The following is a 273,877-nucleotide window of genomic DNA, read 5'->3' as shown; positions in this document are numbered from 1 at the left end:
GAGTGACAGAATGAAGGCCACAGGGCGCACCTTCTCCTCCTTCCCTCTCTCCCTCCCTCCTTCCCTCGCCCAACCAGCCCCAGTCACTCTGTGGGCTGAGGCTCTTGGGTAGTAGTAATTTCCCTGTGCAGGAGAGAGAAGCTGCGGTCAGAGTTTCCAGGCTAGAACAAAGGGATTTTGGGCTGGGGCTTCCTTCCCTATCACCCAGTGAGATCAGCAGCCAAAGGCCCAGGCAAATTATACCTCCATGCACAGCTCAACCACCACACTGTCCTCCTCTGGCTACTCACCAAGACACATCAGTGATTTACAGACAGCCCATTACAGTCCACACTGTTTGCCCTTACTTGGAGCTGAGGGACTAAGGCCGGGTTATCTGTTTTGACATAATGAGTCAGGATATGACATGATGGTCTACACTTAAGACAGTTAATTCACTCCTTGATATAAAAGGAGGAGCAGCCAAGATTGTGGTGAGGTGGTTTTTGGTGATAAAGGAATTTCATTGCGTGTTTTTGAATGTGTGCTGCTACCCCTGGAGAAATATAGTTTTCGTATTCTGTGAAGCCTTGGTGAAATATAGTGTAGTGTTCTGTGAGGAACGCTTTCAACAGTTGACGGACGTTTCGCCTGCCTTGAGAGAATCCGATTGTGTTCCAATGTGATGGTACAGAGTTGCGCTGTAACAGTTTGGATTTGGGTTGCGTTATGGTGTGGACTTTTCTGCGTGAGTTTAGCTACGGTGTTGACTTTCATTGTGACAGTGTTTAACATAATTGACACTGTTGAGCAGTGCAGTGTGTCAATATTCAGTGGGATCTCTGTTGTCTCAGCAGGGTTCAGTGGAGTACGCCGATCTCAACGGTGACCAACCGGAGGTCAACCAGGCCCTGCTGGAGGTCAATCACCAGGACCACCATGACCTCCCAGTGCCTGTGGAGTAAAGGTTACCTCTGATCCCTCTCGGCCCCTCATACTAGAACCACAAACTAAATGATCCCCACCTCTGCCCCCCGACAGTAACCACAGTCCTTATTTCAATATTCTTCTTGTATTCTGTACATTTTCTCAATAAGGAAAGTGGTTGACTCATGTACGCTGTAGGTATTTTTGCATAATTTTATAGCCAAATAAAATCACAAATCCTAATTAGGACTTAGTTCTGTCATACCTTGTAGACTCTTATCTTTGTTTACCTTTACGTCTCATGACCATAGAGGGTGCTCCAGAGTTCAGTGGGCCTGGCCCCTCCCTCCAACACAGTTCCCTTTGATGTCCTAAATGGACAGCATGACCGTTCCGCTCTCTGTCGTGATGGCTAAAAAACAAATCCCCCTTTTAGACTTCCGTTGCAGGGCAGTGTGAGTGGACTGATAACCTCCCTACTGTCACTAGACTGGGTCCACACCCAAACCAGGGCACACTCCAGTAGGACCATCCCTGAATCACACTATGGAAATAACTATGGGAGAAAAAAAGTGAATGTAAACAGAGGACCTGCCCGTCTCCAGCTGCTCATCCTGATGGTATATGGTGTCTGTGATGTCACATCCTGCCAGGCTGTGTCCAAGTCTGTCGAAAGTTGGCGGGAGACAAGTGTCAGGCTTGAAGTGACTCAGACATGCAGTGCTGCACATCGTTTTATATAAATATATAATAATATATGCCATTTGGCAGACGCTTTTATCCAAAGCGACTTACAGTCATGTGTGCATACATTCTACGTATGGGTGGTCCCGGGGATCGAACCCACTACCCTGGCGTTACAAGCGCCATGCTCTACCAACTGAGCTACAGAGACACAATATATGACCTTCTTACTGCAGTTACTGTTTTTGTAAGATCACACACAAAATGATCCAAGTAAAGTCAAGGTAATGTTAAAACATTTTTTTTAAATATCTATCTTTCTAAACTTTTGAGTATCGTATATTAGTTATTAGCAATACGTTATATTAATAGACAATGGTTACAATCGTGCTGTAAATTACAACGCCATTGTAACCAAGGCAGTTAACCCGCTGTTCCTAGGCCGTCGTTGAATATAAGAATTTGTTCTTAACTGACTTGCCTAGTTAAATAAAGGTTAAAAAAAAAATATATATATATAGTATAGGGGTCTATCATTAGTGTAATAATCAGTTTGGCCAGTAGAGCGCATCATCCTCTTAAAAATACAGTGACGTTTGACCAAGAATGTTTCTGCTGCCTTGTACTTCACACAAACATTCGCTATGGAGAGTTATTGATGTGTGGATTCCGCCATCTTGTGACTAAAAGTCGTAGGTGTCAGTTTCTAATCATAAGAGCGATAAGGGCCCATATCTCCAGTTCTCAACATAGTAGTGCTGATCTAGGATGTCCATAATGTGTCCATTATTCATTATGATTCAAAAAGGTCAAACTGATCCTAGGTCAGCCAGCACCCCTACTCTGAGACGCGTTTTAAATACAGTCCCTGATTCTGTTTTTGTTTTATTTTCGAGACGAGACTCATATTCTAATCATATAAAAAGGCTTAAAGTAACCCTAAAATGTACAAAATGCAAATAGGTTGGTGGTTTTTGTGAAACTATAATAAATGTAGGCCTATGTCATCTTAAACTCAGAGCACCTGCAGAGTAACTCTGTCTTAGAAAGAGATAAACACCATTTTCACACCTTAAAAACACGTTTATACAACTGTGACATCTTTGCAGCCCTCCTCCCCGCTGAGTGTTGCTTCCTCGAGTACGGTGCACAATGTCTTTCCTGCGTTGTTTACGAACATGTCAGCTAACACCGAGACACTCTCGTAATCATCTCTCGTAGTCTTGACAACAGGACCTCACGTCAATTATCTAAATTGCAATTTCCTCTCTTTGATAACCTCAAGGCCATTGGGAAACTGCAATGGCAGCATTGGCATGGCAACCACAAATTAAACTCTTCGTTCTAAGGGCAATTTACATAATGTCCTCATCGTGGTCAGAAGCCTGTTAAAGACTAATTAAAGGACATTACCAGAATGGCCATAACATCGCTTGAGTGCTTCGATAGTTGACCTGTGTTAATGGAATCATGACGCTGCGATTTTTGGATGAATACATTTGGTTAATTTGTGAGCGCCGTTTTTCACATCTAAAATGGGACGTAGAACAATGTGTTTTGCTGGGTCAGACGAGATGAGTGTAGCCTATAACATGATAATATAACTGTTACGTCGCCAAATATCATTGTTTTATAGCGCAAACATATAGCATCATTGACTTAATGACATGGCAGGGGACAGGGTAATCGAAAACAGTTGCAGTGCTCGAACACCCTTTCATTTGCATATAATTTGCATATTGACTTATAGATCAAAATGAAACAATAGGTAAGCATCCTGCCACCCTTCACACCAAATTCTATTGTTTCTGCCCTGCAGGCACTGCGAGTGTTGCTAATACTGGCGTGTGGTGAATGGGCGTGGAGAGAAACCTTGTATATTTGTTTTGTCTATTTGTCAATACAGAGTAGCCTACTTGCTTACCGTGTTTTTGCATTTAGTGGAAGTAGATTGGGACTGACTGTGCGAACAGGGCGGGAAAAGAATGACCAATGACCGTAGTTGAGATGATGTGGACAAACCAAGTGTGAGCCGAGCAACTGTCAGATCAGTTTGTCAGCCAGTCAGTCGCGTGACAGATTAGATGACTGTGAGAAGAGCTGGCGCCCTTTAATGCGCTGTCAGTCATGACACCTACTGGTGTTTGCACATAAGCAGAGAAGTTGTGAATTTGTGTTGCGCCTGTCTTCGTTTGGAAGGAAAACACATCTATGTGAACAGCATTATGGTGCCAAACATTTAAAGAGTTCTATTATCTGAAATGAAGCAAGGGAATGCAATTAATCGGCCTATCGTGCGCTGTAACTAATAGACAGGTGTGAATTACCTCTTAGATCCATGCACGTTATTTCTTTGAAATGTCGGTGAAAAGGAACTATTGTCGTCTGGGTTCAAAATACATTAGTGGGCAATAGCAATGAATACAAGACCTAAACATTGGCTGAAACCTGTCTGAAAGAAGTACCCTGTCTGCCCTTGCCCATAGGACAGTTCAAGAATACCAGTTTGTCAGTGACATCCTGGCAGTTAGATTTGCACGTCCTTATCTGGTCTATTTGCATTTATTCAGCTCAACTGTTAAAATGGACTTTGTGTAAGCTTTATTTAACCTCAGCTGTCTTTATTAAATATATACTGAAAATGCACAGTTTATGACTGACTCGGTTGTCGAGTATGTATGTGTTTCAGAATTGACCAATACTGTGACTAGCTTTCAGTGCACCCAAGGACAACACATAGCCAATGGCTGCAGAGGTTTTCTTGCTAATCACCAGCACACTGTTACAATCATGCCTTAAAGATCACACGACAATCCACATCTATTGGGAAATAGCCATGACAACTGGTTATTCAACTTGCTCAGTGCACCGTCAGCATTGTGAGAACCCTGAATAGGGAAGGGAAAAAAATTATGATGTGTGCTGATGGCCTCTTATTTGGGATGAGCTGGCTCCTGTGGGATGAGCTGGCTCCTGTGGGATGAGCTGGCTCCTGTGACCTGACCTTTGCAGACTTTGTACTTCCTGAACACGTCACACAACACTTTACTCATACCAGGTTGTTATTATGGCCAGCAATGTTGTAATTAATTCAATTCAACTCAACACGGTCAGTTTTGGGAATGAATATACGTCATTTCATACATGGTATTTCCATTCAGTCGCCCTGTAATTTGATGTTGTACAACAAAAAATACAATCGGGTAATAAATAATATAGTATTATATTGTTTACATTTACAGTAAGCTAGCATAAAATATTTTACTCAATATTTGATACTGTCAATTGTAAACATATGTCTTAGACTTCAAATCACAGTTTACTTGTTGTCTATACAGATTTGCAGATGGTATAGCAGGTGCAGCGAAGTGCTTGTGTTTCTTGCTCCAACAGTGCAGTAATACCCCCCCCCCCGCACAATGTCAAAGACCAGAATATAAATATATGGTGTGTATAGACGATGTGAACAGTATATGAATAAAAACTGACCCTGCATAGCTTCTTTCTTGTTCTTATTTCCTATTTTGTGTTTCAGTCCTACCTTATGTTATTTTTAGTGCTACTTTATATTGATTACTGCATTGCTGGGTTTGGAGCTGGCAAGAAAGGCATTTCACTGTACTTGTGCATGTGACATTCAAACTTGAAAATGTGTGTACAGCAGTAGTGATATAGGTTGTGTGTTCCGAGATGTGTCCCCTCGTCCATAGTAGGAAATGTTTTGTTTAACTTTTTATTCTAGGGCGGCAGGTAGCCTCCGTGGTTAGAGCGTTGGGCCAGTAACCGAAAGGTTGCTAGATCGAATCCCCGAGCGGACGAGGTAAAAGTCTGTCGTTTGGCCCCTGAACAAGGCAGTTTTAACCCACTGTGGTATCTGTATTTCCTGTGATAGGTCAAATGTTCTATATCTACAGACAAGTGTGGTGTGTTCCTTGACACCTTTTTATTCTATTTTGAATTCCTCACCTTTTGATTTTCTACAAATACACTACTCTACACTGAGCCTTTTTATAAAAATGATTTCTGAGATTGCAGAACACGTTGGGAGGGATCTTAGACCTTTCCTCCATACAGAATCTTTCTAGATCCTTGATATCCTTTCAATTCAAACCACCGGAGACTGAGATGGCCATTGCAAAATATAGAATTTCTGGTAAACTTACCATATATTAGATGTGTTCTTGGGGTTATTGTCTTGCTGGAAGACCCACTTGCGGCCAGGTTTCAGGGGCCAGGAGCTGACCTACGCTACTATGCCCATCAATGGGGCGCTGGCAAAGACCTCCCAATGCCTGCTCACCAATGGTCATGAACAGAATTAGGTAGGTTTAGAATGACCTGTTCAAACTTCAACATAGTGTATGTTTGTTGTGTCAGATATCACCTATCCCTAACTGCCGTTGGTAATAAACATTGTATGTGTTCTCAGAAACATGTATGAAGCCAGCACATGGAGACTTGCAAGATGATGTGACCAAGTCCAGGCGGGCTTGATACTGATGTCTCTGAATGAATAGAGACCTGGCACTCCGGCACACAACTTTTAGTTTTATTGTCTTTTTTTATTATAGAATGGGAATAGGGAGAAAAAAAAACCTGTTATTTTGGGAATTACTGATTATAGGGGACACACCTCTGATACGTTTGCCAAAGTAGCCCCATTACCACCAGACAAAATGCCTATAGGCACATTATCTGTATTGGCTGGGAATGACAAAGAAAAGTGAAAGGTACACGTTATATTAGCAGAACACCACTTCTGTGGTATTATGTCAAGCAGGTGTCAAACTCATTCCATGGAGGGCCGAGTGTCTGCGGGTTTCCGCTCCACCCTTGTACTTTATTGATGAATTAAGGTTGCTAATTAGTGAGGAACTCCCCTCACCTGGTTGTCTAAGTCTTAATTGAAAGGAAAAAGACTAAAATCCGCAGACACTGCCCTCCGTGGAATGAGTTTGACACCCCTGATGTAAAAAGGTTGATTTTACCTGTTACTATCTTTGAAAGTTATCAAGACACTTAGTTTTCGAGTATCTACATAAGTTCCGCAATTGCTTTCTTCTCATATTACTCTGTAAGCTACTGACCTATTCAAAGCTCCTTCTGGCATCTCATCATACATCTGTAGTTCGTTATTGAATTCATCCTGCAGGAGGTTTGTTTGTTGTGACTGAGTGGGGGAAGAACCGCTGCGGGCAAGGTTCTGACAGATGGGTGTGTCTTGGTGGTACCAAAGACACACCCATATCAAACCACTCCCCCAAGCAAACTCGTTTGGTTGCTGGAAAATTTATTCTGATCAATTCTAAATCAATTATATGTAATTACCACAAATATTCCATGAAAACAGTAGAATGACAAACTAAATGCAGCCTCTAGGTAGGTATAAATGGTGGTTTCTCTCTCTGGTGTTGGCGCGAATGATGAATAACTGTAGGCGTGTGTGCAGAGGTCCTTCGGTCGGAAGCTTGACCACTTTGAGCAGGCCAAACCCAACGTAATAAGAACCGCCACAGACATAAAAATATACCAGGGGTTGCTAGAATGGCTGTCCTCAACAGTTTATGGACTTAGGGCACATGTACTATGCACTTTAACCCTACTGTCAGGGTGCTACAGAAACAAACTGATACACCGCATTAACCTTATCACACCAACAAGATCTCTGATCCAAATCCGCCGCGTGTGGGCCTCCCGAGTGTCCCTGGCTGTGTCACAGCCGGCCATGACCGGGAGACCTATGAGGCGGCGCACAATTAGACCAGAGTCGTCCAGGTTAGGGGAGGGTTTGGACGTCCGGGATTTCCTTTTCCAATCGCACTCTAGCGACTCCTTGGGGTGGGCCGGGTGCCTGCAAGCTGACCTCAGTCACCAGCTGGATGGTGTTTCCTCCGACACATTGGTGCGGCTGGTGTGTCAAGAAACAATGCAGCTTGGCAGGGTTGTGTTGCGGAGGACGCTTTGGCTCTTGCATGGCTCTCTCCCGAGTCCATAGGGGAGTGGCAGTGATGGGACAAGACTGTAACTACCAATTGGATAACACGGAATTGGGGAGAAAAGGGGGTAAAAGTGCAACAAAAATATTATAAAATAAAATCACTGAGTCTTCCTTGATGTTCATAAAACTCCACGGACCCATAGTCGCGGGAAGTAGTTTGCTGCGTCATCACTGCAGACGGCTTTATCAGTCCGCTAATACAGGAATATTGAAGGCCCAGGCGACAACTTTTGTGAGAAAAAAAATATCATATAGATTTTTTTTCAGGGGGTGCTGAGGCTTCCCGAGACTATGCATGGACCCCCTCTTTCCAGTGGAACCCAGAACAATATGTGACCACTTGGTTAGGGTGCTGTCCTTTCAGCACTGCAATTTGAAGGGCGCTTAAAAATAACCCTCATCGAGATCAGTGTCTGTTGCCTACTCTTAGTCTACTCATCACTTATTATTATTATTATTAGAAATAGAAGATGAATCACTTCTCACAGTGGTGCTCATTTAGTGAAGTTAGATCAAAGCTGAATCAATGTCTCGCAAGATCACACAATGATTAATAAGTACTTGACATAACAGAACTGAATATAATAGCATATACTGTTACATAGTAGGCCTATAATATGTTACACTAAAAACGACGACACAGTCATTTCTTATCTGAAGCTGAATTGTCACGTTTTTCCTCTTGGCCAAAACTTGATTGAAACACAATAGGCCTACAAGAAACACTTATAGTTCAACACTATCTGCTTAAATTTGCTGATTAAACAGTCAATCAAATGCACATTCCCATGAAACTGATTGAGATCAAAGAACTGGCATGCAGTTTGGACATTTCACCGGTAAAACGGGAAGAATTATCCTTCACGATTGACAGTGATGATGGCCTATTTTTAAATTAGGTATGCATAACTTGGTGTTTGAGGGTATTGAAAACAGAACATTTTCTTGAGATAATAGGCCTGTGTGTGGGCATAGGCAGATATTGCAATTGGAGGATGCATTTTATGCCTATTCTACAATGATATTCATTAGGCCACATCTGTTGATACAAACTTTGAGGAATTATTGCTCTCATTCACCTAAAAGGAAATGCACTACACCACTGGTCATGGCCACCAGGATTTCTTGAATCAGCATGTGCATGTGAACCATTCTGGTTCCCTTTTTTAGGGCAATGTCAACACAAAGCTCTCCAGGTTCGCTTGTCATTATTCGCGCACCACACACTAGACTACTGCAACACCGTTTCCCCTGCCATAACCCAGCTTCCCCAGAAACAACGTGTGTGCTGTTTTTGGATATTAAGTAGCGATCGTTAATGATGTGCAGAAATGTCAAAATATGTGTGGAATTTTTAGTTCAGATTATTTGTTTGAAATATGTGATATTTAGGCTGAGAATGTGCCGGTTCCAGTATCTGAAACGGTTGCTCTCCTGTGCTTTTCTCGCACGACAGTGTCTTGGGTTTACAGAGAATGGTGCCACAAAAAAAAAAACATCTAGTCATCGGCAACCCTGTGGGCGAAAACAGTTTGCTGATGAGAGAGGTCATAGGAGAATGGCAAGCTAACAGGCGGGCCACAAACAGACAAATAATAGCGCAGTACAACATTGGTATGGCATCTCAGAACGCACAACTCGTCGATCCTTGTCACGGATGGGCTATTTCAGCAGACGACCACACCGGGTTCCACTCCTGTCAGCTAAAAATAAGTTGGAAGCGGCTCCAGTGGGCACGCGAACACCAACACTGGACAATTGAGGAGTGGAAAAACATTGACTGGAACATGACAGGGCGTTCAGTTTACTTGAGTGTTCTGCAGTCCCCAGACCTTAACCCAATACAGCATCTTTGGAATGAGATGGAACGGGCTGTTCGCAGAATGAATGTTCCGATGTCCAATCTGCAGCAACTGCGTGATGTCATCGTGTCAGCATGGATCAACATCCCTGTGGAACGTTTCTGACACCTTGTAGAATCCCCTGAATAATTCAGGCTGTTCTGGATTACGAGTGTACCTAATAAACAGGTGACGGACTGTTAAAGATGTACAATATTGGAAAGGGTAAGGGGATACCTAGTCAGTTGTACAACTGAATGCATTCAACTGAAATGTGTCTTCCGCATTTAACCCAACCCCTCTGAATCAGAGTAATCTCAGTGTTAGATTTCAAAACCATCTGGACATAAAGCCATAGAAAAGTAGATCTGTATGTGAATGAGTAACCAAAGCAGTGATTTGAAAAATATTTCCAATAGGGCCAAGGGCAGGAATATATGTGTTAAAGTGTACCATTGATAAGGTCAAGGGACCCACTGCACTTGTCTGTAAACCTGAGGCTCATATGGATAGGAAGGTACTGAAAGTTTGACATCACAGGAAATATTCATGTAAAATCAGTTTAGATTAAAAATTGCAATTATAATGTGTGTACAATGAAGTAGGGAGGTCAGTGACCTAACATCAAGGGGTTAGATGTATATGTCTTATGAATTGGAAGCTATTGAAAATAAAATCTTTACATGAATGAATAACCACAGCTGTAATGTAATAATCAAAGGGGATGAACTTATAAAAGGTGCCAAGGAACCCACCACACTAGTCTGTAGACCTTTAGCACATATGGACAGCGAGCTATTGACATTTAGATCTAGCACAATAAATATTAATGTAAAATCATTTTAAAATATAATTGTTGTGGGGGGGACGGACTAAAGTCGATTTAAAATCTCTCGATCATTTGAGACATTTAAGTGTTTCTGGAAACACCAGGTTTTATCTGATTGCAGTTTTCAGACGGCCCCTTAAAGGTGCTGCATGGTCAACCTAACATCTGCATTTTCGTGCAGTATTTAAGGGAATACAGCCTCTGTAGAGTTCAAGCATGAATTGGCTTTAAGAATGCCCTGATCTGAAAAATGTGGTCAGGGGCTCCATATGGAGGGTGAGACGCTATTTGGAGCCTCCGGAGGCATGCAGACGCCAAAATGAGCTACAAATGTCGCCTCCCAAATGTTTTAACAATGCCAAGGGAGCCACAAAGCTCTGCAATGACATGATTGGTTGACTGTAGGTGGGGGCGGGAGGTCCTGTAAAAAGACAAACTCACTTCCTTGACTACTTCAGTCACATCAGCTCCATGCTGCTCTGCCAAGCGCAAGAAGTATAAATGTCCTGAATTTTGCAGAGGCCATATCACCGTAAATGCTGCACGTCAATGCAGATGTCGGATTGTAGCGCCTTTAATATTCCCCCATTGAACGGGAAAAAACTATGTACCTCGCTCTCTATCTTCATTTGATTCTATATATTACCCTACTCATCCTAGGACCTTATGTGGAAGAGGTATTGACGAGCAAACTCTGATTATGAAACCATGCAAACTGAAAACAAATGCACTGCAGTCTTTAATAACCGGCAAGGTATCATTCATCATTACATATGCCATCTCCCTGCATATTATACTGTTACATCCCCTTTTCTGCATTAAATCTAAGCCTTCATTCTAATGAATTTTAGTTATTTGTTTCAACAATTCTCAAATATAAACAAGAATGCGACTGGAAAGAATTTCAATCGATTTCAATACACATCCAATGACAAAGTGGATTCACTTCCAGGTTCCTTCAAGCTGTGGTCCAGTCACAATTCAACACGAGCAGCTTTCAAGCTCATAAATGCGCCTGCGCAATACGGCTGACCCTTCTGGTTCCTGTGCGTAATGCCACGACGCTAGTAGCGGTAGACACAAAAATACAAGCTTCAGCTCTAACTGTAAGAAGAGAAAATACATACGTACACCACATTCAGTCGGTAGCTCATTCACTTGTAGCGACGAACACATTTTCTGTTAGAAACCACCGTTGACAGCAACTATGTTTAAGTTTTTCCTACTCTGCACACTGGCGGTGGCAAGCCGGGCTGATATCGGCGAAGAAGATGGTGTTCTGGTGCTGAAGAAAAGTAATTTCGAGGAGGCTTTGGAAGCTCACCCAAACATCCTTGTTGAATTCTGTAAGTGAACTACTTGATCATATAAATGCTTAGACAACCTAACTTGTTCACGCAGCTATACTAGCATGCTAGCTAGCTGCGTTCGCTTGCCGCTGTGTTATCAGCTTCACTTCGGCTAACGCAAATGTATGTGGAATGGCATACGAACGTCAGCTAGCTAGCTTTCTTGATCGCGAACAAGTGTACCTAACGTTTACTTAGCTACTTTGCTTTTGCTTGGCAAACGTTAGTTATTCAAATTGGTCGCAAACTAGCTAACGTCAGGCCTGTGTCATATGTTACCATTTTATTACACACACTGCTGGCCATTGTATTGCAAGTAGTAACGTATATATTTTTTAAATGAATCTAAGACTATGTTCTTCCCAGCTAGCTTGCTAACTGTAACGTTTACTAGGTAGCTAGGTACTGCAACACATTTGGATGAACCTTGTTAGTACAAAACTTTTTGCATTTAGCTAACTAACCAGTATACCAGGCACACAGTCAACTTGAGTATTCAGTGCATCCCCATCTAGCCGTCTCAGGACTGATAAGTAAACAACTAAATGACAGTCACGGTTCGTCTGCGACCACTCTTGTTGGTCCAAGTACCTGTTACTTTACCAGCCTTGGTGGCTTCATGGATCTAGAAGTTGATAAACGTGACCAACTTATTCTTGTTTGTTTAGTGTACAAGGGATGGCTTGTGCTTCTGTGTAGTCTCGAAACAATACTTAATACACGATTTAGAATACTCTAGCTATATATGCAACAGTGCTGGCAAAGCAACTGTTGAGTGATGATAACATTATTCAGTCGTGTGAATACATCAGGCAGACACCATCAGTTGCGAGAGGGACGTCTGGTTTTGATTCATTCACCACTTGAGTTTCGATTGCTAAATATCGTTTCCTGGTCATGCACACTTTCTACCCCGGTTGCAGTTAGGAGCTGTTTTGATGTGAGTTTACTGAAATTCACATAACTTGCTGCTGTGTTTTTGCAACACATTTGTTAAATGCTTATTAACTTGTGTACTTGGTTTTTTTCCTTGAGTGCAGTGGTCTTCTTTTATAAATTGTTTTGATGTAACCAGCAGGCCAGTCCTGCAACAGCTGTCAATCGCTGAGGTATTCTGCACTTATCTGACAAACCTACAGACCAATCGGAGAACTACACGACTTTGACATTCCAATGAGTGAAGAGGGGGAGGGCTAAATACTTTTTTGGCTCACGGACAGGAGGGACCTGGTTGAATGAGATGCTAGGTTGACGTGTACTTCAAAGTTCAATCAAAAGTTCAACTTTTGTTTAACTCTCCTGGCTGATGGAACTTTGGGGGGGGTGTTCTCCACTGAAACTAAGAAACATTGCAATGAAAACACAGCAACTAATTTTTATCAAAGTTTTGAAAGAATTATATAATATTTAGTTAAAAATGAATTGCTGTAGGACTCTCTTAAAATTTGAGGAAATATCCTTTGAACTAACAACCAAGCGTAGACTCTGTCACGCTTATGGTGATATAGTGACATCTCAAGGCACATTAATCACACAATCAAAGGCAATAAATGGGTTAAGTTTGTTCAAACTTTCATGGGGTTTTTCAGTGTTCATGCATTCAGGACCTTTGCAAGCCATTCTATGTCCTCCATGAATCAGATTAGAAATCCACATATTTTCTCAGGTAATGTTTTCACTATCTTAGTTATTGGCCAAGGCTACTCCATTTAGTGATCTCATTGAAAACTAACTTGCCAGATGATATTTTTTTCCACACCCTCTAAATAGCCAACTTTAAGTAAATGTTTTTCTCAGTTAACTGGAAATTCTAAATATCCAAGTCTCCCTCCATACAAACATTGTACCAATATTAGTATTTATTTAGTAATTAGAAATCATCCCTTCGGCCCAAATGTAGAACACTCACATGCTAACGTAGTATATCAACAGAGATACTACAGTATTTGCATCTACTTCACCCATCAGTCAAAATCTCTCGGCTGTGGTCTAATTTTATTTATTTGAATTTCCTTCTTGTTCTAGATGCCCCGTGGTGCGGCCACTGCAAGGCCCTGGTCCCGGAATATGCCAAAGCTGCCAGCATGCTGAAGGCAGAGGGCTCAGAGATCCGCCTGGCCAAGGTGGACGCCACAGAGGAGGCAGACCTGGCCCAGGAGTACGGTGTCCGGGGTTACCCTACCATCAAGTTCTTCAAGGGGGGAGACAAGGAGTCGCCCAAAGAGTACTCTGGTGAGTAGTGGAGTGACATATATGTTATACGATAGCTGTGCCAGCCCTAGCTGTAACTGTGAACTAAAGAAAGGACTGATAAGAATCGTCGTACCCCGTTAACTTCAGGAGAAGGGGGATTCAATTTTATATTTAAGTAGATGTAGTTTACCCAATAGCAGTTCATTTTTACATGGAGTGGGTAAAGTTAGATAATTTTATGAGCAGAATGTCACGGGCAAGATGAGAAGCTTTATTTCCAAAAGTTCCAAGTGGTCAAAACCTTTTCTTTTTCAGACTGGTTAGGGGGGGGGGCTACCAAAGCTGTGTTTTTCATTAGGTATGTTAATTAGGTATGTCCTAACTCACTTTCCTATAATGTATTGGTCTATACGCTACATTTATTTTTTACAAAAATGTTAATTATGACAGCCGTGTCTTTGCATGACATTTAATCGTTACAACATGTACTACGCTTGACATGATCGTGGACTGAATCTAGAGGCAGAACTGGGCTATTTCTGTGTACTTGGTTAGCCGGTACAAATTTATCCCGGTTTTTCCCTTTCTCAAGTCAATTGGACAAGGCTAAATTCCTTCAGAATTGGAAATAACCAATTATATAAAACAAGATTGTCAACTGGCAAATTTATTCTATTGTGAATTATTGTGCTGATCTCAATGACTAAATCTAGAACAACCTAATTACGCAATGCCTAAGTACCTCAGGGACTGGGACAACTATTACCAACGAAGTGATAAGCTGTCTCGTGTAGTGCAGTAGTCCGGTTATGATCATCAGTCATAGATTCTGTGTATGATCAGATCATTATTTTCTGGCGGATGGCCCAGACACTAAGTAATGCCTTTTCTTATGCTGGTAATGTGACTCCTATCAGCCAAGTGTGTGTTAGCCAATGGCCCGTTCACTCTGCCCAATATAACTGTGACTAAATGAAGGGGCCCCTCCCTCCTCCACACATTCTACCCATGCTCTCTCTCTCTCCCATCCCCCCCCAGCTGGGCAATGTGCAGTTCCTCATGTTTGCTCACTGTGACTGGCTGTTTTCTCTTTTTTTTTTAAGCGGTGGGGGGGGTGGGGGTTTGGGACAGCCCTAACTTCGAGCACTCGCTCTCTCTGGGCCTAAAGCAGTGTACTCATAAGGCCGCAGGCAGCAGTATCCCTTCTCCAGCTGTCTCGGTCTGTCTGTCTGGCTATAGCGTCGCTCAGTGGTGTTGCTTCGCTGTTGCGTCATTGGCTCTTTTTGTAATAACATGCAGGTTAACAATGAGTCAGTCCACTTAATTGGGACACGTTGGTTCTTAGAGAGCCTAAGTCTTCTCTGTTGGTTCAAACAAATCAGAGGAATGTAGCTACTTTTTTTGTTAGTCTGCCAGTAACAAAGTTGGTGTGACCAAATAAGCTAAGAAATACTTTATTAAATGAGAGGTGTTTCACTGTCCTTTGTCCCCCATAACGACCATTCAAGTAGGATAATGGTAGCAATACTTGTAATCTGTGTTTACTCAAGTACAACGCAGTTGTGACAGAATAAATTTGCTCTTCCGCCTGTTCACCCTTAAGCAATGTTTGATCTGCCTGGCGGCCCGTACCATTAGTCTCTATTCAGCCAGCCCTGGTCATGTGACCTGGGCCCTGTTCCAATACTCCTTGCGTCCGCACTTGCCGTCATCTCTGATCTATACATGAATGCAGGCTTGCCTTTCTGTTGTATTGTTTCCTATGGCCAACCTTGTCTGCTCAGTGAATACATTACAGTACAACAAACAAAGGAAGTAGGGAATCAGTCTCATACATTATTGTTTGAACACGGCCAGAGTGACTTACCAGAACTGTTCCCTTCCTGCAGCTGGCAGACAGGCTGATGACATCGTCAACTGGCTGAAGAAGCGCACTGGACCAACTGCCACCACCCTGGGGGAGGTCGCCCAGGCAGAGTCCATGATCGCTGAAAACGAGGTAGCAGTCATCGGCTTCTTCAAGGTGAGACTATGACCTCTGACCTACTCCTTAGACCTAGCTGCTCGAGGTCACTGATGCTACAAAGCCAATCTGTAGTGTTTCTTTGCCAGGAAGTTTAGTGCCAACTAAGCCCCATTCTCCACTAGACAGCGAGTTTGACACTTTAAGTACTGATAAGTAGTTTTGGCTGATTTTCTATAGAAATACATGCAAATCATTCTCTCACAGCTCTATGTCAAGGCATAGATGGGCATGTTTTAATAGTTAATTTCCTACATTGAGTCCTATGGTTCGTGTACGATTGCATCTAAGCTAAGCGTCTCTCTGTCATGCAGGACGCAGAGTCTGAGGGAGCCACGGCTTTCCTGAAGGCTGCGGAGGCCGTCGATGATGTTCCGTTCGGCATCACCTCCAACGACGCAGTCTTCTCCAAGTACGAGGTGTCCAAGGATGGAGTCGTCCTCTTCAAGAAGGTACGGAGCGAGTACTTTGATTCAGTGTGATTTAATCACCCCAAGTGTTTTCATCGCTTTACAAATTGCTACCCTGATCATGGTGTAACCCCTTCTAGCCATCGGACCCTGTAGACTGTTTACTGCCTGGAAGCTATATCTTAGCAGTGAATGCCTTCCTGTTTTTGCAGTCTCCCATTTGCTATCTATCTGTGAATATTGACAGGTTTTTACCAGTTATTTGTATTTAACTGGATTATAAATACATTATGAATGACCTGGTCATCAGATTTGATTAGATCATGAGCGTAACCCATACATCAATCTGGACAACTTAAAGCAGGGTAGCTGCAGACAGGTTTGATTCTTTTGGGGTGTCAGCTAAGTAACGGGATCCCACAACCCCATAGCTACAGCAGTATCCGGTCTTGGCCTGCTAATATTAGCCTGTGGACCTGCTCTGGGAATGCCTGACTCTCATTCTGCCTGTGTTTGTGCTCAATGCTGCATTCTGCCTTTCAGACTATGAGCTCATCAAGCTAGACATGGCTAGATCACTGACGGGTTTAGTGGCAGCCACTGTGCTATGTCGTAGGATTTCCATGCTAGTTTCACTGGCTGCTGTCTGTGACTGAAGAACAAGTACAGCGCAGCTCTTTACAGTTCAAAAGAAGGGGAAGGTTATCTTTGATATAGCCCTCATGATTCTACCTTCATACTCAAGTCTCGACTCTGTCTGAGGAATTTACTCATTTGAACCAGCATTTCCACGGTAATGGCAAGATGAGGGATTCCTCTTCATTCAGGCCAACTGGTCATTAAATTTGTCTCGGACATGTAATGGTCTTACCCTCTCCCCTTCCTCAAATGACAATGATTCTTAAAAGGACCAGATGTGGTAATTGGATATCCATATTTCAAAACCAAGCCACATCTTGTCAGCTTAAGAGTATACTGACCTGGGCTGAACTGGGTTACAGTCAACATGGACATTCCATGATATGTTATGCGACATGTTATGGCCACATTCCTGCCTTTCCATAGATATCAAATGCAGTCTTCCATCCACCTGTTAAGTCATCACTGGTCAACAAGGAAAGAAGCCAGCTGCTAGTGGGGGTTTGTGTTGAGTAGTTGTAAACATGGTCTGAAAGTCTTCTGCCTATGAGGCATAGGGCTGAATATCAAACTTCTGAAATAAGGCACTGATGGTTATGGGAGAAAATGTGGGCTAGATTTCAAGTTAGGATTTGGCTCCTATTCAGCAGAAGTATGTGACATTTAAAAATAGATGCCACCCATAAACCATTGTCTTTTCATCGCTGGACCAGACCACACTTGTCAGTCAACCTGTTTCCTTCTCTCTCGATCTGCTTTGAATTTTAAATCATTGCCCTTTAGTGGTCAGGGAGGGCACAGCTCACCGGCAGGCCTTTCCATGTCGCGAATTCAATAGATTTCTACCTGTCATTTTAAAGGCGTAACCCTCCATCTCTAACGAGACATAGATGGGATTCCTGTATATGCCATTTAGCAGACGCTTTTATCCAAAGCGACTTAGTCATGTGTGCATACATTCTACGTATGGGTGGTCCCGGGAATCGAACCCACTACCCTGGCGTTACAAGCGCCATGCTCTACAAACTGAGCTACGGTAAGCCCCCCACTAATCAGACATGATACTATCCCACTATTGTCTGCTTACTGTGTGTGTGATCCAACCCTGACACACACTCCTGTGGTCTCCCAACCTTCCTGTTGTGTACCAGTAAGGGCTGCTGTTCTTAACACTCAATTTAAACCCTATTTAGCCTAATGTTGATTTTCTTCAGCTGGAGTTACCAAAGGGATATAAATGAGCATGTTTGATGCATCTATGTTTGGGTTGTGGAGAGTTCACAGGCAGAATATAATCAAATGGGAATAAACTGGGAAGTTGGTGGCATATTAACGGGTTTGTCTACCAACTGTTTCCATCGGTTTGTCCTCTACAGTTCGATGAGGGTCGTAACACCTTTGACGGAGAGCTGAGCAAGACTGACCTGCTGGCCTTCATCAAGGCCAACCAGCTGCCCCTGGTCATCGAGTTCACCGAGCAGGTAATGGCCGTTCTTTATACTGCTGATACTCAAAACCGATGTGCTGTCTCAAATATACACACACTCACACAGAAAATACACCTTTTCCAGATTAACTTTCTCCTGTTGTCACACTAAGCTACAAAATCTATCAATGTCCTCATCCCCACCAAGGCCCTATGACGGCTTTAATGAGGCCCTTCAGTGCCGTTACCACAACTTTTAATACAAGTGTTTATATCCTGAGCTTTTGTTCCCCCGCGTATCACTTTTGCGCTTCATAAAGTCGTGTTTTCTCCGCAGACCGCCCCCAAAATCTTCGGAGGAGAAATCAAGTCTCACATCCTCATGTTCGTGCCCAAGGCTGCCGACGACTTCAACGACAAAATGGCCGAGTTCAAAAAAGCATCAGAGGGATTCAAGGGCAAGGTGGGTGAACCAGACTGAACAGAGTCAGTGACGGCCTTCATTCATTGTGCCCCATCTGCAGTAAAGGCTGTTTTTTCCCTTATCTATTTGTTATGAATAAGGCAGTTATTTTTCATCCAGCGCCTTGAAAGTAATTTACTGTATGTGTGGTACTGCGTCTCGGTATGTACCACTGAGACTGTGCTAGAGTGTACGTCTCATACCCACCTAGACTAAAAGCCAGATACTTGAGCCTCGTATTTCACCTCCTCCCCCAGATCCTGTTCATCTTCATCGACAGTGAGGTGGACGACAACCAGCGCATCCTGGAGTTCTTCGGGCTGAAGAAGGAGGAGTGTCCTGCCATCCGCCTCATCACCCTGGAGGAGGAGATGACCAAGTACAGGCCCGAGAGTGAGGCCATCACCGCCGACAACATCATCGCCTTCTGCACACTCTTCACTGAGGGAAAACTCAAGGTGTGTTGGCTTAATGTCTGCAGACAATCCAAGTGTACATGCTCCGTGTGTGGTTATGTTGAAACAGTGTTCCTCGGATTACAAGCTGTTACAAGCAGATTATTAAGCTGTTACTGGTGGTTTCTAGGACATTGGGGTACCCCTGACTGCTGATAAGTTCAGAACAGTAGGCTGCTGATAAGTTCAGAACAGTAGGCTGCAGCCCAGCCTAGACGGTGAGAACAGCCGTGCCCTACTGTAGACATTGATGAACCAGCCTCTTACTGTTATGGCAGTGCAGTCATTATGCCTCCGGCTGGGTGTCAATGGCAGTGGATTGAAAGTGCAGATGTAGGCGAACCTGCTGTGCAAGAAAGTATTGCAAATTTCAATTCTTATGTCATAATGTTTAATGCAATGTGGGCCTGCATCACAAATGTAAACTTAAAAGTATTGGTTAGGCTCCATATTTATTTTAGTGTTGTGAGGGAGTATGTGCACTGTGCAGGTTTTGCATAATTCCCATTCTATAGGAGATTACCTCATGATTTAGGAATAATGTTTCTGTACCATTCAGCAGAGAAATGACCCATAAGTCAAGTGTTGCTTCGTTTGGAACTAACATAATTCGGCTCGTTCTTGGTTTTGCAAATATCATGTAATCCATTAAATCTCTCCTTGTGTGTCGTCCCCCACAGCCCCACCTTATGAGCCAGGACATCCCTGAAGACTGGGACAAGAACCCCGTCAGAGTCCTGGTCGGCAAGAACTTTGAGGAGGTCGTCTTCGACCCCAAAAAGAACGTCTTCGTTGAGTTTTGTAAGTACTACCCCCCTCTCGTCAAAGGAAACATTGGGATAAATTTAGTTGCAGGAGGAGTTTTTTTATAGCTCACAAAGACTAAACTTACCTCCACTGTTGTGGTGAGCCAGAGTGAGGAGTTTTCTATCCCTGGGCTTTAATGTGTCTCTTACGGTCACTGACTGGGGGGGGGGGGGTCAGATTCTCATACGGCTGTGGAGGGTATTTCTTATCCGGTTGAGGGGAGTGTCATGCTGTTTGCATGTTTGAAGTGTCCCAGTGTTTGGGTTGCCGTGGCAGAGCTGTCGTAAACCTAACTGCCAGCCTCAGAAACTACAGCCGACAGGCTTGAAATAATTGGCCGCTGGCAAGCCATTCCCCTATTACATTTACATTTACATTTAAGTCATTTAGCAGACGCTCTTATCCAGAGCAAATTGGTGCATTCACCTTATGACATCCGTTGTATAAATGATCCTATACAGCTGTGAGTTGTTTTCATGCATGCCTATCTGTGCCTATCTATTTATATCCATGCTGATACAATGTCATGATACTTCTACTATGGATACAAATGGAAGGGAAAGTAACATCATGCAATACAATAACCAGCCTAAGCATTCAGGTGATGATCAGTGAGCTTGTATGGGACAGGAAAATGCTCTTATCCCTGATTGCTCCTCTGCTCTCCCCACTGCAGATGCACCCTGGTGCGGCCACTGTAAACAGCTTGACCCCATCTGGACCAAACTGGGAGAGAAGTACCAGGACAGCGCCGATATCGTCGTGGCCAAGATGGACTCCACAGCCAACGAGATCGAGACAGTCAAAGTACACAGCTTCCCCACGCTCAAGTTCTTCCCCGCAGGTGATGAGCACAAGGTCAGTCTACTGAAACGATGTGGAATGTCTGCAAATGTTGGCAGCCATTTGTAACTGTTGGCAGTTGACTCCCAAACGTATCATTACAACGTTTCCATTGACATGTCCTCGGCTGGACGGTTCCTCTGTCCCACACTAGGGGACGGAGAGGCTCTGCGGTTTACCCAAATGTCAAATCAAATCCAATTTTATTTGTCACATACACATGGTTAGCAGATGTTAATGCGAGTGTAGCGAAATGCTTGTGCTTCTAGTTCCGACAATGCAGTAATAACCAACAAGTAATCTAACTAACAATTCCAAAACTACTGTCTTATACACAGTGTAAGGGGATAAAGAATATGTACATAAAGATATATGAATGAGTGATGGTACAGAGCAGCATAGGCAAGATACAGTAGATGGTATCGAGTACAGTATATACATATGAGATGAGTATGTAAACAAAGTGGCATAGTTAGTGGCTAGTGATACATGTATTGCATAAGGATGCAGTAGATGATATAGAGTACAGTATATACGTATGCATATGAGATGAATAATGTAGGGTATGTAAACATTGTATTAGGTAGCATTGTTTAAAGTGGCTAGTGATATATTTTACATTTCCCATCAATTCCCATTATTAAAGTGGCTGGAGTTGAGTCAGTGTTAGTGTGTTGGCAGCAGCCACTCAATGTTAGTAGTGGCTGTTTAACAGTCTGATGGCCTTGAGATAGCTGTTTTTCAGTCTCTCGGTCCCAGCTTTGATGCACCTGTACTGACCTCGCCTTCTGGATGATAGCGGGGTGAACAGGCAGTGGCTCGGGTGGTTGTTGTCCTTGATGATCTTTATGGCCTTCCTGTAACATCGGGTGGTGTAGGTGTCCTGGAGGGCAGGTAGTTTGCCCCCGGTGATGCGTTGTGCAGACCTCACTACCCTCTGGAGAGCCTTACGGTTGGGGGCGGAACAGTTGCCGTACCAGGCGGTGATACAGCCCGCCAGGATGCTCTCAATTGTGCATCTGTAGAAGTTTGTGAATGCTTTTGGTGACAAGCCAAATTTCTTCAGCCTCCTGAGGTTGAAGAGGCGCTGCTGCGCCTTCACGGTGCTGTCTGTGTGTGTGGACCAATTCAGTTTGTCTGTGATGTGTATGCCGAGGAACTTAAAACTTACTACCCTCTCCACTACTGTTCCATCGATGTGGATAGGGGGGTGTTCCCTCTGCTGTTTCCTGAAGTCCGCAATCATCTCCCTAGTTTTGTTGACGTTGAGTGTGAGGTTATTTTCCTGACACCACACTCAGAGGGCCCTAACCTCCTCCCTGTAGGCAGTCTCATCGTTGTTGGTAATCAAGCCTACCACTGTTGTGTCGTCCGCAAACTTGATGATTGTGTTGGAGGCGTGCGTGGCCACGCAGTCGTGGGTCAACGGAGTACAGGAGAGGGCTCAGAACGCACCCTTGTGGGGCCCCAGTGTTGAGGATCAGCGGGGTGGAGATGTTGTTGCCTACCCTCACCACCTGGGGGCGGCCTGTCAGGAAGTCCAGTTGCACAGGGCGGGGTCGAGACCCAGGGTCTCGAGCTTGATGACGAGCTTGGAGGGTACTACGGTGTTGAATGCCGAGCTGTTGTCGATGAACAGCATTCTCACATAGGTATTCCTCTTGTCCAGATGGGTTAGGGCAGTGTGGTTGAGATTGCATAGTCTGTGGACCTATTTGGGCGGTAAGCAAATTGGAGTGGGTCTAGGGTGTCAGGTAGGGTGGAGGTGATATGGTCCTTGACTAGTGTCTCAAAACACTTCATGATGACGGAAGTGAGTGCTACGGGTGATGTGATGTGATTACTATTCAAGTCGTCCATACAACCCCATTTTGGAATGGCCTTAGTCTATAGTTCTAATTCCACTTTTGGGATAACATGACAACATGTATTTTTAATTGGCTCATTCCCCCAACATAGCCAGTGATAAATTGCCCGGCATTTGAGCACTGGTCTCATTTTTGAAAACCCAGCCCTCGCAAGAGGGAATTAATCCCCTCGTCAGTTAGTAGCACCACCCATTCTGGGCTTTGGTTCTTTCGTTAAACACCTGAGAAGCATGGCTTTTGGCCACTCACCCACACTCATCCATCCACACTACTGAAATATCATTTTTTCATTTCACAGCAAATACAGGTGGGTGTGCGGTTATTATGATCAGGTTAAGTAGCTGCCACACTCACTAGGAGGGTTGATTTAGCAGCGCCAGCCACACATGCAGAAACCCAAGCCTGCTGGCCCTCTGAGTGACCCGGCCATTGTGGTGGTGTTTACGTCTTCTACCAAACCCATATAATGCTCTCTCCCTCTTGGGATTCTCTTGAGACCCTCACCCCAGTTCTTAAAGAGCAGGTTGTCATTTATTGAGGCATGCCAGCCACCCTACTGAACTATAGCCCATAGCAGTCAACTACAGAAAGCCTCTTGGAAAAGATTGGGAGCTGCGTGTTGGGATTCCCCTCGCAAAGAGCCCTGGGGTTAACCCCTGATTCCTGAGTCATTCCTCCTTGTGACCGAGCCAGAGGTGGCTAGGGAAGGAGGCAGCTGTCTGTTGGCTCGCTATGCTCTGTATGAACTGACTGGCTGAGACTACGTGGGTCGGGAGGCAGAGCTCTGCGACTGTCCTCATGACCGATCTCAAGGGCAGCCGTATAGTATCTGGTTCTATAAACGAGAAGGGCTATAAACAACACCTTTGGCCTTCTCTCATTCATTAATAGTTGTGCATCTCCTCTTGACTGCTCATTGGCACAGATCTGAAGATGGCTCGACGCCTCAAGGTTATTGGCTCCAGATTAAAATTAGCACGTGTTGTGTTGCGGGATCCCACAGGCTGATTTTAATCATTAGACATTTGGATAAGATTTCAGTAGTTCTTTGACAAATGGACCACTGGACTTTCTTGGTTTTATAGTTCCAATTTTGCCACATTTGATAGTTTGTGATACATGCAAAACAGTCAGTCTTACATGGTTACAGCATTTTCTTTCCTCGTGGAAAAGCAAAGGAAAATGATCCGTTTGTATTTAAATTCCTGTAGAAATTTGATGCATGTGACTTTCTTCCATGCAGGTGGTCGACTACAATGGTGAGAGGACACTGGAGGGCTTCACCAAGTTCCTGGAGAGCGGAGGCAAGGATGGCGGAGCACCGGCTGGAGAGGAAGGGGAGGAGGATGAGGGGATTGATGTAAGTACACACCTGGGATTGGTATGTTTGTTTTCATCCTCAAGCAGGCACTATAATTATGTTTGCGAGACGGATTGCATTAAACCGCAAGGCATTGCTATGACGTCTAACCGTTTCAAAGCCCAATCGTTTTACTTGCAGTTTTGATCTGAAAACACCCACCTTGTTCACAATGACTTATTTTTTTACACGGTCATATGCAGAGTACACTCTGAAATGTGAATGTTGCTCAAGGCTGCTTTCAAACGGTCAAAAGAATGATGCATTTGAATGACAGCCAACCCTTATCCAGTAAGAGCAACGCGTTAGTGGACGGGGCAGGAGAATACAACTATGTTGAAGGTTTAACTTTTGTTGCAACACATCCTGATCAATTGAGTTTTCCCCAGAAACTGGCCCAAGAGTTGTGCATGTGCAAGCAAGCCCACAAGTTAACTTTTGGGGGGAGGGATATTCAGTATCCTGTAGGTCACCCAGAATAGACCCACAGAACCACCTCTGCTGAAGATTTGGGTAACTTGTAACCCTAGAATTGGGGTCACATGCCTACGTACCTATTTTAAAAGTGAACGCAACCTGTCCTCCCTGCGAGTAAAGCTCTTTGCCTTAGAACAATGCAGAAACAATTGTAATAGCTATTTACATGGTGTTATTTGTCTGAAGTCGGGTGTCTTTCCCATCTCACTTCACTGATTCAACTACTTTCCAATCCAACCTGGAGGAAACTGTCGAAGCTGACTAAGACTTCCATGAACTCTGTCTTCAAGCAGAGCAGGCAGCCAGAAAGACATGCTCATTACATGACCCGTTAAGGCCGAGACAGTCATTAGTCCAGCAGCCCATGTCTGTCAATGGACATGACAGACCTTACCCATTCAAAATCCTGACCCGAGTTTGTAATAAATTCTCTGACTAATAGAATTTACACCAGGATATTCCCGGGTGTATGAAATAATGCACGAAACGGCTTAAGACTTTTTTGAGAAATTATAATGTTCCTTACGTCGTCATCCAAGACTTTTTGCACAAGGGAATGATGGGATTTTTCTCTCCCCATTTCGAAGCCAAATGACGAGCCAGTAATCTCTCTAATGGTTCTAAAAAATTCAAAATGTTTTTAAAAGCCTGGTGGCTTTCTGAAAATGCGGCTAGGGTTTTACTCCATCCCTGGGACCTAGCCGGGCGCTAAGACCAGGGTCTGCATCCAAAACCCACTGGCGATCCAGCTCAAACTAGTTGAAGGCCCTCATCCCACTACCACACCCCCTTCTCAGAAGTCTAATTGCAGACCATGCCCCGACTACGGTTGCTAATGCTCACTGGCTGTTGCCGCTGTTTACCATGCTCTCCCTTGGGACCAGGCCTCCTATCTGAACGTGCAAGTCAACATCCTCACCCCCACATCCTCAGTCAATAGTATCCCTCCCCCGGCCTCCGTGACAGAATGGCATCTTTGCAAGACTGTCATTTTCTATTTTATTGGTCCATACACATTTAGCCTATGTTATTGCAGGTGTAGTGAAAGGGCTTGTGTTCCTAACTCCAACAGTGCAGTAATATCTAACAATACACACGTCTAACAAGTAAAATAAGGGATTAAGAAATATATAAATATTAGGACGAGCAATGTGAGTCCCGAGTGTTTGTGTGATGCATAGACAATATGGACAGTATTGTAGTGCAGTGCATTCGGAAAAGAATTCCGACCCCTTGACTTTTCCACATTATTATGTCATTGCCTTATTCTAAAATGGACACAATTATCCCACCCCATAATGACAAAGCAAAAACCTTTTTTTTTTATGTTTGCAAATGTAAATAAAAAAAACTAAAATTACATTTACGTAAGTATCTAGAACCTTGACTCGGTACTTTGTTGAACAAAACAATTGAATCACTTTTAGAATCAGGTTGTAACATAATATATGGATTAAGTAAAGGGGTTTGAATACTTTCTGAATGCACTGTGTAGATGGATGAATATCTGAAGAATAGGATATGTACAGCAGTAGTTAAATAGGATTCATTATTAATTACCTACTGTTTGGGTTACCATGCTGTATTTGTTCATGCGGTCTGCCAAAAGTGATGTATGGGCATGGAGGGCCGTTTAGTTAAACCTCAATGCCCCACATGTCTAGTCCTTAGGTGGTTGTCATATGTATGTTTCACCAGGGCACGTTTTTTTCCAACAACCATTCAAGCATGTCATGTTGCCCATTTTTTATTTTTTGAGTGTATGTGGTTGTCAGTGGAGACACAAGATGAGCTGCGTAGTATCCTCCCACCACATGTGTTCATTATTGAATCCAAGCTTTCTACTCCCAAGAACTCCAGACTCGGAGAGCAGCTTCCTCCAGGCAGGTGTTAAAGACCCTCTCCTCCTCTCTCCCTCCTCCCAGGATATGGAAGACTTGGATGAACAGGATAGTGATTCCGACGGCGACGGTGGCGACCACGACGAGTTATAAGACCCGGCGAAGGAGAGACGAACCCCCACCCCTTATACCAACCAACCACCATCACTTCCACCCCTGTTCTGTGAACACTAATACTTCTTCTTTAACTGCTCCTCAGTCAGTCTGTCAGCAGATGTGGCAGGACCCTCGGCCAGCCCCCCTCCTGAAGCCACCTCGACAACCTCTATCTCCCTTCCGCTGGACCAGATGGACTAGTCTGTCCCCTTGTCGTGGGAACTCAACAGAGCAGAACGGCACCTCATGGTCTTAACGGCTTTTTTCATTACCAACGTTCCTCATCAATCAAACGATGGAGTTGTATTGCCTTGTATATTTGAACCAAAATGTTAAAAATGGCATTAAGATACTGCGCTTGACATATCCAGTTGGATTCACAAATTGGGTTATGTACCTGTCATTCTTTTGTCAAATTACTTTTCCCCCAGTCTGCTGCAGTGTGAGTGGTGCAGTTTTGTAGTGTTGCCGGTTTTTAGGTCTGGGGGGGGCTGCTCATGTTCTTGTTCCTCTGCTAGTCTTTCTGAGGGCCAGAGGTGTTAAATGGTGGGATGTATGGACTCTCAGGGGACTTGGGGCCATCCTATTGTCTTTTTGTAAAGAGTAACAAAATAAAGAAGCAACATGTTCCATGTAGCAATATATGCATCTGTAGCTGAGACCAAACTTGAGGGTCACTGTATTTCTCTCTCTCTCTTCATTCTCTAAGTCTACAAATCATGTTTTTCAGTTCAGTTTCCCTCATTTCAGCATGGCTACTGACTTTATTTTCCTTTTTTTTAAAGAAAAACAACTTTTGGAAATAGCTTGTTTTATTTAATTGTATTTTCATTCAATATATATTTTTTAAATAATCTGTGTACCAGTAATTCCCAGGTAAAGTTTAAGCTGGGGTTGAGTTGGCTCTCTGTTAGCCCTGGGATTAGTGGGGAGACCCAAGACAGTTTCTGTTTGTCACTGTGTTCATAGCCTGGACCCAGTTTGGGTTATGCTGTCTCGCCAATTCCTATGGTCTTGACCAGATGGTGCAAATCGATCTGAGACCAGGCTACTGTGTTTATGCCGTCAGATTCCGCAAGGTTACTGAAGGAGCAGAGGTGGTCGCTTAAAAGGAACTGTGTTTTGGGACTCTGAGCGGTCTCTGTCCTGGTTATCTTTGGGGAGGGGGGAACAGTGCAACAGCCCTACCCCACCGTACCTGTACTGCCCCCATCCCTCTGGCTTCGGCTCTACCTGACACTCTTGTCCCCATGGAGGTGTTTGTGTGCCTGGTTGTGTGTGTGTGTGTGTAAGCATGCTTGTGATCGAGTGAGTCTGCTTTTTTTTCATGTCCAGGGACAAGGTTGTGAATGTTTGATGTTTGGCTGGGATGGGAGGGTTGAGTAGGGCAGACCGGGATGAGGGTTGTGATGTTCAACAGCAGTTTTTCAAGGGGGAATTGACTTAGAAACAAACGCATTCCATCACATTGAATTTGATGTGGAAAAGTGAAAACTGGTGGCCAAATAAATAAAAATATGGAAAAACTACTGTTGGCTTTTATTCTTGCACATCTGTTTCAATATATCAATAATGTGGTGTTTTAAAGGAAGACTATCAGAACTGAATTTCCTACTGTAATAACATACAGTTGGGCAAAAAAGTATTTAGTCAGCCACCAATTGTGACAGTTCTCCCACTTAAAGATGAGAGAGGCCTGCAATTTATCATAGGTACACTTCAACTATGACAGACAAAATGAGGGGGAAGAAATCCAGAATCACATTGTAGGATTTTTAATGAATTTATTTACAAATTAAGGTGGAAAATAAGTATTTGGTCACCTACAAACAAGCAAGATCTCTGGCTCTCACAGACCTGTAACTTCTTCTTTAAGAGGCTCCTCTGTCCTCCACTCGTTACCTGTATTAATGGCACCTGTTTGAACGTGTTATCAGTATAAAAAAGACACCTGTCCACAACCTCAAACAGTCACACTCCAAACTCCACTATGGCCAAGACCAAAGAGCTGTCAAAGGACACCAGATAACAAAATTGTAGACCTGCACCAGGCTGGGAAGACAATCTGCAAAAGGTAAGCAGCTTGGTTTGAATAAATCAACTGTGGGAGTAGTTATTAGGAAATGGAAGACATACAAGACCACTGATAATCTCCCTTGATCTGGGGCTCCATGCAAGATCTCACCCTGTGGGGTCAAAATGATCACAAGGACGGTGAGCAAAAATCTCAGAACTACACGGGTGGACCTAGTGTATGACCTGCAGAGAGCTGGGACCAATGTAACAAAGCCTACCATCAGTAACGCACTACGCCGCCAGGGACTCAAATCCTGCAGTGCCAGACGTGTCCCCCTGCTTAAGCCAGTACATGTCCAGGCCCGTCTGAAGTTTGCTAGAGAGCATTTGGATGATCCAGAAGAAGATTGGATGTCATATGGTCAGACGAAACCAAAATATAACTTTTTGGTTAAAACTCAACTCGTCGTGTTTGGAGGACAAAGAATGCTGAGTTGCATCCAAAGAACACCATACCTGTTGTGAAGCATGGGGGTGGAAACATCATGCTTTGGGGCTGTTTTTCTGCAAAGAGACCAGGACGACTGATCCGTGTAAAGGAAAGAATGAATGGGGCCATGTATCGTGAGATTTTGAGTGAAAACCTCCCATCAGCAAGGGCATTGAAGATGAAACGTGGCTGGGTCTTTCAGCATGACAATGATCCCAAACACTGCCCGGCAACGAAGGAGTGGCTTCGTAAAAAGCATTTCAAGGTCCTGGAGTGGCCTAGCCAGTCTCCAGATCTCAACCCCATAGAAAATCGTTGGAGGGAGTTGAAAGTCCGTGTTGCCCAGCAACAGCCCCAAAGCATCACTGCTCTAGAGGAGATCTGCATGGAGGAATGGGCCAAAATACCAGCAACAGTGTGTGAAAACCTTGTGAAGACTTACAGAAAACGTTTGGCCTCTGTCATTGCCAACAAAGGGTATATAACAAAGTATTGAGAAACATTTGTTATTGATCAAATACATATTTTCCACCATAATTTGCAAATAAATTCATTACAAATCCTACAAAGTGATTTTCTGGATTTTTTTCCCTCGTTTTGTCTGTCATAGTTGAAGTATACCTATGATGAAACTTACAGGCTTCTCTCATCTTTTTAAGTGGGAGAACATGCACAATTGGTGGCTGACTAAATACTTTTTTGCCCCACTGTACGTAAGCTACTAAGATGGCGCTGACAGGTAGGGCAGCCGTGCTTCCACAAACAGTTCGCTACACCCACAATAACGTATATAACCATGTATTTGAAATAGGTTGTAACTAGGGCCCAATGGTTATAACACATGGACAGTAAGTCCTTCTGTCCGTAACTATGATTCAATTAAGAAAAAGTGCCAATTTGTAAGTCCTGCTTACTGGATTAAGTTTCTTGCAGTACATTTCCCACAACAACCAAACTAAAGCCTTATTGACTGATTACCTTTCTGTAAAGTTAGAGGTATGCATCGTATATGACTGGCTGATTAATTTGCCTATTTCTAAATCAAACGCCTTATCAATGTTATTTTCAAAAGCCCAGTCATGACACTTGACCCCCTCTTGGCCCGATGCCTAGCATTGGCTTCTATGTCCTATTTACGAGACGGTTCTCGCCCTTCTGAGGTGCGTGACCAGTGGCTGTCATGCATCTTGAATGGTGAGCATCTGGGAACTGGAGGGGTCAAGTTCAAAAGTGGGGGGAGGTGACGAGTGTGTCTAATAGGCTGTGGGTGAAAACAGAAGCTGTGGTTATTGCTACAGTCATGGCTGGCGATATGAGCTGCGTCCAGTGCTTGTGACAGGATGGTTGAAGGGACCCAACTCCGGGGGTCACTCATCATCCAGTTCTAGAACTTGACCTGTCAGGTGACAGAACCTAAAATAGCCCTGCAGAGAGTATATAGAGGTCTATACGCAGGCCTTGGATTTCAGAACAGGACTTGCCCCGCTGTCTGAAACATACAGGACACTGCACCACGAGAGCCATTGACAAAAGAAGAAAGGCTTTTTTGAAGGACATATCTTAATTCAATTTCATTTTTGGTTTCCTTTTGGTTTATAATTTTACTGCTGAAAAGGAATGCAGATTTTCATCTGAAGTTTTTATCTTTGAACAAGACTTAATTTTCTTAAGGATGAAGTACTACCAGGACCCAGTCTGCCAGTCCAGAGGTATCAAGGCTTATGGCCCCAAAGAGTCCAGCAGCTCTTCTTGCGCCAACTCTTCTCCACAGATCAAACCAGTCCGCAGCGTCCACTTCCCCAACGACATCGTGTTCCAGGACTACATCCGGCAGGGCGAGCTGGACAGGATCAGACTCTTCATCAGAAAGAGGAGGGTCAGCCTGGAAACCATCTACCACTCTGGTGAGTCACCATGAAATCAGAACAAAAATGAAACCATTTTAATCTATTCAAAAGCTGGAAGCATCAGAAGTATCTTCATGTTCTGGTTCGATTTCAACTGGGCATAACAGTTCCAAAGACGTGCTCATTTGTAATCCCTCCAGTATTGGTGCAATGACTTGTCTCTGTAGCACGTGCAGTAATGGAGTAATGCCTCGGTATAAACTGTTCATTGAGTGTTTCCTTCAATGTCCCTACAATTAACCTGTACTGATGCTATTTGCCATCCATTCCTATCGACTGCTCTGCAGGTATGGCAGCGATCCATGAGGCCGTCCTCTCTGGGAACCTGGAGTGTGTGAAGCTGCTGGTGAAGCACGGAGCAGACGTCCACCAGAGAGACCAGGAGGGCTGGACACCTCTCCACATGGCCTGCAGCGACGGATTCCCTGACATTGCCAAGTGAGTCAACGCTCCTAGCATACCCACAACTTCTACAGTCACTAGCTTTCGTTTTTTTATCCACACACATTAAGCGAGGTCAGTGGTCTCTCGCACAAGTGGGACTTCAGCCGATGTACTATTAACATCAACTTGAACCCTTGAATGCTCTGACTAACTCGTATTTATACTGCTGGCCATGTCAATACAGCATCCCAGCAGTTCAGGAATTCAACGCACTTCAGGATAGGTGAAGATTCCGTTTTTTATGTCACTGGGACACAGCTCACGCCGCCGGTTTACAGTGTCAAGTGCTTGCAAGCAAGACAAACCAAAACACGCATTGGCTGAATTTTGAGTAGCCCTCGTACGCCAATCGCAGTAAGCTACACTGAGGATCTGCCACATTCCTCTAACCCTCTGAAGAGTCTCACGTTTAACTATCTCTGCGCGGGCACATACCATTTGGATACTTTCTTCACTGGCTGAATGCTTTTTTTCTGCTTCTCCCACTAGGTACCTGCTTTCTATTGGCGCTGACCCTCGGGCGGAAAACGAGTGTGGGGAGACACCTGCCGATCTCATCGACTCAGAGGTCACGGGGGTTCGAGAGCTGAAGGGGCTGCTTGGGGTGGAGGACGACTGAGCTCTCCTCCTCATTTAACTTTAAAACTCCACTGAATCTTCAGTCTCCTTCCTCGCCCAGGCCTCCCGGTTGACCCTCGACAATGGAATTAAATGGATAGATCGGTAGAACATTGTCATTCTGTGCCCTCCCTCCCTTGTAGAGGTCCTGGAGACATATATCTGGTCTGGTGGGAGGAAGGCGGCCTGCCAACAGTAGATGGTTGCCTTTGAGAGTGAACTGAACTATTGCTGGAAAGTGGCTCCTTCAGGCAATCTCAGCAGGCATTGCTTTGTAATGCTGTTTGCAGGTGCAGAAGTTAGCTTTTGTACTTTTTTCATACAGGGTGAACGTAGCACAGAAATGAATTAGATAGCAGTCTGGTAATGAGCTTTTTGAAGTACTTTATATCGTTGATGTGTGAAAGCTTTTTTTGGAAATTGTGAAACATGGATCTGTCGTTGTCCTCTGACTCATAGGGCCATTCTGAAATGGGGCCTACTGCCCACCGCAGTAAACCAATGTGATAGGTCAACTCTACCTACTGACAGCGTTTATTGTTCAAGGTTTGTCATTTACATCATACAACTTTTCAATTTGAAAAACGAAGACTGCATATGTACCACATGAATATGTACATTGCACTTTACCTCTATACATGTGCAAACACCACTGGAATGGCTAATTGTGCGTTTACAATTGCTTTTACGATCACAGCTGAAACTGTGTGCAATCTATTGTGGTTACAACGCTTTGGAAATAATTGCCTTTTATACATTTTTTCATTAAAATAGTTTCATATTAAAACAACTTAGTGGTGATCTATTCGTCTTTATAAACTACTGGTATGAGAACTTGACAAAACTGTTTGAAGGGAAAGAAAATGTATTCTTTTGACTTTCATTTCAAACTACAGTAACCAAACTTGGTTCCAATTAACCTTGGTGGACTAAGAAGCACTTCTAACATTGAAGCAAGGAACAGTTCCCGGTAGGCCGGCTCCGGCCGGGAATCAAGTTAATGATTGTTAATTGGACCAGCTCTCTGCAGGAAGCTGATTATCCATGCCTCTGCACAATGAGTACTGTACAGTATTGGCTGAGGTGCTGGTTTCTGATGGATTTAGAGAGACAAGTAGAATTTCGGCATGGGCGGCTGAGAAAATCAAAAGCCAAGTGAGGGTTGTGCTTTAAGAAAATACCCCCATCAGTATTAAGAGTGGAAGTTTCCCGTACAACACATATCTAGCATCAAACTATCATACCCCTAATGTATTAGTGGACTGTATGTAGCTGATCCTGTAGAGTAGTTTGAGAGAAGTTGCTATGTACTTCAGGTGGGGCTCTACTTTTGGTTTGTTCCGTGTGGTCTTGACCGTCAAAACAATAGAGCATATACACAGTGAACAAAACATAAGGAACGCCTTACTCATATTGAGTTGCAACCCCTTTCGCCCTCATAAATGCCAACATTTGTCAGGCATGGACTCTACAAGGTGTCAAGTGTTCCACAGGGATGCTGGCCTACAAAAAAATGTAAGTGCTTTTGAATGGGGTAGTAGGTGCCAGGCGCACTGGTTTGTGTATAAAGAATTGCAACGCTGCTGAGTTTTTCATGCTTAACAGTTTCCCGTGTTTATCAAGAATGGTCCACCAGCCAAAGGACATCTAGCCAACGTGACACGACTGTGGGAAGCATTGGAGTCGAAGACTTACATTTTTGGTCTTGCCCATTCACCCTCAAATGGCACACACACACAATCCATATGTCATTTGTCTCAAGGCTTCATCTACACTGATTGAAGTGGATTTAACAAGTGACATCAGTAAGGGATCATAGCTGTCACCTGGTCAGTCTGTCATGGAAAGAGCAGGTGTTCCTAATGTTTTGTACACAGTAAATCTCAGGGGCTATTGATACCAATTCAATTAATTTGCATTGATGAATCATTGGTCAGCTTGTTAAAGAGGAGAATTACTCTCATACAATGTAAATAACCGAGTTTGAGAAAACCACTATATAAATGATCAGTACAGTAGCAGGTCAAGATTAAATCCTAATCACATATTTATTCACCCACCCCTCCACATAATACAAACAATGACAGCCTCAGAGAAGAAAGAAAAGCAGCTGGAAATGTACAACAAAAACATGTGTATTCCGAAACACTAGAATCCTCTGATTGTGACGCATCAGTCTATTTGAAAGGCATTCGAGTGATGTTCTCCAGATGAGCTCATTCTTTGAACTTCCACTCCTGCCGACACATGGGGCACTGCTGCTGGACCTGCTGGGAGTTGAGCCATTTGAGGATGCAGTGCATGTGGAAGCAGTGGGAGCACTGGCCCCAGACCAATGGGCAGTCATCTCCAGGAACCTTACCTGGAAAGTAGACATTACGGTGCTGAAAAGTCTCCCCTCAATAGAGTGGATAAGTGTCCATATAGTCACAATGTTGAACACGCCATGATATCAAAAAGAACAATTTATGCATGACCATCAAGATATGAATGTATCAATAGACATACAGTGCATTCAGAAAGTATTCAGACCCCTTGACTTTTTCCACATTTTGTTACATTACAGCCTTATTCTAAAAGGTATTATTTTGATTGTTTTCTTCATCAATCTACACACACATGCAGATCCTCTCAAGCGCTGTCCGGTTGGCTGGGAGCGTTGCTGCACAATTATTTTCAGGTCTCTCCGGAGATGTTCGATCGGGATCAAGTCTAGGTTCTGGCTGGGCCACTCAAGGACATTCAGAGACTTGTCCCGAAGCCACTCCTGCGTTGTCTTGGCTGTGAGCTTAGTAATGTTGTCCTGTTGGAAGGTGAACCTTCACCCCAGTCTGAGGTCCTGAGCACTCTGGAGCAGGTTTTCATCAAGGATCTCTCTCTACTTTGCTACGTTCATCTTTGCCTCAATCCTGACTAGTCTCCCAGTGCCTGCCGCTGAAAAACATCCCCATTGTATGAATATGCCAGCACCATGCTTCCCCGTAGTGCCAGGTTTCCTCCAGATGTGACACTTGGCATTCAGGACAAAGAGTTCAATCTTGGTTTCATCATACCGGAGAATCTTGTTTCCATGGTCAGAGTCCTTTAGGTGCCTTTGGGCAAACTCCAAGAGGGCTGTCATGTGCCTTTTACTGAGGAGTGGCTCCCGTCTGGCCACTCTACCATAAAGGCCCGATTGGTGGAATGCTGCAGACAGTTTTCCATCTGGAAGGTTCTCCTATCGCCACAGAAGAACTCTAGAGCTCTGTCAGAGTGACCATCGGGTTCTTGGTCACCTCCTTGACCATGGCCCTTTTCTCCCGATTGCTCAGTTTGGCCGGGCGGCCAACTCTAGGAAGAGTCTTGGTGGTTCCAAACTTCTTCCATTTAAGAATGGTGGAGGCCACTTTGTTCTTGGGGACCTTCAATGCTCCAGACATTTTTTGGTACCCTTCCCCTGATCTGTGCCTAGACACAATCCTGTCTCAGAGCTCTACCGACAATTCCCTCTACCTCATGGCTTGTTTTTTGCTCTGACATGCACACAACCGTGGGACCTTATATAGACAGGTGTGTGCCTTTCCAATTCATGTCCAATCAATTTAATTTATGGACACCTGAGCTCAATTTCGAGTCTCATAGCAAAGGGTCTGAATACCTGTTTTCACTTTGTCAATATCGGGTGTTGTGTGTACATTACTGAGGATTTTGTAAATGTTTTTATCCATTTTAGATTAAGGCTGTAAACGTAACAAAATGTGGAAAAAGTCATGGAGACTGGAAACTTTCCGAATGCACTAAGAAGAATATCGAGTTTGTGCATACATTCATTCCAGTGAGTTAGTAACATGTTGATGAGACGTGGAATAACTCAGTAGTAAGTTAGTAAGCAGCGTTATATAGAAACTCACAGTCTGGGCAGCAGCCATTAAAAGACATCCTGCAGATCCCACAGTTCTCATCATTGGCCATCCACAGCCAGGATGCCACGCCGTTCCACTGCTTGATTTTAACCTTCATCTCCCGTGAACCTGATGGGCACACGTTGTATGAATGTCCAAAGTGGCTAGCCTAGCTAACTACTAACGTTAGACCTCTTCACGTTAGCTTAGTAGCTAGCTACCGTTACAGTAACCAGCTGTACACAGTAGTTTAATTTCATGTTTGCTCGTCTAGAAAGCTGGTGCAACACATGATGTTACTTCGCTGTTGACATTTGGAATAACTTGCTTTTAAGTAACATGGCAAATGTATTAAGATTTTAAAATGAAGACAAAACATTTCCTGAGAGTTCCCGACACATTTAACGTTACATCCTCGAATCGGGGGAAAACATCGCCACCCATGCCCGTGGAGGATAAAGAGGTACAACACTGCCATCCAGAGCGATGTTTATTTAACTAGGCAACAAATTAAGAACTAATTATTATTTACAAAGACGGCCTAACCCGGAGGACGCTAGGCCAATTGTGCGCCGCCCTATGGGACTCCCAATCACGGCCGGTTGTGATACAGCCTGGAATCGAACCAGGGTATGTAGTGTCTCGTCTTTTCCTTTGATTTATTTACATTTGAGAACGAATTGAAATGGAAAAATCTAACAAATATTGTCAAAAATAAATATATGGTGGTCTCTTTTGACAGTACACTGCCCCCCCCCAACCTGAAAGGTACCTTTATGAATGCAATGCTGGATAGAGGCACAATACAGCAGCAGAGAGGACGTTGGTCGTGAAAGACGCGCTAAATCGAACGGAAATGGTAGAAATAATGCATTTACGTCACTTCCTACAATTATTTTTAAGCCCACTAACGTCACTCAAACTTTAGCTATTCGCCATTGATTAGCACGAAGGAACGCGGCTAGATTTTGCTACCAAAAACGTAATTATTAAAGTTAATTTTCCAATTATTTGGTGTTCTCTAACACGACAAGTGCCACCATGGCTGATAAGATGGATATGTCTTTGGATGACATTATTCAACAAAGTAAGAAAGGTGGAGGTGGCCGCGGAAATCGAGGAGGCCGCAGCCGAGGATCATCGGGTCGAGGTGGGAGTGGAGGGCGACCTGGTGGCGCTGTCTCTGGAGGCCGGACAGGCGGATCCGGGCCCATGAGGAGTCGACAGAACTTCAGCGGAGACAGAAGCGACAGCAGACCCACGCCATACAGCAGGGTAGGAACACGGAGGATCACAGAAAAAGGAGGAATGGCAGAGGCGACGACGACGAATGTTAAATAATTTAGCTGATCTTGTTAAATGTGCTGCGACACGTACGAGGTAGTTCGCAAGGTTGCTGATGGATGTGGAATTATCATCGGGGAGTGCGCTATAGGGCACAACCCAAAGAAGAAACCACTGTTCAGAAACGTTTTTTAATTTGATAATGACGTACAAAGTCGTGTTTGGCTTCAGGTCAAACAGTTGCTAACCAGCACTATTGAATGTTACTGGGAGGGAACGCTAACTAGTTTAGGTAACGTTAACGTTTTGTTCACACTCGTTGGCCACTTCAAAACGGAGCTAGCTAGCTAACACTTGTTTGTGTAGTTTGAATGCGACCTGGCCCAAATATTCACCTTTTGTCTGCAAGACGTGTACCTCGTGTTTTTTTTTGTAGTCCACAACTTCTTGATCTTATTTGTCGACTGGCGCATTATTGGCCATTAAGTTACAGATTTGTCAAATTATCAAGAATTGGGACTTAACGCAACGAAGCTAACAAAATGGCGACTTTCAAAATGGATGTTCTGTCAACTGGGCCACCATTCCTGAGCCACATTAGTTTTTTTCTTTGTTTCATATTTTGACCCAGACTGCAAAGCACAACACCCCAAGGAACTTTATTGAACTTTCCATGGTCGGTTAAGGGAAATGACTTTCACACGTTTTGAAGGAAGGATTTTTCTTTGGATGGACTTTTTCGTCATTTGGAGTTGAAGCGGAATCTGGATGCTGTCCTTGCCATCGAGATCAAGTCAGTTTTTTGTTGTTGCCTACACTGCCATTCTAATTACCTACACCACCTTCAAACCACCTGTAGGGCAGGAGCCATTTTGAGTTGGAAGTCCTGCCATATATCCTACTAGCTTAGTTTTGGTTCTTATATTCATGTAATTGTTGTTATTACGTAATATGTATGCTGTTACACTGACCATGAATCCACCATAGATCATTGTCTAAATGGTAGTGATGAAGCAAGATTCCCCTGCCTGCCTAAGCAACTGACTCAAATGTGTTCAGTCTGATCAGCAGGAGCAGGGGAACCAGAAGTCAGCAGCTGCATTTTTCTCATTCTACCTTTACAGCCCAGAGAGCTTCCGGACAAATGGCAACACGACATGTTCGAAGGTGGCTTTGGCGGTAATGCTGGTGGTGGCGGAGCAGGCGGTGGTGGTGTAGAGACTGGTGGCAAGCTCCTTGTCTCAAACCTTGACTTCGGTGTCTCTGACGCTGATATCCAGGTAATTTCTACAGTCAATCGAATACAAAGATGTCGGCCTTTTCACCCGAACCGTTGACCTTTAACATGAATTCTACCGGCCATGTTCCCTTATTGTGTGGTTTTTTTTTCAGGAGTTGTTTGCGGAATTTGGTACATTGAAGAAAGCGGCTGTGCATTATGACCGGTCTGGCCGCAGCCAGGGAACCGCCGACGTCCACTTTGAGAGGAGGGCTGATGCACTCAAAGCCATGAAACAGTACAACAATGTACCACTCGATGGTGAGCTTTAATTTGAGTTAGTTGATTGATATTATTTTGAAGCTCATTCTTCATAAAATGTGGCCATTGATTAACGCTCCTGAACCACGATGCCTAATCTTATTTTCCCTTTGCTCACAGGCCGCGCCATGAGCATTCAGCACGTCACATCACAAATCAGAGACGATAACCAGAGACGACCTTCACAGAGGTATGTGATTCTATAAGCTTTCTTTTATTTTGTCATGTATGATAGTTGTTTTCTATTTATTTTTATCTGGGGAATCCCAGTAGTTCATTGATTGTCTTTGAATCTGTTTGCAGTTCAAATGGAGGCGGTGGTGGATTCAACAGAGACCGAATCGGACGCCCCAATTTCTCAGAAAGGCGGGGAGGCGGAGACAGGCGGGGAGGCAGAGGCTCCAGGGGCAGGGGTAGAGGCGGACGTGGTGGAGGCAAACCGCAGCAGTTGTCTGCTGAAGAGCTGGATGCCCAGTTGGATGCTTACAATGCCAAGGTAAATGCATGACAGTGAATCATTTATATTCCTATAATGTATGGGGCTTTATCTTTGTAGGTAGAATATGGTCCTAATTTCAACTTGTTTTTAAATTGCAGATGGAGACCAGTTAGAATTCCCAGAAGCACTCATTTGAATCCCTCACCTCATCCCTACCCATCTTCGTCCTCTGTCGGATCTGAAGCTTGTTGACTTGGACCTGAGAAATGGACCAGATCTTTTACATGTACTGTTCTTCGGCATCATTTTAATGTGTGGATGGATCTGGCTTTTCTCCCTTTTTAATATTATGAACACTTTTTGTACCATTATTTTTGGGATGATTGTATGTTTTTGAGGGAGTTTTTTGTTGCTCTTTGCCTCCCCTTCTCCTTGTGCATAGTTGTAATAAACCTACAAAACAAACTGTTCCAGTGCATCTGCTTCTTGTTGAAGTTCTGTAGGACACTAAGGGCTGGTTTCCCACACATTAAGTTTAGTCATGGTGCAAAGCTGTTTTGGTGTAAATTCTCTTAAGAGCTCACATTAGTCATGGACTAGGCTTTGTGTCCAGGAAATTGCCCCTACACGCCTGAAAGGCACTATGGTCAATATGGCATCTGCATTGGCCATGCAGCATTTATGGTGATATAGCCTCTTCAGAAGTCAGGCCATACATACTAGCGCTTTGTGGCGCAGAGCTGTTGTGAAGTGAGTTTGTTTATTCAGGCCCTCAAGTATTGTCAACCAATCATGTCAATGAGGAGCTATATGGAGCCTTCAGCATTGTTACAAAATTTAAGGCACATGGTGATGTGGTATGGAGCTCAATTGTGCCTCTGGAAGCTCCAATAACATCACACCATCCATGTGATGCCTCTGACTACATTTTCACATCAAGCATTAATTGGATCTTTGACCTCTGGGGATAATCACGGAAAATGTGTGGAAATGATTGGGACTTCCAATGGTAGTTCACTGTGCTGCATCTATATCAAATGCTTGTGAAAAGCTAAAGCAATATTTTTATTTCACCTTTATTTAACCAGGTAGGCTAGTTGAGAACAGGTTCTCATTTGCAACTGCGACCTGGCCAAGATAAAGCATAGCAGTGTGAACAGACAACACAAGAGTTACACATGGAGTAAACAATTAACAAGTCAATAACACAGAAAAAAGGGGAGTCTATATACAATGTGTGCAAAAGGCATGAGGTAGGCGAATAATTACAATATTGCAGATTAACACGAGTGATAAATGATCAGATGATCATGTACAGGTAGAGATATTGGTGTGCAAAAGAGCAGAAAAGTAAATAAATAAAAACTGTGGGGATGAGGTAGGTGAAAATGGGTGTCCTATTTACCAATAGATTATGTACAGCTGCAGCGATCGGTTAGCTGCTCAGCTAGCTGATGTTTGAAGTTGGTGAGGGAGATAAAAGTCTCCAACTTCAGCGATTTTTGCAATTCGTTCCAGTCACAGGCAGCAGAGTACTGGAACGAAAGGCGGCCGAATGAGGTGTTGGCTTTAGGGATGATCAATGAGATACACCTGCTGGAGCGCGTGCTACGGATGGGTGTTGCCATCGTGACCAGTGAGCTGAGATAAGGCGGAGCTTTGCCTAGCATGGCCTTGTAGATGACCTGAAGCCAGTGGGTCTGGCGACGAATATGTAGCGAGGGCCAGCCGACTAGAGCATACAAGTCGCAGTGGTGGGTAGTATAAGGTGCTTTAGTGACAAAACAGATGGCACTGTGATAAACTGCATCCAGTTTGCTGAGTAGAGTGTTGGAAGCAATTCTGTAGATGACGTCGCCGAAGTCGAGGATCGGTAGGATAGTCAGTTTTACTAGGGTAAGCTTGGCAGCGTGAGTGAAGGAGGCTTTGTTGCGGAATAGAAAGCCGATTCTTGATTTGATTTTCGATTGGAGATGTTTGATATGGATCTGGAAGGAGAGTTTGCAGTCTAGCCAGACACCTAGGTACTTATAGGTGTCCACATATTCAAGGTCGGAACCATCCAGTGTGGTGATGCTAGTCGGGCATGCACAACACTACTCTTGTGAGATTGTCAAACCCAATGAATGTGTCATGTTAACACATTTTCATATTAGGTTTGTGGTTACTACAGTGTAAGAAATTAATTTCACATCACTGACTTGTTCGATATAAGTTGAAATGGTCAAAGAACTCGAAGGACTAGTTGATTAGTCTTCGGTTCGCAATGAAGGATGGGGACCTAAAAAATCTACCATTTTAACATGTGAAACTATTCAAATTAAGTGTTTAAGTACTCTTCCGCTACTTGTTCAAGACTTCAAATGAGCCACACCTAAAATCTCTTTAGGGTGCGCGGCAACTGCACGCCACCTGCAACGAGCGTGCGCGCCGCGGCATAGTTCCCGGAAACGAGTTGTATGGGGCGGCGCCGTTCCTTGTTCGCCATACTTGCACAGGGAAGAGCAACAGAAGCACTTATTCTGCTAGCGTCTGGGAAAAAACAGCAGGAAAACGGTAAAGACCTGCTTTCACAACCTATACAATAGTTAACGATCAAGCACCGAACGTTTCATTATGTTTTAGACTTACTTTATATCTGGTGTCATTTCGTCCCAACTTTGCTAACTAGCAATTTGCTGAGTTGTGCTAGTATGCCAACCACGATCACGTTAGCCTGCTATGGTATCTAACGTTACATACTTCACACCCTGGCTGCAGCAGAGCCCATATGTAGCCAGCGAAACATTAAGTAAACGTTGGTCTACTGTTAATATTTTGTTCTGCTCCAGTGAGACTTATGTAAAAGCACGGGGACATTTGTAACATAGTTTGGTTTAATTGGGTGGCAGGTAGCTAGAGTCCAACACCCATGTTACTAACTAGCCAGCTAGCAATCCTCGTGCAGCTTGATGACTTGCGGCAGTGTCTAGCCGTTCAGAGACTAGTTAGCCAGTGGTGTTAAAACACTAGCTAGCTATTTGGCTGTCTTTGACGTTTGATTACTTTGTCGCCTGAAACCGTGCTAAATTCGACGATTAGGTAACCTTTGTTCTTTAGATAGTGTAACACATTGTTTAGCTAATTATGTAGCTTTTCGTTTGGATTCTCAAGTTAGCATCTGTCCCTGTCAGTAACTAACGTTACATTAACCAGTCAGTCTTTCTTTGCAGCAAGCTAACGCTACAACTCAAGCTATCTAGCCACCCACAGACAACAAAAGAATGGAAATTAGGTTTATTTTTATTAGACGTTTCTCTTCCAGTAAGTAACTCAAGTCCATAAAGCAATGTTGATAAGAGAACAAATGTTTTGACATACTGTATTGATCTGTAGTGCACACTGCACTGATCTGTAGTGCACACTGCATACCCAGTTCCATTGGAACGCAAATTATAATTTTACAGCTGGTTGCTGTGTAGAGTATTGTCAGTGATTGCACAGGAGAAAGAGACCGTTCTGCACCTGTGCAGAGTACAACTCATTTTGTTCACAGGTTTGAATAAATAATGAGTCATTATTTCAACTATAATTAATTTCATCCATTAATGTTTACTGATGCAAATTCTAGTTGGTGACTGTGAGAGGAAATTCATTAGCGTAGGTAGACTTGTTTCCTCTGTCAACCTGAATGTTAAGTACCACATCCTGTCAATTATTTCTAGCAGACATCTTCCTCTGACTGGGTGGGTGTAGTGGACCCTTTAGACTAGAAGCCAGGACGACATTGATTGAGCCCTGTACGATGGAACATCACGACTCATTAAATTGAGCATCCATTAAGTTAGCATTGGAAATGGCTTTTAATTATCATTATTTGTCAGTGAATAGTCAATCCGTGACAAACAATCTCTCGTATATGCTCAGGAGCTTGCAGATGGTTATGTTTCTGTTCTGAACATCCCATGCACTTCCCAGCTGAGTTAAAATCAGACCGACAAACACCTGGCCCCTAGCTCCCAGACAAAGTTGAGGATTTTGCCTAAGAGTAGGGAATAGGAAGTGAGATTTTACTCTTAAGTGGCACTGAAAGTTTAGTGCAAATCATTACATAACATTAGCTCTGAAACAACCTGACATTTGGTCGAAAGTTTATATAATCTGACACACATTTGCCAACCCAAACAGTTGAGTTATTTGGTTAATTATGTGGTATAGAGGTCTTAACGGGTCCAACCAAATGCCAGTTCAGGGTGGGTCTGGGTCCAAAGTGCAAGCTTTTTCCTCGGATACGGGCCGGGCCCTATTTGATTGTCATCGAGTCTTGGGTCTATGTAACTACAACTGATAGACCCGAATGGACCCCACCACAGCTCTGCATAGCCTATAGCATATTTGTTTTACACTAATAGAAGGGTTAGACAACATATAAAGACTTATTCATTAAGCAGAAGAGCAACTTGGACCCATTAGGTTGGTCGTCGGGTCCACGTCTGATTGTCCTCGGGTCTGTTCTTGCAAGATGGAGGTAGGTCGACCACTGGTGTCAATGTGTAAAAGCAGTCGGTGTGAGTCTGCAACCTGGTCTTAGAACGTTTCGTATTATTCTTTACGCAGATCTAAGACAATAGATTTCGTATGGAATGTATTAATTTGTGGATACCCATCATCCATTATGTATGATTTGTTACGAACCAATTTGTTGTGGCTACCGTTAGCTAGGTGGCTGTTAGCTATGGGATTAAGATTAAGGTTAGGAGTTTGGTTAAAGGGGAAGGATTAGCGGGCATGTTAAGTAGCTAACAAGTAGTAAGTAGTTGCTAATTAGCTCAAATGCTAAAGTTGTTCATGATGAAATTTGAACACACAACCTTTGGGCTGCTAGATATTCGCGTTATTCTCCCACCCGACCAACCACCCACCTTTCGATTTTGCCTTAAGTAACCTTCTGTCTTATGTAACCATATCCTACTAATTTGAGTGTCCCTGATTTACATTTACTATCCTACATCAAGTCTGAGACCAGGCTGGAGTCTAAGCAGGCCCCTAACTGCCCTGTGCTCAGGCATGTTTATCACTGCGGTCAAATCCATGTTCCACTGTCTGCAGGGTGAGCTCTCTCCTTCTGTGGCATTCCACCCAGCCTGCTTGTTCAGACAGGTCAGGAGGCTGGATGTATGTTAGCAGAGTCACTATTATTTGAGTCACGAGCAAGTCACAAGGTTCGAGTCCCAAGTCGAGTCCTAAGTAGAACGGGTCGAGTCTCGTGTCAAGTTCAAGGCGTGTATTTTAAGAGCAAGTCAAGTCACGTGTTTTTTTAAGTCAAGTAATATTAAAATCTATACATGCAATGACTTGTTCAACCACAATTCTTTGTCTATTTATTGAGGCTACCGTACAACCCTTTTCATTATTTTGTCACCAACACATTTTGATTATAGAATTGTAAAATAGGGACCTTGTAGCAGTCTTAAACACCAGTCTCAACGTCAACAGTGAGGAGGTGACTCTGGGATGCTGGCCTTCTAGACAGAGTTGTAAAGGAAAAGCCGTATCTCAGACTGGCCAATAAAATAAAAGATTAAGATGTGCAAAAGAACAAAGATACTGGACAGAGGAACTCTGCCTTGAAGGCCAGTGTCCCAGAGTCGCCTCTTCCCTGTTGACGTTGAGACTGGTGTTTTGCGGGTAATGAAGCTGCCAGTTGAGGACTTGTGAGTCATCTGTTTCTCACACTAGACACACTAATGTACTTGTCCTCTTGCTCAGTTTTTTACCAGGGCCTCTCACTACTTTTTATATTCTGGTTAGAGCCAGTTTGTGCTATTCTGTGAAGGGAGTTGTATACAATGTTGTACGAGATCTTCAGTTTCTTCACAATTTCTCACATGGGATAGCCTTCATTTCTCAGAACAAGAATAGACTGACGCGTTTCAGAAAGGTCTTTGTTTCTGGCCATTTTGAGCCTGTAATCGCACCCACAAATGCTGATGCTCCAGATACTCAACACTCAACTAGTCTAAAGAGTGCCAGTTTTATTGCTTCTTTAATCAGAACAACCGTTTTCACCTGTGCTAACATAATTGCAAAAGGGTTTTCTAATGATCAATTAGCCTTTTAAAATAATCTTCGATTAGCTATGTGCCATTGGAACACAGGAGTGATGGTTGCTGATAATGCTGAAACGCTGTTTCCAGCTGCAATAGTCATTTACAACATTAACAATGTCTGTGCTCTATTTCTGATTAATTTTGTTATTTTAATGGACAAAAGCACACAAAAAAACATTCAAAAACAATGACATTTCTAATTGACCCCAAACCTTGAAACAGTAATTTATGTTGTGAAGCTAATAGCAGTGACGCAATTATTGTGTAACTCCTCTAGGGCAACATCTGAAAAATCGCGCAGTTGGTGATGTGTACCGGTGCTCGACCACTCTGCGAAAGCACACATCACCCACGACAGAGAACGGTTGATTGTCAAGGACAATGAATTCCATTATCTTGGCTGTAATGGATTTCGCCTTTGAGTTGTCTCACTGAAATTTTCTTACTCTTTCAAATGACTGCTCGAATTGTTGAGTACTTGATACACACAGTAGACATTGTGGGCTAGGTTAGGAATGCTGTGTTGCACGTGTAGAGTAAAATATAACGTGGCTTCTTTACGTCATGTACCTACGTTATATAGGCATGCACAGTAGCTTTGACCTCGGTTTTTAACATCGGCATTAAACTAGACGTTGGGCCGATACGAGGTTGGCGGTTTTAGCTGATATCTGCCGATTCCGATATATCATGCATCCCTATAATGAAGCTTACCGTTGTTCCCCAGAACAGTTGAGCCAATCACATGTGTATTTGAAAATACTCTGTCAGTATTCTATGCTGACCACACCGTGCGTTGTAAAATAAATGTACACGTTATTCAGTCATTGCACCCACATTGCTCACGCACGTCAACGAGTGTCTGTGTAGCCAGGACCTAAAATAGAACTTGGTTCTATTTTTGACGCAGTGCAAGTCCCGCCTCTCTCCTCATTGGTTTTTTGAGAGCATATTTCCATGTGGGTGATTGCAAGATGAATTTAGATCCACATTCCAGTTGGTGGTATCTTAATTTTTTAACCATTTAACTAGGGAAGTCAGTTAAGAACAAATTCTTATTTACAATGACGTTCTAGGAACAGTGGGTTAACTGCCTTGTTCAGGGGCAGAACAGATTTTTTTTTTTACCTTGTCTGCTCGGGGATTTGATCTTGCAACCTTTCGGGTTACTGGCCCAACGCTCTAACCTCTAATCTATCTGCCACCCCAAACAATAATGCACCTTCAAGTTGGTTGCCAACCACCATATTAAGTCATGAGAAGTAGTCTGAAATTAACTTGGTTGACCTTTTTTGAATCTATGGATTAATTGTCCACGTAGAGAACCTTGTGCATTTCAGGTCAAATAACAACCCAATGACTATAACCCCAGAAGTATTAATTAGCAACAGCAAGTTAGCTAGCTAAATTGCCATAAATGTTTCATGCTATTTGACCTGCCCCCAAATCAATATAGTTGGTTCAGAATTAGTTTCTATATTTCAACTTGCGTGTCCTGATCGTGTGTAGTTGAACAAAATCAACATGTGCTCGGTCTGGTCAGCATTTGAGATAGAATGCCGAAGCTCCTCCACCCTACCAGGAAAACAGTCTGGTTGCCTAGGTTACACCATTGGCTCACAGCAAGAAATCAACCTTTTTTCAAACACGATTTCTTGTCTGCTTGTTTTTATCAATTACAAACTTAAAGTACAACATGCCTAAACATTACTTTTCAAATATGCCTGCTCCCTAGTGTTCTCACTACTTAGAAAAACTTAATATTGTAGGGCTTCCTTCATGCCCCTTTTCTTGATAGTGCTAGCAGCCATGTGAGTGCTAGCTACCGACCGGAATATTAAGCTTGCCAAGACCAACAGAACAAATGGACTATATGTAGTGAATGGGGTTCCAAACAGACTATACTAAACAAGTTAAGTCTTACTTGTGGTGAAATGTTTCCACACATATAGCTAGCTACGCGTAGCCTACTTGTACACTGGGTACCCACATGTAATGTTGGTTTTCCCCAATTTGTGGTCGAGGGGAATTTATGTGAATATCAACCCTGAGTATAGCACAACTGGGAAAAGCGAACTGGTGATTCCATCGCGTTCTATACCTGTCGGTGAATCTCTGTTGTCTGGTGCACATTAGAGGTTAACCGATTAATCGGAATGGCCGATTTCGAGTTTTCATATCGATGGGAAATCGGTATTTTTGGACACAGATTTTTTTTTTACACCTTTAACTGTATTTATTTAACTAGGCATGTCAGTTAAGAACATATTCTTATTTTCAATGACGGCCTAGGAACGGTGGGTTAACTGCCTTGTTCAGGGGCAGAACGACAGATGTTCACCTTGTCAACTCGGGGGATCCAATCTTGCAACCTTACAGTTAACTAGTCCAATGCTATAACCACCTGCCTCGCGTTGCACTCCACAAGGAGACTGCCTGTTATGCGAATGCAGTAAGCCACGGTAAGTTGCTAGCTAGCATTAAACTTCTCTTTATAAAAAACAATAATCACAATCACTAGTTACCTACACATGGTTGATATTACTAGTTTATCTCGCGTGTCCTGCGTTGCATATAATCTGTCTGATCATACAAGCATCTGACTGAGTGGTGGTAGGCAGCAGCAGGTTTGTAAGCAGTCATTCAAACAGCATAAGCACTTTGCCCCTCCCAGGACCATACAATTGGCAATTATAGCCAATAAACAATGTAAAAGGTCATTTCTGCATACATTGCTAGATTCGACTTAATCCATTTTATAACATTATTGCTCCATGTATGAATGGCTAGCTTAATGTTACCACATAGTGTGCATAGAAATAGGCTAAGGCACACATGGTTATATTAAGCACAACCAGAATGACACAAATCTAGGACACAAACATACGGAAGTCCGACATAACCTGGAAAATATGAACAAAGGAAAAACCATACATTAATTAAATAAACAGAACTTCTACCCCATGAGTCTTGCAAATGTACATGTGCACAATAAACATCTTGCCCTCTCAAAGGGTGGTAGAAATGGTAGAAACTTGGGGGACTGACAGATGAATGAGGTCGGTGGCGGTAATGCACCTAATTTATGAAGGTTTCCAATAAGTCCAGAGGGAAAAGCCTGGAAGGAGGAGAGATGACTATAAACTATTATTTTATTTTATTTCACCTTTATTTAATGTAAGCTAGTTGAGAACAAGCTCTCATTTGCAACTGCGACCGGTGCAAGATAAATATACAGCATGTGCAAATGACGTAGGATAAGGGAGGTAAAGGCAATAAATAGGCCATGGTAGCATAGTAATTACAATATAGCAAATAAACACTGGGATGGTAGCTGTGCAGAAGATGGATGTGCAAGTAGAGATACTGGGGTGCAAGATAAATAAATACGGTATGGGGATGAGGTAGTTGGATGGGCTATTTACAGATTGGCTATGTGAGCTGTTCTGACAGCTGGCTATGGTGACCAGTGAGCTGAGATAAGGTGGAGCTTTACCTATCAGAGACTTGTAGATAACCTGGAGCCAGTGGTTTTGGCGACTAGTATAAAGAGAGTGCCAGCCAACGAGAGTGTACAGGTCGCAGTGGTGGGTAGTATATGGGGCGTTGCTGACAGATGGCACTGTGATAGACTGCATCCAGTTTGTTGAGTAGAGTGTTGGAGGCTATTTTATAGATGACATGGTATTACGAGTTTATGTTTGGCAGCATGAGTTATGGATGCTTTATTGCGAAATAGGAAGCCAATTCTAGATTTAATTTTGGATTAGAGATGCCTAATGGGAGTCTGGAAGGAGAGTTTACAGTCTAACCAGACACCTAGGTATTTGTAGTTGTCCACATATTCTAAGTCAGAACCGTCCAGAGTAGTGATGCTGGATGGACGGGCAGGTGCAGGCAGCGACCGTTTGAAGAGCATGCATTTAGTTTTACTTGTATTCAGAGCAGTTGGAAGCCACGGAAGGAGAGCTGTATGGCATTGAAGCTCGTCTGGAGGTTAGTTAACACTGTCCAAAGGGCCAGAGGTATACAGAATGGTGTTGTCTGCATAGAGGTGGATCAGAGGATCCTCAGCAGCAAAAGCAACATTGATGTATACAGAGAAGAGAGTAGGCCCGAGAATTGAACCCTGTGGCACCCCCATAGAGACTGCCAGAGCTCCGGACAACAGGCCCTCCGATTTGACACACTGAACTCTATTGGAGAGGTAGTTGGTTAACCAGGCGATGCGATCATTTGAGAAACCAAGGCTGTTGTCTGCCGATAAGAATGTGGTGATTGACAGAGTCGAAAGCCTTGGCCAGGCCTATGAATACGGCTGCACAGTAATGTATCTTATCGATGGCGGTTATGATATTGTTTAGGACCTTGAGTGTCGCTGATAATTTTAGAGAGGATCCAGATTGTCTAGCCTGGCTGATTTGTAGGTGTCCAGATTTTGCGCCTTTTTCAGAACATCAGCTATCTGGATTTGGTTGAAGGAGAAATTGGGATGCTTGGGTGAGTTGCTGTGGGGGGTGGAGCGCTGTTGATTGGGGTAGGGGTAGCCAGGTGGAAAGCATGGCCAGTTGTAGAAAAATGCTTATTGGAATTCTCAATTATAGTGGATTTATTGGTGGTGACAGTGTTTCCTAGCCTCAGTGCAGTGGGCAGCTGGGAGGAGGTGCTCTTATTCTCCTTGGACTTTAGTGTCCCAGAACATTTTTGAGGATGCAAATTTGTTAGGAAAGCCTTCTAGCTTCATCAAACTGCCTGTGTATATTTGTTCCTAACTTCCCTGAAAAGTTGTGTATCAAGGGGGCTATTCGATGCTAATGCAGAATGCCACATTATGTTTTTGTGCTTTGAGTGGGGCATGCATATTTAAGATGGTGAGGAAGGCACTTTTTTAAAGAATAACAAGTCATCCTCTACTGACGGGATGAGGTCAATATCCTTCCAGGATACCCAGGCCTGATTGATTAGAAAGGCCTGCTTGCTGGAGTGTTTTAGGGAGCATTTGACAGTGATGAGGGGTAGTCGTCAGACACATTACCGATGTAGGCAGTGATCGCTGAGATCTTGGTTGAAGACAGCAGAGGTGTATTTAGAGAGCAAGTTGGTTAGGATGATATCTATGAGGGTGCCCGTGTATATGGATTTGTGGTTGTACCTGGTGGGTTCATTGGTAATTTGTATGAGATTGAGGGCATCAAGCTTAGATTGTAGGATGGCTGGGGTGTTTAGGTCATCTAGCAGCAGAAAGCTCTGAAGATAGATGGCGGGCAATCAATTCACATATGGTGTCCAGGGCACAACTGGGGGCAGAGGGTGGTCTATAGCAGCGGCAATGGTGAGAGACTTGTTTCTGGGAAGGTGGATTTTTAAATGTAGAAGCTCGAATTGTTTGGGTACAGTACTGGATAGCCTGCAAAGTTCTGTCTTACTATCTCTGCAGTAGATTGCAACACCGCCCCCTTTGGCAGTTCTATCTTATCGAAAAATGTTATAGTTGGGGATTGAAATTTCAGGGTTTTTGGTGGTCTTCCTAAGCCAGGATTCAGACACGGCTAGGACATCCGGGTTGGCAGAGTGTGCTAAAGCATTGAATAAAACAAACTTGGGGAGGAGGCTTCTGATGTTAACATGCATGAAACCAAGGCTTTTACGGTTACAGAAGTCAACAAATGAGAGCACATGGGGAGTAGAAGTGGAGATAGGCACTGCAGGGCCTGGATTAACCTCTACCTCACCAGAGGTGGAGTAGTTGACAATTTCATGTGTGGATTAATTGGTGGAGTAGAGGACCTTATGCATTTCAGGTAAAATAACTACTCAATGTTTATATCCCAGGACAAATTAGCTAGCAACCGCAAGCTATCTAAATAGGACAAATTAGCAAGCAAGTGCAAGCTTGCTAACTCAATTGCCATAAATGTTTAATGCTTTTTGATCTGTCCCCAAATTACTGTAATTGTTTGTTTTGATATTTTAACCTGTGTGTCGTGATCGCATTTGGGGGGTGGGACAAAATTTAATTTATCCACAATGGCACATGTGTGCAGCCAGTTTGGGTTCAGTGTATCTCACCGGATCTGTGTTGATTGACAGTTTGCTGTTCCATTCAAAGGGCCAAGTGTGCGTTTCACTAGCCAATATGTGGCTACTGTTTCTGGCTGCGTGGAGAGTAATCCATGGTGCTTCTGTCCCAGTAACAAAATGTTACTCATTTTGGCCAGATAACCTGGCCAGATAACTTGAGACTGATGATTTGAAGTTTTGAGGCTCCAAGTCAAGTCTCAAGTTATTTTATTTTCTATAGAATTGGACATGAGTCAGACTCGACAACTCTCTGTTAGTGTTAACACCTCTCTAGCCAAAGGGGATACCCATTCTCCCAACTTTTAATGAGATGTTTTGTGTACAGTTGTTTCCAAGGCAAACTAGCCTTTTGTGAAATCGCCTACAGTTCTGTTATATTACTGGCAGTGTTTGTAACATCACATATCATTGTTATAGATGCGTGGAAGGGCATTATTTTTAATTTTTTACCATTCGTCCAATTAGTTGGAGTGCTTGCTGTCAAGGTTCCAAGCTGCCTTCAAGATAAGATGACACGCCTTTCATATTAGGGCTGAATCATAAATGCAGACTCAGGCGGTTTGCCTTGCCGTTGTTTAAACACCGGCCTATTCACCTCTTCTAACGGCTTATTGTTTGTGTTTTGTATATGGGCCGTGGGGAGGTCATGACTAAGCATTAGGGCTATGATGGAACTACTACGCTGTCACACTGATGGTGGGCTTTTTTAACTCTTGATACAAGCTCTATATCTCTATATTCAGTAAAAGGTTTCCGTTCGGAATATGTGGTGCCGGACGTTTGACCGGCAGTATTTATTTACTGGACCCATATGCATCGGGAGCGTAACCTAATTAGGGCGTCCACCAATGGTGCTCAGGAAGACACGAGTCCCGTTTGGGTTATGGTGATTGGCATTTTCTGTTCAAATGAATTGAGAATGCAACGATGTTACCTAATTCTGATGCCCACATGTACTTTCCCTCAGTCACGAAGACGAGTAACGAATAGCAAAATCACTAGCCTATTTTAATTTGCTGTCCCCCATGTAAAAGTTGACCTATTCTATTGTTCAGCTTGTCTAGAAAGAAACAGCCTATTCCAAACTGACTCTGGGACAGTTGTGGGACGATAGATCCCAAGTTCATACAACCAATAGGCCTAGGCTACATAAAACAAAAGTTAAAAAGCCATGAGTCTGATGCAACCGATAACATTTATCCCTAAAATGTTGCTCAACTATTATTTCTTCATATTTATAAGCTCAGCAATGCGCACAAGACTGTATGCTACGTGTGAATGTTCGTTCCATAATGCAATTAGGGGGAAACACCGTTGTCATAAGCAAGCAGTTACATGTGAGAGAGATTAAATTTAGAGGGGAGAACAAATATGCAACAACTAGCATGGGTTGCTAATATGACAAGGATTGTGGCTTTGGCTACTGGACAATTAAAGAAAGTTGATATAAAAGAATTGCCTCTATGGATATGGTCTGATTTTGGCTAGGCTACTTTGAAGCAAGGTAAGATGTGTAGTAAAATGTTCAGGATTCCAAAAATGAAGTATGTTTTCAAAATGCATACTGCCCCCAGCTCATTGCAAAGTGGTGTGACACCCTGATGAAGCCTGCATTCTATTGCTTATGCATTTGCTGTTTGAGATGCTGTATCAGCAGCTCTCACACTGTCTGACTGTTTTTCCACTTAAAGGCTCTGTAGCTGTATGCTGTGCGAGTGTGATAAATGAGATGTATAACCTATATACACACACAGAAATTTAATTCCACTAAATTATGCAAATGAACCTATAGACCGATAAGCATGACCAGTCAAATGTATTTAAATCGACTGGTATTTCCATCAATGAATAGGCTAAAAAGCATTATTTCGCAATGGGATTTTCTTCTTCTGGACAATTGGCCAGTGCAGCAGTACTAATTTATTTCCCATTTTTCTTTTGTTTTATGGTGTACTTTTTGTTCCTATATCTTTGTTACCGTGTAGATTGGCTTTAGTGAGGGATTAGTTTCCTAATACATGTACTATACGCCATACAAAACTCCAAAACAAACTGTCATTCATTCTCCCCGCTCCATTTTCCACACCAGGCTACTATTATTTTTTATTTTTTTAAATGAATAGTTTTACGCTCTTTGGTTACCAAGGATCCAGATGTGCTTTTAACGTTTAAGACTAAATGCCAATATTTAAATACTTTCACTCCCCCAAGCTCCAGTGAAGAATGATAGATCATCAAAATCAAGTGGAAAATAACTTAGTTTTTAATTTTTTCCATTCCCAAGTGCTCTTTCTGCAGTAGCAGACACAGACAGAGGATTCATGATCAGGTTATTGTGGGAGAGAGAGCCTTATTTGGGATGTTGGACCCTTCTTGGCATAAATACAACTCTTCCTGCTTTTGTGAGTCTCTCCAGTTGTCATGACTCAAGTATATTGAGGAGAGGCCTCTCATTCCAATTATAACCCCTGGATGGGGATGACCCATCTGGAGTGGATTTTATTGGCCATCTTGTTTGTTGTGAATACCATTAGGCTTGCTGTCAAATGGCTTTAGTTGTTGATAAGATGGCATCAAATGATGTCGGCGTGAGTTCAAAGGACCGAGATGGGCGTGTTGAATTTTGAGTCGTTTTTGAGAAAAGCAATTTCAAGAACCGTTTCATTCAGATTTTACTTGAAGAAAGCCCCACAAATTAAGCCTGGAAGTCGGCCCCGATCCAAACAAATTTTGTCATGACAACGACCTTAGGAGTTTGCCATTACAGATCTGAGGCAAACGGGCAACAACATTTAAGGACCATGGTCATTGATTGCATTGATCTTAAGAATGTAGCCTACATGTGGTCTATTTTAGGAGCATGTAAATTCTGTATGTCAACATTGTTTTGACCGAAGCTTGACCACATCTGTCAGTGTAGTTGAACTTACTTTGTAAATAATGAAAGGAAGACAACATCACCGTATAACACATGACAGTCAGTGTAAGTAGATTGGTGTGAGCTTGTTTTGAAAAGTCCGGCGAAGAGGCCCCTGGAGACCAATGGTTGTGAGAGACTGTGTTTGATTGATCCGTTTTTTAGAACAACCCCTCGGGTGGTTCTCCCAATGCGAAGGAACACGCAGTTAAAAATGGAAAATACGCCATTTGTTGTTTTGTCATGTATTGTTGTATTACTTTGCATCTTGGGACAGTTGACCTCAATCTTGTGTGTGTTAGGGGCCCATGTCATGCGACTTTTCACACATGACCTAATTTGATGGAGATGGTCTCCCACTAGCCTGATGCTGTTAGTGTGCCCAGATTATTCACATTAGAACCAGGATTAAGTCATCAGTAGTGGCTTAATTTCTTTGTGATGTAAAAAAAAAATCTGCACCTTTTTTGGTTCTTCTGATCAGGGAACCTTTATGCGTTTTAGTTCCTTGTTTGTTGCCTTATGTGATGTCATAGCAGCATTTCATAGTAATTGATGAGATGCTGTCATCCTTTTATTTGAGCAGAATATACTACATCCTCTGATATGAAGCCACATGGGAGGAGTAGCGATTAGTGGAACTATTTATTTGCCTATCTTGGTTGTAAACATTCCTCTCTCTCTCCTTCCTCTTCCCCACCCTTTCTCTGTCACTTCTCTTTCTCTCCACAGACATGGCTGAGGACGATTTGACTCCGGAGCAACTAGCAGCCATCGCTGCGGAGAACGACGTAGGTGAGACGGTCAACTACAAGCCCCCGGCCCAGAAGACCCTGCAGGAAATCCAGGAGCTGGATCAGGATGATGAGAGCCTCCGGAAGTACAAGGAGGTTCTGCTAGGAGCCGGTGCTGCTGCTGCTGTCGCTGGTGAGTGTGTGTTGTGTGTTTGTAATTTCTCTCTCAATATGTGTGTTTGTATAGATGTCTGCCTGGCGCTTGCTTAGTATCTTTACGTGTCAAATCCAAGATGGCGTAGCAGTCGGTCGTGTGTCCTGTGTAAATATAGTATTCCTAATTTTTTCTTCTCGTATATATTTCATATATATTTTAATCTCGCATTCCATCTACGGACTGACTATACTCTCCTGCAACCCGCCTCACCCAATGTGGTACGGATCTGCTGTTTTTATACTTTGGAACCGGAACCCCCATCAGAAGCTAGCCAGCTAACTATCTACTAGTCAGTTACCGTTAATTCGGACACCAGCCAGCCTCAGCTCGGTCAATACCTGCCAGTCTGCACAGCGCGATATCAACCCAGAGCATATCAAACTGCTTTTTCTCTACCACATCTTCTAATTCCTACCGCAAGCTCTGAACCTTAACACAGGATCATCGCAGCTAGCTAGCTGCATTCCGAGTGGCTACGCCTGACTGTCTGTCCCAAAGCAAGCACCAGTTAGCCTTGAGCTAGCCTCGAACTAGGCCCATCTCCCAACTAGCCAAAGAGGTCCACCAGCTAATTATTAAGCTACAATACCTCTTTTTCCATACTGCGGACACGGAGTTCTGCCGATCCATCATGACTGGTCTGCCGACGTATTCGTCCGAGGTAGTTTGAACAAGCTCTTCCGTTGCGACATCGCTGAAGGCCCGCTGTCTGAATCGCCATGTCTCCAGCTTGCCTACAGATGTAGCGACAACTGAACGGCTCCCTTACTCACCCATTGCTCCCTTACTCACATCCTACCATAGTGTGTCAGTACATTATGCCTTGAATCTATTCTTCCGCGCCCAGAAATCTGCTCCTTTTACTCTCTGTTCCGTACGCACTAGAGGACCAGTTCTTATAGCCTTTAGCCGTACCTTTATCCTACTCCTCCTCTGTTCCTCTGGTGATGTAGAGGTTAACCCAGGCCCTGCAGCCCCCAGCACCACTCCTTTTCCCCAGGCGCGCTCATTTGTTGACTTCTGTAACCGTAAAAGCCTTGGTTTCATGCATGTTAACATCAGTTTGTTTTATTCACTGCTTAGCACACTCCGTCAACCCGGATGTCCTAGCCGTGTCTGAATCCTGATTTAGGAACGCCACCAAAAATCCAGAAATTTCCATCCCCAACGACAACAGTTTCTGACAAGCTAGAACTGCCAAAGGTGGCGAAGTTAGCCTGCAGAGTTCTGTCATACTATCCAGGTCTGTGCCCAAACGTCTATCTTCAGAGTTCGTACTGTTAGGTGTTCTAAACTGGGATATACTTAACACCCCGGCCGTCCAACAATCTAAGATAGGTGCCCTCAATCTCACACAAATTATCAAGGAACCTACCAGGTACAACCCTTAATCTGTAACCATGGGCACCCTCTTGGATATCATCCTGACCAACTTGCCCTCTAAATACAGCTCTGCTGTCTTCAACCAGGATCTCAGCGATCACTGCCTCATTGCCTGCGTCCGTAATGGGTCCATGGTCACTCGACCACGCCTCATCACTGTCAAATGCTCCCTAAAACACTTCTGCGAGCAGGCCTTTCTAATCGACCTGGCCCAGGTATCCTGGAAGGATATTGACCTCATCCCGTCAGTAGAGGATGCCTGGTAGCTCTTCAAGAGTGCTTTCCTCACCATATTAAATAAGCATGCCCCATTCAAAAAAAGAATAGATATAGCCCTTGGTTCACCCTAGACTTGACTGGCCTTGACCAGCACAAAAACATCCTGTGGTGTTCTGCATCAGCATCGAATAGCCCCCGCAATATGCACATTTTCACAGAAGTCAGGAACCAATATACACAGTCAATTAGGAAAGCTAAGGCTAGCTTTTTCAAACAGAAATTTGCATCATGTAGCACTAATTCCAAAAACTTTTGGGACACTAAAGTCCACGGAGAATAAGAGCACCTCTTCCCAGTAGCCCACTGCACTGAGGCTAGGAAACACTGTCACCACTGATAAATCCGGGTTCATTGAGAATTTTAATAAGCATCTTTCTACGGCTGGTATTGCTTTCCACCTTGCTACCCCTACCCTGGCCAACAGCTCTGCACCCCCCCCCCCCCCAAAATCCAGACAGTTGATGTTCTGAAAGGGGTGCAAAATCTGGATCCCTACAAATCAGCTGGGCTAGACAATCTGGACCCTCTCTTTCTAAAATTATCTGCCGAAATTGTTGCAATCCCTTTCGTATCGCCTGAGATCCCCAAAGATTGGAAAGCTGCAGCGGTCATCCACCTCTTCAATGGGGGAGACCATCTAGACCCAAACTTTTATAGACCTTTATCCATCCATCCCTGCCCTTTTAAAATCTTTGAAAGCCAAGTTAACAAACAGATCACTGTCCATTTCAAAACCCACCGTACCTTCTCTGCTTTGCAATCTGGTTTCCAAGCTGGTCATGGGTGCACCTCAGCCGCGCTCAAGGTCCTAAACAATATCATAACCACCATCGATAAAAGACAATACTGTGCAGCTGTCTTCATCGACCTGGCCAAGGCTTTCGACTCTTGTCAATCACAACATTCTTATTGGCAGACTCCATACTCTTGGTTTCTCAAATGACTGCCTAGCCTGGTTAACCAACTACTTCTCAGATTTCAGTGTGTCAAATCGGAGGGCCTATTGTCTGTACCTCTGGCAGTCTCTATGGGGGTGCCACAGGGTTCAATTCTCAGGCCGACTCTTTTCTCTGCATATATCAATGATGTCGCTCTTGCTGCTGGTGATAATCTGATCCGCTACGCAGACAACACCATTCTGTTTACCTCTGGCCCTTCTTTGGACACTTAACTTCTTGAGTGTAGGGGGCAGGATTTTTGTTTTTGGCTAAAAACATACCCATTTGAAACAACCTATTTCTCAGGCCCAGAAACTAGAATATGCATATAATTGTCAGAATAGGATAGAAAACACTAAAGTTTACAAAACTGTCCAAATATTGTCTGTGAGTATAACGGAACTGATCTTGCAGGCAAAAACCTGAGGAAAATCCAACGAAGTGCTGTTTTTCCTGAAAGCTCTCTGTTCCATTGGATGCCTTGCCTCCATTTAAAGGGATATCAACCAGATTCCTTTTCCTATGGCTTCCTCAAGGTGTCAACAGTCTTTAGACAAAGTTTCAGGCTTTTATTTTGAAAAAATGAGCGAGAAAGATAACATCACGTTAGTGGATAGCTGGGTGTTCGCAGCGTTTTGCTTGTGCAACTGAGTGGGGTAGCCATCGTCTCTCCCTCTCCTATTGAAAAAGCGACGGTCCCGGTTGATATATTATAGATTAAAAAACAATATAAACTACGTGAGGAATGATTATAAAAACCATTTGACATGTTTCTGTGGACATTACGGAAACTATTTGGAATTTTCATCTGCGATGTCGTGACCGTTCGAGTCTGTGGATTTCTGAACGTAACGCGCCAAACAAATGGAGGTATTTTGGATATAAAAATAATCTTTATGGAACAAGGGGAACATTTATTGTGTAACTGGGAGTCTCGTGAGTGCAAACATCCGAAGATCATTAAAGGTAAGCGATTTAATCTATTGCTTTTCTGACTTTCGTGACTACTTGGCTGCTAGGTGTTTGTAATATTTTGTCTACTGAGAGAGATGTTCTTACATTAACACTTGTTATGCTTTCGCCGAAAATCTTTTTTTAAATCTGACGCCAGGTGGATTAACAACCAGCTAAGCTGTGTTTTGCTATATTGCATTTGTGATTTCATGAAAATTATATATTTTTAGTAATTTATTTGAATTTGGTGTGCTGCAATTCAGCGGGTGTTGATAAAAATGATCCCGCTAACGGGATGGGTGCGTCAAGAAATGAACAAACTCCAGATGAGCTTCAATGCCATACAACACTCCTGCCGGTGCTTCCAACTGCTTTTAAATGCAAGTAAAACTAAATGCACGCTCTTCAACCGATGGCTGCCCGCACCCACCTGACTAGCATCACTACTCTGGACGGTTCTGATTTAGAATATGTGGACAACTACAAATACTTAGGTGCCTGGTTAGACTGTAAACTCTCCTTCCAGACATTAAGCATCTCTAATCCAAAATTAAATATAGGATTGGCTTCCTATTTCGCAATAAAGTATCCTTCACTCATGCTACCAAACACCCTCGTAAAACTGACTATCCTACCGATCCTAGACTTTGGGGACGTCATTTACAAAGTAGCCTCCAACACTCTACTCAGACTACATGCAATTTGCTCTCACAGTGCCATCTGTTTTGTCACCAAAGCCCCATATACTACCCACTATTGCGACCTGTATGCTCTCGTTGGCTGACCCTCGCTACCTATTCGTCGCCAAACCCACTGGATCCGGGTCATCTATAAGTCTTTTCTAGGTAAAGGCCCACCTTATCTCAGCTCACTGGTCACCATAGCAGGACCCACACGTAGTACGCGCTCCAGCAGGTATATTTCACTGGTCACCCCCAAAGCCAACACCTCCTTTGGCCGCCTTTCCTTCCAGATCTCTGCTGCCAATGACTGGAACGAATTGCAAAATTTCCCTAAGTTGCAGACTTATATCTTCCTCTCTAAATTTAAGCATCAACTGTCAGAGTAGCTTACCGATAACTGTACCTGTACACAGCCTATCTGTAAATAGCCCACCCAACTACCTCATCCCCATATTGTTATTTATCTTTTTGCACCTCAGTATCTCTCCATCTATCACTCCAGTGTTAGTGCTAAATTGTAATTATTTTGCCTATTTATTGCTATTTATTCCTTACTCTTCTGCATTTGCACACACTGTACATAGATGTTTCTATTGTGTTAATAACTACGTTTGTTTAACTCTGTTTTTGTCGTCACATTGCTTTGCTTTATCTTGGCCAGGTCGCAGTTGTAAATTAGAACCTTTACTCATCTGGCTTACCTGGTTATTTAAAGGTGAAATTTTAAAAATTAAAATACCACTGTTTAGCTTTGGGAGAATTCTATAGAAACAGTCCCTGGGTACTAGCTATCTCAAAATAAACGTTTTTTTTCCCCATGTTGGGGCCCTTCCAACTAATGGATAGCTGTCCTGATTTCAGCTCTCATCTGGGGCAGCCTGTTGGACAGCTGGTTGTTACTGGTAGTTTATATGCAGTCTTCATTCCTAAATGTTGCCTCTAAGAAGTATTGGTCTGTACAATCGATTACAACTTTTAATGTTTAAATGGAGGCCTAGGTAAGGGCAATAACTTCACAGATATCCCTACTTGGATGTATTCCGTTTGGTTGTCATTTAGACACAAATGCAGAATTATGTAAAAATACATTTAAGTAATGTATTTGTGCTTAATGTTAGAATATAAAATATGTTTTGACATATTTTCACACAAATGACCTATAAAGTTTAAAGGTCTGAAACCAAACATTACATATCAGCAAGTAACTAGGGTGTAATTGTGTCACGGTTGCTGTGGGTCAGTTACCTTTATCTATTTCCATGTTCTTTGTCTGGTCTTGTTGCAGATCCCAGCGTTCCCAACGTCCAGGTGACACGGTTGACACTGATGTGTGAGACTGCCCCGAACCCACTGACCCTTGACCTGCAAGGTGAGCTGTAGTACTTTTGTCCATTTCTGGGAATTACAGTAAACATCTTATCGTACGAGCATCTCAAAACATGGGGGAAATGGTTCCGAGTGTGTCACTAACTGGCATTGACAAACTGATTTGTTAGACCACATTCTAAGTAAAGACCTGCTACTGTCACCTGACTCTCTTGAGGAGGTGAGCAAGACACCTTGTGCCACTGAACAGAATGACCTGAGTCACCCTGAACAAGGCAGGCCAGTGCCAGTAAAAGTGCGTGCATCACACTCGTGTAAGTACTTGTAGTGACTTTTCCCGAGGAACAGTGTAACACAGCCACTCGTGTCAGAAGTAACATGCTGGAAACTGTGAATGAATAGGAATTAATTAGGTGTCTTTTGAACATTTCAAAGCCTTACCTCATGGTCTTTCCATGTACAGCACTTATTGCAAATTCTGGGGTAAAAACTGTTTTGACGCATTCATCGTGGGGGTAATAAAGAGATTACTGTATTGCTTCTGTTTCCCCAGTCTGTTCCACTGCTAGATGTTAAGGGAGAGTGTTGCAGCACTGCTAGAAGACACTATTAAAACCCCTGATTAAGTGTGCTAATGAGGTAGTGCCACTGCTGGGCTGAGATAATGACCCCTGCTGAGGTGTCAGAGCTGCCTAGGACTCCACATGGCTGTTAGACACCTTGCTCTCACACTCCACACTGGGGCCCTGTGGACGGCAGTCCCCTGCTGCATGCCCTAGTTAGTGTGTGTGTGAGAGAGAGTTGGAGAAACCTTGTTTTATTCCCTCATTGTCTTTCTAACAGGAGATCTGGAGGCCTTTAAGAAGCAGTCCTTTATCCTGAAGGAGGGAGTGGAGTACAGAATAAAGATCAGCTTCAAAGTGAGAGCACAGTTCATATCTTTTGCAGTGGTCCTTGCTGACATTTAAATGTACATGCATGTAACTGCCAAAATAAAGGAAACCCCAACATTGTGTCTTAATAGGGCGTTGGGCCACCACGAGCCGCCAGAACAGCTTCAATGCACCTTGGCATAGATTCTACAAGTGTCTGGAACTCTATTGGAGGGATGCGACACCATTCTTCCACGAGAAATTCCATAATTTGATGTTTTGTTGGAGGATTACCGCTGTCTCAGGCGCCGTGCCAGAATCTCCCATAAGTGTTCAATTGGTTTGAGATCTGGTGACTGAGACGGCCATGGCATATGGTTTACATTTTTATGCTCATCAACCCATTCAGTGACCACTCGTGGCCTGTGGATGGTGGCATTGTCATCTATAGGAGCATAGCCATGGTAGCCAAAATAATGGCCTGCCCAGCATTTTTAAGCATGATGGGATATTAATTTCTTAATGAACCCAGGAGCCACACCTGTGTGGAAGCACCTGCTTTCAATATACTTTACCTCTCATTCCCACAAGTGTTTCCATTATTTTTGGCAGTGACCTGTATAACATGTAAGATATTGCACAAAACAATTGAATTGACCTGAAATATAACAAAAGAGAATCTGTCGTTCACTTTACGTGAATGAAAGCTGTTTGTATGAAGACCACATAAGTTAAATGCAGAAGACACATTTCAGTTGAATGCATTCAGTTGTACAACTGACTAGGTATCCCCCTTTCCCTAAAAAGGTGGTGGCTTTACTTTTCTTTCTCCCCCACTAAAAATCAAACACTCAGATTGTGCCATTAATGAACTTGGCTTACTGGTAGGTATTGTATTTTTCAGATTTCATGGTTCACTAGGTCTTTTAAAGGGCTTATTTCTGTCAGATGAGCTTGCGATAAGCTAGATTGATTTTTCCATGCCGCTAACGATGCCCCCTATCTCTGCAGGTGAACAAGGAGATTGTCTCGGGACTCAAGTATGTCCAGCAGACCCACAGGAAAGGAGTGAGAAGTGAGTGCTTGCTGCTTCCTATCCCTCTCGTTTGTTTCCTCCTGACCTCCATCTCAACCGCACAAGCCTTCCTCCTATAGTAAATGTGGGAAATTGTGCCCTAGACTGAAGTGAATGTTGACATCAACGTTGAAGTTTCCCACTACCATCAGTTTCTACAGATTGCCCTGTTCAGGGAATGTACTAGGTGATACATTGTCATGGTTTCCAAATGTTGGTCCTAACAGAATTGAAGAGAGAAGTGTCATGATGCCACATCAACACCGTTGCTTTAGACAGTAAGGGAATCATTGTTAATGAATTAGTTCAGTGAAGAGCTGTAAACACTTAAGGCCTGTGGAGACTAACATTGTTTAATATTGACAGACATCCCCGGCCCACACACTGCCTTCCCTTTTTAATCTGCCAAGAGAAACAGGCAGAAGGGCCAGGTATTGTTTGAAACCGGATGAAAAGGTTGAAAAATAGAGGCTGAAAAACAGACTCGACAGTGTCACTAGGGATATTATTGAGTTGTTTTGAAGCATTCATCTCACATTTTACTGAGCAGAAGAGAAAGGCAGAGTGGCAGGGCGTGAAATGTTTGTTTGAAACTGGATGCAAGTCGAGGCACAAAACAGCCTGTTGTGTCAATTGCTTTATTAGTGAGTCGTGTTTGTGAGGCTTATTGAGAAATCAATTGATCAAAATAAATTGGAGCAGGCCTCCTGAGTGGTGCAGCGGTCTAAGGCACTGCTATGCAGTGTTTGAGGCGTCACTACAGACCCTGGTTCAATCCCAGTGTCTTCCGGGTTAGGGAAGTGTTTGGCCGAGCGAGATTTCCTTGTCCCATTGCGCTCTAGCGACTCCTTGCTGGGGGCCGGGGGCCTGCAAGCTGACTTCAGTCCCCAGCTGAACGGTGTTTCCTCCGACACATTGGTGCGGCTGGCTTCTGGATTAAGCAAGCTGTGTGTCAAGAAGCAGTGCGGCTTGGCAGGGTCGTGTTTCGGAGGTCTCGTGGCTCTCGTCCTTCGCCTCTCCTGAGTCCGTAGGGGAGTTGCAGCGATGGGACAAGGCTGTAACTACCACTTGGATGTCACAAAATTGGGGAGAAAAAGGGATAAAAGTACAACAAATTCTATAAATTGGAGTCAAACAATCATCAGTCGTGTTTTTCATTAGTCCTGTTTATTGATAACTTTCTTCGCAGCGAGCAAGTATTTTCTCCAAGTAGTTACACCCTGTTTCATTGTTTTCTGTTTATTGCCTGATGAACACCACCCTGTATTTCTTGTCCTCCCTGGTGATTCACAGCCCTTCTTTTCTCTCGGTCTCTGTAGTTGACAAGTCGGACTACATGGTGGGGAGCTATGGGCCGAGGCCGAACGAGTACGACTTCCTGACCCCGCTGGAGGAGGCTCCTAAAGGCATGCTGGCCCGCGGCACCTACAACATCAAGTCCAAGTTCACCGACGACGATAAGCACGACCACCTTTCTTGGGAGTGGAACCTCAACATCAAGAAAGACTGGAAAGATTAAGAAAGAGGCCTTCAAAACCAACCCCCACAACCATGTCCCCATTTCACCATGAGTCTATTTTCTTGTACTTCATTCCATCCTCATGCCTTCAATCTTCATTCTGACCCTTCCTCTCCATTCCGACCCTTCCATCCCTCTCTCTTTTTTCCCCATTTATCCGTCTGCATTAGTAGCAGCAGCAGACGCAACGCCCCCCTCTGTCCGTCCATCCCTCCTCTGCTTTCATTGGTTGCACAAAATCCACCATTGAGTCAATGCCCTCAACCTGCCAAGAATTTGGTTAGGACTGACTGGGAGGGGCCTCAGTGGGGAAGGGGAAACTAGCTGTTATTGGCAGAGGTTTGGAACGATTCATTATTGGTTTATTAACTAATTTACCAAGGCAGTCTTTTCAAACAGCTCCAACACTGAAAGGGCATTATCATAATTTTCACAATATTATTCCAACCTGGTATTGGGCCTTTAAGTTTGATCTAATTGTATGAATAATAGTATACTGTGGCTTTGTTCATGTCACTGTTGATATTAATCAGCTTTTATTGTCAATCCTTCCCCGACATCTTTTTCCTTACCCCTTTTAGCATTCCTTTGCCTGCCTTCTTGCTAGCTTTTTTTTATTATTTTTCATATATTTTACCAAGACCTGCCTTGTTAAAGATATTCTCCTGTACTTTTGTATTTTTTTGCCAGTAGTTATGAAAGTAGCACCCACGAGCCAAAAGTGGTCTCTGAAAATCGCATGTCACAAATATGTGCACCATGACATTGCTCTCGTTCTACTGTGTGTGTGTGCGTCTTGTTACCCGTCACTCAAATGACGTAAGGGGCTTGCCCAAGTGGGGCTTAATGTAGGGGTTAAAAAGTTCTGGAGCATGTATTTTTAAACCTACAGTGAAATAATGAGATGCTTTACTTCAGCACCTCCTACCCCCCCACCCTTAAATGTTTAACCCTTTCCTCTTACATGGGGATTGGGGCCAAGGTAACCTAATGTAGCAGGTGTATAATTTTTTTTGAAGTAATTACGCCTGAAAGTAGATCCCCTATATAAGGGGTATTCAACTCTTACCCTATGATGTCCGCATCCTGCTAGTTTTCTGTTGTATGTGGAGGACGAGTTAAGGTGGCGTGTCGCCTTGTTAATGTCCAAAAGCAGAAGTCCATTTCCCCTGAAAACAGGAACATCCAGTAGTTTAGGATTCGGCAGAGGCTAGGGCAAAGGAAGTGAAAGATAATGACATTGTAAAAAATAAAATAAAAAGGGCGTAAGCCCCAGTGCTGCCTCATACCGAAAGATCAAAATAATCAGTTTCACTCACCAATAATCAGTTCACTACTCTTGTGCAGTTGTCATGGTAGTGCACTAACAGATGGTGCATGCCTTGGGCTGTATGTTGTGTATTTCATGTGGTGCTTGCCATCAGGTAGACTCACTCAAGGGCATATTGTAATATCAACTGTTCCACCATCTTAATCGCTTTGCTAGTTGAGATTCTCCCTGTCGTCTTTACACACATGCTGCTCCCGCCGTGAACTCAACCTCCACTAGTAAACACAAGTTAACATGGTAGTTAGAATGAGAATAGAATACACCACCTAGAATTGACCAATTTTGTTTTTTTTCCCCTTGCCCACCCCAGCAAGCCACTTCATCATTATTGTTATTATCATTATTGTTCATCCTTAGCCATGAGGCCTTATCGTCGACTTCGGTCGCGTGAAAAAGAGACATGATTATTTTATTTTTTTTGCCTTAATGTACATCAATCCCCAGTCAGATTTCCCTCCTCCCCACCTCACTCACATGTTATAAACCTTAGGGCCTGCTGTCGGAGGTCAAAGGTGATGACAAGTACCAGAGAAGGCACAGGAGTCGAGAATGACTCACCGTCTGCTGCTGGAGACATTGACGGTGTTTCAGCTCTCATTAGGAACAGGAGCTGGTAGGGTTTAGATGTACACCTCCACAGTCAGGCCCCAGCCTTTGCCCAATGACCTATTGACGAAAAGAGACGTTGATGGAAGAACGGTCAAGTTTGCACAGAGTAGGATGTGCTAGCAGAAAATGTGTGATACTGTTTGAGTATGTTAAGAGGGAGGGATTTTGGATCAGAAAGGGGAATTGACATGTACTGTACCCTAAGCATATGGATGTAGAAGTGTTTCAGATATTGTGCTTTTCCATACATTCCTTCACACATTGTACAGTTTCGATGCTGGTGGGGTTGTATGCATATTTGATCATTTGTGATTGCTCTTCATGGACAATAAAGATGTTACTCAACTTGGCCTGTTGTGTACGGAGTCTCTGGTTTTCAAAGTTTATTTGTGGGTAAAATAAGTAAAACCATTATTTCCAGTCTTGATCTATTCAGCATTATTATTCAACATTCAGATCTATTCTGTGAATTTGATATGTTTTGGCCCTACTCTTGCAATTACGTTTACGTTAGAGGGTCCTCCTAGATTTGACTCCATATCCAATATGGCTACCATATTACCATTAAATTGTGGTTTTATTACATGTATTAAATGAGACTTTTTTTTAGATTTTTGTACTGTACTTATGACCTGTACTCAAGACAATTTATATGTACTTCAACTATGTTTGGAATCCAATATGCCCACCCAAACACCTTTTGTCTGGTTATTTACATATTTTTTAAAGGCAGCAGACTGCTTGTCATGGCAATACCAAGTATTCCACGTTATGAGCCTCTTTGATCAATGAGGCATCTGAGAGGCTCCAACTAAAGGAAAGAGAATCCTGGACTCTTAACATCTCTCTTGCTCTACAACTTTCCCCCACTGTGGTATAACTTGCTCCTCCAGGATTTGGCTCTTAAGTCACCTCTTTACAGGTTTTTTTGTTTGGGGGGGGGTTAGTGATGAATTTAGGCTACGAGATCTGTTTATAATAGGTGAATTGCCCTATGTCAATGCAACAATACACACAGCTCTTACCAAAAGAATGCAAACGAAATGCTGAAAGTAGTCACCTAGTTATTCATACATGCAAACAAAAATAGGGCCCAATTCTGACCCAAGTTTAGCGTGTGGAAATTGAACATAAGCTGATTAAGAATATGAGCACAACATGCAACAATTTTAATATCAGGAAATCAGTCAATTGGAATTAATGCAATAGGCACTAATCTATGGATTTCACATGACTTGGTCACAAACTATTTTTAAAAAGGTAGGGAGACATCTAGTGTGACCACACATCTCCTTCACATAGAGTTGATCAGGCTGTTGACTGTAACGTGGAATGTTGTCCCACGCCTCTTCAATGGCTTTGTGAAGTTGCTGGATATTGGCGGGAACTGGCACACACTGTCGTATACGTAGATCCAGCGCACCCCAAACATGCTCAATGGGTGACATGTCTGGTGAGTATGCAGGCCAACCTGCAGGCTTGTTTTCTAGTTGCTGTGCGTTTTGTTGCCAACCTATTTTGCTACCTGACAACTCTACGGTTTTCACTTTTTAATTACCGTTCATATATTTATTTATTTTTTCCTCAACTTTTTCACTCCGGACGCTTAATCTGGACACGATTCGTCAGGACCTCCAACAGCCGAAGCTAAGTAGTAACATTAACATGATGCCTTCTAATTAGTCGCTGTACTCGCCTTACCGCGAGGATAGCTGTGCTACAAGCCCAGCTTCAGACGCAATCGATAGGCAAGGGTAATTTCAGTGCAGGAAAGGATGAAACAGCGTCTGTGACACCAGTAAGTACAGATAGTAGTATAAATCCCCTGGCACAGTCCCCGCAGCCGGACAACTTTCTCACGGTTTCTGGAAGGAAATGCTGTAGGAAAGCTCAATTAGACTTAAAAACGAATCATCCAGCGATCATACACTGTTTACCAGGGGGCAGGGCTACCGACGTTAAGGCTAATCTGAAGATGGTGCTGGCTAAAGCTAAAACTGGCGAGTGTAGAGAGTATAGAGATATTGTTATCCACGTCGGCACCAACGATGTTAGGATGATACAGTCAGAGATCACCAAGCGCAACATAGCTTCTGCGTGCATATCAGCTAGAAAGATGTGTCGGCATCGAGTAATTGTCTCTGGCCCTCTCCCAGTTAGGGGGAGTGATGAGCTCTACAGCAGAGTCTCACAACTCAATCGCTGGTTGAATACTGTTTTCTGCCCCTCCCAAAAGATATAATTTGTAGATAACTGGCCCTCTTTCTGGGACTCGCCCACAAACAGGACCAAGCCTGACCTGCTGAGGAGTGACGGACTCCATCCTAGCTGGAGGGGTGCTCTCATCTTATCTACCAACATAGACAGGGCTCTAACTCCACAATGAAATAGGGTGCAGGCCAGGCAGCAGGCTGTTAGCCAGCCTGCCAGCATAGTGGAGTCTGCCACTAGCACAGTCAGTGTAGTCAGCTCAGCTATCACCATTGAGACCGTGTCTGTGTCTCGACCTAGGTTGGGTTGGGCAAAACTAAACATTCCTGTCATTACTGAAAGAGATCATGATATCTCACATTAACTAATCACTGATCATAATCGTGATGTGCTTGGCCTGACTGAAACATGGCTTAAGCCTGATGAATTTACTGTTTTAAATGAGGCCTCACCTCCTGGCTACACTAGTGACCATATCCCCTGTGCATCCCGCAAAGGCGGAGGTGTTGCTAACATTTACGATAGCAAATTTCAATTTACAAAAAAAAAATGACATTTTCGTCTTTTGAGCTTCTAGTCATGAAATCTATGCAGCCTACTCAATCACTTTTTATAGCTACTGTTTACAGGCCTCCTGGGCCATATACAGCGTTTCTCACTGAGTTCCCTGAATTCCTATCGGACCTTGTAGTCATAGCAGATGATATTCTAATCTTTGGTGACTTTAATATTCACATGGAAAAGTCCACAGACCCACTCCAAAAGGCTTTCGGAGCCATCATCGACTCAGTGGGTTTTGTCCAACATGTCTCTGGACCCACTCACTGTCACAGTCATACGCTGGACCTAGTTTTGTCCCATGGAATAAATGTTGTGGATCTTAATGTTTTTCCTCATAATCCTGGACTATCGGACCACCATTTTATTACGTTTGCAATTGCAACAGACCCCAACCAAGGACCATCAAAAGCCGTGCTATAAATTCACAGACAACACAAAGATTCCTTGATGCCCTTCCAGACTCCCTCTGCCTACCCAAGGACGGCAGAGGACAAAAATCAGTTAACCACCTAACTGAGGATCTCGATTTAACCTTGCGCAATACCCTAGATGCAGTTGCACCCCTAAAAACTAAAAACATTTATCATAAGAAACTAGCTCCCTGGTACACAGAAAATACCCGAGCTCTGAAGCAAGCTAACAGAAAATTGGAACGGAAATGGCGCCACATCAAACTGGAAGTCTTCCGACTAGCTTGGAAAGACGGTACCGTGCAGTACCGAAGAGCCCTTACTGCTGCTCGATCATCCTATTTTTCTAACTTAATTGAGGAAAATAAGAACAATCCGAAATTCCTTTTTGATACTGTTGCAAAGCTAACTAAAAAGCAGCATTCCCCAAGAGAGGATGACTTTCACTTTAGCAGTGATAAATTCATGAATTTCTTTGAGGAAAAGATTATGATTATTAGAAAGCAAATTACGGACTCCTCTTTAAACCTGCGTATTCCTCCAAACCTCAGTTGTCCTGAGTCTGCACAACTCTGCCAGGACCTAGGATCAAGAGAGACGCTCAAGTGTTTTAGTACTATATCTCTTGACACAATGATGAAAATAATCATGGCCTCTAAACCTTCAAGCTGCATACTGGAGCCTATTCCAACTAAACTACTGAAAGAGCTGCTTCCTGTGCTTGGCCCTCCTATGTTGAACATAATAAACGGCTCTCTATCCACTGGATGTGTACCAAACTCACTAAAAGTGGCAGTAATAAAGCCTCTCTTGAAAAAGCCAAACCTTGACCCAGAAAATATAAAAAACTATCGGCCTATATCGAATCTTCCATTCCTCTCAAAAATTTTAGAAAATGCTGTTGCGCAGCAACTTACTGCCTTCCTGAAGACAAACAATGTATACGAAATGCTTCAGTCTGGTTTTAGACCCCATAATAGCACTGAGACGGCACTTGTGACGGTGGTAAATGACATTTTAATGGCATCGGACCGAGGCTCTGCATCTGTCCTCGTGCTCCTAGACCTTAGTGCTGCTTTTGATACCATCGATCACCACATTCTTTTGGAGAGATTGGAAACCCAAATTGGTCTACACGGACATGTTCTGGCCTGGTTTAGATCTTATCTGTCAGAAAGATATCAGTTTGTCTCTGTGAATGGTTTGTCCTCTGACAAATCAACTGTAAATTTCGGTGTTCCTCAAGGTTCTGTTTTAGGACCACTATTGTTTTCATTATACATTTTACCTCTTGGGGATGTTATTCGAAAACATAATGTTAACTTTCACTGCTATGCGAATGACACACAGCTGTACATTTCAATGAAACATGGTGAAGCCCCAAAATTGCCCTCGCTAGAAGCATGTGTTTCAGACATAAGGAAGTGGATGGCTGCAAACTTTCTACTATTAAACTCGGACAAAACAGAGATGCTTGTTCTAGGTCCCAAGAAACAAAGAGATCTTCTGTTGAATCTGACAATTCATCTTAATGGTTGTACAGTCGTCTCAAATAAAACTGTGAAGGACCTCGGCGTTACTCTGGACCCTGATCTCTCTTTTGAAGAACATATCAAGACCATTTCGAGGACAGTTTTTTTCCATCTACGTAATATTGCAAAAATCAGAAACTTTCTGTTCAAAAATGATGCAGAAAAATTAATCCATGCTTTTGTCACTTCTAGGTTAGACTACTGCAATGCTCTACTTTCCGGCTACCCGGATAAAGCACTAAATAAACTTCAGTTAGTGCTAAATACGGCTGCTAGAATCCTGACTAGAACCAAAGAATTTGATCATATTACTCCAGTGCTAGCCTTTCTACACTGGCTTCCTGTCAAAGCAAGGGCTGATTTCAAGGTTTTACTGCTAACCTACAAAGCATTACATGGGCTTGCTCCTACCTATCTCTCTGATTTGGTCCTGCCGTACATACCTACACGTACGCTATGGTCACAAGACGCAGGCCTCCTAATTGTCCCTATAATTTCTAAGCAAACAGTTGGAGGCAGGGCTTTCTCCTATAGAGCTCCATTTTTATGAAATGGTCTGCCTACCCATGTCAGAGACGCAAACTCAGTCTCAACCTTTAAGTCTTTACTGAAGACTCATCTCTTCAGCGGGTCATATGATTGAGTGTAGTCTGGCCCAGGAGTGGGAAGGTGAACGGAAAGGCTCTGGAGCAACGAACCGCCCTTGCTGTCTCTGCCTGGCCGGTTCCCCTCTTTCCACTGGGATTCTCTTCCTCTAACCCTATTACAGGGGCTGAGTCACTGGCTTACTGGGGACCTCTCATGCCGTCCCTGCAGGGGTTGCGTCACCTGAGTGGGTTGATTCACTGTTGTGGTCATCCTGTCTGGGTTGGCGCCCCCCCCCCCCCCCCCTTGGGTTGTGCCGTGGCGGAGATCTTTGTGGGCTATACTCAGCCCTGTCTCAGGATGGTAAGTTGGTGGTTGAAGATATCCCTCTAGTGGTGTGGGGTTGTGCTTTGGCAAAGTGGGTGGGGTTATATCCTTCCTGTTTGGCCCTGTCCGGGGGTGTCCTCGGATGGGGCCACAGTGTCTCCTGACCCCTCCTGTCTCAGCCTCCAGTATTTATGCTGCAGTAGTTTGTGTCAAGGGGCTAGGGTCAGTTTGTTATATCTGGAGTACTTCTCCTGTCCTATTCGGTGTCCTGTGTGAATCTAAGTGTGCGTTCTCTAATTCTCTCCTCCTTTCTTTCTCTCTGTCGGAGGACCTGAGCCCTAGGACCATGCCCCAGGACTACCCGACATGATGACTCCTTGCTGTCCCCAGTCCACCTGGCCATGCTGCTGCTCCAGTTTCATCTGACCTGAGCCCTAGGACCATGCCCCAGGACTACCTGACATGATGACTCCTTGCTGTCCCCAGTCTACCTGGCCATGCTGCTGCTCCAGTTTCAACTGTTCTGCCTTACTATTATTTGACCATGCTGGTCATTTATGAACATTTGAACATCTTGGCCATGTTCTGTTATAATCTCCACCCGGCACAGCCAGAAGATGACTGGCCACCCCACATATGCGCTCTCTAATTCTCTCCTTCTTTCTCTCTCTCTGAGGACCTGAGCCCAAGGACCGTGCCCCAGGACGACCTGACATGATGACTCCTTGCTGTCCCCAGTCCACCTGACTGTGCTGCTGCTCCAGTTTCAACTGTTCTGCCTTGTTATTATTCGACCATGCTGGTCATTTATGAACATTTGAACATCTTGGCCATGTTCTGTTATCTCCACCCGGCACAGCCAGAAGAGGACTGGCCACCCCACATAGCCTGGTTCCTCTCTAGGTTTCTTCCTAGGTTTTGGCCTTTCTAGGGAGTTTTTCCTAGCCACCGTGCTTCTACACCTGCATTGCTTGCTGTTTGGGGTTTTAGGCTGGGTTTCTGTACAGCACTTTGAGATATCAGCTGATGTACGAAGGGCTATATAAATAAATTTGATTTGATGGAAGAACTGGGACATTTTCAGCTTCCAGGAATTGTGTACAGATCCTTGCGACATGGGGCCGTGCATTATCATGCTGAAACATGAGGTGATGGTGGAGGATGAATGGCACGACAATGGGCCGCGGGATCTCGTCGTGGTATCTCTGTGCATTCAAATTGCCATCAAAAAAATGCAATTGTTTTCTCTGTTCATAGCTTATGCCTGCCTGTTCCATAACTCCACCAACACCATGGGGCACTCTGTTGACATCAGCAAAGCTGCTCGCCCAGACAACGCCCGGCACGCTGTCTGCCATTTGCCCAGTACATTTGAAACCAGGATTCACCCATGAAGGGTATACTTCTCTAGTGTGCAGCCATCGAAGCTGAGCATTTGCCCACTGAAGTCGGTCATGAAGCCGAACTGCAGTCATGTCAAGACCCTGGTGAGGACGTGCACGAGCACGCAGATGACCGTCCCTGAGAGTTTGTCAGTTTTTGCAGAAATTCTGACAGTTTGTGCAGTATCATGGTATGCCATCAGACTTCAAGGCTAAAACCATGGTTCATCGCAGGGTAGCCTCGTGGTTAGAGCGTTGGACTAGTAACCGGAAGGTTGCAAGTTCAAACCCCCGACCTGACAAGGTACAAATTTGTCGTTCTGCCCCTGAACAGGCAGTTAACCCACTGTTCCTAGGCCGTCATTGAAAATAAGAATTTGTTCTTAACTGACTTGCCTAGTTAAATAAAGGTTAAAAAAAGTGGTATAAATGAAAGGACCATAGTAGTACCATGATATAAATGAAAGGACAATTTATACTTGGATTTGTTATTATTTATTTCAAATGATCACACTAACAGTTACTTTTAGTTAAGAACTTAGATTTGATAACACATTCAAGCAATTCTTAAAAATAAAAGTCAGCTCTATATGCTTAAGTCCATGTGAAGCCGTATGTGACTCTACTTTATGAAAGTGGATATGTCGATCCAGTGCAGGACTCTCCAACCTTGTTCCTGGAGAGCTACCCGCCTGTAGGTTTTCCCCAGTTGTCACTAACCTGATTGAGCTTATCAACAAGCCAATTATTAGAATCAGGTACGCTAGATTAGGGTTCCTGGAGACAGTAGCTCTCCAGGAACAGGGTTGGAGAGCCTTGAGCTAGTGGATATGTTGTCGATTGTAAAATGACACACTTGCAAGTGGAAACTCAGAACTCAGCTGTGGAGTCATTACTGAATGTGATGTAATTATTAATGCATCTTGGTCTTGACTGTGTCTTTTTACCTACTAAGATTCCTCTTGAAAAGTCCAGTGCAGTCAAAAATGTGATTTTCCTGTGTTATATTTCCACACTATGAGGTTGGAATAATACTGTGAAATTGCAAAAATGATAATGCCCTTTTAGTGTAAGAGCTGCTTGAAAAGACAGCGTAAAACTTCAGCCTGTTTTGTGGGATGGAATTTTGGCCTGACATCACCAGGTGGTTAAATGAGTTTAATAGGCCAATGAGAGTTCTAAACCTTTAGTTTTCAGTCGCACCCCTCCCCACTCAGATCACTCCCAGAGAGTCAGAGCAAAATTCTTGCTTGACTATCGCTCTTCGATAAGCCGTTTCTTTTTAACCATTTTACTTGAAAACAATCACACTAATGTACTTTATTGTTACCCAAAAATTATTTGATATTGAGATAACAGCTGCATTGGACCTTTAATGAAAAGCACAATATAAATAAAATGAGCATTGATTTCCACATGCAGTGCTTCCCTAATGTCTCCACTAGGTAAGGTGTTGATCGTGAGTTTTATTCTCTTCCCCTCACAGGAACTGTGAGATGGCGAGCTTAATTTACCATACTGTATTTTTATTTTTGACGTTGTGTAAATATTAATTACAAATATATATAGAAAGGCACATTGTCAAAATACAATTTGGCATGCATTTAAAATGGAGTAAACATTCAAAAGACTTGACCCATCTTGCCTGTCTACTAACTAACAGGTCTCCGTCACAGTATGAGCACCCAGCATCTCCTTCCTTTTCTAAAGAGACCATTACTACGTCACTGGATGAGGAGAGAGGGCCCCTGTACATAAATATACACATAAATATACATTCAAAAAAAAAATGTAACATGCACATACAGTTTGGTCCAACTCTAACAGTAGTCAGCTCAAGTACAGTATTGACCCAGACTCGTCCTGAGAGAGACAAATCAATCACTTCACCTTTCCCCCAAACAACATGCCAAACAAGCCGGAAATGGGAGTTTGTATTTTTGGCACATTTTTGTGGAATATGCATGTCAAAACCTAATAACAACCTTCTCCGCCTCTCCTCAGAACTGAAGCACCTGACGTTGGCATCACCCCCAGTCATGTTTAGGTGTCTAGTGGTATGTACTCTGAAGTAAAATCATGTTGTTATCGTAAGCGTGCACTTTGCATGGTTATTAAAATATATCTTAAAAACACATGTATCCTTAAACAAGGTAACGCAGAAGCGAAGCACAAAATATTTAGGGTAAAAATAAAAAATAAATCAACTTTAAGAATTTGAACAGGAACACCGTACAGTACCCTGTGAATCCATAGGAGGTGCAGTTCAGCTTGTTATACAGTAGATCGAGTCATGAGTGAAGACAAACCAAAAGGCGCATGATAACCCTGCAAAAACTATTCTTTCCAGTTATAAATCCAAAAATGTCATTGAACAAATGCATCGTTGGTCTTCTATCAGAGCAGAACGCAGTTGATGCTGGGGTTTGTTCCCGGTATGTGCCTTGTGAGTTGGGCAAGAGACAGGAACATTTTAACACTTTTCTCCGTATTGAGGTTTGGGAGAGGAGGCTCATTTGGAAAGTTTGCTGATGACACGGATGAGAGCGGCATTCTCGTCCTTTAGCCTCTGGTTGTCTGCTCGGAGATCCACCAGCACCTGGAAATACACGATAACACAGGAAGGGAGACAAAACAACATCAGGGCAAATAGGTTGTTTTTCTCTTCTTTGTCATCATGACCAGTTGATGGAAATCTATTGGTTGTTGTTTGTTACAGATAATGCAATGTAGAACAATACAGAATAAAACCATATTCTCAGAACATGATTATTATTTTACATAGTGTTTGGGGTAGATTCGTTAGTGTTTGTGTAATTTGGAGTTAGTTTGAGTACTTTTATGTGGTTAATGTTTCTGATGGTTTATTTTTTGGGGTAGTATGTCTTTTAGTTTTTTTAGGTTGTTGAATAGTTTGGGGTAGCTTATGGTTAGTGTTTTGGGCAGTTAGTAGGATCTCTAAGCACATAATCAACGCTAATAATTCTGCAGGTTATTTCAAGTCTGAACAGACACAATAGGCTTTAAATAGGCCCCGGGGACGAAACAATTCCCTTCTACCTTCAGCTCATCCTCCAGTTCCACTGCTTTTCTCTGGAGTGCTCTCTTCTCCTGCGAGTAAAACATACTGATTTTATAACTCACTCCCACATAGATATGGAGCCTTTATGGCTAATGATATGAGGTTACATTCCATTCGACCTCAATTGATCCAATAAATAAATCATTTCCTGAATTGGGAAGCTAAAAGTGAAATGGACCCGAAACATGAACACAGACAGTTTTAAGCGGGGACTCACAAATCTCTCCAGTTCCAGCAGGGCCGGCCTCTCTGTGTTGCTCTCTTGACTCTGCAATGGAGACACAGACACAACAGGGCCAGTGATTGACGTGCACGGCTCAGCACAGAAGCCGAGCGGTATAATGCCGACACATTGTGCGTGCTATAATCTGGAATCCATCGGTGTTCCTACAATACTGTGTATTGTTTGTCTTACACCAACGTAACTTCCCTTTCACACTGTCAAGAGTCGAACACAGAACACCGTCAGGACCCGCCTCCCTGACAAGACTGACAGTGTCCCAATACTCTTCGTCTCCCCACTGCTACGTGGATCTAATATATTGAAACGGAATACCTGCTAATCATATCCAGACTTATCTATAGTTACCTATCTGTAGTTATGAGCGAGAGAAGACAAGGATGAGTCACGGCACATGGCTTTGCTATACATCATGGATCTTGACCCATGGCCATCAACATCCAGACAGGATCATATCCTCACCTGTCGGAGTCTCTCCAGCTCCACTTTGCTCTGGCTGAGCAGCAGCGCCGTCTCCTGCAGCTTGTCTTTGAGCAGGCCGTTCTCCTGCAGCACCGACCTGTACAGCTAGGGGGCGACACCAAACAGGGATTCGGTCAAAGGCAGAGGACAGCAGCCTGGATATAGCCTAGCCACTGCAGTTATAATAATAATAATAATAATATATGCCATTTAGCAGACGCTTTTATCCAAAGCGACTTACAGTCATGTGTGCATACACGTATGGGTGGTCCCAGAACCCACTTCGTTACAAGCGCCATGCTCTACCAACTGAGCTACAGAAGGACCACAGTTCTAAATAGATTCAGTTTAAGTGGTTTAAACACATATTTCACAGTTAGTCAGCTGCATCCATTCATTCCCCTCAGAGCATGTTTTTCTCTCACTTATTAAAACCTTAGCTAGCATCTTTCAAGTGCCTGAAGAATGTGTATTTAAATCACTGGGAGTCGTCAACAATACCATACCATTTTGTAGTCTGGTGAAGAATCTCCCAACTGAGGCTCACTGCAAATATAGGAGTACATGATTTACTCAATATAAAAGAGGTTTAGTAATTCAATATACTGTAGTATAGAAATGTAAAACACTTACCTGGGTGAACTATGATGGTGGTTTTCATCCTGTTGGGCTTCATCCATTGCATCCAAATGTTCATTCTTATAAAAAAAATATATATATATATAAATACATATACAAAATGTTACGTTTGACATCGACCACTAATATTATACCAGGCATTGTAATACAAGACCACTTTTGTGATAAAGAATCAGATTACAACATTTTGTGTGTGTGTGTGTGTGTGGGGGGGGGGGGTGGTCCTATCATTCAGGCCTACATTACAAAGCAGTCAAAATACAGAAATATAGCAATTACACAACTGAAAAAGAGGAAAAAAGAACATTTCAGGTCGGGTATGGGGTTCCTGTTCTGGGTATGAGGTTACGAAATACTGTGTCATTTCCTCTTCGACTTTGTAGGACATGACATTTACTTTGTACTTGTGGCATGTTGGATGTAGACAAGAAAGAGTGATATTGGTTGAGTCAAATTAATGTTCAATCAGTTTATACAAAGAGGAAATGGTCAAACGATTAGAACAAAAAGACTTCAAAATCTCTCGCACAAATACTATTTATTTGTTTCATATATTGTTTTTAACCTTTATTTAACCAGGAAGGGCTCATTGAGATTAAAATATATTATTCAAGAGCGCTCTGGCCAAGATAGGCAGCACCAAGTCATTACAACAAAAAAATACAGACAGACAACATGAAAAACTACAAGTAATCTAGTAAAAACCATTGAATTCACAAGAGTATAAAACAGCAAATTAAAAACATTGACAGGTCAGGGAATCAGCCTCAAAATCCTTCATCAGTGATTTAAAAACACCAATCGGGACAAATTCTTCCAGTTTAAAAGTATTCTGTAAGGTGTTCCAAGACGATGGCGCAGACGACATAAAAGCCCTTTCACTATGAATATGTATGAAGGGGTTCCTCCGCTTACCCCTAGCTGAACCACCCCGGTGGAGCGTCTCTCTCTCCTTCCCTTCCGTCGGTCCCTCACTCCGAGCCGCGTCTCTCCCTCGGACCCGACCTCCTTCACTGGGTCGGTGTCTACAATACAATAGGAACAGAATGACATTTGCTAGATCACGAAGGCATTTCGACAGCGCGCGGCTCGAAACTAACTTTTTCCACCGGTGACACTGGCGCTACCAACTTGACGGCACCAGCACGTGATACGGTCGCACCAATGTCATGCCGCTGCGTGCCGATAATGACCCCACCCGGGTCTCATAATGTGCCTGCATTCCATACAGAACCAGGCTAATAACGAATAGTCGTATTTTACGTTAGCATGCCCTTGCAGTGTTTGGCATTCAGATGAATTTGCCAGTGGCACACTGGGCCAATGCCAACTTAAAGTTACTGGCCTGAATGAAAAGAATGCTGGCCAAGCGAAGCAGACGATGCGGCAATCAATTAAAATGTTATGTTTAGTTGGCAGGCTGCGTAAGTGGTCTACAGCAGAGCTCTCTAACCCGGTTCCTGGAGAGCTACCGTCCTGTAGGTTTTCGCATCGCAAGAGACCATTGTGTTGGGCTAGCGGTGTTTTTGTGCGGTACAATGTAGGCTACACGTGATGGAAGAGTTTGATAAACAAATGCCCTGCAATTGTCAAATCATCAAGATATCATTCAGCCGGGTATTTATTGGCAGGGTTTTTTGGGAAAGCCTTTAGAATAGATTAGATTAAATAGATTAGATTAAACCGAGACTTCGGACCAAACTTTATGAATACCTGGTCTGCATACCCATTGTTGCTAACCTTTAGAATTTTTTTTTAAGCATAAAATTGTGAACCAAAAGGTAACGTGCCCAGGAGAAAACATATATTCAAATCACTGGCACCCTAGCATCAAATTAAAAATGTGTGTTGCACTGCCAAGTCAAACGGTCGCAAATACGAGTTTTGGTTGCAATTTTGAGCCTTTAACAGACACTAAGGCAAGGCCAGGGCATGCATCTGATATTGCCAACTTGATGTTTTCATGACACTAAAATACTTTTAAAACTAGGATTCATAATCATGTCTTCCTGAATGGCATTACTATGAATACATGAAAACAGCACATTTTTACCCACCACAGTCCCACTCACCTCTCTCAGCAGGTGTTATGGTGACTATAGGGCTGACATGCAGGATGTTGCTAGGTGGTGGATCGGCCGGTTTGGCTACGCTCTTCTCTGCCTCCTTCAAGTCAGTGAGCGTCACACCCTGTCACAGGAAACCAGCAAAAAAAATAATGTTTATTATTTATGCTGAAAGGTGGTCAGTTAAGGTGACAAGATCCATTTGAAGTCCTCTGTAAGAGAGTAAGAGATGGTTTATTGTGGCCAGTTACCTGTGTGGAGCGGCGAGACTGGCGCATGAGGCGTGATCGTGCCTTCCTCTGAGACTCAGACTCCTCGTCTCTCACTGGGGCCTGGAACCTGAGGGGCAAACATCCACACAGCTCCATTAGAACCCTTCGATTCACAATGCTCCAAAAAAGAACCCATCCACACAGCTCCATTAGAACCCTTCGATTCACATTGCTCCAAAAAAGAAACCATCCACACAGCTCCATTAGAAGCCGTATATTCATTATGCTCCATAAGAACACATCTTTCGGATGGGACGTTAAACGGGTGTCTTGACTCTCTGAGGTCATTAAAGATCACATGGCACTTATCGTAAGAGTAGGGGTTGTTAACCCCGGTGTCCTGGCTAAATTCCCAATCTAGCCCTCAAACCATCACGGTCACCTAATAATCCCCAGTTTACAATTGTCTCATTCATCCCCCTCTACCCCTGTAACCATTCCCCAGGTCGTTGCTGCAAATGAGAACGTGTTCTCAGTCAACTTACCTTGTCAAATAACGGAAAAATTCAAATAAATAAATCCACACAGCTCCGTAAAAGCACATCCACTTCATTTAGAGCAGAAGAGACACACTCCTCTGCTAGAACACATTGACAGTGCTTTAACAACTGCCTGTGTGGAGCGTCTCTCAGCGTCTCTCATCACCCCTTCCTTTTTATGTGCCACACCCTGCCTCCTGCAACACCAACTACTCAGTCATCTTCCCTATAGTTGTGCCAGGCCACTAAGCTTTAAATGTGTGTTTACTGTGTGTCGCGTGGCTCTTACTTCCGTCTGTCTGGGTTGGTGTTGTTGGGACTATCGGCCAGGGGTTCTTTCCTCTGGGGGGTGGGCTGGACCCGGGCTGTACGACTGGCTCTGTCCTGGTCCCGCTCCTCCACATCCTTCTCCTCTGGAGTCTGCTGGACCACAGGCAAGACAGGACCACAGGCAAGACAGGACCACATTAATACAGGGGAATAATAACACTCCTCTTGAACCTAATCGATTCAGTGTTACTAGGCCGATGAGTCACATTTTTCTTGACGTTCAAATGGAAAGGACATTTTGTAAACACCAACAGCGAAGATACGAAATAAGGAATAACTAAGGGTGTAAAGCCCGACAGACCCAGGTAGACGACACAACATCGACAGTACAGCTTAAGATACATTGAGACATGGCTTACCTTCTCAGCAGGGCTGACGGTGGAGGTGGCACTCTCTGTGTCTGGACTGGATAGAGTGGAGCTTTCTAAGACAGACAGACAGGAGGTGTACTCTGGTCAGTGGGTATTCATGACTGGGTACTCAAAATTGCCATACCACTTGATTGCCATACCACAGCATTTAAAAATGTGAACATGTACTTCAATAAGGCTTCATTCTTCATGAAATTAGATATGTCTGTGTGTGTGTGTGTGTGTGTGTGTGTGTGTGTGTGTGTGTGTGTGTGTGTGTGTGTGTGTGTGTGTGTGTGTGTGTGAGACCAGCCATATTATATACCAGGGCTGCTCTCCTTCTCCTCGCTGAGCTCCAGGCCTTCAGACCTCCTCTCTTTAGACTGGTCCTGCACGTTCATCTTCTCCTTACTGCTCATCCTGCACACGGAGGTCCTGAAACACACAGACACACACACAGATATCGGCTGCATTCTGATTCTTTACCCTTCTCCCAAAGTGTGCTCTCGTGCTCTTGGTCCATACATGGGAGGAGATAATGATCGGAATGTAGCTATGAAATTCATTGGAGGAACGCATCCAGTTCTGACACTGTCCAACACAATCCTCCCTGCTATTATTGACAAGGAAGATGCCTTTTTCATAGTCAGCCATCTTTGTAAAATAAAGAACTATCCAATTGAATCTCATCGAAATTTCTTATGAAGACAAAACCATCTTTCTGCATGAAAATAAATAAATAAATATATATAAATAATACTTGAGGCCAAGCCCACCACATTTACTCCAACTACAGTCAGACTTCAAAATAAATACTACAGATAAGAGGAAAATAAACTATAGAAAATAAGATGCAGTAGTAATAAGGCATTTCTGTTGTTTGTTATCAGATGCAGTAGTAATAAGGCATATCTGTTGTTTGTTATCAGATGCAGTAGTATTAAGGCATATCTGTTGTTTGTTATCAGATGCAGTAGTAATAAGGCATATCTGTTGTTTGTTATCAGATGCAGTAGTAATAAGGCATTTCTGTTGTTTGTTATCAGATGCAGTAGTAATAAGGCATTTCTGTTGTTTGTTATCAGATGCAGTAGTAATAAGGCATATCTGTTGTTTGTTATCAGATGCAGTAGTAATAAGGCATATCTGTTGTTTGTTATCAGATGCAGTAGTAATAAGGCATATCTGTTGTTTGTTTTCAGATGCAGTAGTATTAAGGCATATCTGTTGTTTGTTATCAGATGCAGTAGTAATAAGGCATATCTGTTGTTTGTTATCAGATGCAGTAGTAATAAGGCATTTGTTGTTTGTTATCAGATGCAGTAGTAATAAGGCATATCTGTTGTTTGTTATCAGATGCAGTAGTAATAAGGCATATCTGTTGTTTGTTTTCAGATGCAGTAGTAATAAGGCATATCTGTTGTTTGTTATCAGATGCAGTAGTAATAAGGCATTTGTTGTTTGTTATCAGATGCAGTAGTAATAAGGCATATCTGTTGTTTGTTATCAGATGCAGTAGTAATAAGGCATATCTGTTGTTTGTTATCTGATGCAGTAGTAATAAGGCATATCTGTTGTTTGTTATCAGATGCAGTAGTAATAAGGCATATCTGTTGTTTGTTATCAGATGCAGTAGTAATAAGGCATATCTGTTGTTTGTTATCAGATGCAGTAGTAATAAGGCATATCTGTTGTTTGTTATCAGATGCAATAGTAATAAGGCATATCTGTTGTTTGTTATCAGATGCAGTAGTAATAAGGCATTTCTGTTGTTTGTTATCAGATGCAGTAGTAATAAGGCATATCTGTTGTTTGTTATCAGATGCAGTAGTAATAAGGCATATTTGTTGTTTGTTATCAGATGCAGTAGTAATAAGGCATATCTGTTGTTTGTTATCAGATGCAGTAGTAATAAGGCATATCTGTTGTTTGTTATCAGATGCAGTAGTAATAAGGCATATCTGTTGTTTGTTATCAGATGCAGTAGTAATAAGGCATATCTGTTGTTTGTTATCAGATGCAGTAGTAATAAGGCATATCTGTTGTTTGTTATCAGATGCAGTAGTAATAAGGCATATCTGTTGTTTGTTATCAGATGCAGTAGTAATAAGGCATATCTGTTGTTTGTTATCAGATGCAGTAGTAATAAGGCATATCTGTTGTTTGTTATCAGATGCAGTAGTAATAAGGCATATCTGTTGTTTGTTTTCAGATGCAGTAGTAATAAGGCATATCTGTTGTTTGTTATCAGATGCAGTAGTAATAAGGCATATCTGTTGTTTGTTATCAGATCCAGTAGTATTAAGGCATATACAGACCTCCGTCGTTTGTTATCAGCTTTTGCAGCAGTAGAGCCTGCAGGGTTCTGTCTGTCCACGATGGACTGCTCATTACGCCACTGTGAAGGGACACAGAAATATGACCACTGTCATTAGATAACACACATAATAATAATAATAGTGCAAGGCAAATATAGTAGCAAGAGTCATGACAGCATCACTCATCAGTAAGAGAAAAACTGGAAGACTGCCTTTTGCAGAACAGCCCAATATTACATGGCAAATATGGCAACAAGTCAAATGATACCCATTCTGAAAAGATGTGAAATCTACAATTAATATTTCACAATCAGGCAGTTTTGTATTGGCCATCTAGAGAACTATTTTGCACACATGAAGTGACAAAACAAAAAGGGAAGTCTCACGTTGGCTTGTTTCTGTGACAGCTCCTCCAGCAGCGACACAACACTCTCATCAGCGACATCAAATGGAGTCTGACCCTGCAGGGTTGACGTTGCAAAATGAAAATAGGGCACAAAGGAAGCAGCAAGACCGTACGTGGCATCCCACTTCCTACCACATGACGACACTATATTAGCCTATCATTTCAAAAAGTAGTAACAAATACCACAGAGACTTGGTATACAAGCAGTCGGCAATATTTCGGAGGGACATCGAGCAATGTCTTGAGGAGGACGGGCTCATTGTTAAGTGGCTGGAATAGAATAAATGGAACGGCATCAAACATATGGAAATCACGCTGGACTCCGTTCCATTAATTCCATTCATTACAATAAGCCTGTCCTCCGACAGCTCCTCCGGTATACATGTGTACGGCTCTAGTCTGTCTCACCCCATTGCTGCAGACCTCCATGTCACAGAGCTGTTCAGCCAGTATCCTGCAGGCATCTCCCTGCCCCCAGTGTGACGCTGCGTGGAGAGGCGTCCAGCCATCACAGTCCATCTCCGACACGTCCAGACCACACTGGCATAGCAGTCTGAACCACAACAACAGAGAGGTTTAGCACAGAGAACAAAGCAGAAAGCCTATGCAATTGAGTTCATTCGTTTTGTCTGTTTGTTTTTTAACAAGGCCCTGTTTCCCCATAAACTCAAAGAGTTATTGAGCTTGTCAGAGTGGCTGTAAGGGAGAGACAAGAAAAATAGGGTTTATTGAGAGAATTGGGACACGGTCATGGACACTCACTTGATGGCTTCCAGGTAGCCCTTGGCTGCAGCCACATGCAGGGGAGTGGCCCCAGTTTTGGGGTGCCGTAGTTCTGAGGGAGGCCCCTCTGTCAGCCAGGCTCTGGCGTCTTTCATGATCTGCTCCTCCTCCACCCGCTTAGCTGCCTCCACGTCCACCCCTGAGACGGGAATGAAATGTATAATCAACAACTCAACAAGAACGTGTAAAAAGTGGCAGTCAAGAAGCTTCTTCCTCTCTCAGCTCCATTGAAAAAGGGTGAGCCTTATTCTTGTTTAAAAATTGGCTAAGAGTGTGCCCTGGCTTCGCTTCCTTCTCAGTACCAAAGTAAGTCTTTATAAATCTCTCCTTTGTTTTCTCCCCGTGTTGGTAGCACCGTATTCACCTTGTCTCACTGTGTATTGGTGCAGGAGCGACTCAGTGGCCTCGTCTTCAGCTATATCTAGCGGGACGTCGCCATCGCAGTTCACAGCAGTGAGAGACGCACCCTGCTGCAAAAGGAAACTGAGATATGGAAAGAGAGTTTGAAACCATCCACAACTGAGAAACAGGCCACATAATCAAGAGTAAACAAAAAGCAGTCGACCTGCTTTACAGGCCCTGCTGTACCAGACAACAATACAGCATTGTTGAATGGAGAAACATTGGCACAGGGAGGCTACGCTTAGGCTACAAAATCAGGTTAACTCAATTGCAACGACTGCCCAACACTATAACAGAGGAATGTGGAAAGCTTTCATAGGTAGCCCCTATTCTATTGCCTGATGTTGAAGTGATATACTGTACTGTACATACTCAGTGATCTCCAGGTTCCCACAGGTGGCTGCCACATGCAGCGGAGTCCAGCCCTCACTGTCCACCTGGTTTATGTTGGCACCCCGAGCCAGGAGAAAGACCATCACCTCCATGCTCCCATCTATACAAGCCTACAGTGAATGAGGAGAGAGGGTGATGATAATCAATGCTCCAGTATGACTTATAGGTTGTAGAGTCAATACACAGACACTACATTTCGACTCATTTACCACAAGTCCTTACCTGGTGAAGAGCTGTGATTCCATCAGCATTGGCACAATTCACAACCTCTCCCTGGTAGTCTCCATTCTTGCCTTCCTCTTTTGCATCTTTCAGCATCTCTTGGGCCTCATCTGTGTCACCACTGGCACAAGCTGCCAGGAACTCGGCAGCAGTATCAAACCGCACTCGCCTCCTACAGTCGAGGTCATCATTCAGGGACATTACTCAGGATATTAAAGTTAATACTCTACCAGCACTCCACGGGAGCTATTCATATCTCATTATTTGCATACATGAAAGGCTGATCATAATCCCCTCCTCCAAATAGTCCATGTTAAACCCAGTGGTTGTCAACATCAGTGGTGGACTGTAGCTAACTAGATATGTAGTTAGCTAACTTAACTAGTCAGCCAGCAACATAGTTAACTGCCTGATAACTTTCCAAAAATGACTAGCCAGCCAATGTGGGTGTGTTAGCTACATATTCTGTCGAACAGTGTAGAGAACTGTTCTAAATCTACTAACGTTAATAGACAGTAGACAATGTATGCATGCATATGCCATTGTTGTGATTGCAGACATAGGTAGTTAACGAGATAAACATTGAAGTATCAGTAAAGCTGGCTAGCAAGTGCCTAGCCCACGCACAGCATTCCTGAATAGCATCCGGTATAGTATTAGTACTAGCTAGCTAGCGATAACCTAGCTAGCTGGCTAGTTAGCTAGTAATGCATCAATCTGACAATACAGTACCTTCGTTTGAGTAGACGACTATTGGCTTCCCCGGTGGTCGATCCGCTTCCCTCCACATCCTGAGAATGGTCCTTTGAAACGGAGTTGTTTACGGCCTCCGAGCAGCCTGCATCCTCGACATCGCCCCGCCACCTTCGCCTGGGCACAGCCGGTTCTCTGTCGGTGCTAGAACCTGACCAGCGCTTCAGTTGTTCTTGCCGTTTATCCTTTGCTGTGTCCCCCATTATTATCCGACGAGGGCTTTATTCAATAAAATATATATTCGATAGAAAAGACACACCCTCCATGTGTATAGTTTCACTTCCTTATTCAAAGCACTGGGTGTGAAGCCAAAGATGGTGCATAAAATGAAGATGTCCCACTCCGGCCGTTAACCATTGAAAAAAATGTCACAGTTCCGGTCTACTTAAGGAGTAGGTTAGCTGACAACGAAAACGATGCGTGCGCTTCAATGGGGGCAGAAGTTAGTGTGTTGTTGTGATTCTGGTTGGCCAGATAGCAACAATGAGAAGAGGCTGCCATCTGGGGCATCGTAGGTGGCTCATTTCAGCTAGTTTAATCTTCTTCTTGATACAATGTTTTGTGTTGAGGTGTTTTGACTGATGCAATGTCTATGCTAATGTGACTAAAAATGTACTAGCTAACTAATGAACAATGTAACTATGTATTTGAGAGACAAGTGCTCATTGTGCAAATCTATTTATGTTTTCAATAAACATTGGAGACAAAATATAGTTTACATGTTGTCAACAATCTAAGCCAACCCTGTCTGTTTTGCCCAATAGTCCGCCACAGTGGACGGGTCATAATACCCATAAAACCTAACGGTACAATATGGAAATTAGTTCATAAATTTTTCCCCATCATGAATTTTGCAAACACTTTAAACAGTGTGTGTGTTTGGTGTACGCGTACCTTGCTGTGGCGTTTTGATAACCGTTTAACTCAAGGTGAGTTTTATCAATATATTTGCGTCAATGTACTCTCACAAATTCAAAATGCTAATTCACAACAGAGAAGACCTCAGCAAGCGCAATCAGAGAGATCTGTGCCCAATCCATGATGAATACATGTGCTGTATTTAAATTAATTTAATAAAGTGTTGCACTTCTTCTATCCTCTTTCTCTGTCTTAGTTAGCCACTGACTACACTTTATCTAGATAGTTAGCAGAGCAGTAGATCAGAACATATTCTTGTATTATTTTACCTAGATAATTATTTGTACAGTATCTCAACTTTGATGTCTATTTCAGACCTTATGGCATTTTTCAAGGATAATCATAGAGCATTAAAAGGGGAGAAAACCACTATAAACCTGGCCATGTGGAGAAGTACAGCCAGCCAGATTGAGGAACAACTTACCAGTTTGGTCAGGTCCATGAGGGATACAGTTTATCCTGTGTCGGTGAGTTAAGTTTGAGCATCTTAGCAATACAATATGTTTTATACTGCTGTCAACATTCCACACGGAAAGAGCTACTTAATCAATTATATAGTGCATTTGGAAAGTATTCAGACCCATTGACTTTTTCTAAACATTTTGTTACATTACAGCCTTATTCTAAAAATGATTAAATGAATGCTTTTCCTCATCAATCAACACACAATACCCCATAATGACAAAGCGAAAACAGGTTTCTAGAAATTTGTGCACATTTGTTTATCATAAACAGAAATACCTTATTTACATAAATATTCAGACCCTTTGCTAAGAGACTCAAAATGTATCTCAGGTGCATCCTGTTTCCATTGATCATCCTTGAAATGTTTCTACAAATTGATTGGAGTCCACCTGTGGTAACTTCAATTAATTGGAAAGGTACACACCTGTACCTGCACCTGTAAGGTCCCACAGTGCATGTCAGAGCAAAAACCAAGCCATGAGGTTTGTCAGTAGAGCTACAAGATAGGATTGTGTCAAGGCACAGATCTGGGGAAGGGTACCAACAAATTGCTGCAGCATTGAAGGTCCCCGAGAACACAGTGGCCTCCATCATTCGTAAATGGAAGAAGTGTGGAACCACCAAGACTCTTCCTAGAGCTGGCTGCCCAGCCAAACTGAGCAATCGGGAGAGAAGGGCTGACCACTCTGACAGAGCTCTAGAGTTCCTCTGTGGAGATGGGAGAACCTTCCAGGACAACCATCTCTGCAGGACTCCACCATTCACGCCTTTATAGTAGAGTGGCTAGACTGAAACCACTCTTCAGTAAAATGCACATGACAGCTCGCTTGGAGTTTGCCAAAAGGCACCTAAAGACTCTCAGACCATGAGAAACAAGATTCTCTGGTCTGATGAAACCAAGATTGAACTCTTTGGTCTAAATGCTAAGTGCATGGTGTTGGCAGCATCATGCTGTGGGGATGTTTTTCAGAGGTAGGGACTGGGAGACTAGTCAGGAACGAGGGAAAGATGAACGGAACAAAATACAGAGAGATCCTTCATGAAAACCTGCTTCAGAGCGCTCAGGACCTCAGACTGGGTCGACGGTTCACCTTCTAATAGGGCAACGACCCTAAACACACGGCCAAGAAAGCGCAGGAGTGACTTTGGGACAAGTCTTAATGGTCTTGAGTGGTCTAGCCAAAGCCCAGACTTGAATCCGACCAAACAGCTCTGGAGAGACCTGAAAATAGCTGTGCAGCGACTCTCACAAGACAACCTGACAGAGCTTGAGAGGATTTTCAGAGAAGAATGGGAGAAACTCCCCAAATACAGGTGTGCCAAGCTTGTAGTATCAAATCCAAGAAGGCTCGAGACAGTAATCGCTGCCAAAGGTATTTCAACAAAGTACTGAGTAAAGGGTCTGAATACTTATGTAAATGTGCTAAGTTTTTTTTATATATACTTTTGCAGAAATTTCCAAAAACCTGTTTTTGCTTTGTCATTATGGGGTATTGTGTGTAGACTGATGAGAGGAAAAAATACTTAATCAATTTTAGAATAAGGCTGTAACGTAACAAAATGTGGGGAAAAAATCAAGGGGTCTGAATATTTTCCGAATGCACTGTATAACCATTAATCAGATTGCCCCAGATACCAGACTTAGGTGAGTGATAATTCAGTTCTGGAATGTTGTCATTGATGAGACTGAATCTAAAAATCTATTGACATCCAGAATTGACTTTGTTTAGATGACCTGCGTGTGTCATAGTTTCAGAACAAGAAACACATCTTCAAAAGGCACAGTATTTATTTTTTTTATATTGTTTTTCACCTTTATTTAACCAGGTAGGCAAGTTGAGAACAAGTTCTCATTTACAATTGCGACCTGGCCAAGATAAAGCAAAGCAGTTTGACAGATACAACGACACAGAGTTACACATGGAGTAAAACAAACATACAGTCAATAATACAGTATAAACAAGTCTATATACAATGTGAGCAAATGAGGTGAGAAGGGAGGTAAAGGCAAAAAAGGCCATGGTGGCAAAGTAAATACAATATAGCAAGTAAAACACTGGAATGGTAGTTTTGCAATGGAAGAATGTGCAAAGTAGACATAAAAATAATGGGGTGCAATGGAAGGAAGAATGGGGTGCAAAGGAGAAAAATAAATAAATAAATTAAATACAGTTGGGAAAGAGGTAGTTGTTTGGGCTAAATTATAGGTGGGCTATGTACAAGTGCAGTAATCTGTAAGATGCTCTGACAGTTGGTGCTTAAAGCTAGTGAGGGAGATAAGTGTTTCCAGTTTCAGAGATTTTTGTAGTTCGTTCCAGTCATTAGCAGCAGAGAACTGGAAGGAGAGGCGGCCAAAGAAATAATTGGTTTTGGGGGTGACCAGAGAGATATACCTGCTGGAGCGTGTGCTACAGGTGGGAGATGCTATGGTGACCAGCGAGCTGAGATAAGGGGGGACTTTACCTAGCAGGGTCTTGTAGATGACATGGAGCCAGTGGGTTTGGCGACGAGTATGAAGCGAGGGCCAGCCAACGAGAGCGTACAGGTCGCAATGGTGGGTAGTATATGGGGCTTTGGTGACAAAACGGATTGCACTGTGATAGACTGCATCCAATTTGTTGAGTAGGGTATTGGAGGCTATTTTGTAAATGACATCGCCAAAGTCGAGGATTGGTAGGATGGTCAGTTTTACAAGGGTATGTTTGGCAGCATGAGTGAAGGATGCTTTGTTGCGAAATAGGAAGTCAATTCTAGATTTAACTTTGGATTGGAGATGTTTGATATGGGTCTGGAAGGAGAGTTTACAGTCTAACCAGACACCTAAGTATTTGTAGTTGTCCACGTATTCTAAGTCAGAGCCGTCCAGAGTAGTGATGTTGGACAGGCGGGTAGGTGCAGGTAGCGATCGGTTGAAGAGCATGGATTTAGTTTTACTTGTATTTAAGAGCAATTGGAGGCCACGGAAGGAGAGTTTTATGGCGTTGAAGCTTGCCTGGAGGGTTGTTAACACAGTGTCCAAAGAAGGGCCGGAAGTATACAGAATGGTGTCGTCTGCGTAGAGGTGGATCAGGGACTCACCAGCAGCAAGAGCGACCTCATTGATGTATACAGAGAAGAGAGTCGGTCCAAGAATTGAACCCTGTGGCACCCCCGTAGAGACTGCCAGAGGTCCGGACAGCAGACCCTCCGATTTGACACACTGAACTCTATCAGAGAAGTAGTTGATGAACCAGGCGAGGCAATCATTTGAGAAACCAAGGCTGTCGAGTCTGCCGATGAGGATGTGGTGGTTGACAGAATCGAAAGCCTTGGCCAGATCAATGAATACGGCTGCACAGTAATGTTTCTTATCGATGGCGGTTAAGATATCGTTTAGGACCTTGAGCGTGGCTGAGGTGCACCCATGACCAGCTCTGAAACCAGATTGCATAGCAGAGAAGGTATGGTTAGATTCGAAATGATCGGTAATCTGTTTGTTGACTTGCCTTTCGAAGACCTTAGAAAGGCATGGTAGGATAGATATAGGTCTGTAGCAGTTTGGGTCAAGAGTGTCCCCCCCTTTGAAGAGGGGGATGACCGCAGCTGCTTTCCAATCTTTGGGAATCTCAGACGACACGAAAGAGAGGTCGAACAGGCTAGTAATAGGGGTGGCAACAATTTCGGCAGATCATTTTAGAAAGAAAGGGTCCAGATTGTCTAGCCCGGCTGATTTGTAGGGGTCCAGATTTTTCAGCTCTTTCAGAACATCAGCTGAATGGATTTGGGAGAAGGAGAAATGGGGAAGGCTTGGGCGAGTTGCTGTTGGGGGTGCAGTGCTGTTGACCGGGGTAGGAGTAGCCAGGTGGAAAGCATGGCCAGCCGTAGAAAAATGCTTATTGAAATTCTCAATTATGGTGGATTTATCAGTGGTGACAGTGTTTCCTATCTTCAGTGCAGTGGGCAGCTGGGAGGAGGTGTTCTTATTCTCCATGGACTTTACAGTGTCCCCGAACCTTTTTGAGTTAGTGTTGCAGGAAGCAAATTTCTGCTTGAAAAAGCTAGCCTTGGCTTTTCTAACTGCCTGTGTATAACGGTTTCTAGCTTCCCTGAATAGCTGCATATCACGGGGGCTGTTCGATGCTAATGCAGAACGCCATAGGATGTTTTTGTGTTGGTTAAGGGCAGTCAGGTCTGGGGAGAACCAAGGGCTATATCTGTTCCTGGTTCTAAATTTCTTGAATGGGGCATGTTTATTTAAGATGGTTAGGAAGGCATTTAAAAAACATATCCAGGCATCCTCTACTGACGGGATGAGATCAATATCCTTCCAGGATACCCCGGCCAGGTCGATTAGAAAGGCCTGCTCGCTGAAGTGTTTCAGGGAGCGTTTTACAGTGATGAGTGGAGGTCGTTTGACCGCTGACCCATTACGGATGCAGGCAATGAGGCAGTGATCGCTGAGATATTGGTTGAAGACAGCAGAGGTGTATTTAGAGGGGAAGTTGGTTAGGATGATATCTATGAGGGTGCCCGTGTTTAAGGCTTTGGGGGGGTACCTGGTAGGTTCATTGATAATTTGAGTGAGATTGAGGGCATCAAGTTTAGATTGTAGGATGGCTGGGGTGTTAAGCATGTTCCAATTTAGGTCACCTAGCAGCACGAGCTCTGAAGATAGATGGGGGGCAATCAGTTCACATATGGTGTCCAGAGCACAGCTGGGGGCAGAGGGTGGTCTATAGCAGGCGGCAACGGTGAGAGACTTGTTTTTAGAGAGGTGGATTTTTAGAAGTAGAAGTTCAAATTGTTTGGGTACAGACCTGGATAGTAGGACAGAACTCTGCAGGCTATCTTTGCAGTAGATTGCAACACCGCCCCCTTTGGCAGTTCTATCTTGTCTGAAAATGTTGTAATTTGGAATTAAAATTTCAGAATTTTTGGTGGTCTTCCTAAGCCAGGATTCAGACACAGCTAGAACATCCGGGTTGGCAGAGTGTGCTAAAGCAGTGAATAGAACAAACTTAGGGAGGAGGCTTCTAATTTTAACATGCATGAAACCAAGGCTATTACGGTTACAGAAGTCATCAAAAGAGAGCGCCTGGAGAATAGGAGTGGAGCTATGTATTCATTGGGAGTGGTACATGCATTCACATGGTCTTGATTCTGTCCACAAAAATGAAACGCTAACTATCTGTTAATGACACTATCATACAGAACCACAATTGTCTGTCTCAAGCTTCACATCTCACCAGGGCCATGATGACCTGGATGAGACTGCAGGATCGAGACAAAGGTAAGAATCTCTGGATTAACTGTGTAATGTTAACTAAATTTAGTCATTCATAAATTAGCTAAAGTTGTTTAAATGGACAATTCTGTGAATTGTCTTGGGCACGTTTTTAATTGAAAATGCCTGTTATCTAGATAGGTAGCTCATGGTTAATTAGTTAGTTAGCAACATTAGCCTGGCTAGATGGCTAATAGCAGTCTATTTGCATAGCCATTTAAATGCATGAGAAATTCATAAAAACCAAGTTTCTTTCTTTGGCTTTTATAAACCAACAGTCTAGCTTGGTAGCAAACTTGGGGAAGCTATGGCTAGGCATTCTTGTTCATGTTTGTTTGTGTCTGTGGGTGAGGGGTGGGTAGCCTACTTCAAGTACTACTTGATTTGTAGCTACCCTAGCTAGCTGGATTATTTTAATCTGGATTTTTTTTGTTTTCAGAGATGGACTGATTCATCCTCTCGAGTCAAGAGTGTGTTTACTGCGGGAACATATTGTTTGCTGTATGGGCATGGTTATGTAATCTTTATTTATGAATTGATGGTGGAAAAATGATTGTAACCATTTCTGTGTTTGACCACTAGGTTTTATGGGTATTATGACTCATACTGTGGTAGACCAATGCATTATGGTGCGTTCAAGACAACTGGGAACTCCGAAAAATACAAGTTGAAATCATGACGTCAGTGATCTTCAGGTCAGAAAGTCGGAGCTCTAGAAAGAGGCCAGAGTTCTCAAGTTGGAATTCCGAGTTGAATGACTGTTCAAAATGATTTTTCCCAGTCATTGCTAGTTTTTTTTCCTGCAAGTTCCCAGTTGTCTTGAACACACTGAAGTTGGAAGTCTGAGATTTCTGAGTGCCCAGTTGTTTTGAATGTGGCATTAGCAGTTGGGTCTGTATATAAACCCTGGCTTGCTGTTGCTATGTATTGGACAATGAGAGAGGCTTTGAAAGCACCGGTTAGCCATATTGGCACTCCTCAGAAGAAGCAGTCCTTCATAGGAATTAATTGAATTCTACAGTATTTTAATTAAATAGTTCAAGGACAAAATGACATGTATGTAACTCAGAAAATATAATTTAAAAGTATGCATTAAGGTGTCTGTAATAGAATAAACATGGCAAAACAAATGTAGATAATTAATTAATTAATTTCTATAGCTTCCATTTTTTACAATGGTGGTGGAGTGACAAGATGGTCTGGTCTGCTCAGCTAGTTAATTGACTATACAGCATATGAAACAGGGGGGGAAAAAGCGAGTGAGATGTTTTGCTTGCTCTTCCATCTCTAGTGACGCTACGGGATGTGTTCGAGAGCATCCCATCTGCGCAGTGCTGCGCAAGAGTTTGACATCATAAACGATCTCTGTTTGCATTGTGCAGTGTTATAAGTTGTAGGTTTAAGGCAGCCCCACATCCCTTTCACTTCTTGTAAGAAAACTGCATATTGCACTACACTCAGGTGAGTATGTCCGAAACCAAGCCACCACTTTGCATTTAGGAAAGTGACATCTGCTGTGCTTTAGAATGACTTATAGTTCCAGAAGTAAGATTGCAACTTTTAAGGCTTTGGGGCCAATAAGGGGGACTCTGAAATTAAATTGACATGTCAGTGAAGATCTTTGTCTGAATGAAAATTATTCTAACAGAATTGTAAAAATATATATAAATCAGTAAATTAACATTGCTTTTTGTATTATAATTATTTTTGTTTGACTTGTCTCTCAGAACTTTTAACGTTGCTCAGATTGTCTGGGTAAAAAAAACAACAAGAAGACTAATACTTTTTTCAAAGCTGTAACTCAATGTGACTGATTTTCACATTATTTGCTTAGCTTGTAAACATTGCAACATGAGCAAAGGAGCAAATTCCACTTTTCTGGTGGTGCTGTCAGCTTTGAATGTCCTAAACAATCAATAAATCAAAGTCAAAGAAAAGAGGAACATTGTTACTTTTGTTAGTTATTTTGGTGGTAAATAAACATTCCTCTGTAGCCTATTTTATATCCATATTAATCATTTCATTTGGATATTTGATTGGAGCAAAATGTGATTGGAGATACAGTTACTCCAAAAGGTTTACTCCAAAAAGTCACTCCACTGTTATACACAACCATTGCTGTGGACCATATGTTATTACAATGGATCATCTTTGCACACAAAATGACTTTACAACAGACTATTTTTGTATCAAAAAATGCATTTTTGCAAGTCTCTAAAATAGTCTTAGTTGATTAGCACATCATAGGTGCCATTTGAGGATGCAAACAGGCTTTTGAGGCAACAGGTACAATAGGATGCAAACAGCTGTGGTTCAGAGTAACCTAGCCTTTGATCATGACTCTCAGTTCCATACGTTACACATAAGTCATTGGACGAAGGCGTCTTCTGTGCGTGGGGGGGGGGGTTAAGATCCCAGACGCTCGGTCTGAAACTCAACATGCATCGCATTTGGTACGGTTTTGGAAGCATAAGGACATTATCTTTCATATCAGTGAGAAATCATTTTCAAAAAATGAAAGGTTAAATTGAATTTAATTAATTAATTAAACACACCTTGATAGGGTTAGTTTTCCCACATGGCCATATCTCAATGTTACAGCGCTTGTTTATGTAAAACAGACTGAAGACGAGGCGACCACCTAATTTATCTATCTAGCATGCTCCGAACACCCAGTAGTGGAAAAAGTACTAAATTATTTTACTTAAAAGTTGAGTAAAAATTACTCAAGAAAAAGTGAAAATACAGGGGGTACCGGTACAGAATCAATGTGCGGTTAGTCGAGGCAATATAATAATAAATAATAATATATGCCATTTAGCAGACGCTTTTATCCAAAGCGACTTACAGTCATGTGTGCATACATTCTACGTATGGGTGGTCCCGGGGATCGAACCCACTACCCTGGCGTTACATGTAGGTAGTTATTAAAGTGACTATGCATAGATAATAACAGAGTGGGTAGCCATTTGATTAGATGTTCAGGAGTCTTATGGCTTGGGGGTTCAAGCTGTTTAGAAGCCTCTTGGACCTAGACTTGGCGCTCCGATAACGCTTGCCATGCGGTAGCAGAGAGAACAGTCTATGACTATAGGGTGGCTGGAGTCTTTGACAATTTTTAGGGCCTTCCTCTGACACTGCCTGGTATAGAGGTCCTGGATGGCAGGGAGCTTGGCCCCAGTGATGTACTGGGCCGTATACACTACCCTTTGTAGTGCCTTGCGGTCTGAGACCGAGCAGTTGCCATACCAGGCAGTGATGCAATGAGTCAGGATGCTCTCGATGGTGCAGCTGTAGAACCTTTTGAGGATCTGAGGACCCATGCCAAATCTTTTCAGTCTCCTGAGGGGGAATAGGTTTTGTCGTGCCCTCTTCATAACTGTCTTGGTGTGCTTGGACCATGTTAGTTTGTTGGTGACGTGGACACCAAGGAAGCTCTCAACCTGGTCAACTACTGCCCCGTCGATGAGAATGGGGGCATGCTCGGTCCTCCTTTTTCTGTAGTCCACAATCATCTCCTTTGTCTTGATCACATTGAGGGAGAGGTTGGTGTCCTGGCACCACACAGCCAGGTCTCTGACCTCCTCCCTATAGGCTGTCTCGTTGTTGTCGGTGATCAGGTTGTGTCATCGGCAAACTTAATGATGGTGTTGGCGTCGTGCCTGGCCGTGCAGTCATGAGTGAACAGGAGGGGACTGAGCACACACCCCTGAGGGGCCCCCGTGTTGAGGATCAGTGTGACGGATGTGTTGTTACCTACCCTTACCACCTGGGGGGCGGCCCGTCAGGAATTCCACGATCCAGTTGCAGAGGGAGGTGTTTAGTCCCAGGTTCATAGCTTAGTGATGAGCTTTGAGGGCACTATGGTGTTGAACGCTGAGCTGTAGTCAATGAATAGCATTCTAACATGGGTGTTCCTTTTGCCCAGGTGGGAAAGGGTAGTGTGGAGTGCAATAGTGATGCAAATCGGAGTGGGTCTGGGATAATGGTGTTTTTGTGAGCCATGACCAGTCTTTCAAAGCACTTCATGGCTACAGACGTGAGTGCTATGGGTCGGTAGTCATTTAGGCAGGTTACCTTAGTGTTCTTGGCCACAGGGACTATGGTGTTCTGCTTGAAACATGTTGGTATTAGACTCAGACAGGGAGAGGTCAAGAATGTCAGTGAAGACATTTGCTAGTTGGTCAGCGCATGCTCGGAGTACACAAAGTAATTTAGCTCATATGGTAGGCTTGTGTCACTGGGCAGCTCTTGGCTGTACTTCCCTTTGTTGTCTGTAATAGTTTGCAAGCCCTGCCACATCCGACAAGCGCCAGAACCGGTATAGTACAATTCGATCTTAGTCCTGTATTGACTCTTTGCCTGTTTGATGGTTCGTTCGGGCATAGCGTGATTTCTTATAAGCTTCAGGGTTAGCGTTCCACTCCTTGAAAGCGGCAGCTCTACCCTTTAGCTCAGTGCGGATGTTGCCTGTAAACCATGGCTTCATTTACAGATATAATTTACAAACAAAGCATTTGTGTTTAGTGAGTCTGTCAGATCAGAGACAGTCGGGATGACCAGGATGTTCTCTTGATAAGTGTGTAAATTGGACCATTTTCCTGTCCTGCTAAGAATTCAAAATGAAAATGTATGGAGTAAAAAGTACATTATTTTCTTTAGGAATGTTGTAAAGTACAAGTTGTCAAAAATATAAATAGTAAAGCATAGAAAAAAACTACTTAAGTAGTACTTTAAAGTATTTTTACTTAAGTACTTTACACCACTGCGAACGCCTGTGTGTAAGCATAACTTGGAAAGTGTAGTTTTGTTGGATGAAGGCACCCCATAGCTGTATTGATCTGTGCAAAACTGCTACAGTAAGTTTTTATTTTATTTGAATGATTCTTTCTCGCTGATGAAAGATCAGGGTCATATGTTTCGAAATCCGTATTGCAAGCTATGATTATTGACGTTTCTAAACATTAAATCACAGCGTCAGGATTGTAGTTCACAAGGCAGTCATGGGTGACGCTAATGGCTGAGAACTGTGGGGAGAAGGCAGAATGCTGCCTAAAATTTGAGAGCTAAAAGTATCTTAACCTTTAACATACACGTATTAGTCGGAACTTGGAAACTGACATTTCCGACTTGCCAACTGGTTGTATTTATACAGGTCATATTTTTTTGTACAACATTTTACACACATAAAAATGGCATAAAAGCCATAAAACACAGAATATTACATTGAAGTTTGTTAAAAAGTACATGTTGTTAAAACCAATAGAAACAACCATGAATAAGCGTACTTTTTCTTGTAAAACATCCCATCTTTAAAAGCCATTTAAAATGTGAACAAATGATAACAAAAATAAAACATTTAAGACATGAAAACATGTTAAAAAAAGTGACAGGAACAGGGTGAGTCCTTATCAATCTTGCCTCCTCCTGCTCTTCCGACTCAATCACCGTCCTGTCCTTAGGGGCCCAGAGGAGACCCCTCCCCTAGGCGCATCGCTGTCAGGCCGCGGCCGCCGGGACCTTGGGTGTTTTGGGTGACGCTTCGCCTGGGGTCGAGGCCCCCTTTCTTTCTTACCACCCCAGGGCTTCCGTGGCTACCGTGGCCACTTCCTGGGGGGTGGTCTCTACTTGTTTAGCTACCAGCAGGTTGCGGGAGGACCACAGTGCATCCTTCAGACACGTGTAGTTATACAGGTGCCACGTTCAAACAGTTTGCAAGTCGGAAATTTCGGAGTTTCATAGTTTCCACTAACACTTGAATGCACCATTAGACTTTTCCATGTTCTTATTGCCACTGGTTATCCATTATGCAAATGCTTAACATTTCATACTTTAAAATTTGCAGGGCTCTACAGTGCGACCATTTTACTCGCATATTCAACTAAATGTGTGCGAACTGCAAAAGTAAAATATGAGCACATGTACGAGTTGCGGTTTATACCTGCTGTTTGTTTTATAATCATGTATGTCCCGCCTACTTCCGGGTTCAAGTCCTGTACTGTTTTTGAAGTCCTGTACTGCTTTTGAATGGGCTTTCGGCTTATATAATCAAATTCTTGAAAATGGGGTCATTTAAGAAATGTTAAATAATATTTGTATTCATGTATTCATTTACCTTTAACCAATGCCTTTTATGAAGGTTTTTGAAGATGAAAAAAAAAACGCAATCAGGTAGAAGAAAATATAATAAGAAGAATTGTACATACCTTAAAGGACAACGTTTTCATGAATGTGTTAATAAGCAAAGATGTATTTATTTTTTATAACTAAACCAAGAGACCACAGCCTATCGTTTCAAATGGGAACAATTGAGCCATTGTGGGCAGAAAAGTAAAGTATTGGCGCCTTCTAGCACATATTTGCATATTTCCGTAAGGTAACACCTACTCTGAAGTGCGCGTGTGCACTAACTCAATTCGCCTTTGCACTCCTTAAAACAACGCAAAAAAATATGTTTTACTTTGGCAAAGGGTAAAGTCTACAAAACTTAGTCCACTCTGGTTCACAAAACTAAAATCAGTTACTAACAAACTATATTGAGATCAAATGTTTCATCGATGAGAAAGATTGCATAATGTCGGTAAAAATCCATCTCGTAGTGAGTGGAAACGCAAAGCGGATGCTTCATATTGATACATCCGGTAAGATATATGTCTCGTTGTTCTATCTGTGATTAAGCTTGAACTCCATTAAAAAATCATTACGGGCCTTGAACAAGGAAGTAAGCAGGACTTGCCGTATTCAACGCGCAGCTCAACGAGCCAATCGTAGCCGAGTTCAAGCTTGTTTAGCTGAACGCGCCAATCATAACCTAGTTACAGTCTGGAACCGCGAGCCTTTGAGACGAGTACCTTGAGTGCGCCCGTTTTGGCTCGCTACTGTAAAGGAGAATGAAGAGCATCCAATTGAATTTTAGGCGACAATGTCAACGGGATCCAGGGGAGGCCGGGTCCGAGTCTGTCAGTGATCTTGTCGGTATTGATTTTGCTGAGCCACCAGCAACACAAGATGAAGTTTCGGGCAGCAGCAGCCTTAACACTGGCGTTGCCCCCGCTTCGCCAACCACTGCCAGTGGGAAACAATACAAATACAACGCACAGTGGGAGAAAACTTTCCCGTGGTTGCATTTTGAAGGAAATGTTATGTTTTGCAAATATTGTAAGGCCGAACCACAACTTGCAGGCAAGCTTTCTTCGTTTGTGGTGGGGAATCCTCACTTGAAGAAGGATACTGTTAAAAAGCACAACGCGTCGAAAAAGCACATTGAGTGCAGAGATATCCACATCATCAAGAGTACCAACGAATACCCGGTGACAGTTCAATCGGCTCTGAGGAGGCAGGTGAGGATTTCGGAAGATAAGAGAAGAAAATTATAAAATAAATATAGCATGCTTGATTAGAAAATGTCGACCAATGATGGCGTTCTGGGACCGGTGTGGTGACATATGCCCAATACAACTTGGAACTCGAAAAAAAAAGTCAACTCATGACATCAGTTATCTTCAGGTTGTAAAGTCGGAGCTCTAGAAAGATGTCCGTGTTACCGAATTGGAATTCGGATTTGGAATTACAGTTAAAAATAATTCCCAGTCGGGGCTCGTTTCCCCCCAGTTGTCTTAATCGTGGCAATAGCTCGGTCTTGTTCCCAGACGTTACATGCACCAACCAATGGTTGCGTATGTAAAAGTTGTGCTTCCGTCCCTCTCCTCGCCCATACCTGGGCTCGAACCAGGGACCCTCTGCACACACAGACAGTCATCCCTGAAACATCGTTACCCATCGCTCCACAAAAGCCGCAGCCCTTGCAGAGCAAGGGGAACAACTAAACGTACAGCGTCATCGACTGACAAATTGCAATAAGATATGTGGTTCGCTGATACATAAAATACTTATCCAGCCCTTGTAAGATATGGCATGCGTAAGCAACGCCTGGGCAGAGGGAACGCGCCCATGTTAGCTAAAAACCGGAAAGGATTTTTTTTACGCGTGCCGCGCCAACCACTTATGAAGTCGGACGTTACGAGTTTCCTAGTTCCGACTCTTACACGTGAATGCTGCATTAGGCGAACGAGCCATTACAGAATTAGTGCCTATAAAAACGCTCCGTTACCATTGATTGCAAAGGGTTGTCACTAGTTAACACAGCCACAAAGTCATAAACCCATTTTATTCCTACAATGTATTTTCTTAATCTGATTTTAAACCTAACCTTAACCCACAAATCGTATGCCTAACCTCAAATTAATAGCAAAAAACGACTTTTAGTTTATAGACAATTTTGACTTTGGCTGCGCGATCAAGTGGGTGGGTGAAAAGTGATTGCATTCGTTTTGGAACAGGGCTGCCTCCCGGGCGTGAGTCAGGCGTCCCGCTCTGGTCAACGGCGAGTTCGGCTCAAAATGTACGTGTGGTCATGACAGCTGCCACCTCTCACGCATTTGACCGTGAGACCACGCATTTGACCCTCTTCTCTCACGGCACACCTCGATGTCACGCATTGAAAAGTACTGCATTAATTTGTCTAATTAGTCCATTGTATAGTCCGCGCGTTAACTGATCAACCGTGCTCCAAATCGTCTTGAAATCAGAGCATCTGCGCCTGCAATTTAACATCACGAGCGGAATCTGTCATTGTCTTGTCTTGCCACAGCACTGTGAACCATATCTAGCGGTTAAAATGATGTTAGGGATCAAGGGGTTTGGATGCATGTTTTAAAGAAACGCCCCTTGAGATTAGAGTGGCGATGAATGGAGAGAGAACATAATCTGCTGAGTTTATAAAACTGTGAAAAGACCTGCATGGCAGTGCTGTTTTATGTACAATGTTGTCCACAAATGAGTTGCTCCTGTCCCTTTTGACAGCATGTACTAAAATCGATTTAAAACCACACTGTTTGTGTGAAACAACAGATTGTGAAACAAAAACTGTCAATTTGATTCTACAGGGATGACAATGAATATAACACTAATTTGGTTAGAGTGTCTGGAGATTTGATCTTTTTACTTTATTTAGTCTGATCAGTAGAACCATTCTCATTCTTAACAATGGGCTACAATATAGAGTAATTACTGTGCTTTTCAGAAAGAACACTACTGTTATTCCCCGCAGTTATTTTAGTATTCCACTTCCCAGTTCTACCCGTGTAATCACATATTTGAAATAGGATATGTCTACTTGTCTTTAAAAATGAATTATATTAGGCTATACATTATTGCTGCCATTCAAACAAATAAGCATTTGATATTAAATGCTCCAGCAATCAAATGTTATTTGGGATTTTAGTATTGTGCACATGCTAGGCAGAGGTGACAAGGGGACTCACTACTACTAAGCACATCATATTTTGTCTAGTTGGCATAAACCACCTGAATATTGATATTCATTTGATTTTTAGGGGAGATTGTGATTTTTGAGAAGTGATTGTTCAAACAACCAGCACTTGGATCAGGGGTGGCCAACCCTTCTGGAGAGAAAGCAGGATTTTCTTCTAGCCCTATTATTAAAGAGCGAGTTCACCTTAATTACAAAATACTAAAGCATTCTCAGGACAATGAGACTGCAATCTATGATTTGGTTAACCACTGCCATCAACCATTAATATTACAATTTCCTGTGCAGAGCCTTGGTTCACTGTTTCTAGCGTTTGCCTGTCTCCCGATCTCATTTAATTACTGTCTGAATAAAGTGTCAAAACACCCCAGAAATAGGGCCACTTTTTTTAATTAGCATTCTTTAAATGTTATCCCCCAAAAATCTCAGTGACAAAATCGTTGCATTTTGAGTTTATTTTCATTTAATTTCCAAAGCATCCTGAATACACGTGACCTGTAAGAAAGGAAAAAAAACTGGTCATAGGCCTAAACCATGTCAAAATACGTAGAATTGCAGGAAATTAGATTTAAAACAGTACAATTTTCACGGGGAAAGACCCCCAGTCCCCAATCTAGGGGTTGTGCCAGGTGGCAATGTATTTTCAAATAGCTAATCTCACTCCAAACGTTCTTCAAAAGTTGGCAGCCCTGTAATGAGTAGGATTCTGTGTTTTCACCTGCAAAAGTGATTGCTTTGATAAAAATGCTTCATCTGCCTTTTATGGAAAAGCGATGTATATTCCTGAACGATAGACCATGCAGCCCTGTTGACAACATGACCGGAGCAGCTCGGATTACAGTTCGATTTGAGAAGAGCACTCCTCCTTCACTACTTTCCCCCATTCACCTCACAGGCCATAGACCGGTTCACCTCGGTTCAGCTTAATCCTTAATCGAACACTGCTATTGCAAAGAGTGCTCCGTAAGCCACGCCCCATTGGGCAGAGCTAGGCATGTTGCTTGTGAACTGGGACACATTTTATTACTGAGATAGGCCTCTTATTTGAATGGTTCTGTGTAGTTCATCTAATATATTTCAGACCATGTGTTTTGCAGTTAATTTTGTCTATGACTTAATAAGTCAAATATCTTTGAGTAGCAAACAGGGAAACAAGTCCCAGACACTTCTCAATAGAAACTGTTCTGCCTAAGGGGGGCGCTGTTTACCTGAATTCTTTGGATTATCTAGTGACCACCATTCCTCCTGAATAAATTTAGCTCGTTCACAAGAGACCTGATATTAAATTCACATTATTGTAATTAACCCTTGTCATAGACACACTTTGTACTTTTCACAACAAAAAAAAGACTGCCATTGTGAATTCATTGTACAGTGGGGCAAAAAAGTATTTAGTCAGCCACCAATTGTGCAAGGTCTCCCACTTAAAAAGATGAGAGGCCTGTAATTTTCATCATAGGTACACTTCAACTATGACAGACAAAATGAGAGAAAACAAATCCAGAAAATCACATTGTAGGATTTTTAATGAATTCATTTGCAAATTATGGTGGATAATAAGTATTTGGTCAATAACAAAAGTGTATCTCAATACTTTGTTATATACCCTTTGTTGGCAATGACAGAGGTCAAATGTTTTCTGTAACTCTTCACAAGGTTTTCACACACTGTTGCTGGTATTTTGGCCCATTCCTCCATTCAGATCTCCTCCAGAGCAGTGATGTTTTGGGGCTGTTGCTGGGCAACACAGACTTTCAACTCCCTCCAAAGATTTTCTATGGGGTTGAGATCTGGAGACTGGCTAGGCCACTCCATGACCTTGAAATGCTTCTTACGAAGCCACTCCTTCGTTGCCCGGGCAGTGTGTTTGGGATCATTGTCATGCTGAAAGACCCAGCCACGTTTCATCTTCAATGCCCTTGCTGATGGTAAGCTTTGTTACTTTGGTCCCAGCTCTCTGCAGGTCATTCACTAGGTCCCCCAGTGTGGTTCTGGGATTTTTGCTTACCGTTCTTGTGATCATTTTGACTCCACGGGGTGAGATCTTGCGTGGAGCCCCAGATCGAGGGAGATTATCAGTGGTCTTGTATGTCTTCCAATTCCTAATAATTGCTCCCACAGTTGATTTCTTCAAACCAAGCTGCTTACCTATTGCAGATTCAGTCTTCCCAGCCTGGTGCAGGTCTACAATTTTGTTTCTGGTGTCCTTTGACAGCTCTTTAGTCAGGGCCATAGTGGAGTTTAGAGTGTGACTGTTTGAGGTTGTGGACAGGTGTCTTTTTTATACTGATAACAAGTTCAAACAGGTGCCATTAATACAGGTAACAGTGTGGAGTGGGCCTCCCGGGTGGCGCAGTGGTTAAGGGTGCTGTACTGCAGCGCCAGCTGTGCCATCAGAGTCCCTGGGTTCGCGCCCAGGCTCTGTCCTAACCGTCCGCGACCGGGAGGTCCATTGGTCCATTGGCCTAGCGTCGTCCAGGTTAGGGAGGGCTTGGTCGGTAGGGATGTCCTTATCTCATCGCGTACCAGCGGGCCCTAACCAAGGTTGGTGTTCCCTCCGACACATTGGTGCGGCTGGCTTCCGGGTTTGATGCGCGCTGTGTTAAGAAGCAGTGCGGCTTGGTTGGGTTGTGTATCGGAGGACGCATGACTTTCAACCTTCGTCTCTCCCGAGCCCGTACGGGAGTTGCAGCGATGAGACAAGATAGTAGCTACTACAACAAATTGGATACCACGAAATTGGGGAGAAAAAGGGGTAAAAAAACACCAGTGTGGAGTGGAGGACAGAGCCTCTTAAAGAAGAAGTTACAGGTCTGTGAAAGCCAGAAATCTTGCTTGTTTGTAGTTGACCAAATACTTATTTTCCACCATAATTTGCAAATAAATTCATTAAAAATCCTACAATGTGATTTTCTGGATCTTTTCTCTCTCATTTTGTCTGTCATAGTTGAAGTGTACCTATGATGAAAATTACAGGCCTCTCTCATCTTTAAGTGGGAGAACTTGCACAATTGGTGGCTGACTAAATACCTTTTTGCCCCACTGTATGTTTTGTACAGTCTGATTTGGACATTTTGTTCTCTGTTGTAGAGCAAGTAAAATAAAGACTTACGTAAACTGGAAGCGTGACTAATAGTTTACTGGAGGTTGAGATCTCTTTATGTCAGAGATGTGCCTTGAGGGGTCCACATACCTCCCATCTGAAACAGTTCGGAAGAGTTTGTGTGTGTTTGTCTAAGCCCCTTTATCTGTGATAGGTTAACAATAGGGATTATTCAATGAGTCTTTGTCATTCAACGATAGATGACTAGTTTTCATGCACATTTCATTGAGAAATACTGCAAACATCTTAGATGTAAAATTGCATGACTTTTTTTGCCTGACTATGACTGATTTTCTTGAGTTATTTTAGATCAATTCTGAGGAAGTGTATACTGGCTACGGCATCTCAAAATGGACAAACAGTACTATTGCTGTTTTTTTCCCCCTTGTTTTTCAAGCTACGGTCTTTTTAAGGGAGTGTGCAAGCACACTCGTTCGGTTCAGCTAGGAGCCAGCCGAACTGAAGCATGCCGACACCTTTACCCAGTCTGTTTGGGGGAGGGGTTAAGTGAACAACTTACATTAATTAGTGAGTGCACACATTTTCATACGGGTCCCCCGTGAGAATCAGACCCACAACCCTGCCGTTGCAAGTACCATGCTCTACCAAGTGAGCCACACGGGACTGCACAGATGCTAGACCGTGGAATCACAGTTGACTTGTAGTATTTTTTGATACTTTAAGTATTTATTTTATTGACAAGTTGTGTTGAACACAGGGTGTACATGTGTCCACTGTCCACAAAGTATCTCACTCACTGCCTCATCAGCTGGGAGCTAATGCATCTTCAACTACCAGCACTTAAGGAATTAGTCCCCTTGGTTAACCCCAACAAAGGCTAAATACTAGGCCTAAATGGCAACAAAAACCCTTCCAATTGTTACATGACTGTTCAGAATCTGTAGAATATAAAGAGTTGTAGCGATGAGACAAGATAGTAATTACTAACAATCGGATAGCACGAAAAAGGGGGTAAAATGTATTTTAAAAATAAACAAGGATAGAGCAACAGTCTGTTTTCTGGTCAGTATTAAATCACGGTCATATGTGACCAGCAGGCTCAGACAATATCCATAGCTAGGCTATAGTGGATAGCCAGATTTAAAACACTTCAAGACCCTATGGGTCAGATGGCTTTTCATAAAGATGTCATGGTAAGTAAAGAAATCCATGTTTCTGTGTGTGTGGGGGGGGGGGACTGAAGCAGTGGGTGCAGTAACAGGCAGATAGAGGGGGGGGGGCCAGGCACGTCCAGGTGTAGGCCAGGGTGCCCTTAGCTGTTGTCCTGGGAGATGGAGAAATGGAAAAGAGGGGTTAGTGATGGCTTTTTCAACATACTTATTAGGTCATAGAACAAATTGACTGCAATATACTTGACTCAGATATTTACATTTAAGTCATTTAGCAGACGCTCTTATCCAGAGCGACTTACAAATTGGTGTATTCACCTTATGACATCCAGTGGAACAGCCACTTTACAATAGTGCATCTAAATATTTTAAGGGGGGGTGGGTGAGAAGGATTACTTTATCCTATCCTAGGTATTCCTTAAAGAGGTGGGGTTTCAGGTGTCTCCGGAAGGTGGTGATTGTATTAGCATAACTACACAGAACCACCGCAGACCCATTATAAAATGAGATTCTATCTCCGTATGATATCCCCTTACTAAAATGTGTCCAAGTGCACGAACAACATGCCTTGCTCCGCCCTCTGGGGTGGTGCTTACAGAGCATTCTTTGCAATCTGCACTCGTAACTTGTACTAGGGTCTCGAGTTATATCACCACACAGACTGGGATCAGAAATCGGCTCTGGCATTTCTAACACACCAGCCCCCGTTGAGGCTCCCACTACGGCCAATGTTATTCCCCCTCTACACCGGCGTTCTTTGTTTGTGGTGAATCTTAACCTGAAGACGGACACTGTTGCAAAGCACATTGAGTGCAGGGATTCATTCATACCAGAACGCAGGATATTTTGTAGGGTACAAATAAACTACAAACTGTTAAGTATCATCAGTGGATAGCCAGATTTAAAGCACTGGAACTAACCCCTTTCTCCATTTTTAACAGAACAACTTTCCGGCGTCACATTTTACCTCGCCTCTCAAGATGACGACTCCTCAGTATGACCTGTCAAACACGCTCCCTCCCCACACACTGACCCGGCTGGCACGGGAGTGGCTGGCAGAGGACACACCAAACTTTGACCCTGCAGGGCTGTGTGTGGGATCACATGAGGTCGAGGCCAGGTTGCTGTGCAAAACGCCGTGCAGCGTGCTGGCGGGCAGGCCTTTCTTCACTGCGGTCTTCACTGAGCTCAGCTGCACTGTGGAATGGGCACACAAAGAGGGAGCACAGCTGGGTAAGAGGCCAACTTATGAGCCTGGTCAAAAAACATGCGGGAGGGTTTCGAGAATACACAGATACCTCACAAACGTGATGACAATACACCTCAACTCTGATCACACTGCCAAATTCATTTGGAGAAGGTAATGGGGAAACAAGCTTTGAGTTTGGCATTCACAAAATTCCATTGGAATAGATTCCAACTGATTACAATTTAACCATTAAATACAGTTCACTCACATGATGTTTGTAATTTTAGGTAAACTCTACTTTGACCTCACCTCCACCAGGTCCGGATGCAGTGGCCCAGACTGCTGTGGTCAGAGGCCCAGCAAGGTGCGTCCTCCTCGGGGAGAGACCGGCCCTCAACTGCCTGGCCCGGGCCTCGGGGATAGCCACCCGCTGCTCCCAGCTACAGAGCGTCGCCAGGGAGGCAGGCTGGCATGGCCATGTGGCTGGCACGCGTAAAACCACCCCTGGGTTCCGGCTGGTGGAGAAGTATGCCATGCTGGTGGGCGGCGTGTCCATGCACAGACAGGACCTGAGTGGGATGGTGATGCTGAAAGACAATCATATATGGGCATCAGGGAGCATCACACAGGTGGGCAGGGGTGGATGTCTCAAACTGTACATTTGACATCAACCTATACTAGGATGTGGTTGTCGATTCCTCTAATCCTTTTACAAATGCATGAAAATCAGAGTGCAAGAATACATGTAAGTCTTTCATATTCCAAGATGTACCATTTAGATCTGGCATTTTTCTCATATGAGAGCTGAAGTTTTCCCCTCTGTGCATTTTGAATAGAGATTCATTTTGGCATTCTGATAGAGAACTGACTTGATGTAATACCTACCTGTGGGTCTTCCAGGCGGTGAAGGACGCCCGCTCGGTGTGTGGCTTCAGCAGTAAGATCGAGGTGGAGTGCGGCAGCCGGGAGGAGGGCAGTGAGGCGGCCACGGCAGGCGCCGACATCGTCATGCTGGACAACTTTAAGCCACAGGTGAGACTGATGAAGGACGTCCCAAAGACACGAGGGAAGTAAATGTAGAAGAGGTAGAGACGTACTGGAGGGTTTGCGATAAAGCAGAATACATATTTCCGTTGGACATTCATGTACTATCAGTGAAGTAACATTCTTCTTCCTCCTGTATGTCAGTGCTGTGCATTTAATTCAATCTCTTCTTTCCTACACGGTCTCTTCCCGCACTCGTCCCTCCCGGCCTCTATTCCTCTTCTGTCCTTTCCCCTCTCAGGAACTCCACGCGGCAGCCCAGCTTCTGAAGGAGGAGTTCCCGTCTGTGCTAATCGAGGCCAGTGGAGGGGTGACCCCAGACTCCCTGCCCCAGTATCTCTCCCCCCATGTGGACATCATCTCTCTGGGCTGCATCACCCAGGGCTGCCCCGTGGTAGACTTCTCCCTCAAGGTTCAAAAGCCGGTTGCCTTTCCAATAATTTTCGAATCACAGTAACTGTGGCAATTCAGGATTTTTGTTAATAAAGTGAAAATAAAAAGCAACGGTCAATTTCCTCACTTTTGATCCTGGAGATGATCAAGAGAAGAAATCAAATCCAGGAATGTTACATGAGATTTAAAACTGACAGTCAGAGATGGTGACTGTATCATTTCTATGATGCGTACAACTAATTTAGAAATCATTATTAAAACTGTGAAGTAAGACTGTTCCCTCAGTTTCTTTTGTCCCAAAGTGATCATTATCTATTATATGGAATATACTTTAGAATCCCAAATCTTTATGATCCACTGGAAGAAAAGATGACAAATGAGTAACTAAGTCCCTATACTATTAAACCTTCATATGGATTACAACACACTGCACTTCTTCCACTAAAAGTGCCATCACCTGTTAAATGAATAAACCAGTTATCAGTATTCAAAACACTTAAGTTAAACATGCATAAAATGGCCATCTTTGAATTTACATTATATAGGCCTAATAATGCCATGCCCAAACCGCGTCTGCATGCTCCATCGTGAGCAAAATGATTTTGTCCCCCCACACCAAACGTGATCACGACAAGCAGGTTGAAATATCAAAACAAACACAGAACCAATTATATTAATTTGGGGACAGGTCGAAAAGCATTAAACATTTATGACAATTTAGGTAGCTAGCTTGCTGTTGCTAGATGTGTTCAGTTTAGTAGTGAGCTTGTGCTAGATGTGGCTAGTTAACATAGCTTGCTAACCTAGCCAATGAGGTGTGTGTGTGTGTGAAAGAAATAATCATGTTTGAAGGAGTGTGAGTGTGTATGTCAGAAACATAGTAATAGAAATGGTAGATACTACTGTACCCCTGATAATTTGGTCAGATAACCGTGTGTGTGTCTGTGTGTACAGTAGGTGACATGTTCATGATAGCTATCTAATAACTATAGTTATGCTAGGTGATGGTTTGGCTTATCATGTTCATGTCTATGTAGAAGAAGACTGTAGGAGGAAGTGGAGAGGACTCAGGGACAGGTATCAGAGAGAGAGAAGGGCAGAGAAAGAGAAGAGGTCTAGGTCAGCAACTTCAGGCCAGCAACCTTGGCGCTTCTGCTACATTCTTTCTTTTCTGGATCCATTTATTGTGCCTATGGCAACGAGTGGCAATTTTACAGCCAGACCCTCTATTACGTCATCCACAAGTGTTGTCGCCACCGGTGCATCAAGACCCTCAACGTCACCTACAACGTTGACATCATCCACAAGTTTGACCTCCACCGGTGCAGAGAGGTCTACAACGTCTACATCATTCACAAGTATGACCTCCACCGGTGCAGAGAGGTCTACAACGTCTACATCATTCACAAGTATGACCACCACCGGTGCAGAGAGGTCTACAACGTCTACATCATTCACAAGTTTGACCTCCACCGGTGCAGAGAGGTCTACAACGTCTACATCATTCACAAGTATGACCACCACCGGTGCAGCCATGGGAGATGATGAAATGGAGGAAGCACCTCTGGATCTAGGACCACCTGAGATGATTATGAACCTCACAGAAGTGACCACCGAGGACCTCGTTGAACAGGATGTGGCCGGGGAGACAAACGAAGAGGAACAGCGTCACACCAGGCGTCATCGGAGGCACCAGCCCCCAGATCCACTCAACTCTTTTCAGCAGAGGCTCCTCCAAGCCGTCGAGAGGGATGCAGCCCAACCTGATGCTCACAGGAAGGAGGATGAAGAGACCCTCTTTACCATGAGCCTGGTGCCAATACTGAAGAGGCTGCCTCAGCAAAGAAAAGCAACAGTCGAGGTTAAAATGTATCATGTATTGCTTTTCTAAGCCAAGTTCAATGGTACATTTTAATTATTTTTTTTACATCACAGGTAGTGTCATAAGTGTTGCGACAGTAAAGTAAAGTAGGTCATTTTTACAGTATACTCATGTAGGCTAATTGGTATTTCAGATCAAAGTATTAATATGAGGCAAATGTATAGCCGTTGTTTCTGGGTTAGAAAATATCCTAAAACAGTTTGCCGTCTAAAACATTTGCCTGTCATATTCATCTTTTGATCTGAAATACAAATTCCATGAGTAAACAGCAAGTATTACCAACTTTACCACACTGTTCCTATATTTATGACACTATACAAGCAGTATTTAGTTAACATAAATCTCACCTTTTATGGTGTCATATTATGTTAAGCTTGTATGTGTTGTTTTTCTCTTCCCTTCCAGAGATGGAGTCCATTTAGCCGACCAGCTCACAGGAAGGACAGGAAAAGGAGAGGAGTTGCCGGGGCCGACCAGCTCACAGGAAGGACAGGAAGAGGAGAGGAGTTGCCGGGGCCGACCAGCTCACAGGAAGGACAGGAAGAGGAGAGGAGTTGCCGGGGCCGACCAGCTCACAGGAAGGACAGGAAGAGGGGAGGAGTTGCCGGGGCCGTCCAGCTCACAGGAAGGACAGGAAGAGGAGAGGAGTTGCCCGGGCCGACCAGCTCACAGGAATGACAGGAAGAGGAGTTGTCTGGTTGTTGTTTTGACCTCCCTCAGTGTACCTTTCTTTTCACACACGTCAGTTCCGTTTAAATTCAGTCAATTCATAAAGTCATTTGTTTCTAAAGTCTTAGGATAGCATTCATTATTAGTGTTCCGTACATTTCTGAATTGAAACTCATATACCGGAGAATTCACAGATGCACTTGTTGGTCTCTTAAGAGACTAAAGGTGAATATATTTATTTTATTTAAAACCACTTGAAAACCAGGGTGTTGAAACGTTTTGTGAAGTTATGTTCCATCGACCGGTCCGTGACGTCCAGGGGCCATTTGTTTGTTTAGCTGTGTTATGGGTACATATTTTCTTTTTTTCCAGAAACAGACACACACACACACCTCTCCTCCACTCCTCTCTGAAACCTCAGATCTCCAGTGTCCTGTCCTCTCGCTCTTTATGGCCATGTCTGAGGTTCCCCTACTACGTCTAGGCTTTATGAGTAGTCCCTGTATCTGTCTGCAGTTGTGCCAAAGATACATGCTCTTGTTGTTCTCTTACAGATTACAGGCTACACATTCAGCCAACTTGACACAACTGTGGGAAGCATTGGTGAGCTTGTCTAGTAAACAGTTAATATTGTCGATCACCAGATTTGATTTATTTATTATGGCAATTTTCTCTCCCTACAATTTGACGTTTGCACTGCACCCAATCCTATAGCGGAACAGAAGATCAGCAATCTGTTCACTAGCGCACCTGACCGGTGTTGATTCAGTTTGCTGGTCCATCCAGAGGGCCGAGTGTGCGTTTCACTAGCCAATCTGTTGCACTTTTTCTTGCAAGGGCAATGTTGGGGCTACGGTCTCTGCCTGAGTGGAGAGTAATCCATGGACTCTGTGCCACAAAATAAGTGACAAAATGTTGCAAAACATGGCCAGATAATTTCAAGTCATCAGTCTTAAATCAAAGTTGAGTCCTGAATCTTAAGACTTCAAGTCAAGTCTCAAGTTGTTTTTTAAAACATTTTTTATTGAACATTTATTTAACTAGGCAAGTCAATTAAGAACAAATTCTTATTTACAATCACGTCTTACCCTGGCCCAACCATAACAGCGTTGTGCCAATTGGACTCCCAATCACAACCGGTTGTGATACAGCCTGGAATCAAACCAGGGTCTGTAGTGACGCCTCTAGCACTGAGATGCAGTGCCTTAGACTGCTGTGCTACTCGGGAGCCCAAATCGGGAGCCTGAATCTATCAAGTCGAGTATCAAGTCATCAAATTTGTGACGAGTCAGACTCAAGTCAAGTCATGTAACTAGAGTCCACAGCCTCTGCTGACTTGTGGTCAGACTTCCTTTAGGCAGAACAGACTTAAACTTACACCTCATTCAAAGCTGATTTGAATGTCATTGGGAAAACAGAAGGTGTCATATTTTTTTCTTCTCGCAAACATCCTTTCTGAATTTAAAAGTAATCCTAGAAGTAATCATCTAGTTTTTCAAAAGTATCTCTAATGTGATTACAATATTTTAGCAGGTAACATAACGGATTACAGTTAGTCTTTCTGTAATCCATTACATGTAACAGATTTTTGTTTAAATTTCTTTTACTTTTTTATTATTAACCCCTCCACCACCCCCCATCTTCGGGGGACAAATATCTTTGTTTTTTGCAGCTTTTTTGCTACATATACATATATTTCTGAAATAAAACTGAAATTGTAACCAGCTTTGTATGGCTTGTTTAAAAAAGGGCGATGCTTTAAACAAACTTTCATTTTCAATTAGTCGGAAATGAAAAGTTGTAATCTGTATGAAGGCAAAAAGGCAATTTTTGAACAAAGGATAATCTACTGGAGAACCATTTTTGGTTTAAGTATAATTTATGTATGAGTGAAGCTTTTAGTGAAAGGTTTAAAGCTTTAATATTGAATCATTTTAGCCCCCCAAGTGATCAAAACAATCCTGAAGCGTGGAAAAAAATCCTGAAGCGTGGATTCCGATTGGTCAGACCAGCATTGAATAGTACGAAGCACGGGCACTTCCTGTTTGAGTTTCTGCCTATAGGACCGGAGGAGCAAGATGGAGTCGTGGTCAGATTTGCCAAATGGAGGGCGGGGGAGGGCCTTGTAAGCATTCCGGAAGTTTGAATTGAAATGGTCGAGAGTCTTAGTAGCGCGAGTAGGACAGTCAATATGTTGATAGAACTTCGGCAGCCTAGTCCTCAAATTTCTTTGTTAAAATACCCAGCTACAATAAATGCAGCCTCAGGATATGTGATTTCCAGTTTTCATAAAGTCCAGTGAAGTTTTTTGAGGGCCGTCAAGGTTTCGGCTTGAGGTGGGATGAAAAATGTGTGGCGATGACGATAGCCATTTAATTGTGAGCTATTCTAGGTCGGGTGAACAAAATGTCTTGAGTTCCTGTATGTTCCCAGAATTACACCATGAGTCATTAATCATGAAACACAGCCCTCCGCCCTTCTGCTTCCCAGAGAGATATTTATTCCTGTCTGTGTGATGTACTGAGAATCAGAGATGTTGTCAGGGTCCTCATAGTCTCTGTATCCAGGAACTTGGTGTCTATTGCCAGGAACTTTGTCCTGTAGTTAACCTTCCCAATGACCTTCAGAACCATAAATTCACCTGTCATGTGTTGGTCCAGATTATATCCCAAGTATGTAATGCAGCATTTCTCCTTCACCACTAGACCATTACACTTGACTGAGAAGTTGGAAGAGTTTCTCACTTGTGTTTGGTACCAAACAGGATACATTCCGTCTTGCCTAAATGCATAGACAGTTTGTTGTCGGATAACCACTTACTGACTTTAGTCAATTCACTGCTTAGGGTCTTTTCAATGGTCTCCTTATTCTTTTGTGAAACCAATCATCCACATACTGGAATAGAGAGCATGAACAGACTGAATCCATGTCATTTATGTAGAGCAAGATTAAGAGTTGATCCTGTTACAAAAAGAAGAATCTCACCCAGTCATAACACGTGGTATCCAGTATAGCATAAAAGCCCCACAGGGAACAAAACACCATTTTAAGCTAAACAAAGACACAAAAAGCATACAAATAAAGTGGAAAGACAAGATTAAAGTTGCCGCTGGTATCAATACAACCGGAGGAGAAAGTTATGCGAGCCAATGATGGGTAGCATGGTGGTTTCATTCGGTGGCCACATCAACTTTGATAAAATAATATGGTCTATAGGCTTCTTAACCTCTAAGAGAAAACATATTGGGATATCAATAAAGCTACCAAATAACTAGAAAAATGCAGAAGTTCCAGAAATAGAATGACACTACTTATTTATCTTGCTTCTAACCAGATCAGTAGAGCTGTTAATAATGCTTAAGAGTCTAAGACATATAGCACATTCATGAATGGCAAATAAAATCGTTTTAAAAAGACATCAAAAGGAATAAGGTTTTAAAATGTCTATCCTATTTCTAGGAGATACTGTATAAGAAATATCTGGATGATGTTGTTTTACACACATTGAACCCCTTTTTTGGGGGTAGGCACAAAACTACCTCCATATTTCCATTAATCTTTTAAACTGGTACCGGTTACCTTCAGACGAGTCCTCTGACAATTGTGGGGGTCATAGTGTTCTCCGTTTTGCTCTATCTTTCCATAAAGTGGCCATACAAGCCAAACCGTCCGAACGCTACATTCGTTTTCGTGAGAAGACCAATTTTCAGGATGTTTCATGGTTTTTCCAAAAACCGCTGTAGCTCGCCAATCTTCCACCACAGATGCAGAAGGTCGCCAGAAGGCCACTCACAACTAGTTAATGAGAAGGGTGTGCTTAAAAGGATGTTCATAACTCTGCAATGTTAGGTTGTATTGGAGAGAATCTGTCTTAAATCATTTTCCACACACAGTCTGTGCCTGTATTTAGTTTTCATGCTAGAGTGAGGGCCGAGAATCCACTCTCACATAGGTATGTGGTTGCAAAGGGCATCAGTGTCTTAGCAGCACAATTTTCCAAGGCAGGATACTCTGAGCGCCGCCCTATCCAGAAATCTGGCAGTGGCTTCTGATTTAAATTCAATTTTCACAGAACCGCTTGTTGCAATTTCGATGAGGCTCTCTTGTTCAGATATCGGTAAGTGGACTGGAGGCAGGGCATGAAAGGGATAATGAATCCAGTTGTTTGTGTCATCCGTTTTGGGAAAGTACCTGCGTAATTGCACGCCCAACTCACTCAGGTGTTTCGCTATATCAAATTTGTAAGCTTTTGTTCATTTGCACACAAAAAAATCATACAATGATGACAGGACGTGTGTCCTTGTTAATGCAGACAGAATAGAGCTCCAACGTCTTAATCGTAACCTCAATTTTGCTCCGCACATTGAATATAGTTGCAGAGAGTCCCAGAAGAGGATGTCTACCTTAATTTACATAAATGTAATGGACATATACCAGGAGCTGTGCCAGGCCTGTGCCACGTCTGTTGACTCATCCAGCTGTAACGCACAGAATTCGTAGGCTTGTATGCGAAGCGGTAATTGTTTCAAAACATCTCTTGCCATGTCACTGATGCGTCATGAAACTATTGTTTGATGAAGGCATTGTCTGTATAGTTTTTTTGGGGTCTTTTCCCCCCAGCATTGTCCCAGCCATATCTGCGGAAGCTGGAAGAATTAAGTCCTCCACCATAGTATGGGGCTTGCCTGTCCTAACCACTCGGTAGCTCACCATATAAGACGCTTCTAGTACCTTCTTATTAATGGTACCTGTTGCTTTTATACATGTCTTACTACTCGAAAGTCGTCTCGTCTTTATTCTCGCTCAAAAAAGTCCTGTGGCTTATTTTTCAAATTGGCATAATTTGTTTCTAAATGTCTTTGCAAGAGTGAAGGTTTCATAGAATTGTGAGATAGTACTTTTGCACATATAACACACTGTGGCTGAGGAAAGACACTACTTCCAATATAAGTGAACCCCAAATCAATGTAGTTCTCATCATATTTGCGCCTCTTCGATGGTCCAACATCCCTGGCTGTTGTTCTGTGCTTTCCCGGGTAAGGAGGCAGTAGCTCTTCAGCTGCATCAGATTCACAACTGTCAGTGTCCATGCTAGTTGGTCTAACAACACATGTAGAATTACTGATGCTAGCTTTGGATGTGCTCTTGGAAGCAGAATAACTTGTGTCATCGACAGGTGCAGGTGTAGTACTGCTGGTAGTAGCAGTACTACCAGTAGAGCTGGTATCTCTATGGACGTGGGCCTTAGTAAATGGACTGTTTGAAAATGTGAATATTTTTTTAATGTATTTATTTTACAGAATCACATTTTAATTTGGCGTACCCCCGACGGCATTGTCCCAGTTTGGGAATACTTGCTTGAGGGTTTTAAACCAGTGGCAAGTATGTAGGCAATTCTGCAATTAATAATTTTGCAGAAATTAGTCTTTTAGTTTCCTACATATTATTTTATATCGCTTTTCTAAAACCCAAAGATGCTACAATAAGCAACTATAAGGAAAAGCAAACAAAAGAAGTAACAAATGACCTGGGATATGGTAGAAGAGGAGGCAGCTAGAAAGAGAACACAAACAAAAACTTCTAGATGGTGTCGATCGTTCAAAACAGAAGTGAAATGTTGCAATCACCAGAGGACATCCTCTGAACTTTGCACTCTACAAAACACTGCAATAAGTTTTGCAATGACAGTCCAAACACATAGGGGGTTCCCAACACTAATGTAAGATGTCTTATATTTAACCTTATTTTGACAGGGAGTCCTATTGTGACCAATGTCTCTTTTGCAAATGAGACCTGTAATTGCAAAGATACACACATCAAATACAAGTATGATATGCAAAACAGCACAAACAGCAAACATGAAGGTGTTGAAACATTTAACACGGTACAAGTGTGAAACTGATGTCACTGCATAGCCAAAGAGCGTTGTGGTTAAAAAGGTACCAACACCCTTCCTCCGACAGACATTTAGCAACTAGCTAACTATTTATCTCATCAGAGCAAATGTCAATGTGTACAATGTGGCAATTGGGACAACATTTGATTACAATTATTATGTAACATTAAAGCAAGGAGAATCTCAATCAAACGGATATCCAGAAGTGTCTGAGGTTAGACAAAGTAACTTTTCTTGCGCTGCTGCTGCTAGTGCCTATGTGATTTCAAACACAATAAAACTAACCTATAGTCATATGTGAAATCAAAATGAAACTCAACTGAATAGCCAAATTAGCTTTCTCATATGTTTGCTGTTGCCTCTGTAGTATGTACTCTGTACCGGTTTTCTTGACACGGTTCACACATTTGATACTTATAAAGTATTCTCACTGGGGAAGTGTAAAAGAAGGGGACGGGGCAGTGTACCTATACCAATCATGGCAAAAGAGGAAGCTGCATAAAACATGTACATCCACTTTCTCACCCAAATGATAGTGATTCACAGCAGCTACTTTCGTGAGTGACGCACACAGGAAACAAAGTGCAGGAAGAGGAGTAAGTTTCATTTGCAAAGGTTGAGTGGTGCAATATTTTCCTCACTGCATGCTAGTGAACAAAGTGAAGGAGAAGAGAAGATGTCCAGGCAAGGACCCCTCTGCCTGTTCACCTGCTTGGCAGCCATGGGTAAGTGCTGACTATCAGGATTTCACTCTGCTTAATATTCAATTACATATTAAAGGTGCTGTACAAAACATCGTCAGCTCAACTAGTAGAAACAAGTAAATTACTTTCAATATTACACGTTTTAAATTACAGTTTAGTTTTAGTTTTGCTATTCCTGACTAAATCTAAATATGTTGAACTGTTCACACCATTGTAATCAATAGACAAACTTGAAGTACTGTAGAGGAGGATATGCTTTCAAAATGGATGCTTAACTTGCACAAGGATCATTTATGTAAAAGGAAGGTGCCTAATGTTGCCATTGCCATCGGCTAATGGAGATCCCAACCAAATCAAAATCCAATGCTCTGAATTTAATTGACTTGTTAGTTGCTCCATTGTCACTATTTGGGGGCTTTTTAGAAAACAGAATTAGTCATCCTGTTGTTTCACGTCAATAAAGGTAACCGACTTCCTTTTTTCAATTTAAGGCAGGAGTTGGTTCGAACCACAGGCCACTTAACCTTTTTAAAACTAGATAGTAGTTGGTTTGAACCACAGGCCACTTAACCTTTTAAAACTAGATAGTAGTTGGTTTGAACCACAGGCCACCTAACCTTTTAAAACTAGATACAACTTCATTGTCGATTCATGTTTTTGAGACAGTCAATGATAAGCATTAACTATTGGCCATTTATCACACATTTTTCACAGTGAAAAAGTCATAAAGAAGTTATTTACAATGTTACAGCTACGTTAACTATTGATGGCAGTTCTGGTTGAACCACAGTAGCCTATAGCACACCTATGTTCAGCCCAAAAAAAATGTAAATGATGATTCCTCAAAATATGTTTATGCACCTTTTCATCCATGTGCACATCTTCCAGACTGAACCTTTACTTGTTCTCACCAGAGCCTGCGCCAGACTATGATCAGCTGGGGGGTACTGTTTGATGCTATATTTATAGTTAGGCTATTTATAATATAAGCAACGAATATTCCACCGACATGGTTCTGTGGCAATGCACCACATAACCAATAAGCAAAGCATCAACAATGAAGGTTCCAACACACACTGACCAGAGCCATTTATTTGGGCTGGACTAACCAATTATGGGACCCATGGCAAGATCGTATTTCACCAACTGTTAGCCTAAATTTAATTCAGAACACAGCGGCGCCACATGTAGTGTACATGTAACGATTTGGGAGAAGCCCAGGTAAAAATGGAAACACGTATAGTGTTTCCTACCCTGTGCTCTGACCTCTTTCTCCCCAGATGAAATCTCGCGTCTTGTGACGGCCGGCCGCCCAACAACCTGCCCGCTCGACCCTATCCCCTCCTCTCTTCTCCAGACCATTTCCGGAGACCTTCTCCCTTACCTCACCTCGCTCATCAACTTATCCCTGACCGCTGGCTACGTCCCTTCCGTCTTCAAGAGAGCGAGAGTTGCACCCCTTCTGAAAAAACCTACACTCGATCCCTCCGATGTCAACAACTACAGACCAGTATCCCTTCTTTCTTTTCTCTCCAAAACTCTTGAACGTGCCGTCCTTGGTCAGCTCTCCCGCTATCTCTCTCAGAATGACCTTCTTGATCCAAATCAGTCAGGTTTCAAGACTAGTCATTCAACTGAGACTGCTCTTCTCTGTATCACGGAGGCGCTCCGCACCGCTAAAGCTAACTCTCTCTCCTCTGCTCTCATCCTTCTAGACCTATCGGCTGCCTTCGATACTGTGAACCATCAGATCCTCCTCTCCACCCTCTCCGAGTTGGGCATCTCCGGCGCGGCCCACGCTTGGATTGCGTCCTACCTGACAGGTCGCTCCTACCAGGTGGCGTGGCGAGAATCTGTCTCCTCACCACGCGCTCTCACCACTGGTGTCCCCCAGGGCTCTGTTCTAGGCCCTCTCCTATTCTCGCTATACACCAAGTCACTTGGCTCTGTCATAACCTCACATGGTCTCTCCTATCATTGCTATGCAGACGACACACAATTAATCTTCTCCTTTCCCCCTTCTGATGACCAGGTGGCGAATCGCATCTCTGCATGTCTGGCAGACATATCAGTGTGGATGACGGATCACCACCTCAAGCTGAACTTCGGCAAGACGGAGCTGCTCTTCCTCCCGGGGAAGGACTGCCCGTTCCATGATCTCGCCATCACGGTTGACAACTCCATTGTGTCCTCCTCCCAGAGCGCTAAGAACCTTGGCGTGATCCTGGACAACAAACTGTCGTTCTCAACTAACATCAAGGCGGTGGCCCGTTCCTGTAGGTTCATGCTCTACAACATCCGCAGAGTACGACCCTGCCTCACACAGGAAGCGGCGCAGGTCCTAATCCAGGCACTTGTCATCTCCCGTCTGGATTACTGCAACTCGCTGTTGGCTGGGCTCCCTGCCTGTGCCATTAAACCCCTACAACTCATCCAGAACGCCGCAGCCCGTCTAGTGTTCAACCTTCCCAAGTTCTCTCACGTCACCCCGCTCCTCCGCTCTCTCCACTGGCTTCCAGTTGAAGCTCGCATCCGCTACAAGACCATGGTGCTTGCCTACGGAGCTGTGAGGGGAACGGCACCTCAGTACCTCCAGGCTCTGATCAGGCCCTACACCCAAATAAGGGCACTGCGTTCATCCACCTCTGGCCTGCTCGCCTCCCTACCACTGAGGAAGTACAGTTCCCGCTCAGCTCAGTCAAAACTGTTCGCTGCTCTGGCTCCCCAATGGTGGAACAAACTCCCTCACGACGCCAGGACAGCGGAGTCAATCACCACCTTCCGGAGACACCTGAAACCCCACCTCTTTAAGGAATACCTAGGATAGGATAAAGTAATCCTTCTCACCCCCCCCTTAAAATATTTAGATGCACTATTGTAAAGTGGTTGTTCCACTGGATGTCATAAGGTGAATGCACCAATTTGTAAGTCGCTCTGGATAAGAGCGTCTGCTAAATGACTTAAATGTAAATGTAAACGTATAGGCTTACCTGGGTTATCCAGACGATGTGCAGCCCAGCACTTGCCTGTTTTGTGCGTCTCCGCTGCAGGAGTGGCAATATCAGGACCATAGCCAGAGGCCAAGCGCTCGGCCAAATTGATAACTACAGAGATGCTAGCAGAGATGCGTGAATAGTGCAACAACAGAAATGTATGAATTTACTTTAGGAAACGTTTTGAATGGACATAGAGAGAATGAGCAAACTCGCACGCATACCCGTCAAAAGGACCCACCATTTAAAGCCACCAGCGCATTTCAAACACACAACAGCAAATCACATTTCTCCTTTCATAAAAATGTTGGCTATTAAAAGCCTAGACCTTGGATAATGCTAAAACAATGTAGCCTACCAAATGAATTGACAAGGAAAGTTTGAAGGGGGAGAGAGAGACAGCAATGCGATAGTAGACCTTTATTATGAAGGCCTATATTATATTTAAATCTGTCTCTGGTGGATATTATTGCCTCTGTCTTGCATAGCACAGGTCAGGTAGCATGGCAGCATAGGCCTACGAATGATTGATTAATATATGAAGTATCCTAGCTCAAAGCAAATCCCAGGAATAGCAAAATAGTTTGGTCACTTATTTTGAGCAATTTTGTGGAACTAATAGGGAGAAGCAGCTTGCTCTTCCTTGCTGAGTATAAAATAGGCTACAGGGTTGGCAATGAACTGGCAGGCAGTTTGACTGGCTAGAGCATGTAGCTCTGGTGCAGTAATATTTATATCAATAAATAACTGTATCCAAATGTTGATAGGTTTTTTGGGTGGGCACAAAACTCAATTTAGGGAGGCTTTGCCCCCCGCCCCAACGCCCCCATAGCACATGCACCGGGTATCACTGACCACAATCGAAAATATGAAATTATTTCCTGTGTTGTAGGGAAGATCAGATATCTAATATTTGTGTGAAATGCTGTTTAAATTATGTATTTTATTGTACATCGTGGATTAGGCCTACTAGACAGCAAATATTTACGAATATCATTTTTATGCATCTAACCCAAATAGTTGTCTGTCATCCGATTGTACCCTTCTTTCTTTTCTTTGCCAGCTGTCTCTTCAATGGCTTTCAACATAGATGAAGCAAACCCCAAAATCTACAAGGGGGAGGAAAAGGATTTCTTTGGTTACAAGGTCCTGCAGTTCATTTCTGGCAAGGAGAAAGGGCAAGTGTTATTGTTATCGTCATAGTGAAAAATGCGAAGTATTATGTTACAAACATCTGCAAAACAGTATCACACACCTGAGGAAACAAAAATGACCAGAAAAATATTCCTGTGTCTGCAAACATGCACTAAATATATCCATAGCAATGTATTTAGAAATATATGTGTCTCTGTGAGCTCCAAAAGTATTGGGACAGTTACACATTTGTTGTTGTTTTGGCTCTGTACTCCAGCACTTTGGATTTGAAATGATATAATGACTATGAGGTTAAAGTGCAGTCTGGCAGCTTTAATTTGAGGGTATCTTCATCCATGTCTGGTGAAGCGTTTAGAAAGTACAACACCTTTTGAATGTTAGACATACAAATATCACACCCCAAGACAGGGGAGTTATGCCTCTGTAACTTTCTCACTCATTATTATTCAAGACTCATTGAGGATGATCCTTTCATGGTAGCATCCACATATTATATTCTTATTTACTTTCTTAAATTATGTCAGCTGCACCCAATGCCCATTACTAATGTGCATCAGTGTATCAGTTATGCATACATTGACGGGATGGAAATTCTGACTTGTGTTCTGTCATATCACACCTCTGACAACATCGTGCTTTCCTCTTTCGCCATGCAGTTGCTATTCTAACCTTAGTAACCGAAAGAAAACAGATATACAACAGTAATTTACCAACATTGTCAGAAATGTTATGCAACCATTCTTGATCTAAAGTGTATCATATGTGATAGAAGTGGATGCAGTCTCATCTAAATTGACCAAACTAACATTTTTATTTCTCACCCACAGGGTAATGGTCAGTGCGCCATATCAGAAGAATGGATCTGGTGGAATCTGTAGATGTGCTCAAGACCGAACAAACTGTACAGACTGTTACACTCCTCAAGGTAGAGATGGATGTTGATGATACACTATACTGTACTTACTGGACTGCAATTTAGAAAGGTGGTTACCTTAACAAAATTAATAATTATAAGAACATTTAACACCTATTCACGGTAACCATGGCTAATCGAGTATTAAAATATTGTTGAAATGTCAACAGGATCTTGAAAATGAGAAACACTAGTTGATTCTGCACTCCTGCCTTTTCCCTTTCAACAGAAACTGACACAATCAAGTACATTGGACTGTCTATGGTTGCACAACCTACTTCTCCTCCAACGTTCACTGTAAGATAAACCACCAAACATTTAATTTGATCATGTTCTTGTTTTCAAATACTCCATGTGAGTGTACCGTACATATGTAATTTGTTTGGCAGCATTTACATAGGCAGCCCGATTCTGAATTGTTCTTCACGAATTGGTCTTTTGACCAATCAGATCAGCTCACCAATTAGTGGAACAAAGATCAGAATTGGGCTGCCTGTGTAAACCTAAATGACTTGTTTCACTTGAGTTATAAAACAACACCTCAGCAATCTAAAAATGATCATGGCAACTTCCAGTAACTCTCTCTTTTGAAGACATCTGAGGTCCACCAGACAATCCATTTTATCACATTTACAATAAGGTGACCACATTTCTGAAATTAAAACCGGGTACATTTCCAGTTCGGCGGTCAATATATCATTAAAATATCCAATGTTATTATCAATTGAATAAAAAAAAATGGGGACAATTCCGGTTTCGTGTATTTAGTCTAACAGGCACATTGTGACAGAGAAAACAGCTGTATTACAGAAACACTACAGACAAGACAGAACTGTCCGATCTAAACAGCCATTCATGGGTCCTGGTAGCCTGGGTAGAATAAGAGCATAAGAGAACATGAGCAAAATTGAAAAAACAGACAATAGTCTATGTGAAATACTTAACAACATAATAAAGAAATAAGACGACGATGAGATTATATTATGTAGTTACCATTTATACCAACCTAATCTGTATATTTCTCAGAAGAATGTCTCTTCTTCAGGATTGCTCTCTTTGGCCAGCTTCACCGTGAACTCCTGGCAGGGGAGGTTGCTCTTCTTACTCTCTTAACTTTTTCTTCTGCTCCAATCTTTCTCCTCCTCTTTTCCTCACCCGTCTTCCTTCTCTTCACCTTTCCACCTCACTCTTCTACACTCTCCTCGCTTCACTCGTTTTACTCCCTTCATTTCTTCTTCTCCTTCCTCTCCAATCTTCAATAACAAATAGTAACGTAAACTCACCCCATTCCGTACAAATGTGCGCAACCGCGACATTCAAACAAGGCTGCAAAGAAAACTAATGGGACTGTGGCGACTGTGTTGACTTCAAAATGTGAACTACGTTTCTATTCAAGCGTTGATTGACATGGTAATGGCTCTAGAGTGTTGGAAAAAAGTTGAGAAAACTGACCCTCCGTTACATCGTGACGTGTCATGCCGTAACGTACAGCACGCATAAAGCAACTATTTATGCCTTAAAATCTCTCTCCACCAGGTGTAGCACTTCTCTCATTGTTTAAAAACAATAAATGGACAGTAAGGGGGGAAGCCTAGTCAATGTTTTCGTCATCACTGCAAGCGATCATGACTCAAAAGCCACTATTTACTTCTGAAGATCAATTTAGCACCACCCTAAAAACCCGACTCAAATTCGACACAAACCTTAAAATTAGGTATGTAATGACACATTATATAAACTCTTTATAGTGTTTTATTTACATTTTTGAGGTGATAAGGTGATAAATTGGACAGATCGAATTTAAAAAGGCTGTTTCCCCACAGGACATCTCTCCTTCTCACTATCACGCATCAGTTTCGCTTCCCCACCCGCCATTTTTAAAAAGACCCGATGGGGCTCATTACCTTCTTGAATCATGCAGAAACGGGCAGCGTGGAGGTCATGTCATTGATTTTGTTGGAAAGGGGAGAAATTGTGCTTTACAATGGTATTGACATTACAGTTGATCTGGAAGTATTACGTTTTTGGGGCGCTAAAATAAGGTCAATTGTACGGACCAAGGCGATGTACAAGATTGAGTTAGTTTACGTTACACTATTAGATAAAATACTTAACAGATTACCATTGCTTGCCTCATTTTTGTATTTTATCTCAAAAACATTGTTTGGAATAATAAGTTGGCAGGCTCTGTAATCATATCTTTATCTTTCCTCCTCTCTCTTTCACTCTTCTTCCTATCCAGTCTTCCTCCTCTCCTTCCTCCACTCTCACAGAAAACATTATGCTAATGTTATCCATGAAAATGTCAAAATATATTTTCACACTACTTATTATAATGCCAAACCATTTTAACTGTGATCTACAAATAAATATTCTCAGAATTAATTGTGCACATTTAATAAAATCATATTTTCAAAATAGCCCGTCCACTGCATATTTATATGTGGACGTTTTTTAACCTTGCTACCATGACAGTAACAAGCGATCCTAGCTAGATAACTTAGTCGATATAGCTAATGTTTGCTAGCATAACCTATTTAAACCCTTATAGAACAGATCATCTATCTATATAATGAATTGAGACATTATAAAATTACTAGCTAGTATCTCAAACGATTGTAACTTACCTGGCTTGAAAATACGTTTGTGGTAATGTTGTGGATTCGCTTGACACCTGTTAGGTTCTGGCCGAGTTTTCCACAGCAGTTTTCTCTAAAACTAGAGCGAGCAAGTAGTTAGTAGAAGAGTGAATGAAGCTGCTATAGCGAGCAGCCCGCTCTGCTGGACAAAACAAGCACAACGCAATTGAGACGTCAACCGGTAGGCTCTGCTGCCCGGTCTTTCTTGCCACGTCAAATACTATTTCACTTTGCAGTCTGTTTTTAATGCACTGTTAAAAACGGGGACACTTCCGGGGACATCTGGTCACCCTAATTTACAATGACGTATCTCCTCATTCAGGCCTGCAGCCCTGGCCTGGCACACGAGTGTGATGGGAACTCCTATCTGAACAGTATCTGTTATCAGTTCAACAGCCAGCTCCAGATCACCTCGAACTTCACACCTGCCTTCCAAGGTATAACAATGAAACTTGAACACATTTGTAGATAACATAACCTAAGATTTTTGGTATGTATTGACTGTTTATTCATGTCATGCTAAATTACATTATAATTAGGTCACAAAATATGAATTGTGAATGATAAGATCTGGATTCCTGAATATGTGAAGAATGTTGTGAGTGTTATCCATCATATACATTTATGTAATTCACTTTCTCTTCCAGAATGTACTAAGAAAATAGTGGACCTCGTTTTCCTCTTTGACGGATCAGCAAGCATGACAACGGAAGAATTTGATGAGAACAAAGGTTTCATAGACAATATCATGACAACCCTAAAAAACTCCTCAATTAAGGTATTCATGCCTTTTAAAGCTCATAACTTAAAACATGCTCGTGAGGTTGCTGAACATACATCTGTTTATCTACACTCTTAGAAGTAAAGGTGCCTAGAAGAACCATTTGGGTTGCCACAACATATCATATTGAAGCCAGGGCTTTCAGATAGGCACTTTTTGGACACCCGTTAGCGTAAATGTCATTCCTGTTCATCATGTTAATTTTCACACTGCAAACTAAATCCTTGAATATTTATACATATTATATATTTAAATAAAATGTTAATAATATTAATTATGTTCACATATAGTAATAAAGCGACAACTATTTCCATTTTGGAAGAGCATAGGCTCTTGAGGAACACCTCTGTAAGCCTCATTGACACTACAAAAATATTAGTGTTTAACCTTCACATGTGATGACAATACAGCAGAACAGATCAACAGGAGCGACATTTACTCTTAAGGGTGGCCTACAAAATATATACAGTATCTTAAAGCCATGCCCCTACTAAGCCACGCCTCTAATCCAGGGTTCCTCCACGAACCCAATGCTACATTGAACCATTCAAAGTTCCTCCAAGAACCCCTCAACTAACCAAAGGTGCAAATATGAACCACTTGACTTGCAATGGTTCCTTGAGGATCTTCAGGGTTCCTCGAGTCACCACTAATTCTAAGAGTGTATGTGCTATTCACCCATGTTGCTGCATGGAAAGTATGGTATGAAATCAATATTAGTCATCTCCTCCTCTTTTGCAAACGACAGTTCGCAGCGGTTCAGTTCTCAACAAACACCAGGACAGTTTTCAACTTCAGAGACTACCAAGAGGGGAGAGCCTTGACCAAACTTTGGAAAGAAGAGCACATGGCTGATCTAACCAACACACATAAGGCAATAGACTTTGTCTTGTAGGTCCCAGTTGATAATTATGAATCAGTTTTACTTTCAAAGTTCTGACCGAATACTCCGAATCTGATCAAAGGGGATTGTGGTGTAAGAAAGATAGCTTGATCTGTTGTTTGAATACATCTATTTCAGGAAAAACATTTTTGAAAACCAAGCTGCCGGCGCCACCGCAGATGCAACTAAAGTACTGGTCATAATAACAGATGGAAATCCCAGCGATACTGATAAAAGGTTCAACTCTATCGAAAGAAGTGATAAGAAAAACATCATCCGCTTTGTCATCGGGGTAAGTCCTATAATATCTATAATACCCCCTACACAACACCACACAATTGTATGACTTAATTCCATTACAAGTGTTCATTCGTGTGCTAGTTAGCTAATGCTAAAGAAGCAGTATTTTTATCTTCTCGATTTACCATAAATTGTTGTGGGATAATTAGGAGTACAGCAACACCTTCCATCCCTGGATTGAGGTACATTTTCAAATTGTTTCACTTGAAGTTCACCGAGGTGCAAATATATTGGCATATGGCCGTTTCGACTAGTTGATCACCAGTGTATACCAGTGTTAATACTTTTAATGTATGATATCAATGTATGCTGCTTACATTTATGTGTTTCCCAAATATTACACTAGTTGGGAGTTTTTTAAAGCTGTAATGTATGTAACTTTTTGGGCCACCTGACCAATTTCACATAGAAATGTGTGTTATAGATCTGTCATTCTCATTGAATGCAAGTCTAAGAAGAGGTAGCTCTGGTAGATATCTTCTATGTGCGCTATTTCTATGCTCCCCGTTTTTAAGTTTCGATTTTGCATCTTTTACTTTCAATTTTGTACACCAGCCTCAAACAGCTGAAAATACAATATTTTTGATCATGGAAAATATATTTTACAGCGGTTTGGATGGTACAGTGATTCTCCACACTTGTTTGCTTTGTTCACAAACTGAAATTAAGCGAACTATTAGAAGTTCAGCAACCAGAAAATGGCAGAGTGATTTCTGCATCGTGTATCTTTAACCTGTTAGAATCCTTTAACATTGTGCTACATGCCACAGGGCCTACACACAACAAAGGCCATACTCTTGATCTTGTGCTGTCCTATGGTCTGAATATTGATAACTTGGAAACTGTTGATGTGTGTGTCTCTGACCACATCAGTATTGCTTTTAAAATGCTTTCTCCTCCACCTAAATGTGTCTGTTCCCACTCCCTCACCCATCAATACCTCCACAACTGCTAGTAAATTTACAAATGCTTTTTAATCCTCTACTAAGGATCCTGTTCTGTGTCATCACACTGATGATTTGCTGAACAGGTTCAATTACATAATGTATGTCAGGCTACGTTAGACTCAGTGGCACCAGTTAAAACCAAGAATAAACTGTCTGCCAGAGTCTCATCTTGGTTAGAGGACCACACTCGTGCCTCGAACACTCAAATAGCGAATGGAGGCCACTTTCTCGCTTGTAAATATTTGACTGGCATTGGTCAAACTACTCCGGTTATTTCACTGCGTGACAGGTGATATTCCGCCCAAACTCTGTATGCCATGGGCTCTCCAACCCTGTCCCTGCAGCTACCGATAGCTTAATTTGGGAAACCAAGTGAAATCTGTTAGGGAACATCGATAGTAACATGTTTCACAACTATTCAAAATCAAATACAAATGCGCTATAATTGTAGGCTAACTCTGAATTTGCTTCATTAGGCAAGACCAATTATGTACCAATCTTAAATTAGTGTTTTAAAAAAAAATGTTTTTCTGCCATGTGTAATATGCGGTAGTCAATGTATTGTATACAGTGCCTTCGGAAAGTATTCAGACTCCTTGACTTTTTCCACATTTTGATATGTTACACAAAAAATTATTAAATCAATTATTAAATCAAAAAAATCCTCAGCAATATACACACAATACCCCATAATGACAAAGCGAAGACAGGTTTTTAGAAATGTTTGCAAATGTGTGTGTAATGTGCATATACACATATATATATATATATATATATAGAAACATCTCAAGGATGATCAGTGAAAACAGGATGCACCTGAGCTCAATTTCGAGTCTCATAACCCTTTGCTATGAGACTCGAAATTGAGCTTAGGTGCATCCTGTTTTCACTGATCATCCTTGAGATGTTTCTACAACTTGATTGGAGTCCACCTGTGGTCAATTCAATTGATTGGACATGGAAGAACCTTCCAGAAGGACAACCATCTCTGTATCACTCACCCAATCAGGCCTTTATAGTAGTTTGGCCAGACGGAAGCCACTCATCAGTAAAATGCACATGACAGCCCCCTGGAGTTTGCCAAAAGAAAAACAAGGTTCTCTGGTCTGATGAAGCAAGATTGAACTCTTTGGCCTGAATGCCAAGCGTCACGTCTGGAGGAAACCTGGCACCATCTCTACGGTGAAGCATGGTGGTGACAGCATCATGCCGTGGGGATGTTTTTCAGCTGTCAGGGACTGGGAGACTAGTCGAGATCAAGGCAAAGATGAACGGAGAAAAGTACAGAGAGATCCTTGACGAAAACCTGCTCCAGATCGCTCAGGACCTCAGACTGTGGTGAAGGTTCACCTTCCAACATGACAATGACCCTAAGCACACAGCCCAGGCAACGCAGGAGTTGCTATGGGTCATGTCTCTGAATGTCTTTGAGGGGCTCAGCCAGAGACCGAACTTGAAAATAGACCTGAAAATAGCTGTGCAGAGACGCTCCCCATCCAACCTGACAGAGCTTGAGCGGATCTGCAGAGAAGAAGGGGAGAAACTCGACAAATACAGGTGTGACAAGCTTGTAGCATCATACCCAAGACTCAAGGCTGTAATTGCTCCCAAAGGTTATTCAACAAAGTAAAGGGTCTGAATACTTATCTAAATGTGACATCAGATCTGTATTTTATCTACATATATAGACCCATATAAGCATAAGCTCTATGCATATGGGTGTTTTGAATTAATCATCACCTTAGAAAGTGCTGTCCATTTCATTGTGTTAGTTGTTCTCGATGTTGTTGCAAAGCCTATGTTGTCCACTCAGTTTCAACCTGTTGTATCACAATGCTCAATGAGGTGTGGGTGGTGCTACCCAACGTTGTATAATGTAGGCTAAGTGTTTGATGTGATTTTTGATTGCATTTACATTGATGTCAGAGTGGTTAGAGGGACAATACAGCTCTGAGTAACAGGCCATTAGCCACCTGATAGTCATTAGCGAGTTGGGTGCTACTAACACATGTCCAGATTGCACAAGAGGACATTACCGTGACTCAGCAGTAACATAGAATTTGACTGCGGTCATGACTCATGAGTGCCTGTGCTGCAGTAATACGGTCACCGAAACAGCCCTATAGTGACCCCTGTCAATTCTTCCCCTTGGTGGTATCACCCGCAATCATAACATTCCGTTTCACTGCTATGCACGTAGCTCTATTTACCAATAAGACCCAGTGACCAAGCTAGCGTAGCTTCCATTCACAAGTGTCTTGTTGACATCAAATATTAGATGTTTGACCATTTATCCAGCTCAATGATAAGAAATCTGAAGTTATTTTATTTGGCCCCCACCGAACCTCGAGCTGCATGTAAAGAAGGTTGTCCAGACCTGCTTTTATGATATCATCTAAGAAATGCAGCGCCCTCCGTAATTATTGGGATAGTGAAGCACTTCTTTTTCTTTTGGCTCTATACTCCAAAAGTTTGGATTTGAAATGAAACAGTTACTATGAGGTTAAAGTACAGACTATTAGATTTGATTTGAGGGTATTTGTGTAAATATTGTTTGTACCATTTAGAAATGACAACACAGTAGTTCCTATATTTCAGGGCACCAAAAGTATTGGGACAACTGGATTGACAGGTGTTTCTGATTAGTCAGGTGTGTTCCATCACATCATTTTTGCTGGCATAAGAGCGCTGTCAATGTTTAGTCTTGATTCTAGGCTTTGCGTTTGCCTTTGGTGGAAGGAGAACTAAGGATTCCATTTTTAAGGCTTGGTTAAGCGCCATTCCATTTATTATATATTTTATCTCCCTATGAGCCTGGATGCAGCCTGAGATCCTCTGACAGGCCATTGTTGACCATTTCAAAGTCTAGGTTGAAAACGTTTCTTCATTCTCCTTCCTCCTGTCGTTGTTATTACTTTTTATTTTATTTTATGATGTGAAGCACTTTGTGACTTGTGACTTGTATACAAATAGAGTTTTATTATTACTCCTAGTCTCAAGGGTCCAGTCCAACGTCCCAGTTTTTTATTTCACCTTTATTTAACTAGGCAAGTCAGTTAAGAACAAATTCTTATTTACAGTGATGGCCTACACCGGCCAAACACGGACGACACTGGGCCAATTGTGCGTCGCCCTATGGGACTCACAATTATGGCCGGTTGTTATAGTCTGGATTTGAACCAGGTTGTCTGTAGTGACGCCTCTAGCACTGAGATGCAGTGTCTTAGACCACTGTGATGTGGATGTTTAAATATCATTCATATTGAAAAGGAAATTAGACATCACTATAATTCCTGCCCTCAATTGATATATTTCTTGGCAGGTCAAGAACGTTGATTTGACGAAACTCAAGTCCCTGGCATCAGAGCCAAAAGAGAACAACACTTTCCTCATCCAGGACTACAACGAACTAAAAGGAATCCTAGACAACTTTCAAAAAAAGATCTTCAACATTGAAGGTACAACTCTGGATTCAGATAAACTCTTAGTACTACTTACTTATATTTCAGCAAAGTACCTGTCAACTGAAAGTTGTTATTCATAAAAAAAACACAAGGTGGCACTACTGGTCACTTCCTGAAATATACTGGTATTTATTTCTGGTGATAACACCTTACTCAAAACAGTCCACAGTAGAAGTATCAATGTATCGCTACTAATATCAGTGTTTGTATGTTCTAGGTTCCAAGACTGCTCTGGCTGGAAACTTGACTAAAGAAATGTCTCAGAGTGGGTTCAGCGCTGTCTACGTTAACAAGGTGAGATACACAATAGTATGTCCAGCATGTTTTATCATCTTAAATGATCATTTGTAATATGTATAAATTGTTTAAAAATGTTAACTACAATGTACTACAAATCCTTGTAAATGCTTAAATACGCATTTATAAATGTAATGACCACCATGGCAACTAGTTTATAGACACAGTATATAGTTAATGAATGCTTATTAATAAAAATGTCATACAATATGACCCAATGTTTTATTTCCTCCACAGGACACCTTGGTTCTGGGCTCAGTGGGATCAAACAACTGGCGTGGATCTCTCTTTGAGACTGAGGGTCTGAGATCAGAGGAAAGGGAAATTCAGGACCCCACATTGGACAAAGATTCCTATATGGGTAATGGAACATTAAGCTCAAAAAAAGATATCGCTCAAATGTGAATTTGAACAAACACTATTTTCAAGGCTCTGTTAGTTCAGATGTTTCAGCGAAGGGAGTGTAGTTACAATGGGCCTACATTTCTTCATTTTTATTACAGGATACTCTGTAGCTGTTGGGAAGAGGAATGAGAACCTTCTATATTTTACCGGAGCACCAAGATCTGAACACATGGGACGGATCCTACTTTTTAACAAGGTTAACAACAACTGGACTGTAGCACAAAGCTTACCTGGAGAACAGGTTGGTAACATTAGCTATTTCTGCAAGCAGTGCGGTTTATCAATCAAGTTATACAATCGGGACAGCATGAAACTAGCTTTTGGGGTTACTTCAAAGGTTGAATCAATCCTCCGATAGTAAAGAGGAACACATGATGTCACTTTTTACGTTTACTTATGAGTTCCATTCAAAACCAAGGGACTTAAAACATTTCAAAACCATTTTTGTATGAATGTAAGTTTTGATTTTCTCAGATGGGCTCCTACTTCGGTGCAGAGCTGTGTTCTGTGGACATAGACTCAGACGGCAACACAGACTTCCTCCTGGTCGGTGCACCAATGTTTCGCCAACCCCCGAGAGAGGGCAGGATCTACGTCTACACACTGACTGATAAGGTGGGCTGAACTGTGAACCTCTGAACAACAGATTCAAATGCTGAATTTGTGGTTGAATATGTTCACCAGGGACAAAGTGATCTGGAAGCAGAAATATATTCATTTGGATGTACATATCCATCATCTTCAATAATAATGCACAAAAAGACAGTGTAATATGGATTTATCTTCATGTGATCTCTCCTCGCCCTTCCGTTATTAGCTGGAACTGAGGATGGAGATGAATGTTTCAGTGCCATCTCAGGGTAGATTCGGCTCCTCCATCTGCTCTCTCACAGACCTGAATGGAGATGGGCTGAAGGATGTAGCTGTGGGCGCTCCACTTGAGGACGATCACAGGGGGGCCGTGTACATCTACCTGGGTGAAAAGCTAAAGGGGATCCGCCCTGAATTCAGCCAGGTGAGGCAGACGAAGATGGAAATCATTCAAAATGGCCCTTCACGATCAAAGAAAACAGACATCCCTCCTGGGATATCAATATCAATGGCTTTTCATTAAATGTGTATGTCTTCTTACTGCAGCGCATCTCAGCTGTGATGATGAGATCTAAGATCCAGTTCTTTGGCCAGACGATTGATGGGAAGATGGACCTGGGTGAGGATGGACTGACTGATATCGTAGTAGGAGCGCGTGGTGCAGTTGTTGTCTTGAGGTACGAGTCCAAAAAACGATAAGAAAAGACAGCTGGTTTAAACAGACAGTTGTTTAACCAGTAAAAATATCTCACTAGTGTGCGATCTGCACTGAATGGGGGCTGCGCTCAATGAGATGTGGGCGGAGCTACCCAACATCGTACAATCTAGGCTAACATCCCAATCTTTATCTCGATCGCTCACAGGTCCAGACCGGTCCTCAGCGTCTCTGCTCATCTCCACTTCCATCCCGCGGAGATCAGCACTGATAGATTTGACTGTCTGGCAAAAGAGATCATTTCCCCCATGGTCACTTTAACAGCCTGCTTTAACATGGCAGAGGCAACAAAGAGTAAAGCTGGTAAGAACTCTCAGAACCTTCGGAACACTGATGGCTTTGTGCTTTCCAACAGAAATGAAGTCATGATCTGAGACCACATAATTGTGGCCTTGGTGGTCCAGGTCGGAGCCTCGGTGAATAGCTAAATCACTGACCACAATAAGTGTGTCTTGGTCTATTCCCAGTCTGAAGACCAGTGGAGGCTGTTGAGGGGAGGACGGCTCATAATAATGTCTGGAACAGAGCAAATGGAATGGCATCAAACACATAGAAACCATGTTTGATGCCATTCCACCTATTCCGCTGCAGCCATTTACCACAAGCCCGTCCTCCCCAATTAAGTGCCACCACCCTGTGGTGAAGATGAAGTCCGATTGTATCGAAAGGTTGTTCCTTGGTCTGGATCTGGGTCACAAGAGATAAGGTCTTGACTCCATCTCTGATTTCTAATGGTTTTCATCAGCAGGCAACCGTGAGGTTCGGAACTTCTCTCCCTGATAAGGAGGCCATTTCAGACTCTTGTGTACTTTTCCAGAGGTGCTGAGTGCAGGGATGAACGTCTCCTACCTGCTGGATGTGGATCCAGTGAGACAGAGGAGCCGAGCCTTTTACAGTGACACGAACAAAGGGGCCAGAAGACTTCTCTCTACTGTGGAGCTGAGAAAGGAGCGGACTTGCTTCAACCACTCAGTCTACATGACAGTATGATCAATGACAAACTGTAGCTATGCAACAATACAACTATAATGTCTCTCGTAAGGAGGGGATTTAATGAATAACATTAAGTTGTTAGGTTGTTGAATTCTTATTGTGTGTTGATTTTATTCAGTGATGAGGAGAACGAGGGTTTTTCAGGACTATGGATAGGGAAATTAATGCCACATTTTATTTTCTTCCAGCAATGTGTGATCGACACATTATCGCCCATAATCATCCAACTAGTTTTTTCTCAATCTGAAAGCCAACAAGAGGGTCTTACTGCCATTCTGAATACTGACAGTCCTACACAGGCTGTGGTCGAGGTACGAGGATACATTCTGGGTCTGACTAAAACCTGTTCCCTTACAAAGATCAACAGTTCTAGCAATGACTGTGGACTGAGTACTGTCATTTAGCCAAAGACCTGTGAAAACAGGTAATCTAAACACGTTGTCTTGAATTCATCACAGGTGCCCTTTGAAAAGAACTGCAAAGAAAATGAAACATGTTTGGCAGAGCTTGAGGTGGACTTCAACTTCATGTAAGTGTCTGATAAACAGAGGCAACATAAAGTAACTTGTTTGTAGCTGTAATAATTACTGACTGCTCTAAAAAAGCATGTTTTCTCTGACTGTATGTATTTTGTCTCTCTTATCAGCACATCAACTTTATTAGTGGTGGACCAGAGTTACTTCAACGTGACTATAAGACTGTCCAATCACGGGGATGACTCATTCAACACCAGTCTAACTCTCCTCTACCCTCCTGGCCTCTCATTCTCCATGATGCATCTTCTGAAGGTAATACCGACACCCCTCCATCTATTGTGTAATTCATTCTGATCTTTTCTTCTTGCTCTCATCTAAAACAGTGTTATTGAAACCTGGAGACCAAAAACATGTTCAGCCAATCAAGGGTTTGATGATTAGTTTAATCAGGGGTGTTCCTCCTGGGCTGGAACAAAAGCTTGCCTTGCTCATCTTGTGGGTCTGCAGAACCAGGATAGAAGACCGTTGATTCAAACATCAGTTTGCCGCCAAACATTTAAATTTAACATGTGCTAATTATTCATAAAATGAAGCAACATATTAAGAGTTGAATTGATTCATTCTTGAAACTTTTAACATGCTTGTTTGTTTATTATAGATTATGTCAGGGACTCAGATGTACAAACCGGAATTATTTACACACTTGCCGTATTGTCTGTATTCCATAGTCTACAAGGAGAACGGTGTTCAGCTGTGGTGGTCTGGAAGGTGAAATGGACAGAACTACATGCAGTGTCAGCCTCCCTGTCTACCGTAGTAAAACCACGGTGAGTAATTACTTAGATATACCTGTAAAGAATGCTGTGAATCCACTGGTAAATCTTTTAAAATGTTGTCCTTAGATGATAGACTCAGAGCTAACAGCAGTGACAACGCAGTAACTCAATGTCATTAAAACAGTTTTGATCTCTGAGTGATATATGCCTTGTGAGGAAAAAATTCAATTGACTCCATTTTGAATTCAGGCTGTATCCAAATGTTGAATAGGTCAAGAGGTCTGAGTACTTTATGAAGGCATGCCGTGAACCTTTTTTTCTCCCCACTTTCCCATTTTTTATGATCTCATTTCAGATCGTCTTCATTTTTTCTTCTTAACGATGCCATCTTCCTTCTCAGGCAGTGTTCACCAGTAAATTCCATATTTTGAATACATACGACTGGAAGGACACAATGGAGATGACCGTCATCGGCCTGAGGTAGAAAATCTGCTTCCAGTGTGAACATGTTAGAGCAGCAGCTAGACGAGAGATCAGAATCAGTCCAGGAAACACCCTTCATTTCCCCATGCAGTCGAAGTTTTGAACAAAACATTGCTTAAAACTAACTCGTTTTATACAACCTCAATACCTTCTACTCAATTAGCTGAAGGACTTTGTAGCATTCCATTTATGTACACAAAACATGAATTAGCCTTTGCTTTATTTACAGTGACAACGGAAACTCAACCAATAGTTCCCTTACCAGGACCATCCCTGTTCAATTTGCAGTTGACCTGGTAGCAAAAGCGTAAGTCTTCACAGGACTATACTTGACATTTTGTTTGAGAATGACTCCATCAAGTTAATTGAATATAATCAAAGGTGACTTATCTTTTTGTTGTTGTTGAAGCCTTCCCCAAGACTCCACCACTTACATGAACTTTACTCTGGAGGACACATCACCTAAAAGACTGGTGAATGTATATGAGGTAAACAATCAACTGCTATCGCTGTGACTGACATTAAAAAGTGTAATTCACACGATGTGGGGGTAATGTTCTGTGTTTTAAACAAAACATACTTTATTGTTACTCAAACCATTTACATACATTCAATAATAAGATATTGTGAATTATCTGATTAATAGAATAGTTTGAGTAATGCAAGATATGGAAACATTAAGTGAATGAGAGAGTATAGAAAACAGTAAATACATATGAGATGAGTAATGCCAGATATGTAAACCTTATTAAAGTGACTAGTGTTCCATTCCTTAAAGTTGCCAGTGATTTCTTTATTTCTTTATACGGACTCGGGAGAGGCGAAGGTCGAGAGCCATGCGTCCTCCGAAACACAACCCAACCAAGCTGCACTGCTTCTTGACACAATGCCTATCCAACCCGGAAGTGAGCCGCACCAATGTGTCGGAGGAAACACCATACACCTGGCGACCGTGTCAGCGTGCACTGCACCCGGCCTGCCACAGGAGTCGCTAGTGCGCGATGAGACTAGGATATACCTGCCGTCCAAGCACTCCCCTAACCCGGACGACGCTGGGCTAATTGTGCGCCACCCCATGGGTCTCCCGTCGCAGCTAAAGCGGCCAGGGATTTCTAGTATGTGCCTATAGGCCTCTATAATGTGCTAGTGATGGCTGTTTAACAGTCTGATTGCCTTGAGATACAAGCTGTTTTTCAGTCTCTCGGTCCCAGCTTTGATACACCTGTACTGACCTCGCCCATGTTGACTCCAATGCTTCCCACAGTTGTGTCACGTTAGCTGGATGTCCTTTGTGTGGTGGACCATTCTTGATACACTCGGGAACCTGTGGTGCGTGAAAAACTCAGCAGCGTTGCAATTCTTGACACAAGCCGGTGCGCCTGACACCTACTACCATACCCAGTTCAAAGACACTTAGATGTTTTTTCTTGCCCATTCACTCTCTGAAAGGCATATACACAATCCATATCTCAGTTGTCTCAAGGCTTAAAAATATTTTTACCTGTCCCCTCGTCTTCATCTACACCTATTGAAGTGGATTTAACAAGAGACCAGGGATAAGCATTCACCTGGTCAGTCTATATCATGGAAAGAGCAGGTGTCCTTAATGTTTTGTACACTTAGTGTATAAAGTTTGTATGTGAAAAGTGATTATAAGATGGATGCGTTAGGATTTTCTAGACTCGCATCACTCGCACCACAGAGGGATGCTCGCGGTGCTCATGACAGCAAATGCGCAGATACACCATTAAAGGGATACTGCAAGATTCTTGTTCTACTTACCCAGAGTTGGATGAACTTGTGGAAATAATTTATTTCTCTGCATGCAGTACGAAGGAAGTTAGTGGTCGTTTTGCGAGCCAATGCTAACTAGCGTTAGCTATCGCAATGACTGGAAGTCTATAGGTATGGTAGCATAGCTCTCTCACAGTATCCCTTTAAAGGAGTTAACATGTTCCAATCATTTGTAAAGATTGCGAATAAGATGTTTTAATAGGTTTACGCTTACTTCGCTCATGAGCGTACGGCGATTTTAAGATAATCGGAGAAAGGTATTTACATGGCGAATGCTAAACTGAGTATTGCCATAATCAGTTTAATATTGAATTATTTGTGTGCATATCAATATATTCTCTGCCCACAGGAGGTTGGTGGAACCTTAATTGGGGAGGACAGGCTCGTGGTAATGGCTGAAGAGGAATCAGTGGAATGATATCAAATACGTCCAACACATGTTTGATGCCATTCCATTTGCTCCATTCCAGCCATTATGAGCTATCCTCCCCTCAGCAGCCTCCACTGCCTCTGTCGCCCTAAGCTTGCTCATTTGGGGGTTTAAGTATATGTTTTGTTACACGTTCTGTGACAAATGCCTTTGTATAAAATCTCAATATAAATGTCATTGTTAGGTTGATTGATTGATTGAATGTGTCATTGTTTATAGGTGGAGAACTTGGGATTTAAGTCTGTACCAATCACAGTCACCTTCACTTTCCCAACTAAGCTTGAGCACAAATTTGAAATGAAGGACTACCAAATATCTGTCTTACAGGTAAATTGTTCACATTGCTTACAAAAATGCTGACATTTTACTGACACAATTTATTTCAATAGGAAACAGCCTAATACAAGTTTCCTTTCTTTTAAGAACCATACTCAATGTGGAAAGATGATCAATTCAACAACAGAGGTGAGTATTCAAATATGCCACTCACTCTTGACATTGTTGGTAACCGATTCAATCTGGTTACAACTCAGTATAGAAATCATGTTACTGAAACACACATTTTGCTTCTGACTGTGTTTACAGTACTGCTCTCCAGACAAATACTGCAAGTCCATCGAGTGTGAAAGTTTCCTTTTGGAGAAGTTTTTGACAGTTACATTTGTGCTGTCTGGAACTGTTTCCTTCAAGGACCTCGATCAACATGCAAGGGTCTGTATTAAGACTACTTGAACAAATGATGGTACAGAGTAACAACATGCTAGTAATGAATGAGACTTTGGGACAGCAAACATCCCTCTTGAAATCTTTGTCATGCTTATTATTCATTAGCACGCGACACCATTTAAAACGTGCAGAGTGGTCAGGACCAGTGTGCTTACATACAACTTATTATACTTTTATATTAGTATATATTAAGTATATATTATACATTTTCAAGTATTGAGATTTTTGTCCTCCATCCACTTCCATGGGATTTCTTCAACATTCAAAAGGTTCCATTGTTACAGACTCCCATAAATTTCAACATTCTATTATACAAATCAAGACGTTAAGATGTCTTAACAACCGCATCAACTTCATTCATTAAGTTGACTTCCCACTGTTGAATACGCCATGCAAATAGCCTAGTAGTGGCAAATAGCCTAGTAGTTTAACAAAACTTTTGCAGGCTTTTGAATGGGCAAAATTGTAGAGCAATAGTTAATAAACTTGAAGCCTATGCAAAAGACCAGGGACATGACCACGGAAGTATGACGTAGGAACGTGTCACTTGCTTGGCTTATTAACTGCCATAGAACTTTCAGAGTAATAGCACTGGGTGAACACATTCTAAAGCATGAGACAATGAGTAAACGGTGACTGACAAATCAGCTACGTTCCCAACAACGTAGACAAAAACGTAGAGGGTATGACTACTTGGTCTACTTCTCTGCTTTTCAAATCTAAAATCAGAACAGAAATATCTTCTACCCATCAAATGATGCAGCTTTGTTAGTTACTGCATCGACTACATTTTCTGTCAACTTTTACAATCTGAAATTTTCACCACTTTCCGAGCATTTTATACAACAACTTAGACGTAACATATGGGTCGACTTCTCTGCGATTCAAATCTGAAATCAGACAGTAACCACAACTATTTTTGTCTAAACTTTTTGAAACAATTGCCGTTTTGACCACTTTCCCAACAAGTTAGACGACAAACGTAGAGCTTCATCTAACTTCTCTGCTATTTAAATCTGAATTCAGAACACTTCTTCTACTACCAAAAAATACTTTAAAGAACTGAAGCAAGTAACACAATTTTACTTAATGTAAAATGACCACCTAGTTCTACTAACAATATCTCACTTTACAGAGATTGTCATTGCCAAAGAAATTCACTGGGGAGAGAGAAACAGTCAATTTCATCAGTTTTGTCAAACTCAGCTATGACAAAAGACGATATGTCCAGACAGCAAGTGACCCAAGGGTAAGTTTCCTGTCAAAAACCTAAAACAAAAATACAAATATTTATTGAGCAAATATTCACAAAAGCATCAATTTTGTATGTATTTATTTGCTCATTAGGATAACTCTTCAAGCTTCCACCAAACACAGGTAATTTCATTTGTGGAATTAAACAGATTCACTGTATAAGAATTGATTTTAAAAATGCTTGTTCCATCGTCACTCATTGTCTCAAAATGTATTCCTCCAGATTGATGTTCAGGCTGAGCTCATCATTCCTCCCCATAGAAACCTGATAATAGGGACAGGAGTTGGAGTAGGACTCTTCCTCCTGATCATCATCACAATGGCCATGTATATGGTGAGTATCAAAGCTGCGACAGAAACTTTACTTGTGCATTGTAAAGGACCAACACTTTGATTCATATTCTTCACATTGTTTTTCCTTTCTACTCAGCTGGGATGTTTCAAGAGAAAAAGGCCTGTTGATAATGCACAGGAAGATGAGAAAGAAGGGGAACAGCGTGAACAAGAGCTACAGCCTGAGAGTGGAGCAGTGGAGTCAAATCTTCTCCTTGATGAAAGTCAAACAGAAAACAATGGCTTCCCCATTAGTGAGGTGGTAGGGGAGGGACTAAAAGAGAAACAGGATGTGTCAGTCAGGAGCAGGCTAATGGAGTAGAGAAACTCTTTTCATGCCACTTTCCATATGGAAGGGACTTTTTAATAGCAGGTTAGGAGAACTTACGCAGCAGGTTAAGATAATTAATGCAGCAGGTTAGAGAAAGGAGTGGAGGTCAGAGCAAAAAAAACTTAGATATAGAATAATTGTTTGATTAATTAATATAGATTCTGACCTGACCACAGAACCACGCATATCACTCAATGTGATTAAGTCTGAAATACTTTTTCAAAAATAATGTTTCATGGACATTTATGTTTGATAAAACATGACCAAAGTAATTCAGTATTATACATACTATATATACTGTTTCAATGTTTATGTCAAGGTAGAAAATATGACTTTATATGATTGCTGTAATGTCATTCATTTAAATTACTATGGTCTTGCTAAAGAAATGTACATTATACTGTAAGATGTACACTATATAAATATATACAAAAGTATGTGCACACCCTTTCAAATGAGTGGATTCGGCTCCTTCAGCCACACCTGACGCTGACAGGTGTATGAAGTTGAGCACACAGCCATGCAATCTCCATAGACAAACATTGGCAGTAGAATGGCCTTACTGAAGAGCTCAGTAATGCATAGCCATAACATGATGCAGCCACCACCATTTCTTGAAAATACGGCGAGTGGTAGTCAGTGATGTGTTGTGTTAGATTTTTAGCAGTATTTATTTTGGAGAATGCACGTTTTGTAATATTTTTATTCTGTACAGGCTCCCTTCTTTTCACTCTGTCATTCAGATTAGTATTTCGGAGTAACTACAATATTGTTGTTCCATCCTCAATTCTCTCATATCACAACCATTAATAATTAAATTCTGTAACTGTTTTAAAATCACCATTGCCCTCATGATGAAATCCCTGAGCAGTTTCCTTCCTCTCCGGCAACTGGATGGACGCCTGTATCTTTGTAGTGACTGGGTGTATTGATACACCATCCAAAGCCTAATTAATAACTTCACCATACGCAAAGGGAAATTCAGTGTCTGCTTGAATCATTTTTACACATCTACCAATCTGTGCCATTATTTGCGAGGCATTGAAAAATCTCCCTGGTCTTTGTGGTTGAACCTGTGCTTGAAATTCACTAATTGATAAAGTGGTCTTACAGATAATTGTGTGTGTGTGTGATTTGTTAAGCACATTTTTACTCCTTAAATCATTTAGGCTTGCCAAAACAAAGGGGTTGAATGGTTATTGCCTAAAGACATACATCTACAAACAAACGTTCACCGACATTATGGGTGGTGTGTGGAGATCAGTGAAACAAAATATCAATATCATCACATTTAAAGTCAGGTTGTAACACGTGGAACAAGTGAAGGGGTGTGAATACCTTCTGAAGGCATGAAAACCTTTACTTTCAGTTGTACATGTTACTTGTTTCATTTCAACTTTAAGTGGGTAGAGTATTCAGGGGAAGTACTATATATTCAAGATCTGGTGTATTTGTTCATTGCACACCAATATACTTTTGAGTTACTGTAAATACTAAGTTGAGAAAAATTCATGATCAGATCATTAAAAAACGTGCAACATGCAAAAGAAACAAAAACTATGGACAAACGTTTAATACTAATCACAGCCAAATCCTGAAAAGGCTCAACATAATATACCTTACTATAAGGAGGGAAGACCAATACATGCTGTGTGTGTATAACATTGTCCTCATGGGAATATGGGCCAGTTGACTGTAATAACACTCCATTGTTCACTCATCAAATAACAGGAAATGTAGTCTGCAGGAGTGGAGGACGAGAGAAAGGGTAAGTTGTTACTAGTTTACTGGCTAAGTGTTTTAGTATGTTACTTTCTGCTTTAATCAAATTCAATGAACATGATTAGTGTTGATTAATTCTATCAAAAAACATTTAAACATTTCTGTGAGCTGTATGCCGCATGTAACGTAAAATCCAGACCCCATTTAGTCGACTGGTCGATTGTTTGGTTGATAGGTTGTTGGTCGACAGCTTTTTTTAGTCGAGCAGTCGCAATATAATTTAAATAAATCATGGCACATGAGACACCAGTCTGATTCGCTCCTGTCTCAGTGGACTAATCCCATTGTGAAGGCCACAGGGATGACACAGTGTCACATCTGCTCCTGCCCCGCCCTCATCCGGTGTCTCCTTGACCTGCAGGCACTCCCCCAGTACACTCTCTCTCTTCCTCTCCCTCTGTGTGTGTGATTGTGTGGTTGGAGACAGGTGTGCTGGTGTGCAACCCGTTCCATAATCAAGACCTCTACAAATACTCAATCCTGCTACTTCCACTCTGCCAGATCGTAATCGCTATTCAGTCAGTCATGCGTTTAGCTATTTGTTATTATTTAAGATCCTGTATCCTGCTGTGCCTGTTTCCCTGCCTGATTCTGTTTATCCTCTCACTGCAGTTTTGCCACTCTGACTTTGCTTCCTGTCTCCTGTTCCACATCTCACCACCCTGCTACCCTGTTCTGGATTCAGCACACTACCACCCCCTTGGATTCCGCTCCGGACCTGTTTACCCTGTCCCAACCCAGCTCACTCCAACCTCAGCCTCCACATCTGGTTCTCTGCAACCCATCCGAGCCCTGTGTCACAATAAATATCTTGGTTCATTCATCCCTGTTTCCTTTTCTGAGTCTTCTCTTTGGTTCCCCTGTGCTGCTCCACCTAACACACAGTCCAATATAAGACAAGCATCTGCAACATAAGGCACGCGTGCCGCAAGGGTATTTGCCAGGGGCACGCCAAACAATTTGATAAAACAGAGAAAATAAGTTACATTTCAATCATTTCAAAATGACATTGTTTTTCCAGAAATGGCTACTGCTTTGGACCTGACGCTGTATGTGAGAGTATTCTTTCGGCCTACAGTTTGTGTGAAGATAATGTGTCTTGTTGAGTTTAGGGGAATGTGACTTAGACGCACAAGGCACGTCTCTCTTTTCAGAATGGACCAATTCGTGCACATTCACTGTTTCGTAACTTCCTTCTGCGAATTGTTTGCCCTTTGATTGTTATTGTCTATCAATTCTCCATTACATATATCCACTGGTGTAATGCCGTTTCTCGACTGGATTTACCACCGTAGATAAAGCTGATGAGACAGCGTTGCAGAAGAGGTGTGAGATTACGGAACAGACAGAGACATTGCAAGCCTTACCTTCCGTCCACAGGGAACATGTGCTCACTGCCCAACGAGGGAGATGAGCTGTCCGTGAACCAATGGGACTTTCGTGATGGGAGCTGGTTTTGTTTCACAGAAACTTGGCTTGGAGAGGATACCTGTTGAATCAGTAACTTTGGACGGGTTTTCTCTTGTGCTCTTGGATAGACTGCCACAGTAAAGGTTAAAAATTGGGGAGCAGAGTCTTTTTATGTCAACACCAGATGGTGTAATTGCTGGACATTTAAATGAGGATATCCCCCATTTTGACGTGTACCTGTTTTAGCACTGACCTATACTGTTGTTTGATATCCCACGACAGTTTGTGGTCCATATCCCAGATATAGATACTTTATAGGCATATCCTGTTTTGCCATTTGCCCATAGGATCTCATTCAATGTAGAAATTAATGGGGGGAGCAGAAGAACATATATATGCAGTGTGATTGATTAGGGAATGTAAACAAGGTGTGTGGGGAACAAGACAAAACAAATGGAACAATGAAAAATGGAGCAGCGATTTCTAGAAGGCCAGTGACGTCGAAGTTGTGACAGTATCCCCCCCCCCTTGACGCGCGGCCCCAGCAGCGCGCCGACACTGGCCTTGGGGACGACCCGGAGGGCGAGGTGCCGGGTGATCCGGCCAGAGACGGTGGAGCTCCCGCAGCATTTCAGAGTCCAACACGTCCGCCACCTGAACCCAGCACCTCTCCTCCGTACCGTACCCCTCCCACTCCACGAGGTACTGAAGGCCCCTCGCCCGATGCCTCAAATCCAGGATGGAACGGACGGAGTACGCCGGAAACCTCTCGATGTCCAGAGAGGGCGGAGGAACCTCCTGCACCTCAGACTCCTGGAGTGGACCAACCACCACCAGCCTGAGGAGAGACACATGGAACGAGGGGTTAATGCGGTAATCGGGGGATGCTGTAACCTGTAACACACCTCGTTCACTCTCCTCAGGACTTTGAATGGCCCCACAAACCGCGAGCCCAGCTTCTGGCAGGGCAAGCGGAGGGGCAGGTTTCAGGTCGAGAGCCAGACCCGGTGCGAACACCGGGGTCTCACTGCGGTGATGGTCCGCAGCGTGGCCTGCTGGAGGTGAACATAGGCGGCTTCCCATGTCTCCTCCTCGCGCCTGAACCAGTCGTCCACCGCAGGAGCCTCGGTCTGACTCTGATGCAATGGCGCCAGAACCGGCTGGTACCCCAATACGCACTGAAAGGGGGAGAGGTTAGTGGATGAGTGGCAGAGCGAGTTCTGCGCCATCTCGGCCCAGGGCATGAACGCCGCCCACTCCCCCGGCCGGTCCTGACAATAAGACCACAGAAACCTGCCCACATCCTGGTTAACTCTCTCCACCTGCCCATTACTCTTGGGGTGAAAACCTGAGGTGAGGCTGATCGAAGATCAGTCAGAAAATCCACCGACAGGTGTGACAAAGGCCGTTGTGGAATGGGTAAGGGATGTAGCTAACCTCTAGGCTGGTGTCTAGGAGCCTTACACTGGGCGCACACCGAGCAGGAGTAAACCTAAACCCTCACGTTCTTTGCCAAGGTAGGCCACCAGTACTTCCCACTCAGATATGGCACCGTCCGGCTGATCCCCGAATGACCAGAGGAGGGGGACGTGTGGGCCCAATAGATCAACTGGTCACGGACAGCAGACCGAACGTACAGACGCCCGACGGGACACTGGAGGGGAGCGGGCTCTGTATGTAACGCCTGCTCAATGTCTGCGTCCAGCTCCCACACGACCGGTGCTACTAGGCATGAGGCCTATGGGAGTCTGATCCTCTGTGTCATACAGCCAGGACAGTGCGCCTGCCTTAACATTTTGGGAACCTGGTCTGTAGGACAGGGTAAACACAAAACGGGTTAAAAAAACATGTCAGTCTCCTAGCAGCCCGGATGTACTTCAGGTTGTGGTGGTCAGTCCAGATGAGGAAAGGGTGTTTAGCCCCCTCAAGCCAATGTCTCCACACCTTCAAAGCTTTAACCACAGCCAATAACTCCTGGTCACCCACATCATAGTTCCGCTCCGCCGGGCTGAGCTTCTTCGAGAAGAAAGCACAGGAGCAGAGCTTCGGTGGCGTACCCGAGCGCTGAGAGAGCACGGCTCCTATCAAATCAAATCAAATGTATTTATATAGCCCTTCGTACATCAGCTGATATTTCAAAGTGCTATACAGAAACCCAGCCTAAAACCCCAAACACAAGCAATGCATGTGTAGGAAGCACGGTGGCTAGGAAAAACTCCCTAGAAAGGCCAAAACCTAGGAAGAAACCGAGAGAGGAACCAGGCTATGTGGGGTGGCCAGTCCTCTTCTGGCTGTGCCGGGTGGAGATTATAACAGAACATGGCCAAGATGTTCAAATGTTCATAAATGACCAGCATGGTCGAATAATAATAAGGCAGAACAGTTGAAACTGGAGCAGCAGCACGGTCAGGTGGACTGGGGACATCAAGGAGTCATCATGTCAGGTAGTCCTGGGGCATGGTCCTAGGGCTCAGGTCCTCCGAGAGAGAGAAATAAATAGAGAATTCGAGAGAGCATATGTGGGGTGGCCAGTCCTCTTCTGGCTATGCCGGGTGGAGATTATAACAGAACATGGCCAAGATGTTCAAATGTTCATAAATGACCAGCATGGTCGAATAATAATAAGGCAGAACAGTTGAAACTGGAGCAGCAGCACGGCCAGGTGGACTGGGGACAGCAAGGAGTCATCATGTCAGGTAGTCCTGGGGCATGGTCCTAGGGCTCAGGTCCTCCGAGAGAGAGAAAGAAAGAGAGAAGGAGAGAATTGTCATGTTTTGTCTTATATTGTCTTGTCATTTTGCTTTTCCTTCTGTTCGTTTTCCCCCTGCTGGTCTTTTTAGGTTCGTTCCCCTTTTTCTCTCTCCCTTCCTCTCTCTCTTCTCTCTATCGTTCCGTTCCTGCTCCCAGCTGTTCCTATTCCCCTAATCAATCATTTAGTCTTCCCACACCTGTTCCCTATCTTTTCTCCTGATTAGAGTCCCTATTTCTCCCCTTGTTTTCCGTTTCTGCCCTGTCGGATCCTTGTATATTGTTCACCGTGCTGTGTCTTTGTTTCGCCCTGTCGTGTCGTGTTTCCCTCAGATGCTGCGTGGTGAGCAGGTGTCTGAGTCTGCTACGGTCAAGTGCCTTCCCGAGGCAACCTGCAGTTTATTATCGAGTCTCCAGTCAGTTCTCGTGATTACGAGTGAAATTGTTTTTATGCTTTATTTACTCCGATTTGTCTAGGAGTATTGCTATTTCCTTAAACTGGATTAAAGACTCTGTTTTCGCCAAGTCGCTTTTGGGTCCTCATTCACCTGCATAACAGAATTAGAGAACGCACACAGGACACCGATTAGGACAGGAGAAGTACTCCAGATATAACAAACTGACCCTAGCCCCCCGACACATAAACTACTGCATCATAAATACTGGAGGCTGAGACACCCCCGGACAGGGCCAAACAGGAAGGATATAACCCCACCCCCTTTGCCAAAGCACAGCCCCACACCACTAGAGGGATCTCTTCAACCACCAACTTACCATCCTGAGACAAGGCTGAGTATAGCCCACAAAGATCTCCGCCATGGCACAACCCAAGGGGGGGGCGCCAACCCAGACAGGATGACCACATCAGTGAATCAACCCACTCAGGTGACGCACCCCTTCCAGGGACGGCATGAGAGAGCCCCAGTAAGCCAGTGACTCAGCCCCTGTAATAGGGTTAGAGGCAGAGAATCCCAGTGGAAAGAGGGGAACCGGCCAGGCAGAGACAGCAAGGGCGGTTCGTTGCTCCAGAGCCTTTCCGTTCACCTTCCCACTCCTGGGCCAGACTACACTATCCCAGCCTCGGACACGTCCACCTCCACTATGAAAGCCAAAGAGTGATCCGGATGGGCCAGCACGGGAGCCGAGGGAAATAGAGCACTTAGGTGCCCAAAAGCCCTGTCTGCCTCAGCCAACCACAGCAAACGTACAGGACTCTCCTTCGGCACTGAGGTAATGGGAGCAGCCACCTGGCCAAAACCCCAGATAAATCTCCGGTAGTAATTGGCAAACCCTAAAAACTGCTGCACCTCCTTTACCGTGATGGAAGTCGGCCAATTACGCACGGCTGAAATGCGGTCACTTTCCATCTCCACCCCTGATGTGGAAATGCGATACCCTAGGAAGGAGACGATGTCATCGATATACACCACTGTACCCTTTAAGTGCAGGTCCCTGAAAATCTCATCTGCAAAGGATTGGAAGACTGATGGATTTTTTTTTTTAAAGAAACTCGAGGAGGCGGGTGAAGTGGAGGACCGAATGTACCCCCTGACGCAGGGATTCTGAGACATATGTCTCCATAGCCGCCGTCTCCGCTTGCGACAGGGGATACACGTGACTCCTGGGAAGTGTAGTGTCTACCAGGAGATTTAGCGCACAATCCCCCCGTCGATGGGGTGTTAATTGAATCGCCTTCTTTTTGGAGAAGGCACAAGCCAAATCGGCACAAGCCAAATGTCCAACTCCCGACGGACATCCTGCAGGCTGCATCTGTAGTGGTCGATAAGGGCCCTGTCGTTCAACCCTGCTCTGACGGCCAAGGTTTGAAATTCCAGGGCGAACTCCTGGGCGCTCCTTGTCCCCTGCCTCAGGTGGAAGAGCAGTTCTCCCGCCGCTCTACCCTCGGGCGGATGGTCTGCCAAGACTGCCATGAAGCGGGGGGTGAACTCCTCGAAGTGGTCCAACGCCATATCTCCTTCTCCCCACACAGCGTTTGCCCACTCCAGAGCTCTCCCCAAGAGGCACGAGACGAGGGCGGACGCCCTCTCTCTTCCCGAGGGAGCTGGGTGAACGGTGGCCAGGTATAGGTCCAGTTGTAACAGGAACCCCTGGCACCCTGCTGCCGTCTCATCATACTCCCTGGGAAGGGAGAGGCGCATCCCACTGGGACCGGATACAGGAGGGGCGGGTAGAGGTAACCCCGGTTGTGCTGGTCAAGGCGCTGGAGAGACACCATGTCTCTCCCAGCGGTCCATTGTCTGGACAACGCGATCCATAGTGGCACCGAGCTGTTGCAAGTGTGTTCTCGGACACGCTCCTCGACTCCTCTGACCGGGGTACCTGCTCCTGCTGACTCCATGGTTGGTTTGGAATTCTGTCAAGGTTGTGCGCTACTGGTAAGAAGTCAGGTGCAGGAGAACAGAGAGTTGTGATCAGGTGCACTTTATTTGGCAGAAGCACAAAAGACTGACGCAACTGCGTCAAAAAACCTCCAGCCAATGGCAAAATTGTATAAGCTCGAAAACACTCACAATAATGCAAATGTTTGACAATAAACATACTTCGGGTCAAAACACGATACCCGGGAAAAATCAGTCTGGCGTGTAACACTGAATACGTAACAAAACAATTCCACACAAAGACATGGGGGTAACAGAGGAAAATATATATGCAGTGTGATTAGGGAATGTAAACCAGGTGTGCGGGGAACAAGACAAAACAAATGGAACAATGAAAAATGGAGCGGCGATGGCTAGAAGGCCGGTGACGTCGACCGCCAAACAAGGAGTGGAGCCGACTTCGGCGGAAGTCGTGACAAAAATACCTTAGAACCACACTTATCCACATCTTAATACACCAACATTACCTGTAAAGACCTTGGAGAAATAACTTTTTTTCACTTTTTACGCAAAAGTCCACTTTTGCCTTTTGAAAATACATGCACTTATTTACAGTACTTATACTTTGTCGCGCCCTGACTATAGAGAGACTTTTTATTCTCTGTTGGTTAGGTCGGGGTGTGACTCGGGTGTGTAATCTATGTTGTTTTATTTCTATGTTGGCCTGGTATGGTTCCCAATTAGAGGCAGCTGTTTATCATTGTCTCTGATTGGGGATCATATTTAGACAGCCATTTCCCCACTGTGTTTTGTGGGATCTTGTTTATGTGAGCACTTGTCGTGTATTCACACGTGTCGTGTATTCTTTGTTGTTTCTGTGCGGTTGACTTAAAATAAAAATATGTCGAACCGATATCACGATGCACTTTGGTGTGAATGTTCCTACGACGATCGTGACAGAAGATCCCACCACACCAGGACCAAGCAGCGTGCTCAGGAGGAGAGAGTAACCTGGGCTTGGGAGGAGACCAAGGAGGAGAAGACATCCTGGACTTGGGAGGAAATCTTGGCAGGACACGAAAGCCTGCCGTGGAAGCAGACGCAAGGGGAGAAGGGAGGACAGCGACCACGCCAGAATTTGCGGGCACAAGGAAAGCCCAAAGGACAGCCCCCCAAAATATTTTGGGGTGGGCACACGGGGCGGTCTGCGGAGCCAGGAGGTGAACCAGAGCCAGTCAGGGAATCGAAGGAGGAACTCGATGAGAGATTCCGGAGAGAGGTGGTAGCGATGAGTGCTTCAGCACAGGTTTCAAGCATCTGGCCTCCAGTGCGCCTCCCTAGCCCGGTACGTTCTGTGCCTGCTCCTAGCACTCCTCCTGAAGTGCGTGTCACCAGTCCGGTGCCAACTGTACCGGTTCCACGCACGAGGCCAAAAGTGCGCATTCACAGTCCAGAGTTTCCGGCGACGGTTCCCAATCCTGCGCTTCCGGCGACGGTTCCCAGACCTGAGCTTCCGGCTTCGTTTCACAGTTGGGAACCGTCGCTAGCTGCTCTGGACACTATGGCCAGTCATTCATTAAGAACTTTTACCAGAGCAAAGGGATCACAAATGATTTGTTTGAGCTGTGCATGGTAACAGACGACAAAGTTTCCAATCTACTATGCTTGATGAGCACAAACAAAGCAACTGGGCTGAAAACCTTCCTGCAAGATTCATAAAGGATAGTGCTTGTATCACAGCTAAAATGATAACGCATATTGTGAACCTTTCTATTAGTAGTGGTACATTTCCCAATGATCTCAAAACAGTCCGGGTGGTTCCGCTCCACAAGAAGAGCAGTACAACAAATGGAGGAAACTACAGGCCTGTGTCGATCCTCAGCACCTTATCCAAAGTTGTTGAGATTTGTTTTTAATCAACTTGAGGGATACCTTCTCGAGAACTTCTTTATGAACTCCAATCTGGCTTTACGACAGCTCATTCCACTGACACTTGCCTTGTCCACCTTTTTGACCACATTAAAGCAGGAAAGTGAGAAGGGGAACTATACAAGTATGGTCATGTTAGACATACAGAAAGTGTTTGACACTGTGGACCAAGATATTCTCCTGATGAATGCATTTGTCTAAAGGATGTAGCGGTGGTTTCGGTCTCTTATTACAGATTGCTTAGGGCTGACAAGATAAAGATAAACTATGCAGGCATGGATCTAAAACAAGTGTAACTTATATTGCTGTGTCCCTAGATCAATCCCTTTCTGGAGTCTTGATTGCTGCCAAAATTATTTCCAAAATGGTGAACAAATTGAAATGTTTATATCGTAACAATAGATATTTTAACATCAAAGTTAAGAAACTGCTTGTCTCAATCTTGATTGTGTCATGTTGATTATGCCTGCTCTGCTTGGTATAGTGGGCTCTCAAAAAAGCTGAAAAAGAGAATGCAGGTCATGCAAAATAATGTTATCAGGTATATGCTGAATGTCCACCCTAGGACCCACATAGGGGTACAGGAGTTCCCGGGAGGTGGGCTTGTTGCCTTTGGAGTCCAGAGCAGACAAACTTAAACTTATGTTTGACATCTTAAAGGATTGTGCCCCAGGTTATATGAAAAACCACATTGATATGGTCTATAACCAAAACAGTTACAATACCAGAGTAATTGTAGAATCCCAAGAGTAAACAGTACTGCGAAGAGTACGTGTTTCTATACAGGCATTTGTCTATGGAATAGCTTCCCCTTGGAGATCAAGCAAAGAAAAAGCAGAAATAGCTTTAAAAAGCAGGCAGAGGTTTTTATTTGGACACGGTTGTGGAAGTAAGAGAAACCACTCCACTGTTCCTTGTGCCCCCTACTGCTGGTCAGGTGCATTTATTTGAATGATCGGTAATGTGCAATGAATAGATTGTTTTTAATGTCAAATGAAGATGGTTCATTTTTACAGTTCGGGAAAAGTGCAGTGAATCGTGCCACTTTTTAGGTTGTCAATATAAATGAATGTTTTTATGGTCGTTTGTCATTTTGTCTTGCTTTTTAATCCTTATATGTGTTAGGGTTTTCACCATCGAGGACCACTTTGGAAAAAAAAAAATTAATGAATACTTTCAAGTGATATCCTCCGGGTTCACATTGTACATTTTGCTGTACATGTCTGTTACCCACAATAGATTCAATTCAATTAAATATGTGATAGTAGGCCTTTATTATGAAGGCCTATATGATGTATTTAAATCTGTTTCTGGTGGATATTATTTGCCTCTGTCTTGCATAGCACAGGTCAGGTGGTATGGCAGCATAGAAATACGAATTATAGATTAATATATGAATTACCCTCATTTCTAATTTACACATCTCTCAATCTTCAATGTTCCTGTCCTGCACAATTCACACATATCCGCTGGCCTCTCCTCCCCTCTCCTCTCTCTATTCCTAATAGCTCTTGTATGAGTTGGCTAGCTCAATGCTAGTCCCAGGAATAGCAATATAGTTTGGTCACTTATTTTGAGAATTTAAAAAAAATGAATATTCGAGGGGATAAGGGGGGACTTCACAGGGTGTTGAAAGTGCAAGATGATCATTTCCAATAAATATCGAGGGTCTTATTCTGGTGACACGATCATCAATGCTTGGCTGCCATTTGACAACTAAAAATAATCTAGCTTTTCCATGTGCACTAACTCATTACGCACGCACTTTAATTCTCAACACGTCAATTCGATCTCTGGTGAGAAAGAGTGCATATTGTTTTTATGGACATTTGAGAATTTTCTAATGGAAATCTGTCGCCAATTGGATGGACACCGAGCTAATCATCTGATTGTGCTTCTCTACCCTTGTTTGCCAGCTGTCTCTTCAATGGCTTTCAACATCGATGAAGCAAACCCAAAACTCTACAAAGGGGAGGAACAGGATTTCTTTGGATACAAAGTCCTGCAATTCATATCTGGCAAGGAGAAAGGGCAAGTGTTACCGTTATCATGTTAGTGAAAAATGTTGAGCATTATGTTACAAACTTCATCTTCAAAACAGTATTACACACTTGAGGAAATGTCTGCAAACATGCACTATATACAGTACCAGTCAAAAGTTTGGACACACCAACTCATTCAAGGGGTTTTCTTTATTTTTACTATTTTCTACATTGTAGAATAATAGTGAAGGCATCAAAACTATGAAATAACACTCATGGAATCATTTAGTAACCAGAAAAATGTGAAACAAATCAAAATATATTTTAGATTCCACCCTTTGCCTTGATGACTGCTTTCTACACTTGGCATTCTCTCAACCAGCTTAATGTGGAATGGTTTTCCAACAGTATTGAAGGAGTTCCCACATAGGCTCAGCACTTGTTTGCTGATTTTCCTTCACTTGCGGTCCAACTCATCCCAAACCATCTCAATTGGGTTGAGGTAGGGGGATTGTGGAGGCCAGGTCATCTGATGCAGCACTCCATCACTCTCATTCTTGGTCAAATAGCCCTTACACATCCTGGAAGTGTGTTTTGGGTCATGATCCTGTTGGAAAACAAATGATAGTCCCACTAAGCGCAAACCAAATGGGATGCCGTATCGCTGCAGAATGCTGTGGTAGCCATGCTAGTTAAGTGTGTCTTGAATTCTAAATAAATGAGTGTCACCAGCAAATCACCCCCTACACCATCACACCTCCTCCTCCATGCTTCCTGTGGGAACCACACATGCGGAGATCATCCCTTCACCTACTCTGCGTCTCACATAGACACGGCGGTTGGAACCAAAAATATCATATTTGGACTCATCAGACCAAAGGACAGATTTCCACCAGTCTAATGTCCATTGCTCGTGTTTCTTGGCCCAAGCAAGTCTCTTTTTCTTATTGGTGTCCTTTAGAAGTGGTTTCTTTTTGACAATGAAAGCCTGAGTCACGCAGTCTCCTCTGAACAGTTGATGCTGAGATGTGTCTGTTACTTGACCTCTGAAGTATTTATTTAAGCTGCAACCTGAGGTGCAGTTAACTCTAATGAATTTATCCTCAGATTGCAGAGGCAACTCGGGGTCTTCCTTTACTGTTGCGGTCCTCATGAGAGACAGTTTCATCAATAGGGCTTGATGGGTATTGCGACTGCACTTGAAGAAACTTTCAAAGTTCTTGAAATGTTCCGGATTGACTGACCTTCTTGTCTTAAAGAAATGATGGACTGTCATTTCTCTTTGCTTATTTGAGCAGTTATTGACATAATATGGACGTGGTCTTTTACCAAAAATTCCACAAATTAACAAGGCACACCTGTTAATTGAAATGCATTCCAGGTGACTACCTCATGAAGCTGGTTGAGAGAATGCCAAGAATGTGCAAATCTGCCATTAAGGCAAATGGTGGCTACTTTGAAGAATCTCAAATATAAAACATGTTTTAATTTGTTTAACACTTTTTTTGTTTTATACATGATTCCAAATGTGTTATTTCATAGTTTTGATGTATTCACTATTATTCTACAATGTAGAAAATTGTTTTAAAAAATTAAGAAAACTCATTGAATGACTAGGTGTGTCCAAACTTTTGACTGTGCTTCTTCATATCACACCTCTGATAACATCCTGCCTATGCTTTCCTCCTTCATCATGCAGTTGTTATTGTAACCTTAGTAACCAAAATAAAAACGGATATACAAAAGTAATTTACTACATTGTCACAAATGTTTTGCAACCACTCTTAATCTAAAGTTTGTTTATACACTCAGCTGCCTGTTTATTAGGTACACCAACCTGTTCACGAAACTGGATCGCTCCTATAGACAGTCAGTCTCGTGGCCTTGGCTTGCTATATAAAGCAGGCAGACAGACATTGAAGCATTCAGTCACTGTTCAATTGAATGTTAGAAAGGACTAAACGAGTGACCTAAGCATGTGGCATGATTGTCAGTGCCAGGCGTGTTGAATCCAGTATCTCAGAAATGTTTGCCCCCCTTGGATTTTCACATTGTCTAGGGTTTACTGAGAAGGGTGCGACAAACCCAAAACATCTAGTCAGCGGCAGTTCTGTGGGTGAAAAAAAGCTTGCTTTTTCACCCACAGAAGGTCAAAGGAGAATGGCAAGAATCGTGCAAGCTAACAGGCGGGCCACAAACAGACAAATAATGGCACAGAACGGCATCTCAGAACTCATCAACCCTTGTCACGGATGGGCTACTGCAGCAGACGACCACACCAGGTTCCACTCCTATAGGCTAAAAACAAGAAGAAGGGGCTCCAGTGGGCACATGAAGCAACAGGAACCATGATTCATCGGACCAGGCAATGTTTTTGCACTCTTCAATTGTCCAGTGTTGGTGATCATGCTGATGGCAGAATCAGGATTTGGCGTAAGCAGCATAAGTCCATCGATCCATCATGCCTGGTATAACCGGTACAGGCTGGTGGAGGTGGTGTACTGGTGTGGGGAATGTTTTCCTGGCACACGTCAGGTCCCATGGTACCAATTGAGTAACAAACGTTTCTGACACCTTGTAGAATCCATGCCCTGAACATTTCAGGCTGTTCTGGAGGTAAAGGGGGTCTGACCCAGCACTAGATGGGTGTACCTAATAAATATATATATATATATATATATATATATATATATATATATATATATATATATATCAGTTTAAGTAGTGACACAGGCTCATCTAAATCGACCAATATACTGTTATTTCTCACCCACAGGGTAATGGTCAGTGCGCCATATCAGAAGAATGGATCTGGTGGAATCTGTAGATGTGCTCAAGACCGAACAAACTGTACAGACTGTTACACTCCTCAAGGTAGAGATGGATGTTGATGATACACTATACTGTACTTACTGGACTGCAATTTAGAATGGTGTTTACCTTAACAAAATTAATAATTATAAGAACACCTATTCACGGTAACCATGGCTAATAGAGTATTAAAATATTGTTGAAATGTCAACAGGATCTTGAAAATGAGAAACACTAGTTGATTCTGCACTCCTGCCTTTTCCCTTTCAACAGAAACTGACACAATCAAGTACATTGGACTGTCTATGGTTGCACAATCTACTTCTCCTCCAACGTTCACTGTAAGATAAACTACCAAATATTTAATTTGATCACGTTCTTGTTTTCAAATACTCCATGTGAGTGTACCGTACATATGTAATTTGTTTGGCAGCATTTACATAGGCAGGCCGATTCTGAATTGTTCTTCACGAATTGGTCTTTTGACCAATCAGATCAGCTCACCAATTAGTGGAACAAAGATCAGAATTGGGCTGCCTGTGTAAACCTAAATGACTTGTTTCACTTGAGTTATAAAACAACACCTCAGCAATCTAAAAATGATCATGGCAACTTCCAGTAACTCTCTCTTTTGAAGACATCTGAGGTCCACCAGACAATCCATTATTTTATCACATTTACAATAAGGTGACCACATTTCTGAAATTAAAACCGGGGACATTTCCAGTTCGGCGGTCAATATATCATGAAAATATCCGTTATTATCTATGAAATAAAAAAAGGGGGGACAATTCCGGTTTCGTGTATTTAGTCTAACAGGCACATTGTGACAGAGAAAACAACTGTTACAGAAACACTACAGACTAGACAGAACTGTTCAATCTGAACAGCCATTCAGTGGTCCTGGTAGCCTGGGTAGAAGAAGAGCATAAGAGAACCGTAATGCCCGGGGTGTAGTGGAGGAAGAAGTCAGACGCAGGAAACAGAGAGTTCAGAGTAGCGATACTTCTTTATTCACCACACAGGTGAAAACGACGCCACTCAAACAAATGCCCCAAAACACAGGGGAACGAAAGTGCCGAACAACACACGTACACGCAAAACCGTGACTTACAGGCGTGCACAAGAGTACACATAAAACAATCACGCACACCCAGCAGGCGGGCCGGCTGGCTAATAAAGCCCAACCAATTAACCTAACTAATACATAACTAAACACAGGTGTAACTAATAAACAGACAAGGGGGGGGGGGGTCAGTGGTAGCTAGTAGGCCGGTGACTACAACCGACCTCCGAGCGCCACCCGAACAGGAAGGGGAGCCACCTTCGGTAGGAGTCGTGACAAGAACATGAGCAAAATTGAAAAAAAAAACAGGCAATAGTATTTGTGAAATACTTAACAACATAATAAAGAAATAAGACGATGATGTGATTGGTAATTACATAATATACTTATACCAACCTAATCTGTATATTTCTCAGAAGAATGTATCTTCTTCAGGATTGCTCTCTTTGGCCAGCTTCACCGTGAACTCCTGGCAGGGGAGGTTGCTGTTCTTACTCTCTTAACTTTTTCTTCTGCTCCAATCTTTCTCCTCTTCTTTTCTTCACCCGTCTTCCTTCTCTTCACCTTTCCACCTCACTCTTCTACACTCTCCTCGCTTCACTCATTTTACTCTCTTCATTTCTTCTTCTCCTTCCTCTCCAATCTTTAATAACAAATAGTAACGTAAACTCACCCCATTCCGTACAAATGTGCGCAACCGCGACATTCAAACAAGGCTGCAAAGAAAACTAATGGGACTGTAGCGACTGTGTTGACTTCAATTGAGAAAACTGACCCTCCGTTACATTGTGACGTGTCATGCCGTAACGTACAGCACGCATAAAGCAACTATTTATGTCTTAAAATCTCTCTCCACCAGGTGTAGCACTTCTCTCATTGTTTAAAAACAAGAAATGGACAGTAAGGGGGGAAACCTAGTCAATGTTTGCGTCATCACTGCAAGCGATCATGACTCAAAAGCCACTGTTTACTTCTGAAGATCACTTTAGCACCACCCTGAAAACCCGATTCAAATTCGACACAAACCTTCAAATTAGGTATGTAATGACACATTATATAAACTCTTTATAGTGTTTTATTTACATTTTCGAGGTGATAAGGTGATAAGTTAGACAGATCGAGTGAAAAAAAGCTGTTTCCCCACAGGACATCTCTCCTTCTCACTATCATGCATTAGTTTCGCTTCCCCACCCGCCATTTTTAAAAAGACCCGACGGGGCTCATTACCTTCTTGAATCATGCAGAAACGGGCAGCGTGGAGGTCATGTCATTGATTTTGTTGGAAAGGGGAGAAATTGTGCTTTACAATGGTATTGACATTACAGGTGATCTGGAAGTATTACGTTTTTTGGGCGCTAAAATAAGATCAATTGTACGGACCAAGGCGATGTACAAGAGTGAGTTAGTTTACGTTACACTATTAGATAAAATACTTTGGTTAACAGATTCCCATTGCTTTCCTCATTTTTGTATTTTATCTCAAAAACATTGTTTGGAATAATAAGTTGGCAGGCTCTGTAATCATATCTTTATCTTTCCTCCTCTCTCTTTCACTCTTCTTCCTATCCAGTCTTCCTCCTCTCCTTCCTCCACTCTAACAGAAAACATTATGCTAATGTTATCCATGAAAATGTCAAAATATATTTTCACACTACTTATTATAATGCCAAACCATTTTAACTGTGATCTACAAATAAATATTCTCAGAATTAATTGCACACGTTTAATATAATCATATTTTCAAAATTGTTTACATGTGAACGTTTTTTAACCTTTAACCATGACAGTAGCTAGCGATCCTAGCTAGATAACGTAGTCGACATAGCTAACGTTAGCTAGCATAACCCATTTAAAACCTTATAGAGCAGATCATCTATCTATATAATGAATTGAGACATTATCAAATCACTAGCTAGTATCTCAAATGATTGTAACTTACATGGCTTGAAAATACGTTTGTGGTAATGTTGTGGATTCACTTGACACCTGTTAGGTTCTGGCCGAGTTTTCCACAGCAGTTTTCTCTAAAACTAGAGCGAGCAAGTAGTTAGTAGAAGAGTGAATGAAGCTGCTATAGCGAGCAGCCCGCTCTGCTGGACAAAACAAGCACAACGCAATTGAGACGTCAACCGGTAGGCTCTGCTGCCCGGCCTTTCTTGCCACGTCAAATATTATTTCACTTTGCAGTCTGTTTTTAATGCACTGTTAAAAACGGGGACACTTCCGGGGATGTCTGGTCACCCTAATTTACAATGACGTATCTCCTCATTCAGGCCTGCAGCCCTGGCCTGGCACACGAGTGTGATGGGAACTCCTATCTGAACAGTATCTGTTATCAGTTCAACAGCCAGCTCCAGATCACCTCGAACTTCACACCTGCTTTCCAAGGTATAACAATGAAACTTGAACACATTTGTAGATAACATAACCTAAGATTTTTTGGTATGTATTGACTGTTTATTCATGTCATGCTAAATTACATTATAATTAGGTCACAAAATATTAATGTTGAATGATAAGATCTGGATTCCTGAATATGTGAAGAATGTTGTGAGTGTTATCCATCATATACATTTATGTAATTCACTTTCTCTTCCAGAATGTACTAAGAAAATAGTGGACCTCGTTTTCCTCTTTGACGGATCAGCAAGCATGACAACGGAAGAATTTGATGAGAACAAAGGTTTCATAGACAATATCATGACAACCCTAAAAAACTCCTCAATTAAGGTATTCATCCCTTTTAAAGCTCATAACTTAAAACATGCTCATGAGGTTGCTGAACATACATCTGTTTATCTACACTCTTAGAAGTAAAGGTGCCTAGAAGAACCATTTGGGTTGCCACAACAGAATAGCCTTTCCAGTTCAAACAGGTTCCTTGAGGCACCCCTCTGTGTAAAGTTTCAAACCATAACCTTAGTTTGAAGTGCTGGCAGCCGATCATATTGAAGCCAGGGCTTTCAGATAGGCACTTTTTGGACAATGTCATTCCTGTTCATCATGTTAATTTTCACACTGCAAACTAAATCCTTGAATATTTATACATATTAAATATTTCAATAAAATGTTAATAATATTAATTATGTTCACATATAGTAATAAAGTGGCAACTATTTCCATTTTGGAAGAGCATAGGCTCTTGAGGAACACCTCTGTAAGCCTCATTGACACTACAAAAATATTAGTGTTTAACCTTCACATGTGATGACAATACAGCAGAACAGATCAACAGGAGCGACATTTACTCTTAAGGGTGGCCTACAAAATATATACAGTATCTTAAAGCCACGCCACTACTAAGCCACGCCTCTAATCTAGGGTTCCTCCACGAACCCAATGCTACATTGAACCATTCAAAGTTCCTCCAAGAACCCCTCAACTAACCAAAGGTGCAAATATGAACCACTTGACTTGCAATGGTTCCTTGAGGATCTTCAGGGTTCCTCGAGTGTATGTGCTATTCACCCATGTTGCTGCATGGAAAGTATGGTATGAAATCAATATTAGTCATCTCCTCTTTTGTAAACGACAGTTCGCAGCGGTTCAGTTCTCAACAAACACCAGGACAGTTTTCAACTTCAGAGACTACCAAGAGGAGAGAGCCTTGACTAAACTTTGGAAAGAAGAGCACATGGCTGATCTAACCAACACACATAAGGCAATAGACTTTGTCTTGTAGGTCCCAGTTGATAATTATGAATCAGTTTTACTTTCAAAGTTCTGACCGAATACTCCGAATCTGATCAAAGGGGATTGTGGTGTAAGAAAGATAGCTACCAAGCTGCCGGCGCCACCGCAGATGCAACTAAAGTACTGGTCATAATAACAGATGGAAATCCCAGCGATACTGATAAAAGGTTCAACTCTATCGAAAGAAGTGATAAGAAAAACATCATCCGCTTTGTCATCGGGGTAAGTCCTATAATATCTATAATACCCCCTACACAACACCACACAATTGTATGACTTAATTCCATTACAAGTGTTCATTCGTGTGCTAGTTAGCTAATGCTAAAGAAGCAGTATTTTTATCTTCTCGATTTACCATAAATTGTTGTGGGATAATTAGGAGTACAGCAACACCTTCCATCCCTAGATTGAGGTACATTTTCAAATTGTTTCACTTGAAGTTCACCGAGGTGCAAATATATTGGCATATGGCCGTTTCGACTAGTAGATCACCAGTGTATACCAGTGTTAATGCTTTTAATGTATGATATCAATGTATGCTGCTTACATTTATGCGTGTTTCCCAAATATCACACTAGTTGGGAGTTTTTTAAAGCTGCAATGTATGTACCTTTTTGGGCCACCTGACCAATTTCACATAGAAATGTGTGTTATAGATCTGTCATTCTCATTGAATGCAAGTCTAAGAAGAGGTAGCTCTGGTAGATATCTTCTATGTGCGCTATTTCTATGCTCCCCGTTTTTAAGTTTCGATTTTGCATTTTTACTTTCAATTTTGTACACCAGCCTCAAACAGCTGAAAATACAATATTTTTGATCATGGAAAATATATTTTACAGCGGTTTGGATGGTACAGTGATTCTCCACACTTGTTTGCTTTGTTCACAAACTGAAATTAAGCGAACTATTAGAAGTTCAGCAACCAGAAAATGGCAGAGTGATTTCTGCATCGTGCATCTTTAACCTGTTAGAATCCTTTAACATTGTGCTACATGCCACAGGGCCTACACACAACAAAGACCACACCCGTGCCTCGAACACTCGAATAGCGAATGGAGGCCACTTTCTCGCTTGTAAATATTTGACTGGCATTGGTCAAACTACTCCGGTTATTTCACTGCGTGACAGGTGATATTCCGCCCAAACTCTGTATGCCATGGGCTCTCCAACCCTGTCCCTGCAGCTACCGAGTGCTTAATTTGGGAAACCAAGTGAAATCTGTTAGGGAACATCGATAGTAACATGTTTCACAACTATTCAAAATCAAATACAAATGCGCTATAATTGTAGGCTAACTCTGAATTTGCTTCATTAGGCTAGACCAATTATGTACCAATCTTAAATTAGTGGGTTTTTTAAAATGTTTTTTTCTGCCATGTGTAATATGCGGTAGTCAATGTATTGTATACAGTGCCTTCGGAAAGTATTCAGACCCCTTGACTTTTCCCACATTTTGATATGTTACACAAAAAATGATTAAATCAAAAAAATCCTCAGCAATATACACACAATACCCCATAATGACAAAGCGAAAACAGGTTTTTAGAAATGTTTGCAAATGTGTGTGTAATGTGCATATACATATATATACATATATATATATATATAGAAACATCTCAAGGATGATCAGTGAAAACAGGATGCACCTGAGCTCAATTTCGAGTCTCATAACCCTTTGCTATGAGACTCGAAATTGAGCTCAGGTGCATCCTGTTTTCACTGATCATCCTTGAGATGTTTCTACAACTTGATTGGAGTCCACCTGTGGTCAATTCAATTGATTGGACATGGAAGAACCTTCCAGAAGGACAACCATCTCTGTATCACTCACCCAATCAGGCCTCTATGGTAGTTTGGCCAGACGGAAGCCACTCATCAGTAAAATGCACATGACAGCCCCCTGGAGTTTGCCAAAAGAAAAACAAGGTTCTCTGGTCTGATGAAGCAAGATTGAACTCTTTGGCCTGAATGCCAAGTGTCACGCCTGGAGGAAACCTGGCACCATCTCTACGGTGAAGCATGGTGGTGACAGCATCATGCCGTGGGGATGTTTTTCAGCTGTCAGGGACTGGGAGACTAGTCGAGATCAAGGCAAAGATGAACGGAGAAAAGTACAGAGAGATCCTTGACGAAAACCTGCTCCAGATCGCTCAGGACCTCAGACTGTGGTGAAGGTTCACCTTCCAACAGGACAATGACCCTAAGCACACAGCCCCGGCAACGCAGGAGTTGCTACGGGTCATGTCTCTGAATGTCCTTGAGGGGCTCAGCCAGAGACCGAACTTGAAAATAGACCTGAAAATAGCTGTGCAGAGACGCTCTCCATCCAACCTGACAGAGCTTGAGCGGATCTGCAGAGAAGAAGGGGAGAAACTCGACAAATACAGGTGTGACAAGCTTGTAGCATCATACCCAAGACTCAAGACTGTAATTGCTCCCAAAGGTTATTCAACAAAGTAAAGGGTCTGAATACTTATCTAAATGTGACATCAGATTTGGGGGGCTTGGGCTCAAATATAGGCAGTTGCATAAGCTCTAATATGCATATGGGTGTTTTGAATGAATCACCACCTTGGAAAGCGCTTTCCATTTAATTGTGTTAGTAGTTCTCGATGTTGTTGCAAAGCCTATGTTGTCCACTCAGTTTCAACCTGTTGTATCCCACTAGTGTGCGATCTGCACTGAAAGGGGGCTGCGCTCAATGAGGTGTGGGTGATGCTACCCAACGTTGTATAATGTAGGCTAAGTGTTTGATGTGATTTTTGATTGCTTTTGCATTGATGTCAGAGTGGTTAGAGGGACAATACAGCTCTGAGTAACAGGCCATTAGCCACCTGATAGTCATTAGCGAGTTGGGTGCTACTAACACATGTCCAGATTGCACAAGAGGAGATTACCGTGACTCAGCAGTCATATAGAATTTGACTGCGGTCATGACTCATGAGTGCCTGTGTGGCAGTAATACGGTCACCGAAACAGCCCTATAGTGACCTTCTTTCTGTTGGCTGCTGATACTAGTGAATGCTCTATTCTAGTTCTTTTGGATCATAACGTCCTTGGTGAAAGGCTGGAGAGGTGGGTGGGAATCTATGACGTTGCCCTCGACAGGTTTAGGTCATATCTATGTGGCAGACATTTCTCAGTGAGCATGGGTGGTTCAATACCAACCCCAGCAACTATTCAATATGGCATCCCTCAGGGGTCAATTCTGACCCCCCCCCCCTATGAGGTTAAAGTAAAGACTATTATATTTTATTTAAGGGTATTTGTGTAAATATTGTTTGTACCATTTAGAAATGACAACACAGTAGTTCCTATATTTCAGGGCACCTAAAGTATTGGGACAACTGGATTGACAGGTGTTTCTGATTAGTCAGGTGTGTTCCATCACATCATTTTTGCTGGCATAAGAGCGCTGTCAATGTTTAGTCTTGATTCTAGGCTTTGCGTTTGCCTTTGGTGGAAGGAGAACTAAGGATTCCATTTTTAAGGCTTGGTTAAGCGCCATTCCATTTATTATATATTTTATCTCCCTATGAGCCTGGATGCAGCCTGAGATCCTCTGACAGGCCATTGTTGACCATTTCAAAGTCTAGGTTGAAAACGTTTCTTCATTCTCCTTCCTCCTGTCGTTGTTATTACTTTTTATTTTATTTTATGATGTGAAGCACTTTGTGACTTGTGACTTGTATACAAATAGAGTTTTATTATTACTCCTAGTCTCAAGGGTCCAGTCCAACATCCCAGTTTTTTATTTCACCTTTATTTAACTAGGCAAGTCAGTTAAGAACAAATTCTTATTTACAGTGATGGCCTACACCGGCCAAACACGGACGACACTGGGCCAATTGTGCGTCGCCCTATGGGACTCACAATTATGGCCGGTTGTTATAGTCTGGATTTGAACCAGGTTGTCTGCAGTGACGCCTCTAGCACTGAGATGCAGTGTCTTAGACCACTGTCATGTAGATGTTTAAATATCATTCATATTGAAAAGGAAATTAGACATCACTATAATTCCTGCCCTCAATTGATATATTTCTTGGCAGGTCAAGAACGTTGATTTGACGAAACTCAAGTCCCTGGCATCAGAGCCAAAAGAGAACAACACTTTCCTCATCCAGGACTACAACGAACTAAAAGGAATCCTAGACAACTTTCAAAAAAAGATCTTCAACATTGAAGGTACAACTCTGGATTCAGATAAACTCTTAGTACTACTTACTTATTTTTCAGCAAAGTCCCTGTCAACTGAAAGAAAAAGCACAAGGTGGCACTACTGGTCACTTCCTGAAATATACTGGTATTTATTTCTGGTGATAACACCTTACTCAAAACAGTCCACAGTAGAAGTATCAATGTATCGCTACTAATATCAGTGTTTGTATGTTCTAGGTTCCAAGACTGCTCTGGCTGGAAACTTGACTAAAGAAATGTCTCAGAGTGGGTTCAGCGCTGTCTACATTAACAAGGTGAGTAGTATGTAGCCAGTCTCCAGATCTCAACCCCATAGAAAATCTTTGGAGGGAGTTGAAAGTCCGTGTTGCCCAGCAACAGCCCCAAAACATCACTGCTCTAGAGGAGATCTGAATGGAGGAATTGGGCCAAAATACCAGCAACAGTCTGTGAAAACATTGTGAAGACTTACAGAAAACGTTTGACCTCTGTCATTGCCAACAAAGGGTATATAACAAAGTATTGAGATACTTTTGTTATTGACTAAATACTTATTTTCCACCATAATTTGCAAATAAATTCATTAAAAATCCTACAATGTGATTTTCTGGAATTTTTTTCCTCATTTTGTCTGTCATAGTTGAAGTGTACCTATGATGAAAATTACAGGCCTCTCTCATCTTTTTAAGTAGGAGAACTTGCACAATTGGTGGTTGACTAAATACTTTTTTGCCCCACTGTATATAGTTAATGAATGCTTATTAATAAAAAAAGTCATACAATATGACTCAATGTTTTATTTCCTCTACAGGACACCTTGGTTCTGGGTTCAGTGGGATCAAACAACTGGCGTGGATCTCTCTTTGAGACTGAGGGTCTGAGATCAGAGGAAAGGGAAATTCAGGACCCCACATTGGACAAAGATTCCTATATGGGTAATGGAACATTAAGCTCAAAAAAAGATATGGCTCAAATGTGAATATGAACAAACACTATTTTCAAGGCTCTGTTAGTTCAGATGTTTCAGTGAAGGGAGTGTAGTTACAATGGGCCTACATTTCTTCATTTTTATTACAGGATACTCTGTAGCTGTTGGGAAGAAGAATGAGAACCTTCTATACTTTACCGGAGCACCAAGATCTGAACACATGGGACGGATCCTACTTTTTAACAAGGTTAACAACAACTGGACTGTGGCACAAAGCTTACCTGGAGAACAGGTTGGTAACATTAGCTATTTCTGCAAGCAGTGCGGTATATCAATCAAGTTATACAATCGGGACAGCATGAAACTAGCTTTTGGGGTTACTTCAAAGGTTGAATGAATCCTCCGATAGTAAAGAGGAACACATGATGTCACTTTTTAAGTTTACTTATGAATTCCATTCAAAACCAAAGGACTTAAAACATTTCAAAACCATTTTTGTATGAATGTAAGTTTTGATTTTCTCAGATGGGCTCCTACTTCGGTGCAGAGCTGTGTTCTGTGGACATAGACTCAGACGGCAACACAGACTTCCTCCTGGTCGGTGCACCAATGTTTCACCAACCCCCGAGAGAGGGCAGGATCTACGTCTACACACTGACTGATAAGGTGGGCTGAACTGTGAACCTCTGAACAACAGATTCAAATGCTGAATTTGTGGTTGAATATGTTCACCAGGGACAAAGTGATCTGGAAGCAGAAATATATTCATTTGGATGTACATATCCATCATCTTCAATAATAATGCACAAAAAGACAGTGTAATATGGATTTATCTTCATGTGATCTCTCCTCGCCCTTCCGTTATTAGCTGGAACTGAGGATGGAGATGAATGTTTCAGTGCCATCTCAGGGTAGATTCGGCTCCTCCATCTGCTCTCTCACAGACCTGAATGGAGATGGGCTGAAGGATGTAGCTGTGGGCGCTCCACTTGAGGACGATCACAGGGGGGCCGTGTACATCTACCTGGGTGAAAAGCTAAAGGGGATCCGCCCCGAATTCAGCCAGGTGAGGCAGACGAAGATGGAAATCGTTCAAAACGGCCCTTCACGATCAAAGAAAACATACATCCCTCCTGGGATATCAATATCAATGGCTTTTCATTAAATGTGTATGTCTTCTTACTGCAGCGCATCTCAGCTGTGATGATGAGATCTAAGATCCAGTTCTTTGGCCAGACGATTGATGGGAAGATGGACCTGGGTGAGGATGGACTGACTGATATCGTAGTAGGAGCGTGTGGTGCAGTTGTTGTCTTGAGGTACGAGTCCAAAAAATGATCAGAAAAGACAACTGGTTTAAACAGACAGTTGTTTAACCAGAAAAAATATCTGCACTGAATGGGGGCTGCGCTCAATGAGATGTGGGCGGAGCTACCCAACATCGTACAATCTAGGCTAACATCCCAATTTTTATCTCGATCGCTCAAAGGTCCAGACCGGTCCTCAGCGTCTCTGCTCATCTCCACTTCCATCCCGCGGAGATCAGCACTGATAGATTTGACTGTCTGGCAAAAGAGATAATTTCCCCCATCGTCACTTTAACAGCCTGCTTTAACATGGCAGAGGCAACAAAGAGTAAAGCTGGTAAGAACTCTCAGAACCTTCGGAACACTGATGGCTTTGTGCTTTCCAACAGAAATGAAGTCATGATCTGAGACTACATACACTACATGACCAAAAGTATGTGGACACCTGCTCGTCGAACATCTCATTCCAAAATCATGTGTATTAATATGGAGTTGGTCCCCCCTTTGCTGTTACAGCCTCCACTATTCTGGGAAGGCTTTCCACTAGTTATTGGAACATTGCTACGGGGACTTGCTTCCATTCAGCACCAAGCATTAGTGAGGACGGGCATTGATGGGCGATTAGTCCTGGCTTGCAGTCGGCATTCCATTTCATCCCAAAGGTGTTAGATGGGGTTGAGGTCAGGGTCCTGTGCAGGCCAGTCAAGTTCTTCCACACTGATCACAACAAACCATTTCTGTATGGACTTCACTTTGTGCACGGGAGCATTGTCATGCTGAAACAGGAAAGGACCTTCCCCAAACTGTTGCCAAAAAGTTGGAAGCACAGATTCATCTAGAATGTCATTGTATTCTGTAGTGTTAAGGTTTTCCTGCACTGGAACTAATGGTCCTAGCCCGAACCATGAAAAACAGCCCTAAACATTTATTCCTTCTACACCAAACTTTACAGTTGGCACTATGCATTCAGGCCGGTAGCGTTCTCCTGGCATCTGCCAAACCCAGATTAGTCTGTCGGACTGCCAGATGGTGAAGCGTGATTCATCACTCCAGAGAACGTGTTTCCACTGCCCCGGAGTCCAATGGCGGCAAGCTTTACACCACTTGAGCCAACGCTTGGCATTGGGCATGGTGATCTTAGGCTTGTGTGTGGCTGCTCAGCCATTGAAACTCACTTCATGAAGCTCCCGACGAACAGTTATTGTGCTGACGTTGCTTCCAGAGGCAGCTTGGAACTCGGTAACGAGTGTTGCAACAGAAGACAGACGTGTTTTACGCATTTCAGCACTCGGCGGTGCCGTTCTGTGAGCTTGTGTGGCCTACCACTTCGTAGCTGAGCCGTTGTTGCTCCTAGACGTTTCCACTTCACAATAACAGCACTTACAGTTGACCGGTGCAGCTCTAGCAGGGCAGAAATTTTAGGAACTGACTTATTGGAAAGGTGGAATCCTATGACAGTGGTACGTTGAAAGTCACTGAGCTCTTCAGTCTCTTCTTATACTTCCAAAGTGTGTCTATGGAGATTGCATGGCTGTGTGCTCAATTTTATACACCTGTCAGCAACGGGTGTGGCTGAAATAGCCAAATCCCCTACTTTGAAGGGGTGTCCACATACTTTTGTATATATTGTGTAATTGTGGCCTTGATGGTCTAGGTCGGAGCCTCAGTGCATAGCTAAATCACTGACAACAATAAGTGTGTCTTGGTCTCTTCCCATTCTGAAGACCGATGGAGGCTGTGGACGGGAGGACGGCTCATGATAATGGCTGGAAAGGAGCAAGTGGAATGGCATCAAACACATAGAAACCATGTTTGATACCATTCCACCTATTCCGCTCCAGCCATTACCACAAGCCCGTCCTCCCCAATTAAGGTGCCAAAGGTTGTTCCTTGGTGTGGATCTGGGACTTGAGAGTTAAGGTCATGATTCCATCTCTGCTTTCTACTTCAATGCTGTCCGTCAGCAGGCAACCGTGAGGTTCTGAACTCTCCCTGATAAGTAGGCCATTTCAGACTCTTGTGTATTTTTCCAGAGGTGCTGAGTGCAGGGATGAACGTCTCCTACCTGCTGGATGTGGATCCAGTGAGACAGAGGAGCCGAGCATTTTACAGTGACACGAACAAAGGGGCCAGAAGACTTCTCTCTACTGTGGAGCTGAGAAAGGAGCGGACTTGCTTCAACCACTCAGTCTACATGACAGTATGATCAATGACAAACTGTAGCCATGCAACAATACAACAACTATAATGTCTCTCGTAAGGAGGGGATTTAATGAATAACATTAAGTTGTTAGGTTGTTGAATTCTTATTGTGTGTTGATTTTATTCCGTGATGAGAAGAACGAGGGTTTTTCAGGACTATGGATAGGGAAATTAATGGCACATTTTATTCTCCTCCAGCAATGTGTGATCGACACATCATCGCCCATAATCATCCAACTAGTTTTTTCTCAATCTGAAAGCCAACAAGAGGGTCTTACTGCCATTCTGAATACTGACAGTCCTACACAGGCTGTGGTCGAGGTACGAGGATACATTCTGGGTCTGACTAAAACCTGTTCACTTACAAATAATAATAATAATAATAATATGCCATTTAGCAGACGCTTTTATTCAAAGCGACTTACAGTCATGTGTGCATACATTCTACGTATGGGTGGTCCCGGGAATCGAACCCACTACCCTGGCGTTACAAGCGCCATGCTCTACCAACTGAGCTACAGAAGGACCACAAAGATCAACAGTTCTAGCAATGACTGTGGACTGAGTACTGTCATTTAGCCAAAGACCTGTGAAAACAGGTCATCTAAACACATTGTCTTGAATTCTTCACAGGTGCCCTTTGAAAAGAACTGCAAAGAAAATGAAACCTGTTTGGCAGAGCTTGAGGTGGACTTCAACTTCATGTAAGTGTCTGATAAACAGAGGCAACATAAAGTAACTTGTTTGTAGCTGTAATAATTACTGACTGCTCAAGAAAAGTATGTTTTCTGACTCTACAGTCTTGTCTCTCTTATCAGCACATCAACTTTATTAGTGGTGGACCAGAGTTACTTCAACGTGACTATAAGACTGTCCAATCACGGGGATGACTCATTCAACACCAGTCTAACTCTCCTCTACCCTCCTGGCCTCTCATTCTCCATGATGCATCTTCTGAAGGTAATACCGACACCCCTCCATCTATTGTGTAATTCATTCTGATCTTTTCTTCTTGCTCTCATCTAAAACAGTGTTATTGAAACCTGGAGACCAAAAACATGTTCAGCCAATCAAGGGTTTGATGATTAGTTTAATCAGGGGTGTTCCTCCTGGGCTGGAACAACAGCTTGCCTTGCTCATCTTGTGGGTCTGCAGAACCAGGATAGAAGAACGTTGATTCAAACATCAGTTTGCAGCCATGTTCACTACATGTGATAATTATTCATAAAAGGTAGTAAAATATTAAAAGGTGCACTGTGCAGAAATCACTCCATTTCCTGGTTACTAAAATTGTAATAGCCTAATTTCAGTTTTTGACAAAAACAAGTACGTATAGTGTAGAGAATCATTGTACCATCTAAACAGCTGTGAAATATATTTTCCAAAACCAAGCATATTGTATTTTTTGTTTGAAGCTGGTGTACGAAAGCAAAATGCAACGGGAAGCACAGTGCTAGGTTCCTAACAAGCATTGTAAAAAGTAAAACGGACGACTAGAAAAAAACACAAACCAAGTTTATTCACCCACTGGGTCATACAGCTGCAAAGACAAGTTATGATTACACAAGCATATATTTTTTTAGAACCTCCTACTAGGCAGGGTCAACACCTTATACGTTTCTGTTGCTTAGGCAGGAACTTAATTCCCTCCTCTCACCGACGTCGTCATGGCCCTGCCTGATGCTGGACCCTTCGTGGGCGTGGAAGTGTGTGTGATAGGACTGTAGTAAGAGGGTCTGTGGTGGGCCCCTTTTGGCTCCCTTCCCAGATGTTTCTTCTCACTTCATCAGTCCTCCCTAGTTTCTGCAGCTGGCCTGAAGCTAGACTGTTGCCCTTTGCTCTTCTCTGTAGGAACATTGATCTTCAACAACATCTTTGAACAGAATCTTAACGTAATGCACTTCCCCTTGTCTCCCTCAGTAACTTTCCATACACCAAATTCCTATACATGTAGAGTAATCAATACTCTACATGTATAGGAATTTGGTGTATGGAAAGTTACTGAGGGAGACAAGGGGAAGTGCATTAAGTTAATGGTAACATAAGTATATTTGAAGCTAGAATCCAACAGAAATAGCAGACATAGAACAGATCTACCCCTTCTCAGACTTGCTTTCAATGAGAATGACAGATCTAGAACTCCCCTTTGTATGTGAATTTGGTCGGGCCGCCCAAAAACGTACACATTGCGATTTATGCGTAAGTGCACCTATAAGTGTTGAATTGATTAGTTCTGTAAAGTAGTTCATTTTTAACACGCTTGTTTGTTTATTATAGATTATGTCAGGGACTCAGATGTACAAACCAGAATTATTTACACACTTGCCATATTGTCTGTATTCCATAGTCTACAAGGAGAACGGTGTTCAGCTGTGGTGGTCTGGAAGGTGAAATGGACAGAACTACATGCAGTGTCAGCCTCCCTGTCTACCGTAGTAAAACCACAGTGAGTAATTACTTAGATAAATTATAAATACAGAGCTAAAAGCAGTAACTCAATGTCGAATTGAGTGACAACTTTGACGGGTGATACAGTGCCTTCAGAAAGTATTCTGACCCCTTGCCTTGTGTTACAGCCTGAATTTAAAACAGATTACATTGGTTTTTAATGTATTTTTAAATCACTGGCATACACACAATAACCCATAATGTCAAAGTGGAATTATGATTTACATTTTTACAAATTAAAAATCTGAAAAGTCCAGATTCAATGTTTAACCCCTTTGTTACGGCAAGTTCAGAAATAAAAATGTGCTTAAGAAGTCACACAAATTGCCTGGACTCACTATGTGCAATAATGAGTAGAGAGTAGAGCATTACTTTATTCATCGCAACTTGGGAAATTGTTTTATCACAGCATGCAACAATGACTTAAAATGACAGGACATGCATCAATGACTTAAAATGACAGGACATGCAACAATGACTTAAAATGACAGGACATGCATCAATGACTTAAAATGACAGGACATGCATCAATGACTTAAAATGACAGGACATGCATCAATGACTTAAAATGACAGGACATGCATCAATGACTTAAAATGACAGGACATGCATCAATGACTTAAAATGAAAATGACAATGACTTAAAATGACAGGACATGCATCAATGACTTAAAATGACAGGACATGCAACAATGACTTAAAATGACAGGACATGCATCAATGACTTAAAATGACTGCATCAATGACTTAAAATGACAGGACATGCATCAATGACTTAAAATGACAGGACATGCATCAATGACTTAAAATGACAGGACATGCATCAATGACTTAAAATGACAGGACATGCATCAATGACTTAAAATGACAGGACATGCATCAATGACTTAAAATGACAGGACATGCAACAATGACTTAAAATGACAGGACATGCATCAATGACTTAAAATGACAGGACATGCATCAATGACTTAAAATGACAGGACATGCATCAATGACTTAAAATGACAGGACATGCATCAATGACTTAAAATGACAGGACATGCATCAATGACTTAAAATGACAGGACATGCAACAATGACTTAAAATGACAGGACATGCAACAATGACATGACAGGACATGCAACAATGACTTAAAATGACAGGACATGCAACAATGACTTAAAATGACAGGACATGCAACAATGACTTAAAATGACAGGACATGCAACAATGACTTAAAATGACAGGACATGCAACAATGACTTAAAATGACAGGACATGCAACAATGACTTAAAATGACAGGACATGCAACAATGACCAACATGATAAAAACCAAACATTAAGACGAAAAGGCACATACACCATAGTATCCCTAAAATAATAATCTGATTCAAGTGTTGTTTTCTTATCCAACTTTGGGAAAGAAATAAAACAAGCAACAACATTTTCCAATAGGAAGACCTCATAACAGTTAATCGAGTACTCATTAAAAAGCTTCATGGCCGTCGGTAAAAATGACCATCTAAACCTCTCTATGGAACATCTGGGCAGGCTTGACCTGCTACTGAAGCTGCTCCTGTGTTGCATTGGAGCCCCGGTGGAGTGTGTGTGTGTGTGTGTGTGTGTGTGTGTGTGTGTGTGTGTGTGTGTGTGTGTGTGTGTGTGTGTGTGTGTGTGTGTGTGTGTGTGTGTGTGTGTGTGTGTGTGTGTGTGTGTGTGTGTGTGTGTGTGTGTGTGTGTGTGTGTGTGTGTGTGTGTGTGTGTGTGTGTGTGTCATTGTCCATGATCGCGTGCAGCTTTTTTATGAACATGTCTTGCATTGATTCCAGACTGCTGCCAATTGTAGCACTCTTTCTTAATGATTTTGTCAAGCTTGCATAGAAATTCCCTTTCCAGCACACAATGGCATAGGTCGCTACACTCGCCACGACAATGGTCTTGTCGGGGCGGCAGGGTAGCCTAGAGGTTAGAGCGTTGGACTAGTAACTGAAAGGTTGCAAGTTCAAATCCCTGAGTTGACAAGGTACAAATCTGTCATTCTGCCCCTGAACAAGGCAGTTAACCCACTGTTCCTAGGCCGTCATTGAAAATAAGAATTTGTTCGTAACTGACTTGCCTAGTTAAATAAAGATAAAAAATAAAATTGCTATGGAACAGACGAAGCATTTTGTCACATACTTTAAAAAGATCAAAGCTTCCTTAAGTGCATTTTGATTGGGCTTTTGAAGCCACGGAGAATCCTCCTTCCAGTTCAGTTTGTTGTCGACTGTTACACCGAAGTACATATAAGTGTCAACAGTGGCAATCTCTTCACCAGTGGCTCAGTTCATTGTCGTGTGAGAAGTCATGTGTAAATGGCCAACACAAAAGGTGACAGGAGAGTCCCCTGTGGCACACCCATGTTTGTACACATCCAATCGGATACTGCCTGGTTCAGTCTTACGAACTGTGGTCTTATTGGTCAGGTAGTTCACAATCCATTTGATTGTGTGTGGGTTTACGTGAATGTCATTTTGGGGAACAAATGTGGGGTTGTATGGTATTGAAAGCACTGGAGAAGTCTAAGAACACTTCTCACAACACAGCCAGGCTTCTCCAGGTGCTCAAACTGCAAAGGATCCAGATAGGCTGCCTACTCGACTCCTAATAAGGGTATTAAAACCCGCTAAAAGGTTTTCATGACTTGTGATGTCGAAGCCACTGGTCTAAAGTCTTTCAGTGCAGTCCCTCCTGGTTTCTTTGAGATGGGAATTATGCAGGATGCTGGAAAGCCATTTGATTAGCACACACCTTCAGTACTCTGGCGTCAACTCCATCAGGCCCTGCTGACTTACTGGGATGGTTCCTCTTCAGCTGCCTCACTTGTTTCTTCGAGATGCTCATGGGCTCAGTGCTTCCCAGATCAGAGTCCAGCACCGCCCCCATCTGATGTTGCTCTGCTGACAAATCATACTTTAAAACTCTGTTGTCCACTGTTGCTGTAACCGGTTTTCTTCATACCATACTAGATATCCTGCATGTTTTTTGCTTGCAGCTTGCGTTCTAACGTCAGTATGTAATTCATATTTTGCTTGGCACAATATTGTCAGTAGAGAAGTTAACATAGTCCGTTATGCATTCAGAGACTCTTAAGATCCTCCTCCCAGTCGTCTACAAATAGATCCCAATCTGTACCTTCAAAGCAGCTCTGTAGCTCTTCTCCAGTTTCAGGCGTCCATTCGTGAATCGCCGCCTGAGTGACATGTTACCTCTGGACCAGTGGGCGGTACTTTGGTAGCAGCTGGACGAAGGTGGTGAGATTGTCCAGTGGAGGCAGAGCAGTCTAGCAGTAGGCATCTTTCACATTGGTGTAGAGAATGTCAACGGTCTGGTCCAGACGAGTTTGAACTTTAACATGCTGTTAAGGTAGGAAGTGTTGCGGACAGCAAACGGTGGTTGAAATCTCCAGAGATCACCGAGTAGGGTGATCGATTGAGTAGGTAATGCGGTGACTTCGTGGATAGTGTCTGTGGCCAGTTTAAAACTTGCAGACAGCAGGATGGAGACAATCACTATCACGCTAGGGAACTCTTGGTAAATAGTAGGGTCAGCAGCCCACTGCTAACACCTCCACATGAGGGGAACAGATCATCTTCACTGTGACGCCATTGATTGTTCACATACAGGCAGACGCCTCTCCTCTACTTGACCCCTTCTGAGCTCCTTCTCAGCTCTGATGACTGTGAAAGCAACCACCACATGAGAATCAGGTATGACCTCCATTAGCAAAGTTTCCGTGCACCATACCAGACTTGTTTGCTGATGTAATCTCATATACAAAGTTGTTGCCGATAGTACCTCCGTCTTAATTACAAGCGAGCGGAAATTTCCCGTGATAAAGGATGGGAGATTGAGCTTATATCCTCTCTTGTTTTGTAGTCATAAGCCTCCCCTGCTTCCTCATTTCCTTGGTTGCATCTCAGGGGGCAGCTCTAGCTGTAGTGGGCCAACTTCACTTGGCTGTAGGGCATGAGGTTCATCCTGGCTGTACGTTACCAAGGTCTCTGCACTATCAGTGTTTGGTGCACTCCACAGTATCTAAACTCAGTGCGGCTAGTAGTAGAATAAACAAATACTTCATCTTCTTAGTGCCATCAGTACAACCACAAAAAAAAGCAAGACAAGAAAATAATTTGCTCACTACAACAGGGTTAGGAGCCTAGGACGCTATTGTTTAACATGAATTTTGAATGACTACCTCGTCTCTGAACCCCACACACAAAATTATCTGTAAGGTCCCTCAGTCGAGCAGTGAATTTTAAACACAGATCCAACCACAAAGACCAGGGAGGTTTTCTAATGCCTCACAAAGAAGTGCCCCCATTGGTAAATGGGTAAAAATACATTGAATATCCCTTTGAGCATGGTGAAGTTATTCATTACACTTTGGATGGTGTATAAATATACCCAGTCACTACAAAGATACAGGCATCCTTCCTAACTCAGTTGCCAGAGAGGAAGGAAACCGGTCAGGGACTTCACCATGAGGCCAATGGTGACTTTTAAAATAGAGTTTAATGACTGTGATAGGAGAAAACTGAGGAATGTAGAATGCGCCGGAGAGGATGGCTGATGTTTTACGTGCTCCTAACCAACTATGCTATTCAGAGTTTTTTTGCGTTTGTAACTTTCTTTTTTAAAATGTTGTACATGTTGTACATATTGTTAAACCGAAAATAACTTCTGGACATCAGAACAGCGATTACACACCACGAACTAGAAGAAGCTTTTTCCTTTAACGAGTCCGACGTGAATGATATAGTACTTTCCCGGGAACAGGCCCAAATCCCTGTCATTTGCGTGAAGAAGAGACAGAGAAAAAGGGGGCCTCCGGGTCAGGCTGCCTTCGGAGAATTCGTAGGCGAGTGACTAAACCCCCACTGAGATCCGTTCTATTGGCCAAAGTGCAATCATTGGAAAATAAAATAGATGACCTACAAGCAAGATTAAACTACCAACGGGACATTACAAACTAATATCTTACGTTTCCCTGAGTTGTGGTTGAATTACGACATGAATAACATACAGCTGGTGGGTATACATTGTCGTCAGGATAGAACAGCAGCCTGTGGTAAGACAAGGGGTGTTGGTGTATGTATATTTGTAAACAACAGCTGGTGCATGATATCTAAGGAAGTCTCGAAGTCTCATGATAAGCTGTAGACCACACTATTTACCTAGAGATTGTATTTTTCGTAGCTGTCTACATACCACCACAGACCGATGCTGGCACTAAGACCACAGTCAATGAGCTATATACCGTCTTAAGCAAACAGGAAAACGCTCATCCTAAGGTGGCGGACTTAGTGGCAGGGGACTTTAATGCAGGGAAACTTAATTTCTACCAGCATGTTAAATGTGCAACCAGAGGGGGGGAAAAAACTCCTCTAGAGCACCTTTACGCCACACACTGAGACTCGTACAAAGCTCTCCCTCGCACTCCATTTGGCAAATCTGACCATAATTACAACAGAAATTAAAGCAAGAAGCACCAGGGACTCGGTCAATAAAAAGTGGTCAGATGAAGCAGATGCAAAGGTACAGGACTGTTTTGCTAGAAGACTGGAATATGTTCCGAGATTCTTCCGATGGCATTGACTACACCACAGTCACTGGCTTCATCAATAAGCGCATCGATGACATCACCCCCTCAGAGATTGTACGTACATACCCCAACCAGAAACCATGGATTACAGGCAACATCCGCACTGAGCTAAAGGGTAGAACTGCAGCTTTCAAGGAGCGATACTGTAACCCGGAAGCTTAAGAAATCCCGCTATGCCCTCCGACGAACCAACAAACAGGAAAAGCGTCAAAACAGGACTAAGATCGAATAGTACTACACCGGCTCTGACACCCGGCAGATGTGGCAGGGCTTACAAACTATTAGTCTAAAAAAGGGAAGCACAGCCGAGAGCAGCCCAGTGATACGAGCCTACCAAACGAGCTAAATTACTTCTATGATCGCTTCGAGGCATGTAACACTGAAACATGCATGAGCGCATCTGCTGTTCTGGACGACTGTGTGATCACGCTCTCTGCAGCAGATGTGAGTAAGACCTTTAAACCAACATGTTTCAAGCAGACCACCACAGTGCACAGGGACTAAGGTAACCTGCCTAAATGACTGACCTGAAGCACTAACGTCTGTAGCCATGAAGTGCTTTGAAAGGCTGGTCATGGCTCACATCAACACCATTATCCCAGAAACCCTAGACCCCCTCCAATTTGCATACCGCCCCAACAGATCCACAGATGCAATCTCTATTGCACTCCACACTGCCCTTTCCCACCTGGACAATGTGAGAATGCTATTCATTGACTACAGCTCAGCGTTCAACACCATAGTGCCCTCAAAGCTCATCACGAAGCTAAGGACCCTGGGACTAAACACCTCCCTCTGCAACTTGATCCTGGACTTCCTGACGGGCCACCCTTAGGTGGTAAGGGCAGGTAACATCTGCCATGCTAATCCTCGACACGGGGCCCTTCAGGGGTGCGAGCTCAGTCCCCTCCTGTACTCCTTGTTCACTCATAACTGCACGGTCAGGCACGACTCCAACACCATCATTAAGTTTGCCAATGACAACAGTGATAGGCCTGATCACCAACAATGACGAGACAGCCTATAGTGAGGAGGTCAGAGACCTGGCTGTGTGGTGGCAGGACAACAACCTCTCCCTCAACGTGATCAAAACAAAGGAGATGATTGCGGACTAAAGGAAAAAGGAGGACCAATCACACCCCCATTCTCATCGATGGGGCTGTAGAGAAGCAGGTTGAGAGCGTCAAGTTCCTTGGTGTCCACATCAACAAACTAACATGTTCCAAGCACATCAAGACAGTTGTGAAGTGGGCACGATCAAACCAATACCCCCTCAGGAGACTGAAAAGATTTGGCATGTGTCCTCAGATCCTCAAAAGTTTCTAAAGCTGCACCATCGAAAGCATCCTGACTGGTTGCATCACTGCCTGGTATGGCAACTGCTCGGCCTCCAACCGCAAAGCACTACAGAGGGTAGTGCGTACGGCCCAGTGCATTCCTGGGGCTAAGCTACCTGCCATCCAGGACCTCTATACCAGGCAGTGTCAGATGAAGGCCCTAAAAATGGTCAGACTCCAGCCACCCTAGTCATAGACTGTTCTCTCTGTTACCGCACAGGAAGCGGTACCGGAGCGCCAAGTCTAGGTCCAATAGGCTTCTAAACAGCTTCTACCCCCAAGCCATAAGACTCCTGAACATCTAATCAAAATGCTACCTAGACTATTTGCATCCCCCCACCCCTCTTTGAAGCTGCTGCTACTCTTTGTTATTATCTATGCATAGTCACTTTGATAACTATCAACATGTACATATAACCTCCACTAACCTGTACCCCCACACATTGACTGTACCGGTACCCCATGTACACAGCCTCGCTATTGTTATTTTACTGATGCTCTTTACTTGTTACTTTTATTTAATTTTTTAAAACTGCATTGTTGGTTAAGGGCTTGTAAGTAAGCATGTCACTGTAAGGTCTACACCTGCTGAATTTGGCGCATGTGACAAATAAACATTTGATTGGAAGGAGGAAGCCTGTACATTATACAAATATTCCAAAACATGCATACAGTTTGCATAAAGACACTAAAGTAATACTGCAAAAACTGTGACAAAGAAATTCACTTTTTTATCCTGAATACCAAGTGCTAATCCAATACAACACATTACTATGTACCACTCTCCATATTTTCAAGCATAGTGGTGACTGCATCATGTTATGGGTATATTTGTAAATAGTTAACTGGGGAGTTTCAGGATAAAAAAAATGAATGGAGCTAAGCACAGGCAAAATCCTATATCCATTGTCTGCTTTCCACCAGACACTGATGAATTCCCCTGTCAGCAGGACAATAACCTAAAACACAAGGACAAATCTACACTGGAGTTGCTTACCAAGAAGGGTGAATGTTCTGGAGTGAGTTACCGTTTTCACTTAAATCTACATGAAAATCTATGGCAAGACCTGAAAGTGGTCAACAATCAATTTGACAGAGCTTGAAGAATAAAAATAAAATACAAATGGGCAAATGTTGCACAATCTAGTAAAGCGCTTCGACTTACCCAGAAAGACTCACAGAAGTAGTCTCTGCTAAAGATGCTTTAAACTATTGACTCAATGGAATGTACAGTGCCTTGCGAAAGTATTCGGCCCCCTTGAACTTTGCGACCTTTTGCCACATTTCAGGCTTTAAACAAAGATATAAAACAGTATTTTTTTGTGAAGAATCAACAACAAGTGGGACACAATCATGAAGTGGAACGACGTTTATTGGATATTTCAAACTTTTTTAACAAATCAAAAACTGAAACATTGGGCGTGCAAAATTATTCAGCCCCCTTAAGTTAATACTTTGTAGCGCCACCTTTTGCTGCGATTACAGCTGTAAGTCGCTTGGGGTATGTCTCTATCAGTTTTGCACATCGAGAGACTGAAATTTTTTCCCATTCCTCCTTGCAAAACAACTCGAGCTCAGTGGGGTTGGATGGAGAGAATTTGTGAACAGCAGTTTTCAGTTTTTTCCACAGATTCTCAATTGGATTTTGACTTGGCCATTTTAACACCTGGATATGTTTATTTTTGAACCATTCCATTGTAGATTTTGCTTTATGTTTTGGATCATTGTCTTGTTGGAAGACAAATCTCCATCCCTGTCTCAGGTCTTTTGCAGACTCCATCAGGTTTTCTTCCAGAATGGTCCTGTATTTGGCTCCATCCATCTTCCCATCAATTTTAACCATCTTCCCTGTCCCTGCTGAAGAAAAGCAGGCCCAAACCATGATGCTGCCAACACCATGTCTGACAGTGGGGATGGTGTGTTCAGGGTGATGAGCTGTGTTGCTTTTACGCCAAACATAACATTTTGCATTGTTGCCAAAAAGTTCAATTTTGGTTTCATCTGACCAGAGCACCTTCTTCCACATGTTTGGTGTGTCTCCCAGGTGGCTTGTGGCAAACTTTAAACAACACTTTTTATGGATATCTTTAAGAAATGGCTTTCTTCTTGATGATTGTGTCCCACTTGTTGTTGATTCTTCGCAAAAAAATACAGTTTTATATCTTTACGTTTGAAGCCTGAAATGTGGCAAAAGGTCGCAAAGTTCAAGGGGTCCGAATACTTTCGCAAGGCACTGTAAATTAGTGCTTTCATTTTCATTAAATTTCCAAAAATAATAAAAACACGTTTTTACTATGTCATTATGGGGTACTGTATGTAGATGGGTGAGGTTTTTTCATTTAATCCCTTTTGAATTCAGGCTGTAACAAAATGTGGAATAAGTCATCAGGTATGAATACTTTCTGAAGGCATGACTTCCACTCCCACAGTTATGATCAATTTCAAATCAAGTCTGACTTCGTCAATGATGACATTTTCCTTTTCAGGCAGTGTTCACCAGTAAATTCCATATTTTGAATACATACGACTGGAACGACACAATGGAAATGACCGTCATCGGCCTGAGGTAGAAAATCTGCTTCCACAATGTGAATGAGAGAATCAGTCCAAGAAAATCTAATTTCCCCATACAGTCAAAGTATTGAACATACATTGATTTAAACTATTTTTATACAACCCCAATACCTTCTACTCAATTAGCTGAAGGACTTCGTAGCATTCCATTTATGTACACAAAACATGAATTAGCCTTTGCTTTATTTACAGTGACAACGGAAACTCAACCAATAGTTCCCTTACCAGGACCATCCCTGTTCAATTTGCAGTTGACCTGGTAGCAAAAGCGTAAGTCTTCACAGGACTATACTTGACATTTTGTTTGAGAATGACTCCAAGTTAATTGAATATAATCAAAGGTGACTTATCTTCTTGTTGTTGTTGAAGCCTTCCCCAAGACTCCACCACTTACATGAAATTTACTCTGGAGGACACATCACCTAAAAGACTGGTGAATGTATATGAGGTAAACAATCAGCTGCTATCGCTGTGACTGACATTAAGTGTGATTCACACGATGTGGGGGTAATGTGCGCGATATTATTATACTCCAAAAACAAACCATTTTAACGTCTGTCACTCTAACCTTGCTCTTTTGGGAGTTAAGGTCTATGTTTTGTTACAAATTCTGTGACAAATGCCTTTGTATGAAATCTCTATACAAATGTTAGTATAGGTGAGTGATTAAATGTCCCACTGTTTACAGGTGCAGAATTTGGGATTTAAGTCTGTACCAATCACAGTCACCTTCACTTTCCCAACTAAGCTTGAGCACAAATTTGAAATGAAGGACTACCAAATATCTGTCTTACAGGTAAATTGTTCACATTTCTTACAAAAATGCTGACATTTTACTGACACAATTTATTTCAATAGGAAACAGCCTAATACAAGTTTCCTTTCTTTTAAGAACCATACTCAATGTGGAAAGATGATCAATTCAACAACAGAGGTGAGTATTCAAATATGCCACTCACTCTTGACATTGTTGGTAACCTACTCAATCAGATTACAACTCAGTATAGAAATCATGTTACTGAAACACACATTTTGCTTCTGACTGTGTTTACAGTACTGCTCTCCAGACAAATACTGCAAGTCCATCGAGTGTGAAAGTTTCCTTTTGGAGAAGTTTTTGACAGTTACATTTGTGTTGTCTGGAAATGTTTCCTTCAAGGACCTCGATCAACATGCAAGGGTCTGTATTAAGACTACTTGAACAAATGATGGTACAGAGTAACAACATGCTAATAATTAATGAGACGGCAAACATCCCTCTTTAAATCTATGTCATACTTATTATTCAATAGCACTCTACACCATTTAGGCTAGAAATGCCATTCAAACTTTAAAACGTGCAGAGTGGTCAGGACCAGTGTTCTTGCATACAACTTATTGATATATTATACTTTTTCAAGTATTGAGATTTTTGTCCTCCATCCACTTATGGGATTTCTTCAACATTCAAAAGGTTCCATTGTTAGACTCCCATGAATTTCAACATTCTATTATACAATTCAAGACATACAGAATAACCTCATCAACTTAATTCATTAAGTTGACTTCCCACTGTTGAATACACAATGCAAGAGATGTGGCAAGTAGCCTTGTAGTTGAACTTTTGTATGCTTTTTGAATTGGTCTTCAATGGGCAAAATCGTAGCACAAGTTATCGCAATAACGTCATAAAAGGCATCTGATTTCATGATAAACTTGAAGCCCATGCAAAAGACCAGGAACACAGAAGTATGACGTAGGAACGCGTCACTTGCCTGGCTTATTAACTGACAAATAAGCTACTTTCCCAACAACTTAGAGGGTATGACATCTTGGTCTACTTCTTCTCTGCCTTTCAATTTTAAAATCAGAACAGAAATAAATTATACCCATCAAATGATGCAGCTTTGTTAGTTACTGCATTGACTCCATTTTCTGTCAACTTTGACAAACTGAAAATCTGACCACTTTCCAAGCTTTTTATACCACAACTTAGATATAACATATGGGTCTACTTCTCCGCTATTCATATCTGAAATCAGACAGATGTTCTAGTAACCACAACTACTTTGTCTGAACTTTTTTTTTTTTAAACAACTGCCGTTTTGACCACTTTCCCAACAAGTTAAGACAAAAACTTAGAGCTTTATATAACTTCTCTGCTATTTAAATCTGAATTCAGTACACTTCTACTACAACATATTTTAAGAACTGAAGCAAGTAACATCCTATTTAATGTAAAATTACCACCTAGTTCTACTAACAATCTCGCACTCTACAGAGCTTGTCATTGCCAAAGAAATTCACTGGGGAGAGAGAAACAGCCAATTTCATCAGTTTTGTCAAACTCCGCTATGACAAAAAACGATATGTCCAGACAGCGAGTGACCCAAGGGTAAGTTTCCTGTCAAAAAACTTAACAAAGATATAAATATTTATTAAGCAAAGATTCACAAAAGCATCAATTTTGTATGTATTTATTTGCTCATTAGGATAACTCTACAAGCTTCCACCAAACACAGGTAATTCCATTTGTGGAATTAAACCGATTAAACTGATTCACTGTATAAGAACTGTTTTTAAAATGCTTGTTCCATCGTCACTTATTGTCTCAAGATGTATTCCTCCAGATTGATGTTCAGGCTGAGCTCATCATTCCTCCCCATAGAAACCTGATAATAGGGACAGGAGTTGGAGTAGGACTCTTCCTCCTGATCATCATCACAATGGCCATGTATATGGTGAGTATCAAAGCTGTGACAGAAACTTTGCTTCTGCAATGTAATGGACCAACACTTTGATTGTTGAACTGTTCAACATTGTCTTTTCCTTTCCACTCAGATGGGATGTTTCCAGAGGAAAAGCCTTGATAATGAAGAGAATGAAGGGGAATAGAGTGAGCAAGATGACACTGCTAAGGCTAACAATGTCTATGCTAACACTTTGGAGAAGCAGAGCTAAAACCTCTCCTTGTTGACATTCAGACAGTAAAAAATGGGTTCCACGCTTGCAATGAGGGGGTAGGGGAGGGACCAAAAGAGAAACGGGATGTGTCAGATGCAGGCTAAAGGAGTAGTAGTCTAAGCAAAAAAAACACAAAAAAACAGGCCGATTCAGACTTAGGAAATGTACTTGGTATTCAGACTTATGTTGCTTCCTTATGCACACTGAATACATGTAATTCAACCGCCTAAAAACCTCCCACTTGCTGGCCAACCAGATTGTCTCTTTTGAGTTTCCATTCAATAGGGTTTTCAGTACATTTATCTAATGTAAGTATTATCCAATATTTAATGTATTGAACTACTGAATGGCAACTTTCAGGATTAATCAAACCATTATACTGAGAAGGGCCTACATGTTCTAAGGGGCCCAACTCAGATTTAGGAAATGTATGCCTTTTCTTACGCACCCCTTTCCTACACAGTAGTTGGTATCCAGACAACTTATGCAGCTGTGCAATGGGCTTTGCAGGCCTAGTGTCCTTGGGCACACCGTATACATATAATTAAACAGCTGAAAACCTCCCCACTTGCTGGCCAACAGATTTCCTTCTGGAGTTGTCATTCAATAGGGTACAATATATTGATGTTAAGCCATCCCTTTAAAAATAGTGTGGCTTTAATTTGAATTTGTCGACAGGCTAGACATAGAGAACGTGTTCAGAATATATTGATCAATGAAAGATAAAAGATGAATATGCATATAATTAGATGGCCGGTTCAGCGCCAACCGGTTTATTTAGGGACTTTTTTTGGGTTAGAAAAGTATGAATCATAAAAATAAAAACACAGCTTTAGAGAGCCTTTGGGCACACAATATATATTGATGAAAGAAAAATTGTGGTTTGATTCAAGCTGAAAGTTGTCAAATTCAATACATAATTTGGAAAGGTGTATAAAGTGTACAATAAAGTTTTGAACAATAGTCCTACCCTAATCATGGAGCTGTATGACAACGGCCCAGCCGCCGTGCACCATGCTACCAAATGATTACGCAACATGTAGGCTTGGTGGGGGGTGTCTTTTGTGTTTTCTTTTCCGTCATTGTAAATAAGAATATGTTCTTAACTGACTTGCCTAGTTAAATAAAGGTTCAATAAAAAATTGAATGTATTGTGCTGGATATTAGTGCTTTGAGATGACCGAAATTATCAATACTTTGTAGTTATGTGCCTTTTGTAATGTCTTCATGGTGGCAAGCCCAGGTGCAATGTACAAAATGGTGAATTGAGAATGTTAAAAAAATGGAAACCATTAAAAAGGTATTTATACCCTTTTTAATTGCAAGCCTACATTTGCTCAGGTGCAAAATATTTATTCAACAAGTCATAATTTGATGGACTTCTGATCCTCTTCCAAGCTGTAAGAAATGAATAGATCACCTGCCTTAAATTAATCTGTAAGGATAAATACCGCTCTCTGTATGATAGACTTAAAAAAGAAAGAGCAAGTCAGATGTGATTATAAAAGAAGCACAAATCTGGGGAAGGGTACACGACCATTTCAACGTCATTGAACGTCCCTCTGAGCTCAGTGCAGTCCAAGTGGAAAAATTAAAACCACCACGACACTCCCTACATCAGGCCCCCACTCTAAACTTAGTTGCCGGAGAAGAAAGGCACTTCTTAGGGAAGCTACTGGGAGGCCAACTGTGACCGAATTATATTAATCAGCAGCTGCAATGGTCAATGTTGATGCATCAACAGTCTCCAAAGCATTCCACAAGGCAATCTCCAAGGCACTCTACAACAAGGGTCTTTATGGGAGAGAGGCAAGGATGAAGCCCTGGGTGAAGAAAATCCTTGTCTGCAAAGAGTTTGCAAAACGTCCCTTAGATGCTGCAGTTGTGGCAGAAAGTCTGGTGAACGCCAAGCGGGATGAGTGGCTTTTCAGCAACATGGGCTGTCAATATTGTCAGGATTGATGGGAGGATGAATGGTACAAAATAGATAGAAATGCTGGATAAAAACTTGCTCCCCTCTGCCAAAAAATGTAATGTGGAAGTTTGTTTTTCAACAGGACAATGACCCAAAGCACACTGCCAGAGCAACACTGGAGTAGCTTAAAGAAAGGAGATGTCCTTGAGCAGCCCAGTCAGACTCCTGACCTTAATCTCATCAAACATCTGTGGAAAGACCTCAAAATTGCAGTCCACCGTTCCACAACTTGACACAGCTTGAGGCATGAATACATAAAATGAACTGTCACCATTTTATTTATTTTTGTGGGGGGGGGCGTACTCTGAAGAATGACTCAATTTCCCAATCTAACGCATCAAAATCTGAGGCTGTGTGACGTGAAAAACTTTTTCAAGGCACTGTAATTAAAACATTCTAAAGTGTATACAGTACAGAAACTCTGCTGGTTCAGCCTTAGAAGCCTGATGCCCATTGTCCACCAGATGCATACGAGTTGTGTTTTACCGGATGTCTATGCTGCATTTTTCGTTCCTGACACGCGCTTTGCTTTTCAACTAGCTAAAAGCTAGCTACTTGGAGTCTGTGTTTTAAATAGACTGCTCAAAAAAATAAAGGGAACACCACTTCTGTGAAATCAAACTGTCCACTTAGGAAGCAACACTGATTGACAATAAATTTCACATGATGTTGTGCAAATGGAATAGACAACAGGTGGAAATTATAGGCAATTAGCAAGACACCCCCAATAAAGGAGTGGTTCCGCAGCAGGTGGTGACCACAGACAACTTCTCAGTTCCTATGCTTCCTGGCTGATGTTTTGGTCACTTTTGAATCCTGGCAGTGCTTTCACTCTAGTGGTAGCATGAGACGGAGTCTACAACCCACACAAGTGGCTCAGGTAGTGCAGCTCATCCAGGATGGCACATCAATGCGAGCTGTGGCAAGAAGGTTTGCTGTGTCTGTCAGCGTAGTGTCCAGAGCATGGAGGCGCTACCAGGAGAAAGGCCAGTACATCAGGAGACGTGGAGGAGGCCGTAGGAGGGCAACAACCCAGCAGCAGGACCGCTACCTCCGTCTTTGTGCAAGGAGGAGCACTGCCAGAGCCCTGCAAAATGACCTCCAGCAGGCCACAAATGTGCATGTGTCTGCTCAAACGGTCAGAAACAGACTCCATGAGGGTGGATGAGGGCCCGACGTCCACAGGTGGGGGTTGTGCTTACAGCCCAACACCGTGCAGGACGTTTGGCATTTGCCAGAGAACACCAAGAGTGGCAAATTCGCCACTGGCGCCCTGTGCTCTTCACAGATGAAAGCAGGTTCACACTGAGCACATGTGATAGACATGAGAGTCTGGAGACGCAGTGGAGAACGTTCTGCTGCCTGCAACATTCTCCAGCATGACCGGTTTGGCGGTGGGTCAGTCATGGTGTGGGGTGGCATTTCTTTGGGGGGCCGCACAGCCCTCCATGTGCTCGCCAGAGGTAGCCTGACTGCCATTGGGTACCGAGATGAGATCCTCAGACCACATGCTGGTGCGGTTGGCCCTGGGTTCCTCCTAATTCAAGACAATGCTAGACCTCATGTGGCTGGAGTGTGTCAGCATTACCTGAATCCAATTGAGCACATCTGGGACATCATGTCTCGCTCCATTGCACCACAGACTGTCCAGGAGTTGGCGGATGCTTTAGTCCAGGTCTGGGAGGAGATCCCTCAGGAGACCATCCGCCACTTCATCAGGAGCATGCCCAGGCATTGTATGGAGGTCATACAGGCACGTGGAGGCCACACACACTACTGAGCCTCATTTTGACTTGTTTTAGTGACATTACGTCAAAGTTGGATCAGCCTGTAGTGTGGTTTTCCACTTTAATTTTGAGTGCGACTAAATCCAGACCTCCATGGATTGATAAATTTGATTTCCATTGATCATTTTTGTGTGATTTTGTTGTCAGCCCATTCAACTATGTAACGAAAAAAGTATTTAATAAGAATGTTTCATTCATTCAGATCTAGGATGTGTTATTTTAGTGTTCCCTTTATTTTTTTGAGCAGTGTATAACACATGAAGTACACAGAATGCACCACAGCCTAGTGCGGCTACTCCAACATAGCGTTGCGGACTGCTCCTTTGACAAGGACTTCCGCCGGAATGCAGAGTTTGATGCATCTGGTGGACTTGAGGCATAAAGTTAGGGTCTTCAATTACAATTGTGAATAACAGCAGAGCATTTTGTGGAAAAAGGGCCGCAACACAATAAGCATGTTGACATGATTTTCAGTTTGCTTCCATATGTCTGATTTCACGGTCTCCAGTGATCGTAGGGAAAAATAATCTAACAATTGCCATGTCTCCAAGCGGATTACTCATTTACCTAGCTCTTATCAATTTATACATCACAGTAGATGGAGAACGCTGTTATTTCTATTAACGACAGAAATCTATTAATCGGCTTTTCCACTTAAAACCGGTAGGTTCGCTCGACCTTATACACGTTTCCTCACGCGTAAAGATGGTGGAATTAAGTCGAGGTCAAAATAGAGCATATCCTTAGACACACCTCCACACCTTAATGTCTTACGATCTCCACTCTGAACGAATAGCAGACTAATAACCTGCTGTTCTCATGCTTAAGTTAAAAGGTCAGAATATGCATAGAGAGAAAAGTGCATTTAAGGGAATTAAGTTTGAGTTACGTGCGCTTAACTTGGGTCGGAATAGTCCCCAAAGAGAATAACTTGTTGGGGAATAATCAGAATTAGTTGGTAACATAGGAAAGATGTTTTATATTCATCGTATAGTTGTAAGTTACTTCTCATCAGAATGTTTATTTTTGTATAATACTGTGGCGGGGTTGCAGTTATCTGTTCTATGTCAGGACTTAGGCCGGAGAGAGGGGAGAGGTCAAGCGTGTATCTCTTGGCTCCACAATGTCTGTGTGCCAGTCAATGTGTCTCTGTGATCTTGTCAAGATAGGGTGGATGTAATATATGCCTGTTGATATGGAGGATTTATTTAGGTTGTTTGAGGAAAGAACATAGTTTAGGAGACAAAGCTGAACGATAAATTATGCCTAATGCTGTCTGGCTATGTGTGTCTTTGCTATAAAGGATCTCAGTTGCAATGTGTAAGGACTCTCAGAGAATTCATTTATAGACACGGAATTGATCTGAGAGTCACAGGGTTGTGATGGAGTTCATATAATTAAAGATGGACTTTGTGATAACTAACTCTGACTTGTGTGTGGTTTGCTCTCATGAATTGGTAAATACAGGAAATTTCCACGACAAACTGCTAAATAAATGAATATAGTCCGACCTGACCATAAAACCAGGAAAATCACTCAATGTGATTACGTCAGAGGCTTTCTCAAAAAAGTGGGTAATTAATTTCTCACACTGGGGCATTGGGTGTTGCATAACTTTGTTTATGAAATAAGTAGTAATTCTGTAATTATTAACTCAGGTTCCCTTTATCTAATATTAGGTTTTGGTTGAAGATCTGAAAGCATTCAGTATAAAAAAGAATATGCAAAAGTAGAGGCACTTAGAAAAGGGTTGACAAATACTTTCACAGCACAGTACCATACTATAAGAAAAGAGAAGCACTACATGCAGAGCAGAACTGGTGCGCCATTAGTTTAAATAATGACATTTTCCACACAGGAATAAGAATCAGTTGAGTAATAACCCATTGTTCACTCATCAAATAAGAGGAAATGTAGTCAGCAGGAGTGGAGGAAGAGGGCAACGGTTAGTTACTAGTTAACTGGCTAATTGTTCCAATAGGTTACTTTCTGCTTTAATAAAACTGAAATAAAATGTCATTCGTTTTTTTAACCTTAAAAATGTACATGATTGATGATTTAGTCTGTAAAAAAACATCAACATCTAAGAAAATCCCAAAACAATTCACACCGAGACAGACTAGGCTGACAATTCATCAGTAACATTAGCTGTTGCTAAGTAAAGATATGGGAGTAACACTTCATCAAATGTAGTTAAGGAGGGTTGTGTGTGTGTTCCTGCATAATTGGTGTCCTGCATTTTACACAATCATTTTTGCAATGAATTGCTGTTCTGATCTGTTAGCAGGAAAATACACTAGAGCAAAAGCATTCATATGAAGGACAAGTGTTTGTGTAAGTCATTAGGTGCGTAGTCCATTGACCGACAGTGCATACAATATGAGCCATAGTCCAAATGCAGTTACTGTCCGAAGGGAGATGATGTGGGGTCAAAAGTCTTAAAAAGGTCTTTCAGTGTTTTCTTGTCACCCACGTTTCCACTTTTGCACCTCATTTGTCCAGACAGTCTCTTTGGTTGTACATCAGTGTTATGTCGAGTGACCCGTACCATCGCTTGGATCGGTAGGTTGTGAACGCCGGGGGTATCCACCTGGACCTGTCTCCTACCTGAATTCCTGGAGGGAATGAGATGCTCTCCTGCAGCCTCCTGAGAGTTGGAGTCCCGTGGGGAAGGCTGTGGCCCGAGTCCTGCAGGACTGGACAGTCCAACAGCAGAACCTGATGTTCTCTCAGTAGAGGGGGAGGCCAGAGGGACAGACGGCTGGTGATGGAGTGAGAGGGGAGTAAGAGGGGCAAGGTCTTCAAAGGACCACACCACGTCCTGGGCGAAGGTGGACCGTGGCAGGGTGATATCAGCCTGCCGATGGTGGCGAGGGTCACCAAGTGGCACGTAAGGCACTAATGGCTCTACTGGAATTACTAACAGCTCATCTCTCAGAACGCACTCCTCCGGCTCCTCTCGCTCACTCTCCAGCTCATCAACGTCCTCCACCTCCTGGCTCTGCCTCGGCTGTCCTGTGGAAGTAGATCCTCTCGTGATTTCGTCTTCACTGGAACACAGGCCATCGCCTCCTGAAAGGGGTCACAACAGGTCTAACACACTTCCAACGGTAACAGAGACAATCCTGAATATATTTTGATACACACTAGGAGCCAAAACATTCTAATAGTTTAGCCAGAAGTAGGTGAGAGAAAATAAGTATAAATAAATATCTATGCAAGCTTACCATAATGCATTTATGTAAAAAAATATAAACAACATTTAAGGACAAATGCACTACTTCTAGCATGATGTGTCTTGACTGTACCTGGATCTTTGCAGCTGTTACTGATTGCCTGCTCTCCCTCCTGGCGGCATGGGCTCAGGCGTAGGAAGAGGGTCCTCAGAACAGAATGGGTTGTGGACGGCTCTGGAGGTCACGAAGTGGTGATGAAATGTCAATAATATAGGTGCATTTCCCACAAAGGGACATTTAAAGTATTGTATTGAGTAAAGCAGGGCCTTACCGGTGGATGGTGTTGGGTCACGCTCCTTCTGTTTAGGCTTGACTATGGGGGTATATGGCCAGGTCTGTGTTGGAGGGTCAGGGAGGGTTGTCTGGCTGATGGGACCTGCAAAAAGGCTTCGAAAGGGTTTCCCCACTGGCTTCTGAGTCTCAAACATAGCCTCAAGTGAATGAGAGGCTGGTCTTTCAGCAGTGACATTTCTAGGGGGATCTGGTTGGGTCTGTGTTGGATGGCCAGAAGTAGACGTCTGTGTGAGGGGGCCGGCAAAGAGGCTACGAAATGGTTTTTCCATGGACTTCTGGGACTCACTGACAGCCTCAACTGAGGATGTCTGTCTCTTGCAGACTGGCAGAGACTCAGAAGACCGAATGGGGTCTGGAGGACTAAATGCAGTGCTGGGGGGATTTGGTCGGGTCTGTCTGGGAGGGTGGTTTTTGGGTGTCTGGCTGATGGGGTCTGCAAAGATGCTGCGGAAGGGTTTTTCTATGGGCTTTTTAGAAGTTGGTGCCTTACAACCGGGGGAGTTTAGGGACTGTGAGGGAGCGTCGGTAGTGGTCTGGCTGATGGTTCCTGCAAAGATGCTACGGAAGGGTTTTTCCATGGGCTTTTTAGAAGTTGGTGCCTTACAACCGGGGGACTTTAGGGACTGCGAGGGAGCGTCGGTAGTGGTCTGGCTGATGGTTCCTGCAAAAAGGCTGCGGAAGGTGTTTTCCACAGGCTTATAGGTCTCAAGCACATCCGTAACAGAATACGAAGCCAGCCTTTTACAGCCTGCAAGAGGAGCAGAGTCTGAAGGACCAAATGTAGCGCTAGAGGAATCTGCTTGGGACTGAGTGGGCGGTTGGGGAGAGGTCTGGCTGATGGGGCCTGCAAAGAGGCTGCTGAAGGATGGTTTCAAAGGTTTAGGAGATCCAAGCACAGCTTTATCTGAATAATAAGCAGGCCTCTTATAGACTGAAGGAGGATCAGGGGGCCGAATGGAGTCTGGAGGATTTAATGTAGTGCTGGTACGATCTAGTTGTGTCTGTATATCAGGGTGGCGAGAGGACTGGTTGATGGGGTCTGCAACGAGGCTGCGGAAGGGGTTTTCCACAGGCTTGTGGGACTTTAGAACAGCCTTAACTGAATAAGAAGCTGGTCTCGTACAGCCTGGGGTGTTGATGGGAGAATTAGCAGAGTTTTGTATGGGAGGTCTAGTAGAGGTCTGGCTGATAGGTCCTGCAAAGAGACTACAAAAGGTTTTTTTCACCGGCTTCTGGGGCGTAGAGAGAGCCTCAACTGAATAAGAAGCCTGCCTCTTATTCAGATGAGGACCAGACAAACTAATGGGGTCTGGAGAAATTAATGTAGTGCTGGGGGGATCTGATTGGTTCTGTGTGGGGAGTGTGAAGGACTGGGTGATGGATCCTGAAAATTGGCTGCAGAAGGGTTTTTCTACAGGCTTCTGGAATCCAAGCACAGCTTTGACTGAATAAGGAACATTTCTCTTGCCGCATGTAGAGTTTAGGGGTGGATCAGGAGTGTGGATAGAGTCTGGAGGAACTAATGTAGTTGTGAGGGGATCTGGTTGGGTCTGTGAGGTCTGGCTGATAGAGGCTGCAAATAAGCTGCGGAAGGGTTTTTCCAGGGGCCTATGGGACCCAAGCACAGCCTCAACTGAATAAGAAACCGGTTCCTTAAAGCCAGGAGAGCTTGGGGGAGGATCAGGAGACCGAATGGACTCTGTAGGAGGGGCAATTTCCTTCTCCACGACCTCAGCTGACACTTCATTCTGACACATGGGGGTACTTTCCTCAGCATGTGGCTCAGAGGGTGATGAACTGTTGTAAAAGTTTGGCCTGAAATCCAGACAAATGTAGCCAATCAATAAAACACGAGTGAATAACTATCATTTACTATCAACAGTGTAAAATGTAAAGCTCATCCACATACACACACTACTATTCTAACACACTACTGTGGTGTGGGGGTCTTACTATTCTAACACACTACTGTGGTGTGGGTGTCTTACTATTCTAACACACTACTGTGGTGTGGGTGTCTTACTATTCTAACACACTACTGTGGTGTGGGTGTCTTACTATTCTAACACACTACTGTGGTGTGGGTGTCTTACTATTCTAACACACTACTGTGGTGTGGGTGTCTTACTATTCTAACACACTACTGTGGTGTGGGTGTCTTACTATTCTAACACACTACTGTGGTGTGGGGGTCTTACTATTCTAACACACTACTGTGGTGTGGGGGTCTTACTATTCTAACACTACTGTGGTGTGGGGGTCTTACTATTCTAACACTACTGTGGTGTGGGGGTCTTACTATTCTAACACTACTGTGGTGTGGGGGTCTTACTATTCTAACACTACTGTGGTGTGGGGGTCTTACTATTCTAACACTACTGTGGTGTGGGGGGCTTACTATTCTAACACTACTGTGGTGTGGGGGGCTTACTATTCTAACACTACTGTGGTGTGGGGGGCTTACTATTCTAACACTACTGTGGTGTGGGGGGCTTACTATTCTAACACTACTGGGGAGTGTGGGCTAGTAAGGATAGTGTAACAAGAAATTCTTCGTGGGGACATTTCTCAGGACTAGGACTACTATAAATGTAGGTTTACAATTAGGATTAAGGGTTAGTGGAAATGAATGGAAATACATTTTAGGTCCCCACAAGGACAGTAAAAGAAACGTGTGCGCGCACTCGCGTTCTTAACCTTAGGGGATTCAGGAACATGTTAATGACAGGCTTCGTCTCCTCAGCTGACGACGACTCCTTTGTGGCCACTGACTCCTCCGTGCAGATTGGCTTGTCCTTTTTAGCCAGTTCCTCAATGTCCTTGTCCCTCTTCAATGCCTGCATAGGAGAAATAAGCTCTAGTTAGTAGATAATGGTAACAGGGAGTAACAATATGTCAGTGTGTACGGGCAAGAGGATGTGTCATCTAAGGGTAGACAGTTACTGACTGCCTCCAGTAGCTGTTTGGTGAGCTCAGTCAGAGGTTCATGGGAAAACCTGCACTGGTCTCCTTGGGAGCACTTCTCGTAAGTATGGAAGAACTTGCAGGGGAAACTCTGTGGGTACTTGGTCAAGGAAAGAAAGCAAAAACATCTGCATCCACCCTTACGGCATCCATTTTGTTGTTAAGGCACAGTCCGCTACGGGTCGTTAAGTTATTGTTTTGTGATCAAATGTGAAGTTTTTCACAAAATATAACAAGAGGTAGGACAGATACACAAGGAAACAGTATAAAAACAGTACAGTCATTTCCCCTCACCCACCCAGTGGCAACCACTACATAAGGGACATTTCGAATGAGCTGAGAAAAGGATATTGTGCATGTATATGCAGCTCTCTCCTTTCGAACAGGATCCCTGGACGTAGAATTTACACACTTCGTTGATCGAGTAGTTGACGTCCAGAGCATGTTCTAGCTGGCAGTCATCACCCTGCAAAACAAAATAAGTTGACGGGGTCTCTAAACAAAATGGGTCAGGCCACTGACAGTATTTCCTGTAAAAGATGTCAACATCAACATACCTGACTATCATTTGGATATATTGGGTTTAGGTTCAATTTGTCAATTGCCCATTAATATTGTTACAATTTCTAATCATAAAATATAGAGAAACCTGCCTTGATGCACTTTCCCCTGAGGAAATGTCGACAGATTAACCTGCCGTCAATCTCCAAAGCATTCTGGTCTTTGAATTCCTTTGTCATGTTCTTCTTCCCCTTTCCTGTCAAAGTTTCCTGGAAGAGGTTGGAATTAGCTGTGAAAATGTACATTAGACTGAAATCACTGACTTGGGTTACTTAGCTGTAACCGAGCACTGTAAAGCTACAAATGACATTTCTATGGAAATTGACAAGGAAGTTTGCATGATTTCCTTTTGAATTACCAGTGTTAAACGTCCATCATCTGGGAACTGTCGTCCACCACTACGTGACCGGTCAGTGCCTCGCTTTGACCAATCACCTCCTCGGAGAAAACTGCCCCTCTTGTCACAGCCCCGGCCTCTATTGCTCCCCTCTCCGCCCCTGTTTGAGCCACCGCCGCCCCTGTTGGAGCCACCGCCGCCCCTGTTGGAGCCACCGCCGCCCCTGTTGGAGCCACCGCCGCCCCTGTTGGAGCCACCGCCGCCCCTGTTGGAGCCACCGCCGCCCCTGTTGGAGAAGTCTCTGGGCTGGTTAGTTCCGTGTCCACCCAGTCCAGTAAAATCCCCACCCCTTCTGGCAGAGTTTGCCCCTCTGCCTCTGGCCTGGTTGTCAAGTCTCTGCTGCTGAGGCTCCCATCGCTGCTTCTTCTGCTCCCGTCCGTTCTTCTTGTTTACACCTTGAACATCCTTGTTCTGATCAGGATCTGTGTAAACAGTTCAATTAAAATCCTACACACATTTTAAAGTCAATATCTTGCGAATAGTAAAGGGTTAATCCATAAAAACACACCCATGGCTTCTCCGGGCCTCATGTTCTTCCAACCCGACTTCTCTGTAGCATGACCTGGGTATGCACCCTCCTTGCTATCACTGTAGAAGTCCAGTTCTCTACTGAAGTCAAAGCTTGGTTGCTCGAAATCACACTTCACCATGAAGTCTCGGGCCACAGAGTCGAAGTCTTTATAAGATTGTGGTGGGCATTTATGAAGGTTACTTTTCTTGGCCTGGCCACACTGCTCCTGCAGAAAAACACAAAAAGGGTAACGTTACAACAACATCAAAAGGGGCAATACCAAATGGTAACGGTTTGTAGCCTATTTCTATACTAACTTTATAATCTACAGTAAGGCTTGCGGACACCGTTCCTGGAGAACTTCCGTCCTGTAGGTTGTCACCCCAACCCTAATATGGCACACCTCAATCTAATAATTAGCTGGTTGATGAACTGAACCAGATCAGTTACAACTGGGATTGGAGCAAAAACCTACAGGAGAGTAGCTCTCCAGGAACAGGGTTGGAGAGGCCTGATCTACAGGTATGTGGTGTGCAATTTGCCTAGTAGTATAAAACATGGCACAAACACAGGATAGGCCTATGTTAGTTAGGCTTATGTCAATGTTTAGCAAAAAAACTTCTCCATTCTGTATAGGCCTATTCAGCATCTGTTTAGTACATGACAAGTTCACCTGTTGGTTCCCCTTTTTCCTCTTCCTGGGGCCACTCTGCTGACCCCGTTGCAATGGCCACTTTCTGGACTGGGCATCCCTTTCGTTCCCCTTCAGTTGAACTGGTTCCAGTTGCCCTTCGTCCCTTTGAAATCTGAGAAAAATGGAAGAAACAATAACTTCTCAGTTGGCTATGTATTCCAAGACAAAGCTGAAATACTTGACTAGGTTAGTTAGCTAGAGAGACAGTCGAAATAATGACTAGTTGTGTTATAGTAGCTTACCTTTCCATCGGCTCACAAGGCGTCGGGTCAAATTCTTTGTTTGGAAGACTTGAAAAAAGGCTGGTGAATGCCATGTTGCTGACATGCAATGTTGTGTCGGGTAGGCCTTTACTCTTCTCCTCAAAATAGAAATGAGTGGTTTTCATTCATTACCACTACAAAATGTGTCTAGGTCATAGTTATATACTGCAGTAGCTAGCCAGGTAACTTGCTAACGGGTACAAAAAAGTAGCTGGCAAACTGGCGACGTTATAGCTAAATAATGTAGCGCTAAATGCTCACTGCAGACAACGTTGCACATGCGTGTCGGCTCGTGCACCTGCACCGCTCTATCTTGACGCTCGCGCACTTCACTTGCAAACGGTTCGTTTTAGATGAGCGCACATCACAAACACGTTTCGTAATGTTTCCACGATAAGCGCTCCCAAAATATAATTTCCACTACGAAAGCCAGTGCTATCGCCAGACAAACAGCTCGCCAGAGAAAGACATGACGTTTTCCTTGCTTACTTCCGAGCACGTGTGCACCACGTCGCCGCCTACTTGTCAACTGCGTTCCTTCAGAAGTAGTACTGCTCGAAGCGCACAGCAAAACGATTCAAGACCTAGGGGTAATCGTCATCCTCTTCATCGCCTGATTATAGAGGGATGCAGTCTGGAAAGCTGCTAGGAAGAACGCCTTCCTTCAGAGCCATGGTATGCGTTTCGCCGACCATCTCAGCCCGGAAGAGATAGAAAGAAGGAAGTTGTGGCCAACGACTTAGCACGAAATGAGGGAAAGGCTGCTTACTTCGTCGGAGGACTCGGCTTCATCAACGGTTCAGAAATCCATATTCCTCCCTAAAATCTCACTAGAAGGAACAGGTTGATGGTTTCAGCCATGGTATTCTCATTTTTCTTATGTTGTTTACCTAACAATCATCAGGTGACTATTTTTCAGGAATACTCAGGTATTTCAATTTATTAGTTTGTTCTTGTATGACCAGAAGACCTATTTTGTTTACAAACTTACCAAGAAGATTGAAAGCTGTATTTATTTATGTATACAGTAACTAAGATACTGTTTTAAAGGGCATACAGGTCTGCTCTGACTTTACACGGTTATTGCTCTATTTAGTTATTAATACTTATTTCCAAAAAAGGTCTTAGGAACGTTTATATGTAAAACGTTTTTTATTCAATTATTTTATGATCAGTTTTCATATGCACTTAAACTAGTAGGTACCCTTTTATTTAAATGTGTATTTGTTATTTTACACTAAATGTTTTTTTTCGTCTCTCTTACTACAAGAACCCTTGGTTTGGGTCTTGAACATAATTTTCGGTTGAGTTGAATTTCTAAGCTGATAACGTCTAGCTCAAAGGTTATGGAATAAGCTATTTTCACTTTAAATGGACTTAAATGGTGCAGATCTCGGTTCCTTATCGTTTACGTTCACTGCTCCTACGTCTTTGACTCATCCTACTACAGTTTATACTTTTATATAATCTTTGTTGTTTTGTTTTTGTCTATAGTTTATCTTAATGCTAGGGGGTTACGAAACAATGTGAAGCGCAAGGCCTTATTTTTATGTGCTAAACAATTTCGAACAGATGTATGCTTTTTTCAAGAGTCCCACTCAATTTCGGCTGATGCCAACTTCTGGAGGTCACCGTGTGGCAACGATATTTAATCTTTCCATGGATCTGAACGCTCCGCTGGTGTCACTACAATGAAAAATACCTTTGGTGGTAATATTCTACACTCGGAATGTGACCCCTTTGGTCACTTTATTTGTCTTGTGATCAGTTACAATGACATTACGCTCATTACTGTAAACTTCTACGATTACTGTAAACTTCTACGGGTTCAACACCAAACATGATAATGATGAGTTGCTTGAATCTATAGAGATACATATACTTCATTGGTTATCTAAATTTCCCAATTCGTTATTATTGATAGGAGGGGACTTTAACATTAAAATAGATAATTAAACTGATAGATGGCCCCCAGGTAGGCCAACCAATCAGAATTTGGGTTTAATACTTTTTTGTTTGATCTTACTGATATATGGAGAGGTTTCAGGCCGACAGCTCATTCACTTGGAGTAACAAAACAGGTTCCAGACAATCCAGAATAGATTTTTGGCTTATATCCAAATGTATTGATAGTGAGTGTGTGATACTACAAATATTTGTACCACTCCCCTCACAGACCATAGGGCTATTTACATTGATATCAAAATATTTACCCATGATACTAACCTTGGTAGAGCATCCTACTGGAAGCTAAATAGCTCATTATTAAATCATGATATCGTTAAATTTGAGGTTAAAGATCTGCTCTCACACTTTTGGGAAAGGGCTTGTGAAGAAAAATCTTATTGCAAGAACTGGGAGCTCTTTATACCTTAGAAAATATGGTAGTAATCTTGCTAAGACCAGAAGAGCTGAGAAGGAAAAGGTGATCATTAAGATAACTTCCCTTTCTCAGAGGTCCCCAGCCAACCTCTCGGGGGAGGAGAAGATGGAACTAATTGAGTTACACAATAAACTGGATAATATATATAAATTAAAAGCAGAAGGAGCCTTTATTAGATCTAGGAAAAAATGGATTGAGGAGGGAGAACATAATTCATCCTATTTCTTTAGACTTGAGAAATTTCACTGTCCATAAGATAAACATTGATGGTGTTATTACAGATGACCAAAAATGAATCGCTAAATACTGTAGCAATTTTTACAGAAAATTGTATAGCTCTACGTATTGTCAGGAATCCACAGATATATATTTTTTAACTCACTGAATAATGTTCACTCTATCAGTGATATAGAATCTAAACAGTGTGATGAACCTATCAAAGTTGAAGAGATTATAGAGTCTATCAAACATCTAAAGCACAATAAATCACCAGGTGTTGATGGATTACATCAGACTTTCACTAATTATTTTCTGAACAAGTAGCTTCCTATTTGAAGTCTTTTTAGAGAGTATTAAAAACAATGTTCCCCCTCCTACAATGAGTCAGGGGTTAATAACACTAATACATAAGCCTAAAAAATAAGTGCTGCTCATCGATAACTGGCATCCAATCTGTCTTCTTAATAATGACTATAAGATCAAGCCTTACTACTTGCAAAAATAATTAAAGAAGTCCTGGATGCAATCTTTGATGAAACACAGTCTGGCTTCATGAGGAACATACATATTTCTAACAATGTCAGACTAGTATTATACATACTTGACTACTCAGACCTAATCACTGAGAATAGCTTCATATTATTTTTAGATTTTTATAAAGCATTTGACACAGTAGAGCATCAGTTTGTCTTCCACTCCCTTGAGAGACTTGGCTTTGGGGATTTGTTTCTGTAAGGCTAATAAGACTATGCAAATGGTAACAGCTTTATCAAATTGAAATATGGCACCTCACCTAGATTTGAGTAAAAGAGAGCAATTAGGCAAGGCTGTCCTATCTCTCCGTACCTGTTTTTATTAATCACCCAACTTCTTGCAAATTCTTTAAATAAGGTATTTCCATAGCTGGTAAGGAAATTATTATAAGCCAGCTGGCTAATGATACTACACTTTTTCTGAAAGGCGCTAACCAAATTCCCATATCGATCAATGTGATACAATCCTTTTCCAAAGTGTCTGGTCTATATCTTAACATTAATAAATGTGAACTCATAGCTGTCAAAGATTGTGTGACACCTTCATATTATGGTATTCCAGTAAAAGAATAACTTACATATTTAGGCAGAACCATTACAAACGATCAGAAGTCTAGAGGCTTACTAAATTTCAACCCTCTTATTAAAAAACCCCAGAAGAAGCTAAATCAATGGCTACAGAGGGACTTATCTTTAAAAGGTAGAGTCCTCATAACCAAGGCCGAAGGTATCTCTAGACTAACATATGGCGTTCTATCTTGACAATAAAATAAGCAAGGAGATAGACCAGATGCTTTTCAAATTTCTTTAGAGAAACCATACCCATTACATTAGGAAAACTGTTGTAATGAACACTTATGAGAATGGTGGACTGAATTTTCTGGACTTTACTACTTTAAATAATACTTTTAAGATCAATTGGATAAAACAATTCCTAAGACGACCCACTACTATCTGGTATTTTATACCTCATCATATCTTCTCTACTTTTGGTGGCCTTAACTTCATGTTGTTTTGCAATTATAATATTGACAAAGTTCCAGTGAAACTTTCTGCTTTTCATCGGCAGGTTTTCTTGTCATGGTCCTTAATTTATAAACACAATTTTTCTCCACACAGATATTATATATGGAATAATCAGGATATATTTATAAAAATACTTCTTTGTTTTTAGAATATTGGTTCCCAAAATAATATCCTATTGGTGAGCCAACTGGTAAATGCAGAGGGTCTTTTACTCAGTTATAAAGAATTCTTATCACTTTACAAGGTCCCTGTAACACCTAAAGATTTTGCAATTGTTTTAGATGCCATTCCCTCAGGTGTTGCTATGTTATTCAGGAACATGTCAAGACCTGACCCTCAGAGCCTACCTTCAATTGACCCTGTTGACTCATCAGTAGGAAAGATTTGTTTCTCTTTTGGTCCATTCAACAACAGAGCGATACAAACCTTGTTTCAGCAGGATGTTGTATCTATACGTCATGCCTTATTGTAATGGATTTATTGATAATATCTGTTGGAAAAAAGTTTGGATGTTGCCACACACATACTTACTTGTTAACAAAATTAAGGACGTTTCCTTAAATTATTCATAAATATTATCCTGCCAACCACTATATGAAGAAGTTTAAGGAAAACATCAACTCAAATTGCTCCTTTTGTAATGACCACCCAGAAACAGTGTTGCATCTTTTTTGGCATTGTATGCATGTAAGAAAACTGTGGCAAGACATCAGAAGGTTTATAACTGAACACATTTATGAAGATTTTACACTATTGTGGAGAGATGTACTATTTGGATTCTTTACATACAATAGAAATAAGCTGAAACATTTTTATGTAATCACTTTTTTTATTCACAAATGTAAATTTACAAACAGAAAAACACATTTTCGTAACCTACAAAAAGAACTTGAACTGTATTTTAAGACGGTTAAATGCTCTACTAACAAAAAAGCTGTTAGAATTGTAAGTATATGCATGTCCCTTAAGGTCCTTGTGTAATTGTGATGTGATATTGTACCCCCTAGCTCGATTGTCCATTGTTTGTAATCTATGTATGCTTGTGTTCCCTCATGTGCTTTATGTGTCGATTTGTTGTTAATAAAAATAATAATAATACAAATTTTAAAAAGGGCATGTTCTATCAGCACACTAGAACGTGTTGAAAGATAAATAATCAGTAGTATACGTGACACAATTAGGTCTCTGGGCCAAGCTTTGCCAATGTTATTTGTTTAATAAGTCAAGTGTAGTAATGCAGTGCATTGATTTTTTTTCTAACCATAATTTGTAAGAAAACTGAATAGTGAACAAGTGTGAAGTAAAAATAGTTAGTTGACTGTTTCATGACATAATCACCAGTCTTTTGATATAGTCAAAATTGTTGACAGAATCTTCAGTCTTTATAGGATCATGGTCAAAACAGAACATCAAGTCTTTATAGAATCATAGTCAAAACACTGAGACCAATATGATTACAACGAAACAGATACATATAGCACACATTGGGCACCTTTGAAACAGAAATACAATCTAGATAGGAGCTGACCTTCGTTCCTCCACAGTGGAGGCTGTCCCGGTGTCTAGCTCAAAGTCCAGGTCTGGGTGCCGGTTGACGTGACAGAGTGAGTTGTCTCGTTCCCTCTCTCTCTCTCTCGGTGTTTGTCTCTCTCATTCCTCCAGCTGAACTTGGTGGATCGTCAACGCTGTGTCCCTAGCTGTCCCTCCGCTTCTCTGAACCACAATGACGCACTGGGCCTCCCTTGCTCTCCTTCTGGTTTTGAGCCTCTCCACCCAGGGGACCCTCTCCCAGGACGCTGAGGAACCTGCACCAGTGGACCCAAGCCAGGCCCCTGTCGACCCCTCCCAGGCAGAGGATGAGGACGAGTGGGGACTGAACTCCGTTAGGGGAGGCTTTGAAGCCGTCAATGGATACTTTGACTCCGTGCTGGAGCTTATGGGCGGACGCGATGGAGTGTGCCAGTACCGCTGTCGATATGGTAAGAACATGACCGACGACTCTGGCTATCCTATCATGCATGTATCATATGCGTGGCATGCCAACGATAGTCAGAGGAGTTAGCGAAACAAGTCCACCTAGACCAGGCTAGTGATTAGTTAGCCGAGATATTCTGTTCTGTATAGACCGCTTCCATGTGATCCTAAATTCAAATTGCGTAACGATTATCCGGGCAGGTAGAGATCCATTATAGATTAGCGAGATGGTACCCAATGGAGATAAACATGGACATTAAGATTTTCTGAGGTCTTTAACACATCCTCATGTTGAAGCCATTTAAACTCTTAAATGCAAGGACACCATATAACTGATTAGGGAGAGCTTACACTAGGATTTCCTTTGACATTACTAATAACCTTTATCACCTCACATCTGATAATGCTCCTTAGTCAGTGGACTATGAGCAAGGAGAGAGAGCTGGCAGAGGTGTCATGAGGTAAAGTGTGAAATACTCAGTGATTCACAGCTAGGCTGTAGTCTTCACCTTTGATATCACATGTCCCATGGGCTTTACCTGTGTTGACCATGGACTCTGTTTTGGTTGCCACCATTGATGAACTGATAATCTTCTCTAACAACGTCTGTTGTCTGACATACAATTTATGGACATTCAACCTCCCACTGGGCACACACTGGTTGAATCAACATTGTTTCCACATCATTTCAATGAAATTAGGTTGAACCAGTGTGGAGTAGACTTTGAATTGACATCTGTGACCAGTGGGCTCCCTTTGGTTTGGTTGGTTGGTCAATCAAGTGTGGATGGCAAACAAGGATGGGTTCAGTTCCATTTCAAGTCAATTCAATTAATTTATCAAGTAAAACTGAAATTCCAGTTCCTACTTTCCTCTTTGGATTTAAAAATAAATTAAAAGTGGAAATAAATATTCCTCATGAAATTTCTTGAATTGAAGGGAACTGATGTCTCTAACATTCTTTCTACCTCAGGTAAAGCTCCTCTTCCTCGCCCTGACTACCAGATGCCAGAGCCCAACGGATGCAGCGCCTACTTCCTAGGCCTTCCGGTACCCAATAGTGTATGCATATGTAGATGATTGGAAACACACGCACACCCACACATTAATGCTCGGTGAAACATTTCCCCAATCAAGTATTTTTCGACTTGTACATTGGTCATACAACTCCAATAATATACAGATTGAAGAGTATGCATGCACTGAGTGTACAAAAAATTAGGAACACCTGCTCCTTCAATGACAGACTGACCAGTTGAACACTATGATCCCTTAATGATGTCACTTGTTAAATCCACTTCAAATCAGTGTTGATAAAGGGGAGGAGACAGGTTAAAGTAGGATTTTTAAGCCTTGAGACAAGTGAGACATGGACTGTGTATGTGTGCCATTCAGAGGATGAATGGGCAAGACAACATATTTGAGTGCCTTTGAACAAGGTATGGTAGTACGTGCCAAGCGCACCGTTTTGAGCGTGTCAAGAACTGCAATGCTGCTGGGTTTGTAAACGGTCAACCGTTTCCTGTGTGTATCAAGAATAGTCCGCCACCCAAAGGACATCCAGCAAACTTGAGCATTGGAGTCATCATTGGCCAGCATCCCTGTGGAACGCTTTCGACACCTTGTAGAGTCCACACCCCGACTAATGGCGGCTGTTCTGAGGGCAAAAGTTGGTGCAACTCAATATTAGGAAGGTGTTCCTAATGTTTTGTACACTTAGTGTATAACACCATTATACACACACACACACACACACACACACACACACACACACACACACACACACACACACACACACACACACACACACACACACACACACACACACACACACACACACACACACACACACACACACACACACACACACTCACCACCCTTGTCCCGTTCCATCAAGGTTGATCTGGGTATCCCTGCCATGACTAAGTGCTGCAATCAGCTGGACATGTGTTACGACACCTGCGGCTCCAACAAGTACCGCTGCGACTCCAAGTTCCGCTGGTGTCTCCACAGCATCTGCTCTGACCTCAAGAAGAGCCTGGGCTTCATGTCAAAGGTTGAAGGTCAGTCAACCTGATGCAGTGTACATGGAGAGTTCCAGTCTGAAAAGTGTATAAGCCATCAAGCCCTTGATTCCTCTGTTCCTCAACTCACTCTCAAAGTCCATTGCAGGAGGCGCCAACATCCCTCCCCTCAAACTTTCTCCAATGAACTTTGTGGGGGTGCAAGGAATTAAGTAAAAATCTAAGATTTGACAGCTTGTACACTTTTCATACAGAGCCACAGATTACACCTACAGCCCTATACCTGAACTTCATTGCACTTTCATCAGGCCTATTGATATTTTGTTCAAGATGTTTAAATAGGCCAGTAATTAACTCTCATCCCCATGTCCCTCTTTACCTTCTAGCCTGTGAGACGGTAGCAGACACCCTGTTCAACACAGTCTGGACTCTGGGCTGCAGGCCCTACATGAACAGCCAGAGGGAAGCCTGCCTCTGTGAAGGAGAGGAGAGGGATGAGCTTTAAATTAGGGTTACAGACATACACACACACACACGTATGCATGCATACACACACAGCTCTCCTATTCACCAAGTAATTTGGGATGATACGTCACTCCAAATGACTGCTGGAGATTCAAATTGATTAGGGTTTTTTCAAAAGACTCATATTTTGGCTATTTGTGTAATTTATTTGGTGTTTTACTTGGTTTTGTTTAACAGAACAAGTGCTGTATATTTGCAACAACTGTTGGGTTTATTATTTTTTTTAATCTACAAAAAAATGTGTAATACAATACAATCTTGTATTTGTCTTCTTGAGTTGTGGAAAATATGAGAATACCATGTGCTTCAGAAAGCATCTCTTCCTGAAAACAGGGGAACACAGAACACACACAAATCTGAAGTTCAAACTATACACTAACTATACAAATACACTGTACATGAATTTACAAAGATGAATGCCAGACATTATCTTCTATTAAATTCAAATGTGTTTTATATCTCACCATAACATAATTCATTTTTTAATTGACACAATTAGGTAGAAATTATACATTACTCCACACTTAGTCCTGAGATACAAAGAAAGCAGTTTATTCAGTTAAATATATACAAAATGAAACAGGACAGGATCTATAAGCTTGGGATTGAAAATAGTTAGACAGTTTCCTGGCTTTTATAACTAAAACAACCTGGTTACTGCCCATGCCATAAAAGCAATCTGAACATACAGTACACTGAAAAAAAACTTCAATATGAATCCTCAGATGATATGGTCAAAAGACAAACCTATGGTGGTATTATTATACTGAACAAAAATATAATAGCAACATGCAACAATTTCTATGTTTTTACTGGGTTAGAGTTCATATAAGGAAATAAGTTCATTAGGCACTAATTTATGGATTTCACATGACTGGGCAGAGGTGTAGCCATGGTTGGGCCTTGGAGGGCATAGGCCCACCCACTTGGCAGCCAGAGCCACCCACCACCAGGCTCAGCCAATCAGAAATATAAAAAAATCCCCACAAAAGGGCTTCACTACAGACAGAAATGCTCCACAACACCCCCCACGTGGGCTGTGGTTGTGAGGCCGGTTGTACGTACTGACAATTTCTCTAAAACGACGGAGATGGTAGAGAAATCAACATTAAATTATCTGGCAAGAGCTCTGGTGGACATTCCTGCAGTCAGCATTCTCCCTCAAAACTTGAGACATCTGTGACATTGTGTTGTGTGACAAAACTGTACATTTTAAAGTGTCCGTTTATTGTCACCTGCACAAGGTGCACCTGTGTAATGATCATGCTGTTTAATCAGCTTCTTTATGACATAACTGTCAGGTGGATGGATTATCTTGGCAAAGATGGAACATTTCCTGGATTTTTTTCTTCAGCACTTCACATGTTGCGTTTATGTTTTTGTTCAGTGCACAAATCTAGAAATATTCTGGTGGTAGAATGCAATGACATTCCAGGTGGTAGAATGCAATCAGTGGTGGAAAAACTACCCAATCATCATACTTGAGCAAAATTAAAGAAAATGACTCAAGTGAAAGTCACCCAGTAAAATACTACTTACGTAAAAAGTATTGGGTTTTAAAGATACCGAAGTATCAAAAGTAAATGTAATTGCTAAAATATACTTAAGTATCAAAAGGTAAAATAATTTCTAATTCCTTATATTAAGCTAACCAGATGGCACAATGTGTTCTCTTAATTTACGGACAGCCAGGGACACACTCTAATACTCAGGCCGCCAGATCAGAGGCAGTAGAGATGACCAGGGATGTTCTGATAAGTGTGTGAATTGGACCATTTTCCTGTCCTGCTAGGTATTCAAAATGTAATGAGTACTTTTTGGTGTCAGGGAAATTGTATTGAGTAAAAAGTACATTATTTTCTTTACGAATATAGCAAAGTAAAAGTAAAAGTTGTCAAAAATAAAAATAGTCAAATAAAGAACAGATACTCCCAAAAACAACTCACTCATCGGCCAGTTAATTTGGTACACCACCCCATTTACGAAAATGGATCGCTCTTACAGACAGTGAGTCACGTGGCCGTGACTTGCTATATAAAGCAGGGAGACAGGGATTGACGCATTAGAGTTACTGTTCCATTAAATGTTAGAATGTACAAAACAACTGAACTAAGCGACTTTAAGCATGTTATGATCGTCGGTGCCAGGCACGCCTGTATCTCAGAAATGGCCACCTTCCTGGGCTTTTCAGGCAGAACAGTGTCTAGTGTTAACCGATAATTTATTTTACCTTTATTTAACTAGGTAAGTCAGTTTAAGAACAAATTCTTATTTTCAATGACGGCCTAGGAACAGTGGGTTAACTGCCTGTTCAGGGGCAGAACAACCGATTTGTACCTTGTCAGCACGTGGGTTTGAACTTGCAACCTTCCGGTTACTAGTCCAACACTCTAACCACTAGACTACCCTGCGAATGATGCAACAAACAAACAAAAAACTCCATTCTGCAGCAGTCCTGTTGGCGAAAACAACTTGTTGATGAGAGGTCAAAAGAGAATGGCAAGAATCGTGTAAGCTAACAGACGGGCCACAAACAGAGAAAAAATGGCGGTGTGCCGAACAGCATCTCAGAATGCACAACTTGTCGATCCTTGTCACGGATGGGCTATTGCAGCAGACGACCACACCGGGTTCCACAGCTAAAAACAAGAAGCAGCAGCTCCAGTGGGCATGTGATCATCAACACTGGACAATCGAGGAGCATGACAGCAAGTTCAGTTTACTTGAGTGGCCTGTGCAGTCCTCAGACCTCAACCCAGTACAGCATCTTTGGGATGAGATGGAATGGGCTGTTTGCAGCATGAATGTATTGCCGTCCAATCTGCAGCAACTGCGTGATGCCATCGCACCAGCATCCATGTGGAACGTTTCAGACAACTTGTAGAGTGCCCCGAACAATTCAGGCCGTTCTGGAGGAAAAGGAGGATCCGACCCGTTATGTACCTAATAAACTGGCCAGTGAGTGTATATTAGATAAAGAGAATGTTAGCCAACGGATGTCCACGGGGTCTGGATGGGTCAGCAGCAGGTTCGAAGGGGAGGTGAGCTCATGACGCACTGTGAAGATCAGCAGAAAAGAAGAAGACTTGAGATGAATGATGTCATTGCGCGAGTGTCACAAATAAAAGATTCTCTAGGTATTATTAGTGACATCTTACATTTTAAGGTGTTATCTGACTACACATTCATTGACATGAAACAGATGTTGAATTTCAAGCTGTTTTACCTACAACAGCCGCCCTTTCAGGTTATGTTGGGGCTTCTGATGGGACTTCTTTTAAATGCATCGATTTCTGCTTCATCTTCAGGTTGAACTCGACAAGCTGCGGAAAAAAACAACATAATTATTGTCTTTAAAAAGGCTTGGTCATATTGATATCTCAAATCCTCACTATTTAATTAGTAGAAAATCAAGAGGGACACATCAAGGTTGTGGTGTTTCTGCCACTCTCTGGGGATGAAATGTATTAACGTTTAGAATAGATGCAGACATGTATTCTTCATAACCAATAGGGGACATCACAAATTAGTGAAGTACCTTCATAGCAAAGACAGTACTTTGATTCATTCGAGCAAATGTGGTCTCGGAACTCAAAATGTCACAAACCTTTTTCTTTAATTTCACCTTCATCTCTTCGTCTGTCCTTTTCTGCTCAGTCTCCCAGTCTGGCTTTTTCTCAGCCTCGGGTTCAGAAAGGGCAGATAGGTCCGTTGCAGCCACATTCACCACAGAGTCTGCAAACAGCCTCTGCCATTCTGTCAATGATTTGTCCTTCGCTTCTGGCGCCGTCTTGGGCTCTGGTTCAGAGGGGACCTCAAGGCCTTTTGCAACCGCTTCCGCCAAACGCAGTTTCCACCTTGTCAAATAGGCTCTGTTTCTCATGGATAAACCTTGGTTGAATAAACCTTCTTTTTCTTCCAGTGTTTTCCCCTTTCTCCCTTTTCTATTTGGGAATCCTGTTCTACAGGGTCCCCCAGAATACGTTGTAGCCACCGGAGGGACCACAAAATGCAGTTTCTCCCCTTCTATGACTGCATCTCCTTCTGGCACTTTCTTTGTACCGGGCTCCTTGGCAGCCACCAGAGGAGTTTCTTTAAGCTTAAGCTGCCTCAATTCTTGTATGTTTTTGCAATTCATCAAGTTAATCCGAAAGAGTTCCCTCTTCAGTTGCATTTTTATACTCAAACGGTTTAGTCCGGCAGGCTTTGAGTCTTGGTTTATGCTGGGATGGACAAGTCTGGGCCACACAGTCTCTATTTCCCGTTCAGGGATGCTCAGGGATGCATATGGGTCCAGCACTTGTACATCCATGTTTGTGAACTGAGGGTTTCCAGTGGCCTGTGTGTATGGCTGGAAAAATCTTTCTGAAGGGCCACTATAGTAAGAAGGTGGGCAGTTGGGGTACAGTGGATACCCAAGGGGGTTAGGGAGGGGCACTGTACCAGGGAGCACGGTACTTGGGGGCATGGTACTAGGGAACACGGTACCAGGGGGAAAGCTACACCCTGGAGGGAAGGCGCTGGCGTAGGGGCTGCCGTGGTATGCCATGTACTGAGAGTACTGCACTGGGTCGGTTGCCATCAAAGATGCAGGAGGGTGTGTAGGATTGTTGGAGTATGGGTAAAGCCCCCGGAAGCTTTCCTTGTCCCCATCCCACTCTTTGTCTCGTTCCCACCATCTCTCTCTGTCCTTGTCTCTCTCAGATCTGCCCCAGTCTCTCTCTCTGTCCTGGTCTCTGGTGCTTGAGCGTCTGTCTCTGTCTCTCTCAGATCTGCCCCTGTCTCTGTCTCTCTCAGATCTGCCCCTGTCTCTGTATCTCTCTCTGTCCTGGTCTCTGGTGCTTGAGCGTCTGTCTCTGTCTCTCTCAGATCTGCCCCTGTCTCTGTCTCTCTCAGATCTGCCCCTGTCTCTGTATCTCTCTCTGTCCTGGTCTCTGGTGCTTGAGCGTCTGTCTCTGTCTCTCTCAGATCTGCCCCTGTCTCTGTCTCGGTCCTGGTCTCTGGTGCTAGAGCGTTTATATTTTGCGGTCCACCGATGGCAAGGAGGGCTGGAGTTGGAGCTATCCGATAACAAAGTAATACTGTGACATTTACTTGAGCATGCGCTCTCCTCTTTATCTTTCTTGCTCTCCTCTTTCTCCTTCTGTTTATCTTTCTCGCTCTCCTCTTTCTCCTTCTGTTTATCTTCCTCGCTCTCCTCTTTCTCCTTCTGTTTATCTTCCTCGTTCTCCTCTTTCTCCTTCTGTTTATCTTTCTCACTCTCCTCTTTCTCCTTCTGTTTATCTTTCTCACTCTCCTCTTTGCCCTTCTTGCTCTCCTCTTTCTCAACCCCCCACACACTTTCTTTCTTGCCCCCCTTCTTCCCCAGGTCTCTCTTCTTCCCATACAGCCTCTCCTGGATTCTGTCGTTCAGTCGGCCCAACTCCTCCACCCCCAGATCCAGCCCAACAGTCTGCAGCAGGCTCTGGATCTGTCCGTACTTCTGCTCATCCTCAGGCCTCATTTTCCTCTTCTCCTCCACCTGTGGAGACATGGACTTGAGCCTTCCTTCCCTCTTCTCCTCAACAGGTGGAGACTTGGACTTAAGCCTCTCTTTCCTCTTCTCTTCAACAGGTGGAGACTTGGACTTAAGCCTCCCCTTCCTCTTCTCCTCAACAGGTGGAGACTTGGACTTAAGCCTCCCTTTCCTCTTCTCCTCAACAGGTGGAGACTTGGACTTAAGCCTCCCTTTCCTCTTCTCCTCAACAGGTGGAGACTTGGACTTAAGCCTCCCTTTCCTCTTCTCAACAGGTGGAGACTTGGACTTAAGCATCCCTTTCCTCTTCTCCTCCACCTGTGTAGACTTGGGCTTTTTGTTTTTTGGGCTATCCATAGCCTGGATGAAGCCTAAGCTAAGGCTATGTTGCCCAATCTCTCCTCCTCCACTTTGTAAGAGACTGCGGTGCTGTGGCAGAACCCTACCTGCTTGGGCCACTTGATGCAACAGATCCCCAAACGGATTGGGCTGAACCCCGAATAGTGTGGGCTGACCCCAGAGTATATTGAATGAACCTTGTGGGAGCTCGTCAAATCGGGAGCGCCTTTTGCGAGAGGGCACCGTCCTCTCACTCTTAGAGTTGGTCTCGGGCTGGCCATGAAGTGGAGGCGGCTGACCTTGTGGCAGCTCCTCTCCCACAGAGGGTAAATCCTTGGAATTGTTGACAATCTTTGAGAGCCTGTCGATGTCCACCCCTTTGTTGAGGACATCGAGGAAGTGCTGGAAGCCCTTGGCTGCTTTGTCCTGAACAATGAGATAAGGGACCAAACATGAGGAAACGTCAACAAATAACCATCCACTGCAACAGCTATATACATTTTAAACGTGTATGCTGGTCCGCTTCCAAAGCACAATTGATCCCAGATATGGTACATAGTACATACCTCCTTATTCACCGTGGGATTGTGTCGCTGTGCCAATAAAGCCTCCACTTTGAGTTTCAGAGGATGCTCCTCTTCATGGACGTCCAGGGTAAGGCTGCCCTTCAATCTGCTGTCTTTGTGCAGGATGGACTCGTTCATCCGTTCCACAAAGCTTTTGACCACTTTGGGCGGATGGAGAACAAGCTTGGGAGGGACCTTCTGGTTGGCAGCCTCCTAGAGTAAATTGAGGAAAATATTGAAGGTACCGGCACCACCAGTATCAGAGAATTAAACAAACTATTCTGACCAACAGAAAGAAAAAACATTTGATTTTGAAACCATTCAATTTTGAGATAACCCACTAACTAAAAATGACAAAGTTAGTTAGTGGGTTATGCCGATTTCAGAACCATAAAACATTGTCCACCCAAATCTGCCAAGGGGGTGGGTAGATGCCTAGTCTCCCTTACGGCAAGATCACGTGCTTACATAGTACACACACCATAGACATACACACCATAGACATACATACAGCCTTCGGGAAGTATTCGGACCCCTTGACTTTCTCCAAATGTTGTTACGTTACAGCCTCATTACAATATATATATATATATATAAAATCCTCAGCAATCCACACACACAATACCCCATAAAAATCTGAAATACATTATTTACATAAGTATTCAGACCCTTTGCTGTGAGACTCAAAACTGAGCTCAGGTGCAATCTGTTTCCATTGATCATCCATTGTTTGGAAAGGCACACAACTAGAGGTCGACCGATTATGATTTGTCAATGCCGATACTGATTATTGGAGGACCAAAAAAGCCGATACCGATTAATCGGCCAATTTATTTAGTTGTAATAATGACAATTACAACAATACTGAATGAACACTTATTTTAACTTAATATAATATATCAATAAAATCAATGTAGCCTCAAATAAATAATGAAACATGTTCAATTTGGTTTAAATAATGCAAAAACAAAGTGTTGGAGAAGAAAGTAATATGTGCCAATATGCAATATGTGCCATGTAAAATATGTGCCATGTAAAAAAGCTAACGTTTATGTTCCTTGCTCAGAACATGTTAATATAGTTAATATATTATTTATAGGACAATTTCTCTCTATACCATTTGTATTTCATATACCTTTGACTATTGGATGTTCTTATAGGCACTATAGTATTGCCAGTGTAAAAGTATAGCTTCTGTCCCTCTCCTCGCCCCTACCTGGGCTCGAACCAGGAACACATCAACAACAGCCACACTCAAAGCAGCGTTACCCATCGCTTCACAAAAGCCGCGGCCCTTGCAGTGCAAGGGGAATAACTACTCCATAATCTTAAAGCGAGTGACGTTTGAAACGGTATTAGCGCACACCCAGCTAAATAGCTAGCCATTTCACATTGGTTACACCAGCCATTAGGCTGATAGGCTTGAAGTCATAAACAGCGCTGTGCTTGTGACGAGCTGCTGGAAAAACGCACGAAAGTGCTGTTTGAATGAATGATTACGGGCCTGCTGCTGCCTACCATCACTCAGTCAGACTGCTCTATCAAATCAGACTTAATTATAACATAATAACACACAGAAATACGAGCCTTTGTTCATTAATATGGTCGAATCCGGAAACTATCATTTCGAAAACAAAAAGTTTATTATTTCAGTGAAATACGGAACCGTTCGGTATTTTATCTAATGGGTGGCATCCCTAAGTCTAAATATTCTTGTTACATTGCACAACCGTCAATGTTATGTCATAATTACGTAAAATTCTGGCAAATTAGTTCGCAATGAGCCAGGCAGCCCAAACTGTTGCATATACCCTGACTCTTAAGTGCAATGAACGCAAGAGAAATTACACTATTCCACCTGGTTAATATTGCCTGCTAAAATGGATTAGTGATTACGATTGATTTTTTTTTTTAAAGATAAGTTTAATGCTAGCTAGCAATTTACCTTGGCTTCTACTGCATTCACGTAACAGGCAGGCTACTTGTGGAGTTCAATGGTTAGAGCGTTGGACTAGTTAACTGTACGGTTGCAAGATTGGATCCCCTGAGCTGACAAGGTGAAAATCTATCGTTCTGCCCCTGAACAAGGCAGTTAACCCACTCTTCCTAGGCCGTCATTGAAAATAAGAATGTGTTCTTTACTGACTTGCCTAGTTAAATAAAGGTATAACAAACCAACAAAAAAAAGGAAATCGGTGGCCAAAAACACAGATTTACGATTGTTATGAAAACGTGAATTTGGCCCTAATTAATCAGTCGACCTCTACACCCAACTGTCTATAAAGGTCCCACAGTTGACAGTGCATGTCACAGCAAAAACCAAGCCATGATGTAGCTCTACAAACAATTCCTTCAACGAGACAGATCTGGGGAAGGGTAGCAAAACATTTTTGTACAGTGCCGTCCATCATTCTTAAATAGAAGAAGTTTGGACCACCAAGACTTTTCCTAGAGTTGGCCGCGAGGCCAGACTGAGCAATCGTGGGAGAAGGGCCTCTAGAGTCTCTGTGGAGTCTAGAGTCTCTGTGGAGATGGGAGAAACTTCCACTAAATCAGGCTTTAAATGGCAGAGTTGCCAGACGGAAGCCACTCCTCAGTAAAAGGTACATGACAGCCCGCTTGGAGCTTGCCAAACGACACCTAAAGAAACAAGATTCTCTGGTTTGATGAAACCAAAAATGAACTCTTTGGCTTGAATACCAAGAGTCACGTCTTGAGGAAACCTGGAACCATCCCTATGGTGAAGCATGGCGGTGGCAGCATCATGCTGTGGGGATGTTTTTCAGCAGCAGGGACTGGGAGACTGGTCAGGATCGAGGGAAAGATGACTGGCGCAAAGTACAGAGAGAGCCTTGATGAAAACCTGCTGCAGAGTGCTCAGGACCTCAGACTGGGACCAAGGTTCACCTTCCAACAGAACAACGACTCTAAGCACACAGCCAAGACAACGCAAGAGTGGCTTCGGAACAAGTCTTTGAATGTCCTTGTGTGGCCCAGTCAGCGCCCAGACTTGAACTTCTCTGGAGAGACCTGAAAATAGCTGTGCAGCAACGCTCCCCATCCAACCTGACAGATCTTGAGAGGATCTGCAGAGAAGAATGGGAGAAACTCCACAAATACAGGTGTGCCAAGCTTGTAGAGTCATACCCAAGAAGACTTGAGGCTGTAGTCGCAGTCAAAGGTGCTTCAACAAAGTACTGAGTAAAGGGTTTGAATACTTATGTAAATGTGATTTCAGTTTTTTTAAATGATCGGTGATACTATCAAGAGCAGTGTGCGGTTTCCTTTTCCCCTCATGATGAATTAGCAAAAATGCCTAAACCCGTTTCTGCTTTGTCCTCATGGGGTATTGTGTGTAGATGTGTAGATTGTGTGAGGAGAAATTGGATTGAATCATTTTTAGAAATCAGACTAATGTAACAAAATGTGGAAAAAGTCGAGGGGTATGAATACTTTCCGAAGGCACTGTATATAGTTTACTCACACACAGCTCCAGCTCTGAGAGGCCCAGCTTATGAGCTAAATCAGCAGCACGTTTAAATTCAGAATGGAAAATGGATGTGTCTATGCTACAAACGTGAGTGTATCAAACCCAAATCTATTAATTCTCTAATCAAACCCGAATCCTTTCCAACTAAAACTTATCGTTCCCGTATCAGAGCACATGCATCTAGATACATGTCAAATCATCTTGAAAAGGGAAAGATGCACATCCCTATTGTATTTATGTATATGTGGTGAAGTTGTGCTGTTGAGTTTGCGATGTAAGACACATTTCCTGAAAAGGACACACAAAGAACTAAGAAAGACTTTGAATATGTATGATGCTGATCAAGCCTACGTTGTCCCTGAATACTGATCTACGGTCAGTTTAATATATATATATTTTTTTACCTCTAAATGGTTAATGGGGACAGGTTTATGGGTAACTGATTCTAGATCTTCACTTAGGGGTTATTCAACTGCCTCTCCTTAGTCTATGTAATGGAACAGAACAGTCCATCAAACATCAGGAAATCAATCGATTCATCAATACAGATGTAGTAACAAGCACATACCTTTGAGCGACATTCATTGGTCCATGCCCGCTTTCTCAAAATGCAATTCACCCTCTCTTTAAGAGTAACATCGTTATTGGAAACATTTGTTGTTAACACTTCAAGGTCCTTGTCCTTCGTCTTCTGTTTACAGATGGCCTTTGATTCAGGCCCAACCAATTCCATGGCAAGAACAGCTTTTTTAAGGGCAATCTGTTCCTCGATGATCTCCAGCTCCATCCTGTTCCGAAGGAGCTCCAGGTCCTCCACACTGAGCTCTACAGGATCCTCATCAACCTCCCCATCTGTGTCTGGTGAGAAGGGAGCACCATTACCCCTCAATGAGCCTTCGTTCCAGTCTCTGGACGATGGGTCCATTGTGTAGCTCATATCAGAGGAAGCACCATAGTCCTCCCAATCTTCTCTAGTCCTCCTCATGCTGGAGTATTCACTGTAGAGATCTCTGGCCATAGCCTGGCCGTTGCCTCTCGTCTCAAGGCCATCGTCCCATTGCCCTGAACTCTGTTCTCTGTACTCCCTCCGCTGACTGTATGTCTCTGGTTCTTCATACTCCCTCCGCTGACTGTATGTCTCTGGTTCTTCATACTCCCTCCGCTGACTGCATCTCTCTGGTTCTCCATACTCCCTCCGCTGACTGAATATCTCTGGTTCTCCATACTCCCTCTGGTGACTGCATGTCTCTGGTTCTCCATACTCCCTCTGGTGACTGCATGTCTCTGGTTCTCCATACTCCCTCTGGTGACTGCATGTCTCTGGTTCTCCATACTCCCTCTGGTGACTGCATGTCTCTGGTTCTCCATACTCCCTCTGGTGACTGCATGTCTCTGGTTCTCCATACTCCCTCTGGTGACTGCATGTCTCTGGTTCTCCATACTCCCTCTGGTGACTGCATGTCTCTGGTTCTTCATACTCCTTCCACTGACTGCATGTCTCTGGTTCTTCATACTCCTTCCGCTGACTGCATGTCTCTGGCTCTTCATACTCCCTCTGGTGACTTCGCCTCTCTGGATCCATTGGGTACATTCTGCCAAGGTGCCTGAGCTGGGCTGATACTCCAGATAATAAAGGGGTGAACTGTACTGTGTGTCTGGGTGACAACTATAACACTAACGTTAAGCATGTGATGAATATAAACATGTTTTGTCGTTGATTATGCTACATTGGATGTTTTTTGCCCAGATATGCCTGTTCAAGGCAAGACATAAGGACTCAAAGTAATTAACAGGCTTCTAACAAACAAGTTCCAATATATAGGTAGTTCAATTTGACTTATATAATGCCAACCTGCTTGTAAAATATTGTTTTGAATGTCAGCTGAAATGTGCTAGGTAGTCATCTAATTTTCAGAGCAGGCCCGCATATAGCTTGCTAGCTAAATATTGTCAAATGTGAGCATGCCAGGTAGGAGAATATCGACAAAATATATAAAATATCCTAATCTAAAGTCACGTTGCCACTTAAAAGGTGCAAGCAATGATTGTAATAATTGTTTACCTCCCGTCTGCCCCCTTCTAACGTGCTAATGCTACATTCGCAGGCCTTTGTGTTCGCCGTCTCGTTCGAGGTACCGATAACTTGCACGTACACAACCAGAGTCTGAAAAAAAATCGAAGTGCTTTGACTTGGAAATACTATTGTATATTGTTCAATTGCTAGAACGGTAACTGATCAAACAATAAACTCGTTTCCAGGCCCCTAATTCGAGTTAAATTATTTCAGCTTCATAGGACCAACAATTCCAATACTGCCACCAATAGGGCAGAATGCGAAAGTGCATGGGATTTTCTAATACAAAACCAATGGAAGGTGTCCCTGAAAAGGACTGTGAAGCTCAATGCGTTGAAATATGACACACTACACATTTACAATATTAGATAGAATATTTTATTCAATTACATATTTACAAAGTGAAAGATGATCTATAGAAATCGGTGGGCTGACTGAACTGAGGAATGAAACAATGGCAGTTCTTTTAACTATCAGGCATGACAACTTACAAACATAATTCCGCCGCTAGTCTTTTCATCGCATTGATACACATGTACTATGCCCAGGGCCAGGAGTTTTTCCTGACCACATGACCAGACCAAGTAAACTCCACGCCCTTATTTGGTTTATAAACAGGCAAATTGTCTCTGGCAGCCAAATACTCCATCTAAATTGAGGTACGGTTCTAGAAACATAAAGCCATCTACTTTCATATGAAAAATATCAATTTACTCGTGTTATAAAAGCAGTAAGGGCTCTGGTTCAGAGGGGACCTTGGGCTCTGGTTCAGAGGGGACCTCAAGGCCTTTTGCAACCGCTTCCGCCAAACGCAGTTTCCACCTTGTCAAATAGGCTCTGTTTCTCATGGATAAACCTTGGTTGAATAAACCTCCTTTTTCTTCCAGTGTTTTCCCCTTTCTCCCTTTTCTATTTGGGAATCCTGTTCTACAGGGTCCCCCAGAATACGTTGTAGCCACCGGAGGGACCACAAAATGCAGTTTCTCCCCTTCTATGACTGCATCTCCTTCTGGCACTTTCTTTGTATCGGGCTCCTTGGCAGCCACCAGAGGAATTTCTTTAAGCTGCCTCAATTCTTGTATGTTTTTGCAATTAATCAAGTTAGTCCGATAGCGTTCCCTCTTCAGTTGCATTTTTATACTCAAACGGTTTAGTCCGGCAGGCTTTGAGTCTTGGTTTATGCTGGGATGGACAAGTCTGGGCCACACAGTCTCTATTTCCCGTTCAGGGATGCTCAGGGATGCATATGGGTCCTGCACTTGTACATCCATGTTTGTGAACTGAGGGTTTCCAGTGGCCTGTGTGTATGGCTGGAAAAATCTTTCTGAAGGGCCACTATAGTAAGAAGGTGGGCAGTTGGGGTACAGTGGATACCCAAGGGGGTTAGGGAGGGGCACTGTACCAGGGAGCACGGTACTCGGGGGCATGGTACTAGGGAACACGGTACCAGGGGGAAAGCTACACCCTGGAGGGAAGGCGCTGGCGTAGGGGCTGCCGTGGTATGCCATGTACTGAGAGTACTGCACTGGGTCGGTTGCCATCAAAGATGCAGGAGGGTGTGTAGGATTGTTGGAGTATGGGTAAAGCCCCCGGAAGCTTTCCTTGTCCCCATCCCACTCTTTGTCTCGTTCCCACCATCTCTCTCTGTCCTTGTCTCTCTCAGATCTGCCCCCGTCTCTCTCTCTGTCCTGGTCTCTGGTGCTTGAGCGTCTGTCTCTGTATCTCTCAGATCTGCCCCTGTCTCTGTCTCTCTCTCTGTCCTGGTCTCTGGTGCTTGAGCATCTGTCTCTGTCTCTCTCAGATCTGCCCCTGTCTCTGTCCTGGTCTCTGGTGCTTGAGCGTCTGTCTCTGTCTCTCTCAGATCTGCCCCTGTCTCTGTCTCTCTCAGATCTGTCTCTGTCCTTGTCTCTGGTGCTTGAGCGTCTGTCTCTGTCTCTCTCAGATCTGCCCCTGTCTCTGTCTCTCTCAGATCTGCCCCTGTCTCTGTCTCTCTCAGATCTGCCCCTGTCTCTGTATCTCTCTCTGTCCTGGTCTCTGGTGCTTGAGCGTCTGTCTCTGTCTCTCTCAGATCTGCCCCTGTCTCTGTCTCGGTCCTGGTCTCTGGTGCTAGAGCGTTTGTATTTTGCGGTCCACCGATGGCAAGGAGGGCTGGAGTTGGAGCTATCTGATAACAAGGTAATACTGTGACATTTACTTGAGCATGCGCTCTCCTCTTTATCTTTCTCGCTCTCCTCTTTCTCCTTCTGTTTATCTTTCTCTCTCTCCTCTTTCTCCTTCTCTTTATCTTTCTCACTCTCCTCTTTCTCCTTCTCTTTATCTTTCTCATCAAATCGGGAGCTCCTTTTGCGAGAGGGCACCGTCCTCTCACTCTTAGAGTTGGTCTCGGGCTGGCCATGAAGTGGAGGCGGCTGACCTTGTGGCAGCTCCTCTCCCACAGAGGGTAAATCCTTGGAATTGTTGACAATCTTTGAGAGCCTGTCGATGTACACCCCTTTGTTGAGGACATCGAGGAAGTGCTGGAAGCCCTTGGCTGCTTTGTCCTGAACAATGAGATAAGGGACCAAACATGAGGAAACGTCAACAAATAACCATCCACTGCAACAGCTATATACATTTTAAACGTGTATGCTGGTCCGCTTCCAAAACACAATTGATCCCAGATATGGTACATAGTACATACCTCCTTATTCACCGTGGGATTGTGTCGCTGTGCCAATAAAGCCTCCACTTTGAGTTTCAGAGGATGCTCCTCTTCATGGACGTCCAGGGTAAGGCTGCCCTTCAATCTGCTGTCTTTGTGCAGGACGGACTCGTTCATCCGTTCCACAAAGCTTTTGACCACTTTGGGCGGATGGAGAACAAGCTTGGGAGGGACCTTCTGGTTGGCAGCCTCCTAGAGTAAATTGAGGAAAATATTGAAGGTACCGGCACCACCAGTATCAGAGAATTAAACAAACTATTCTGACCAACAGAAAGAAAAAACATTTGATTTTGAAACCATTCAATTTTGAGATAACCCACTAACTAAAAATGACAAAGTTAGTTAGTGGGTTATGCCGATTTCAGAACCATAAAACATTGTCCACCCAAATCTGCCAAGGGGTGGGTAGATGCCTAGTCTCCCTTACGGCAAGATCACGTGCTTACATAGTACACACACCATAGACATACAGTGCCTTCGGGAAGTATTCGGACCCCTTGACTTTCTCCAAATGTTGTTACGTTACAGCCTCATTACAATATATATATATATAATCCTCAGCAATCCACACACACAATACCCCATAAAAATCTGAAATACATTATTTACATAAGTATTCAGACCCTTTGCTGTGAGACTCAAAACTGAGCTCAGGTGCAATCTGTTTCCATTGATCATCCATTGTTTGGAAAGGCACACAACTAGAGGTCGACCGATTATGATTTTTCAATGCCGATACTGATTATTGGAGGACCAAAAAAGCCGATACCGATTAATCGGCCAATTTATTTAGTTGTAATAATGACAATTACAACAATACTGAATGAACACTTATTTTAACTTAATATAATATATCAATAAAATCAATGTAGCCTCAAATAAATAATGAAACATGTTCAATTTGGTTTAAATAATGCAAAAACAAAGTGTTGGAGAAGAAAGTAATATGTGCCAATATGCAATATGTGCCATGTAAAATATGTGCCATGTAAAAAAGCTAACGTTTATGTTCCTTGCTCAGAACATGTTAATATAGTTAATATATTATTTATAGGACAATTTCTCTCTATACCATTTGTATTTCATATACCTTTGACTATTGGATGTTCTTATAGGCACTATAGTATTGCCAGTGTAACAGTATAGCTTCTGTCCCTCTCCTCGCCCCTACCTGGGTTCGAACCAGGAACACATCGACAACAGCCACACTCAAAGCAGCGTTACCCATCGCTCCACAAAAGCCGCGGCGCTTGCAGTGCAAGGGGAATAACTACTCCATAATCTTAAAGCGAGTGACGTTTGAAACGGTATTAGCGCACACCCAGCTAAATAGCTAGCCATTTCACATTGGTTACACCAGCCATTAGGCTGATAGGCTTGAAGTCATAAACAGCGCTGTGCTTGTGACGAGCTGCTGGAAAAATGCACGAAAGTGCTGTTTGAATGAATGCTTACGGGCCTGCTGCTGCCTACCATCGCTCAGTCAGACTGCTCTATCAAATCAGACTTAATTATAACATAATAACACACAGAAATACGAGCCTTTGTTCATTAATATGGTCGAATCCGGAAACTATCATTTCGAAAACAAAACGTTTATTATTTCAGTGAAATACGGAACCGTTCGGTATTTTATCTAATGGGTGGCATCCCTAAGTCTAAATATTCTTGTTACATTGCACAACCGTCAATGTTATGTCATAATTACGTAAAATTCTGGCAAATTAGTTCGCAATGAGCCAGGCAGCCCAAACTGTTGCATATACCCTGACTCTTAAGTGCAATGAACGCAAGAGAAATTACACTATTTCACCTGGTTAATATTGCCTGCTAAAATGGATTAGTGATTACGATTGATTTTTTTTTAAAGATAAGTTTAATGCTAGCTAGCAATTTACCTTGGCTTCTACTGCATTCACGTAACAGGCAGGCTACTTGTGGAGTTCAATGGTTAGAGCGTTGGACTAGTTAACTGTACGGTTGCAAGATTGGATCCCCTGAGCTGACAAGGTGAAAATCTATCGTTCTGCCCCTGAACAAGGCAGTTAACCCACTCTTCCTAGGCCGTCATTGAAAATAAGAATGTGTTCTTTACTGACTTGCCTAGTTAAATAAAGGTATAACAAACCAACAAAAAAAAAGGAAATCGGTGCCCAAAAACACAGATTTCCGATTGTTATGAAAACGTGAATTTGGCCCTAATTAATCAGTCGACCTCTACACCCAACTGTCTATAAAGGTTCCACAGTTGACAGTGCATGTCACAGCAAAAACCAAGCCATGATGTAGCTCTACAAACAATTCCTTCAACAAGACAGATCTGGGGAAGGGTAACAAAACATTTTTGTACAGTGCCGTCCATCATTCTTAAATAGAAGAAGTTTGGACCACCAAGACTTTTCCTAGAGTTGGCCGCGAGGCCAGACTGAGCAATCGTGGGAGAAGGGCCTCTAGAGTCTCTGTGGAGATGGGAGAAACTTCCACTAAATCAGGCTTTAAATGGCAGAGTTGCCAGACGGAAGCCACTCCTCAGTAAAAGGTACATGACAGCCCGCTTGGAGCTTGCCAAACGACACCTAAAGAAACAAGATTCTCTGGTTTGATGAAACCAAAAATTAACTCTTTGGCTTGAATACCAAGAGTCACGTCTTGAGGAAACCTGGCACCATCCCTATGGTGAAGCATGGCGGTGGCAGCATCATGCTGTGGGGATGTTTTTCAGCAGCAGGGACTGGGAGACTGGTCAGGATCGAGGGAAAGATGACTGGCGCAAAGTACAGAGAGAGCCTTGATGAAAACCTGCTGCAGAGTGCTCAGGACCTCAGACTGGGACCAAGGTTCACCTTCCAACAGAACAACGACTCTAAGCACACAGCCAAGACAACGCAAGAGTGGCTTCGGAACAAGTCTTTGAATGTCCTTGTGTGGCCCAGTCAGCGCCCAGACTTGAACATCTCTGGAGAGACCTGAAAATAGCTGTGCAGCAACGCTCCCCATCCAACCTGACAGATCTTGAGAGGATCTGCAGAGAAGAATGGGAGAAACTCCACAAATACAGGTGTGCCAAGCTTGTAGAGTCATACCCAAGAAGACTTGAGGCTGTAGTCGCAGTCAAAGGTGCTTCAACAAAGTACTGAGTAAAGGGTTTGAATACTTATGTAAATGTGATTTCAGTTTTTTTAAATGATCGGTGATACTATCAAGAGCAGTGTGCGGTTTCCTTTTCCCCTCATGATGAATTAGCAAAAATGCCTAAACCCGTTTCTGCTTTGTCCTCATGGGGTAGTGTGTGTAGATGTGTAGATTGTGTGAGGAGAAATTTGATTGAATCATTTTTAGAAATCAGACTAATGTAACAAAATGTGGAAAAAGTCGAGGGGTATGAATACTTTCCGAAGGCAATGTATATAGTTTACTCACACACAGCTCCAGCTCTGAGAGGCCCAGCTTATGAGCTAAATCAGCAGCACGTTTCAATTCAGAATGGAAAATGGATGTGTCTATGCTACAAACGTGAGTGTATCAAACCCAAATCTATTAATTCTCTAATCAAACCCGAATCCTTTCCAACTAAAACTTATCGTTCCCGTATCAGAGCACATGCATCTAGATACATGTCAAATCATCTTGAAAAGGGAAAGATGCACATCCCTATTGTATTTATGTATATGTGGTGAAGTTGTGCTGTTGAGTTTGCGATGTAAGACACATTTCCTGAAAAGGACACACAAAGAACTAAGACTTTGAATATGTATGATGCTGATCAAGCCTACGTTGTCCCTGAATACTGATCTAAGGTCAGTTTAATATATATATATTTTTTTTACCTCTAAATGGTTAATGGGGACAGGTTTATGGGTAACTGATTCTAGATCTTCACTTAGGGGTTATTCAACTGCCTCTCCTTAGTCTATGTAATGGAACAGAACAGTCCATCAAACATCAGGAAATCAATCGATTCATCAATACAGATGTAGTAACAAGCACATACCTTTAAGCGACATTCATTGGTCCATGCCCGCTTTCTCAAAATGCAATTCACCCTCTCTTTAAGAGTAACATCGTTATTGGAAACATTTGTTGTTAACACTTCAAGGTCCTTGTCCTTCGTCTTCTGTTTCTGTTCTCTAGTCCTCCTCATGCTGGAGTATTCACTGTAGAGATCTCTGGCCATAGCCTGGCCGTTGCCTCTCGTCTCAAGGCCATCGTCCCATTGCCCTGAACTCGGTTCTCTGTACTCCCTCCGCTGACTGTATGTCTCTGGTTCTTCATACTCCCTCCGCTGACTCCGCTGACTGCATCATACTCCCTCTGACTGGTTCTCCATACTCCCTCCGCTGACTGCATCTCTCTGGTTCTCCATACTCCCTCTGGTGACTGCATCTGCTCTGGTTCTCCATACTCCCTCTCCGCTGACTGGCATCCTCTGGTTCTCCATACTCCCCTCCGCTGCATCGCTCTGGTTCTCCCTCATACACTCCTTCCCTCTGCATGTTCTTCTTCATACTCCTCCGCTGACTGCATGTCTCTGGCTCTTCATACTCCCTCTGGTGACTTCGCCTCTCTGGATCCATTGGGTACATTCTGCCAAGGTGCCTGAGCTGGGCTGATACTCCAGATAATAAAGGGGTGAACTGTACTGTGTGTCTGGGTGACAACTATAACACTAACGTTAAGCATGTGATGAATATAAACATGTTTTGTCGTTGATTATGCTACATTGGATGTTTTTTGCCCAGATATGCCTGTTCAAGGCAAGACATAAGGACTCAAAGTAATTAACAGGCTTCTAACAAACAAGTTCCAATATATAGGTAGTTCAATTTGACTTATATAATGCCAACCTGCTTGTAAAATATTGTTTTGAATGTTAGCTGAAATGTGCTAGGTAGTCATCTAATTTTCAGAGCAGGCCCGCATATAGCTTGCTAGCTAAATATTGTCAAATGTGAGCATGCCAGGTAGGAGAATATCGACAAAATATATAAAATATCCTAATCTAAAGTCACGTTGCCACTTAAAAAGGTGCAAGCAATGATTGTAATAATTGTTTACCTCCCGTCTGCCCCCTTCTAACGTGCTAATGCTACATTCGCAGGCCTTTGTGTTCGCCGTCTCGTTCGAGGTACCGATAACTTGCACGTACACAACCAGAGTCTGAAAAAAAATCGAAGAGCTTTGACTTGGAAATACTATTGTATATTGTTCAATTGCTAGAACGGTAACTGATCAAACAATAAACTCGTTTCCAGGCCCCTAATTCGAGTTAAATTATTTCAGCTTCATAGGACCAACAATTCCAATACTGCCACCAATAGGGCAGAATGCGAAAGTGCATGGGATTTTCTAATACAAAACCAATGGAAGGTGTCCCTGAAAAGGACTGTGAAGCTCAATGCGTTGAAATATGACACACTACACATTTACAATATTAGATAGAATATTTTATTCAATTACATATTTACAAAGTGAAAGATGATCTATAGAAATCGGTGGGCTGACTGAACTGAGGAATGAAACAATGGCAGTTCTTTTAGCTATCAGGCATGACAACTTACAAACATAATTCCGCCGCTAGTCTTTTCATCGCATTGATACACATGTACTATGCCCAGGGCCAGGAGTTTTTCCTGACCACATGACCAGACCAAGTAAACTCCACGCCCTTATTTGGTTTATAAACAGGCAAATTGTCTCTGGCAGCCAAATACTCCATCTAAATTGAGGTACGGTTCTAGAAACATAAAGCCATCTACTTTCATATGAAAAATATCCATTTACTCGTGTTATAAAAGCAGTAAGGGCTCTGGTTCAGAGGGGACCTCAAGGCCTTTTGCAACCGCTTCCGCCAAACGCAGTTTCCACCTTGTCAAATAGGCTCTGTTTCTCATGGATAAACCTTGGTTGAATAAACCTCCTTTTTCTTCCAGTGTTTTCCCCTTTCTCCCTTTTCTATTTGGGAATCCTGTTCTACAGGGTCCCCCAGAATACGTTGTAGCCACCGGAGGGACCACAAAATGCAGTTTCTCCCCTTCTATGACTGCATCTCCTTCTGGCACTTTCTTTGTACCGGGCTCCTTGGCAGCCACCAGAGGAGTTTCTTTAAGCTTAAGCTGCCTCATTCTCCCTCAAAACTTGAGACATCTGTGACATTGTGTTGTGTGACAAAACTGTACATTTTAAAGTGTCCGTTTATTGTCACCTGCACAAGGTGCACCTGTGTAATGATCATGCTGTTTAATCAGCTTCTTTATGACACAACTGTCAGGTGGATGGATTATCTTGGCAAAGATGGAACATTTCCTGGATTTTTTTTCTTCAGCACTTCACATGTTGCGTTTATGTTTTTGTTCAGTGCACAAATCTAGAAATATTCTGGTGGTAGAATGCAATGACATTCCAGGTGGTAGAATGCAATCAGTGGTGGAAAAACTACCCAATCATCATACTTGAGCAAAATTAAAGAAAATGACTCAAGTGAAAGTCACCCAGTAAAATACTACTTACGTAAAAAGTATTGGGTTTTAAAGATACCGAAGTATCAAAAGTAAATGTAATTGCTAAAATATACTTAAGTATCAAAAGGTAAAATAATTTCTAATTCCTTATATTAAGCTAACCAGATGGCACAATGTGTTCTCTTAATTTACGGACAGCCAGGGACACACTCTAATACTCAGGCCGCCAGATCAGAGGCAGTAGAGATGACCAGGGATGTTCTGATAAGTGTGTGAATTGGACCATTTTCCTGTCCTGCTAGGTATTCAAAATGTAATGAGTACTTTTTGGTGTCAGGGAAATTGTATTGAGTAAAAAGTACATTATTTTCTTTACGAATATAGCAAAGTAAAAGTTGTCAAAAATAAAAATAGTCAAATAAAGAACAGATACTCCCAAAAACAACTCACTCATCGGCCAGTTAATTTGGTACACCACCCCATTTACGAAAATGGATCGCTCTTACAGACAGTGAGTCACGTGGCCGTGACTTGCTATATAAAGCAGGGAGACAGGGATTGACGCATTAGAGTTACTGTTCCATTAAATGTTAGAATGTACAAAACAACTGAACTAAGCGACTTTAAGCATGTTATGATCGTCGGTGCCAGGCACGCCTGTATCTCAGAAATGGCCACCTTCCTGGGCTTTTCAGGCAGAACAGTGTCTAGTGTTAACCGATAATTTATTTTACCTTTATTTAACTAGGTAAGTCAGTTTAAGAACAAATTCTTATTTTCAATGACGGCCTAGGAACAGTGGGTTAACTGCCTGTTCAGGGGCAGAACAACCGATTTGTACCTTGTCAGCACGTGGGTTTGAACTTGCAACCTTCCGGTTACTAGTCCAACACTCTAACCACTAGACTACCCTGCGAATGATGCAACAAACAAACAAAAAAACTCCATTCTGCAGCAGTCCTGTTGGCGAAAACAACTTGTTGATGAGAGGTCAAAAGAGAATGGCAAGAATCGTGTAAGCTAACAGACGGGCCACAAACAGAGAAAAAATGGCGGTGTGCCGAACAGCATCTCAGAATGCACAACTTGTCGATCCTTGTCACGGATGGGCTATTGCAGCAGACGACCACACCGGGTTCCACAGCTAAAAACAAGAAGCAGCAGCTCCAGTGGGCATGTGATCATCAACACTGGACAATCGAGGAGCATGACAGCAAGTTCAGTTTACTTGAGTGGCCTGTGCAGTCCTCAGACCTCAACCCAGTACAGCATCTTTGGGATGAGATGGAATGGGCTGTTTGCAGCATGAATGTATTGCCGTCCAATCTGCAGCAACTGCGTGATGCCATCGCACCAGCATCCATGTGGAACGTTTCAGACAACTTGTAGAGTGCCCCGAACAATTCAGGCCGTTCTGGAGGAAAAGGAGGATCCGACCCGTTATGTACCTAATAAACTGGCCAGTGAGTGTATATTAGATAAAGAGAATGTTAGCCAACGGATGTCCACGGGGTCTGGATGGGTCAGCAGCAGGTTCGAAGGGGAGGTGAGCTCATGACGCACTGTGAAGATCAGCAGAAAAGAAGAAGACTTGAGATGAATGATGTCATTGCGCGAGTGTCACAAATAAAAGATTCTCTAGGTATTATTAGTGACATCTTACATTTTAAGGTGTTATCTGACTACACATTCATTGACATGAAACAGATGTTGAATTTCAAGCTGTTTTACCTACAACAGCCGCCCTTTCAGGTTATGTTGGGGCTTCTGATGGGACTTCTTTTAAATGCATCGATTTCTGCTTCATCTTCAGGTTGAACTCGACAAGCTGCGGAAAAAAACAACATAATTATTGTCTTTAAAAAGGCTTGGTCATATTGATATCTCAAATCCTCACTATTTAATTAGTAGAAAATCAAGAGGGACACATCAAGGTTGTGGTGTTTCTGCCACTCTCTGGGGATGAAATGTATTAACGTTTAGAATAGATGCAGACATGTATTCTTCATAACCAATAGGGGACATCACAAATTAGTGAAGTACCTTCATAGCAAAGACAGTACTTTGATTCATTCGAGCAAATGTGGTCTCGGAACTCAAAATGTCACAAACCTTTTTCTTTAATTTCACCTTCATCTCTTCGTCTGTCCTTTTCTGCTCAGTCTCCCAGTCTGGCTTTTTCTCAGCCTCGGGTTCAGAAAGGGCAGATAGGTCCGTTGCAGCCACATTCACCACAGAGTCTGCAAACAGCCTCTGCCATTCTGTCAATGATTTGTCCTTCGCTTCTGGCGCCGTCTTGGGCTCTGGTTCAGAGGGGACCTCAAGGCCTTTTGCAACCGCTTCCGCCAAACGCAGTTTCCACCTTGTCAAATAGGCTCTGTTTCTCATGGATAAACCTTGGTTGAATAAACCTTCTTTTTCTTCCAGTGTTTTCCCCTTTCTCCCTTTTCTATTTGGGAATCCTGTTCTACAGGGTCCCCCAGAATACGTTGTAGCCACCGGAGGGACCACAAAATGCAGTTTCTCCCCTTCTATGACTGCATCTCCTTCTGGCACTTTCTTTGTACCGGGCTCCTTGGCAGCCACCAGAGGAATTTCTTTAAGCTGCCTCAATTCTTGTATGTTTTTGCAATTAATCAAGTTAGTCCGATAGCGTTCCCTCTTCAGTTGCATTTTTATACTCAAACGGTTTAGTCCGGCAGGCTTTGAGTCTTGGTTTATGCTGGGATGGACAAGTCTGGGCCACACAGTCTCTATTTCCCGTTCAGGGATGCTCAGGGATGCATATGGGTCCTGCACTTGTACATCCATGTTTGTGAACTGAGGGTTTCCAGTGGCCTGTGTGTATGGCTGGAAAAATCTTTCTGAAGGGCCACTATAGTAAGAAGGTGGGCAGTTGGGGTACAGTGGATACCCAAGGGGGTTAGGGAGGGGCACTGTACCAGGGAGCACGGTACTCGGGGGCATGGTACTAGGGAACACGGTACCAGGGGGAAAGCTACACCCTGGAGGGAAGGCGCTGGCGTAGGGGCTGCCGTGGTATGCCATGTACTGAGAGTACTGCACTGGGTCGGTTGCCATCAAAGATGCAGGAGGGTGTGTAGGATTGTTGGAGTATGGGTAAAGCCCCCGGAAGCTTTCCTTGTCCCCATCCCACTCTTTGTCTCGTTCCCACCATCTCTCTCTGTCCTTGTCTCTCTCAGATCTGCCCCCGTCTCTCTCTCTGTCCTGGTCTCTGGTGCTTGAGCGTCTGTCTCTGTATCTCTCTCTGTCCTGGTCTCTGGTGCTTGAGCGTCTGTCTCTGTATCTCTCAGATCTGCCCCTGTCTCTGTCTCTCTCTCTGTCCTGGTCTCTGGTGCTTGGGCATCTGTCTCTGTCTCTCTCAGATCTGCCCCTGTCTCTGTCTCTCTCAGATCTGCCCCTGTCTCTGTCCTTGTCTCTGGTGCTTGAGCGTCTTGCTCTGTCTCTCTCAGATCTGCCCCTGTCTCTGTCTCTCTCAGATCTGCCCCTGTCTCTGTATCTCTCTCTGTCCTGGTCTCTGGTGCTTGAGCGTCTGTCTCTGTCTCTCTCAGATCTGCCCCTGTCTCTGTCTCGGTCCTGGTCTCTGGTGCTAGAGCGTTTGTATTTTGCGGTCCACCGATGGCAAGGAGGGCTGGAGTTGGAGCTATCTGATAACAAGGTAATACTGTGACATTTACTTGAGCATGCGCTCTCCTCTTTATCTTTCTCGCTCTCCTCTTTCTCCTTCTGTTTATCTTTCTCACTCTCCTCTTTCTCCTTCTGTTTATCTTTCTCATCAAATCGGGAGCTCCTTTTGCGAGAGGGCACCGTCCTCTCACTCTTAGAGTTGGTCTCGGGCTGGCCATGAAGTGGAGGCGGCTGACCTTGTGGCAGCTCCTCTCCCACAGAGGGTAAATCCTTGGAATTGTTGACAATCTTTGAGAGCCTGTCGATGTACACCCCTTTGTTGAGGACATCGAGGAAGTGCTGGAAGCCCTTGGCTGCTTTGTCCTGAACAATGAGATAAGGGACCAAACATGAGGAAACGTCAACAAATAACCATCCACTGCAACAGCTATATACATTTTAAACGTGTATGCTGGTCCGCTTCCAAAACACAATTGATCCCAGATATGGTACATAGTACATACCTCCTTATTCACCGTGGGATTGTGTCGCTGTGCCAATAAAGCCTCCACTTTGAGTTTCAGAGGATGCTCCTCTTCATGGACGTCCAGGGTAAGGCTGCCCTTCAATCTGCTGTCTTTGTGCAGGACGGACTCGTTCATCCGTTCCACAAAGCTTTTGACCACTTTGGGCGGATGGAGAACAAGCTTGGGAGGGACCTTCTGGTTGGCAGCCTCCTAGAGTAAATTGAGGAAAATATTGAAGGTACCGGCACCACCAGTATCAGAGAATTAAACAAACTATTCTGACCAACAGAAAGAAAAAACATTTGATTTTGAAACCATTCAATTTTGAGATAACCCACTAACTAAAAATGACAAAGTTAGTTAGTGGGTTATGCCGATTTCAGAACCATAAAACATTGTCCACCCAAATCTGCCAAGGGGTGGGTAGATGCCTAGTCTCCCTTACGGCAAGATCACGTGCTTACATAGTACACACACCATAGACATACAGTGCATTCGGGAAGTATTCGGACCCCTTGACTTTCTCCAAATGTTGTTACGTTACAGCCTCATTACAATATATATATATATAATCCTCAGCAATCCACACACTCAATACCCCATAAAAATCTGAAATACATTATTTACATAAGTATTCAGACCCTTTGCTGTGAGACTCAAAACTGAGCTCAGGTGCAATCTGTTTCCATTGATCATCCATTGTTTGGAAAGGCACACAACTAGAGGTCGACCGATTATGATTTTTCAATGCCGATACTGATTATTGGAGGACCAAAGAAGCCGATACCGATTAATCGGCCAATTTATTTAGTTGTAATAATGACAATTACAACAATACTGAATGAACACTTATTTTAACTTAATATAATATATCAATAAAATCAATGTAGCCTCAAATAAATAATGAAACATGTTCAATTTGGTTTAAATAATGCAAAAACAAAGTGTTGGAGAAGAAAGTAATATGTGCCCATATGCAATATGTGCCATGTAAAATATGTGCCATGTAAAAAAGCTAACGTTTATGTTCCTTGCTCAGAACATGTTAATATAGTTAATATATTATTTATAGGACAATTTCTCTCTATACCATTTGTATTTCATATACCTTTGACTATTGGATGTTCTTATAGGCACTATAGTATTGCCAGTGTAAAAGTATAGCTTCTGTCCCTCTCCTCGCCCCTACCTGGGCTCGAACCAGGAACACATCAACAACAGCCACACTCAAAGCAGCGTTACCCATCGCTCCACAAAAGCCGCGGCCCTTGCAGTGCAAGGGGAATAACTACTCCATAATCTTAAAGCGAGTGACGTTTGAAACGGTATTAGCGCACACCCAGCTAAATAGCTAGCCATTTCACATTGGTTACACCAGCCATTAGGCTGATAGGCTTGAAGTCATAAACAGCGCTGTGCTTGTGACGAGCTGCTGGAAAAACGCACGAAAGTGCTGTTTGAATGAATGATTACGGGCCTGCTGCTGCCTACCATCACTCAGTCAGACTGCTCTATCAAATCAGACTTAATTATAACATAATAACACACAGAAATACGAGCCTTTGTTCATTAATATGGTCGAATCCGGAAACTATCATTTCGAAAACAAAAAGTTTATTATTTCAGTGAAATACGGAACCGTTCGGTATTTTATCTAATGGGTGGCATCCCTAAGTCTAAATATTCTTGTTACATTGCACAACCGTCAATGTTATGTCATAATTACGTAAAATTCTGGCAAATTAGTTCGCAATGAGCAAGGCAGCCCAAACTGTTGCATATACCCTGACTCTTAAGTGCAATGAACGCAAGAGAAATTACACTATTTCACCTGGTTAATATTGCCTGCTAAAATGGATTAGTGATTACGATTGATTTTTTTTTTTAAAGATAAGTTTAATGCTAGCTAGCAATTCACCTTGGCTTCTACTGCATTCACGTAACAGGCAGGCTACTTGTGGAGTTCAATGGTTAGAGCGTTGGACTAGTTAACTGTACGGTTGCAAGATTGGATCCCCTGAGCTGACAAGGTGAAAATCTATCGTTCTGCCCCTGAACACGGCAGTTAACCCACTCTTCCTAGGCCGTCATTGAAAATAAGAATGTGTTCTTTACTGACTTGCCTAGTTAAATAAAGGTATAACAAACCAACAAAAAAAAGGAAATCGGTGGCCAAAAACACAGATTTCCGATTGTTATGAAAACGTGAATTTGGCCCTAATTAATCAGTCGACCTCTACACCCAACTGTCTATAAAGGTTCCACAGTTGACAGTGCATGTCACAGCAAAAACCAAGCCATGATGTAGCTCTACAAACAATTCCTTCAACGAGACAGATCTGGGGAAGGGTAACAAAACATTTTTGTACAGTGCCGTCCATCATTCTTAAATAGAAGAAGTTTGGACCACCAAGACTTTTCCTAGAGTTGGCCGCGAGGCCAGACTGAGCAATCGTGGGAGAAGGGCCTCTAGAGTCTCTGTGGAGATGGGAGAAACTTCCACTAAATCAGGCTTTAAATGGCAGAGTTGCCAGACGGAAGCCACTCCTCAGTAAAAGGTACATGACAGCCCGCTTGGAGCTTGCCAAACGACACCTAAAGAAACAAGATTCTCTGGTTTGATGAAACCAAGATTGAACTCTTTGGCTTGAATACCAAGAGTCACGTCTTGAGGAAACCTGGCACCATCCCTATGGTGAAGCATGGCGGTGGCAGCATCATGCTGTGGGGATGTTTTTCAGCAGCAGGGACTGGGAGACTGGTCAGGATCGAGGGAAAGATGACTGGCGCAAAGTACAGAGAGAGCCTTGATGAAAACCTGCTGCAGAGTGCTCAGGACCTCAGACTGGGACCAAGGTTCACCTTCCAACAGAACAACGCCTCTAAGCACACAGCCAAGACAACGCAAGAGTGGCTTCGGAACAAGTCTTTGAATGTCCTTGTGTGGCCCAGTCAGCGCCCAGACTTGAACATCTCTGGAGAGACCTGAAAATAGCTGTGCAGCAACGCTCCCCATCCAACCTGACAGATCTTGAGAGGATCTGCAGAGAAGAATGGGAGAAACTCCACAAATACAGGTGTGCCAAGCTTGTAGAGTCATACCCAAGAAGACTTGAGGCTGTAGTCGCAGTCAAAGGTGCTTCAACAAAGTACTGAGTAAAGGGTTTGAATACTTATGTAAATGTTATTTCAGTTTTTTTAAATGATCGGTGATACTATCAAGAGCAGTGTGCGGTTTCCTTTTCCCCTCATAATGAATTAGCAAAAATGCCTAAACCCGTTTCTGCTTTGTCCTCATGGGGTATTGTGTGTAGATGTGTAGATTGTGTGAGGAGAAATTTGATTGAATCATTTTTAGAAATCAGACTAATGTAACAAAATGTGGAAAAAGTCGAGGGGTATGAATACTTTCCGAAGGCACTGTATATAGTTTACTCACACACAGCTCCAGCTCTGAGAGGCCCAGCTTATGAGCTAAATCAGCAGCACGTTTCAATTCAGAATGGAAAATGGATGTGTCTATGCTACAAACGTGAGTGTATCAAACCCAAATCTATTAATTCTCTAATCAAACCCGAATCCTTTCCAACTAAAACTTATCGTTCCCGTATCAGAGCACATGCATCTAGATACATGTCAAATCATCTTGAAAAGGGAAAGATGCACATCCCTATTGTATTTATGTATATGTGGTGAAGTTGTGCTGTTGAGTATGCGATGTAAGACACATTTCCTGAAAAGGACACACAAAGAACTAAGAAAGACTTTGAATATGTATGATGCTGATCAAGCCTACGTTGTCCCTGAATACTGATCTAAGGTCAGTTTAATATATATATATTTTTTTACCTCTAAATGGTTAATGGGGACAGGTTTATGGGTAACTGATTCTAGATCTTCACTTAGGGGTTATTCAACTGCCTCTCCTTAGTCTATGTAATGGAACAGAACAGTCCATCAAACATCAGGAAATCAATCGATTCATCAATACAGATGTAGTAACAAGCACATACCTTTAAGCGACATTCATTGGTCCATGCCCGCTTTCTCAAAATGCAATTCACCCTCTCTTTAAGAGTAACATCGTTATTGGAAACATTTGTTGTTAACACTTCAAGGTCCTTGTCCTTCGTCTTCTGTTTCTGTTCTCTAGTCCTCCTCATGCTGGAGTATTCACTGTAGAGATCTCTGGCCATAGCCTGGCCGTTGCCTCTCGTCTCAAGGCCATCGTCCCATTGCCCTGAACTCGGTTCTCTGTACTCCCTCCGCTGACTGTATGTCTCTGGTTCTTCATACTCCCTCCGCTGACTGTATGTCTCTAGTTCTTCATACTCCCTCTGCTGACTGCATCTCTCTGGTTCTCCATACTCCCTCCGCTGACTGCATCTCTCTGGTTCTCCATACTCCCTCCGCTGACTGCATCTCTCTGGTTCTCCATACTCCCTCCGCTGACTGCATCTCTCTGGTTCTCCATACTCCCTCCGCTGACTGAATATCTCTGGTTCTCCATACTCCCTCCGCTGACTGCATCTCTCTGGTTCTCCATACTCCCTCTGCTGACTGCATCTCTCTGGTTCTCCATACTCCCTCCGCTGACTGCATCTCTCTGGTTCTCCATACTCCCTCCGCTGACTGCATCTCTCTGGTTCTCCATACTCCCTCCGCTGACTGCATCTCTCTGGTTCTCCATACTCCCTCCGCTGACTGAATCTCTCTGGTTCTCCATACTCCCTCCGCTGACTGCATCGCTCTGGTTCTTCATACTCCCTCCGCTGACTGCATCGCTCTGGTTCTCCATACTCCCTCCGCTGACTGCATCGCTCTGGTTCTTCATACTCCCTCCGCTGACTGCATGTCTCTGGCTCTTCATACTCCCTCTGGTGACTTCGCCTCTCTGGATCCATTGGGTACATTCTGCCAAGGTGCCTGAGCTGGGCTGATACTCCAGATAATAAAGGGGTGAACTGTACTGTGTGTCTGGGTGACAACTATAACACTAACGTTAAGCATGTGATGAATATAAACATGTTTTGTCGTTGATTATGCTACATTGGATGTTTTTTTGCCCAGATATGCCTGTTCAAGGCAAGACATAAGGACTCAAAGTAATTAACAGGCTTCTAACAAACAAGTTCCAATATATAGGTAGTTCAATTTGACTTATATAATGCCAACCTGCTTGTAAAATATTGTTTTGAATGTTAGCTGAAATGTGCTAGGTAGTCATCTAATTTTCAGAGCAGGCCCGCATATAGCTTGCTAGCTAAATATTGTCAAATGTGAGCATGCCAGGTAGGAGAATATCGACAAAATATATAAAATATCCTAATCTAAAGTCACGTTGCCACTTAAAAAGGTGCAAGCAATGATTGTAATAATTGTTTACCTCCCGTCTGCCCCCTTCTAACGTGCTAATGCTACATTCGCAGGCCTTTGTGTTCGCCGTCTCGTTCGAGGTACCGATAACTTGCACGTAACACAACCAGAGTCTGAAAAAAAATCGAAGAGCTTTGACTTGGAAATACTATTATATATTGTTCAATTGCTAGAACGGTAACTGATCAAACAATAAACTCGTTTCCAGGCCCCTAATTCGAGTTAAATTATTTCAGCTTCATAGGATCAAAAATTCCAATACTGCCACCAATAGGACAGAATGCGAAAGTGCATGGGATTTTCTAATACAAAACCAATGGAAGGTGTCCCTGAAAAGGACTGTGAAGCTCAATGCGTTGAAATATGACACACTACACATTTACAATATTAGATAGAATATTTTATTCAATTACATATTTACAAAGTGAAAGATGATCTATAGAAATCGGTGGGCTGACTGAACTGAGGAATGAAACAATGGCAGTTATTTTAGCTATCAGGCATGACAACTTACAAACATAATTCCGCCGCTAGTCTTTTCATCGCATTGATACACATGTACTATGCCCAGGGCCAGGAGTTTTTCCTGACCACATGACCAGACCAAGTAAACTCCACGCCCTTATTTGGTTTATAAACAGGCAAATTGTCTCTGGCAGCCAAATACTCCATCTAAATTGAGGTACGGTTCTAGAAACATAAAGCCATCTACTTTCATATGAAAAATATCCATTTACTCGTGTTATAAAAGCAGTAAGACCAGAGGAAGAGTGGTATATGGTCAATATACCACGGCTAAGGTCTTTTCTTATGTACGACGCAACACAGAGTGCCTGGACACAGCCCTTGGCAGTGGTATTGGTCATAATCCCAAATCCCAGAGGAGCTTTATTGCTATTGTAAACTGGTTACCAACGTAATTAGAGCCGTCAAACTAAATGCTTAGTCATACCTGTGGTATACGGTCTGATATACCATGGCTTTCAGCCAATCAGAAATCAGGCCTCAAACCACCCAGTTTATAAAACCGGTTTTAACAGTTGCAGCCGATAGTATTTTTCGGTGATGAGTTTGCGGTGTCCATCTTCTGTTTCTACACAGGTTTTTGGAGACGCAGATCACTAATTAGCACAGGTAGTCAACTGTCTCTGTATGTTTTCCGTAAACCAGCACTGGAACCCTAACCCAATAAACGGGTGTTTCTTTCTCTCCACTGATATGTAAGATAGTTCCTTATGTTTCCAAAATCGTACCGCAAACGATGTGTGAAATGATGCATGTTAACATTTAGTGCAAGTGTCTGGGGTCTTAATAAAACTCCCCCGGCCAGAAGATACTATCGTCAGTAGACGCTAAAGGTACTTAGCATATATGAGCGGCCTAGGTCCTACCACATACACACAATACCAATAAATTACACTGAAAATAACTTCAATGTGAAGCATTTAAGGACAAGGCTCAACTTTAACAAATCCTTTGCCAGTGTCATTACAAATCTATAAAATGGTTGATAGGTAACCATGTAAGCCAACTGATGTCCATAGGGTCTGGATGGGTCAGCAGCAGGTTCTATTCTAGTGGGAGATGAGCTCATGACGCCCAGTGAAGATCTGCAGAAAAGAGAAAGAGTTGAGACGAACGACTTGCTATGATATAATACAATCATGTTCCCTTGAAACTAATGTATTTCTGGTGCTTTTACTTACAACAGCTAGCCATCCTTTGAGGCTATGTTAGGCGTGCCTATCTTCAGCTTGAACTCTTCAAGTTGAGGAACATTTAAGAATTTCAATGTCATTAAAAGGCTTTGCCATAACAAGGACAAAATGTGGTTGACTGGTGAACGCCAAGTCATAGGTAGATAAAAGGTCAACATAACCTCATCTTAGTGAAAACATGGGTATTTCAGATAACCAAGGGAGAACTTGTTGTTTATCCCCTAGTCTCTTTCTCAGCCTCTGGTTCAGAGAGAAAGCCAGGGCCCATTATAGCCGCATTCTCCACAAGGTCTGCTAGCAGTTTCTCGCCATCTTTAATTGCGTCGTCCTCTCCTTCTCGGCCTTTGGTTCCAAGAGGGCCTGAGGGCTCTTTGCAGACACTTTCTCCATATGATCTGCACGCAGTTTCTACTCTAACAGTTTCTTCCTCTTTCTGTTTTTTTGTTGGGCCCTGGTTCAGAGGGAAGCTAAGAGGCATTTGTAATCAACTGAGGAACTACTTTCTCTATTGTGTCTGCAAGCAGTTCCTTCCCTTCTGTCATTCCTCCCTCCCCTTCCATCTTGGGTGCTGGTTCAGAATTGGCCTCAGTGCTTTTAGCATCTGCTTTTGCCTTTGACAGTTTCCCCCTTGTCAAATAGGTTCTGTGTACCGTTATGAATATCTCTCCTTTTTCCTCTAGTGTTTTTTTTTCTTCTTGGGCTTTGGCTCAGAGGGGTCCCCAGAGTCCTTTGCAGCCTCTAGAGGAGGCACTTTCTCCTTAGTGTATACAAGTGGTGTCTTCCCTTTGTACTGGCAAGCCTTTTTCCTCCTCTTTGCAAGATGCTTCCCCTTCCCTTTCATCTTGTACTGATGCCTCTTTAGACATCCGATTAGAATCCTCATGAAGACACCTGGATACAACATTTTTACCAGATTTTATTCAGAGGGGACCGCAGAGTCCATTGCAGTCACCTGAGGAGGCACTTTCTCTGCAGCGTCAGCATGTGGTTCCTCGCCTTCTAGTTCTTTCTTAGGCCCTGTTTCAGAGGGGGACTCCTTTGTCGCTATCCGAGTGGTCAATACCGCGGGGGACTTCTTTGTCACCATCTGACGGGACACTTTCACTATGGCTTCTGCATGCTTCTGTCTCTTTTCCTTGTGGTTGCTAGCGGGCTGGGTGTATGTGAGATGGTGGTTGCTAGCGGGTTGGATGTATGTGCATCTCTGACTTAAGACCGCTGGAGTGCTGGCAGGCTGGGAAGATGTGAGCTGGAGGTTGCTAGTAGCAGGCTGGATAGATGTGAGCTGGAGGTTGCTAGTAGCAGGCTGGGTAGATGTGAGCTGGAGGTTGCTAGTAGCAGGCTGGGTAGATGAGAGCTGGAGGTAGCTAGTAGCAGGCTGGGTAGATGTGAGCTGGAGGTTGCTAGTAGCAGGCTGGGTAGATGTGAGCTGGAGGTTGCTAGCAGGCTGGGTAGATGTGAGCTGGAGGTTGCTAGCAGGCTGGGTAGATGTTAGCTGGAGGTTGCTAGTAGCAGGCTGGGTAGATGAGAGCTGGAGGTTGCTAGTAGCAGGCTGGGTAGATGTGAGCTGGAGGTTGCTAGTAGCAGGCTGGGTAGATGTGAGCTGGAGGTTGCTAGCAGGCTGGGTAGATGTGAGCTGGAGTATGCTAGCAGGCTGGGTAGATGTGAGCTGGAGTATGCTAGCAGGCTGGGTAGATGTGAGCTGGAGTATGCTAGCAGGCTGGGTAGATGTGAGCTGGAGGTTGCTAGCAGGCTGGGTAGATGTGAGCTGGAGGTTGCTAGCAGGCTGGGTAGATGTGAGCTGGAGGTTGCTAGCAGGCTGGGTAGATGTGAGCTGGAGGTTGCTATAGTAGCAGGCTGGGTAGATGAGAGCTGGAGTTTGCTAGTAGCAGGCTGGGTAGATGAGAGCTGGAGGTTGCTAGCAGGCTGGGTAGATGTGAGCTGGAGGTTGCTAGCAGGCTGGGTAGATGAGAGCTGGAGGTTGCTAGCAGGCTGGGTAGATGTGAGCTGGAGGGGGGGGGGGGGGTGGGTAGGAGGGGCTTGTTACCAGGCAGCATGGCACCAGCGGGCATGATTCCAGGAAGCATGGTATCATGGGGCATGGTACCAGGGGATAACCCCTCCCAGGAGGGAATGCAATGGTGTAGGGGCTGCTGTGGTATGCCATCTACGGAGAGTACTGGGTGGTTGCCATCATAGATGCATGAGGAGGATGAGAAACAGGGTATATAGGGTCCATGGAGTATGAGTAGAGCTCAATGGAGCCGTCTATAGACTCATCCCCATGCCTAACCCTCTCAGATCTCTCTATGTCCCAGTCTCTAGTAATAGTGTGGCAGTTGCTGTCGGTGTCCCAGTTTCTGGTCCCAGAACGTTTGTCTCTGGTCCTTTGCAGCCTCCTGTCTATGTCCTTGTCTATCTCTCGGTTTCTGTCTTTCTCAGATCTGCCCCGGGGTCTCTCTCGGCCTCAGTCACAGTCTTTCTCTGGGTCTCTGTCCTGGTGTCACTGAGATCTGTCCCAGTCTCCCTCTTGGTCTCTGTCCCAGTCTTTCTCTGGGTCTTTGTCCCCGTCTTTATGTCTGTTCCTTTCTGATCTGTTAGTTTCTCTGACTACCGGTATGTCCTTGTCTCTCTCTGGTACTGGAGTGTCTGTGCCAGTCTCCCTTTCAGTCTCTCTCAGATCTGTCCCTTTCTCTGACTCAGTCCTTCTCTCTGGTACGAGAGCATCTTTGCCCGTATCTCTCTCTTGCAGGAGTGTCCCCTTTTCTGACTCTGTCCTCGTCTCCCTCTCTGTCCCGATCTCTGGTACTAGTGTTTGTGACCATCTCTCACTCAATCTCTTTCCGATCTGTACATTTCTCTGACTATATCCTCCTCCCTCCCTCTTTCCTTGTCTCTGGTACCAGAGTGTCGGTGGCAGTCCCTCTCAGATCTGTCCCTCTATGTCACATACCCTGTTACTAAAGCTGCTGTATTCAACGGTCATGTTTGAGTGCTGGTTTAGAAGGGGGCTGGCGCTGTCTGATGGTAATGAGGAAGTACTGAGATGTTTAAATGAAGGCTCGCTTTCCTTTTTCTCTGTCCCCCTTCTCATTCTCGAACTCCTTCCTTTTCAAGTCTCCCATCTTCCCATACAGCCTGTCATTGGTCCTGTCTGTCAGCTGACCCAACTCCTCAACCCCCAAGTCCAGCCCAACGATCTCCAGCAGGGTCTGCATCTGCTCGTGCCGCTGCTCATCCTCAAGCCTCACCTTCGTCTTCTCAACTAGAGAAGACTTGGATCTACTGCTGGAGTCAACATGACCCTCGGGCAGAGTCGGCCAAACTTGTGGTAGCTCCTCGCCCACAATGAGTAACCCATTTTTGTTGTTGACGATCTTTGAGAGCTTGTTGAGGTCCACCCCTTTATTGAGGACATTGAGGAAGCGCTGGAAGCCTGTGGCTGCTATGTCTTTCTCCTGTGTCCTGAGTGAATGAACTGGCCTCTGAATTTGCCATTTATCATTCGGGACCACCTAACAGGAAACATATGATAAAATATCAATGAATATCTAACCACTTCAGCTATCAACAAACAAGTGCTGGGCAAAAAAACAACATTTCAGGTATTTTTCTTTTTTTAAACTAATTGACCGACATATGTTCAATTAGTTGAATACCACTTCGTTCAGTTTTTTTAGTAGGGAATTGTAGTTTCCAACAGGCCAATATTCAGCATGCTTTAGCGCATAACTACAATGACCATAATCCATCTACTGGTCTGGTCTGTTTCTTTTACGCCATCTATTGAAGAGAGAAGAATGCACAATTATCAGGTGATATAGAGAGCAACTGTTGCTTTGTGAGGGATCTCTCCCTGAAAATACATAATCTAGTTGGTATTCAGCAGTCATAAAAGTATGCCTTATTTACTTTGAAAGACTAGGAAATAGTGATTTTGTAAGACAGCATAGGCAGAAGCTCTATAGAGATGAGATGACTTGGAATGAAATAAGGTCATCAAATAAAACAAATGTAATACACAAATTCAATATTTTATTAATTTAAAGTAACGTGAATAAATTAAAGGTTAATAAGTGATAAGCAGTAATTGGCAGTCACTACCATCATGGGGCTTTTATTAATTGTTTTACTCTATTAGAGTATTCAACCCACATAATCCACAATGCATTTCATGTTCAAAAATGATAATCGAAACTGAAAAAGCACTAATCGCTCAGCACTAAAACAATCAAAAGGTGTTCGATTTGCATCATCAACACCGGCCCATCAAACGTGTCCTTCACTTACGTATCACTTGTGTGTGTGTGTGTGTGTGTGTGTGCATTTCACACTACCTTTGTGTGATCATGGGCTTGGCTGTGTTCATCTGAACGTCACAATGAACGTCACAATGAATGCATTTGGTTGCATAATGACTCATTCGGCAATGATTGGCGTTTAGCTGGTTAGTTGTGCTACAGGTTCTCTCAATGACTGTTCGCAAGCTAGGTAGCAATTGATGCATCAGGTGGCTGACAGGGATAACACTAATGTAGCTGTGACATTTTAGAAAAAAACTACAGGCCTATAAGAACACAACAAAATATTATGAAGCGTACAATTAAGTAGGTACTTCATATCCTGCCAATTTGGAATGGGTGTCAATGGGAGAAATCGATTGTATAAATCGGGGGCCATGGTTTTCTTGACTTCCTTCTTATGATACTTTGGCCGACCTGTATGTTTTGTTATGGCTACATACCTCCTCATTGTCGGGATAGCGTCGCTGGTTCATTAAAACCCTCAGTCTCAGAGGACGGGCCTCTTCATTTTCTAGGGGAGCTCTAATCATCAGATCCAATGCTCGCATCTTGTTTTGTTTCTTCAGCTTGGCAGGGGTATCCTGGAGGAAAATACAAACAATATTTTAGTATGTGTAATGCAGTTGTCTCTGAATAGTGATCTCAGGTCAGTTTCTATTTACCTCTTAGACCAGGGGTCCCCAAACTTTTTCCTGTGAGGGCCACATAACTTTTCCCTTCTCTGATGGGGGGCCGGTGTCAGTTTGTAACAGAAAAAGTGTGACGATCGTAGGGGAGCTTAAAAAAATGTATTGTTTTCCAGAAAGCCACACATAACCAAATAACCCTTTCCAGGTTCTTTACAGAAAAAAAGTCAGGAAACAAATAATAACACTATTAATGAAATAAATAATAACTAAATAACCCTCTCTGAGTTCTTCACAGAAAAAACAGGAAATAAATAATAACTAAATAACTCTCTCTGGTTTTGGGTAGCTGATCTTAGATCTGTGTTTGGCGAAAAGGGGGTCTGCTGCTAAATCCATGTAGCAGAAAGATCAGAATCAGGAAAGATCTGATGGTCACCCTGATGAAGGCTGTTGTAGCCGCAACGCATTGGTGGATTTGTTTATTTTCGCTATGCATAAGCCACAAACAATGAAAAGCTTAACATGTTTTACGCTTACACACGCCAGTGCCTTGATTTTTTGGACAAAGGCTTTTTTGGCATTCTTTACTATCCATCATCAACTTATTTTGGTTCTCTCAGGGAAGATTTATTCATAAGTGTTGAGATCAATTCAGAATTTAATTAAATTCAACCCATTAATTGAAATTTGAATTGTTTACACCCCACCGGAAGCAGATTTTTTAAAAATAAAGTAGAATTTTAAATAAATTAAACTTAGATATGGACATATGAGACTCAATCCTTTGACAAAAACTTTGCCAAAATCACCTGACACCTCTTACTAAAGAATAAATACCAATTAAAATTTTAGTTTGATTATAACTCAATAATGTCAAACAGTATTTTGTTTGTATTTTTGCCATGAAATGTTCCTTCCAATCTGGAGTGTTTGTTCAAATGCATTCTGAGAAATGTACATTTTTCTATCATTACATGTAATAACATGTAAAGTGAATGATTCATAATTAGAGAACCTACATAACTAACCCTGCATATCTCCAGACCACTGTAATTGTAACTTGTTTTAGGGGGATGAGTTTAAAAAATGTTTAGCCCAGGGTTCTAGCAGAATGGCATTTGTGTCGCTCTGCTTTGCTTTATCTTGGCCAGGTCGCAGTTGTAAATGAGAACTTGTTCTCAACTGGCCCACCTGGTTAAATAAAGGTGAAAAAAATTCAAGAAAATAGCACTTACCCACCTTGCATCTTATTTCCCGAACCTAGACTGTGCCTGTTTGGTGACACTTTCCCCAAGTAGGAGGGAATTTCCGTGGTTGGTAGACGGTTACGTCACTGAGCAGTGCCCAGGAAATAATTAAATTCAATTGATGGATGCTACTACCCCTCCCCTCCAAAGCAAACATGGATTCCAAATTCTGTTTTTGCTTTACGCGCACACCTATTTCTCCCACCTGTTTGGCCTAACTAATCAGCCTCGCAATACGGGCGCCGTGCTGCAACAGACAGGAAGCAGAAATGGTGTGCGAGCAAACCTTGAAATCCATCTTTGATTAATAGTAATTTCAGCGTGACTTGACTTGAACGCTTCTCCAATGTCACGCCCCAAGACGGAAAGTTCAATAAATGTACTTACACATTATTAACTGTATATATGACGGCGAGCTGGTAGGGCTACAACATGTCAAACATAGTTTTGGTAAAAATGCATGATGTCAACATGAACATAATGATGTATGGAATAAATTAAAGGGGAATTTGACACAAATCTAGATTTTTGCATGAACTATCCCTTTAATTCAAATGTAATTCTGCTTCCTGTGAAGTGTGGCCAATTCAAATCTAGTTCTTTTCTGGGAGTTAAAGACCAATTAGAAATTCAGAATTAACCCCAACCCTGATTAATAAATACAGCACTAATAGGTACACACCTTACTCAGAATGTCCAGCATCCTCCGTTTAAGAGGTAGGCATATGCGTGACGACTGGTCCGCGACATTACTGTTGAATGTTCTATTGTTCGCCTTCCTCGGTTTAGACATGCCCTTCGCTGTTGTGTGTGCAGTCTGTGTTTTAGGCATGTCCTTAGCTCCGTGTTTAACCTTTTGCAAAGCAAGAACAGCTCTCTTCTCCTCTATGAGCTCCAGGTCCTCCACACTGAGCTCCACAGGATCTCCATCAACATCCCCATCTGTGTCTGCGGAGAAGGGAGCACCACTACCCCTCAATGAGCCTTCGCTCCAGTCTCTGGACGATGGGTCCATTATGTAGCTCATATCAGAGGAAGCACCATAGTCCCCCAAACCTTCTCTAGTCCTCCTCATGCTGGAGTATTCACTGTAGAGCTCTCTGGCCATAGCCTGGCCGTTGTCTCTCTGAAGGCTATCGTTCCATTGTCCTGAGCTCATTTCTCCGTACTCCCTCCGCCGACTGTGCCTCTCTGGTTCTCCATACTCCCTCTGGTGACTGCGCCTCCCTGGTTCTCCATACTCCCTCTGGTGACTGCGCCTCCCTGGTTCTCCATACTCCCTCTGGTGACTGCGCCTCCCTGGTTCTCCATACTCCCTCTGGTGACTGCGCCTCCCTGGTTCTCCATACTCCCTCTGGTGACTGCGCCTCTCTGGTTCTCCATACTCCCTCTGGTGACTGCGCCTCTCTGGTTCTCCATACTCCCTCTGGTGACTGCGCCTCTCTGGTTCTCCATACTCCCTCTGGTGACTGCGCCTCTCTGGTTCTCCATACTCCCTCTGGTGACTGCGCCTCTCTGGTTCTCCATACTCCCTCTGGTGACTGCGCCTCTCTGGTTCTCCTGGTTCTCCCTCTGGTGACTGCGCCTCTCTGTTTCTCCATACTCCCTCTGGTGACTGCGCCTCTCTGGTTCTCCATACTCCCTCTGGTGACTGCGCCTCTCTGGTTCTCCATACTCCCTCTGGTGACTGCGCCTCTCTGGTTCTCCATACTCCCTCTGGTGACTGCGCCTCTCTGGTTCTCCATACTCCCTCTGGTGACTGCGCCTCTCTGGTTCTCCATACTCCCTCTGGTGACTGCGCCCCTCTGGTTCTCCATACTCCCTCTGGTGACTGCGCCCCTCTGGTTCTTCATACTCCCTCTGGTGACTGCGCCCCTCTGGTTCTTCATACTCCCTCTGGTGACTGCGCCTCTCTGGTTCTCCATACTCCCTCTGGTGACTGCGCCTCTCTGGTTCTCCATACTCCCTCTGGTGACTGCGCCTCTCTGGTTCTCCATACTCCCTCTGGTGACTTCGCCTCTCTGGTTCTCCATACTCCCTCTGGTGACTTCGCCTCTCTGGTTCTCCATACTCCCTCTGGTGACTTCGCCTCTCTGGTTCTCCATACTCCCTCTGGTGACTTCGCCTCTCTGGTTCTCCATACTCCCTCTGGTGACTGTGCCTCTCTGGTTCTCCATACTCCCTCTGGTGACTGCGCCTCTCTGGTTCTCCATACTCCCTCTGGTGACTGCGCCTCTCCGGTTCTCCATACTCCCTCTGGTGACTTCGCCTCTCTGGTTCTCCATACTCCCTCTGGTGACTGCGCCTCTCTGGATCCATTCTGTCAAGGTGCCCGAGCTGGGCTGATACTCCAGGTTCACTGTAGAGAATAAAGGGGGCGGTGAACTGTACTGTGTGTCTGGGTGACAACTATATAACACTAATGTTAAGTATGTGATGAATATAAACATGTTGGTCCTTGATGATGCTATATTGGCTGTTATTTGCCCATATATGCACGCTCAAGGCAAGACATAAGTCCTCAAACGAATTAAAAGGCTTTTAAACAAACAAGTTGAGTTCCAATATATAAGTAGTTGCATTTCTTCTTTAATGCTAACTTAGCTTGCTTGTACGTTATTGTTCTGAATGTCAGCTGAAATGTGCTAGCGTTAGCCAGCTAACGTTAGCCATAGTTTACTACCTAGCTAGTTTGTAATGTAATTTTCAGAGCAGGCTGGCATATACCTTGCTAGCTAACGATGGTAAATGCAAGCATGCCAGATAGAATATCGACAAATACATGAAATTGCCACATTGAAATAGTCACATTACACATTTTCCATAATAAGTGGTGGCAAACATTGACTATAGCTAATGATTTGCCTACCTCGAGTCTGTTACCTTCGCGCAGGCTTGTGTTCGCCGTCTCATTCTGGATCTTGTCGGGTCAACTATTTGCATTTACCAGTCTCTCTTAAAAATAGGAGTGCTTCGACTTCAATATAAAATGTATAAATCGTGTTAAGTTCGTTATAAAGGCAACTGGTCAAACAACATAAACTCGTTTCTTGTCTACTTCGTCTAATAGTTCTGTATTCAGCTTCATAGGATCGACATTCCAATACTGCCACCAATAGGACGGAGTGCGAAGAGCATGGCATTTTCTATGACCAAACCAATGAAAGTTATGCCTGAAAAGAAATGTTAAATTACTTTTGACATACACTTACAATATTTTATTAATTTAAATGTATACAACGTGAAAGACGATCTATAGACTGAACTGGGGAGTGAAACCTGGGCAGTTTTCTTGCTTTTAGCTATCAGGCATGAGAACTTACAAACATGTCATTGCATTGACACACATGTACTATGCCCAGGGCCAGGAGTTTTCCCTGACCACATGACCAGACCAAGTAAACTCCACGGCCTTAAGATTTGGTTTATAATGGGCGAGAAAATGCGTTTGCTGAGCAGATATCATAGTCACGAAAAAACTCCTGGCCCTACCCATACCACACACAATGCAAAACGTTACACTGAAAACAGCTTCAACATGAGGCATTTAAGGATGAGGATCAACTATAACAAATCCTTTCGCTAGTGTCATGACAAATCTAGCTTCCTGAGGAATCCACTTCTTCTGTGTCAGCATTTAGTTTCTCCCCATCTATCATTGCTACTCCTTCTGGATCTTGGGCTCCTCTTCAAAGGGGAAATATGTTGCAGCGACCTGAGGGGTCACTTTCCCTGATGCTTCTGCTAGCAGTCACTTTATTTTGTGCTGGGGAGCCTTATTCCTCCTCTTCAAAAGCCGTTTCCTCTTACACAGACGCTCCCTTAGATGATTGTGATAACTCTAATGAAAATACCTGTGAAGAATATATCGTTTACCCCCTTTGCTCTCTTCATTCATCCCGGTTCAGAGGGGGACTTTGTCACCATCTGACAGGACACTTTCACATGTTTCTGTCTCTTCCATGTTTATTCTTTTCACTTTCACTACGGCTTCTGCATGCTTCTGTCTCTTTTCCTTGTGGTTGCTAGCGGGCTGGGTGTATGTGAGATGGTGGTTGCTAGCGGGTTGGATGTATGTTGTATCTCTGACTTAAGGTCAATCAATCAAATTAATTTACTTTTGAAAGCCTTTTTTCCATCAGTAAATGTCACAAAGTGCTTAGACAGAACTCAGTGCTTAGATAATGTGACCCAGTCCGATGATACCCCCAGACAGGGCCAACCAGGCAGGATGTAACCGCTTAGGTGAAGTGAAGGCCATCCTCACATGGGGAATGCTGCTTTTTAGTTATCTTTTCGACAGTATCAAAAATACATTTTCGATTGTTTTTATCCACCTCAGTCTGGTTGGAAACGTAGGCCGATCGAGCAGCAGTGAGGGCTTTTCGATATTGGGTTTTTACGTTCTTTCCAAGCGAGTCGGAAGACTTCCTATTTGGTGGAGCGCCATTTCCGTTCCATTTGTCTACAAACTTGCTTCAGGGCATGTTTTTTTTCTCTTTATACCAGGGAGCATGTTTCTTGTGACAAATGGGGGGGTTACATAGGAGGGGCAAGACTGCTGCAGTGTTGGCAGCCTGGATAGATGAGAGCTGGAGGTTGCTAGTAGCAGGCTGGATAGATGTGAGCTGGAGGTTGCTAGCAGGCCAAGTGTATAAGTATGACTGGTTTAAGGCTGTGGTTCCAGTAGGGGGGGGGGGTGCTGGGGTGGATCCCCAGGGGGGTTAGGTAGGAGGGGCTTAATACCAGGCATGATTCCAGGTGGCATTGTAACAGGAAGCATGGTACCAGGGGGCATAGTACCATGAGGATAACTCCACCCTGGAGGGAAGGCAATGGTGTAGGGCACATATGTCAGAGTCAAGGCCCGCGGGCCACATCCGGCCCGCGAGAAGGTTTTTTACGGCCCCTGGGATGATCTTGATTTGTTATTAGAACCGGCCCGCAGACCGCAGCAAGCCGGCAGCCCGCAGATCTTTTACACGCACCAATACTACATTTCCCACAATGCAACGGTGACGCACCGAGCAGTAGGCTGCTTCATTTCAATATTTATTGGCACAGCAGTTGTCAGCATCACAGTAAAATTAACTTTCAGATACCCATCAAAAATGGCAAAACGGAAGGTGGACACTGAGAACCGGGGTTTCAAACAAGGTGGGAGTCGGAGTATTTGTTCACGGAGGTAGCTGGAAAACCTGTGTGTCTTCTGTGTGGAGAAAGTGTGGCGGTACTGAAAGAGTATAATCTGAGACGACATTATGAAACGAAACACGCGGACAAAAACAAGAATATGGACATGGAACAAAGGCTACAAAAGGCAGAGGAATTAAAACGAGGCCTCAAATCTCGACAGGCTCTGTTCAAAAAAGCCAAATCACAAGGCCAGGCTGCTGTCAAGGCCAGTTTTATTTTGGCAGAAGAGATCGCTAAATCAGCCCGGCCATTTACGGAGGGGGATTTCATCAAAAACTGCATGATTAAAGTTTGTGACGAAGTTTGCCCAGAAAAAGGCAACTCTTTTTAAATGTGAGTCTGAGCAGAAACACCATTGCCGAGAGAGTAGACCAGTTGTCCATCAATCTAAAAGAGCAGCTTGTGAAAAAGGGAAAAGATTTCATTGCATATTCCTTGGCTGTGGATGAGAGCACCGACATTTCTGACATTGCCCAGTTGTCAATTTTCATCCGCGGAGTGGACTCCAGCCTAAGCGTGACAGAGGAGTTTTTGGCTTTACGTCCTATGCATGGCACAACTACGGGGCATGATTTGTATGAAGAGGTGTCAAGATGTGTAAATGAGATGGAGCTGCCTTGGGAAAAACTCGTGGGTTTGACAACCGACGGAGCACCTGCGATGTGTGGACACAGGAGCGGACTGGTGGCGAAGATACGGGAAAAGATACAAGAGGAAAACGCGACAGGTGAGCTGACAGCTTATCATTGTATCATACACCAGGAAGCGTTGTGCGGTAAAGCCTTGAAAATGGAGCATGTAATGAGCATCATCACGCGCACAGTTAACTTTATCAGAGCCAAAGGTTTGAATCACCGCCAGTTCAAGGCATTTCTGACGGAGTTAGAAACGGAGCATGGTGATTTGCCTTATCACACAGAGGTGCGATGGCTAAGCCAGGGAAAGGTGCTTCAAAGATGTTTCGAGCTTCGTGAGGAGATTTGTCTGTTCTTGGACAGCAAAGGGAAAGACACAACACAACTCCGAGACGAAATGTTTCTGTGTGAAATGGCTTTTCTGTGTGACATTACGAGTCATCTGAATGCAATGAACTTGCAGCTGCAGGGTCGGGATCGTGTCATCTCTGATATGTACAGTACAGTGAAGGCATTTAAAACCAAGTTGAGTGGATGATAGAAAATTGCTATTATTGTTTTTTTCTTTGAAGTAAATTTAGCCCACTTTTGCTAAAATAGAAAATATAGGCTACTGATGGTGCCTTGAATACCGGTTTCTTTCATTTAATGTTCATGTTATGGGGATTTTTATATAAAGGAAATTTGTCTTTTGTGTCTGTTGAAAATTAAAGATTACTGACAGAGCCATAAGAAAATATTGCTTTATTTATCTGATCATATTGGAATATATTTGTTAGGTTTTCAGTAGGTTCAATTAGGTTCACTAGACTATATGCGTCATTTAAAAATTTTTCAATGAACATTCGAACAGTCCGGCCCTCGGCTTGTAGCTAAATTTTTTATTTGGCCCTCCGTCCATTTGACTTTGACACCCCTGGTGTAGGGGCTGCTGTGGTATGCCATATACTGAGAATACTGGGTGGGGGAGCAGGTTGCCATCATAGATGCATGAGAAACAGGGTATATAGGGTCCATGGAGTATGAGTAGAGCTCAATGGAGCTTTCCCTGGACTCATCCCCAAACCAATCCCTCTCAGATCTCTCCATGTCCCAGTCTCTAGTAATAGAGTGGCTGTCCCAGTCGCTCTCACTGTCCCAGTCTCTGGTCCTAGAATGTTTGTCCCTGTCCCTTTGCAGGCACCTCGCTCTGTCCCTGTGCCTCTCAGATCTGTATCTGACCCGTTCTCTCTCAGATCCGTCACTGTTTCTCTCTCGGCCTCCGTCCCCGTGGATCTCCGAGTCTCTGTGCCTCTCAGATCTGTCCCTGTGCCTCTCAGATCTGTCCCTGTGCCTCTCAGATCTGTCCCTGTGCCTCTCAGATCTGTCCCTGTGCCTCTCAGATCTGTCCCTGTGCATGTCAGATCTGTCCCTGTGCATGTCAGATCTGTCCCTGTGCATGTCAGATCTGTCCCTGTGCATGTCAGATCTGTCCCTGTGCATGTCAGATCTGTCCCTGTGCATGTCAGATCTGTCCCTGTGCATGTCAGATCTGTCCCTGTGCATGTCAGATCTGTCCCTGTGCATGTCAGATCGGTCCCTGTGCATCTCAGATCTGTCCCTGTGCATGTCAGCCTCCGTCCCAGTCTCTCGCTCGGCCTCCGTCCCAGTCTCTCGCTCAGCCTCCGTCCCAGTCTCTCGCTCGGCCTCCGTCCCAGTCTCTCGCTCGGCCTCCGTCCCAGTCTCTCTCTGGGTCTCTGACTCTCTCAGATCGGTCACTGTCTTTCTCTCCATTTCTTTCTGATCACTTAGTTTCTCTGACTACCGGTATGTCCTTGTCTCTCTCTCCGGTACTAGAGTGTCTGTGCCCATCTGCCTCTCAATCTCTTTCAGATCTGTCCATTTCTCTGACTATATCCTCCTCCCTCCCTCTTTCCTTGTCTCTGGTACCAGAGTGTCGGTGGCAGTCCCTCTCAGATCTGTCCCTGTGTCTCTCTATGTCACATACCCTGTTACTAGAGCTGCTGTATTCAACGGTCATGTTTGAGTGCTGGTTTAGAAGGGGGCTGGCGCTGTCTGATGATAATGAGGGAAGTACTGAGATGTTTAAATGAAGGCTCGCTTTCCTTTTTCTCTTTTCCCCTTCTCATTCTCGAACTCCTTCCTTTTCAAGTCTCCCATCTTCCCATACAGCCTGTCATTGGTCCCATCTGTCAGCTGACCAAACTCCTCAACCCCCAAGTCCAGCCCAACGATCTCCAGCAGGGTCTGCATCTGCTCGTGCCGCTGCTCATCCTCAAGCCTCACCTTCGTCTTCTCCTCAACTAGAGAAGACTTGGATCTACTGCTGGAGTCATCATGACCCTCGGGCAGAGTCGGCCAAACTTGTGGTAGCTCCTCGCCCACAATGAGTAACCCATTTTCGTCGTTGACGATCTTTGAGAGCTTGTTGAGGTCCACACCTTCATTGAGGACATTGAGGAAGCGCTGGAAGCCTGTGGCTGCTATGTCTTTCTCCTGTGTCCTGAGTGAATTAAGTGGCCTCTGAATGGTTGGATTATGCGGTTCATCATCAGGGACCACCTAACAGGAGACAGTACCCAGTTCAGCTACAAACAAACAAAATGTGTATGATCTGCTTGCATCATCAAGATGGCTCCGTCAAACGTATCCTTCATTTACGTATCACTTGTGTGCGCATTTCACACTACCTTTGTGTTACCATGGGCTTGGTATATTTATCTGAATGTCACGATAGATGTACAGTGCCCTCCATAATTGTTGGGACAGTGAATACATTATTTTCTTCTTTTGGCTTTTGGCTATATTCCAGAAGTTTGGATTTTAAATCAAACACTGACTATGAAGTTGAAGTGCAGACTGTCAGATTTAAATTGATGATATTTTCATCTATAAAATCGGGTGAACCGTTTAGAAATGACAGCACTTTCCGACATAGCGCCTGTTATCATGGTAGCATCCACATTAATGGAGAAGTTTTTAGAACATTCTTGTTTGCAATAAAAGTGACTCCAAAATGACTATACATTATTTACCATTCATTTCTGTTGGGCACAAAGTCATCTGAAAAACAATCAAATCAAACAGCAAATGCATCCAACAAAGCTTGATGTGGTCATTGTGTGCTGTGAATATGGGACCAAGTACTTTAATACACATAAGTGAATTTGTCCCAATACTTTTGGTCCCCTAAAATGGGGGACTATGTATAGAAAGTGCTGTAATTTCTAAATGGTTCACTCGATGTGGATAAAAAATACCCTCAAATTAAAGCTGACAGTCTGCACTTTAACCCCACAGTCATTATTTGATTTCAAATCCAAACCTGTGGAGTAAAGACAAAATAAGATAAAATGCTTCACTGTCCCCAAATAATTATGAAGGGCACAGTATTTGGTTGCATTCTGTCAACTGCATTTGACTCATAATTACTCATTCAGCAATGATTGGCTGTTATCTGACTTGCTATGCTACAAGTCCATCTCAATGACTGTTAGCATGATAGGTAGCAATTGATGCATCTGAAAGGATAAAAACATTTTCGTGCAGGTGGTCGACGGAGATGACGCGAATATAGCCATGACATTTGAGACAACACTGTAGGCCTAGAAGAACACACAAAAAGATGGCGTGTACAAGTAGGTAGACACTTAATATCTAGCGTATGTGGGATGGGTGTCAATGGGAGAAATTGATTGTATAAATCGGGGGCCATGGTTTTCTGGACTTCCGTCTTATAATACTTTTGCCGACCTCTATGTTTTGTTATGGCTACATACCTCCTCATTGTCGGGATAGCGTCGCTGGTTCATTAAAACCCTCAGTCTCAGAGGACGGGCCTCTTCATTTTCTAGGGGAGCTCTAATCATCAGATCCAATGCTCGCATCTTGTTTTGATTCTTCAGCTCGGCAGGGGTATCTTGGAGGAAAATAGACAATATTTTAGAATAATATATGCCATTTAGCGGACGCTTTTATCCAAAGCGACTTACAGTCATGTGTGCATACATTCTACGTATGGGTGGTCGCGGGAATCGAACCCACTACCCTGGCGTTACAAGCGCCATGCTCTACCAACTGTGCTACAAAAGGAACACATACTAAAAGCACCATTTTAGTATGTGTAATGAGGTTGCCCCTGGATAGTGATCCAAGGTCAGTTTTTATTTACCTCTTAAGACTCTTAATAGTTCATGTAAGAACCAAGGTTTATCTACTGCTAAGTCCATATAGTAGAAACATCAGAATCCAAACATCAAGAAAGATCTGGTGGTCACCCTGATGGTGCGGGTTTTTTCCATTCTCGCTATGCATAAGCCGTAAACAATAAAGGCGCTTGACTTTTTCCACTACACACCTTGATTCATTCTGGAAGTGTTCTTTGCACAAATGCATTTTTGGAACTATTTACTATCAAGCAGCAACTTATTTTTGATCTATCAGGAAATATCTATTCATAACAGGGTTAACGTCAATTCGGAATTAAAATTATATTCAACATCAATTGAAATTTGAATTGGTCACACCCCACAGGAAGCAGAATTTGAAATAAAGGAAGTAGAATTTAAATCAAATCAAAGAAATTCAACTGAGATATGAAATATGAGTCTCAAACCATTGACAAATACTTTGCCAAAATTGCCTGCCACCTCTTGCTAAAGATTACAGATACAATTTTAAATGTTAGTTTGATTATAACTCAATGATGTCAAACAGTATTTTGTTTGTATTTTTGTCATGAAATTGAGAAATGTATGTTTTTCTATCATTACATTTAATAACATGTATAGCGAGTTATACTGAACAAAAACAAAGATTTTACAGAGTAACAGTTCATATAAGGAAATAAGTCAATTGAAATATATTCATTATGCCTTTATCTATGGATTTCACATGACTGGGAATACAGATATGCATCTGTTGGTCACACATTCCTTTAGAAAAGGTAGAGGCATGAATCAGATAACAAGTCAGTATCTGGTGTGACCACCATTTGTCTCATGCAGCGCGACACATCTCCTTTGCATGGAGTTGATCAGGGTGTTGATTGTGGCCTGTGATATGTTGTCCCACTCCTCTTCAATCGCTGTGCAAAGTTCCTGGATATTGGCGGGAACTGGAACACGTTGTCCTACACGTCGATCCAGAGCATCCCAAACATGCTCAATAGGTAACATGTCTGGTGAGTATACAGGCCATGGAAGAACTAGGACATTTTCAGGTTCCAGGAATTGTGTACAGACCCTTGCGACATGGGGCTGGCTGTGCATTATCATGCTGAAACAAGGGGTGATGGTGACGGATGAATGGCACGACAATGGGCCTCAGGATTTCGTCACAATATCTCTGTGCAGTCAAATTGTCATCATTAAAATGCAATTGTGTTCGTTGTCCGTAGCTTATGCCTACCCATACCATAACCAAACCGCCACCATGTGGCACTCTGTTCACAACATTGACATCAGCAAACCGCTAGCCCACACAACACCATACACATCGTCTGCGGTTGAGGCCGGTTGGATGTACTGACAAATTCTCTAAAATGACATTGGAGGCGGCTTATGGTGGAGAATTTATTTTATTTTATATCTGGCAACAGCTCTAGTGGACATTCCTGCATTCAGAATGCCATTGCAAGCTCCCTCAAAACATGAGACATCTATGGCATTGTGTTATGTAACAAAACTTCACATTTTAGAGTGGCCTTTTGTTGTCCCCAGCACAAGGTGCACCTGTGTAATGATCACGCTGTTTAATCAGATTCTTGATATGCCACACCTGTCAGATTAATGGATTATCTTGGCAAAAGGGAAATGCTCACTAACAGGGAAGTAATATATATATATATATATATATATATATATAATATTTCTGGGATCTTTTATTTCAACTCATGAAACCAACACTTTACATGTTGCATTTATATTTTTGTTCAGTGTGTAAGGGAGACAACCTACAAAATAATATTTACATATCTCCAGGCCACAAAGTAAAGGGAATTTGACCCAAATCTGTCCCTTAAATTCGAATTAAATTCTGCTTCATGTAGAGTGTGGCCAATTCAAATCCCAACATTTTATGGAAATGTGAGACCAATTAGCAACTAAATTCAGAATTGACCCCAAACCGAATTAATAAATACAGAACTAATAGGTTACCTTACGCAGTAGGTACCGTACCGGTGTTCTTCTGAACTTACTTAGAATGTCCAGCACCCTCCGTTTAAGAGGTAGGCATACGCGTGACGACCTGTCGGCGACATTGTTGTATGTTTTGAATATTGTATTGTCCATATTGGTCTGTTTAGACATGCCCTTCACTGTTGTGGATGCAGTCTGTTTTTTAGGCATGTCCTTAGCTCCGTGTTCAAGCTCTCGTGTAGCAAGAACATCTTTCTTGCGAGCTATCTTCTCCTCTATGACCTCCAGCTCCTTCTTCTTACGAGCGAGTTCCAGGTCCACACTGGGCTGCACAGGATCTCCGTCAACGTCCCCATCTGTGTCTGGGGAGAAGGGAGCACTGCTACCCTTCAATGAGCCTTTGCTACAGTCTCTGGACAATGGATCCATGATGTAGCTCATATCAGAGGCACCGTACTCCTCCGAATCCCCACTTGCTTATCCTTACTGCCACCGCGGGCTGTGCCTCTCTGGATCCATTGGGCATGTTATCTTCCAGCGTGCCTGAGCTGGGATGACTCTTCAGGCATAGGCGGAATTCCCAGGGGCGGTGGGGGGGACACGACCCCCCATCCTGGGAAAAATTATTTGTCTCCCCCAATATATCACTGTAAACATAACTATGTAATTTCAATAATATTAATAATACGCAATGAAAGCACTTGCGCTGATTATAGATACTTAATAGCGTGTTTTTAAAAGATTACAAGATTTCAAAAGATTGCGACCCCCCGCCCTTTGCCTCACAATGGTTTGATCCACTGCCAGTTCCTTATCTGGCAGGTAACAAGGGGGTTCGTATCTTTAAAAATAAAAATAAACAACAAAACAATGCAATAAAGCACATGGGGAACACAAGCATACATAGATTACAAACAATGGACAATCGAGCTAGTGCGTACAATATCACATTACAATTACACAAGGACCTTAAGGGACATGCTTATACTTACAATTCTAACATCTTTTTTGTTAGTAGAGCATTTAACCGTCTTAAAATACAGCTAAATTTATTTTTGTAGGGTACGAACATGTGGTTTTCTGTTTGTAAATTTGCATTTGTGTATATGAAATTTGGCCAAAAGAATAATGAAATGAATTACATAAAAAATGTTTCCGCTTATTTCCGCTTATTTCTGTTGTATGTAAAGAATCCAAATAGAACATCTCTCCACAATAGTGTAAAATCTTCATAAATGTGTTCAATTATAAACCTACTGATGTCTTGCCACAGTTTTCTTACATGCATACAATGCCAAAAAAGATGCAAAACTGTTTCTGGGTGGTCATTACAAAAGGAGCAATTTGAGTTGATGTTTTCCTTAAACTTCTTCATATAGTGGTTGGCAGGATAATATTTCTGAATCATTTTAAAGGAAACTTCCTTAATTTTGTTAACAAGTAGGTATGTGTGTGGCAACATCCAAACTTTTTTCCAACAGATATTAGTATCTACTTTCTGAAAGGCACGTAACTGACGTGAGGTTAATCCAGTCAATCGCGCCATAGAAATGTTTTTTAAAATTTTTATTAAAATAATTATGTTGGCAGGGTTTACTCACACACTAGCTGAATTTCCAGAGCTAGCGGGCAAACATTAACTATTAAGCTAGCTAGTAACTATACCATTTATGTGGCGTCGTCAAAGATGCAATCTTTGCTATCGTCAGTTTATTCCAAGATCAGCATGCAGTTGTAGTGCTTCAAAGTCCATGTGATAAGGTTAGCGATAAACTGAACTCCCAACTGAACAGAACTACACTCTCTTCTACCATTGTCTTAAATATCTTTAATGGTCTCGTTGCAAAAACTAAATCGTCGCTATGGGACTTTGAAGCACGTGTGCTGATATTGGAGTAAACTGACAATAGCAAAGATTATAGGAAACACCACAGAAACGGAATTGGTGCTCGCTAGCTTTGCAAATTCAGCTATTGTTGGAAGCCAGCCAATATGAAACAAACTATATTAAAATAACAGAAGGTTGCAGCATGTGTTGTGTAAATGGTGAACTCATAGCTGTCAACTCTTGTCACTGCAATCCGTTTCACATTTGCTAGCTACCTTTTAGATCGAAGCCCATATAGAATGATAGAAGATAAGATGATAGAAGCCCATCTCATACTGTAAATAACCTACACACTGTGTGTGTGTGTGTGTTTGTGCAGCTAGCCAGCCTGCCAGGTAGAAGAATGTCAGAAAAAAGTAAAAAGACAGACATCAGAGTATTTTTCAGTACACCAAAACGCAAAGCAAGAACCCTAGTAGCCTAAGACTAGTTGATAAAATGTTCATTAGAAAGAAATGAAATGCCAATAAAAACGTTTTACAATGATGTCATTAGGCAGATCAGGCAACAGGGGGCACACAGACATCAGGGCTGGGGACAGGTGGGCAGGGACAGACTGGCAGGGACAGGGAGTCTCAGATAAGTTTGTTGAGTCTTTGTTTGGCAACATTATGAAAGGTTCTACATTTTTTGGACTTGTAAAATAGGGACATAATTGGAAAATGCCATGGATACCCCCACTCTCAACTTAAACTGGTGACTGAACTAAGATTTGTTTAAGGCAATGGTATTGCTGTTGTGATTAATTGTGTAGTTTTGGGTAGTGGTAGTTAGGAGTACGGCAAACATCTTATTTCTTTTCAAGAGACAGACTGTGAGTCAGTGAGGGTGGTGAAAGGGATTTATAGAACCGCAAACTCTTGCCAACAGAGTGTTGACGTTTCAAGAGAGATGGTTTGGTGATTTCCCCTGGCTACATTATAATCCATCAATAAAATGAGTGTTGTGTTTTCACTGTAGCCAAGGGTTTTCAAGCCAGCCATCTTTTGGCCAAAGAGCGGATGCTGCCTTCATTAGTGCAGGATTTAGGAACTGGAGAAAAGCCATTCTAAAATTCACAGCACATCAAAACTGCCAAACCCACCACCACTGTGTAACTGTAACAGCACACCAGCTAAATCCAATCAGTGTCCAGTTATCCAGCGCGTGTGGTAAACAGCAGAAATGCCAAAAGCTACCTTGCACTGTATGAGAAAGCAACAACATTGATTGAATCCATTGAGACACACTCAAAACAATTTGCTGGCAAAGCAGTGGATCACTATAGGGCAGAATTTTTTTAAGTGTTGGATGGTGTGGAGGTTCAGTTTAGTGACTGTTTTGACCAGGACAGTCTAAACATTCTGTAAAAGTTGGAAAGAGTGCTTCTCACGGGGGAGTTGGATGAGTCTCTAGATCAGTACCCTGAGCTGAACATAGATTCTCTTTCACAACAAATACCCCTGTAGCAGCAGTTGAGAGGCAGCAGAGGTCCTCAGGAGGCTTCCAGTGGAGGTGCGGGGGTTGGTTGACCAAGTTAAGGTGCTGATCAGAATCTTGTCTGTAATGTACATAAAGACAGGCTGGACAGTCTTGAGGGAAAATATTCGCCAGCAATTTGTTGGATCCATTGAAACCCTCAAACATATGTTTGGTTCTTTTTTTCAGTAGTGTGTACAGCAGTGGTTCTCAACCGTTTTTGAGTACTGGAACCCCTGCATATTTTGAGGAAAGGCAGGCAAGGTTTTGAGTGGTCCTCAGGGACCTCCACCCCCTCTATATTATATGTAACTAGAATCCTTGTGCTGCTGAATACGTTCATTACACTTTTTTTATTTAATGGAACCCTTGCCATTACACCAGGGACCCCTAGGGGTCCACCTACCCAGTTTAAGAAGCCCTGGTGTATAGTATGATATTTGTTATTTTGTTTAGTAGTTTTTAGCACAGTACACTTACTAATTATTTATTTTATTTGATTTAAAATTGCATACTTTGTGTGACATACTTGTCCATAGCTGTTGTTTGAAGAATTGAGACACAAACTGAACAATAACTAAGTATTTCTGAAGGATATTTTGGTTGATTTGTTTGGGTTTTTCATTGAAGTAGTTATTTTGCTTTTAGAACTGTACTTATTCTGAGCGTTTTGTTCTTGTAAAGATGTTGCAGTAGACTCAAACCAGTGGCACATATTTAATGACTATATAAGTGAATCAGAAAAAGTTCCATAAAAAGGTCAGTTCAGTGCGTGGACCAACTTGGTGACGGTTCTCAATGGAGATTCTTTGAGATGAGATCGCACCATGTTCATTGTATTTATGAAACCTGCACCCATACAGTGTACAGTACCATTACCACCTACTGGACTTGCTTGGTATTGCTGGTTGTAAATACAAATACCTGCATACATACTGTACTGATAAGGAACACTGCTATAACTATTATTAACAGTATTATAATGATTTAAACATTTTAACAAGTTGGAACAACCTTTCATTTAACTACTGTACCTATCAATTATCCAGTAGTAGTAATTATGGTTCCTCAATATACATTTAACATATTACAACGTAGGCTGTGTTACAGCACTACTTTTGGTGTCCCCCTCAGGAATTGCTCTTGAGAAATGTTCATGTAATTGTCCCCTCCAAAGTTGATATCAGATTTTCGCCCCTGTTTTCAGGTTCACTGCAGCATAAAATAAACATGTACGAAGACATTGGTGAGCTTAATGCAAGCTACATGTTGTTGTGTACTGTTGTGCTAGGTTGCCTGTCTACTCAAACCCCTTGCTCCGGCCAAACGCTATGCCCAAGGACGTTCATTTATGTATCTGCAATGAGTCTGGATCGGTTGTCACTAGTTACCACAGCCACAAAGTCAAACATTGGTTATATTTTTTTAATTTCACCTTTATTTAACCAGGTACGCTAGTTGAGAACAAGTTCTCATTTACAACTGCGACCTGGCCAAGATAAAGCATAGCAGTGTGAAGAGACAACACAGAGTTACACATGGAGTAAACAATAAACAAGTCAATAACATAGTAGAAAAAAGACACACACAAAAAAAAGAGTCTATATACATTGTGCGCAAAAGGCATGAGGAGGTAGGCGAATAATGACAATTTAGCAGATTAACACTGGAGTGATAAATGATCAGATGGTCATGTACAGGTGTGCAAAAGAGCAGAAAAGTAAATAAATAAAAACAGTATGGGGATGAGGTAGGTAAATTGGGTGGGCTATTTACAGATGGACTATGTGCAGCTGCAGTTTTTCCTGAATCTTTACGATACAGCTATCTGTTTTGGTCAGGCTTAGATTTGAAAGACATTTTAGAAATAGGGTTTATGACTTTCTGATAACTAGTGAAGACAGTCTGGATCTGAGTACCACCCGACAATTTCTAGAACACAACTCACATTCTAACTGCTCTGATTGGTCCCAGAAACCGATCAATTGGGCCTGATTTGTCAAATGGCAGGTCATCAAGTCACTTAAATAAGATCTTCAATATTTATTGGATAGGAGCATCAAGATAACCATGCACTAGTGCTGAGCAATTAAATGCAGGTTATTTTTCTGTTTTTAAACGACAATATTTTGTTTTTTTAAACAACCAACTAATTGACCAATGTCGGTTCAATTACTCGAATTCCATGTTGTTCGAGGGTTTTACTGTGAGCACAATGCACAAATTGCAGTTTCTGTAGAGATAAATCAGATCCAGTCTGACCTGTGCGATGTGGTAGGGAGTTTTAGTTTCCAACAGGGCCAATATTCATCATAGTTTATCGCATAAAACATGGCAATTCACTACAATAACCACAATTCATTGTGCAGCTACTTGTCTGGTCTTTGTTTCTTTTACAGAAGAGGCAGAAGAATGCGCCATCACGAGGGGATATAGAAAGCAGCTATTTCTTTGCACGGTATCTCTATCTGAAAATACATGATCTAAAAGTGATTGATAGTTGGTATTCAGCAGTCATAAAAGTATGCATTTTTGACTTTGAAGAACTACATAATAGTGGTTTTGTCAGACAGTACAGACAGCAGCTCTATAGAGATAAGATGGTGACTTGGAATGAAATAATAGTCATCAAATAAAACAAATGTAATATACACAAGTGAAATATTTGAATAAATGATGGTTAACAAGTGATAAGCAGTAATTGGCAGGCACTACCATCATGGGACTTTAATTAATTGTTTTATTCTATGTTACATCATTCAAATGTCACAATTATGAGTGAAGAGGTGTGGAGTCAGGCGCAGAGAGCAAAGATGTGGGAAAAACAACACGCTTTAATGTCCCGAAACACAACATGTACAAAGTGAAAACACAAATGAACAGAAATATAACCGGACAGCATGTAACCCAAAATACACTCAACCAACAAAACAGACGAACAAGCCCGCACGAAACAGAAGCGGGCTAAACAGACTATATATACCCTATCCTAACAACCAAACTAGAAACAGGTGCTACCAATTAGACAAAACTAAACGAACATAGAACAACGGATCGGCGATAGCTAGTAGACCGGCGACGACGACCGCCGAGCGCCACCCGAACAAGAAGGGGAGTCACCTTCGGTAATATTCGTGACAGTACCCCCCTCCTGACGCGCAGCTCCCGCAGCGCGCCGACGTCGGCCTCGGGGACGACCCGGAGGCCGAGGCACTGGGCGATCCGGGCGGAGGCGATGAAATTCACTTAACATGAATGGGTCTAGAATATCCCTCGCCGGAACCCAGCACCTCTCCTCCGGACCGTACCCCTCCCAGTCGACGAGGTACTGCAAGCCTCTCACCCGGCATCTCGAGTCCAGAATAGCTCGTATCTTGTACGCCGGGGACCCCTCGATGTCCAGAGGGGGTGGAGGAACCTCCGGTACCTCATTCTCCTGCATGGGACCAGCTACCACCGGCCTGAGAAGAGACACATGAAATGAGGGGTTAATACGATAATACGAAGGAAGTGATAATCGATAACAAACCTCATTTATTCTCCTCAGGACTTTAAATGGCCCTATACACTGCGGACCCAGCTTCTGGCAGGGCAAGTGGAGAGGCAGGTTACGGGTCGAGAGCCAGACCCTGTCCCCAGGTGCAAACACGGGGGTCTCACTGCGGTGACGGTCAGCGCTCTTCTTCTGCCTTATACTAGCTTGGCGTAATGACTCCTGGACTGCCCTCCAGGTCTCCTTAGAGCGCTGTACCCACTCCTCCACCGCAGGAGCCTCAGTCTGGCTCTGATGCCACGGTGCCAAGACCGGCTGGTACCCCAACACGCACTCAAATGGTGACATGTTGGTAGAAGAGTGGCTTAGTGAATTCTGGGCTATTTCTGCCCAGGGAATATATCTCGCCCACTCGCCTGGCCGGTCCTGGCAATACGACCGCAGAAACCTACCCACCTCCTGGTTAACTCTCTCCACCTGACCATTACTCTCAGGGTGATACCCTGAGGTAAGGCTGACCGAGACCCCCAGACGTTCCATAAATGCTCTCCAAACACGGGAGATAAATTGGGGGCCTCGATCAGAAACTATATCCTCGGGCACCCCGTAGTGCCGGAAGACATGGGTGAAAAGAGCTTCCGCAGTCTGTAGGGCCGTAGGGAGACCGGGCAATGGGATAAGACGGCAGGACTTAGAGAACCGATCCACAACGACCAGGATAGTAGTGTTACCCTGAGAGGGGGGAAGGTCAGTAAGAAAATCCACCGAAAGATGGGTCCACGGCCGTTGTGGAACGGGAAGAGGTTGTAATTTACCTCTTGGCAGGTGTCTAGGAGCCTTACTCTGGGCGCACACCGAACAGGAGGAAACATAGAATCGCACATCCCTCCTCAAAGTGGGCCACCAGTACTTCCTCTCAAGACCTCTCACAGTCCTATAAACACCTGGGTGACCCGACGAGGGTAGACAATGAGCCCATCGAATCAATTGATCACGAACAGCCAGCGGCACGTACCTACGACCCTCCAGACACTGTGGAGGCGTAGGTTCCCCCCTTAGTGCCCGCTCGATGTCCGCGTCCACATCCCATACTACCGGTGCCACCAGCTTAGCTGCCGGAATGATGGGAGTAGGATCGATGGACCTGTCCTCAGTGTCATAGAGTCTTGACAGCGCGTCAGCCTTAGTGTTGAGTGAACCTGGTCTATATGAGACAGTGAAATGAAATCTGGTGAAAAACATGGCCCACCTTGCCTGACGAGGATTCATTCTCCTAGCTGATCGGATATACTCCAGGTTACGATGGTCAGTCCAGATAAGGAAAGGGTGCTTAGCCCCCTCAAGCCAGTGTCTCCACACCTTCAGGGCCTTAACCATAGCCAACAACTCCCTATCCCCCACATCATAATTCCGCTCCGCTGGCCCGAGTTTCTTAGAAAAAAAGGCACAGGGGCGGAGCTTCGGTGGCACACCCGAACGCTGTGAGAGCACAGCTCCAACCCCAGCCTCGGATGCGTCCACCTCTACTATAAACGCCAAAGAAGGGTCCGGATGTGCCAACACCGGCGCCTTAGTAAACATCGCCTTCAACTTAAGAAAAGCTCCGTTCGCCTCTGCTGACCACTGTAAACGCACCGGTCCCCCCTTCAGCAGTGAGGTAATAGGGGCAGCTATCTGACCAAAACCCCGGATAAATCTCCGGTAGTAATTGGCAAATCCCAAGAACCGCTGCACCTCCTTTACCGTGGTCAGAGTCGGCCAATTACGCACGGCCTTAACGTGATCACCCTCCATTACCAAACCAGAGCTGGAAATACGATAACCCAGGAAGGAAACTGATTGTTTGAAAAACTCACATTTCTCCGCCTTCACATACAGGTCATGCTCCAGCAGTCGTCTAAGAACTTTACGCACAAGAGATACATGCGCAGTGCGTGTAGCGGAGTAGATCAAAATATCGTCAATATAAACCACTACACCCTGTCCGTGCAGGTCTCTGAGTATTTCATCCACGAAGGATTGAAATATAGCTGGAGCATTCTTTAAACCGTATGGCATGACGCGATACTCATAATGGCACGACGTAGTGCTAAATGCAGTTTTCCACTCATCTCCCTTCCGAATACGCACCAAATTATAAGCACTCCTGAGATCCAGTTTAGTGAAGAACTGCGCTCCGTGAAATGATTCCACTACCGTAGCAATGTGATGGAATTTAGACCTCTATAATCAATACACGGACGCAAACCACCATATTTTTTCTTCACAAAAAAGAAACTCGAAGAGACAGGTGACATGGAAGGCCGAATGTACCCCTGTCCCAGAGCCTCGGTGATATAATTTTCCATAGCCACCTTCTCCTCCTGAGACAAAGGATACACATGACTCCTGGGAAGTGCAGCGTTAACCTGGAGATTTATCACGCAATCCCCCTGCCTATGGGGTGGTAATTGGGTCGCTTTCTTTTTACTGAAAACGATAGCCAAATCATCATACTCAGCTGGAATGCGCACGGTGGAAACCTGGTCTGGACTCTCCACCGTTGTAGCACAGATGGAAACCCCTACACACCTGCCTGAACACTCATCAGACCACCCCTGTAGAGTTCCCTGTTTCCACGAAATCGTAGGATTATGAATAGCCAACCAGGGAATCCCCAGAACTGGAAACGCAGGTGAATCGATAAGGAACAAACTAATTCACTCCTTGTGATTCCCCTGCGTAATCATCTCCAATGAAATTGTGGCTTTCTTCACCAGCCCTGACCCTAATGGTCGACTATCTAAAGCAGGGGTGTCAAAGTCAAATGGACGGAGGGCCAAATAAAAAAATTTAGCTACAAGCCGAGGGCCGGACTGTTCGAATGTTCATTGAAATTTTTTTAAATGACGCATATAGTCTAGTGAACCTAATTGAACCTACTGAAAACCTAACAAATATATTCCAATATGATCAGATAAATAAAGCAATATTTTCTTATGGCTCTGTCAGTAATCTTTAATTTTCAACAGACACAAAAGACAAATTTCCTTTATATAAAAATCCCCATAACATGAACATTAAATGAAAGAAACCGGTATTCAAGGCACCATCAGTAGCCTATATTTTCTATTTTAGCAAAAGTGGGCTAAATTTACTTCAAAGAAAAAAACAATAATAGCAATTTTCTATCATCCACTCAACTGAAATATTTTTAAAATATAATTGGATTGAAATACAATAAAATAAAGTGCAAAAATCTATTAATCAAAAACAACACTTTGTTTAAGGAGAAGTAACATGCAGTGAAAACAAATATTAAACTTTAACTTTTAAACTTGAACTGAGTAAAAACTCTAAATATGTGATTGCACAGTAATGTTCACTTGTTTGAGGTTGAGGGTGATACTTGGTGGTGTCCCATCTTTTCCACAAGTTCATCAATGTTCGGGGTAAGGCTCTGAGCTGAGGAAATCCTCAGAATTGAGTGGAGGTGTTCAGCAGTAAGTCGACTTCTGTGTGATGTTTTGTTCAAGTTCATCAAAGAAAACAGTTGTTCACACAGGTATGTGCTGCCAAACATAGACAACGTTTGAGCAGCCTGGATGCGCAGCTGGGGCATTGTGTCGGGGAGGAAACGGGCGAACTCCGCAGCACCCACTGCCGCATATTTTGCCCTCAGTGCATCATTGCATTGGAGGTCAATCAACTCCATTTGGAGGTTTGGTAGTGAGCTTTCCACGTCAACAGCAAATGGGTTACCGAGCAGTTCCAACCTGCTTTTTTGTGCTTCAAAGTCAGCAAATCGGCGTCGAAAGTCAGCGGCAAGCATACCTATTTTATCAGCCAACTGTGCGCTCGGGAACGCACTGGTAGAGAGCTTCTCTTTCATGGTCTGGCAGCTGGGAAAGTGGCTCAAATTTTCTTTCCGCATCTGCGTCTCCCACAGAGTCAGTTTGGTTTTAAATGCCTTCACTGTACTGTACATATCAGAGATGACACGATCCCGACCCTGCAGCTGCAAGTTCATTGCATTCAGATGACTCGTAATGTCACACAGAAAAGCCATTTCACACAGAAACATTTAGTCTCGGAGTTGTGTTGTGTCTTTCCCTTTGCTGTCCAAGAACAGACAAATCTCCTCACGAAGCTCTAAACATCTTTGAAGCACCTTTCCCTGGCTTAGCCATCGCACCTCTGTGTGATAAGGCAAATCACCATGCTCCGTTTCTAACTCCGTCAGAAATGCCTTGAACTGGCGGTGATTCAAACCTTTGGCTCTGATAAAGTTAACTGTGCGCGTGATGATGCTCATTACATGCTCCATTTTCAAGGCTTTACCGCACAACGCTTCCTGGTGTATGATACAATGATAAGCTGTCAGCTCACCTGTCGCGTTTTCCTCTTGCATCTTTTCCCGTATCTTCCCCACCAGTCCGCTCCTGTGTCCACACATCGCAGGTGCTCCGTCGGTTGTCAAACCCACAAGTTTTTCCCAAGGCAGCTCCATCTCATTTACACATCTTGACACCTCTTCATACAAATCATGCCCCGTAGTTGTGCCATGCATAGGACGTAAAGCCAAAAACTCCTCTGTCACGCTTAGGCTGGAGTCCACTCCGCGGATGAAAATTGACAACTGGGCAATGTCAGAAATGTCGGTGCTCTCATCCACAGCCAAGGAATATGCAATGAAATCTTTTCCCTTTTTCACAAGCTGCTCTTTTAGATTGATGGACAACTGGTCTACTCTCTCGGCAATGGTGTTTCTGCTCAGACTCACATTTAAAAAGAGTTGCCTTTTTTCTGGGCAAACTTCGTCACAAACTTTAATCATGCAGTTTTTGATGAAATCCCCCTCCGTAAATGGCCGGGCTGATTTAGCGATCTCTTCTGCCAAAATAAAACTGGCCTTGACAGCAGCCTGGCCTTGTGATTTGGCTTTTTTGAACAGAGCCTGTCGAGATTTGAGGCCTCGTTTTAATTCCTCTGCCTTTTGTAGCCTTTGTTCCATGTCCATATTCTTGTTTTTGTCCGCGTGTTTCGTTTCATAATGTCGTCTCAGATTATACTCTTTCAGTACCGCCACACTTTCTCCACACAGAAGACACACAGGTTTTCCAGCTACCTCCGTGAACAAATACTCCGACTCCCACCTTGTTTGAAACCCCGGTTCTCAGTGTCCACCTTCCGTTTTGCCATTTTTGAGGGGTATCTGAAAGTTAATTTTACTGTGATGCTGACAACTGCTGTGCCAATAAATATTGAAATGAAGCAGCCTACTGCTCGGTGCGTCACCGTTGCATTGTGGGAAATGTAGTATTGGTGCGTGTAAAAGATCTGCGGGCTGCCGGCTTGCTGCGGTCTGCGGGCCGGTTCTAATAACAAATCAAGATCATCCCAGGGGCCGTAAAAAACCTTCTCGCGGGCCGGATGTGGCCCGCGGGCCTTGACTCTGACATATGTGATCTAAAGAGTGCACGGGAAAAGGGGGGTTTACTTTAACTAATGGAATCCTCAACCTCTGAGCGAGTCCGCGATCTATAAAGTTTCCAGCTGCGCCTGAATCTACCAGTGCCTTATGCTGGAGAGAAGGAGAATAATTAAGGAAACAAATTAATAGGAACATGTGACCAACAGGAAACTCTGGGAGTGTGGTGCTTACTCACCTGGGGTGACCGATGAGTATTCTGCCTGCGTTCATGATTCCCAGATGAATTCCTCCAGCACCGACCAGACGTGTGCCCTCTCCGGCCACAACTGGTACAGGAGGAGCTTCCTCCTCCGATCTCCCTTGATGCGGTACCTCCTAACTCCATCGGAATAGGGGCAGGAGGATCAGGAGGTAGAACTGACAAGACCCTTTCAGAATGCCCACGAGCAGCTAGCAGATGGTCCAACCGGATCGACAGGTCTATCAGTCCATCCAGGCCAAGTGTAGTATCCCGACAGGCCAGCTCCCTACGGACGTCCTCTCTCAGGCTACACCTGTAATGGTCTATCAGGGCCCTGTCGTTCCACCCTGCTCCCGCAGCCAAGGTCCGGAACTCCAGCGCGAAGTCCTGCGCGCTCCTCTTCCCCTGTCTCAGATGGAACAATCTCTCACCTGCCGCACGACCCTCTGGAGGGTGATCGAACACGGCCCTGAAACGGCGGATGAACTCTGAGTAGTTGTCTCTTGCCGAGTTGGGCCCGTTCCAGACCGCATTAGCCCACTCCAGGGCTCTACCAGACAGGCAGGTGATGAGGACCCCTACTCTCTCCTCCTCTGAGGGGGCCGGTCGAACGGTGGACAGGTAGAGGTCTAATTGCAGCAGGAATCCCTGGCACCCTGTCACTGTTCCATCGTATTTCTTCGGAGGCGTCATGAGCAGAGCGCTGGAACCGGATCCAGATGGGGCAGATGGTAGAGTTGCTGGTGGGAGGGTCGGTGGAGTAGTAGGGAAACCATTCCTCTCCCAACGATCCATCCTCTCCATCATCCGTTCCATCGCTGATCCTAGGCGATGGAGGATGGATGTGTGATGTTGGACTCTCTCCTCCATAGTGGGAAGAGGAGTGGTCGCTGCTCCTGCTGACTCCATATCGTGGTGCGGGCTTCTGTCACAATTATGAGTGAAGAGGTGTGGAGTCAGGCGCAGAGAGCAAAGATGTGGGAAAAACAACACGCTTTAATGTCCCGAAACACAACATGTACAAAGTGAAAACACAAATGAACAGAAATATAACCGGACAGCGTGTAACCCAAAATACACTCAACCAACAAAACAGACGAACAAGCCCGCACGAAACAGAAGCGGGCTAAACAGACTATATATACCCTATCCTAACAACCAAACTAGAAACAGGTGCTACCAATTAGACAAAACTAAACGAACACAGAACAACGGATCGGCGATAGCTAGTAGACCGGCGACGACGACCGCCGAGCGCCACCCGAACAAGAAGGGGAGTCACCTTCGGTAATATTCGTGACATCAACCCACATAATGCATAGTGAATTTCAATTAAAAATCATGGAAACCTAAATTGAAAACCATTATTTTTTTAATAATCAAACCCAAAACCTACCTCAAAAAGCACTAATTGCTCAGAACTACCATTTACTTTCACCACACTGTGAAGTTCATCATAACTCATCTGTAGTCTAATAAACTGCATGGTTTCATAGTAGTCATAGTGGCAGGACCACACACACAGTATCATCGTGACTCCAAGTTTACTTTAATATGATGGTTATTAGATCAATATTTGCGCATAAAGGCGTTTCCACCGCCATTTCTTGCTAAATACATTTTACCTACACAAAAAGACCACGTCAATTATCTTTTGGCATTAATAAAATTGTACCATCATAGCTTTATACAGTGGGGAGAACAAGTATTTGATACACTGGCGATTTTGCAGGTTTTCCTACTTACAAAGCATGTGGTCTGTAATTTTTTTATCATAAGTACACTTCAATTGTGAGAGACGGCATCTAAAACAACATCCGGAAAATCACATTGTATGATTTTTAAGTAATTCATTTGCATTTTATTGCATGACATAAGTTTGGGGGGGGGGCTTGAAGTCATAAACAGCGCTGTGAAGCAGCTAAGAGCTGCTGGCAAACACAGTAAAGTTTGAATGAATGCATACAAGCCTGCTGCCGCCTACCACCGCTAAGTCAGACTGCTCTGTCAAATCATAGACTTAATTATAATATAATAAACACATAAATACCAGTCGTTGGTCATTAATATGGTAAAATCTGGAAACTATCATTTCGAAAACAAAACGTTTATTCTTAAAGTGAAATACGGAACAGTTCCGTATTTTATCGAACGGGCGGCAACCCGAAGTCTAAATATTGCTGTTACATTGCACAACCTTCAATTTTATGTCATAATTATCTAAAATTCTGGCATATTAGTTTGCCAGGCGGTCCAAACTGTTGCATTTACCCTGACTCTGCGTGCAATGAACGCAAGAGAAGTGATACAATTTCCCAAGTTAATATCAAAGGGGGCGGTGTTGCAATCTACTGCAAAGATAGCCTGAAGAGTTCTGTCCGACTACCCAGGTCTGTACCCAAACAATTTGAACTACTTTTAAAAATCCACCTCTAAAAACAAGTCTCTCACCGTTGCCGCCTGCTATACACCACCCTCTGCCCCCAGCTGTGCTCTGGACACCATATGTGAACTGATTGCCCCCCCCATCTATCTTCAGAGCTCGTGCTGCTAGGCGAACTAAACTGGAACATGCTTAACACCCCAGCCATCCTACGCTTGATGCCCTCAATCTCACACAAATTATCAATGAACCTACCAGGTACCACCCCAAAGCCGTAAACACGGGCACCCTCATAGATATCATCCTAACCAACTTGCCCTCTAAATACACCTCTGCTGTTTTCAACCAAGAGCTCAGCGATCACTGCCTCATTGCCTGCATCAGTAATGGGTCAGCGGTCAAACGACCTCCACTTGTTAGGGTTGCGTAAATTCGAATCTGGTATCAGGATAAATAAAACAATGAATCACCGATTTTATACAATGTATTTTTTTATTAGCTAAGTAATAAATGGCAAATGCAACTTTCGTATATACGGGCTCGCTGTAATACCACGCAGGGCAGAACAGAGAACTGACAAGATGTATGTGAACAGTATTCTTTATACTGTGATAGACAGTTCCAACTCATCTGTTGGCCTATCACAGTAGAGACTGGGCGTGGTTTAAACTTGCTCAGCCTATTGCAGGCGCTCAGACGGGTCCCCGCCTCTTGGCGCTTCTGTTGATAGATGTAACTGTTGCTGTGAAGAACATCCATGTGCTCATGCTCCATACCGTTATCTCGCACCTGGCTCCTGTTATCTAACAAAAGACCGCTTGTTCTGCAACACCCCATGCTACTCTGTATTTTTCCATCATGAGAAAGTCCCATGGCCCTGACACTTTTAACAATGTTTCAAGTCAGCTATTTTGCATAACACATACATACATCCACACAAGCCAACAGCAGATAATATTCAATCATATATATGGTAATGGCTATACTGTAAAACACAGGATCCAACAAACTCATCACTGTCAAACGCTCCCTGAAACACTTCAGCGAGCAGGCCTTTCTAATCGACAAGGCCGGGGTATCCTGGAAGGATATTGATCTCATCCCGCCAGTAGAGGATGCCTGTTTTTTTTTTTTAAATGCCTTCCTCACCATCTTAATTAAGCATGCCTCATTCAAGAAATTTAGAACCAGGAACAGATATAGCCCTTGGTTCTCTCCAGACCTGACTGCCCTTAACCAACACAGACATCCTATGGCGTTCTGCATTAGCATCGAACAGTCCCAGGTGATATGCACATTTTCAGGGAAGCTAGAAACCAATATACACAGGCAGTTAGAAAAGCCAAGGCTAGATTTTTCAAGCAGAAATTTGCTTCCTGCAACACAAACTCAAAAAAGTTATAGGACACTGTAAAGTCCATGGAGAATAAGAACACCTCCTCCCAACTGCCCACTGCACTGAAGATAGGAAACACTGTCACCACCGATAAATCAACTATAATTGAGAACTTCAATAAGCATTTTTCTACGGCTGGCCATGCTTTCCACCTGGCTACCCTTACCCCGGTCAACAGCACTGCACTCCCCACAGCAACTCGCCCAAGCCTTCCCCATTTCTCCTTCTCCCAAATCCAGTTAGCTGATATTCTGAAAGAGCTGCAAAATCTGGACCCCTACAAATCAGCCAGGCTAGACAATCTGGACCCTTTCTTTCTAAAATTATCT

General features: G+C 43.1%; 19 protein-coding genes and 1 long non-coding RNA gene across 35 annotated transcripts in view; 9 read left to right on the top strand and 11 right to left on the bottom strand.

The window, feature by feature from the left end:
* The window catches only part of pecam1b (platelet and endothelial cell adhesion molecule 1b), an 18,711-nt gene extending 13,692 nt beyond the window's left edge, over positions 1-5,019 (top strand). For 3 of the 5 annotated variants that reach the window (XM_046330847.1, XM_046330846.1, XM_046330844.1), the window contains one exon: positions 834-5,018. In XM_046330847.1, the coding sequence (XP_046186803.1) occupies positions 834-944 (111 nt within the window). In that variant the 3' untranslated portion in view covers positions 945-5,018. Of the gene's footprint in view, positions 1-833 lie in introns of all 5 variants that reach the window. The other 2 variants (XM_046330849.1, XM_046330845.1) reach the window with 2 other exon arrangements.
* A 6,265-nt stretch (positions 5,020-11,284) lies between these two features.
* LOC124015439 (protein disulfide-isomerase-like) lies at positions 11,285-28,097 on the top strand. Its single transcript, XM_046330625.1, has 11 exons — positions 11,285-11,604; positions 13,633-13,839; positions 15,690-15,823; positions 16,138-16,275; positions 18,249-18,353; positions 18,636-18,761; positions 19,019-19,219; positions 19,897-20,017; positions 20,700-20,881; positions 23,978-24,094; positions 26,497-28,097. Exons 1-11 carry the CDS (start codon positions 11,466-11,468, stop codon positions 26,563-26,565), a joined length of 1,539 nt encoding a protein of 512 aa, XP_046186581.1. The 5' UTR covers positions 11,285-11,465; the 3' UTR covers positions 26,566-28,097.
* Positions 28,098-29,826: 1,729 nt separating this feature from the next.
* On the top strand, positions 29,827-32,826 carry LOC124016099 (protein phosphatase 1 regulatory subunit 27-like). Of its 2 annotated transcripts, none has more exons than XM_046331624.1 (3): positions 29,827-30,978; positions 31,269-31,419; positions 31,915-32,826. In XM_046331624.1, exons 1-3 carry the CDS (start codon positions 30,747-30,749, stop codon positions 32,042-32,044), a joined length of 513 nt encoding a protein of 170 aa, XP_046187580.1. In that variant the 5' UTR covers positions 29,827-30,746; the 3' UTR covers positions 32,045-32,826. The 2 variants fall into 2 exon arrangements, with proteins under 2 accessions (XP_046187580.1, XP_046187581.1); XM_046331625.1 differs by having other exon boundaries at positions 29,828-30,978; positions 31,278-31,419.
* A 1,242-nt stretch (positions 32,827-34,068) lies between these two features.
* On the bottom strand, positions 34,069-36,851 carry LOC124016146 (anaphase-promoting complex subunit 11). Of its 2 annotated transcripts, XM_046331680.1 has the most exons (3): positions 36,697-36,851; positions 35,934-36,053; positions 34,069-34,405 (listed from the first exon to the last, which is right to left on the bottom strand). In XM_046331680.1, exons 2-3 carry the CDS (start codon positions 36,040-36,042, stop codon positions 34,260-34,262), a joined length of 255 nt encoding a protein of 84 aa, XP_046187636.1. In that variant the 5' UTR covers positions 36,043-36,053; positions 36,697-36,851; the 3' UTR covers positions 34,069-34,259. The 2 variants fall into 2 exon arrangements, with proteins under 2 accessions (XP_046187636.1, XP_046187635.1); XM_046331679.1 differs by lacking the exon at positions 36,697-36,851 and having other exon boundaries at positions 35,934-36,610.
* Positions 36,823-39,657, top strand: LOC124016145 (THO complex subunit 4-like). The gene is made up of 6 exons (XM_046331678.1): positions 36,823-37,199; positions 38,333-38,488; positions 38,601-38,748; positions 38,869-38,938; positions 39,052-39,244; positions 39,346-39,657. Exons 1-6 carry the CDS (start codon positions 36,966-36,968, stop codon positions 39,358-39,360), a joined length of 816 nt encoding a protein of 271 aa, XP_046187634.1. The 5' UTR covers positions 36,823-36,965; the 3' UTR covers positions 39,361-39,657.
* Positions 39,658-41,584: 1,927 nt separating this feature from the next.
* Positions 41,585-66,543, top strand: LOC124015680 (rho GDP-dissociation inhibitor 1-like). The gene is made up of 6 exons (XM_046331072.1): positions 41,585-41,743; positions 55,007-55,201; positions 60,748-60,831; positions 61,632-61,708; positions 62,672-62,735; positions 64,055-66,543. Exons 1-6 carry the CDS (start codon positions 41,647-41,649, stop codon positions 64,252-64,254), a joined length of 717 nt encoding a protein of 238 aa, XP_046187028.1. The 5' UTR covers positions 41,585-41,646; the 3' UTR covers positions 64,255-66,543.
* An 8,013-nt stretch (positions 66,544-74,556) lies between these two features.
* On the bottom strand, positions 74,557-86,742 carry LOC124015272 (protein phosphatase 1 regulatory subunit 12C-like). Of its 2 annotated transcripts, none has more exons than XM_046330390.1 (20): positions 86,379-86,742; positions 85,647-85,818; positions 85,404-85,534; positions 84,994-85,112; positions 84,609-84,768; positions 84,255-84,399; positions 83,827-83,901; positions 83,441-83,520; positions 81,448-81,557; positions 81,132-81,196; positions 80,732-80,865; positions 79,943-80,030; positions 79,698-79,815; positions 78,541-78,650; positions 77,620-77,684; positions 77,493-77,532; positions 76,987-77,091; positions 76,501-76,551; positions 76,262-76,312; positions 74,557-75,800 (listed from the first exon to the last, which is right to left on the bottom strand). In XM_046330390.1, the coding sequence occupies exons 1-20, from the start codon at positions 86,600-86,602 to the stop codon at positions 75,714-75,716; spliced, it is 2,130 nt and encodes a 709-aa protein (XP_046186346.1). In that variant the 5' UTR covers positions 86,603-86,742; the 3' UTR covers positions 74,557-75,713. The 2 variants fall into 2 exon arrangements, with proteins under 2 accessions (XP_046186346.1, XP_046186347.1); XM_046330391.1 differs by having other exon boundaries at positions 80,732-80,862.
* A 948-nt stretch (positions 86,743-87,690) lies between these two features.
* LOC124015273 (nicotinate-nucleotide pyrophosphorylase [carboxylating]-like) lies at positions 87,691-109,508 on the top strand. Of its 4 annotated transcripts, none has more exons than XM_046330393.1 (5): positions 87,691-87,784; positions 107,551-107,842; positions 108,117-108,427; positions 108,699-108,830; positions 109,084-109,508. In XM_046330393.1, exons 1-5 carry the CDS (start codon positions 87,701-87,703, stop codon positions 109,297-109,299), a joined length of 1,035 nt encoding a protein of 344 aa, XP_046186349.1. In that variant the 5' UTR covers positions 87,691-87,700; the 3' UTR covers positions 109,300-109,508. The 4 variants fall into 4 exon arrangements, with proteins under 4 accessions (XP_046186349.1, XP_046186350.1, XP_046186351.1 ...); XM_046330394.1 differs by lacking the exon at positions 87,691-87,784 and adding an exon at positions 93,767-94,506; XM_046330395.1 differs by lacking the exon at positions 87,691-87,784 and adding an exon at positions 99,546-99,686.
* Positions 109,509-118,249: 8,741 nt separating this feature from the next.
* On the top strand, positions 118,250-143,182 carry LOC124015537 (integrin alpha-L-like). The gene is made up of 31 exons (XM_046330815.1): positions 118,250-118,407; positions 122,443-122,557; positions 123,362-123,459; positions 123,677-123,744; positions 126,409-126,523; positions 126,734-126,864; positions 127,616-127,758; positions 127,889-128,042; positions 132,320-132,455; positions 132,679-132,755; positions 132,996-133,119; positions 133,262-133,404; positions 133,638-133,778; positions 133,981-134,178; positions 134,301-134,431; positions 134,618-134,772; positions 135,287-135,453; positions 135,651-135,773; positions 135,921-135,991; positions 136,109-136,250; positions 136,667-136,765; positions 137,115-137,194; positions 137,427-137,504; positions 137,607-137,685; positions 139,641-139,748; positions 139,845-139,886; positions 140,007-140,132; positions 141,283-141,396; positions 141,495-141,524; positions 141,625-141,735; positions 141,832-143,182. Exons 1-31 carry the CDS (start codon positions 118,359-118,361, stop codon positions 142,054-142,056), a joined length of 3,573 nt encoding a protein of 1,190 aa, XP_046186771.1. The 5' UTR covers positions 118,250-118,358; the 3' UTR covers positions 142,057-143,182.
* Positions 123,329-126,497, bottom strand: LOC124015539. The gene is made up of 3 exons (XR_006835177.1): positions 126,075-126,497; positions 124,454-124,700; positions 123,329-124,317 (listed from the first exon to the last, which is right to left on the bottom strand). It is a non-coding gene; the product is annotated as an uncharacterized LOC124015539 (long non-coding RNA).
* An 11,123-nt stretch (positions 143,183-154,305) lies between the features above and the next one.
* LOC124016328 (integrin alpha-M-like) lies at positions 154,306-186,519 on the top strand. Its single transcript, XM_046331881.1, has 29 exons — positions 154,306-154,324; positions 157,032-157,129; positions 157,340-157,407; positions 160,406-160,520; positions 160,732-160,862; positions 161,668-162,047; positions 165,875-166,010; positions 166,221-166,297; positions 166,813-166,936; positions 167,079-167,221; positions 167,455-167,595; positions 167,798-167,995; positions 168,118-168,248; positions 168,419-168,573; positions 170,270-170,436; positions 170,637-170,759; positions 171,072-171,142; positions 171,257-171,398; positions 172,786-172,884; positions 182,338-182,417; positions 182,618-182,695; positions 182,795-182,873; positions 183,114-183,221; positions 183,318-183,359; positions 183,480-183,605; positions 184,686-184,799; positions 184,897-184,926; positions 185,035-185,145; positions 185,246-186,519. Exons 8-29 carry the CDS (start codon positions 166,259-166,261, stop codon positions 185,297-185,299), a joined length of 2,355 nt encoding a protein of 784 aa, XP_046187837.1. The 5' UTR covers positions 154,306-154,324; positions 157,032-157,129; positions 157,340-157,407; positions 160,406-160,520; positions 160,732-160,862; positions 161,668-162,047; positions 165,875-166,010; positions 166,221-166,258; the 3' UTR covers positions 185,300-186,519.
* A 4,210-nt stretch (positions 186,520-190,729) lies between these two features.
* LOC124015505 lies at positions 190,730-198,745 on the bottom strand. 2 transcript variants are annotated; one of them, XM_046330752.1, is made up of 12 exons: positions 198,030-198,745; positions 197,767-197,899; positions 197,091-197,319; positions 196,544-197,004; positions 196,278-196,394; positions 195,976-196,090; positions 195,608-195,717; positions 195,358-195,497; positions 193,208-194,475; positions 192,638-193,093; positions 192,439-192,540; positions 190,730-192,202 (listed from the first exon to the last, which is right to left on the bottom strand). In XM_046330752.1, exons 1-12 carry the CDS (start codon positions 198,173-198,175, stop codon positions 191,532-191,534), a joined length of 3,948 nt encoding a protein of 1,315 aa, XP_046186708.1. In that variant the 5' UTR covers positions 198,176-198,745; the 3' UTR covers positions 190,730-191,531. The 2 variants fall into 2 exon arrangements, with proteins under 2 accessions (XP_046186708.1, XP_046186706.1); XM_046330750.1 differs by having other exon boundaries at positions 192,638-194,475.
* A 4,236-nt stretch (positions 198,746-202,981) lies between these two features.
* On the top strand, positions 202,982-206,997 carry LOC124015909 (group XIIB secretory phospholipase A2-like protein). 2 transcript variants are annotated; one of them, XM_046331392.1, is made up of 4 exons: positions 202,982-204,190; positions 205,159-205,235; positions 206,083-206,248; positions 206,596-206,997. In XM_046331392.1, the coding sequence occupies exons 1-4, from the start codon at positions 203,935-203,937 to the stop codon at positions 206,712-206,714; spliced, it is 618 nt and encodes a 205-aa protein (XP_046187348.1). In that variant the 5' UTR covers positions 202,982-203,934; the 3' UTR covers positions 206,715-206,997. The 2 variants fall into 2 exon arrangements, with proteins under 2 accessions (XP_046187348.1, XP_046187347.1); XM_046331391.1 differs by having other exon boundaries at positions 202,987-204,190; positions 205,159-205,247.
* A 2,156-nt stretch (positions 206,998-209,153) lies between these two features.
* LOC124015236 lies at positions 209,154-211,530 on the bottom strand. The gene is made up of 3 exons (XM_046330296.1): positions 210,342-211,530; positions 209,961-210,057; positions 209,154-209,791 (listed from the first exon to the last, which is right to left on the bottom strand). The coding sequence occupies exons 1-2, from the start codon at positions 211,314-211,316 to the stop codon at positions 209,983-209,985; spliced, it is 1,050 nt and encodes a 349-aa protein (XP_046186252.1). The 5' UTR covers positions 211,317-211,530; the 3' UTR covers positions 209,154-209,791; positions 209,961-209,982.
* LOC124016448 (WD repeat-containing protein 87-like) lies at positions 211,316-218,978 on the bottom strand. The gene is made up of 5 exons (XM_046332022.1): positions 218,707-218,978; positions 217,213-218,258; positions 213,155-213,367; positions 211,610-213,014; positions 211,316-211,371 (listed from the first exon to the last, which is right to left on the bottom strand). Exons 2-5 carry the CDS (start codon positions 218,233-218,235, stop codon positions 211,316-211,318), a joined length of 2,697 nt encoding a protein of 898 aa, XP_046187978.1. The 5' UTR covers positions 218,236-218,258; positions 218,707-218,978.
* Positions 218,979-219,431: 453 nt separating this feature from the next.
* Positions 219,432-231,161, bottom strand: LOC124015237. 2 transcript variants are annotated; one of them, XR_006835124.1, is made up of 4 exons: positions 229,990-231,161; positions 229,609-229,705; positions 227,242-229,439; positions 219,432-219,497 (listed from the first exon to the last, which is right to left on the bottom strand). XR_006835124.1 is itself a non-coding variant. In XM_046330297.1 (3 exons), the coding sequence occupies exons 1-2, from the start codon at positions 230,956-230,958 to the stop codon at positions 229,631-229,633; spliced, it is 1,044 nt and encodes a 347-aa protein (XP_046186253.1). In that variant the 5' UTR covers positions 230,959-231,161; the 3' UTR covers positions 226,842-229,439; positions 229,609-229,630. The 2 variants fall into 2 exon arrangements, 1 of the variants encoding a protein (XP_046186253.1); XM_046330297.1 differs by lacking the exon at positions 219,432-219,497 and having other exon boundaries at positions 226,842-229,439.
* On the bottom strand, positions 219,896-225,993 carry LOC124016447 (cilia- and flagella-associated protein 251-like). The gene is made up of 6 exons (XM_046332020.1): positions 225,752-225,993; positions 225,411-225,696; positions 221,399-221,611; positions 220,694-221,258; positions 220,121-220,243; positions 219,896-219,900 (listed from the first exon to the last, which is right to left on the bottom strand). Exons 1-6 carry the CDS (start codon positions 225,991-225,993, stop codon positions 219,896-219,898), a joined length of 1,434 nt encoding a protein of 477 aa, XP_046187976.1.
* Positions 230,958-237,665, bottom strand: LOC124016446 (repetin-like). The gene is made up of 5 exons (XM_046332019.1): positions 236,403-237,665; positions 236,045-236,330; positions 232,029-232,241; positions 231,357-231,888; positions 230,958-231,013 (listed from the first exon to the last, which is right to left on the bottom strand). Exons 1-5 carry the CDS (start codon positions 236,942-236,944, stop codon positions 230,958-230,960), a joined length of 1,629 nt encoding a protein of 542 aa, XP_046187975.1. The 5' UTR covers positions 236,945-237,665.
* A 211-nt stretch (positions 237,666-237,876) lies between these two features.
* LOC124015235 lies at positions 237,877-248,400 on the bottom strand. Of its 3 annotated transcripts, none has more exons than XR_006835122.1 (6): positions 248,175-248,400; positions 247,215-247,664; positions 245,988-246,852; positions 243,870-244,010; positions 239,114-242,640; positions 237,877-239,017 (listed from the first exon to the last, which is right to left on the bottom strand). XR_006835122.1 is itself a non-coding variant. In XM_046330295.1 (5 exons), the coding sequence occupies exons 1-5, from the start codon at positions 248,246-248,248 to the stop codon at positions 242,176-242,178; spliced, it is 1,995 nt and encodes a 664-aa protein (XP_046186251.1). In that variant the 5' UTR covers positions 248,249-248,400; the 3' UTR covers positions 237,877-242,175. The 3 variants fall into 3 exon arrangements, 1 of the variants encoding a protein (XP_046186251.1); XR_006835123.1 differs by having other exon boundaries at positions 248,189-248,400; XM_046330295.1 differs by having other exon boundaries at positions 237,877-242,640.
* Positions 248,401-253,220: 4,820 nt separating this feature from the next.
* LOC124016283 lies at positions 253,221-257,823 on the bottom strand. Its single transcript, XM_046331831.1, has 3 exons — positions 257,336-257,823; positions 254,916-255,055; positions 253,221-253,698 (listed from the first exon to the last, which is right to left on the bottom strand). The coding sequence occupies exons 1-3, from the start codon at positions 257,715-257,717 to the stop codon at positions 253,222-253,224; spliced, it is 999 nt and encodes a 332-aa protein (XP_046187787.1). The 5' UTR covers positions 257,718-257,823; the 3' UTR covers position 253,221.
* Between the last annotated feature and the right edge of the window lie 16,054 nt (positions 257,824-273,877).

Source organism: Oncorhynchus gorbuscha, linkage group LG26 (genome assembly GCF_021184085.1).
Source record: "Oncorhynchus gorbuscha isolate QuinsamMale2020 ecotype Even-year linkage group LG26, OgorEven_v1.0, whole genome shotgun sequence".
Lineage (NCBI taxonomy): Eukaryota > Metazoa > Chordata > Actinopteri > Salmoniformes > Salmonidae > Oncorhynchus > Oncorhynchus gorbuscha.
Note: the sequence above shows the minus strand (reverse complement) of the source record. Positions and strands in the feature narration are given on the sequence as shown.

Excerpts from the sequence above, each read along its gene's own strand:
- LOC124015909 (XM_046331391.1), top strand. The coding sequence starts at position 203,935 with ATGACGCACTGGGCCTCCCTTGCTCTCCTTCTGGTTTTGAGCCTCTCC. Across the intron at positions 204,191-205,158 it reads CCAGTACCGCTGTCGATATG|GTAAAGCTCCTCTTCCTCGC; the intron begins GTAAGAACATGA and ends TTTCTACCTCAG. Across the intron at positions 205,248-206,082 it reads GCCTTCCGGTACCCAATAGT|GTTGATCTGGGTATCCCTGC; the intron begins GTATGCATATGT and ends CGTTCCATCAAG.
- LOC124015235 (XM_046330295.1), bottom strand. The coding sequence starts at position 248,248 with ATGCAAATAGTTGACCCGACAAGATCCAGAATGAGACGGCGAACACAA. Across the intron at positions 246,853-247,214 it reads GAGTATGGAGAACCAGAGAG|GCGCAGTCACCAGAGGGAGT; the intron begins GCGCAGTCACCA and ends AGAACCAGAGAG. Across the intron at positions 244,011-245,987 it reads TGCTGGACATTCTGAGTAAG|GATACCCCTGCCAAGCTGAA; the intron begins GTGTGTACCTAT and ends ATTTTCCTCCAG.
- LOC124016447 (XM_046332020.1), bottom strand. The coding sequence starts at position 225,993 with ATGGATCCAGAGAGGCGAAGTCACCAGAGGGAGTATGAAGAGCCAGAG. Across the intron at positions 221,612-225,410 it reads CCAATGAATGTCGCTTAAAG|GAGGCTGCCAACCAGAAGGT; the intron begins GTATGTGCTTGT and ends AATTTACTCTAG. Across the intron at positions 220,244-220,693 it reads TGAGAGAGACAGAGACAGGG|TGCAGTACTCTCAGTACATG; the intron begins GCAGATCTGAGA and ends CAACCGACCCAG.
- LOC124015237 (XM_046330297.1), bottom strand. The coding sequence starts at position 230,958 with ATGGCAACCGACCCAGTGCAGTACTCTCAGTACATGGCATACCACGGC. Across the intron at positions 229,706-229,989 it reads AGGTGAAATTAAAGAAAAAG|CTTGTCGAGTTCAACCTGAA; the intron begins GTTTGTGACATT and ends TTTTTTCCGCAG.
- LOC124015273 (XM_046330392.1), top strand. The coding sequence starts at position 99,936 with ATGAAGAGCATCCAATTGAATTTTAGGCGACAATGTCAACGGGATCCA. Across the intron at positions 100,386-107,550 it reads AATCGGCTCTGAGGAGGCAG|AACAACTTTCCGGCGTCACA; the intron begins GTGAGGATTTCG and ends CATTTTTAACAG. Across the intron at positions 108,428-108,698 it reads CATCAGGGAGCATCACACAG|GCGGTGAAGGACGCCCGCTC; the intron begins GTGGGCAGGGGT and ends TGGGTCTTCCAG.
- LOC124016448 (XM_046332022.1), bottom strand. The coding sequence starts at position 218,235 with ATGTACCCAATGGATCCAGAGAGGCGAAGTCACCAGAGGGAGTATGAA. Across the intron at positions 213,368-217,212 it reads CCAATGAATGTCGCTCAAAG|GAGGCTGCCAACCAGAAGGT; the intron begins GTATGTGCTTGT and ends AATTTACTCTAG. Across the intron at positions 213,015-213,154 it reads ATCCCACGGTGAATAAGGAG|GACAAAGCAGCCAAGGGCTT; the intron begins GTATGTACTATG and ends CTCATTGTTCAG.
- LOC124015236 (XM_046330296.1), bottom strand. The coding sequence starts at position 211,316 with ATGGCAACCGACCCAGTGCAGTACTCTCAGTACATGGCATACCACGGC. Across the intron at positions 210,058-210,341 it reads AGGTGAAATTAAAGAAAAAG|CTTGTCGAGTTCAACCTGAA; the intron begins GTTTGTGACATT and ends TTTTTTCCGCAG.
- LOC124015505 (XM_046330750.1), bottom strand. The coding sequence starts at position 198,175 with ATGAAAACCACTCATTTCTATTTTGAGGAGAAGAGTAAAGGCCTACCC. Across the intron at positions 197,900-198,029 it reads CCTTGTGAGCCGATGGAAAG|ATTTCAAAGGGACGAAGGGC; the intron begins GTAAGCTACTAT and ends CATTTTTCTCAG. Across the intron at positions 197,320-197,766 it reads GGAAAAAGGGGAACCAACAG|GAGCAGTGTGGCCAGGCCAA; the intron begins GTGAACTTGTCA and ends GTTTTTCTGCAG.
- LOC124015439 (XM_046330625.1), top strand. The coding sequence starts at position 11,466 with ATGTTTAAGTTTTTCCTACTCTGCACACTGGCGGTGGCAAGCCGGGCT. Across the intron at positions 16,276-18,248 it reads GAGTCGTCCTCTTCAAGAAG|TTCGATGAGGGTCGTAACAC; the intron begins GTACGGAGCGAG and ends TGTCCTCTACAG. Across the intron at positions 18,354-18,635 it reads TCATCGAGTTCACCGAGCAG|ACCGCCCCCAAAATCTTCGG; the intron begins GTAATGGCCGTT and ends TTTTCTCCGCAG.
- LOC124015680 (XM_046331072.1), top strand. The coding sequence starts at position 41,647 with ATGGGGCGGCGCCGTTCCTTGTTCGCCATACTTGCACAGGGAAGAGCA. Across the intron at positions 41,744-55,006 it reads GAAAAAACAGCAGGAAAACG|ACATGGCTGAGGACGATTTG; the intron begins GTAAAGACCTGC and ends TTCTCTCCACAG. Across the intron at positions 60,832-61,631 it reads ACTGACCCTTGACCTGCAAG|GAGATCTGGAGGCCTTTAAG; the intron begins GTGAGCTGTAGT and ends TCTTTCTAACAG.
- LOC124016446 (XM_046332019.1), bottom strand. The coding sequence starts at position 236,944 with ATGTACCCAATGGATCCAGAGAGGCGAAGTCACCAGAGGGAGTATGAA. Across the intron at positions 231,889-232,028 it reads ATCCCACGGTGAATAAGGAG|GACAAAGCAGCCAAGGGCTT; the intron begins GTATGTACTATG and ends CTCATTGTTCAG. Across the intron at positions 231,014-231,356 it reads TGAGAGAGACAGAGACAGGG|CTTCCGGGGGCTTTACCCAT; the intron begins GCAGATCTGAGA and ends GGACAAGGAAAG.
- LOC124015272 (XM_046330390.1), bottom strand. The coding sequence starts at position 86,602 with ATGGGGGACACAGCAAAGGATAAACGGCAAGAACAACTGAAGCGCTGG. Across the intron at positions 81,197-81,447 it reads GGAGAAGGAGAGCAGCCCTG|AAAGCTCCACTCTATCCAGT; the intron begins GTATATAATATG and ends TGTCTGTCTTAG. Across the intron at positions 77,092-77,492 it reads CTTCACCAGACTACAAAATG|CTGTACAGGTCGGTGCTGCA; the intron begins GTATGGTATTGT and ends GTCGCCCCCTAG.
- LOC124016099 (XM_046331624.1), top strand. The coding sequence starts at position 30,747 with ATGAAGTACTACCAGGACCCAGTCTGCCAGTCCAGAGGTATCAAGGCT. Across the intron at positions 30,979-31,268 it reads GGAAACCATCTACCACTCTG|GTATGGCAGCGATCCATGAG; the intron begins GTGAGTCACCAT and ends ACTGCTCTGCAG. Across the intron at positions 31,420-31,914 it reads GGATTCCCTGACATTGCCAA|GTACCTGCTTTCTATTGGCG; the intron begins GTGAGTCAACGC and ends TTCTCCCACTAG.
- LOC124015537 (XM_046330815.1), top strand. The coding sequence starts at position 118,359 with ATGTCCAGGCAAGGACCCCTCTGCCTGTTCACCTGCTTGGCAGCCATG. Across the intron at positions 134,773-135,286 it reads GGCAACAAAGAGTAAAGCTG|AGGTGCTGAGTGCAGGGATG; the intron begins GTAAGAACTCTC and ends GTACTTTTCCAG. Across the intron at positions 135,454-135,650 it reads ACCACTCAGTCTACATGACA|CAATGTGTGATCGACACATT; the intron begins GTATGATCAATG and ends ATTTTCTTCCAG.
- LOC124016283 (XM_046331831.1), bottom strand. The coding sequence starts at position 257,717 with ATGAGCTACATCATGGATCCATTGTCCAGAGACTGTAGCAAAGGCTCA. Across the intron at positions 255,056-257,335 it reads GAGGGTGCTGGACATTCTAA|ATACCCCTGCCGAGCTGAAG; the intron begins GTAAGTTCAGAA and ends TTTTCCTCCAAG. Across the intron at positions 253,699-254,915 it reads GCTATCCCGACAATGAGGAG|GTGGTCCCTGATGATGAACC; the intron begins GTATGTAGCCAT and ends GTCTCCTGTTAG.
- LOC124016146 (XM_046331680.1), bottom strand. The coding sequence starts at position 36,042 with ATGAAGGTTAAAATCAAGCAGTGGAACGGCGTGGCATCCTGGCTGTGG. Across the intron at positions 34,406-35,933 it reads TAATGGCTGCTGCCCAGACT|GTAAGGTTCCTGGAGATGAC; the intron begins GTGAGTTTCTAT and ends TCTACTTTCCAG.
- LOC124016328 (XM_046331881.1), top strand. The coding sequence starts at position 166,259 with ATGTCTCAGAGTGGGTTCAGCGCTGTCTACATTAACAAG. Across the intron at positions 168,249-168,418 it reads GGTGCAGTTGTTGTCTTGAG|GTCCAGACCGGTCCTCAGCG; the intron begins GTACGAGTCCAA and ends GATCGCTCAAAG. Across the intron at positions 183,360-183,479 it reads TGATCAATTCAACAACAGAG|TACTGCTCTCCAGACAAATA; the intron begins GTGAGTATTCAA and ends CTGTGTTTACAG.
- LOC124016145 (XM_046331678.1), top strand. The coding sequence starts at position 36,966 with ATGGCTGATAAGATGGATATGTCTTTGGATGACATTATTCAACAAAGT. Across the intron at positions 37,200-38,332 it reads GACCCACGCCATACAGCAGG|CCCAGAGAGCTTCCGGACAA; the intron begins GTAGGAACACGG and ends CTACCTTTACAG. Across the intron at positions 38,939-39,051 it reads CAGAGACGACCTTCACAGAG|TTCAAATGGAGGCGGTGGTG; the intron begins GTATGTGATTCT and ends ATCTGTTTGCAG.